This window comes from Pongo pygmaeus, chromosome 4, assembly GCF_028885625.2.
Source record: "Pongo pygmaeus isolate AG05252 chromosome 4, NHGRI_mPonPyg2-v2.0_pri, whole genome shotgun sequence".
Taxonomy (NCBI): Eukaryota; Metazoa; Chordata; class Mammalia; order Primates; family Hominidae; genus Pongo; species Pongo pygmaeus.
Genome location: NC_072377.2, coordinates 162068097 through 162283370, shown reverse-complemented (window position 1 = coordinate 162283370; position 215274 = coordinate 162068097). Strand labels below are relative to the sequence as shown.

Below are 215274 nucleotides of genomic sequence, written 5' to 3'. Positions count from 1 at the left end.
CTGGGATTACAGGTGCCCACCACCATGCCTAGCTAATTTTTGTATTTTTAGTAGAGACAGGGTTTCACCATGTTAGCCAGGCTGATCTTGAACTCCTGACTTCAGGTGTTCCACCTGCCTCGGCCTCCTAAAATGCTGGGATTACAGGCCCTCAGTAAGACTTCTGAATAAAACTAACTTTAATTCCTTAAAAGCTTGATTTTCTTTTAGTTGACAGAAGTCATAGCCGTTGCCAACAGAATATATCCAAGTCTGCGGGTGAGTGTGCCCAGGCCCACCTCTAACTTTGGAGATGTGTGGTACCACCGTTCAGGTAGAAGTGAACACCTCCAAGACTGTATGAATTTGAACACAGAGCAGCAAGACACTAGAAGATTGGCCCTATTTGAAAGTGAGACTTCATGATGAAAAAATATATGTGTCCATGCTACCTGCAAGGGGGAATTTGACAAGAGAATTCAACTTATCTTTCTCTTCCCTAAGCATTTCTGCTGTTCAGCTCCTCCTTGTGCTGTAAAACAGAGTCAGCACTGAACCTGGAGTGGTACAGCCCTCAAACCCTCACTGCATTCAAACTTGACTGCTTTTGTTCCAAGAACATAGGGTGAGAGATTTGGAGTATTTCCCTCTGGTCCAACCTTTTTTCTTCCTCGCTTTATTGAAGTATGACTGACAAATGAAAGTTATATATATTTAAGATGTACAACATAATGATTTGATATAGGTGTACGTCGTGAAATGATATGACAATTAAGCTAATTAATACATCTATCACCTCACCTAGTTATATTGTGCATGTGTGCGTGTACATGCGTGTATGTGTGTACATGCGTGTATGTTGAGAACACTTTAAATAGTGGCTTCTCTTAGTGGCCTGACTTTTTAAATCACAAGAGAGGATGTTTCAGATTGTAGTTGCCAGAGCTGAGCCCAGATCCTGAGAGACAGATGCACATATATGTTCTTTAATACATTTATTTTTGTAGGTGTTTGTGATTTGTGGAACCTCTAAATTTTAGGGGCAGGGCAGGGGCCTCTTGTCAGGGGTTAAGGGCAATATTGAGTTTATCCTATGCTTCAAGACGGGCCTTTTCAGAGTCAGGAGAATCTCATGTTTTAGGGCAGTGGCACGAGGTGAAGGAGGCTAGGATCCACTGCAGGGACTTTCACAACCTCACTGGGCCTCAGGCTCCCCATCTGTTCTAAAAGGGGGCTGGGCCTCAACAGGGCTGGCATCAGAGCATCTTGCCAGTGTAGACATAAAGGGCCCCATTGAACTGCAGGCTTCTCGGCTGCTGTCCTGACAAAGCCCTTTTCTCCTCTAGCCACAATGGCCCTGTCAGGCAGGTAGCAGGGCCTGCAGCATTGTCTCCCCAGAAAAGAACAACAGGGTTCACTGTCTGTTCCAGGCTCAGTCTCCCTGGGGAGGGTGGGTGGCTTAAGAAGGGTCTAACCAGCTAGGGACAGATGGGTTCTGCCCTTAGTCAGCCAGCGACTGGTGACCCAGCCACAGCTCTTTCGGTCAGTTATTGTGGGATGAGTAGGGAAACAAATTCACTAAAACCCAAGTTTTTAAAAACTTGACTTTTCCAAGTGCATGTCCAGATGTTTTAGGTTACAGAGCTGTGCCGTCCAGTATGGCAGCTATCAGCTGCATGTGGCTTTTGAGAACTTGATGAGCCACTAATCTGAATCGTGATGTGCTATAAGTAGAAAACAGGCTCAGTTAGCATTTTGGACTAGATCGTTCTTTGTTGCCGGAGGCTGTCCTGTGCTTGTAGAATGTTTAGCAGCACCCCTGGCCTCTACCCTCTGGGTGCCAGCAGCGCACACACCCCTGCACCCCGACCCCCACCCCAGTTTTGACAATCAAAAACACCCCCAGACAATTGCCAAAATCATGCTGGGTTGAGAACCACTCAGATTTCAAAAACTTAGTAAGGAAAAAAAGGAAAATCTCATTAATGATTTTTAAATATTGATTACATGTTAAAATGATAATATTTTGGATGCATTGGGCTAAGTAAAAACATTATTAAATTATTTTTCCTATTCTTTTCACTCTTTATAAAGTGGCTACTAAACTGTTTAAAATTACGTACGTGGCTCATGTTATGTTTCTTCTGGGCAGTGCTGTTAATAGAAGAAACTGAGTGCCAGAGAGGGAAAGTGACCAACAGAAGGTCACAGAGCAACAGACGGGCAGTCCAGGCCCCAATCAGGTTTTCAGACTGGCACCTGTAGGATAAAGGCACCTGGTAGCAATAACTTAAGCATACGCTCACAATGAGCCTGTACAGCAGACACACCTGAATGTCTGTTCTAAGCTCGGGAATCTGGGAGTAGCCAACCTGGAGACTCGTTTCTTGTCTATGAGGAACATCTGAGCCCCCTGCTTGTCCCATGGAATATGGGCTGTACAGAAGATCCAAGCCCTGAGGTTTGAGTTGGATGAAGGTTGCCAGGTGGAGGTCGTTAAGGGGAGGGTGTTAAGTGAAGATGTAATATAAACTACATGTGGTTTGCAAGTAGTTGTGGTTTTCCTGCCCAGCCCTTCACCACTGGGTTATCTTGTCCAGCCCACCGCGGCTGGACTGTAGGTAAAGAGGACATCGTGTCCAGCCTGTCACCAGTGGACCTTTTCTGTAGGTAAAGATGATGTGGTGTCCTTACCTGTCCTAGCCTGTTGTCAGTGGGCGGGTTTTCCTGTCCAGCTCACCACCACTGGACTTTCTTCCCTGTATGTAAGCTGCCAATCAAACCCCACCTCTCATTTGCTGGCTGTGGGTCTCTTCTTCAGCCTCTTGAACCTGGTGCCTTGCCTATTGAGGTGAATAGGAGTTCAGCACAATAGCACCCCAGAACAACTCTGCTGCTCCATGCAGCTTCACAACGGAAAGGAAATCCAGAAATCAGTGCATTGCGTCTTTCCAGTGAGCTATGGTCAAAGAGCACTACAGCAGGAATAGAGAGGAGAGACATTATGTCTGTGGCTCACATTATGTTTAATCTTCATTTAATCTTTGCAACAACCCTGGTGAGAGACTTTGTTATTAAGCCTGTTTTCCAGATGAGGAAACTGAAGTCCTGTGAGGACTCTTAGCCTGCAAGTTGAGAAACTAAGAATCAAACCCAAATACTCCTTTCAATACTACACATGCTGCCATGCAGTCTTAGGTCTAGTGGGACCTGGACAGGTCACCTCTTCTCCTTACATCCTTCCTGGATAAGAGGACCGTGCAAGATATAGTCTGAAGTCCTTCCCAGCCCTGCCGAGCTGGTCTTCTGGGTAGGGTGGGGAAAGACAGATGGTTGTCACCTCCTTCAGGCTGACAGGGAGTCATGGAATCTGGATGGTCAGCATGCAGAGGCTGGCCCACCCCTTTTCAGGTGTGTCCCTGGGATGGCTGCTGTCCTCATAAATAGCTTTGCTGACATCAGAAATAAGGCTTGGAATGGACACGTGTATTTGCTCTGGTTCTAAGAAGAGCACCATGCCCAACGATGGGATCCACTGGCATCGATAATGATTACTAACCCACCGCTCTACCGAGTTCTGTGTGCTAAGCACTTAGCAGATATTACCTCATGTGCTCTTACAATTCCTTACTCTGGTACCACTTTAAATCCCATCTTATAGATGAAGAAACTGAGGCTCAGAGATGTGAAGTGACTTTCATAAGGTCACACGCAGTGACAGAGAATTTCAAACTGGGATTGTGCATTCCCACAGCAGTTCCTTTAACTAAGGCACTGGTTTGATGAGGCCATTGGTTTGAGGATTAGTCCCCTTCCTGATCCGCCTCTGTATGGGAAGACTGGGGCCATCCAGACACAACAGGGGGCAGCTATATAACCTTCTCGTCAGCCCTTCTCCAGAATCGGAGTTGAAGAGGCTCACCTAATCCAACCCCCTTGGTTTGAAGTTGTGGGGAAACTGAGATACAGAGAAGGTTATGTTCAACATCACTCAGCTAATTTGTGGCAGAATCAGTACTTGACTCAAAGTCACTGGAATCCCAACCCAGCACTTTTATCTCTCTCTTTGCTTTCTTTCTTTTTCCTTTTTCTTTCTTTCTTTTTTTTTTTTTTTTTTTTTTTTTTTTTTTGAGACACAGTCTCACTCTATCACCCAGGCTAGAGTGCAGTGGCGTGATCTCAGCTCACTGCAACCTCCAACCCGCAGGCTCAAGCAATTCTCTCGCCTCAGCCTCCAGAGTAGCTGGGATTACAGGCATGTGCCACCATGCCCAGCTAATTTTTATACTTTTAGTAGAGACAGGGTTTCACCATGTTGGCCAGGCTGGTCTCAAATTCCTGACCTCAAGTGATCCACCCGCCTCGGCCTCCCAAAGTGCTAGGATTACAGGCATGAGCCACCGCACCTGGCCAGTTTCTTTGCTTTCTTTCTGAGAAGAAAGGACAGACTTTAGGACACGTCATGAGTTAATAGTTTTTGGCCACTGTTTAAAGATAAGCCAATGCACTAAGGTTTTCACAGGTATTATCCTATTTAATCCTCAAAACAAGCCTAAGAATTAGGGACTGCTATTATTCCCATTTTAGAGATAAGAAAACTGAGGCTCAGGGAGGTTGAGAAACTTGTCTTCTATTAAATAGTGGAGCCATAACGAAACCCAGCAGACTAATTCTAGAGCCAGTTTCTTCTCAGGCTGATCCAACTGCATCTATGGGATTCTCCCATCAGAACATGGGCCTGCAGGTGGAAGACTGTCAAATTACTGTAGAGGGCAGGGCTCACGCCAATGCATGTATTGTGGAAGTACAGCATTGCTTGGCCTTGATGTGGGTGTGCAGAGAGCCTAACGCACTTAAAGTATGTATAAGAACTTCAGATCTTGTTGAAAACCAACTATAGTTAAAACAATAATATTGATATGAACTATTACTTGTTGCCCAACTTCCGTGTTGCGGGTTCTTTATGTGTATTGCCTCTGAGCCTTACAGCGACCCCATGTTAGGATACCTTCATGGTAACTTTATAAAGTTACCCAAATTTTACAGCTGATGGCAGTGAGACTTTGTGAGGTTAAGTGACTTGCTCAGATTCACACAGAGAATAAGTAGCTAAGCTGGGATTCAAGCAGGTTCCCAAAGCACCTGCCACTCTGTCTTCCTTGTTCCGTAACGTTTGCTTCTCACTGGCAACCGTAAGGGCAGAAATCTCCTGGTGGAGGATTGAGGAGGACTGTAGTTATGTTCGTCCCCTGGGCCTGTGTGGACCTACAGCATTCGCTATACGGGAACAGGGTGGGTGGGAACACAGTGAGCTTTGAGTGTGGCCAGAGGGAAGACTGATTCTAAAGTTAACTTGAACATGATCAACAAACTTAGGCTCTGTTTTCCCTTTCGGTTAAAAACAAACAAACAAACAAACACACACACAACCATCTCAGACTCTGCTGTTTGACAGGCTGGTATAAAAAGAGACAGGAGATGGCAGTTCCAGTCCCTATTCTGTCACTAACACACCGGGAACTGCGGCAGTTCTTTCCCACTTGGGCCTGTCTTCCCAATATGCGCAATGGAAATGAAGAACTAGATCAGTGGTGCTTAAATTTTTTTTTTTTTTTTTTTTTGATGATATGGGGGTAGACAGCAAGCCTTTTTTCCAAATAGAAAGTTACATGGAAGGGCAACATATAAACTTCTTTCAAGGGCAACTGCTTTCATTGATTCAGGCCCAGAGCCTAGAACCTTGCCCGCTCGGCCTCCATGTTGTCTCCCTGCTGTCCCTCCCCTGTGACAGCCACGGAGGCATCCCCTACCTATGCTAGGACTTGGAAGATCCCAGGTTGACAGTGGGGGCCATGTGGCTTCCTATGCATACAGCTTGTGCACTGGCCATGGCATTTATGGAATGCTCCCTGTATAGAGAGGCTCATAAAGGGATGCCATAGGCTCAGGACCTTCTCAGTTCTCCAGACCCATTTGTCAGGGCCTTGGGCCATGGGCATGCTGTTGCCAAGTGGGTCTGAACGCTTATGCATGGGTGGTAGGGTCTGAGTTCCAAGGGGCAATTCCCACTCACTCCCGAGTGGCATGTGATGTGAGGCATGGAGAAGAAGAGAGGTTTTATTTGCAAGTTCAAATAAAATTGACTTAGCCTCCTTCAGGGATCCTGGAGAGAAAGAGCAGATTTGGGGTTGTGTAGGGGTCTCAATTCAGCCACACACAATAGCTGTGTGGCATTAGGTAAGTTACTTACCCTTTCTGGGTCTCTGCTGTATGATCTGTAAAACATGAACAATGATGAGGATAATGATAATAATGAAATGACTTCTTCTCCTTTTTTTTTTTGTTGTTGTTGTTGAGACAGAGTTTTGCTGTTGTTGCCCAGGCTGGAGTGAAATGGCACGATCTTGGCTTACTGCAACCTCCACCTCCTGGGTTCAAGCAATTCTCCTGCCTCAGCCTCCCGAGAAGCTGGGATTACAGGCATGTGCCACCACGCCCGGCTAATTTTGTATTTTTAGTAGAGATAGGGTTTCTCCATGTTGGTCAGGCTGGTCTTGAACTCCTGACCTCAGGTGATCCACCTACCTTGGCCTCCCAAAGTGCTGGGATTACAGGAGTGAGCCACAGCGCCCGGCAATGAAGTGACTTCTTACTGTATACTTACTATGTGCAGATTCTATGTAAGTGCCTCTCATGCATTATATCAGCAAAGCCACATGATAACCATATTAGGTAGACGTTGTATTATCCATTTTGCCAAGGAGAAAACTGAAGCATTGAACAGTTCAGCAACTTGCCCAAGTCCACACAGCTACAGCTATCAAGTAACATAGCTAAGATGCAAACTCATGTTTATCAGACTCCAAAGCCTACATTTTCATCTGCAACATTATCCCACCTTCTTCAGATAAAACCTGCTTCAAAGGGCTGTTTTGAGAATCATGAAAAAAAATCTAAGTCATAATCACAGAGCTGGCATATAGTAGGTGCTCAGCAAATGAGTTCCCTTTCCTCATCTCCATATTAACCAAAAGTCCACTGCAGGCTTGAAGGAGTTGATGATTGTTTATAAGTTCCTCTTTTCCTAGCAGGTGAAAACAGGGAGAAGGAAGAGAATTCTCTCCCATTTCAGGAAATATGACTTTTTTCCTGCAAACAACTATTTTTATTTTAATATTTAGACTGGGTCTTGCTATATTGCCCAGGCTGGAGTACAGTGGGACAATCATAGCTCACTACAGCCTCTAACTCCTGGGCTCAAGTGATCCTTCTGCCTCAGCCTCCCAAGTAGCTGGGACTATAGGCGAGTGCCCCTACACCTGGCTAATTTTTTTTAAAATTAATTCTTTGAAGAGACAGGGTCTTGCTATGTTGCCCAGGCTAGTGTTGAACTCCTGGGCACAAGTGATCCTCCTGTCTCAGCCTCCCAATGTGCTGAGATTACAGGGATTAACCGCTGTGCCTAGCCCAAATAAACTTTTAAAATGAGTGTTTACCAATCTGCGTTCCATGGAATACTATTCCACATTGTTCTGTGTTCAATACAGTTTGAGAAATGCTATATCCTCAACCCCTCTCTTGAAGAGGCCCATTGTACATTAGCATATTAAAGGCACTGATAAATCCTGCTGCAAAGAGTTCCACCTAATTTAGCTTAACCCTGCCCCCTGCCATAATACATATTAGCATGTTTTTCTAAAGAACACACATAGAAGAGAAGCTGATTCTTGTCCATTTATGCACATAAGGCAATTAAGGGCCAGAAAGCTTTGGGTTTAGCGCTTAGGTCGCACAGCTAGCCAGTGGTAAATACTTTTGTAAATGAAGACTTCTTCTCAAATCCATTGCTGAGATGCAGGGTAGAGTGGCAAGTAAAAGAAGGAAACTCAAGTCAAATAATGCGAGTTTATATCCTGCCTCCACCATTCTTGAGCCTTGTGACCTTAAGCAGTTTGCTTAACCATCCTGGGCCTCAAGCTCCTCATCAGTTACATGAGGTAATATGATACATACCTCATGATGCTAATTTGGGGAACCAGTGAGTTAATACATGAAAAGTATTTAGAACAGCACCACACATGAAGTTAGTTATCAGTATGCCTGTTGGAGTTTTGCATAAAAGGAATTCCACCTGAGTATACATGGTACCGGAGGCCTGCTGTTTTGAGAGCGCCTGCTGCCTGCCGGGGCTCACAGGGCCTTGCTGGAGGGAGGCCAGGCCTTGGCTTGCAGCTCTGGGGAGGCCTGTTTTCCAGCCAAAGCTCCCAGGAGGTGAGAGCTCCTGTCCTCCCTCCCCTCCCAGCTCCAGGGCCAGGCCTCTTGGGTGCAGCCAGATCAGACAATATCCACATTTCTGTTTCTTCTCCCTGTCTCCTAAGCCCAGAGGAATCCTTGTTGGAACTGACAATTTGTGAGGCTAGATCAGTCTGGAAGAAGGAGCTGAAATAAGCAGTACAGCATCGTACAAGGCGCACCAGCTTTTGAGCCAGATAGTCCTGGCACCAAACCCAGGCTATGACACTTCCCAGTTGCATAATTTTGGCCAAGTCACTTAATTCCTTTGAGTCTCAGTTTCTTCATTTGTAACACATGCATAATAATGGTACCTACTTTCTAAGTGTGCTGTGAAGTATGAATAACAGCTAATGTTTAATAAATGCTTACTACATGCCATGCACTGTTCTAGTAGCCAGGGATAGCTAATGTCAGACTAGTTACCTGTTCTCATGGAGCTCAGTTCTATTAATGGAAGGGGTAGATATGACACAAGTAAAGAAATAAAAAAATAGATCAGAGTGTAATAATGGATATAGAGAAAATAAAATAGGGTAAGGGTCAGAGAATGAATAAAACGGTCTGGGAAAGCCTCACTGAGGCGGTGATATTTAAACTGAGATCTGACTGATAAGGAGTGAACTGTATGCAGCAATCTGGGGGAATAGACTTCCAGACAGAGGGGACAGCTAGGCCAAAGTCCCTGAGGTGGGAGTGAGCTTGGTTTGCTTGAGGGACAGAAAGAAGGTCCTTATGATGCAGAAGGGGATAATAGTATAAGATAAAATTATCCAACCCTACTATACACTTGAATGAAAACCTATGTCCACACAAAAACTTGTACATGAATGTTGGTTCATAGCAGCATTACTCATAAGAGCCAAAAAATGGGAACATCCCAAATATCTATTAACTGATGAATGAATAAACAAAATGTGGCACATCTGTGCCATGGCAGCCACAGAAAGCAATGAAGTACCGAGACACACATGGGAGACAACACGTATGAGCCTTGAAAGCACTATGCTAAGTGGAAGACACCAGACACAGAAGGCCACATATATGACTTCATTTCTATGAAATCTCCAGAAGAGGAAAATCAACAAAGGCAAAAAGTAAATGAACGGCCCCAGGGGATGAGGGGAGTGGAGAATGGAGAGTGACTGCTTGGGGCGACCTTTGGTTTTGGAATGATAAAAGTGTTCTGGGCCGGACGTGGTGGCTCACACCTGTAATCCCAGCACTTTGGGAGGCCAAGGCGGGCAGATCACGAGGTCAGGAGTTCAAGACCAGCCTGACCAACACAGTGAAACCCCGTCTCTACTAAAAATACAAAAAATTAGCCAGGCATGGTAGCAGGCGCCTGTAATCCAAGCTACTCAGGAGGCTGAGGCAGGAGAATTGCTTGAACCCAGGAGGCGGAGGTTGCAGTGAGCTGAGATTGCGCCACTGCACTCCAGCCTGGGTGACAGAGTGAGACTCTGTCTCAAAAAAAAAAAAAAAAAAAAAAAAGTTCTGGAATTAGTGGAAATCATTGCAAAACTTTGTGAAGATACTAAAAACCACTGAATTGTACACTTTAAAAGGATAAACTTCATGGTGAGTGGATTATCTCTCAATCTTAAAAAAAAATCAGAGGGTGAGGCAGGGGCCAGCTTAGAAGTTGGGGATTGGGGGTGGCACCACTGTTATGCCATATTACGGAGGGGGATCCTAAAACAGAAGATAAGCAACTTGCCGGAGTCGACACAGCTACAAATTGGCTGAGCCTGGCTTCAGAGCCCATTCTTTTATGTAAAACATTTATGTAGCACAGGGGCTGGTATCCATCCAAATAAACTCAATATATGCGGTTAGGGTTTCAGTTTCCCGATTCCCTTCCCTTGAGGCTTCCAATCTCATGACTAGCCTCCGCTTCCTGAGATGTACCATTCCCACCTGCCTCGTTCCAAGCAGAGAGGCTAAGGAAGGACCTGGCATTCTTCTGTCCTTCCCTCTTGGGCAAGTCTACAACAGCAACAGCCACAGCTTCCTTGGCTGCTCATTAACTCTCTGCCAACACAGTCACACTGGAAATTCTGGTTTGCGGGCCAGGCCTGGATAAGGTACCCCAGAGGAATCCAGAGCGTGGGTTAAGCTTTCTTCAGGCTTGTCAAGTGAGGCAGAGGGTTAATCTGCCTCTCTGCTACCAAGGACCTCCGCCCAGCCAGTGCCAGGCGGAACGGCCTGATGGGCAAAGGCCTGCGGGCTGGGAAGAGCTCCGCCCACCGGGGCGGGGACACAGCGGCCCACCTCAGGATTGGCTGTGTAAAAAAGCCACGCCTTTTTACACAGTTGCACTAAAGCTTAAGTGGTGATAATTATCTGCATGTTGCTCCCCAAAGAAAAATGTAGCTGTTTATTCTGTAGCCAGCCCATTAAATACTTTGGTGCTTACCTATCTCAAGGTCTGCATTTCCAGAAAGCCTGTTCTGACAGAGCGGTCTAACCTTTAGTCAAACCCCAACAAAACCAGGAGGAGTAAGTGGTCTTTATTTTAGGGAAGACCCTCAGTGGTAATTTTTAACTTTTAGGAGCTCCAAATCCCTTTAAGAATCTGACAAAAAGGGTCAACACTTGCCCAGAAAGAGGCACACACCACTTTTGCACTGAATTTCAGAAGGATACAGGTCAATAACCCTTGGCTTTTGGCCAAAGAGGGGAAAACATCCTATATTTTTGAATGCGCATTTTTTATTGAACCAGAACTTCACAGAGAATAGTGCACAAATGTTAAGTGTGAAGATCAGTGGGTTTTCATATATGCATACACCTTTGTAACTACCATTCAGATACGATATGGAACATTTCCAGCCCTCAGAATGACCAAAAGAAATTTGGCAAGACTTTTTTTTTTTTTTTTTTTTTTTGAGACACAGTTTCCCTCTGTGGCCCAGGCTGGAGTGCAGTGGCGCAATCTTGGCTCACTGCAACCTCTGCCTCCCGGGTTCAAGTGATTCTCCTGCTTCAGCCTCCCTAGGAGCTGGGTTTACAGGCGCGTGCCACCATGCCCGGATAATTTTTGCATTTTTAGTAGAGACGCGTTTTGTCATGTTGGCCAGGCTGGTCTCAAACTCCTGGCCTCAAGTAATATGCCCACCTCAGTCTCCCAAAGTGCTGGGATTACCGGCGTGAGCCACTGCACCCAGCCAAATCATAAAATTTTAAAATTGTATGTTATAATTGGTTAAAAAATAAATAAACTGCAGTTCAGAAGGGCGTAAAATGAAGGATAAAGGTACCCTGGCTATCCTACACACAAGAGGTAGTCACCACCATTAACAGATTCTGTGATATCCATCCAGAAATTACATATGCATACCACAACATGGAGTCACATTATACAGCTTTTATTTCAGGTTGCTTTTATCCTAGCAACTGACTTAGAGACTTTTTCATATTAGTACATATGAATATACTTATTTTTAGAATACTGTATCTTTTTAGAATATGCTAATGTAGGAATATTCCTAGCTTATTTAGTTACGTTTCTACTGATTATCAGTAGAACAGGTTGTTTCCAGGTTTAAATATTATAAACTCTGCTGTGTGGACATTACCTCTTTATACAGTTTAGCCTGTAGGATAAACTCTGCAAGTGGAGTTGGTTAAAGGATATGACTATTCAAAGGGCTTCTTGTAGGCTGAATATTCACATTCCCCACCCATGTCTTGACCCTTAAACCTGTAAATTTGTTACCTTACATTGTAAAAGAGATTTTGTAGATGTGATTAAGTTAAAAATCCTGAGACAGGGAGAGTGCCCTGGGTTTTCCAGGTGGACCCAATGTAATCACAAGGGTCCTTATAAGTGGAAGGCAGATGGGTCGGAGTCAGCAGCGAAGGTCGTGTGAGGATGGACGCGATGAAGTCAAGAGCCGACAGCCTCTAGAAGCAAGAAACAGTGAGAAGCGAATTGTTCCCTGGTGCTCCAGAAAGAATCAGCTTTGCCAACACATTGATTCTCGTCTGGTGACTAAGTTAAGAGACTTATGTCTTTTGGTGTCCATAATTGTGAGATAATATGTTTGTGTTGCTGTTAAGTTGGTGGTAATTAGTTACATCAGCATTAGGAAACAGGGCTGCATCCTCTCTCATTTTCACCAATAGGAGAGCACTGGGTTCCCCAAAGTTCCCAGATAGACTCTTTAAATGTTGCCAGTTTAGAGCAGAAGTTTGAGAATTTGAGGCTGTCTACAACTCAGTTTTCTGAAGAAGTAAAGCAAGATACTTACATATGTGCCTGTAATTTGTGAGTGCTCACGGATCCCCTAAGGTTAGAAATTTCTTTTTAGGGCTTTGGGTTCCCTTTCCCTTGCCATCTCTCCCAAGGCAGGCTGTGGTTCCCATCCATGGTTCCAGTGCAGAAGATCTCAAACTGCCAGGGCAGGAAGAGTCCTTAGAGATCATCTGGGGTACTATGCCCATTTTAAAGACGGAGAAAAAGTAGAAAAACTGGAACGAGATGTGAGTTTCATGACTCCCAGTGCTGTGTATTTTTATTTTTTATTTTTTATTTTTATTTTTGCCTATACATCCTCCTCCGCAAGGGAGGAGGAAGGACAGAGAAGCATCCAGGTCTGGGCTGAGGTTTGGGCGAGCTCTCACGTCACAGGTGAGTCCAGTTTTAGTAACCAGTCAACCCCAGGCAATAAAGGCCTCCCACGGGCTCATCTTCCCCTTTTCTCGGGAGGGAGATGCACACATAGAAGACCTATCCAGAGACTCCTGGCCTCAGGCTTCAGGTCCTGAGAATGAACTCTGGGTTCTTAAGAGCTAAAGAGTTTGCCAAGGAGGGGCTGAGATGGAGAAATTGATCTTCTCCCCACTGGTCTCAGGTACGACCCTTTCCCACTTCTGGGCTTCCTGGGCTCTGCCATGGTCCCCTCCAACTGGTTGTTTCTTCCTCATCTAGGCTTTTTGATTCCTGAATCTGTTGGAAATAGCTTTGGACTGAATGGGGATTGGGGTGATGAAGATCTTCCAAGATATACTTCCACCTTCCCTGGGGAATCCTGAATGGAAACCCGAGTTGGAAAGGAGGAAACAGGAAATGGGGCACTGACACCTGGCTGCAGAGGGTAAAAACAAGTGCAATCAGCTGACTGAACGCTTTTCTCTCTATCAGCACCAGTTATTGATCACTGACAGTGTGCCAGGCACCGTGCCAAGGCAATTCATACATACTACCATTCATGCCTTGTAACAACCTAAGAAGCAGGTATTATCACTGTTACTATGATTTTGCAGATAAGGAAAAAGATGCTCAAAGATTAAGAACTTGCTAGTTCCTGGCAGAGCTGGGTTTTCAACAACCCAGCTCTTAACCAGTTACTCTCTTCTGCCTGCATTCTTGGTTGAGGAGGGTTCCAAAAGAGAAAATTAACACCACCAAACTTCATGCTCAGCCCTGACTGTCCCTTTCTGTGTTTGTCCATGTCCCTCCTGCCTCAACCCTACCTCCATAGTCTTGTTTTCTGCACCCCAATATAGTATACCCATAATAATTACAGTCAGTGCCGATTAGCCCTTTACTCACTTCTTTTATGCCAGCTGCTGTTTTAAGGCAGGGTTTTTTTTGTTGTTGTTTGTTTTTTAGGGGAAGGAGACAGGGAGGAATGGATTCATTTAGATGACATAAATGGAGCACTTAAGTGTCACCCGCTGTGAATGGCACTGGCACTATTATGGTGAGCAAGACAGGCAGTCCCTATACTCCTAGACTGTATTCATTAAATGATCACACAATTAACATTGAATTATAATTTTGATAAGAGGTAAGAAGGTCAAAGACAGATGCTGAGAGAATATTTCACAGATCAACTGGAACCCAGGCTTCCAGGAGGAAAAGGCATTATAAAGATGATAGAAGGCCTCGGTCTGCGAGGGGGAGGTAGGGAGAGGGAAGGGGAGAGATGGTAGGGGGAGGGGAGCAGGTGGTGTGGTTGCTTAACCTCTGTTGTGTTCTAAGTTTGAGTCCTTGTGTATGAAATGGGGATGATATTTTCACCTCAGGGATGGGTTGTGATGTGACGTGAGACTATACGGTAGCTAGTAGACGGGCTGAACCCAGGCTGCCCTGCCTAGGGTCAGCCCCATCCCCATTACAGTTTAACCCAGTTTGCTTTCTCCAGCTCATTCTTGGGTTTGGCTGCTTGCCAGAAAGCCTATTAGAGAAGTTCCAACCAGGGACTCTTTGATTTCCTCTTTTCCTGTCAGTCTGAAACTCCAGAAGGCAGAAATCCCTGGGTTTTATTCTGCCTAATGAAGGTGGAGTTTGGGGGCTGCATATTTTTCACTTGGATAGCATCTCACAGCATATTTTCCCAGGAAAACCCTCCCCTATCCCTGTTCTGCCGGAAGCTGTGGGCTAGCCAGACAGTGATGTATCTGTGATCCCACCGGACTCAGCCCAGAAAGGAGCCCAGGCGGAGAAAATTAGAGTAAATCAAACCATATGGGAAGTGAACTGGCTTGGGGGCTGCTTACTCTTCTGCTTGCATAGATGGGAAATAAGTATGTCTTTATCCCTTTCCCACCGTGGGCTTTATTCTCTTTAGGGGTGCTGAATGCAGGTTGAGAGCCAGCCCCCTCCCAAAGTTTCTAGGGTCTGGGGCAGAAGTACCACATACCATATGTCTCCAAATGAAAGTTCCATATCGCACCAATAAACTGTTTAAAACATGCTCCATCTTCCTAACTTGACAAAATAGACCATTATAACACAAAATAAGATATATTTAAAGTCATGGTTTTCATATGACTGGAAGTTGGCAAAAATATCAGATCACTGAATTTAATTATCATTGTATATTTCTGGGTGTTCTGTTTATGTGTCAGTGACGTTTGAATAAAGACACTTGTAATTTACATGATTCTATGCATTTATTTTATTTTCTAAATCAACTTTGATTTGGAGAAACTGCTCTGATAAGTTGCACCTGGAATTGTCAAGAAACATGTAGGTTCATTTCTGAATCTAAAAGGCCTGTGGTAGGTAGGCAAAATATTCACATTCAAGTATTAATTTTACACACTACATTCACCTACTGTAATGAGGCCACATGTACAGAAAGCCCTTAATTAACATTGTGGAGAGGTTCTTGGAAACTGCAGCTTTAGGTAAAATATACAGGTCCTCAAATGTCCTCATTGGTTCAACATCATTTTGTTATAATGTTGATGAGGACAAAAAAAAATTGGTTTTGTGTAGTTTTGCTTAAACTTGCAGTTTCCAAGAACCTACTGATAATTAGTGAGACTTACTGAAAACATTATCACAGAAAATTACAAAATATCTTTACCTTATTATATAAATATTCATTATATTACAATTTTCCTTGTCTCTTAAAGTAATATCTGGATCATACAGTATTTCTTGAACTGTTCTTTCAAATTTTTCAATTCTCAGATATTATAAGGAAACCTCCTTAGAAGCAGTATTTTCCTCAATTTGTTCTGACCTCCTTCAATCAAGATTATACCCTGACCTGTCATGGTCAAAAAATGGTTTATAAACAAGTTAGTTTGGGAGTACTTGCATGTGAATCTTCTCTTACATAGTCATGTAAAACATTTTTGTTTTATTGTTTTGGTTTCTTTATATTTCATTGGAATGCCATTTTTGTTGTATATTTCACATGCATTTTTATTTGGGAAAAGCAGTTTCTAAAACTTATAATACTTTAATTGCTAAAGTAAATTCGATAAACGTAGATTCTTTTTTGTAATAATAGTAAAAAATAGTTCATACTAAATAACTATAGATGGTGCTTATTCAAAATTATTTTTATTTTCTCCCAAGATAACAATTTCATTCTTATGTTTTTTAAATTTTTTTCCCACAATTTTACTCTTTGAGGATCTTGTTTTACTTATTTAATGCATCTTTTACTTTTTCCAAACTAAATCTATATACTTTAATGGCATTTTGTCAACAGTCCTTTGAGTATGTGAAAGTGGTTTCAGTGCGAAATCTGATGTTTCATCAAATGTTCTCTTTTAGCAGATCCATAAAATATTTTAATCTTTTTTATTCTAAAAATTGACATAATTCTAGGCAGTTATAACTATGTCTCCTAGTAACAAATTTAAGCTATGTGCTATATGTGGTAGAAAAAATACCCCTGGATTTTCAGCTAAAAGTTAATGCCATTTCCATGGGCTTGCCCTGACAGTCTTTTAAATAAATTCCTCAAGTTGAAAGTTGATTTTTTTTTTTCCAGTTCTCCTTTATATGATTGTCTTTGTCTTTTCTCTTACCCAAGTGCCTCCACAGCTCAAACTGCTCCACAGTTCCAGGGAGCGCTCATACCTGATATTAGTGGTGGCACAATCCACAAATCTTTCCTGTGCTTAGATGCAGTAGCATTTTGTTTCAAGGATGTACACAAGAGATTAAAAAGATTCCACGGGGGCCTGAATGATGTGTCACAGAGTAGATGTTTAGGATTACAGATTGTACTAAGCCAGCACTGAATATTAGATGCTGAGTGACAATGATGCCTACTATTCTTTGAGAAACTTATTGTTACCTTTAGGGCCTGGTGAAGTGTGGGGCTTGGGGCAGAAACGTGTTTAACCTAATCTCGACTGGTGTTGATCAGGGCCACCATGTGTTGTTGGTAGCTTACTTTTCTTGGTGCTCTCATGCTTCTCCCTCTGTGTCCGTAAGTTCAAATTCTCATTTTTGAAGGTTTATTTTCTAATGAAACCTCTTCCATGAAGGCCTCCCTGATACAGGCCTCACCTGTCAATCTTAGCCCAGCTGGAATATCTTTCTCTTTTCTTTGGTCTTCCAAAATATTTGATGTGGACCTGTTAGGATCCCATAGGATAGAGTTACTGTACGTGTTGTTACATACTTTAGTGGTTAAGAGCTTGGACCTGGATCCAAATTCACTAGACTTTGGATCCTAGCTTCATTCTTTACCAGCTGTGAGACTTGTGCCTCAGTATCTTCATCTGTAAAATGGGAGTAAATAATAGTACTTACCTTCTACAAGTTTTTGTGAGGTTTAAAGTGTTTAAAGCTCATTTTCTGATAGGTGGAATGGAGAAAGCACAATAAATGCTAGTGATTATTAGATTCACCATATTCTCCTTCACATTCTAGTACAATGTGTGCATGTTTTATCCCTCTTATAATTCCCTAAGTTCCCTCAGGTCTGTGGTCATGATGGATTTTTTCCATTGTTCTTATTGTAAAATACACAAAATCTACCATCTCAAATTTTTAACTGTACAGTTTGGTGATACTAAATTCATGTTATTATTCAGCCCTCATCAACATCCATCTCCGGAACTCTTTTCATCTTGCAAAACTGAAACTCTGTACTCATTAAATAATAACTTACTCCCCTCTCCTTAGTCCCTGGCAACCACCATTCTTTGTCTCTGTGAAATTGACTACTCTAGGTACCTCATACAAGTGGAATCATATAGTATTTGTCCTTTTGTGACTCACTTATTAGACTTAATGTCCTCAAGTTTCATCCATGTTGTAGTGTATGTCAGAATCTCCTTCCTTTTTGTGGCTCAGTAATACTCGATTGTATATATGCATATACTACATTTTGTTATCTATTCATCCATCAGTGAACTCTTGGGTGGGTTCCGCCTTTTGGCTGTTACATATAATGCTGCCATGAATGTGAGTATTCAAATATCTATCCGAGTCCCTGTTTTCAATCCTTCTGAGTGTGTACCCAGAAGTGGAATTGCTGGATCATATGATAAATCTGCTTAGTTTTCTGAGGAACTGCCAAGCTGGTTTCCATAGCAGTGGTACTATTTTATATTGCACCAATGGTTCACAAGGGTTACAATTCTCCACATCCTCACCAACATTTATTTTCTCTCTCTTTTTTTTTTTTTTGGTAACAGTCATCCTAGTGGATGTGAGATGATATCTTATTGTGGTTTTGATTTGCAGTTCTCTATTAGTTGAACATGTCTTTAGGTGGTTATTGGCCATTTGTACATCTTCTTTAGAGAAATATCTGTTTAAGATCTTTGTCCGTTTTTGAATTGGATTGTTGAGTTTCAGTGGTTCTCTATGTATTCTGGATATCACTCCCTTGTCAGACATATAATTTGCAAATATTTTCTCTTATTCCATAGGTTGCCTTTTCACTCTCTTAATGGTGTCCTTTGAGGCACAGAAACCTACTTTTTGTGAAGTCCAACTGGTCTTTTTTGTTGCCCAAACCTTTGGTGCCACATCCAAGAAATCATTGCCAAATCTAATCTCATGAAACTTTTCCCGTCTTTTTCTAAGAGTTTTATTGTTTTAGTTCTTATATTTAAGTCTTCAATCAATTTTGTGTTAATTTTAGTATACGGTATTAGATAAGGGTCCAATTGAATTTTTTTGCATGTGGATATCCAATTTCTGAGCACCATTTGTTGAAAAGACAGTCATTTCCCTATTGAATGGTCTTGGCACCGTGTTGAAAATCATTTGACCATAAGTGCAAAGATATTTTTCTAGGGTCTGTATTCTATTACATTGGTCTATGTGTCTGTCTTTATGCCAGAACCACACTGTTTTTAATACTGTAGCTTTATAAAAAGTTTTAATATCAGGAAGTGTGAGTCTCCCAATTTTGTTCTTTTTCAAGATTGTTTTGGTTATTGAGAGTCCCTTGAAATTCCACGTGAATATTAGAATAGATTTTTCTATTTTCAAAAAACATCGTTGGCATTTTTACAGACATTGCATTGAATCTGTAGATGACTTGAGTAGTATAGACACCTTAACAATATCAAGTCTTCCAATTCATTAACATGGTGTATTAGTCTATTTTCATGCTGCTGATAAAGACATACACGAGATGGGGGAATTTGCAAAAGAAAGAGGTTTAATTGGACTTACAGTTCCACATGCCTGGAGAGGCCTCACAATCATGGCGGAAAGCAAGGAGGAGCAAGTTACATCTTATGTGGATGGCAGCAGGCAGAGAGAGAGCTTGTGCAGATAAACATTTTATTAAAACCATCAAATCTCGTGGACCCATTCACTGTCACAGGAACGGCATGGGAAAGACCTGCCCCCCATGATTCAATCATCTCCCACCAGGTCCCTCCTACAACACATGGGAATTATGGTAGCTACAAGATGAGATTTGGTTGGGAACACAGAGCCAAACCATATTACATGATATGCCTTTCCATTTATTTGTGTGCTATTTAATTTCTTTTAGCAGTGTTTTGTAGTTTTCATTGTGCTTGTCTTTCACCTCCTTTGTTAATTCCTGAGTATTTTATTCTTTTTGATGCTACCAGAAATGCAGTTTTCTTAACTTCCTCTTCAGATTAGATTGTTCCTCGTTAGTGTGCAGGGATGCCACTTTTTTTTGTACTGACTTTGTATTCTGCTAATTGGAATTTGTTCTAACGTTTTTTGTGTTAAATCTTTAGGGTTTTTTACATAGAAGACTGCATCATCTGTGAACAGAGATCATTTTTCTTTCTTCCCAATTTGGATGCCTTTAATTAATTAATTTTTTTTTTTTTTTTTTGCCTAATTGCTCTGTCTAGCATTCCTAGTATTATGTTGAATAGAAGTGAAAGCAAGCATCCTTGCCTTGTTCCTCATCCTAAACAAAAAGCTTTTGGTCTTTTACCACTAAGTATTATGTTTGCTGTGGATTTTTCATATATGGCATTTATTATTTTGAGATACTTTATATTTCTGGTCTGTTTTTACCATGAAAGGGTGTTGAATTTTGTAAGATAATTTTTCTCCACCAACAGAGATGACCATTTGTTTTCTCTCCCCTTCATTCTGTTAATGCAGTATATCACATTGATTTTTCTTTTTGTATATTGAGTCATAATTGAATTCCAGGAATAAGTCCCACTTGGTCATTGATATCTTTTGAATTTGTGTTCCCACTCAAATCTCATGTTGAGTTGTAATCCCCAGTGTTGGAGGAGGGGCCTGGTGGGAGGTGATTGGATCATGGGGGTGGACTTCCTCCTTTCTGTTCTCATGATAGTGAGTTCTCATGAAATCTGGTTGTTTAAAAGTGTGTGGCAGCCGGGCGCGTTGGGTCACGCCTGTAATCTCAGCACTTAGGGAGGCCAAAGCAGGCAGATCATGAGGTCAAGAGATCGAGACCATCATGGCCAACATGATGAAACCCCGTCTCTACTAAAAATACAAAAATTAGCTGGGCGTGGTGGTGCGTGCCTGTAGTCCCAGCAACTTGGGAGGCTGAGGCAGGAGAATCACTTGAAGCCAGGAGGTGGAGGTTGCAGTGAGCTGAGATCGCGCCATTGCACTCCAGCCTGGTGACAGAGCGAGACTCTGTCTCAAAAAAAAAAAAAAAAAAAAAAAAGAAGTGTGTAGCACTTCCCCCTTCCCTCTCTCTCTCTTCCTCCCACTCTGGTCACGTAAGATGAGCCTCCTTTCTCCTCTTCTTCCACCATGACTAAAAGTTTCCTGAGGCCTCCCCAGCCATGCTTCCGGTACAGCCTGTGGAATCATGAGCTGATTAAACCTCTTTTCCTCATAAATTACCCAGTCTCAGGTAGTTCTTTATAGCAATGTGAGAATGAATTAATACAGACATGGCACATACTCATTTAAAAATGCTTCTTAATTCTGTCTGCTAATAGTATTTTGTTGAATTTTTGCATCAAAGTTATTAAGGGGATTGGTCTGCACGTTACTTGTGGTGTCTTTCTCTGGCTTTGGCATTGTGAAGCAGGTTCACTGCACTAGTTACCAGCTTGTCTGAGTCTGATGAGACAGAACACACACATACAAGTTACATGAAGTGGGCTTATTACTTACAGAAAAGCAGCAAGGGACAACAAAAGACTAAAATTCATTATGAGCCAGTCTTCCAAAGTTCAGAAAAGCTGCTCAGGGTGCATGGAGTCTCATCTGTGTGTGCTCCTTTTGCACTGCAGCTGAGGCAACCTGGAATGTAGCCCACCCTGGGTTTGATTTCCTTGGGGGTGACGTGACATACTAGGGTGACGTGACATGCTGAGAAAAAGTGTTGAAGGACATCTTGTCTCTGGAGGTAGGGACTGGATCAGGACCTGAGCTTTTCTGGCTGGTTCCTCCCTGTCTCAGAATATTACACTCCCAGCACATTCTGTAGTTATCCTTGAACTACAATTAAGAAAGAAGGGAGAACTGTGTCAGTCCAAGGCCACCCAGAGAACTGTCCTGCTGATATCAGGCCAATACTGGCCTCATAGAATGAGTTAGGAAATGTTCCCTTCTCTTCAAATGTCTGATAAAAGTTTGAGAAAAATTGGTGTTAATTATTCTTTAAGTGTTTGGAATTTACCTGTGAAACCATCAGGTCTAGAGCTTTTCTTTACTGGGAGGTTTTCAATTGGTGATTTAATCTCGTTACAAGTTATAAGGTCTATTCAGATTTTTTTTTTTTTTTTGGGATTCAGTCTTGGTAAGTTTTGTGTTTCTAGAGAATTTGAATTTTCCAATTTCCCTTCTGTTTTTGAGCTCTAACTTCACCCTATTGTGACTGGAGAAGATTATTTGTATGATATTTTTAAAAATCAGTTGAGACTTTATGGCCTAAGCTATAGTCTATCCAGGAAAATGTTGCATGTGTACTTGAGAAAAATACATATTCTCTTGTTGATAGAGTGTCCTATATGTTTATTAGGTTTAGCTGATTTATTGTGTTGTTCAAGTCCTCTATTTCCTTCTGTCTCGTTGTTCTGTCCATTATTGACAGTGAGATATTGAAGTCTCTATCATTGTGGAAATATGTATTTCTCCATACAGTTCAGCCACCTTTTGCTTCATATGTTTTGATTAGCTGTTATTAGGTATGTAAATGTTTATTATGTCTTCTTACTGCATTGAATCTTTTATTAATATATAATACCTTTCTTTCTTTGTCTCTTATGATTCTTTCAATTTAAAGTTTATTTTATCTGATGGTATTACCATCCCTGCTCTTCTTGGTTGCTATGTGCATGAAATATCTTTTCACTTTCAACCTATTTATGTCTTTGGATTCTGAAGTGAGTCTCTTATAGAGAGCATATGGTTAGATCATTTTAAAAAATCTATTCTACCAAACTGTCTTTTGAGTGAAATGTTTAATCCATTTAAGTTTAAAGTAATTACTGATGAGGGATTTCTGTCATTTGCTATTTGTTTTTTATATGCCTTATAACTTCTTTTGTCTTTTTCTGCATTGTCTCTTATATTTAATTTTTTAAATAGTGAAATATTTCAATTTCCTTACCTCCTTTTGTGTAAATTCCATAACTATTTTCTTTGCGGTTACTGTGAATATTATATTGAACATCCTAAAGTTTAACACTATAATTTGAATTTATATCAGCCTTAATAGCTTCAATAACATACAAGTTCTGTTCATTTACAGCTCCATCCCCACTGCTTTCAGCTATTGAAGTTAAAAAAATGCATCTTTGGGAGCCAAGATGGCCGAATAGGAACAGCTCCGGTCTACAGCTCCCAGCGCGAGCCACGCAGAAGACGGGTGATTTCTGCATTTCCATCTGAGCTGTGAGGAGAGCAGTGGTTCTCCCAGCATGCAACTGGAGATCTGAGAACGGGCTGACTGCCTCCTCAAGTGGGTCCCTGACCCCTGACCCCCGAGCAGCCTAAATGGGAGGCACCCACCAGCAGGGGCAGACTGACACCTCACACGGCCGGCCAGGTACTCCAACAGACCTGCAGCTGAGGGTCCTGTCTGTTAGAAGGAAAACTAACAGAAAGGACATCCACACCAAAAACCCATCTGTACATCACCATCATCAAAGACCAAAAGTAGATAAAACCACAAAGATGGGGAAAAAACAGAGCAGAAAAACTGGAAACTCTAAAAAGCAGAGTACCTCTCCTCCTCCAAAGGAACGCAGTTCCTCACCAGCAACGGAACAAAGCTGGACGGAGAATGACTTTGACGAGCTGAGAGAAGAAGTCTTCAGACGATCAAATTACTCCGAGCTACGGGAGGATATTCAAACCAAAGGCAAAGAAGTTGAAAACTTTGAAAAAAATTTAGAAGAATGTATAACTAGAATAACCAATACAGAGAAGTGCTTAAAGGAGCTGATGGAGCTGAAAACCAAGGCTTGAGAACTACGTGAAGAATGCAGAAGCCTCAGGAGCCGATGCGATCAAATGGAAGAAAGGGTATCAGCCCTGGAAGATGAAATGAATGAAATGAAGCAAGAAGGGAAGTTTAGAGAAAAAAGAATAAAAAGAAATGAGCAAAGCCTCCAAGAAATGTGGGACTATGTGAAAAGACCAAATCTACGTCTGATTGGTGTACCTGAAAGTGATGGGGAGAATGGAAACAAGTTGGAAAACACTCTGCAGGATATTATCCAGGAGAACTTCCCCAATCTAGCAAGGCAGGCCAACATTCAGATTCAGGAAATACAGAGAACGCCACAAAGATACTCCTCGAGAAGAGCAACTCCAAGACACATAATTGTCAGATTCACCAAAGTTGAAATGAAGGAAAACATGTTAAGGGCAGCCAGAGAGAAAGGACGGGTTATCATCAAAGGGAAGCCCATCAGACTAACAGCGGATCTCTCAGCAGAAACCCTACAAGCCAGAAGAGTGTGGGGGCCAATATTCAACATTCTTAAAGAAAAGAATTTTCAACCCAGAATTTCATATCCTGCCAAACTAAGCTTCATAAGTGAAGGAGAACTAAAATACTTTACAGACAAGCAAATGCTGAGAGATTTTGTCACCACCAGGCCTACCCTAAAAGAGCTCTTGAAGGAAGCGCTAAACATGGAAAGGCACAACCGGTACCAGCCACTGCAAAATCATACCGAAATGTAAAGACCATTGAGACTAGGAAGAGACTGCGTCAACTAACGAGCAAAATATCCAGCTAACATCATAATGACAGGATCAAATTCACACATAACAATATTAACTTTAAATGTAAATGGACTAAATGCTCCAATTAAAAGACACAGACTGGCAAATTGGATAAAGACTCAAGACCCATCAGTGTGCTGTATTCAGGAAACCCATCTCACGTGCAGAGACACACATAGGCTCAAAATAAAAGGATGGAGGAAGATCTACCAAGCAAATGGAAAACAAAAAAAGGCAGGGGTTGCAATCCTAGTCTCTGATAAAACAGACTTTAAACCAACAAAGATCAAAAGAGACAAAGAAGGCCATTACATAATGGTAAAGGGATTAATTCAACAAGAAGAGCTAACTATCCTAAATATATATGCACCCAATACAGGAGCACCCAGATTCATAAAGCAAGTCTGAGTGACCTACAAAGAGACTTAGACTCCCACACATTAATAATGGGAGACTTTAACACCCCACTGTCAACATTAGACAGATCAACGAGACAGAAAGTCAACAAGGATACCCAGGAATTGAACTCAGCTCTGCACCAAGCGGACCTAATAGACATCTACAGAACTCTCCACCCCAAATCAACAGAATATACATTTTTTTCAGCACCACACCACACCTATTCCAAAATTGACCATATACTTGGAAGTAAAGCTCTCCTCAATAAATGTAAAAGAACAGAAATTGTAACAAACTGTCTCTCAGATCACAGTGCAATCAAGCTAGAACTCAGGCTTAAGAATCTCACTCAAAACCGCTCAACTACGTGGAAACTGAACAACCTGCTCCTGAATGACTACTGGGTACATAACGAAATGAAGGCAGAAATAAAGATGTTCTTTGAAACCAACGAGAACCAAGACACAACATACCAGAATCTCTGGGATGCATTCAAAGCAGTGTGTAGAGGGAAATTTATAGCACTAAATGCCCACAAGAGAAAGCAGGAAAGATCCAAAATTGACACCCTAACATCACAATTAAAAGAACTAGAAAAGCAAGAGCAAACACATTCAAAAGCTAGCAGAAGGCAAGAAATAACTAAAATCAGAGCAGAACTGAAGGAAATAGAGACACAAAAAACCCTTCAAAAAATAAATGAATCCAGGAGCTGGTTTTTTGAAAGGATCAACAAAATTGATAGACCGCTAGCAAGATTAATAAAGAAAAAAAGAGAGAAGAATCAAATAGATGCAATAAAAAATGATAAAGGGGATATCACCACCGATCCCACAGAAATACAAACTACCATCAGAGAATATTACAAACACCTCTATGCAAATAAACTAGAAAATCTAGAAGAAATGGATAAATTCCTCAACACATACACCCTCCCAAGACTAAACCAAGAAGAAGTTGAATCTCTGAATAGACCAATAACAGGAGCTGAAATTGTGGCAATAATCAATAGCTTACCAACCAAAAAAAGTCCAGGACCAGATGGGTTCACAGCCGAATTCTACCAGAGGTACAAGGAGGAGCTGGTACCATTCCTTCTGAAACTATTCCAATCAATAGAAAAAGAGGGAATCCTCCCTAACTCATTTTATGAGGCCAGCATCATCCTGATACCAAAGCCTGGCAGAGACACAACAAAAAAAGAGAATTTTAGACCAATATCCTTGATGAACATTGATGCAAAAATCCTCAATAAAATACTGGCAAACAGAATCCAGCAGCACATCAAAAAGCTTATCCACCATGATCAAGTGGGCTTCATCCCTGGGATGCAAGGCTGGTTCAATATACGCAAATCAATAAATGTAATCCAGCATATAAACAGAACCAAAGACAAAAACCACATGATTATCTCAATAGATGCAGAAAAGGCCTTTGACAAAATTCAACAACCCTTCATGCTAAAAACTCTCAATAAATTAGGAATTGATGGGACGTATCTCAAAATAATAAGAGCTATCTATGACAAACCCACAGCCAGTATCATACTGAATGGGCAAAAACTGGAAGCATTCCCTTTGAAAACTGGCACAAGACAGGGATGCCCTCTTTCGCCACTTCTATTCAACATAGTGTTGGAAGTTCTGGCCAGGGCAGTTAGGCAGGAGAAGGAAATCAAGGGTATTCAATTAGGAAAAGAGGAAGTCAAATTGTCCCTGTTTGCAGATGACATGATAGTATATCTAGAAAACCCCATTGTCTCAGCCCAAAATCTCCTTAAGCTGATAAGCAACTTCAGCAAAGTCTCAGGATACAAAATCAATGTGCAAAAATCACAAGCATTCTTATACATCAATAACAGACAAACAGAGAGCCAAATCATGAGTGAACTCCCATTCACAATTGCTTCAAAGAGAATAAAATACCTAGGAATCCAACTTACAAGGGATGTGAAAGACCTCTTCAAGGAGAACTACAAACCACTGCTCAAGGAAATAAAAGAGGATACAAACAAATGGAAGAACATTCCATGCTCATGGGTAGGAAGAATCAATATCGTGAAAATGGCCATCCTTCCCAAGGTAATTTACAGATTCAATGCCATCCCCATCAAGCTACCAATGACTTTCTTCACAGAATTGGAAAAAACTACTTTAAAGTTCATATGGAACCAAAAAAGAGCCCGCATCGCCAAGTCAATCCTAAGCCAAAAGAACAAAGCTGGAGGCATCACGCTACCTGACTTCAAACTATACTACAAGGCCACAGTAACCAAAACAGCATGGTACTGGTACCAAAACAGAGATATAGATCAATGGAACAGAACAGAGCCATCAGAAATAATGCCACATATCTACAACCATCTGATCTTTGACAAACCTGAGAAAAACAAGAAATGGGGAAAGGATTCCCTATTTAATAAATGGTGCTGGGAAAACTGGCTAGCCATATGTAGAAAGCTGAAACTGGATCCCTTCCTTACACCTTATACAAAAATCAATTCAAGATGGATTAAAGACTTAAATGTTAGACCTAAAACCTTAAAAACCCTAGAAGAAAACCTAGGCAATACCATTCAGGACATAGGCATGGGCAAGGACTTCATGTCTAAAACACCAAAAGCAATGGCAACAAAAGCCAAAATTGACAAATGGGATCTAATTAAACTAAAGAGCTTCTGCACAGCAAAGGAAACTACCATCAGAGTGAACAGGCAACCTACAAAATGGGAGAAAATTTTCACAACCTACTCATCTGACAAAGGGCTAATATCCAGAATCTACAATGAACTCCAACAAATTTACAAGAAAAAAACAAACAACCCCATCAAAAAGTGGGCGAAGGACATGAACAGACACTTCTCAAAAGAAGACATTTATGCAGCCAAAAAACACATGAAAAAATGCTCACCATCACTGGCCATCAGAGAAATGCAAATCAAAACCACAATGAGATACCATCTCACACCAGTTAGAATGGCAATCATTAAAAGGTCAGGAAACAACAGGTGCTGGAGAGGATGTGGAGAAATAGGAACACTTTTACACTGTTGGTGGGACTGTAAACTAGTTCAACCCTTGTGGAAGTCAGTGTGGCGATTCCTCAGGGATCTAGAACTAGAAATTCCATTCGACCCAGCCATCCCATTACTGGGTATATACCCAAAGGACTATAAATCATGCTGCTATAAAGACACATGCACACGTATGTTTATTGCCGCATTATTCACAATAGCAAAGACTTGGAACCAACCCAAATGTCCAACAATGATAGACTGGATTAAGAAAATGTGGCACATATACACCATGGAATACTATGCAGCCATAAAAAATGATGAGTTCATATCCTTTGTAGGGACATGGATGAAATTGGAAATCATCATTCTCAGTAAACTATCACAAGAACAAAAAACCAAACACCGCATATTCTCACTCATAGGTGGGAATTGAACAATGAGAACACATGGACACAGGAAGGGGAACATCACACTTCGGGGACTGTTGTGGGTTGGGGGGAGGGGGGAGGGATAGCATTGGGAGATATACCTAATGCTAGATGACGAGTTGGTGGGTGCAGCGCACCAGCATGGCACATGTATACATATGTAACTTACCTGCACATTGGGCACATGTACCATAAAACCTAAAGTATAATAATAATAATAATAAAAGAAAAAAAAAAAAGAAGAAAAAAATGCATCTTTGTACATTGTGTCCAAAAATGTAAACTAATAATTGTTTTAAAAAATGCATTAGTCTCTTAAATTATGTAGAAAACAATGTAGAATTACAAACTTACATTGCAATAACACAGTTGACTATTGAAAATGTGGGGGTTAGAGGTGCTGACATCTGTGGAGTCAAAAATCTCCATATAAGTTTGACTTCCCAAAAAACTTAGCTATTAGGAGCTTACTGTTGACCAGAAACACTACTGGTACCATAAACTGTTAACACATACTTTGTATATGTATTATATACTATATTCTTAAAGTGAGCTAGAAAATACAGAAGAGAAAATACATTTACTGTTTGTTAAGTGGAAATAGATCATCATGATGGTCTTCATTTTTGTCAACTTTATTTTGAGTAGATTGAGGAGAAAGAAGAAGAGGACAGATTAGTCTTGCTGTCTCAGGGATGGCAGAGGCAGAAAGGTGGAGGAGGTGGAAGGGGAGGTAGGAGACACATGCACACTTGGTGTAACTTTACAAAAATACATTGTAATTTCTGACTTTTTTGCTTTTGCATTTCTCTAAAAATGTTTCTGTGTGGTACCAATCCTTCTTCCACCATTTGCTTTAGTTTCAGTGACTGTATCATAGAAGGGTCCCATGTCATAAAAGAAGTAAAAAAGCAGTCTTGAATAATCAAAACCCTTCTTCCAGATGGTCTAATGTCAATTTGTTTTCTGATGCAGCTACTTTTGTGTCTTCTTCCTCATTGCCTGGCCCTGGTTCTGAAGCACTCATCTCCAAGTCATCTTCTGTTAATTGCTCTGGGGTGACATCTACTGGTGCTTAAATTTCTCCGAGGTCCAAGTAATATTCACAATCTCTTTCATGATTTCCTTGATTGGCTCTGTTGTAAATCCTGTGAAGTCATGCACAACATTTGGACATGGTTTTCTCCAGTAGGAATTTATTATTTGGGGCTTGATGGCTTTAACAGATTTTTCTGTAACACCAGTGGCATCGTGAATGGTGTAATCCTTCGACTTCCTTGATGTTCTCTCTAGCAGGGTCCTGTTTGGTAGTTTCAACAATCTTTTCCATAGAGTACCATGTGTAATGAGCCTTAAAGATCCTTATGACCCTCTGATCTAGAGAGACTGGATTAGAGATGTTGTGTTTGACCAATTTTTCGGTGTTGAACTTATGGGGTTTTTGGTGGCCGGAGGCATTGTCCAATATCAAAAGAGTTTGAAAGGGGCTGGGTGTGGTGGCTCATGCCTGTAATCCCAGCATTTAGGGAGGCTGAGGTGGGAGGATAGCTTGAGCCAAGGAGTTCGAGACTTGCCTGGGCAACATAGCAAGACCCTATTCTCCACAAAAAGGGGAAAAAAGATTTTTAAAAAGTAGTTTAAAAGGCAGTCCTTTACTGGCAAGGTACATCCTAACTTCAGGGACAAAGCATTGATGGAACCAGTCTAGAAAAAGTATTTGTATTGTCTAGGGCTTCTTGTTATACAACTAAAAGAATGGCAGCTGGTGTTTTTTTGTTTTTTTTGTTTTTTGTTTGTTGTTGTTGTTGTTGTTGCTCCTGTTAAGCCTCAGGGATTAGCAGCTTTATAGAAAAGGGAATTCCTGATCACAAACCTGACTGTGTTTGCACAAAACAGTAGAGTTGGCCTATCATTTCCTGCCGTAAATCCTGCTTCTCTTCCTTACTAATAAATGTCCTTTGTGGCTTTTTTTTTTTTTTTTCCCAGAATTAGAGCACTTTTGTATGCTTTAAAAACCTGTTCAGACAATATCGCTTCTTCCCAGGTTGGTTTCGTTCCTGCTTTTTTCCTTTCTTTTCTTTTCTTTTCTTTTCGACGGAGGCTCACTCTTTCGCCCCGGCTGGAGTGAAGTAGCATGATCTCGGCCCACTGCAACATCTGCCCCCTGGGTTCAAGCGATTCTCCTGTCTCAGACTTCCGAGTAGCTGGCATTCCTGGTGCCCACCACCAAGCCAAGCTAATTTTTGTATTTTTAGTAGAGACAGGGTTTCACCGTGTTGGCCAGGCTGGTCTCAAGCTCCTGACCTCAGGTGATCCACCTGCCTTGACCTCCCAAAGTGCTGGGATTACAGGCGTAAGTCACCACACCCATCTTCCCCAGGGATTTTCTTAATGGCACCTGAGAACTTGTCTGCTGCGTCTTGGTTGGCAGAAGCTGCTGCTTCTGTTACCTTGACAGTTAAGCCAAACTTCTTCCTAAAATTATCAAACCATCCTTTGCTAGTGTTAAACACTTTAGCATTAGATCCTTTGCGTTCCTTTTGCTTTAAGTTGTCATGTAATGACTTCATTTTTTTCTCAAATCATATTAGAGTCTATATGTATGCCTTTCTTTTTTTATTTTTTTATTATACTTAAACTTCTAGTGTACATGTGTACAACGTGCAGGTTTGTTACATAAGTATACATGTGCCATGTTGGTGTGCTATACCCATTCACTCATCATTTACATTAGGTATTTCTCCTAATGCTATCCCTCCCCCTGCCTCCACCACACAACAGGCCCTGGTGTGTGATGTTCCCCATCCTGTGTCCAAGTGTTCTCATTGTTCATTTCCCACCTATGAGTGAGAATATGCGGTATTTGGCTTTCTGTCCTTGTGATAGTTTGCTCAGAATGATGGTTTCCAGCTTCATCCATGTCCCTACAAAGGACATGAACTCATCCTTTTTCATGGCTGCATAGTATTCCATGGTGTATATGTGCCATATTTTCTTAATCCAATCTATCATTGATGGACATTTGGGTTGGTTCCAAGTCTTTGCTATTTGAATAGTGCCACAATAAACATACATGTGCATGTATCTTTATAGCAGCATGATTTATAATCCTTTAGGTATATACCCAGTAATGGGATGGCTGGGTCAAATGGTATTTCTAGTTCTAGATCCTTGAGGAATCGCCACACTGTCTTCCACAATGGTTGAACTGACAGTGTAAAAGTGTTAGTTCAACCCACCAACAGTGTAAAACTGTTCCTATTTCTTCACATCCTCTCCAGCACCTGTTGTTTCCTGACTTTTGAATGATCACCATTCTAACTGGTGTGAAATGGTTTCTCATTGTGGTTTTGATTTGCATTTCTCTGATGGCCGGTGATGATGAGCATTTTTTCATGTGTCTGTTGGCTGCATAAATGTCTTCCTTTGAGAAGTGTCTGTTCATATCCTTTGCTCACGTTGTGATGGGATTGTTTGATTTTTTCTTGTAAATTTGTTTAATTTCTTTGTCGATTCTGGATATTAGCCCTTTGTCAGATGAGTAGATTGTAAAAATTTTCTCCCATTCTGTAGGTTGTCTGTTCACTCTGGTAGTTTCTTTTGCTGTGCAGAAGCTCTTCAGTTTAATTAGATCCCATTTGTCAATTTTGGCTTTTGTTGCCATTGCTTTTGGTGTTCTAGTCATGAAGTCCTTGCCCATGCCTATGTCCTGAATGGTATTGCCTAGGTTTTCTTCTAGGGTTTTTATGGTTTTAGGTCTAACATTTAAGTCTTTAATCCATCTTGAATTAATTTTTGTACAAGGTGTAAGGAATGGATCCAGTTTCAGCTTTCTACCTATGGCTAGCCAGTTTTCCCAGCACTATTTATTAAATAGGGAACCCTTTCCCCATTTCTTGTTTTTGTCAGATTTGTCAAAGATCAGATAGTTGTAGATGTGTGGTATTATTTCTGAGGGCTCTGTTCTGTTCCATTGGTCTATATCTCTGTTTTGGTACCAGTACCATGCTGTTTTGGTTACTGTAGCCTTGTAGTATAGTTTGAAGTCAGGTAGCCTGATGCCCCCAACTTTGTTCTTTTGGCTTAGGATTGTCTTGGCAATGCAGGCTCTTCTTTGGTTCCATACGAACTTTAAAGTAGTTTTTTCCAGTTCTGTGAAGAAAGTCATTGGTAGCTTGATGGGGATGGCATTGAATCTATAAATTACCTTGGGTAGTATGGCCATTTTCATGATACTGATTCTTCCTATCCATGAGCGTGGAATTTCTTCCATTTGTTTGTATCCTGTTTTATTTTGTTGAGCAGTGGTTTGTAGTTCTCCTTGAAGAGGTCCTTCACATCCCTTTTAAGTTGGATTCCTAGGTATTTTATTCTCTTTGAAGCAATTGTGAATGGGACTTCACTCATGGTTTGGCTCTCTATTTGTCTGTTATTGGTGTATAAGAATGCTCATGATTTTTGCACATTGATTTTGTATCCTGAGACTTTGCTGAAGTTGCTTATCAACTTAAGGAGATTTTGGACTGAGACGATGGGGTTTTCTAAATATACAATCATGTCATCTGCAAACAGGGACAATTTGACTTCCTCTTTTCCTAATTGAATACTCTTTATTTCTTTCTCCTGCCTGATTGCCCTGGCCAGAACTTCCAACACTATGTTGAACAAGAGTGGTGAGAGAGGGCATCCCTGTCTTGTGCCAGTTTTCAAAGGGAATGCTTCCAGTGTTTGCCCATTCAGTATGATATTGGCTGTGGGTTTGTCATAAATAGCTCTTATTATTTTGAGATATGTGCCATCAATACGTAGTTTATTGTGAGTTTTTAGCATGAAGGGCTGTTGAATTTTGTCAAAGGCCTTTTCTGCATCTATTGAGATAATCATGTGGTTTTTGTCTTTGGTTCTGTTTATGTGATGGATTACGTTTATTGATTTGCATATGTTGAACCAGCCTTGCATCCCAGGGATGAAGCCCAGTTGATCATGGTGGATAAGCTTTTTGATGTGCTGCTGGATTCAGTTTGCCAGTATTTTATTGAGGATTTTTGCATTGATGTTCATCATGGATATTGGTCTAAAATTCACTTTTTTTGGTTGTGTCTCTGCCAGGCTTTGGTATCAGGATGATGCTGGCCTCATAAAATGAGTTAGGGAGGCTTCTCTCTTTTTCTATTGTTTAGAATAGTTTCAGAAGGAATGGTACCAGCTCCTCTTTGTACCTCTGGTAGAATTCAGCTGTGAATCCATCTGGTCCTGGACTTTGTTTTGATTGGTAGGCTATTAATTATTGCCTCAATTTCAGAACCTGTTATTGGTCTATTCAGGGGTTTAACTTCTTTCGGTTTAGTCTTGGAGGGTGTATGTGTCCAGGAATTTATCCATTTCTTCTAGATTTTTTAGTTTATTTGTGTAGAGGTGTTTGTAGTATTCTCTGATGGTAGTTTGTATTTCTGTGGGATCGGTGGTGATACCCCCTTTATCATTTTTTTATTGTGTTTATTTGATTCTTCTCTTTTCTACTTTATTAGTCTTGCTAGCAGTCTATCAATTTTGTTGATCTTTTCAAAAAAACAGCTCCTGGATTCATTGATTTTTTTTTTTTTTTTTGAAGGGTTTTTTGTGTCTCTATATCCTTTAGTTCTGCTCTGGTCTTAGTTATTTCTTGCCTTCTGCTAGCTTTTGTATGTGTTTGCTCTTGCTTCTCTAGTTCTTTCAATTGTGAAGTTAGTGTGTCAATTTTAGATCTTTCCTGCTTTCTCTTGTGGGCATTTAGTGTTATAAATTTACCTCTACACACTGCTTTAAATGTGTTCCAGAGATTATGGTATGTTGTGTCTTTGTTCTTATTGGTTTCAAAGAACATCTTTATTTCTGCCTTCATTTAGTTATGTACCCAGTAGTCATTCAGGAGCAGGTTGTTCATTTTCCATGTAGGTGTGCAGTTTTGAGTGAGTTTCTTAATCCTGTGTTCTAATCTGATTGCACTGTGGTCTGAGAGACAGTTTGTTATGATTTCTATTCTTTTACATTTGCTGAGGAGTGCTTTACTTCCAACTATGTGGTCAATTTTGGAATAAGTGTGATGTGCTGAGAAGAATGTATATTCTGTTGATTTTTGGTGGATAGTTCTGTAGATGTCTATTAGATCTGCTTGGTGCAGAGTTGAGTTCAAGTCCTGGATATCCTTGTCAACTTTGTCTTATTGATCTGTCTAATATTGACAGTGGGGTGTTAAAGTCTCCCATTATTATTGTGTGGGAGTCTAAGTGTCTTTGTAGGTCTCTAAAGACTTGCTTTATGAATCCGGGTGCTCCTGTATTTGGTGCATATATATTTAGGATAGTTAGCTCTTCTTGTTGAATTGATCCCTTTACCATTATGTAATGGTCTTTTTTGTGTCTTTTGATCTTTGTTGGTTTAAAGTCTGTTTTATCAGAGACTAGGATTGCAGCACCTGCTTTTTTTTGTTTTCCGGTTGCTTGGTAGATCTTCCTCCATCCCTTTATTTTGACCTATGTGTCTCTGCACATGAGATGGGTCTCCTGAATACAGCACACTTATGGGTCTTGACTCTTTATCCAATTTGCCAGTCTGTGTCTTTTAGTTGGGGCATTTAGCCCATTTACATTTAAGGTTAATATTGTTGTGTGAATTTGATCCTGTCATTATGATGTTAGCTGGTTATTTTGCTCGTTAGTTGATGCAGTTTCTTCCTAGCCTTGACGGTCTTTACAATTTGTCATGTTTTTGCAGTGGCTGGTACCGGTTGTTCCTTTCCATGTTTAGTGCTTCCTTCAGGAGCTCTTGTAAGGCAGGCCTGGTGGTGACAAAATCTCTCAGCATTTGCTTGTCTGTAAAGGATTTTATTTCTCCTTCACTTATGAAGCTTAGTTTGGCTGGACATGAATTCTGGGTTGAAAATTCTTTTCTTTAAGAATGTTGAATATTGGCCCCCACTCTCTTCTGGCTTGTAGAGTTTCTGCCAAGAGATCTGCTGTTAGTCTGATGGGCTTCCCTTTGTGGGTAACCTGACCTTTCCCTCTGGCTGCCCTTAAGATTTTTTTCCTTCATTTCAACCTTGGTGAATCTGATGATTATGTGTCTTGGGGTTGTTCTTGAGGAGTATCTTTGTGCTGTTCTCTGTATTTCCTGAATTTCAATGTTGGCCTGCCCTGCTAGGTTGGGGAAATTCTCCTGGATAGTAACCTGAAGAGTGTTTTCCAACTTGGTTCCATTCTCCCCATCACTTTCAGGTATACTAATCAAATATGGATTTGGTCTTTTCACATAGTCCCATATTTCTTGGAGGCTTTGTTCATTTTTTTTTTAGTTTTTTCTCTAAACTTCTCTTCTCGCTTAATTTCATTCATTTGATCTTCAATCACTGATACCCTTTCTTCCACTTGATGAAATCAGCTACTGAAGCTTATGCATGCATCACATAGTTCTCATGCCATGGTTTTCAGCTCCATCAGGTCATTTAAGGTCTTCTCTGTGCTGAAGAGTTAGCCATTTGTCTAATCTTTTTTCAAGGTTTTAGCTTCCTTGCGATGGGTTCGAACATCCTCCTTTAGCTCAGAGAAGTTTATTACCAATCTTCTGAAGCCTACTTCTGTCAACTTGTCAAAGTCATTATCTGTCCAGGTTTGTTCGGTTGCTGGCGAGGAGTTGCGATCCTTTGGATGAGAAGAGGCGCTCTGGTTGTTAGAATTTTCAGCTTTTCTGCTCTGGTTTCTCCCCATCTTTGTGGTTTTATCTACCTTTGGTCTTTCATGATGGTGATGTACAGATGGGGTTTTTGGTGTGGATGTCCTTTCTGTTTGTTAGTTTTCCTTCTAACAGTCAGGACCCTCAGCTGCAGGTCAGTTGGAGTTTGCTGGACATCCACTCCAGACCCTGTTTTCCTGGGTATTACCAGCAGAGGCTGCAGAACAGCAAATGTTGCAGAACAGCAAACGTTGCTGCCTGATCCTTCCTCTGGAAGCTTCATCTCAGAGGGACACCTGGCTGTATGAGGTGTCAATCAGCCACTACTGGGAGATATCTCCCAGTTAGGCTCCTGAGGGATCAGGGACCCATTTGAGGAGGCAATCTGTCCATTCTCAGATCTCAAACTCCATGCTGGGAGAACCACTGCTCTCTTCAAAGCTGTCAGACAGGGACGTTTAAAAGTCTGCAGAAGTTTTCTGCTGCCTTTTGTTTAGCTATGCCCTGCCCCCAGAGGGGTGGGGTCTACAGAGGCAGGCAGGCCTCCTTGAGCTGAGGTGGTCTCCACCCAGTTCCAGCTTCCCAGTGGCTTTGTTTACCTAGCCAAGCCTCAGCAATGGCAGACGCCCCTCCCCCAGCCTTGCTGCCACCTCGCAGTTTGATCTTGGACTGCTGTGCTAGCAGTGAGCAAGGCTCCGTGGGCATGGGACCCACTGAGCCAGGTGCAGGATATAATATCCTGGTGTGCCATTTACTAAGACCTTTGGAAAAGTGCAGTATTAGGGTGGGAGTGTCCCAATTTTTCCAGGTACCGTCTCTCATGGCTTCCCTTGGCTAGAAAAGGGAATTTCTCAACGCTTTGTGCTTCCTAGTTGAGGCGAAGCCCCGCCCTGCTTCGGCTCACATTCCGTGGGCTGTACCCACTGTCCAACAAGTTCCAGTGAGATGAACCCAGTACCTCAGTTGGAAATGCAGAAATCACCCGTCTTCTACGTCACTCATGATGGGAGCTGTAGACTGGAGCTGTTCCCATTCGGCCATCTTGGAACCATATCCATGTATGCCTTTCTTCTAGCAACTCTGTACTCACATAAAAGCTGCATTTTCAATATAAGATAAAGTATTTTGTACAGAGAAGAAGGTTTTCATGACTCTTGGCATAGCTGCAGCTTTAGCTTCTTTTTTTTAAACAGTGGTCCTAATGTAGGATTCATTTATCTTGAAGTGGTAGACAACCCCAGCTGCAGACCTCAGTCTACGCATATCAAGTAATTGAACTTTTTCTTGTAATGTCAAGACTTTTCTCAGATTCTTGAACACTTCCAGCATCACTAGTGGCATTTTGTATGGGCCTCAGGTTGTTACTGAAGGTTTACAGTATTTCATTAAACATAAGGAAAAATATGTGAGAACTGCTGGAGATCTTTTTACTGCTATATGCAGTTTACTAGAGGGACAAACTGTTCACATGGAGATGCATAGCATCACACAACATTTTAAGCAAATACTCACCATAGTTGGTCTCACTGCAACAACAACAGAAAGTGTCTATGAAATTATTACAACAGTACAGTATGTACTCCAGTTAATTTTATGCAGTTATGATTTCATACCACATCTTTATTTACATTTCTCTTGACTGCAAATGACACAATGTATGGCATGTAAGTGTGTGTGTAAGTTTTCATAAATTTTAACTTTTTCTAATTTCTATATATTTTATGGTAGAAGAGATAAAATAGCACCTATTTATAGTTTATACATTCATAACACTTACTTTTTTATATTTCTAGACTATGCAATACATCTGTGATTATTTTCAAGTTGTTGCAAATCTCGAAAAAGTTTTCCAATAATTTTTTTTTTTAAATCCACATGTGGCTGGGCATGGTGGCTCACGCCTGTAATCCCAGCACTTGGGAAGCTAAGGAGGGTGGATCCCTTGAGTCCACGGGTTCATAAACCATCCTAGGCAACATGGCAAAACCCTGTCTCTACAGAAAATACAAAAAAATTAGCCAGGCGTGATGGCACATGCCTGTGGTCCCAGCTACTTGGGAGGCTGAGGTAAGAGGATCACCTGGGCCTGGGAGGTTGGGGCTGCAGTGAGCCGTGATTACGCCACTGCAATCCAGTCTGGGTGACACAGTGAGACCCTGTCTCAAAAAAAATATAAAAATAAAAATAAAAATCCACATATAAGTGGACCCATGTTGTTCAAGGGTTGACTATACTAGCTTTTGGACTAGTAATAATTTTTAGTCTCTTAAATCATGCAGGAAACAAAGAATGTGGTTACAGATAATTCTTACAAGAATACTAGCTTTAAAAATTGCCCATGTTTTACCTTTGCTGAGATCTTTATTTCTTCATATAGCTTCATGTTATTGTCTAGTGTCCTTTCATTTCAACCTGTAGGACTCCCTCTAGTATTTTTTTTTTTTTTGCAGGGCAGGTCTAGTGGTCACAAACTCCCTCAACTTCTATTTATCTGGGAATCTCTTTTTTTGGTTGTTAAATTTTAATCAAAGCTTGTGTATAAGATTACTTTATTCCTGCATCTTCTCAATTGTTTCTTCCTTGTGTTTGACATTTTCCTTTCCCATTTGGTGAGATTTGGCTTTCTGTTCAAGGATCTTTTTGTGGTCCTTGTCCATTTTTAGCCTAGTGATAACCACCTTGCTGGGGTGAATGCCTATGTGGACAGTTGTGCCATTAGCCTTTTCCTGCTGCACCCATACAGTGTAGATAACATATTTCTTTTATATACCTTTTATATTGGCAAAGTATTGCCAATTTGCTGACCTTTATAGTGTCCTCATACAACCTGAACTTCATCATCCTTTCAGTTGGGCAGGGACCACACGTACTTCTGTCTCAGCTGTTTGGAAAGAGGGGAAGACACCTTCCTGTGAATGGGGGAAGGTGCTTTGAAATGCCTTTTGTGATTCTTCCTTCAGTTGAAAGTCACAAAGGGACTGAACTTTGTTTTGGCTACTCCCACTTCAGTGATGGCTGCAGAAGGGTTATCTGGGAATCTTTCAATATCTCCCTCACTTTTTTTCCCCAATGAAACTTAATTTATTACCCTAAAATGTAAATGACATAAAATTTTCACATGTCATGAAATATTATTCCTGTTAGTTTTTCAACTATTTTAAACTGTACAAATTATTCTTAGCTCATAAGCTGTAGAAAAACGAGTAGCAAGCTGAATTTGGCTCAAGGGCTGCAGTTTGTTGACTCATGAGTTTATTTTTCATTTTTTATTTTTTTTAATTTTACTTTAAGTTCTAGGGTACATGTGCACAACGTGCAGGTTTGTTACATATGTATACATGTGCCATGTTGGTGTGCTGCACCCATTAACTCATCATTTACATTAGGTATATCTCCTAACGCTATCCCTTCCCCCTCCCCCACCCCACAACAGGCCCCAGTGTGTGATGTTCCCCTTCCTGTGTCCAAGTGTTCTCATTGTTTTATCAGAGACTAGGATTGCAACCCCAGCCTTTTTTTGTTTTCCATTTGCTTGGTAGATCTTCCTCCATCCCTTTATTTTGAGCCTATGTGTGTCTCTGCACGTGAGATGGGTCTCCTGAATACAGCACACTGGTGGGTCTTGACTCTTTATCCAATTTGCCAGTCTGTGTCTTTTAATTGGACCATTTAGCCTATTTACATTTAAGGTTAATATTGTCATGTGTGAATTTGATCTTGTCATTATGATGTTAGCTGGTTATTTTACTCATTAGTTGATGCTGTTTCTTCCTAGCATTGAGAGTCTTTACAATTTGTCATGTTTTTGCAGTGGCTGGTACCAGTTGTTCCTTTCCATGTTTAGTGCTTCCTTCAGGAGCTCTTGTAAGGCAGGCCTGGTGGTGATGAAATCTCTCAGCATTTGTTTGTCTGTAAAGGATTTTATTTCTCCTTCACTTATGAAGCTTAGTTTGGCTGGACATGAATTCTGGGTTGAAAATTCTTTTCTTTAAGAATGTTGAATATTATCTCCCACTCTTTTCTGGCTTGTAGAGTTTCTGCCGAGAGATCTGCTGTTAGTCTGATGGGCTTCCCTTTGTGGGTAACCTGACCTTCCTCTCTGGCTGCCCTTAAGATTTTTTCCTTCATTTCAACCTTGGTGAATCTGATGATTATGTGTCTTGGAGTTGCTCTTCTTGAGGAGTATCTTTGTGGTGTTCTCTGTATTTCCTGAATTTGAATGTTGGCTTGCCTTGCTATGTTGGGGAAGTTCTCCTGGACGATATCCTGCAGAGTGTTTTCCAACTTGGTTCCATTCTCCCCATCACTTTCAGGTACACCAATCAGACATAGATTTGATCTTTTCACATAGTCCCATATTTCTTGGAGGCTTTGTTTGTTTCTTTTTACTCTTTTTTCTTTAAACTTCTCTTCTCACTTCATTTCAATCATTTGATCTTCAATCACTGATACCCTTTCTTCCAGTTGATCGAATTGGCTACTGAAGCTTGTGCTTTTGTCACATAGTTCTTGTGCCATGGTTTTCAGCTCAATCAGGTCATTTAAGGAGTTCTCTACACTTGATTATTCTAGTTAGCCATTTGTCTACTCTTTTTTCAAGGTTTTTAGCTTCTTTGTGATGGGTTTGAACTTCCTCCTTTTGCTTGGAGAAGTTTGATCATCTGAAGCCTTCTTCTCTCAACTTATCAAATTCATTATCTGTCCAGCTTTGTCCCATTGCTGGCAAAGAGCTGCATTCCTTTGGAGGGGGAGAGTGCTCTGATTTTTAGAATTTTCAGCTTTTCTGCTCTGTTTTTTCCCCCAACTTTGTGGTTTTATCTACCTTTGGTCTTTCATGATGGTGATGTACAGATGGGGTTTTGGTGTGGATGTCCTTTCTGTTTGTTAGTTTTACTTCTAACAGTCAGGACCCTCAGCTGCAGGTCAGTTGGAGTTTGCTGGAGGTCCACTCCAGACCCTGTTTGCCTGGGTATCAGCAGCGGAGGCTGCAGAACAGCGAATATTGCTGAACAACAAATGTTGCTGCCTGATCTTTCCTACGGAAGCTTTGTTTCAGAGGGGTACCAGGCCGTGTGAGGTGTCAGTCTGGGTGTCTCCCAGTTAGGCTACTCGGGGGTCAGGGACCCACTTGAGGAGGCAGTCTGTCTGTTCTCAGATCTCAAACTCCATGCTGGGTGAACCACTACTCTCTTCAAAGCTGTCAGACAGGGACATTTAAGTCTGCAGAGGTTTCTGCTGCTTTTTGTTTGGCTATGCCTTGCTTGCCCCCAGATGTGGAGTCTACAGAGGCAGGCAGGCTGCCTTGAACTGAGGTGGTCTCCACCCAGTTCCATCTTCCTGGCCACTTTGTTTACCTACTCCAGCCTCAGCAATGGCGGGCGCCCCTCCCCCAGCCTCGCTGCCACCTTGCAGTTTGATCTCAGCCTGCTGTGCTAGCAATGAGCAAGGCTTCGTGGGCATGGGACCCTCTGAGCCAGGTGCGGGCTATAATCTCCTGGTGAGCTGTTTGCTAAGACCGTTGGAAAAGTGCAGTATTAGGGTGGGAGTGACCTGATTTTCCAGGTGCCATCTGTCACTCCTTCCCTTGGCTAGGAAAGGGAATTCCCTGACCCCTTGCACTTCCCAGGTGAGGCAATGCCTCACCCTGATTCAGCTTACGCTAGGTGGGCTGCACCCACTGTCCTGCCCCCACTGTCCAAGGATCCCCAGTGAGATGAACCTGGTACCTCAGCTGGAAATGCAGAAATCACCTGTCTTCTGCGTTGCTTATGCTGGGAGCTGTAGACTGGAGCTGTTCCTATTCAGCCATATTGGAACCACCCCTCGAGTTTTATTTTTTTAAATTTTTTATTTCCATAGGTTATTGGGTAGTGTTTGGTTACATGAGTAAGTCCTTTGGTGGTGATCTGTGAGATTTTGGTGAATGCCCACCAATCAATGAGTGGATAAAGAAACTGTGATTTTTATATATATATATATATATATATATATATGTATCACATATGTATATACGTGTATATATATCACGTATGTATATACGTGTGTATATATATCACGTATGTATATACGTGTGTATATATATCACGTATGTATATACGTGTGTATATATATCACGTATGTGTATATACGTGTGTATATATATCACGTATGTGTATATACGTGTGTATATATCACGTATGTGTATATACGTGTGTATATATCACGTATGTGTATATACGTGTGTATATATCACGTATGTGTATATACCAATCAAATATATACATATATGTATATATATCAGTTTATGAATAATATATGTTTTATATATATATACACACACACACACACACACGTAGATGGAATACTACTCAGCCATAAAAAGGAATGAATTAATGGCATTCACAGCAACCTGGATGAGATTGGAGACTATTATTCTAAGTGAAGAAACTCAGGAATGGAAAACCAAATCTTGTATGTTCTCACTCATAAGTAGGAGCTAAGCTATTAGGATGCAAAGGCATAAGAATGACACAATGGACTTTGGGGGCTCGGAGAAAGTGTGGGAAGGGCGTGAGGGATAAAATATTTCCCGCACTTCTGCAGGACAGTTTTGCTTGATATGAAATTATTGGTTGTCACATTTCTAGAATTGATACATAATATTTGTACATATTAATGTGGTACATGTTATTTTGTTACATGCATAGAATGTGTAATAATAAAGTCCAGGTATATAGGGTATCCATCACCTCAAGTATTGTTTCTTCAGGTTGGGAATATCTCAAGGCCTCTCTTCTAGCTATTTTGGCATGTATAACACATTGTTAATTATAGTCACCCTACTCTGCTATCAAACATTAGAACTTATTCCTTCTATGCAACTGTATGTTTGTATCCATTAACCAACCTCTCTTCATCCCCTTTACCAACATACCTTTCCCAGTCTCTGGTACATATCATTCTACTCTCAGCCTTTATGAGATCAACTTTCTTAGCCTCAATATATGAGTGAGAACATGCAATATTTGTCTTTCTGTGCCTGGCTTATTTCATGTAACATAATGACCTTCAGTTCTATCCATGTTGCTGAAAATGGCATGGTTTCATTCTTTATTTTATGGCCAAATAGTGTCCCATTTTGTATATATCACATTTCATTCATTCATTTATTCATACATTGATGGCCACTTGGGTTGATTCCCTATCTTTGCTATTGTGAATGGTACTGCAATAAATATGAGAGGGCAGGTATCTATTTGATATACTGATTTCTTTTCCTTTGACTAAATTCCCAGTAGTGGAATTGCTGGGTCATATGGTAGCTCTATTTTTAGTTTTCAAAGAACTCTCCATATTGTTTTGCATAGTGGCTATGCTAATCTACATTCCCACTGACAGTGTACAAGAGTTGCCTTTTCTCTGTATCCTTGCCAGCATCTGTTTTTTTAAAAAAAATTTATAAGAGCTATTCTAACTATATCTCATTTTGGTTTCAATGTGCATTTCCCTGGTGAGTAGTGATGAGCTTTTTAAAAATTTCATTTACCTGTTGGCCACTTGTATATCATCTTTTGAGAAATATCTGTTTATATAATTTCTCCACTTTTTCATGTGATTATTATTACTGAGTTGTTTGAGTTGCTTGTATATTCTAGATAATAGCCCTTTGAGGGATGAATAGTTGGCTAATATTTTCTGAAACATTCAACAGATTGTCTCTTCATTTCATTGATTGCGTTGTTTACTGTGCAGAAGCTTTTTAGTTTATGATTGTCTCCCTGTCTTTTTGTGTTTTTATTTGTGTTTATATCTGTGCCTTTGAGGTCTTAGCCATAAAATCTTTGTCTAGATAAATGTCCTGAAGTGTTTTACCTGTTTTCTTCTAGTAGTTTTATATTTTCAGATGTTATATTTAAGCCTTTCATCTAGCTTGAGTTGACATTTATATATAGTGAGAAATAGGGGTCCAGTTTCATTTTTCTGCATATAGACATTCAGTTTTCCCAGCATTACTTATTGAAAAACATGTCCTTTCCCCAGTGCATGTTCTTGGTGTCTTTGTCAAAAATCAGTTGGTTGTAAGTATGTGACTTTTTCTGTGTTCTCTGTTTTGCTTCATTGGTCTATGTGTCTGTTTTTATACCAATACTTGCTGTTTTGGTTACTGTAGCCTTGTAATATATTTTGAACCAGGTATGATGCCTCCAGCTTTGTTCTTTTTATTTGGGAGGACTTTGACTATTCTGGCTCTTTTTTGGTTTCATTTGAATTCTAGGATTATTTTTTCTATTTCTGTGAAAAATGACATTGGTATTTTGATAGAGATGGCATTGAATCTGTAGATTGCTTTGGGTAGTATGGTCATTTTAACTATGTTAACTCTTCTGATTCATGAGCATGGGATGTCTTTCTATTTGTGTCCTCTTTAATTTCTTTCAACAGAGTCTTGAAGTTTTCCTTGTAAAGGTCTTTTGCTTCCTTGGTTAAATTTATTCCTAGGTATTATTTTTTTGGAGCCATTGTAAATGGGATTGCTTTTTTGATTTATTTCTCAGTTTATTATTGGTGTTTAGGAATGCTGTTGATTTTTGTAAGTTGATTTTATATCCTATTTTGCTAAACTTACTTATGAATATAAGTTTTTCCATAAAGTTTTAAGTTTTTTTCTAGATATAAGATCATGTTATCTGCAGAGGAACAACTTGACTTCCTCTTTCCACATTTTTATTTTTTTTAATTTTTTTTTTTTAGACAGGGTCTTACCCTGTCACCCAGGCTGGAGTGCAGTGGTACAATCTCAGCTCACTGCAACCTGTGCCTCCCAGGTTCAAGCAGTTCTCCTGCCTCAGCCCCCCGGGATAGCTGGGATTACAGGCACCTGCCACCACACCTGTCAAATTTTTGTATTTTTTTAGTAGAGACGGTTTCACCATGTTGGCCAGGCTAGTCTCGAACTCCTAACCTCAGGTTATCCTCCCACCTTGGCCTCCCAAAATGCTGGGATTACAGGTGTGAGCCACTGCACCTGGCCTATGTCTTTTATTTATTTTTCTTACCTGATTGCTCTGGCTAGGACTTCCAGTGCTATGTTTAATAAGAGTGGTGAAAGTGAACATTCTTGACTTGTTTCAGTTTTCAGAGAAAAGGTTTTCAGCTTTTTCCCATTCAGTGTGGTGTTAGATGTGGACTTGTTGTATATGGCCTTTATTATGTTGAGGTATGTTCCTTCTGTGCCTACTATGTTGGAATTTTTTATCATTAAGGGATGTTGAATTTTATCAATGCTTTTTCTCCATTTACTGAGACATGGTTTTTGTCTTCCTTTCTGTTGGTGTGATATATTATGTTTAACTTGTATATGTTGAACCATCCTTGCATCCTTGGGATAAATTCCACTAGATCACGGTGTATTGTGTTTTTGATGTTGGATTTAGTTTGCTTAGTATTTTGAGGATTTTTGTCTCTGTTAATCAGGGATATTGGCTTGTGGTTTTCTCTTTCTTTTTAATTAGGGAAAACTTTGAATGAATTAGGGAAATTTTCTTCCTTCTCAATTTTTTGCAACAGTTTGAGGAAAATTGGTATTAAATCTTCTTTGTAAGTTTGGCAGAATTCAACAGTGAAGCCATGCAGTCCTGCACTTTTTTTTTGTTGACAGACTTTTTATTACTGGTTCAATTTCATTTCTCATTGTTGGTCTGTCTGGGTTCTCTATTTCTTCCTGACTCAATCTTGGTAGGTTTTGTGTGTCCAGGAATTTATCAGTTTTCTATTAGTTATTTATAATTTCTGATCTTTTATATTTCTGTGGTATGTCTCCTATTGTAATGTCTCCTTTTTTGTTTCTTTTAGATTTGGGGGTATATGTGAAGGTTTGTTACATAGATGAACATGTGTCATGGGGGTTTGTCATACATATATTTCATTACCTAAGAAGCCAGTAACAATAGTTACCTTTTCTGCTCTTCTCCCTCCTCCCAACCTCCCTGCTCAAGTAGACCCCAGTGTCTATTGTTTTCTTCTTTGTGTTAGTAAGTTTTTAATTATTTAGCTCCCACTTATAAGTGAGAACATGCAGCATTTGGTTTTCTGTTCCTGTGTTGGTTTACTAAGGTTAATGGCCTCCAGCTCCATCCATGTTCCCACAAAAGACATGATCTCATTGTTTTTTATGGCTGCGTAGTATTCCATAGTGTATATGTACCTCATTTTCTTTATCCAGTCTGTCACTTATGAGCATTTGATTCCATGTATTTGCTATTGTGAATAGTGCTGCAATGAACATTTGCATACATGTGTCTTTATGGTAGAATGACTTAATATTCTGCTGGGTATGTACCCAGTAATGGGATTGCTGGGTCTAATGGTAGTTCTGCTTTTAGCTCTTTGAGGAATTAACATACTGCTTTCTACAATGGTTGAACTAATTTACACTTTCATCAACAGTATATAAGTGTGTGCTTTTCTCCAAAACCTCACCAGTATCTGTTGTTTTTTGCATTTTTAATAATATCTATTCTGACTGGTGTGAAGTAGTATCTCATTATGGTTTTATTTGCATTTCTCTAATCAGTAATATTGAGCTTTTTTCTTTTTTTTAAAGTTTTTTATTCTTTAAGTCTTTTTAAATATGTTTGTTGGCTGCATGTATGTCGTCTTTTAAGAAATATCTGTTCATATCCTTTGCCCACTTTTTAATAGGGTTGTTTTTTCTTATAAATTTAAGTCCCTCATAGATGCTGGATATTAGACCTTTGTCAGATGCATAGTTTGCAAAAATTTTCTCCCATTTTAGATTGGCTGTTTACTCTGTTAATAGTTTCTTTTGCTGTGCAGTATCTCTTAAGTTTAATCAGACCCACTTGTCAAATTTTGTTTTTGTTGCAATTGCTTTTGGTGTCTTTGTCATGAAATCTGCCTGTTCCTGTGTCCAGGATGGTATTGCCTAGGTTGTCTTCTGGGGTTTTTATAGTTTTGGGTTTTACATTTAAGTCTTTAATCCATCTGGAATTAATTTTTGTGTATGATGTGAGCAAGGGGTCCAGCTTCAGTCTTCTGCATACGGCTAGCTAGTTATCCCAGCACCGTTTATTGACAAGGGAGTCTTTTCCCCATTGCTTGTTTTTTGTCAGCTTTGTTGAAGATCAGATTGTCGTAGATGTGTGGTCCTATTTCTGGGCTGTCTATTCTGTTCCCTTGGTCTATGTGTCTGTGTTTTGTACCAGCACCATGCTGTTTTGGTTACTGTAGCCTTGTAGTATAATTTGAAGTCAGGTAACATGATGCCCCCATCTATTTTCTTTTTCCTTAGGGATGCCTTAGCTGTTCAGGCTCTTTTTTTGGTTCCATATGAATTTTAAGATAGTTTTTTCCAGTTCTATGAAATGTCATTGGTAGTGTGATAGGAATAGCATTGAATCTGTAAATTGCTCTGGGCAGTGTAGCCATTTTAATGGTATTGATTTTTCCTATTCATGAACATGGGATGTTTTCCCATTTGTTTTTGTCTTCTCTGATTTCTTTGAGCAGTGTTTTGTAATTCTCATTGTAAAGCTCTTTCATCTTCCTGGTTAGCTGTATTCCTAAGTATTTTATTTTTGTGGCAATTGTGAATGAGATTACATTTCTGATTTGTCTCTCAGTTTGGCCATTGTTGGTGTATAGGAATACTAATGATTTTTGTACGTGGAATTTTGTATCCTGCAACTTTGAAGTTATTTATCAGCTTAAGGAGCTTTTGGGCTGACACTATAGGATTTTCTAGATACAGAATCATGTCATCTGCAAACAGATGTTTGACTTTCTCTCTTCCTATTTCAGTGTCCTTTCTTTCTCTTGCCTAATTCCTCTGGCTAGGACTTCCAACACTATGTTAAACAGAAGTGGTGAGAGACAGCATTCTTGTCTTGTGCCAGTTTTCAAGGGGAATACTTCCAGCTTTTGCCCACTCAATGTAATGTTGGCTGTAAGTTTGTCATAGATGGCCCTTATTATTTTGAGGTATGTTCCTTCAATACCTAGTTTGAGAAGTTTTAACATGAAGGAGTATTGAATTTTATCAAAAGTCTTTTCTGTGTCTATTGAGATAATCATGTGGTTTTTGTCTTTAGTCCTGTTTATGTGATAAATCACATTTTTTGATTTTGCCTATGTTGAACCAACCTTGCATCCCAGGGATGAAGCCTACTTAATCATGGTGGATTAGCTTTTTGATATGCTGCTGTATTCGGTTTGCAAGTATTTTGTTGAGTATTTTTGCATCAATGTTCATCAAGGATATTGGCCTGAAGTTTTCTTTTTTTGTTGTTGTGTCTCTGCCAGGTATCAAGATGATACTGGCCTCATAGAATGAGTTGGGGAGGAGTCATTCCTTGTCAAATTTTTTGGAATAGTTTCTGTAGGAATGGTACCATCTCTTTTTTTGTACATCTGGTAGAATTCGTCTGTGAATCCATCCAGTCGCATGATTCTTTGAAAGCCCAGGACTGGTTGGTTGGCTTTTTATTACTGGTTGGTTGATAGGCTATTTATTACTGATTCGATTTTGGAGCCTGTTATTAGTCTGATCAGGGAATCAATTTCTTCCTAGCTCAGAAGTGGGAGGGTGTAGGCTGTTTGTTTCCAGAAATTTATCCATCTCATCTAGGCTTTGTAGTTTGTGTGCATAGAGGTGTTTGTAGTAATTTCTGAGGGTGGTGGTTTTTTGTTTTTTTCTCCCCCCTTTTTTTTGGAGATAGAGTCTCGCTCTTTTGCCCAGGCTGGAGTGCAGTGGTGCAATCTCGGCTCATTGCAACCTTTGCCTCCCAGGTTCACACAATTATCCTGTCTCAGCCTCCTGAGTAGCTGGGATTACAGACATGCACCACCATGCCTGGCTAATTTTTCTGTTTTTTAGTAGAGACGGGCTTTCACCATGTTGGCCAGGCTGGCCTCAAATTCCTGACTTCAAATGATCCACCTGCCTCAGCCTCCCAAAGTTCTGGGATTACAGGCATAAGCCACTGTGCCTGGCTTGTTTCTGATTGTTGTTTGTATTTCTGTGGGGTCAGTAGTAACATTCCCTTTGTCATTTCTAATTGTGTTTATTTGGATCTTCTGTTTTCTTTGTTATTCTTCTAGCTAGTGACCTATCTATTAATTTTTTCAAAAAACCATATCCTGGATTAATTGATCTTTTGAGTGGTTTTTCATGTCTCAATTTGTAGTTCAGCTCTGATTTTTATTATCTTCTGCTAGCTTTGGAGCTGATTTGTTCTTCCTTCTCTAATTCTTTCAGTTGTGAAGTTAGGTTAATTTAAGATCTTTCTAACTTTTTGATGAGGGTATTTAGTGCTATGAATTCCCCTCTTAACAGTGCCTTAGCTGGGTCCCAGATATTCTGGTATGTTTTATCTTTGTTCTTATTATTTTCAAAGAACTTCTTGATTTCTGCCTTAATTTCATTATTTATCCAAAAGTCATTCAGGAGCATGCTGTTTAATTTCCATGTAATTGCATGGTTTTGAGCGATTTTCATTGTCTTCTATTTTTATTGTGCTGTGGTTTGAGAGTGTGTTTCATATGATTTTGGCTCTTTTACACTTGTTGAGGATTGTTTTATATCCAATTATGTGGTTGATTTTAGAGTATGTGCCGTTTGATAATGAGAATAATGTATATTCTGTTGTTTTGGGGTGGAGAGTTCTGTAAAGGTCTAACAGATTAATTTGGTCCAGTGTTGAGGTTAGGTCCCAAATATCTTGTTAATTTTCTGCCTCAATGATCTGTCTAATACTGTCAATGGAGTGCTGAAGTATCCTACTATTATTGTGTAGGAGTCAGTCTCTTTGTAGATATCTAAGAACTTGCTTGATGAATCTGGATGCTCCTGTGTTGGTTGCATATATAGTTAGGATTGTTAGTTCTTATTAAATTGAACCTTTACCATTATGTAATGCCCTTCTTTGTGTTTTTTGATCTTCATTGGTTTGAAATCTGTTTTGTCTGTAGTTAGGATTGCAACCTTTGCTTTTTTGTTTTCCATTTGCTTGGTAGATTTTCCTCTGTTCCTTCATTTTGAGTCTATGAGTGTCATTACATGTGAGATGTCTCTTAAAGGCAGCATACCATAGGGTCTTGCTTTTTTATCCAGCTTGCCACTCTGTGCCTTTTAAGAGGGCATTTAGCCCACTTCCATCCAAGGTTAGTATTGATATGTATGGATTTGATTATGTCATTGTGCTGTTAGTTGCTTAAGATGTTGGCTTTTGTGTGTTTGCTTATAGTTTTTGTATTAGCTGATAGCAGTCTTTCCTTTCTATATTTAGTGCTGCTTTCAAGATCTCTCATATGGCAGGTCTGGTGGTAATGAATTCCCCCAACATTTTGTTATCTGAAAAGGATTTTATTTCTCCTTCACTTAGGAAGGTTAGTTTGGCTGGATATAAAATTCTTGGTTGAAGACTTTTTTCTTTAAGAATGTTGAATATAAGCCCCCCAATATCTTCTGGCATGTAGGGCTTTATCTGAGAGGTCTGCTGTTAGCCTAACAGGGTTCCTTTTGTAGGTGACCTGCCCTTTCTCTCTAGCTGTGTTTAATATTCTTTCTTTCATTGTGACCTTGGAAAATCTGATTATGTGTCTTGGGGATGATCATCATGTATAGAATCTTTCAGAAGTATTTTCTGAATTTGACTGTTGGCCTCTCTAGCAAGGTTGGGGATATTTTCATGGATGATATCCTCAAATATGTTTTCCAATTTGTTTGCTTTCTCCCCCTCCCTTTCATGGATGCCGATGATTCATAGATTTGGTCTCTTTACATAATCCCATACTTCTCAGAGGTTTTGTTTGTTTTATAATTTTTTAAAAAATTTTTGTCTGAAAATTTTAGAGACTTAGTCTTCAAGTTCTGAGATTCTTTCCTCAGCTTGGTTTATTCTTGTGATCACTTGTGATCACATTGTGAAATTCTGGTATTATGTTATTCAGCTCTGTCAGACCCATTAGGTTCTTTTTTATACTAGCTATTTCATCCTTCAGCTTCTGTATTGCCTTATTGTGATTCTTATTTTCCTTGAATTGGGTTTTTCTGTCCGCCTGAATCTTCATGATTTTTGTTCCTATCTATATTCTGAACTCTATTTCTGTCATTCCAACCAGTTTGGCCTGGTTAAAAACTCTCGTTGGAGAACTGGTGCAGTCATTTGGAGGACATATGACACTCTGGTCATTTGAGTAACGGGGGTTCTTCTGATGGTTCTTTCTCAGCTCTTTGTGTGGGTGTTCTTTTAACTGCAGTGTAGCCTGACTGCAGTAAAAAGGCTTTTTTTCTGGATGTTTTCACCAGGCCAAGGCTTTGTGCAGGGTCTTTATTTGAAACTGACTTCTTGTCTCTGGTTTCAGATGGGGTATGTTAGTGAGGTATCTTTGGTGTTGAAGCTTTGAGGTGTAATCCAGCAGGTGGCTCTTAGGCTTATTGGTCAGTTGGTAGACTCTTGCTCAGTTGTATTTCCTCACATTGCAGCTGTGTTCCCTCTCAATGTTCTGAAAGTGTGGGTTCTTTCCCCCTTGAGTGCTGACTATAGATGACCACTTGGCACTCCTGGGCTGCCCACTGCAGCTCTGGGTTGATCTCAGTGTTTGTTTCTCTTCCCCAACTTGGAGGCAGCAAAGGAAGGGATTTTAGTAGTGGTTGTGGTCAAGGGTCGTTTGCTTGTCTCCTGAGGGCTCTACCCCAGAGAAATGAGGGTCAGCAATGGCTCAGTGCAATCAGCCCAGGATGGAGAGTTTGTGCTACAGGCCTAAGCCATGGGTTCCCTGTCTGGTGACAAGCAGTGAGGGGTAGAAGGGGTGAGATTGGATCAATGGGATATGGAGTGGACTCCCCTCCTTAGATTGACTGCAGCTTGTTGGATGTGTGGATGAGGCACTTAAGGTCTTTGCTCCTTCATTAGTCTGAGGGTGGCAAGGGCAGTTTCACTGCAGAGGCAGTGACAGAGAGGCTTTCAATTGCCCCTGGAAGAGTCTGACCACTTTTCCATAGGGCTGCTGCAGTATGCTTGGGTTCACTCCAGTCCCTAGTCACCTTGGATTTTCTAGTACTGAGAGGTATCACCAGTAAGGCTGAAAAACAGCAAAGATGGCAGCCTGTTTCTCCCCCTGGGAGCTTTGTTTCAGGGAGGTACGGGCCTGTTGCTGGCCCAAAGACACCTGCAGGAAGTAGCTGGAGACGCAGGTTGGGAAGTCCTGCTCAATGAGGGGGAATGGGGATGATCAGGGACCCCCTTAAAAAAGCAGTCTGGCAACATTTTGGTAGAGCAGCTGTGCTGTGCTGGGGGTCTGCTTCAGTGCCTTCCCCGGTTACCTCAGACACTCTGAAGTCCAAAGGCTGGAATGGCTAAGTCGCCCAAACAGCAAAGATAGTGGTTCACCCCTCCCTCTGGAGCTCTATCCCAGAGAGATTAAAAATCTTTGTTCACTGGAGAAACATCAAGTGGGGTGGCTGGAGGACCCAGTTGGGAGGTCCTGCCCAATGAGGAGGAGCAGGATCAGGGATCCACTTAAAAAAGCAGTCTGGCCATGTTTTGGTAGAGCTGTGCAGTGCTGAGAGATCCCTTCTACCCCCAGTCGGCTTGGGTTCTCTAAAGTCTGAAGGCTGGAACAGCTATGTCACTCAAACAGCAAAGATGGTGACCTGTCCCCTGCTCTGACAGCACCATCTCCAGCAAAATTCCAATCTCTGTCAGCTGGAGACCACTGGTGGCATTGGTTGGAGGGCCCAACCTAGGAGATCCTGCCCAGTGAGGAGGTCTGGCATCAGTTACCTGCTTAAAGCAGCAGTCAGGCCATGTTTTGGTAGAGCAGCTGTGCTGTGCTGGGGGATCCCTTTCATCCCTGGTCAGCTTGAACACTCCAAAGCCTGAAGGCTGGAATGGCTAAGGTACCCAAACCACAAAGATGGCAGCCTGCCCTTCCCACCAGGAGCTACTTCTTAGGGAGGTGCAATGCCACTACTGGAGGCTGGCTGGAATTCCAAGCCAGTGGGTCTTACCTTGTGAGGTGCTGTGGAAGTGGGCCTGCAGGCTACTGCTGCTCAGCCCCCTGGATTCTGCCTCTTTCCTGGGATTATGTATGGGGGTCTAACCTCCCACTTTGCTGGAGCTGCAGCTACTTTTGCCAGAAAGCCTGAGTATCTAAAACTTCAGTTTCCACACATGCCTGAGTGGCTGCAATGCTGAGGCTCCACATAGCTCTGTCTGTCAGACTGAAGGCCTTGGTGGAGTGGGTTCACAAGGACATCTCCTGACCTGAGGGTTGCAAAGATCCTTGGGAGAAGCATGGTTTCCCGGGGTCACTCATTCACTCACTGCTTTCCTGGGTGGGGGAGATTCCCCTAGTTCCATGTTGCTCCCTGTTGGACTGTTGTCCTGTCTTTTTTTTGTTTTTTGAGACAGAGTCTTGCTCTGTCCTCAGGCTGCAGGGCAGTGGCGCAATCTTGGCTCACTGCAAGCTCCACCTCAGCTTCCCAAGTAGCTGGGACTACAGGCGCCCGCCACCACACCCGGCTAATTTTTTGTATTTTTAATAGAGATGGGGTTTCACTGTGTTAGCCAGCATGGTCTCCATCTCCTGACCTCATGATCTGCCCACCTTGGCCTCCTAAAGTGCTGGGATTACAGGCATGAGCCACCACACTGGCCCTGTCTTGCTTGTCGTTATTCTCCATGGGTCAGGTTGTTTCCTTGATTAGTCCCAATGCGAGTAATTGGATGTTTCAGTTGAAGGTGTTGTATTTACTTGCCCCTTCCATTCCTCTCTGTGAAAGCCACACAAATTAGCTGCTTCTAGTTGGCCATCTTGGCCACTCCTCACTCTTTTTTTGTTTCTGACTTTGAGTCTTCTTTTTTTTTTTTTGGTTAGTCTAGTTAATGGTTTATCAGTTTTTATCTTCTTAAAAAAAAAACAACTATCTTTTCATTGACCCTTTGTAGCTTTAGTTTATATTTTGCTTAGTTCCACTTTGATCTTTATTATTTCTTTCCTTCTACTAATTTTGGGTTTGGTTCTTGCTTTTCTAGTTCCTTGAGGTGCATTGTTAGATTGCTTTAATTCCTTCTACTTTTCTGATATAAGCATTTATTGCTATAAACTTCCTTCTTAGCACTGCTTTTGCTGTGTCCCATAGGTTTCGGTATGTTGTATATCAATTCATTTCTTTTAAGCAGTTTTTTGATTTCCTCCTTAATTTCTTATTGGACCTAGGTGGTTATTCAGGAGCATATTGTTTACTTTCTATGTATTTGTATAGTTTTCCAAAGTTTCTCTTGTTATCAACTTCTAGTTTTATTCCATTGTGATCAGAGAAGATAATTAATAGATTTTGATTTAGAAAAATTGTTGAGACTTGTTTTGTATCCTAACAAATGGTCTCTCCTGGAGAACGTTCTATGTGCTAATGAGAAGAATATGTATTCTGTAGTTCTTGGTTGCAATGTTCTTAAATGGCTCTTAGGTCCATTTGGTCTGAAGTACAGTTTAAATCCAGTATTTCTTTAATTTTCTTTCTAAATAATCTGTCTAAAGCTGAGAGTGGGGTGTGGAAGTCCCCAGCTATTATTGTGTTGGTGTCTATTTCTTCCTTAAAATCTAATAGTATATCTTGAGTACTCTCATGTTGGGTGCATATATGTTTAGAATTATTTGATCCTGGTCCTTGCTTGATCCCTGTATCATTAGATAATGACCTTCTTTGTCTCTTCTTCACTGTTTTTGACCTAATATGTTTTATCTAAGTATAGCTACTCCTGATTGTTTTGTCTTTTTCCATCTCTTTACTTTCAGTCTGTGTCTTTTACAAGTGAGATGAGTTTCTTGTAGGCAGCATACAAGTGGGTCATTTAAATAAATAATCCATTCAGACATTCTGTCATTTAAGTGAAAAGTTTAATCTGTTTACATTCAAGGCTATTATGTGAGGGTTTATTCTTGTCATTTTATTAATTGATTTCTGGTTGTTCTATATATTCTTCCTTTCTTTCTCTCTTTTTATCATTGTGGTTTGATTTTTTTTTTTTGTAGTAGTGGTAACATTTGAGTTTTTTCTTTTCCTTATGTGTATGTTTGCCCTACCAGTAGGCTTTATACTTCCATGTGTCTTCAGAATTGTAGAAGGCATTGTCCTTTCACTTCCAGGTGTAGGACTGACTTAAGCAATTCTTATAGGACTGATCTAGTGGTGATGAATTTCTTCAACTTCAGCTTGTCTGGGAAGACTTTTCTCCTTCATTTTTTAAAGACAAATTTACTGGGTATAATATGCTTGACTGGCAGGTTTTTTTCCTTCAGCACTTTGAAGGTATCATTTCATTCTCTTGGCCTGTGAGGATTCTGCCGAGAAATCCATCGTTAGTCTGATGAGGGTTCCCTAGTAAACAACTAGATCATTTTCTTTTGCTGTTTTTATAATTCTCTTCTTTGACTTTTGACAGTTTGACTATAATGTGCTGTGGAGAAGGCTCTTTTAAATTGTATCTGACTGGAGATTTCTGAGATTCCTAATATCTGGATGTCTAAATCTCTTGCTAGACTTGAAGTTTTTCAGCTATTATTTTGTAAAATAGGTTTTTCACCCCTTTGGTTTTCTCTTTGGCTTCTGGTATACTGAATATTAGAATATTTGGTTGCTTTATGTTGTCCCATATATCACATAGGCTTTGCTAATTTTTTCTTTATTTTTATCTGACTGGGTTATTTCAAAAGACCCATCTTCCAGTTCTGAAATTCTTTCATCTGCTTTATCTAGTCTGTTGAAGCTTTAGAATGTATTTTGTATTTCATTCAATGAATTCTTGTGTTACAGAATTTTTGTTTTGGATTTTTTTTTTAATGTCCATCTCTTTGGTAAACTAATATCCTAATTTGATTTTTTTTCCTGATTTCTTTGTATTGTATTTGAGTTATCTTGTATCTCACTGAGCTACTTTAATATCATTGTTTTGGATTCTTTAGTATTTCTTATGTTTCTTTTTCATTGGAATCTGTTGCTGGAAAGTTATTGTGTTCCTCCAGAGGTATCTTATTTCCTTTCTTTCTCATATTCCTTGTGTCCTTATGTTATCTGCACAACTGGTGTAATAGTTGCTTCTTCCAATTTTTTGGATTTACTTTCATAGGGGAGGACTTTTTCCTGAAAATGTATCTACAGTGTTGGTTGAGTAGAAAACTTTGGCTTTGATTCTGGGTGCATGCTACTATGTAATCTCCATATGATTTATTTGGGTGTAAACAGTGTCAGTTGTGTCTGTGATTTTCTCTGTGGCTTAGGGTATGGTTATTAGTAGTAGCTATGGTGAAGTTTTGCTGGGGACAGGATGTCACATGGACCAGTCCTCAGGCCCCAGTAGTGGCATCTGTAGGCCAAATGTACTTGTCCTTGGGCCCCAAGGTGGTGTACACTGGCACTAGTGTTAGTGGGTCTAGTGGGCCAACTCTTAGGTCTCCTTTTGGCCTGGCTCAGGTGTCAGCTGTGGCAGCAGAGGGCAGGGCAGGTGAGTAGATTCTCAAGTCCCCTAGGTGTAGTGGGCATAGCATGAGCAATTGGCAGTAGCAGTGGTTGGACAATTTTCTGGCTATCAAGTGGTCCATGCTAGTGTTGGTGGTGGCTATGATACGCTTGTAGGTGGTACATGTGGGTGGGTACTAGGTGTGGTGGTAGTGGCAGGTTGGGTGAGCCTGTTTTCAGCCCCCTGAAAGGAATACTCACATGCCAGTGGTGGTGGATGGGGCAGGGTGATTTCCAGGCCCCTGGATGGTGTGCTTGGGCACTGAGCAGGGATTGTAGCCAGACTGGGCAGGCATGTCTTTAGGCCCCCCAGTGGTATGTGCAGGTGCTGGCTATGATAGGCGGGAGCAGGGTGATCCCTAGGCTCCCAGAAGAATGCTTGGGTGGAGGTGGCAGCTGCACTGTGGCCTTGCTCCTGGGGAGGGTGGGGTTGGTTTAAGTGGCAGCAGCCATAAATTGGTGCCTGAGGAGCTCATACTTTGCCCTAAGGTGCTGGCTATTTACAGGGTAGCCTTTCCTCAGGATGCTCTTATTTTATTGCTATATTTTATTTTAGTTTTTCAGAGACGGGGCTTAGCTTTGTTACTCAGACTATAGTGCAATGGTGTGATCATAGCTCATTATAACTTCGAGCTCCTGGGCTCAAGTGATTCTCCTGCCTCAGCCTCCTGAGTAGTTAGGACAGCAGGTACACACCACCATGAGTATCTAACTTTATTTTTTTAAAGACAGAATCTTGCTATGTTGCCCAGGGTGGTCTTGAACTTCTGTCCTCAAGTAATCCTTCCACCTCGGTTCCCCCGCTCAAGCACTGGGATTGCAGGTATAAGTTAGCACACCCTGATTCAGTGTGCTTTTAAATGGCTGGTGGCCCTGCTACTGGGGGTGGCAGGGTTGCTAGCCATGGCTGGCATTTTGACCCTGGCAGCAGCAGCCAATAGTGGTACCTGGCTGCCTGTAGAGGGATGTCAATGGGGCTCCAAGGAGGCGGCTATGGGAGGTGTAGGAGCTATTGGACTGCAAGAATGCAGTCCAATGAGGGCTAGGCTCTCAAAATAATGCTTTGTTATCATGGTTTATGTCTCAAGGTGTGTATGGGGGCCTAGTGTGAGCTCTGTCTCTGGAGCAATGGCATTTCATGGTCTCCAGGCAGCTCCCTATATTAGTCTCAGGGTCTGCGTGGGTTGTGAGGCTCTCCCTTGGCTAGGATTGCAGGAGTCTGTAGTGGGAATGTGGACCACCCAGGGTCTCTTACTTACCCTTGCTTCCCCTTTTACCACATTGGGGAACCTCTAGGCTCCTAGTTGATTCCAGCCCAGCCCAGCAGGCTGCTTTGCTTCCTTCTTCTGCCTTGTTTCTTATCACTTCCGTGTTGAATTTTAGCCTTCTCTCTTAGACGGTCTATTCAATTATGATTAACTACCTGCTGGTTTGGTTCTTCTTTGTGGAAGAGGAGAGTACTAGATGCCTCTAGTCAGCCATCTTGAAGCCCTTCTTGTTTCTTTCTTTAAAAAAAAAGAAAAAGAAAAAAATCTTGCTGTTCTTTTTTTCTTTTTCTTTTTACCACTTTGAAATATAAGCCTCCTCCCTTCTGGCCTCCATAGTTTGAGAATCTCATAATCTTACTGAGAATCCCTTGTATTTGATGAGTCACTTCTCTCTTGCTGCTTTCAAGATTCTCTTCATCTGTGTCTTTCAACGATTTGATTAGAATGTCTTTCTTTGTAGGTCTCCTCAAGTTCATCCTACTTGTAGTGAGCTTCTTGGGTATTTATAACCATATCTTTCATCAAAGTTGGGCATTTTTTGGCTATTACATCTTCAAAAAATATCTCTGCCCTTTGTCTCTCTTCTGAGACTCCCACAGTATTTTGGTTTACTTAATGATGTCCCACGGGTCCCTTAGGCTCTGTTAATGTCCCTGCAATCTTTTTTCTGTTCATCAAACTTGTTAATTTCAATTGTCCTATCTTCAAGTTCAAGAATTCTTTCTTCTGCCTGCTCAAATCTGACTTTGAAGTCTTCTAGAAGATTTTTTCATTTCTGTTGTATTTTTCAACTCTAGAATTTTTTGTTTTCTCTTTTTATTGATATTTTCATCTTATTAATACATTATTTCTTGACTTTCTCCATGTCTTCCTCTAGTTCTTTCAGCATCTAAGACAGATGTTTTAAAGTCTTTGGTAGTTCTACCATCTAGTGTTTCTCATGGATAGTTTCTATTTTTTTCTTCCTTTAAATCAGCTATACTTTCCTGCTTCTTTGTATGCCTTGTGATTTTGTTAAAAACTGGACATGGGAAGCTAATAGTATGGTATTTCTAGAAATCGGGTTCTTTATTTTCCTCCAAGCCTTGCTGTTTGTTTTTGTCTTTATTTATTTTTTTTAAATCATTGTAGTCTGCCTCCATGCTAAAGATCAGCCTGAGGTGTAAGCTTAAGGTCTTCTCAGATCTTTTCTGAGCTTGTGCCTTTTCCTGTGCATACAGGGTAACTTTCTAACTTCCTCCTTTTATGTAGTTGTTTTTGAATGTCCTCCTCTTTAATGTCTGGCTCCCAAAAAGGGAAAAAGAGTAAAATTAAGTGGACGTATACAGGGAAAAAACAGAACACTGGCCTTTTACATCCCTTGGAAGTTGCTTCAGGTGGGGTGGGGAGTGGCTTATGACAATGGCTGCCTGCCTTGATGCTTACACCTCCATGATCAGAAGCAGCAATCAGCCATCAGCCATCAGAACATAGATCCCTGATATTTGGAGGACAGGGTCCTTATTGCCCACCCTGGCTTGTGCAGGAACACATGTACAGCTGCCTGCCATGGGGCAGGGATGGGGTATGAGAGGTAGGGTGGCAAATGGGTAATGGCTGGTGAACCAAGAGCTGAAGTTGAGCAAAATGAACTGTAGTTTACTATCCAAGCCTTCCCCCAGAAGTTGCAAGCCTTGAATAAAGTCCAGAGTTCCAAAATAGTTATATCAGATTCTGCCAGTGTGATTGTCATATAGGTGCAGAGATGGATTCCTTGGGCTTTCTACTCCACCATATTCCTGTACTTCTCTCCTCTTTTTTTCCCTAATCTTGTAAATAGTGGGTGTTCAAGGGGTGTTCCACAAAGAATAGCATCCCAGCCTTCAAACTGTCCAAGGCTCCCAGAGACACACTTTCTCCAGATCCATCCCCAGTGTTCTGGGCTAAATTGTGCCCTGTCCCTGACCCATGCCCCAACTTCTAGCCCTCAGTACCTCAGAATGTGGCTGTATTTGGAAATAGTGTCTCTAAAGGGTCATTAAGTTAAAATGAGGTAACTAGGGTGGGCTGTAATCCAAGATGACTGGTTTCCTTATTAAAAAAAAAAAAAAAGTGACCAGGCACAGTGGCTTATGCCTGTAATCCCAGCACTTTGGGAGGCCAAGGCGGGTGGATCATGAGGTCAGGAGTTCAAGACCAGCCCAGCCAAGATGGTGAAACCCTGTCTCTACTAAAAACACAAAAATTAGCCGGGTGTGGTGGTGGGGGCCTGTAATCCCAGCTACTTGGGAGGCTGAGGCAGAGAATTGCTTGAACCCAGAAGGTGGAGGTTGCAGTGAGCCAAGATCGCACCACTGCACTCCAGCCTGGGCGACAGAGCGAAATTCTGTCTCAAAACACACACACACATACACAAAACAAAAAAGGTTAAGACACATGAGTTGAAGACCATGCGAAAACGCAGGGAGAAAGATAGTCACCCACAAACCAAGGAGAGAGACCTTGGGGAAAGAAACCAACTCTGCTGACACCTTGATCATCGATGTCCAGCTCCTAGAACTGTGAGAGAATGAATTTCTGTTGCCTAAACCACTTGGTCTGTAGTATTTGTTATGACAGCCCTGGCACAGTTGTACCCCCAGTTATGGTATTCTTTCCCACTGTCAAAATGCTTCCTCTTCCCATTTGAAATCCTTCAATAATTTGTCAGGCCCTTGCTTCTCTAATTGTGTCCTCGTATCATAATTTCCTACATGTCAGTGGTCCTTCTCCTGTGGGAGTTTAAAAAAAATATCTTACCATGAATTTGCATACCCTTAGGCAAATGTTTTTCAAAGTGTGTTCCAAGAGAGGGTGATTAACATTGCAGAGAAAAGGGTTTCCAAGGTAATGACCATTGATATGGTTTGGCTGTGTCTCCACCCAAATCTCAACTTGAATTGTATCTCTCAGAATTCCCCCGTGTTGTGGGAGGGACCCCGTGGGAAGTAATTGAATCATGGGGGCCAGTCTTCTCCTGCTGTTCTCATGATAGCGAATAAGTCTCAGAAGATCTGATGCATTTATCAGGGGTTTCTGCTTTTGCTTCTTCCTCATTTTTCTCTTGCTGCCACCATGTAAGAAGGGCCTTTTGCCTCCTGCCATGATTCTGAGGTCTCCCCAGCCAAGTGGAACTGTAAATCCAATTAAACCTTTTTTCTTTTCAGTCTCAGATATGTTTTTATCAGCAAAGAGTGTGAAAACTGACTAATAAGTAAATTAGTAGTGGGAGTGGGGCATTGCTGAAAAGATACCCAAAAATGTGGAAGTGACTTTGGAACTGGGTAACAGGCAGATGTTGGAACAGTTTGGAGGACTCAGAAGACAGGATAATGTGGGAGAGTTTGGAACCACCTAGATACTTGAATAGCTTTGACAAAAATGTTGATAGTGATATGAGCAATAAGGTCCAGGCTGAGGTGGTCTGAGATGGAGATGACAAACTTCTTGGGAGCAAAGGTGACTCTTGTTATGTTTTAGCAAAGAGACTGGTGGCATTTTGCCCCTGCCCTAGAGATTTGTGGAACTTTGATCTTGAGAGAGACGATTTAGAGTATCTGGTGGAAGAAATTTCTAAGCAGCAAAGCATTCAAAAGTTACCTTGGGTGCTGTTAAAAGCATTCCATTTTAAAAGGGAAACAGCATAAAAGTTCAGAAAATTTGCAGCCTCACAAAGCAGTAGAAAAGAAAAACCCATTTTTTGAGGAGAAATTGAAGCCAGCTGCAGCAATTTGCATAAGTAGCAAGGAGCCTAATGTTAATCCCCAAGACCATGAGGAAAATGTCTCCAGGCCATGTCAGAGACCTTCACGGCAGTCCCTCCCATCACAGGCTTGGAGGCCCAGAAGGAAAAAGTGGTTTCATGGGCTGGAACAGGGTCCCCGTGCTGTGTGCAGCCTAGGGACTTGGTGCCCTGTGTCCCAGCCGCTCCAGCCATGGCTGAAAGGGGCCAATGTAGAGCTCGGCTGTGGCTTCAGAGGGTGGAAGCCCTAAGCCTTGGCAGCTTCCACATAGTGTTGAGCCTGCGGGTGCACAGAAGTCAAGAACTGAGGTTTGGTAACTCTACCTAGATTTCAGAAGATATATGGAAACTCTTGGATGCCCAGGCAAAAGTTTGCTGCAGGAGTGGGGCCCTCAAGGAGCTTCTGCTAGGGCAATGCCGAAGGGAAATGGGTTGGAGCTGCCACACCGAGTCCCTACTGGGGCACTGCCTAGTGGAGTTGTGAGAAGAGAGCTACCATCCTCCAGACCCCAGAATGGTAGATCCACCAACAGCTTGTACTGTGCACATGGAAAAGCTGCAGACACTCAATATCAGCCCATGAAAGCAGCCAGGAGGGAGGCTGTACCCTGCAAAGCTACAGGGGCGGAGTTGCCCAAGACCAGGGATCCCACCTCTTGCATCAGTGTGACCTGGATGTGAGACCTGGAGTCAAAGGAGATCAATTTGGATTTTTAAAATTTGACTACCCTGCTGGATTTTGACTTGCATGGGGCCTGTAACCCCTGTGTTTTGGCCAATTTCTCCCATTTGGAATGGCTGTATTTACCCAATACCTGTACCCCCATTGTATTTAGGAAGTAACTAGCTTGCTTTTGATTTTACAGGCTCGTAGGCAGAAGGGACTTGCCTTGTTTCAGATGTGACTTTGGACAGTGGACTTTTGGGTTAATGCTGAAATTAGTTAAGACTTTGGGGGACTGTTGGGAAGGCATGATTTGTTTTGAAAAGTGAGAACATGAGATTTGGAGGGGCCAGGGGCAGAAGGATATGGCTTGTCTGTGTCCCCACCTGCATCTCAACTTGTATCTCCCAGAATTCCCATGTGTTGTGGGAGGGACCCAGGGGGAGGTAATTGAATCATGGGGACCCGTCTTTCCCATGTTATTCTCATGAGAGTGAATAAGTCTCATGAGATCTGATGGGTTTATTAGGGGTTTCCGCTTTAGCCTCTTCCTTGTTTTTCTCTTGCTGCCACCATGTAAGAAGTGCCTTTCCTCTCCTGCCATGATTCTGAGGCCTCCCCGGCCATGTCCAACTGTAAGTCCAATTAAACCTCTTTCTTCCCAGTCTTGGGTATGTCTTTATCCACAGTGTGAAAACAGACTAATAAAGCCATCTAGGAGATAGGGTGTTGATCTGGACTGATAAGGTTCTGTAGGACTCCTCAGAGCTTATGGATCTTCGAAGGGAAAGATCATGAAGTATTCCCCAAATTTATCTTCTTTGGAACCCTTTTTTCACTGAGCATCTTAGGACTAATAGCCCTCCCACTACACTAGCTCAAATATGACTCCTTGTGATGGCAATTTTATGAGGTGATGACATAGGTTGAGAAAGACTTTGAGTGTGTGAAGTAGACCGCTCAAAGTGCACCAGTGGGAAATTACCTAGAATCAGGATGTCAGAGCTAGAAGAGATCACCTTGTCCAACTTGACAGAAGAGGAAACAGCCCTAGGACTCATCTTAGTGGATGACCTTTAGGAAAGCTTGTGCTATGTGAAATGTGAGGCTCAATTTGTAAAGATGTAATTCCCCACGTGGGAAAGCAAGCAAAGCCATTAGTTTATTGTGCATTAACCTATATTTTTCTTTGATTCTCTTTTAAGTTGTTTGCTTAGTAATTAGTTTTAATATGGCCTTCTACAGGTCAATGAGGATTAGAATACAACCAGGAATCAAGACCAAGTTGCTGGTTTTACTAGTTTGGAAGCAGTTTTAATGAAGATGGAAATGTTTATCAACTCAACACAGGTACCCCCAAAATACAAATCAAAATATCATCTTCAGCTGCATAGCAAATATGATTTAAGAATTTAACATCATTATTTGATCACAAGCGTAAATATAAGTCACCATAAATAAATGTAAATTCATTGTACAAAAATTCCCAACAACTCTTAATACAAATATGGTACATTTGACAGTTTCTGAAACAGATTTTTTTTAAAACTTTTTAAAACCTAAGCTTTATTTTTTTCCTGGTTATTAGACACACACAAAAAAAATAAAAAGAGGCTGGGGCAGTAATGCCAAGGAGGAAAGAATATTAAACTCATTGGGTGTTCGGAAATCAGTGCCACTGGCAAGCCAGGGAAATGAAATCTTTCTGCTGAAAGGGAAGACCTCAGTCTACTGGGATCAAGTCTCCTGAAGGTAATGTGACTCGGCCCAGAGGGTCAAATTTAGGGATATGAATGTGGGGTGAGAGAGGTGGGTTATTGAAATAGAAATCTCATCAAATAGATTATTCAAATCTCCATGAAGTCATGGTCAAGGATTTGGATGGAACTCTAGCCATCTATCAGCTACAGAGAGCCAGCTACCATCCTCAGACAGGACTAAAGATGTAGAAGGATCTGGAACTTTGACATTTTGTATGTTTTGAAAGCATGTTCTGCCATCTGGGATAATGTGTCTCTTTTGCCTCTGGAACACATCTCTGGTCATCAAGAAGGAAAAGTCAGAAATCAGAATAGAAGGTGGTACCTCCAGACAGAAGGATCTGCCAGTTACTACTTGGAACCTCCTCCCTTCTCTCTTCCTTGTATGTATTTTCTTTCATGGCTTAGTGGTAGCTCAAAGCTCAAGGTGACCAGAATGATTCCCTTACAGCAGTGGTTCCCAAACATTGATGTGCAACAGAACAACTTGGGTAGCTTGTAGAAAGGGCAGATTTCCTGGCCCTATTCCCAGAGATTCAGAATTAGTAGGTTTGAGGTGGGGCCCAAGAATCTGCACTCAAATGTGCTATTCTCAGGATCTGACCTAAGGGGCCTTTCACATGTGGCCCCCTTTCCTCACTGGAGGACGTAAGTGCATCACACAAACCTCTTGCTGTGGGCACTTCCTTTGGGGTTAAAAATGGGACCATTTGATTAAGGCAACCATGTCTAACCATCTTACTTCCCTGGGCTGGAGAAATATCAAATGTCACATTTTATGTTCTTAAAATCTCAGGGCCACAGATTTCCTTTGACAACGACATGCTCTGTAACAAGAAATTTATATCCTAAAGCCTTTTGTCCTTCTCAATGGTCTTACCACAGTCGGTGGGAGATTCTGCAGAAGACTTTTGGTTCAGTCTAGAAAATGGAAGTAAATGTTACCCTTGGGAGAGAAGCCACACCCCAAAGTCTAACTTAAGGAATGTAAAGAGAACAGCAAGTTGAGAGTAAAAGCTAAAATGTTCCAAGAATCTTTCAGCTTCTAAGACAATGAAGGTTCTGATTCCCTAAAAGAGGACTCTTCTTTGGGGGCAGGGGGTGTATCTTGGTATTAAAAGCTCATTGACAATTACTATCCCTCCTCCTCACCTCTGTGTTTCCAAGACATTTTGGGCCTCTGTGGAAATAATCCCTTAATATTTTCTTTCTTGTGGAAATGTTCCTTGATAAGCAATTCTGTGCCAAGAAGTTGTCCCTAATTTGGTCACTGGCTAATGCTGTAGGCAGTGCTATGACTGATTTGTTCAAAGCTGCTTCCCCTATGTGGCCCAATGCTAACCCTTTCCCAAAGGAATAATGGAACCATCTCACCATCAAGCAGCTGAGATGGCCTGAAAGCATCCTGTTTGGACTGTGACATTTCTGGTTGTGTTCATACATACTGCTTCCCCACAGCAGGCCTGATCAGTCTCCTACCCCACCTGCATAGAGTGTGATACAGCTGTGAATGCTTTTTGGACCTCTCTCTAGGACTTCCTTGAGAGAGAGGAGTTAGAATGGGGCTTTGGGAAGCCTATGTGGTAGAATCCCTGGTACCCAGAGTGGGAGAAGATGCCACCCCGGGCACTGTAGGGAGGGAACCAGGAGAGATGAAGTAGTAAGCTGAGGCATGCCCTTCTGGCCAGGCTGGCATCTCTGGGCATGGCCACATCTGTTCACAGTCTGAGACTTGAGTCCTGGGGTCACACATGGGCACTGGGTAGGAGGTGTCCATCTTGGGAGGAGGTCTTGGGAAGCAACCACAGATAGGTAGGACGATGGGATGGAGAAAGGGTGAAACTAGGAGTTCTTAATATAGTTGAGGGGGGGAGAAAAGAAAAAGCACACACTGCCCTTTACTTTTTTTTTTTTTTTTTTTTTTTCATTTATGCTATGGAGAAACCAGCATGGAGATGTTATGGGAGAGCATGCACAGGCCCCGCCCTAGGGAGTGGTGATGTGTTTGGGGAGGTGCTTGTTTCCAGGTCCATCCCACACGTTGTCCAGTTGGATCCTGTGGCAGGCTGGCTGTGGCTTTCTCTCTCCTGCTTCTCTTCCTCCTCCAGATAAGGGTCTGCAGGATCTTTTGCTTAGCAAGTGGTGGCCAAGGATTGGTGGATGGGCGGCTGGAAGCAGCGCACATGCTCCACAGTGGAACTGTCTGTCTCAACGGACTTCATGTACTTGTTCAGGATAGCAAAAACCTCATTGTTCAAGATCTGGTACTTCCTGATCCGGTCGGCCATCTTCTTCAGGGGCTACAGAAGGAAGGGGATGTTCAAGTTAGGGCAGGACAAAGTGGGGGTGGAAAGAGGGAGTAACAGGAGAAGTCAGTGAGGTCCAGGGTCCCCTGCATCAGTGATCATGTCACTTTCTTAAAGTCCTTTTATGGAATCCCCTGGATCTGGCAATCAAGTGTTAACTGGACCATAAAAACCCTCTCCACGTTTTAAAACGATCTACAGAGCTACAATAATCAACAACAGTGTGGCACTGGCATAAAGGTAGACATACAGATGATTAAAACAGAATAGAGAGCCCAGAAATACACTATTACACATATGATCAAATGATTTTCAAAAAGGGTGCCAAGACTGTTCAATGGGGGAAACAGCCTTTTCAACAAAAGGTACTGGGAAAAATGGATACCCACATGAAAAATAACACTGGATGCTTACCTTATACCATATACAAAAAAATTAACTCAGAATGGATCAGAGACCTAACCATGAGATTAAACTGAAATTCTTAAAAGAGAACATAGGGGAAAAATTTTCATGATACTGGATTTGGCAAAAATATCTTGGGATATGACATCAAAAGCAAAGGCAAAAAGTTGCACTACATCAAAATGGAAAACTTTCGTGCATCAAAGGGACACCATCAGAATGAAAAGGCAACCGATAAGATAGAAAATAATCACAAACTATATCTGATAAGTAATATCTAGAATATGTAAAGAACTTCAACTCAACAAAAATGACTCAATTAAAAAAATGGACAAAGGACTTGAATAGACATTTTTGCAAAGAAGACATACAAATGGCCAATAACACATGAATATAGCACTCAGCAGTGACAGTCATTAGGGAAATTCAAATCAAAACCACAACAAGATAACTTTTTCACCCCTCAGGATGACTATTATTAAAGAATAAGTGCTAATGAGGATGTGGAGAAATTGGAACTCTTGTGTACTGCTGGTGGGAATGTAAAATTGTGCAGCCACTATGGAAAACAGAATGGAAGTTTCTAAAAAAATTAAACACAGAATTACCATACGATCCAGCAATTCCACTTCCAGGTATATACTCAAAAGAATGGAAAGCAGAATTTGTACACCCATGTTTCATGGTAGCCAAAATTAACCATTTTCAAAAATACCCAAAAGGTGACAGCAACCTGAGTGGACAAACACAACATGGTCTCTATACACAATGGAATATTATACAGCCATAAAAAGGATGGAAATTTGGACACACACTACAACATGGATGAACCTTGAGGACATCCTAACTAAAGTAAGCCAGACACGAAAAGACAAATACTGTATGATTCTACTTATAGGAGGTACCTAGAGTAGTCAAATGCATAGAGAAAGTAGAATGATGGTTACCAGGAGCTGGGGAGAAAATGGAGTTATTTTTTTAACGGGCCCAGAGTTTCAGTTGGGGAAGATGAAAAATCTCTGGAGGTGGATGTTAGGAATGGTTGTACAACACTTAAGTGTACTTCATGCCACTGAATCATATACTGAAAATTACAATTGAAACTATTTTATGTGTATTTTTTAAAAAAGCCCTTTGTGAGGTGGCTCCTACCTCTCTCTCCTCTCACTGGGTCCCTGAGACCCACCCTTCGATCTGCCTTCCTGCCTCAGTGCCTCTGCTGTCACCGTTGCTGTCTGGAGCATCCTCCCCACCCCATACCACCTTTGCTGCTTGGTTCTTTGCTGCGGGCCATTCTGGACTCAGCCCAGACATAGCCTCCCTCTCCTGGGAAACTTTCTCTGCCCTCAGCCTGGCTTAAGGGTCCTTCTCTCCGAAACTTTCTCTGCCCTCAGCCTGGCTTAAGGGTCCTTCTCTCCCTTTCCACGGCAGCCCGGCTCACCCCACGCCAGTACCTATCCCATCCAGGTGCCCCGCACAACTCAGCTATTTGGTGAATATTTGTACAGGTGAGAAACTGGCATCAGCAGAGTCTGATTGGGACAGGGAAGATGCACTCCCGGTCTGAAGCCCAGCCCTGCCCTTCGGGGTGAACTGACACATGGCAGGAGGTGATGAGTGGGTGACTCACGGCTTCCTCTAAGCAGGTCCCTGGTCTATAGTATCTTTGTACTTGCCGTGTGGGGAGCTGGCCTTCACAAGCAGCTCCTCCTCCTTTGCTTTTCTGGTAAAAGCCTGGTTGTCAGCCCAGCCCCACCTCCCAGGCCTCAGCCACCAGCCTGCTTACCACATTCTTAATGATTTCATCCTTCCCGTCCTGCCTCTGCACTTTTAGCAGGTGGTAACAGAAGTCGAACAGGTCGAAGCGACGCTGCTGGCCCAGCAGGACGATGATGGAGCAACCAGCCCAGTTCAAGCCATCGCCGAAACACTGCCTGGGAGCAGGGGGAGGAAGCAGCTGGAGTGAGAGGTGGGGGAGGAGAGCAGGGAGGGAGGGAGCCTCATCTTGGGCCAGGAGTACAGCTACTAAGCAGGCCTGTCTTTGGGCCAAGTCTCTTAACCTATAAAATGGGTACAAAGGAAGCTGTGAAGGGTGGGTTCATTAGTTGCAGGGATGGTAGTTATGTCGTAAGTCCTTCTGGCCACAAATTACATTTGCATCACTAATGTAAAAAAAAAATCAGCTCTGAAGAAGCTCTGAATTTGCAAGGAAAAACCCACCCAGCTGTTGAGATGTATGTGGCTGATTACTCCGTGCAGGTCAAAGGAGAATCTGTCTTGACTCTCTAAAGGAGCTGAAAGAACACCCAGCAGGTGAGGGGCCATTTCAAACCAGGAGGCCAACTGGCCAGAAGCAGGCTGAAAGGGAAGGGACAGGCCATGGTGGGCAGATGCTGCTGGGGTTGAGGCTGAGTCCTTTTGGTTCTGACAAAGCTCCAACTCTCAAGAGACCTGGCCCCCAACTCTCAAGAGACCTAGGCAATTTGGATGGCAGTACGGTCATCCTTCGGCTGTCTCTTTTGTCCTCAAGCAGCAGCCCCAACTCGGGCAGGTGTCCCCAGTTCCCCATCACTGTACTGGAAGCCTGCAGGCCAGCGCTGCTCTGAAACAGCTTCATCAACACCACTTTCTCCGGGAAGCCTCCTCTCCCCACCACGCCCGTTTCCTAGAGCTCTCGGCTGCTGGAGGAGAGGCCTTGTCTGTCTCTCCACTCTGTCCTCGACATGTAGCTGGGTGAGGGCAGAAAGAACTAGCTCTGCTGTCTGCTCTAAGGACTCCTAAAGGCTCCTCATTTTCCAGTAGTACAGTGTAGTGGGGGTGAGGCAGGCAGTGAGGGTCTTACTATCAAACCCTTACTGGGCTCTTTCTTGCCCATGCAGTCAGCTCAACACACTCAACAAAGTAGTTGTTGGCCAACCACCCCTACCCCCGCCCACGTTTCTGGCTGAACTCTGGCAGCCCCATGATTTGCAGGAGTACAGGCAGGTTAGGGGTAACCCTTCCTTTTCTGGGGGGTACTCACTCAGCTGTGAACTCGTTGGTTCCCACAGGGATGCAGTAGACGAACTGCATGGCGCTCCACAGCCGGTGGAACTCCACACACTCATCGACGTGCATGACGCCATTGGTGGGCGGTGGGCCCCGCCAGATGGGGTCCTGCAGGTAGCTCCGAATGCGGGTCAGGATGACCTCGAACATGGACAGGCCACAGCATAGCCGCTCCTTGGTCAGGAGGTCACCCTCGCGAGCGATGGCGATTTGCTGGAAACAGAAGGGCACATACGCCTTCTATCCACATTTCAGAGCCCATCTGCCACCTCCCACCAGAGATTCCCAAACTCTGTAGCTGGCTGCACCTGGAATTCATTCACCAGAACTGGTCTTGTTCAGAGCAGGGCACAAAATTGATGATCCTGAATGCAACAGCAGGGAAGTTTCATGGTAAGTCTTACTGGTGTTAAGTGAAATCCAGGCACCATCAGTAGCGGATCAATTTTTTAAATTATGATTTACCCACATAATGAATTCTGGATAGCCATTGAATAAGACTGACATGATACTACTAGTAGTACTACTGCTTCTACTGTAATTACTACTAGCTTCTGCTTTCTGAGTGTGGGTAATAAAGCAGGCCCTGTTCTAAGCACTTGATAGGTATTGAGTCCATTCCATCCCATGAGGTAGATGCCATTACTGTCCCCATTTTACAGACGAAGAAACTAAGGTTCAGAGAGGCAGCCAGTGAGTGTTAAAGCTCACACTTGACCCAGTAGTCTTAGATCTATTGGTTAAGTTGTAAAGTAAATAGAACAAATTGCAGAAATGAATGTATACTACAATTCTACTTAAAAACATTGACAATGTACAATCGCACAGATGAAAGTATGTGTGATGTGTGTATGTAAAGCATATTTTAGAAGGACTAACATCAGTTGTGGGAACAGATGGGCTTGGAGAAGTGAGTGGGATTGTCACTCTTGACTTTAAATACTTCGGTACAGTTGAATGTGCTACAATGAGCATATGTTACTTTTAAAACTTGCCCATGATTTCAGATAATTATTTCTTCTAGAAGTGCTTCTTTGACAGTTACAAATGACCTCTATTAATAATGTAAACTGGCTTTTCATCTGGGTTCTGGCTACTGCATATCTAATAAGCAGCTGGCTAGACAGACTAGATGTCAAAACACATTACTACACATGTTATGAGTCAAAACATGCAGGGGTAGAGGTCCTGAAAGCTATCTGCAAAGTAAGGTAAATGTTAAAATCTGAGGTTAAAGTAAGGTCTCCACATCTGTGAACACAGCTAAAAAAGGCAGGCTTCTCACACTGAGAGATCCACAGGAGGGGACTTATGGGATCAGCTCCCCAGTGGGAGGTTTCACCAAGAAGCCATTTTACAGGGTGGCTGGGAGGCACCTACCTGACGTCCCCGGAAGCTCACTCCCTGGAGGCCCCCAGAAAGAGGGTGACCTTTAAGTGAATCCATGAAGGGAAGCAAATCAGGAGACACCAATGCAGGAGTCTGTTATAAATGTGGACCATGAGTGTAGTTGTCATGACAACTACGAACTGAAAGAAATCTAGGAAAAAGATGAATTGGAGAAGTAGTTTGCCAATGTGTGTTTTAAACACGAAGGAGAGGGAACCCTGATTCCCGGTGACTCATCCTGATTTCATTGGCAGGAACAACTTGGGAGCAGAGGGGGAACTGCTCAGATTGCCACAGTTAGCTAGAAATATCTCTTGTGTTTAAAAAAAAAAAAAAAAAAAATCCTGAGCCTGCGTTTGAGTCTGTTTGTATTCTCTTTATTTGTTCTTACTCTGTTCTATTTGGCCCCAGAAAGGGCTCCCCATTTCAGAAAGAGAATGTCTGGTACAGGGAAGACGTTCAGTAAATAAAAGACCCCAATTTGTTCTCAAGCCATGAATACTTTGCAAATTAATGCAAAGTTCTGGTTTACTAATTAATCTACTGTGCATTTGGTTAATTTGAATTAGTCCTCAGGGTCAGACAGTCCTGCAAGGAGGAATAGAAAAACTGGCAACTGAGGTTATAAATCTGCAGACAGACTTTGAACTCTGGTGCCCCCACCCACTACAACCAATGAAAAGGGCCTTAACTGACACAGGAGCTTTCTCCCTTTCCTTTGAAAAGTGGTTGTCCTTTCCTGGTGGCCTAGTGGTTAGGAAAAAAGAAAAAAAAGTTCTAAGAAAATAAAAATATTTCATAAACCTCATTACCCAGAGATAAGCATTCTTAAAATGTGTATGATTTGTTTAGGTATGTGAATGTATACATGTATATTTAACAATTAGAGTCACATTACTATGTTGCTTTTTTTCTGAATATATCAGTAACTTCAACTTATTTCCTTCAATATTTTGAAGGAATGGCTATATTTAATGGCCATTGATATAATTCATTTAGTCATATATACTTGGTTATCTTAAATTGTTTACAAACTCAATTATGAACAATTTTAAAGACACCATCCTATTTTTTTTTTTTTTTAAATCTTCGAGACAGAGTCTCACTCTGCTGTCCAGGCCAGAGTGCAGTGGTGCAATCTCAGCTCACTGCAACCTACACCTCCCAGGTTCAAGCCATTCTCCTGCCTCAGCCTCCTGAGTATCTGGGATCACAGGTGTGGGCCACCACGCCCGACTAATTTTTGTATTTTTAGTAGAGATGGGGTTTCACCATGTTGGCCAGGCTGGTCTTGAACTCCTGACCTCACGTGATCCACCCACCTCGGCCTTCCAAAGTGCTGGGATTCCAGGTGTGAGCCACCGTGCCCAGCCCACCATCCTTATACATAACATCATGTGAGCTACCGCTGAGCATTTTGTTAGGATGAATACTTAGTAACTGAAGGGTCAATGAGTATAAATGTTTTAAAAGGCATCTGCTACACAGTGGCAAACTATTCTCAAGGAAAGTTGATCCGTGTGCATCTACCTGTGTGAAGCCTGTTCCTTTTGTACCCTCATGAATACTCCTGTATCCCAGCCTGGGCAACATAGTGACACCTCATCTCTATAACAATAAAAAAAAAATTATCCAGGTATGGTGTTGTGCGTCTGTCATCCCAGCTTCTCGGGAGGCTGAGGCAGGAAGATTGCTTGAGCCTGGGAGGCTGAGGCTGCAGTGAGCTGTGATCGCACCACTGCACTCCAGTTTGGGTGACAGGCAAAGACCTTGTCTCAATAATAATAATAAAATTATTCCATTCAGAAATAGTCTTCATCAACTTGAGATGAAAAATTTTAAAAATTTTACCTCATTCTTTGAATGCGCATTTCATTGATTACTGGTAAGGCCAGATACTTTTGTGTGTGTGTTAACATTGTATTTTTTTATGTTGTGAGTTTTCTTTCATGTCTTGTCTTTTGGTATGTCTATCATTTTCTCTTTGCTTTGAAAATGTGCTTTATAGATCGCTTCCTGCAAATACCCTCAATTTTTAGTTTGGTGTTATGTAGGGAGGGGAGTGTTTAACATAGCTTTTATCCATTTCTTTTCTATTCCCCTCGGTGGGGAGTATTTCTCTTTCTGCCCTTCTTATGTGAGTTTAACAAGCGGATAGAGTAAACATTTGTGAAGCTGTGCCGAAATCATCAATATTCCTTCTCTATAACTTTGAGAAGGAATATGTAACAATATTCCTTCTCAAAAAACTCAATGTTTTTTGAATTCTTATGCTTCTATTATTTGCTCATGATAACAAGAAAGGCAGGTAAAGCAGCTATGATCCCATTACATAGATGGTAAAATAAAGATTGAGAAAAATGGCTTGCACTAGATAATTAGGGGTGGAGAAGGGACAAGGATCCCTGTCTTTTAACCTTCCCCAGCCCCAAGTTTTTCTTCCATGATAGTGTGGGGCAACAAACCAGGTCACTTCAATTTGTCTCAAACAAATGCAAAGAATGCAATACTGCTCAAGCTTCCCAGCTTTAAATATGTTGCAGACTTCCTCTGTCACCTCCTAAATATCTTATGAGTACCCTGTGCCCAAACCTTCTCAGAAGTTAATATTTTGTTAACTTTTCTTTGGTTCATGGAATGACTAAGTTTTGGACTATTTCTTGAGGAATGGGAGACTTATAAAACTAGCATTTCCTGTCTCACAGAATGTCTAGGCTTTTATTTGTTAAACACTAGGCATTTGACAGACTGAGATTTCTATCAGTCCCAAGGAAATGGTGTTCACCAGAACAGGGAAGGAATTCACAGTCCTCTAAGTGGAAACACATGCCAGACTTCGGAGTGAGAGGCAGGATGCCTGCAGGATGACAGCAGCAGTGGAGCAGACACATTCAGTTGTCACTCACTGGGTTTTCTCCCTAAAAGGAAATCACTGGAGAGGATCTCCTCTGTTTAGCCTCTGCAGGCCAAAAAAGAAAATGTGTGTGCTCTACAGTATCTGAGTTCTCTCTGTGGTGAGTCAAAGAACCCAACCACCATTAGCTGCTTTTTTTTTTTGGAGACGGAGTCTTGCTCTGTTGCCCAGGCTGGAGTGCAGTGGCATGATCTCAGCTCACTGCAACCTCCACCTCTTGGGTTCAAGCAATTCTCTTGCCTCAGCCTCCTAAGTAGCTGGGATTACAAGTGCCTGCCACCACGTCTGGCTAATTTTTATGTTTTTGGTAGAGTTGGGGTTTCATCATGTTGACCAGGCTGGTCTTGACCTCCTGACCTGAGGTGATCCGCCTGCCTCGGCCTTCCAAAGTGCTGGGATTACAGGCATGAGCCACCGCGCCTGGCCCCACCATTAGCTTTTAATCACTGTTTTCAGAAGGAGGTTGGTGGCATGTGGGGGCCGGGCTGGGTGGCTTCCTCAGCATGACGTCTGTGCAGATGAGGCTGCGCGTCGTGCTCCAAAAATACTTACCATGTTTTGCCAGAAGAGAGGCCACCTTCTGCCCTCTGCTGAGGATTTGAGTCCTTTTGCCCTTGGTGAGAACACCAAAGAGGACTGCCGGAATGCAAGTTCAAAAGCAGATTTCAATCCTAAATCTCTTAAACAGTCAGCATTGGCTTGTCTCACTAGAATACCCTGTTTCTCTTCTTCCTGAATTCTTCCCCTTCCTGCCCCCAAAATGTGAAGCTTGCTGAAATCAACTTGAAAGGAGACAGCACATGCCTTTTGTTTCTCCGCTCTCCCCCTGTTTCTCTTCCTTCCTGCTCCCTGCATAATCTGAATTATCTGAAGGCAGGGGTCCTGTCTTACTCATCTTGATGTTCATCGTGACTAGTACTGGTTTTTAACAATTACAGAATAACATATAAGCTCATTCACCTTTGTTAGAACACTACAGAAAAGGCTGATGTCTTCTTTCTCTCCCACTCTATTCTATCTCATCTCTCTTCAGAGGTTGCCACCATGATAAACTAGGTAGACATCATTCCAGACATTTTCAGAAGAGTTTTATATGGTTTTGCTGTGTGCATTAAAAAAAAGCCATCATCCTGCGTGAACTGTAGTGCAACTTGCTTCATCCAATCAACTGTGCCTATGATCTATCCACACTGATGCATCAAGATCTAATTTTCCCTTTTCACTATGTATTAAGTACATACATGATACGCAATAACCTGGCATTTTATTTAATCAATGCTTTACTATTAGATGTTTGGGTTGTTTCTAGTTTTTGCTTTAACAAACAATGTTACATAAGCATCTAGTGTTCCGTTAAGTGTTTCTTTAGCAAAAATATCCAGAAGTGAACTGCTGGCTCACAGAGTATGTGGAGTTTTAATTTTCAGAGGCAAAGTAACAGATTCTTGATATCTAGCAGGGACACAGTAGATACTTGTTTAAATAAGCAGACGACTTGTTGGCAGGATACATGATACATGGTACAGAAGAAACACTCAGGCCTGAGAGTCAGCAAATCTCATTCCAGAACTGCTGTTGCTATTAATATTAACCAGTTTTTGGGTATTGGACATTCTCTTCCCTTCTCTGAGCCTCAGTTTTCTGACCTGTACAAATGAGGGGGGTTTGGTCAAATGCTCTCAAGTTCCTGTCAGTGATCAGAGCCCATTCATTATATAAGATTGGTACCTGAGGTGTCCCCAGCCGCTCGATCAGAGGGACCAGGTGGAGCGGGGCATACTTGGCTTCCAGACGTTTCATCCGGACCTCCAGGCGCTCCCCCTCTGCAAAAGGAGTCGCAGAGCAGAAAATGAGACTCAGGGCACACGGGGCAACTGGGGAAGGAAAAACTCTCAAAGGACCTGATGATGTATCTGCATTCCAAAAATGGGATGGAGTGTGTGGAACTGCTCTCCTTTGTTCTGGAAAGTGTGAGTAGTTTTTACAAGGAAAAATGTTCTATGATTTGTCCAAAATCATGTCCAAAAATGTTCTAGATATTCTAGAATCATCTGCCTTCTAGAATATCTCTAGTATAGTGGTTTAATATATTAATATATATATTTAAATTCCAAGTCTAAATATCACTATACTAGAGATATGTTAGAAGGAACAAGGGACAGGGCCTGGAGTGTCATTTCTATAATCTTATAAGGAATTTGTTGAAGAATTAGAATGAACGACAGAATCAAAGATAATAGGCCTCAGAGTCTGTCTGGTTGGTCATGAGGTCAGCAGGCTCAATGCAGGTGGCTAGGTCCATCTTCCAATTCGTGATTCTGTGGCTATTCAATAGGTGTCCAAAGCTTTAACCTTCCCCCTTGCTGACTAGATCTGAGTTGACTGCGATTAGGAAGTGAGAATAAGGTTCAAACGCTGGTTGGCTATTCAGCTGCTGTAGTGGTTTCTTACCTTTGATGTAGACTCTAGGCAAGATGTTTTGGAAGGGTGCAGCATGGAGCAAATCGCAGACCTCCTCCTGAGACTGCAGAGATGGGGGTAAAGAAAGAGAAAGCAATTTTCATTTTAAACCAGGAAGATTTTTCATTCCTAAAAACCTGAGCACTTGAGTTAGCTAGACCTGGGTTCAAATCCTGGCTCTTCTACTCACTGTGACCTTGGGCAAGTTACTTAGTTTCTCTGAGTCTCTTTATCTATCTGCAAAATGAGGATGAGAACAGTACCTATTTTAATGGGTTGTGAGGATCAAACGAGAAAATGCATAACCTTGTGGAATAGTCACAGGTACATAATGAGAGCTCAATACATTTTTACTATAATCTTATCAGGAATTTGTTGAATTAGGATGGATTACACAGAATCAAACATATGATGGGCCTCAGTCTGTGTCTGTTTGGTTGTGAGGTCTGTAGGCTGAAGGCAGGTGGTTAGGTCAGTCTTCCAGTCTACAAATCTAGGACTCTGTGTAAAGGCTTATGTCTGATTGGTTTTCTCCACACCAGACGTTAACTAGCAAGAAAAGAGGGACGAGAACCCAGGCCAGATTGGTTTCAATGGTTACTTGTTATGTGTAAAGATAAACTTAAAAGCAAACATACAATGGTTGGAGGGGAAGCTTGTAGGGCAAGACGGGAGATAGGGTCTCATGGGCTTACTGTCCTGGGACATGTTCACAATCCCTGTATTTCAGAACAAAGGGGAGGGAAGGAGTCTGGAGAAGCTATCCTCTGCTGGGGTTTGCTTTCTCTCCAACTGTGGGCATTTGGATTAGGTAGGATCCAGGCTCCATTTCAAACTTTGACACTTTGGGATTCTAAGTATCTGAGAAAATCAAGATTGCAGGTGTCCTTGCCTTCCTCTACCCCAGGCATGGATGGAACACTGCCAATCCAGGACTCTGAAAGGCCAGCTGTTCAAGAGGGGAACCCCAACTCCTGTTTAACTGCAGATCAGTCCTAGAAATGAGGCTACCAGAGGAAGGACACTCTGCAGTCCCTTCACAGGAGCCTGATCTGACTGTCATTCTCAGTTTCTTATCCAGAGGGGAAACTTTCCCCTCATCCTTTTTTTTTTTTTTTCATGAAATGGAGTCTCACTCTGTTGCCTAGGCTGGAGTGCAGTGGTACGATCTCAGCTCACTGCAGCCTCTGCCTCTTGTATTCAAGCGATTACTCCTGCTTCAGCCTCCTGAGTAGCTGGGACTACAGGTGCTTGCCATCATGCCTGGCTAATTTTTTTTTTTTTTTTTACCTGCAATATGATAGCACTTTTTTACATCTAAAAACATGTACAATAATGATATGTATTGTTCAGTGACACAGATGTATGAAGGAAAGTAAGAAATTCGTGGGAGTGAGAACTACCAAATCCAGAGTAGTGGTTATGTCTCAGTGGAAAGGGAGGACAAGGTAGTTATGTGCTGGAAAAACACAATTTTTATTCTATTTACAGTGTTTTCTTTCTTAAGCTGGTGGTTGGATATATAGGTCCGTATTATTTCACTCTGTTTATCATTTTCTATGTTTGAACCTGGCTAATTTTTGTATTTTTAGTAGAGACGGGGTTTTGACGTGTTGGCCAGGCTGGTCTTGAACTCCTGACCTCAGGTGATCTGCCTGCCTTGGCCTACCCAAGTGCTGGGATTACAGGTGTGAGCCACTGCGCACGGCCCTTTCCTCCTTTCTTAAGTGAGGTGTTTGTTTCTTTCCTTTCTAGTAAGTCCCATAACCTGGCCTTCGTTGCTATGTCTAAGCTCAGATCCTTTGATTCATCATATAACCTGAAAACTTTGCTTACTGATCATTCAGGCTAATCTTTCATATTCACATGGTAATTACATTGGACGATTTTTGAATGATGAATCAGCCTTGCATACCTGAAATAAACCCACTTGATTATATTATCCTTTTGATGTATTGCTCGATTTTATTTGCTAACATTTTGTTGAGGATTTTTGCTCTGTATTCATGAGGGATACTGATTTGTAGTTTTATTTTCAAATGCCTTAGGTTTTGGTATTAGGGTAATGTTGACCTCAAAAGATGGGGAGAGTTCCCCTTGTTTGTATTTTCTGGAGACAAAACCACCTTTCCAAAATTATAACAGGGGACATTATGACAGTGAAAGAAATCAGACCTAATGAACCTCATTTTGCTTCTAACCTGGAAGCTGTTCTTGTTCATTCCTGGGCATAGGCCAAACTAACTTGGGGAATGAATTCAGTTCATGGTTTGTCTCTGAAACAAAATTGATCATAGCCCTTTCCTGAAAAGACCCCTTTCTTGCCTGAGGACCAGTCCGCCTTTGCAGGACTAACAAATTAGCTACAAGATTAGAAATTACAGTTTAGGGGTCATGCAGCCTCTGGCTCCAAGAGTCTGAACCTCCCCAGTTGCCCCTGGTGATAACATCATTATTGTAAAACCCAAGATCAGTGCTTGAGACATTCTGCAGACCCTGCACTCCAGTGGATCAGCTGACACCATCCAGACTGGTAATCTGGCTCAAGGAGTTCTGCCATCCTACCCAGGAACAGAAAACAGCAAGAGAAACTCACTTAGACCCTCTATGATTCCACCTCCAACCTGACCAATCAGCACTCCACACTTCCTAAACTCCTACCTGTCAAATTATCTTTAAAAACTCTGATTCCCGAATGCTCGAGGAGACTGATTTGAGTAATAATGAAACTCCAGTCTCCTGCAGGGCCGGCTTTGCATGCATTACTCTTTGTCCCTTGCAATTCCTCTGTCTGGATAAATGGGCTCTGTCTGGGTAGTGGGCAAGCTGAACCCGCTGGGTGGTTACAGAGGACACCATGTAGAACTGGTACTATTTCCTCCTTAAATGTTTGATGGAATTCACAAGTGAAACCATCTGCGTCTGGTGTGGGTTTTTTTTTTGTTTGTTTGTTTTTTTTTTTTTTTTGAGACAGGGTCTTAGTCCCTTGCCTGGGCTGGAATGCAGTAGTGTAATCATGGCTCACTAGCCTTGACCTTCTGGGTTCAGGTGATCCTCCCATCTCAGCCTCCTGAATAGCTGGGAATACAGGTAAGTGCCACCAACCTGGCTAATTTTTTTGTAGAGACAGAGTTGGGAGTTTTTTTTGTTGGAAGTTTTTTTTTATAAGTAGGAATGATATTTCTTTAATAGATACAGTACTATTCAGCTTATCAATTTTTAAGTGAGTTTTGGTGGTTTGTGTCTCTTAAGGAATTGGCTCCTTTCATTTAAGTTTAATTTATGGGTTTATTACATATTTGTCTTTAGAACATTTTTATTGTCCTTTTAATTTTTGTGGCTTCTGTAGTAATGTCCCACTTTCATTCCTGGTCATTTGTGTCTTCTCTTTTTTTCTTGGCTAGAGGTTTATTAGCGTTAATGATTTTTTTCTCCCCATAAAACCAGCTTTTAGTTTCAATGTTACTGGTTTCTTTTTTTTCTTTTCTTTTTTTTTTTTTTTTTTTTTTTGAGACAAGGTCTCATTCTATTGCCCAGGCTGGAGTGCAGTGGCATGAACATGACTCACTGCAACCTCAACCTCCCAGGACTCAGTTGATCCTTCCACCTCAGTCTCCCAAGTAGCTGGGACTATAGGTACACACCACCACACCCAGCTAAGTTTTGTATCTTTTGTAGAGATGGGGCCTCACCATGTTGCCCAGGCTGGTCTTGAACTCCTGGGCTCAAGCCGTCTGCCTGCCTTTGCCTCTCAAAAGTGCTGGGATTACAGGCATGAGCCACCGCACCTGGTCTCAGTGTTACTGGTTTCTGTTCCTTACTAATTCATATCTTTTCTTCTGCTTGCATTAAGTTTAATTTGTTCTTATTTCTCTAGTTTCTTTTTTATTTTTTAAATAATTGAAATAAAGATTTTTACAATAGGGATGGGGGATCTCACTGTTGCCTAGACTGGTCTCAAACTCTTGGTCTCAAGCAATCCTCCTGCCTCGACCTCCCAAAGTGCTGGGATTATAGGCACATGCCACTGCACCTGGCCATTGCTCTAGTTTCTTAAAGTGGAGGCCTAGATTACTGATTTGATACCTTTATTCTTCTCTAATAGAACATTCAGGGTATTCTTCCGTAACTCCAGCAATCAAGAGCTCATTTCTTCTGGAGGCAGCCCAATCCACTTTTGAACAACTCTAATGGTTAGAGAGTTTAGTTTGGTATTGAGCCAAGGCTGCTTCCCAATAGTTTCCAGTGTAGATCCTTGTTCTGTTCTTTAGAGTATCGCTGAATGTATTTTTCAAGCTAGTATCTTTAGCTCTTTTATCTCTATTCTTCCCCTAAGGGTCAAGCACTTTGTAAGCATTTTCTACATCTGTCTCCATTTCCTAGTCTTCACGTCCTTCCTCAGCAAACAGAAATATCATGCCTAGTCATACCATGCCATGGTAATGTCTCTAGCAAAGATTACCAAGGACTGCACTGTCACCAAGTTCAATGCATACCTTTCCGTCTTCATCCTATATGGTGTCTCTAAAGTATTAGGCACTGTCCTCCTCAGCTCCTATGACAAGGTGTGCCTTTGTTTCCACCATTTTGGCTTCTTTTTAGCATCTTTGCAGATTTTATCTCTGATCATCCCCTAAATGATTGTTTTTTTTTTTTTCTTATTCTGTTGTCCTGGTTTGTCTCATCTACTCCCATGACTTGAAACACCATTCACTGTCCACTATTAATCAAACCTGTTTTCATCCAGACTTTTCTCTAAAGCTCCGGACCTGGATATCCAACTCCTTGTTGGATGTTCCCACTTGAATATTCCACAGCTCAATGTTTCCAAAGCCGACCACCTTCTCCCCCTTATCACCTGGGGTTCCTTGCTCACAGAATGGCACAATCAACACCTCATCTGCCCAGGCCTAAACCCTGGGGTGCATCTTCTCTCTTTCTCCTATGAAGACTGATTAGTCTTTGTCCTGCTGATTCTCATGTATGATTCTTTCCACGTTTCTCCACACCAACCACCATAACACTAAGAGCTCCGTAAGGGTAGGGATGGCGTCTTTATTTCTGCCTCTCATCTCCAGTGCCCTGCATATAATAATTTCTCAATAATTTATTAAATGTCTAAACATTTGTTACTCTATAAATATTTTAGACAAGTAAATAAATTTGTCTACATGACAGTCCTCCAAGTATGAGAATGCTACTATTACATCCATTCATTCATCCAACAAATATTTATTGAGCACCAGGCACTGTTGCAGGCTTTGCAGATATGATGCTGAACAAGTTAGACTAGATCTTTGCCCTCACAGAATTTACGTTCTAGTTGACAGATAAAAACAAGTAAACAAATCACAATATTTCAGGGTAATAGGCTAGACAGTGACAGGGGTTGGGAAGGGACTACTACAAGGTAGTTAGAAAGGATCTTTTTGGCCGAGTGTGGTGGCTCAAGCCCGTAATCCTAGCACTTTGGGAGGCTGAGGCAGGAGGACTGCCTGAGCTCAGGAGTTGGAGACCACCCTGGGGCCAACATTGGTGAAACCCCGTCTCTACTAAAATACAAAAAATTAGCCAGGCTTGGTGGTGCATGCCTATAATCCCAGCTCCTTGGGAGGCTGAGGTAGGAGAATTGCTTGAACCTGGGAGGTGGAAGTTGCAGTGAGCCAAGATTGCACCACTGCACTCCAGCCTGGGCCACAGAGCTAGACTCTCTCTCAAAACAAAAACAAAAACAAAACCGGTTTTGTTTTTGTTTTTGTGGGATGTTTGAGTTGGTGACATTTGAATACAGAATGGAATAAGTTGGTGACATTTGATTAGAAAATGGAATGAAGCAAGGGAGCTAGCCATGTAGATATGAGGTATGGGTGTTCCAGTACAAAGGCCCTGGGGCAGGGAACAAGTTAGGGTGTAGTGTTGAAGAGACTCGTAGTACATACGGCAGGAGGCCCTAAAGGTAGAGAGAGACCAGATCAGGTGGGGACTTGTAGGCATGGGGCTAAGTGTGAATTTTAAGTGTACCAAGGAGCTATTGAAGTTGTTCCAGAGGACTGGTATACATAGCCCCACTGCCAAGTGTTCTCATCCTTCACTTTTCCAAACATTTCAGTTGTTCCTAGAAATGTCTTATTACTGGAAGGCTGGCCATTGCATGAACTATCAACTTTTTATTTTGTTAATATGGGTAAAGTGGTGTTGGGAGCCATCTTAGAGGATAGCGGAAGGGGAAGAGGGCTCTGGTTCTCTACAAGAGTAATGCTGCTGTTTTGTTCATTTTACATGATGAGCTTCTTCAGATTTCTTTTGGGGAGACAGTGTTCCATTTATCCACTTCAATGCCCCTGCCACCCCGATGCAAACTGAAACTGCAGGACCAGAGGTTCTTTGGGGGTGCTTCCTGCTGGCAAACTTCTGTGTGTGCTTTGTAATGTCATTTATCAATGAAGGTGAGAAACGAGAAGGATGCAATTTCTTAAGAGATGGAAAAGCATTTGCCTGGAAGGTCCCAGAAGATGAGCTATGTGGCTATATGCATGATGAGGTGGCTACACACTCTGCAATACCTTTTGTGGAAGGTGTTTGTTTGGCATTCAAGCTGAGATCATTGTGACTGACAAAAACATCCATTTTGGAGCACACAAAGGCCTGTGTAAGGGATACAAACAAGCTTCCACTGTGGGAGCCCAGGCAAAGGCTGACCTGCCTCTTGTCTGATCCTTATCTTAAAGGATCCACACTAAGCCATCCACTCTGCCTAGGAACCCATCAAGCCATGCCCTGCTGGAAAGGCTCCTTGCTGTAGCCTGCGAAGACCACCTAGCCTGGGTTCTCTCTCCACTCAGCTCCCTCCTCCCCCCTCCACTCTTACTGTTCCAGCCATAGCAGCTGTTTATTATTCAAACATGCTGTCTGTGTGCTCATCACAGAATCTTCACTGTCTCTGGAATGCTGTCTAATCCATCGCTTCTCCCTTACTCTCTTTGCTTAGTAAATTCCTGTTCTTTCAGATTGCAATTTAAGCATCGTTCCCTTTAGGAACACTTCCCTGACCCCAATGCCTCCCTGCTCATGTAGGTTCTTTTGTCAAATGTCCTCAAAGAACCAAGTTCTTTTCCTTTCCAGCATCTTAACTCAATCTATGTTACACATTCCCATACGTGACTAGTTCATGAATGTCTACTCCCCCACCACTGAAATTTAACCTCCATTAAAGTAGAGACAATGTCTATCTTTGACCACATCTTATTCCCAATAGGGAGCACAGTGCCTAATATATAATAAATGCTCAATAACAACTATGTAGAATTAAAGTTGAAAGTCCCAGCATGTAAGGGAATTTAGCCTTAGAACACAATCTCTCCTATTTGGGGCATATGTATTTCTCCTTATTATAACAAAGGGAGTATTACCTCTTCAATTTTACTGATTACTCTGTGAACTATGTGAAGTGGTTTTAAGAACTGTCCATGTAGTGGAATTTTCAGGTATTTTTCATTTTCTTTCCCACTCTCTTTCCCTTTGTTTTTTTTTCCACTTGTATGCATTTACTAAGTTTTCTACATTGAACATATATTAGTTTAAAAAATGAACTTGAAAAAAAAGAACCCTGAAAGCAACTACTTTTTCCCAACTTGAAAATAAAGAACTTTTGGAGTCTTGTTGCTGGAATCAGAGGGGGAAGGAAATGAAATCCTGGCATGCCACCTGATCCAGCAAAGAAAAATATTTGCATAGGGGCCAGGCATGGTGGCTCATGCCTGTCATCCCAGCACTTTGGGAGGCCGAGGTGGGTGGATCATCTGAGGTCAGGAGTTCAAGACCAGCCCGGCCAACATGGTGAAATCCCATCTCTACTAAAAATACAAAAATTAGCTGGGCATGGTGGCACACACCTGTAGTCCTAGCTACTTGGGAGACTGAGGCAGGAGAATTGCTTGAACCTAGGAGGTGGAGGTTGCAGTGAGCTGAGATTGAGCTACTGTACTCCAGCCTGGGTGACAAAGTGAGACTCCGTCTCAAAAAAACAAAAAAGAAAAAATTTGCATAGGTTTCATAAAAATAGCTTTGTTTTAGGCTACACTTAAGGACAAATGACAGATGCAGAACAAAATACAAGTATTATAAAAAAAATACAGTGGTGATGAAGTAAAAGTTAAGCTGACAAGAGGCAGGAAGTGGGAGCATGAGGGGTGGTAATTTCCTCAGTCTTTTGTCCTTTCATGGAAAGGAGTCAAGATACTAAATCCTGTTACCAAAAGCAGCAGTAGAGGTGTAAGTATATTATCTATGATTACAAGAGAAAACAACAGAAGCAGTAATATAATCAAATGTTGAAAGGAAGAGAGGGAAAGAGATAAATGAGATAAAATCTCATCTTTCCAAGTAGGGAGTCAGTAAGTATTGTCTAAAGTTGCTAATTAAGAAATAGGTTACCCTCATGAGTGTTATGGAGGTAACTGGAGGAACTGGAAACAGGATAGGCTGCCCTGGGAATTGGGAATGCAGGTGGGCAGAGGTGCAGTAGAGCCAAGTAGGACGTTTTTCATCGAAAGCTCATCTGTAGTATTTGATTTGTTATAATGTGCAATTAAGAACTTAATGGAATTAAGTTATAATGTGCAATTAACAACTTGAACAAAATGAAGAGGCTGGATTAAATGGTCTCCAAGTCTCTAGAACCAAGAGTCTGTAAAATACACCACTTTTCTCTTTAGAGAAGGAGAGGCAATGAACATTACTGAGCACTAACGAATGAGCTAGCTGCTTTCTGTCAGTCGCCTGCTGTATGCTTCTGGACAGCCCTGTGAGATAGGGCTCACTGTCCCCATCCTGTGGACAAGGACATCAAGGCTGGTAGTAAGGTGAACTTTCCTAACTAGGTCCCCACACAGATGCTTAAATAAGCAGTAAGGCTGACATTTAGATCCAGGAGCCACCCCACTTCGACACCCATTGTTTTTCCATGGGAGCCAATGCAGCCAAAGCCTTGGGAAGCCTGACTTTCCCCCTTCATTATATATACATGTCATTAAATTGCAAAGTTACCAAAAATAGAAACAGAAAATCATTTAAAATCTTAACACCTAAGAAACTTCAGCCTCACTCATATCTGACAGGATCATATCATTTGTTGACTTATTGGGTTTTTGGTTATAGCAACTAACATTCTTTAAACTGAAACTGTGGTATATATGCAGTTTGAAGAACAAGAGTCTGAGCTACCTTCTTCTGTGCAAAGAAATAGGAAATTACTGATACCTTTATTCCCAACTTCCAGAGGTAGCCTCAACCCTGAATTGGTTTAAATAATTTCTTTGCAGATGGACTAATTTTTATAAATCTGCTGATGTGATTCCAAGTCTATAATTAGACAACTCACGTCAGTTTGCACCCACAAATTCCTTCTTCCCTGACCCACCCTCTTAACCCCACCCAAAATTTTCTACCCAGTCTTATCCATCCCATAAAGCCCCATTTAAATTTTACCTTCTAGGAGTCTTCCAAGCCCCTCCAACCCACAGTGCCTTTGCTTTTTAAAAACTTACCAGAGCTCTTATTCATTCAGGGCTTCCACTAAGCCATCTGCAGATTGGGCTATCTTATCTAGCCCAGGGTCCTGAAATCTGAGCTGCTGATGGAGGACCAGGGCAGTGACCCACATCTCATGTAAACATTGATTGAGAGAGAATCTTCCTGAGGGACAACCCATGCGCAGGACCTGCACGTTCTCTATATTTTTCTCGTTGGCATGATATGAGAGACCAGCAAGAATATAGAGAACATGTGTATAACAGGATCTAGATACCCAACAAGGTTGTACCAAATTCTGAAGACTTTCATTCTGACTTGAATAGAGCCTGAGCCAGAGATTAAGTCATTCTTTCATTTATGTAGCAAATAATAGGCACAAGGCTTTCTGCAAGGTGATAGAGTAGGTGAGGGAGACCAGATGCACAACCCTTACCAAGATGATGACAAAAACAAGTAAATGGGCAATTCTAGTAAGTGCTGCAATTGGGGTATGCCTGGGGTCTATGGGGATGCAAAGAGGAGCAACCAATTCAGACTTTTGGGGAGGATGATAGGGAAGGCTTTCTGAAGAAGGACGCTAAGTTGAACCAGGGGGAACAGTACCTGCAAAGGCCCCAAAACGAGGCCATAGTAGGGCAGGGCTGAGAGCCAAGGTAGACTGAAGCTTTCAGTGCTGGAGGAGTGATATGAGACAGGAAGGAGGGGTGGGCAGGAGCAGTTTGGGAAGAATCTTCTAAGCCTCTCTTAGGTTTCTGGATATTATCCTGATGGTTTTCATCAGGGAAATGGCCGAGCTGCAGTTTCACCTTCTGGTTGCAAGGGAGAAAGGACTGGGGGAGAGCAAAGGGGGTGTTGGGAGAGTCCAAGCAGGAGAAAGCAGGGCCAGGAGTAGCGGCAAAGGAAATAGAAGGAAGTGAGCAGAGGCCACAGACCTGATGACTGGACATGAGGGCGGGAGGAAAAGGACCCCTACCCAGGGCACCTGTATGATGATGGTGCCGTTTGTGGAGTCAGAGGACAGTGAGGCTGCAGGCAGGAGGAAGCCAAGGTCAGATTCAGGCAAGGTACATTTCTGATGTATGTGGACACGGAAGAGAAGATGTCTAAAAGGCAACTAGATGTGAGGCCTGGGCCCTGCAGAGTCTGCAGAGTAGATCTGAACTTGGAAGTCAGCATGGGATGGAGCTGACTCCAGGGGAAAGGAACCGCGCAAGTGCAAGGTTTGCATGAGTGGGTGCTTCTCAGGGTGACCAAGACCCTTCCGGAGACTTCAGTTCCTCTGACTATGAGACCCAAGAGAAAAACAGCACAAAGTGCTCCTTGAGTTCAAGGGAATACATAAATTCTGAACATTTCCATGTCTACTAGCATACAACCTAAACAGGGATAAAAAGACACCTTTCAAGTCAGAAATAGGGAAGATACCACTTCTCTGCATTTGCTGCTACCTCTTTATTCCTTTCTTTAGGTCACCAAATATCTATTGAGTGCTTGCTCTGTGATCTGGCAGACAACTCAAAGGCACAGAGATGAAGATGACACGCTCCATGGAGCCAGGGAAGGGCCTGGATGCTGTGGGAAACACTACAATAGGTAGAACTCTGTAAAAATGAGATTTCAATGAAGTTTACCATCTAGTGGAGAAGAGATCCAAGGACACCCGTGACTGAGAAATAAAACAGAATCAACTGGGTGCAATAGGAGAAGTTGCTGACAAAGGGCTTTGGAGACTGAGAAGAGAGAGAAACATCACCAAGTTCTTTACAGAGAAAGGCATTTGATAAAATGTGTGTTGAATGAAAGGACCAGGGGTTTGTGGAGGATGAGGAAATGATGGCTGTGAGATGGGCCTGAGAGGAGGGGCAGGGTTTTGAACTTGGGAGGAAAGGTGCCATCCCATTCAGAAGGAGGATGAAATCGGGGATAAAATGAGGTGGCTGATATGAAAGTAGGGCATCCTTGGCTTGGGTTTGTGAGAAGTGTGGGCCACAGTGCTATGGGCAGTCAGGAGCCAGGCTTTCAGTTCTAATGGGGCTTAGAGAAAAGGCCGATTCAAGTCTCTTTGCTCATGGCAAGAGGAGGAAAGGGGGCTCTTGGTAACCGAGGACCTGCTTCTTAAGTGTTGGAGACTTTGCATTCATTACCTCTTTTAACACTAAGAACTCTCTGAGGTAGCTCCTTAGTCCCAGCACTTTTCAGGTGTGGAAACTAAGGCTTAGAGAAGAAGTGTGTCCCATCTTTTGGCTTCCCTGGGCCATACTGGAAGAAGAATTGCCATGGGCCACAGATAAAATAAAATACACTAACAACAGCTGATGAGCTTAAAAAAAAAAAAAAAAATCGCAAAAAAAACTCAACGTTTTAAGAAAATTCATGAATTTGGGCCGGGCTGCATTCAAAGCCGTCCTGGGCCATGGGTTGGATAAGCTAGGCTTAGAGAATATAACAGAGTCTCATAGCTATCCAGTATAGAGGCAAGACTTGAACCCAAGATTTCTGAATCCAAAGATACATGGTTTCCAGTGGAGACCATGGAAATCAATCTGAAATCAGGCTGAGAGAGCCTCATGCAACTCACCCTGCCCTTCCCCTTGGCCTCATTCTGTGTAAGAGTCTCCAGACTTAATGACACCAGTTCTTTGATAGGCATGGTATCTTCTTTGGACACAGGCAGAGTATAAGTAAATAGAGTAATACTTCTTATTAAATGAAGAAATGGGTGATAAACCAGAGCTATGGCCTCTTAGGATTGTCTTGCTGCCAAAGGGCTGGTCTCATCTCCAAGTGGCCATTGGGTCTACCAGGCAATCATCTTCTTTAATATCAACCTCACTGTGTTCTACTTGATGAGTTTTATAGCCCTCGATGGGACAAAGGCATGAGGATTCCTGGGTGCCTTTAACAAGTCTCAAGTTGGGAATGCTGATTTTAAAACTCCAAGTGGCCACTTAGAATCTTCTGGGTAGTAAATGTCCCCAGCATGAGTTTCCCTTACTCATCATTAGGCAGCAGACTCTGCCCCCTAGAATGAGTCTCCTTCAGAACCGTAATGGTGCTGGGAGGGAGAGGCTGGGCTTGCAATGCAGTCGATGCATCAGCAAAGACCCCAGGAACTAAGTATGTTTATTACAAGTGACTGGAATGTGCAATCAGCAAATTCACAGACAGGAAATAAAAATGAATTAAGTTTGCAATTTAATTGGAATAGAGACCCACAGTCGTCCTTTCCCCATGCTGCCTTGAAAAAGGAACAGCTGACTGGTGAGCCCTATCCAGTTAGTGTCCTGGGCTTTGCTGCATTGCCTTGCTGTACAGGACTGTGCATCTGACCAGGTGGAAGTGGGCATTTCGGGAGGAAAGCTGCTGTCCAGATACCAAAGCAGGACAAATGCCAGCACCTGCAATGCTGGAACAACGGGCAGTTTCCAGGGGTCTCAGATCATTGCTACTTTTGCTGGGAGACAATGATACCATCTTGTCAGGGTTTGTGCTTATTTTGGGGGTATGGGGGGAGTTTATTACCTAAGGCTGCTGGGTATAGTTTATGTAGCAAGTGTAGTACCCAAAGGCATCACATCCTAGGGAATGCCAAGCACACTGCAGAAATCAGAGATTGTTTATAATCACTTTCTAGCAGACGTTATTCTTTAAAAATTAATATATTTAAAAAGAGGTGAAATGTCTTGAGGAATGATACCTTTTTATGATTTCCTGAAGGCAACATGTGTACTAGTGATGGCCCTGGGGTCACCTCATACATCAACCACTATTGAGAGGCAGCAGTGGCTTTTGGAGAGGATTCTGACACCAATTCAGGTGCAGCAGGATCGATCAACAGCTACGGTGAACTAGAAAAGCACAGTGGCATACAAACTACAAATTTGCTGTTCTTGATTTCCAATGACCATCATCATTAATAATCTAGTTACCTTACATGTGGTATTTGACTTGAAATTTGTCATTTTCTTCTGGAAATGCACCAAATACTTAATTCAGCCCCTAGGCAAAGACTGTTCTCTGGAAAATTACTAACTTAGATATGTTTTAATGATTGCCACTCTAGCCTCTTTTCTTTTTATTGGCTATCTTTATGTTCACTTCCAAAAAATCAGAAAATGCAGATAAATTTTTTAAAGGAAGAAAAAATGTATAACTCCACCACCCAGGAGTCATCACTGCTATAGCCTTTTCCAGAGTTTGAACTGCCCAGTTCTTCTCTGCACATACCATTTCAGCATATATTTCAAACTAAGAACAGAATATACCTACTCTTCTATAATCTATTTGTATCATTTAGTATATACTATCAGCATCTTCCCATGTGCAGTACAAAGCTTCTATCTGGATTTTTTGGGCCTATTTTTAGTTATCCTACATCCTTTTTAAAATGATCATCCTACTCCTCAAAATTATTTGATAAATGAATATTCACTAAAGTACCAGCTCTCAGGGCATGCTCTTTCTCCCAACACATCTCAGCAACCCCATTTTAGTGGGGCCTTCTAAAGATCAGATAACATTCCAAACCCATGGAGTGAGTCTCTAATAGAATTTCAGACACTGTGATAGAAAGTGGCGGTGCTCTTTCTGGGGGACTGGGGGGGTGTTCTTGGTGCCCTTGAATTACAAGGCCAAAGTGGTAAACGTCAACAAGCCTTAAGGTGGAAGCCAAGGACAATGGGATTCAGTCTTGCCCTGATACAGACCTGCAGTGAACCTCAGTTTCTTTCTCTGTAACTTGACCCCCAAAGTATGCCATGTGGTTGGGTTGTGCAGCCAGGCAGAGAGTGGTAATAATAGATAAGTTGGTGGAATAGGCATAGCTGAAATCTTCTGAGCCTTGTGGGTCAAAGTTGGAAGTTTGAATTTTAAGTATAACAAGAATCCACCTGTTAGTTTTAAGCTGGAGAGTATACAATTTATAATGTATGAAGACCCCTTTGCTGTTAATGCTAAGGCATGACCCTCTCTCTGCTCAAGCATGGAAAGGCAGTGACCCTCAGTGGAGCTGGGTTTGAGACATTTCTCTTAAACAGAGCATAGGGAGAAGGCATTCTTTGTGTGTGTGTTTGTGTGTGTTTCTCTGTTAGTATTCCTGAAGCAGAAGACAAGACTTCCCACCATGGCCAATGGGAGGAGGGTGGCTGCCAGAGGTGTTCTCTTAGGGCCTCTCACTGGCCTCTAATTTGGACTGGCCAGCTTCCCTGGCTTCATTTGCCTTTCTTGGATCTTAAACTGGTATTTCCTCAGGGTAAATCAAATAGGTGGTCAGCCTGTAAGTCACAGCCAAGTTCGATGCTAGCAAATGCATCTATAAATTTTTTTAATGAGGCCAGATGTAGCTCTGGGATATATGTTACCAAGAATAAATCTTACCAACTAGCAGAGTAGCTGGAAAAGACAAAAACCCTCATGACTTTCCTCCTCCTCATATGTCACGACCTTGTCTGGTTTAACCCCTTTCCTTCTTAACTTTTTGATCCCCTATTGAGGTTTTATGTCCCCCGCTTCAACTTCATATTAGGAAAAATTCTAAACACATAAAATAGTTGAAGGAATAATGAATATCCTTATACCCTTGATGTACAGTCAAAATGAACATTTTGTCATATTTGCTTTAACTTTATTTTACTGAGTCATTTGAGAGTAAATGGAAGACATTGAGTCACTTCAGCCTTAAATATCTAAGCATGCAACTCCTAAAAACAAGGACATCCTCTTGTGCAACCTCAGAATTGTGATCCCCTAAATTTAAAATTTTCTTAATATGATACACAATGTAGTCAAGACTAAAATTTCCTCAATTGTTCTTAAAATGTTTCTTTTATAGATTTTTTGTGGAACCAGGATTTAACCATGATGAGTTTTCCAAAGTGTGAATAATATGCAATTGCTATACAAAAACAACGAACTTCAACCATCCCTCCTTGGAGAACTCCCAGGAGCTTGTGCTTCTGCAGAAGTTTCTCTCTGGGAGGAGTTAATAAGTGAAAGTTATGATTCAGTAACTTTGTATGTACCAAGTGTCATGCTAATGTTTACTATTCCCACTATATGATAACTACAAGAGAAATAATCATTAGGTGATTAAGAACCGCGGTCTGTCTACTGTAAAATTGCTGTGTTGACAGTAAAAGCAAAAAAATGTTTTTAGGGTCAGGATGCAAAAATATTTTACGGTAAGGAACTCACATCAGAATTCAAGGGATTCATGTTTTATTTTTGCATTACTTTCTGTCTTAATTTTCTTTTTGTATTATAGTTAGTTAATTTAAAACTGATGGACCACCAGTTTTAAAACTGAGGGGTTCCATCAAATATCAAAAACCTTAAGTGTTCCCAACTCACTTAGTCTATGAGGCTAACTGGAGACTTGATTTCTCTTGGCTACAGGCTACCATAAAGATTCCGTGTACATATTTAAAAAAGATCCAATATGATCCTAAGAATACCAGATTTATGCAGAATGGCATTAGACTCTACCTTTAAGGTTCTGTTCACAGCTGAGTGAAAAACTACCATTTTTAGCTGATTTCCTAAAGAGCATCATCAAACCAGTATTTTCTTAACCTTTAACTCTGATTTTTGAGGCAACAAAAAGACAAATAACACTAATGCATTATGTTTTTGCATGGAGAAAGGAGCTGGAAATGGGAGGTCCAGGCACCCCACAGGGATTGCTGCTTGGATTTTCTGGCAGGAGGGGGATGGGGAGCTGGGCCCTAACCAGAGAGCTTAGTGTTCTAAACATTCCCTTATATGGAGGCACATAATGTGTTTCCCGCATACTGATGTTAAGCCCCAAGGATACAGAGCCTGTGAAGCAGGCAAGAAATCAGGCTTCCCATTTACACCATGACCCTCTCCCTTGCACAGAATGTACAAGCCGCAGCTTCCAGCCCTCATTTGGGACTCCAGGTGCAGTGGAAAGCTCAACCCAGAGACGCTGCCTCTGCTCCTGTTCCACTGGTCCCTCACTTCCAGCAGCTCTTCATAGCCCTTGCTAAATCTATCAGTAATTTAATCTTACCTGATTCTGTGTGTGATCTTTTCCTGTCAATCTATGCCTTGCTTGAATAGTGCTGTATATTACTATGTTTCACCTCCAACCCCTTCCTCAGACCACTGAATTGTCAAGGGGATAATAGAATTATTATTCTGGATCAGAATCATGTCTGGTCAACAGGAAAAGATCTATAGCCAGGAAACTCTGGCCTAGAAAGTGGGCTTTCTCCTCCCTCAAGTATATGCCAATGTCTTCCAAGGTTAGCATTTCCTAAAGTGGAAATTGGGCATACAAGGAAATGTGATTTAATCATAACGAGCCACACAGTGAGCAAGTTCTTTCCTTTTTCAGTTTCCTATCAATCTTTCTGACAACCTTAATGAGAAAGTCTCCATTTGAAACCAGCACATGTTAGCACCTAATATTTACTAATCTTGTGTTTATCAAAGAGGGAATAGGGCTTGTGTTCAGAGATCTGGGCAGGCAGCAGCTGGAATTATATGACTTTGCTGTATTTTGATTGAATGTATTATTCTGGTTGCTTTCTAATGATGGCAAGAGATGATTTTTTTTTAAATGGAAGTGATAGTTTCCTTTTAAAATTAAGTTTCAGTAAAAAGATTATGTAAATAACAGAACCAGTGATCTGCAGATGTGGCAAGAACTGTGACAACTAAGCATCAATGTCAAGAGTCTGGCAGCTCTAGTCCAAGAAAATGCTTCTAGATCAGAGATCCTCCACTCTGGCTGCACATCAGAGTCAAGTGTGGAGCTTTTAAAATATCTGGGTCTGGCCAGGTGTGGTAGCTCATGCCTGTAATCCCAGCACTTTGGGAGGCTGAGGCGCATGGATCACGAGGTCAGGAGTTCAAGACCAGCCTGGCCAACATGGTGAAACCTGGTCTCTACTAAAAATACAAAAATTATCCAGGCATGGTGGTGGGTGCCTGTTATCCCAGCTACTCGGGAGGCTGAGGCAGAGAATTGCTTGAACCGAGGAAGTGGAGGTTGCAGTGAGCCAAGATCGTGCCACTGCACTCCAGCCTGGATGACAGAGCAAGACTCCGTCTTAAAAAAAAAAAAAAAAAAATCTAGGTCCATTCTCTCTCAAGGGTTTTGTTTTCCTTGTGACAGGCCTCAGAGATCAGAATTTTTAAGCAGATTTCCAAGTGATTTAAATGAGCAGCCACAGTTGAGACCATTGCACTACCCTGCACTGCCTCCCTGGTGCTTGGCGATGTCTGTTGTAGAATAATACTCAGTAGCGCAAACTGTAATATGACCCTGCCCATTGGGGGTCTCCTCACAGAAAAGTCATTGATACAGAACTACATAAACTACATAACCAAGGCTCTGATTTCTTGGCAGTTACTGGCAAGGCTCACAAAATAAGCAAAAATTGATCTGGCTTTGGATGAAGGTGATGGATTGCCTGTCTAGAATGGTGGTATCTTGAGGATTTTAGAGGATAAACATTACACCACGATGAAGCTGAAATGTCCCTCCCCTGATTTATGGTTAATGAGCCCTGTGTTAGGTGCTGAGGATACACTAATGACCCTTACCTGGGAAATCTTTCCTATCACCTCTACCTCCTGTTTCTATGGATCAGTTCTTGTTTTATGCCATTTTTCACTCTATTCTGTATCTAAGCTTAGGGTCTCTGACTATAAATTTTCATCAGTAAAATTCTGAACAAAACATCAACTGGTAAATGTTTATCAATCAAATCTATATAGTTGCCATTGTTAAATGGTGTGTTAATAGTTAAAAGCTTTGGGAATGGCTGGGCACGGTGGCTCATGCCTACAATCCTAGCACTTTGGGAGGCCAAGGCAGGTGGATCACTTGAGGTCAGGAGTTAGAACCAGCATGGCTGATATGGTGAAAGCCTGTCTCTACTAAAAATACAAAAACTAGCCAAACATAGTGGCACATGCTTGTGATCCCAGCTACTTGGGAGGCTGAGGGACGAGAATCACTTGAACCCAGGAGGTGGAGGCTGCAGTGAGCCAAGATCGTGCCACTGCACTCCAGTTTGGGCAACAGAGTGAGACTCTGTCTCAGAAAAAAAAAAAACCTCTGGGATCATCTTGCCCACTACTGGAGGGCTTGGAGGGCTAACCCTCTATGCTGACAACCCACAGGTAGGGGTGGTGAACAGTGCCATCATGGATGGGATATGCCCTGGAGTCTCACACTCTGTCTGGCTCATGGGGGCTCTTGGTCTTATCTGTGGAACCAGTGACTCTTACCTCTCAGACCATTTTTTCCCAAGTCCTGATATGTTCACACTAGCAGGTTTGTTTTTCAGATAAGGCCATTTCTGAAAAGATGTAAATATACTTAAATATCATAAAGTCACACAAAGGAAGGGTATTATTGGGAGTCAAAGTGCCTCCATTCCACAAAGCGTGGATCATTTTCAACCAAAAACATAATCTGTGTCTGGGCTAAGAGAAACACTCATACAGAAAGGCCAGAGGCATTACTTGTGGGTGCCTGGGCAAAGGGACAGGACAAGCTTCTTGGGCAGCTGGAGGAGTTTTTTTTCTCAGAGTGATGGGCAAAATCATCCCGGATCAAGCACAGGTGGGTGTATGGAGTGACAGTCTGAGAGGGGTGGCTGAGATGGGGCTTTTACTTTTTTACTTTCCATGCATTTGAATTGTGTACATTTGCTACGTATGAGTCTTTCCTTTTAAGGAAAAAAGTAATAAATATTTAGTGCAATAAATCTAAACAATAAAGTCTAAAAAGTTAGAGACACTTCTCCCGTGCCCTTGTCACCCATCACACCCCACAGAGGCAGTCACTTTTCTCACCTTGGTGAGTACTGCTTTTATAACTACTAATTTTATGAGAAAATCTGCTAGAACATAAAAACATCTGGAAGAATATCCTTTAGAATGTGAACAGAGGTCAGCTGGGCGTGGTGGCTCATGCCTGAAATCCCAGCGCTTCAGGAGGCCGAGGTGGGCAGATCACTTGAGGTCAGGAGTTCAAGACCAGCTTGACCAACATGGTGAAACCTCATCTCTTCTACTAAAAATACAAAAATTAGCTGGGCGTGGTGGTGCATGCCTATAATCCCAGCTCAAGGCTGAGGCTGAGGCAGGAGAATTGCTTGAACCCAGGAGGCAGAGGTTACAGTGAGCCGAGATCACGCCACTGCACTCCAGCCTGGGCAACAGAGTGAGACTCCGTCTTAAAAAAAAAAAAAAAAAAAGTGAACAGAGGTCATCTTAGTGTGACAAAGTGGTTTTTGTTTTCTTTCTGCTTCTCTGAGTTTTCAATCAATGAATTTATTTCAATTATGTAATAAAAACAATTAGAGGAAAGACATTAAAAGGTAGAAGTAGGAGACAGAAGGTCAGATGTGGAGATGGAACTATTGAAAAGAACAAAAACAATCAGCAAAGCTCAGCTGGGCATCTCTCTGTACTGTAATACGCTAACCTTAAGGATCTTTGAACTCCAAGGCACATCTGGTTTTCATCCAGACTCCTGCACTAGCTGTAATGCTGGGAAAATCAGCTCCCTCTTGGGGCCTCAGTTTTTCTATCTACAAAATTTGAGGATGCACTAGATGAGCAGTTTTCAACAGGGGGAGGTTTTACCTTCCTAAGGAATATCAGGCAATATCTAGAGACATTATTGATTGCCACAATGAAGGGTACTACTGGAATATAGTCCAGAAATGCTGTTCGACATCCTATAAAGTCCAGGGCAACCCCCTAGAAGATTATCTGGCTCCAAATGTCAGTGGTGCTGAGGTTGAGAAACCGGCCCTGGATGGTCTCTGGGGGCTTTTCCAGATCTGACTGGCATTCAGATCAGTGAGTTTGGGTCTAGACACTCCTCAGCTCTGGTGAAGGCAGTAATGCTCTCAAATGACTGACCAGAGTGTTTCTGTGGTCCACTCTAATAAAATAAGGAGAGAAGAAGTAACAGAGATGGAGGCAGAGAACACTCTAGGCAAGAGGCCTTGCAGTAAAAGGCAGACTAAACGGCTCTGTCCTTCCCAGGGACTCGGGCCTGCCTTCCCTCACACGTACAAATAGGTCCCTCTCCTGGTGTATGCTGGCATAACAAACAATGGCCGGAAGTCTAGAAAACCATGCAAAATTTGAACAAAAACTTAGTGATTGCTATTTCCCTAATGACCACTTTCTGATTTCTCAGGGAAGGAAATACTAGAGGAAACACTAGGCATTAATAGAATTTCCTTTAAAAACCTGATACATATAAAAATACTTAGCAAATGCTGATTTGTTTCAGATTAGATCCAACAAATATTAAGAGGCTGCGATGATCAGACCATTTATGGATACGAGATAAATGACAGACATAGCACTACCACTACAGATTGCAGGAAGAAGGTCTTTTCAAGAAGTGGTGCCAGAACAATCTGGAAATAAAAGATTTATACCTCCCATTAAATCAATTCTAGGTGAATAATATGATGTTCTAGAACATCAATTCTACGTGAATAATATGGACTTAAAGGTCCGTTTAGCTTTGAAAGACTAACCTCTAAAACTTTCAGAGGATAGCTCATCTTTATGCGTTAGAGTAGGAAAGGTTTTCTAAACAAATCACAAGAGTATCAACCGTAAGGGAAAAAAATAACTACACTAAGCCTCAAGAACTTCTATTCACCAAAAGACAAGCCAGAGTAATATATCTGCAATACATGTATCCATAATATATAATGGCCACAAATTCATAAGAATGACTTAAAAAGGCAAGAATGTTGACCAGCACTTCACAAAAGATGGTGTCCAAATGGCTAGTAGCATGTGGAAGGAGAATCAGCATCGTTAGGGAAATCAAAATCATAATGAAACGTGACAGCACCCCCAGAATGGCTATGATTAAAGAGGGACAAATTGTTTATGAGGCTGCAAAGAAATTATAACTCTCATATACTGCTGAATGGGAGTATAAATTGGTACAATTTGTAAAACTGCTTTGAAGCTAACCTAATAGGTATTTCCCTAATAAAAATAGGAGCATCTATACACCAAAACACATGTACAAGAATATTCATGACATCATTATTCATAATAGTACCAAACTATAAACAACCCAAATGTCCACCCACAGTAAAATGGGTGATTCAGTTAGTCTGTTCATGCAATGAGAATACTAGAGTAATTGATTTGGTAATAAAAAATGGATCATCTACAACATGGATGAATCTCAAATGTAATGTTGAATGACACAGGTCAGAAAGGAAAGGGAAAACATACTAGATAACTCTATATGAAGTTCAAGGACAAGCAACACTATCTCTGGAAATAGAACTCGGAACCATGATTCCTTGCGGAACACTGAAGAGGGCAGGAAAGAACCATCTATGTACTATAAATGTTCTGTGTCTAGACCTGGGCTACATGGACATGTGCCTTCATCAAGCTGTACACTTAAGATTTATGCATTTGACTGTAATACATTAATTGAAACCACCAGAACACCCTATAAAAACCCAAAACCAGAAAAATGATGCACAGGTACCTGGGTTCCTGTGCTAATATTGCACCCTGAATTTTGAGAAATATTTATAAGCACCTAACTTAAAGAGGAAAATACCTTTGTCCAAGTGATCAACCGTTCAATTTATATCCCTCTACCTATCAATGATATATTAATCTGTTTTTTAAAAAAAGGCAGAAAAAGACAAAAAATGGAAAAGTAAAATGGGCAAGAGATTTCTTTTTCCTTTGCACTTTCTGGTATTTCCCAGTTTTTCTAAAACTAGCATATACTATTTTAAAATTATAGGTCAATAATAATACATGAATATGCTTTCCTTGTAAGAAATTAAGACATTCCAGATAAAGCTAAAAAGTCCCTGTTGACCTCTAATCCTGGATTCCTCCCTAATACCTAGAGAAAATGACTGTTAATTATTGGTATGCTTTTTTTTCTATATCTTTTTCAATGCAGAGTTATTTGTGGTTTATATCTATGGCATCATGTGTGTCTTGTCCTAAAACTTTTTTAAGCTCAATATTGTATCTTTCACTATTTTTTATCTTGGTATGTGCAAAGCTACTTTATCAGCTTATTCTTTTTACCTGCTTCAGAGTTTTCCATGAGAATGGATATTCCACAGTTTATACAGCTTTTCCTCTACGATGGCCATTAGGCATCTTTCTTTTTTTTTTTTTTTTTTTTGGCAATTAGTAGTCTTCTTTCATTGAGAACAATCGGTATGTCATTTAAAAATTTAATTCTAGCTTCCTAAACTAAAAAAAGCTCCAGAAAGCTCATGCCTCATTCTAATCTCAGAAAGCACTGTCTAGGCTTGGAGATCTCCCCAGCTGTCTAAGCAGAAAGGGGAATGTGGACTTCGGTGAGCCTAATCCGTACTCTGTGTTCCCCATCCTTCCCCGACCCCTAGCCCCCAAGGACTGGGATGATCAATACTGGAAACCTGTGCTTTAGTTCTTCCACCTCTGCTGCTGCTATGCTGTGTGACCTCAGGTGAGTTCCTCCTCTCTCTGGTTCTCAGTTTTCTCACTTATGAATACAGGGGGTTGAAACATTCATGCTGTAGGGGGTCTGTCTCAGGTCTCAGCTCTGAAGGTCATTGATACTGAGTGTCCTGTTGTCCTCAGTGATACATGTGAGTGACCACCCAGATGGTGCCTGAGGAAGTGGTCCTTTCCTTGTGGCCCCCATCAATAGTCTGCCTCTGGATTCTGAACAGGGGAAGCTAAAATGATGGTCTCTGAGTCACAGTTCCTCATGAAAAGAGGTGCTTAACAGCAGACACTCGGGGACTGAGGCTTCAGGGACCTCCCCCCACCCAACCACCTCTACTGTTCTGGTGTCCCCGAGGCCTTCAGAAGTTGTTCCTATTTATCCCTACAACTTCTGAAGGCTACGTTGCTATAGCAACCTGGGTCTGCTGATCTGTGTTAAAAACTTATCAATTAGCTGTCTGGAGAGTCCATTTAAGGGGTAACAGAGAAGCAATTACTCCTTATAGAGGAAGCGCAAACAGTCCCCATTTCAGAGCCTCTCAGGGAGAGTCTGAGAACGGCAGGTCCAAGTCACTCATTTTAGGGACAGGGGCACTGAGGGATGAAATGAACTGGTTCATCCCAAGTCACAAAGACAATTAGAGGCAAGGCATCCTTTCTGGCTCTGATTCGGAAGCTCCATTATCTCTCTACCTTTGTTCCAGGCTTCTCCTTTCCCCTCCCGTCTATTCTCCAAGCACCTATTGCCTCCAAGATGGGCTCTAGACTGTAAGAGCCTTGTCCTTCACTCTCCCAATAGCCCCCAGGCCTTTGAAAACAGCCAGGCAGACCCCCTCACCTGCTGCTTACATGGCATCCTGCGGTGGCCCATGAAGCCCCAGTGACCTGCTGCCTGGCTGCCTCCCTCCACGGCTCTAAACTCTGTCCCCTTGGCACCAGCTCACTATAAGGTCCTCCCTATTCCTTAAGACCAAGCTCCATCCTCTTCAAAAACAGCACATCTCTCTCTGACACAGTCACTCTCCCTTTATCCTGTAATCCTGTGTATTCCTTTACAGCTTCCCTCCCCATCTGCAACCACACTCTGATTGTTGTGACTTTGCTTGTTCCCCTCTCTGGAATAAAAATGGTAAAACTCTGTCTCTTATTCATGACCATTTATCCACAACCTAGAACTGCTCCAGGCAATGAAGAGGCTCACTACGCCTCTTGCTGAATGAGTGGATGGCTGGCTGGATGCTGAAAGAGATTCCCACTAGGTCCTGAGAATGAGGCATCCCAGATAACATCCTTCTGTTTCCTTCTGCTCCAGGCTGTCTCCGTTACCTCGACACCTGTAGGACTGGGCCCACCGGGAGCACCATGTGGAGAACAGAGACAAATTGGAGTGCCTTGGGGAGGAAGGAGGAGAGCACAGTCTCTGAGTCAGCCATGAGGCAGAGCAAATACAAGTGGTCATGCAGGAAGAAGAGTGTGCTGGTTCTGCGGGGTCCCAAGAGGGAGATGTACGGGGGTTGTGCTTTGTTCAATATGACAACACTACCGATGGTTTAGTTCTCACTGCATGAGCTTTACATTGGTGTATCTTTCCAGCCTTGACACTATCCTGCAGGGTAAAACAACTGTCCCCCATCATAAAAAATGAAGGTAACAGTGCATGTTTTCCCCTCAGCCTGGGACAGCTTCACCAGGCAAATTCCTGCTCATTTTCCAGGCCACCTCCCTGGAGAAGTCCTTCCTCAACCCCAAGAACACATTGAGTTCTCTGTCTTCTGTTCCCATGGGACCCTGCACTCACCCCTCCTAGCTCTTGCTGTAACAGTAGACACATGATTTTGGTGTAAATATGGACAGGACAGGAGGCAGGGCTGGACACTGCTACATGCCCCAGAACAGTGCCTGTCCTATGGTATCCAAGGAATAATTATCTAACAAGTGAGATGGAGCAGGGAACCCTCTTAGGGGCCCTGCAGCACCGCCCCCACCAAGCATGGAAATAAAATCTTGAGTTTCTTCAAGGGAAATTCCAGGCACCTAGCTAGCCCTGAGAAGTAAATAAGCAAGCTGATAAGAAGGTAATAGTAACTTAAAACAACAGCCAAGGAAGCTAGAATCATGGGATGTTTGATTCCCTACAGAAATTAAAGATAACATCTTCACATATGAACCAGGGTTCTTTTTCAGAAACCTGGACCCACACCAAACAGATGTGCTGGCATGCAGACCTCAGATAAGAGGGAACTGCAGGCTGAACTCTGACCGCAGTTCCAGTTCTTTGTTCTAAATTTATTCCTAGGAGGCCTGGAAGAAGCCATACCCACAAGCCAGAGCTAACATTCTTTTCTGCTGACCCTAAATTTTAAAACAAAGCTTCTCTTCCTTACCCAATTGCAAAGCAGAAACTCTCTGAAATCTACCTATGACTATAAGCCCCCACCCACTTCAAGATAGCCTGCCCCTTTGGGCTGAACCAATGTGTAGCCTCCATACAATGACTTATAACTTTGCCTGAAACTTCCGCTTTCCTGAAATTTACCCCTGCCTTTAAAAACCCTTGTTTGCAAGCCACTGGAGAGGCGGGGTGTTAAGCGAGAACTGCTCAGTTCTCCTTGCTTGGTACTCTGAAAATAAACACCCTCCATTCTCCTGCAGTAAACCTCGGCGTGGATGTTTGTTCTTACTGTGCCAGGCAAGTGGATCGCAGTTTGGTTCCATAACATGAGGGAATGGCAAACTGAGACCTAGACAACTGCACTAATCGTGAATGGGGGAGCCAGGACTAGAATCCATGTCTGTCTGGAAATAATGAACTGAAAAGAGCACGTGAGCTTGCACTAAAAGCACAAATCAATGCTGCAGGAGCCTCAATATCTGGTTGGGATTGGCATCCCCTCCAACCTGGAGACACCCCAATTCCTTTGGGCTCTGGACTTACCAGAGCTTGCTCTATGAGGAGGCAGAAGAGGATGGCATTGCCCACTTCCCTCAGGCTCTGGAACACATCTGTTTTGAGCTCTGCGTACTCAATGATGTCCTTCAGCTGGTGGTGGAAGAACTCCAGGATCCCTGGGAGGTGAAGCGGGGTGGTCAGTGGGAAGTTGACACTGCTCAGTAGGGTCTATGGGAAACAATGACTGAGTGGCAGTCCCAGACCTGACTCTGGGATAGCAAAAAGCCAAACCACGCATCCCTCTTATCTGTAGGCCCAGAGTGAGATTTCTTTCAGGGCTCAGTACTGGAAAAAGTTTGAGAAGCTGGCTCATGTCTTTTTCAGAACACACACACACACATACGTGCACACACGCACACACATGCACACAAACACAGGCACACAAATGAGGCACCATTGGACCCTTCCCAGTCCCTCCAAAGTTGCCTGAATTCCTAATCATGACAGGAATTAATATTTATTGGTAGATGTCAGATATTGTGCTGAGCACTTTATCTGTAATATCTCATTTAATACAATATCACCAACTAGGCACTATTACCCCTGTTTTCAGATGAGGCTCAGAGAGGGTAAGGGGCATGCCCATAGTCACACAGGTAGTAAGTAGGGCAGCTGGGACTGAACACCAGAAATTTCAGCCTTATCTTTTTCCTATTCTGAATCACACAGATCCAGCACTAGACATCTTGGTTTTGAAAAGAAACATCAGATGCCAATTCACAGTCCCCATTTTTCCCTCTTCTCCAGGTCCTGTATTCAGTTCACTATTAAGGAAGGAAATGATTATTTCTCTGCCCAGCGGTCAAACAGCAAAGATGTCCATTTCCTGACTTATCTTAGATATGTCTTAGCACCACTGCCTGGAGCCTCAGTCTCCCCAAATATGCAGATGGAAGAAGATCTCCTGGAGGTGCTGAGCTCATAAATACCTCTTCTAATAACCTGGCTCTGCATTGTTTAAACACGCTCACATTTGCTGTCCTCTTCCAACTTCCCAGCAGTCCCATGAGGCAGGTCCTGCAAGCATCATCTCCCTCCACTGACAAGATAAGAACATTGCTCAGAGGGATTAAAAGGTTATCTAGCTAGTGGCGGGGGAGGATGGATAGCCAGTACTCTGCCAGCTCACTGGCATGTTAGAGAAGCAAACGCTCTAAGGTGGATGGTCAGAGCCTCCCTCCCCACCATGGGATGGGTCTAGGTTGTTTTGCTATCACCAACCTGGGGAGCCATACTCATGTCGGGGCAAGCGGCATATCTTGGGCATCACCTCTATCAGTGTTTTCACATACTGGAGAATGGTTCCTTGGAGCTGACAAAAGAAGAGTACAGATGACTGGGCTGAATTCTGGGCTATGGGGGGTATGGAGGTTATGCTGAGACCTCTGAGAGGATGGGGCAGGCTCTTGCCTAAAGGTGGGGAACAGTCCCTTTGACCTTTATAAGGGAAAATAAGCCTTTATAAGACTGAAAAAGGAGCTCTCATTGTCTTGGGCTTATAGACTTCAAGGAGGGCACATTTCTAGGTATAGGGTCTTTCCTGGGGCTGAGGATGCTTATATCAGATTCAGACTAAGAGCTAAAATGAAATGGAGCCAGGAAATTGTGGAGATTGAAACATGCTGTTTAATTTCAGCCTGGAAAATTCAAGGCACGTTCATCCCTCCTGTGCCCAAGGCAGACATCTTTAATCAATTACCACATTTTCTTGTTTTACTCTGGATTTAGCTCCACAATCTTTAACAACCCATGGTTCCACAAAGCTGCTGCCAAAGAATTGGAGTTAGCAGATTAATCCTGTTTGCTATTCCTGACCTGGTTATATATTACTTTCTCTTTCATCATTTGAAATTTTCATAAACATCTTAAATGTTTTGGCCTTCAGCAGTGTTGCAGGAAATTAAATGAAATTCAGATGACCATATTTGGGGCAGATTCAGAATAGTGGTAAAGGGATACAGAACTCTCTTGAAGCCAGTGCAGTATGGGGAGCAGTGTTTAGCAAGAAATCCCAAGGGAAAGAAGCATGATGACTAATTAGAGATGTCTGCCATGGGTAAGGGCGCGGAAAATGGCAGTACATGTGTCATGAATTTGCCCTGCTCAAATTAGATAATGGAGCACAGCTGGGGAGGATGAGCAGTCAGTGGCAAGCTCTGAAAGACAAAATCAGGATTTCTGAGTTCAGTCATCAAATACAAGGAGTCTGGGGGTCAGAAAATGAGGAGCACAGCTATAGGTCAAAATGTGCACAGAAATGTAACAGAATGATAGGTAAGACCAATCCAGGGATATGGGCAAGGGAACTCCTTGAGTGGTTTCTACAGGCAGAGCTGCAGTGCCTGGGATTTGTTTTTACAGGCCAGGTAAAAAGTGAAAGCAAACCTTGTTTATGTCAAACCCACAGGGGCACATCTCAAGCCACACCGAGGCCTTTCCTTACCAAGCTCTTCACAATCTTTAGCAGTTCCTCCATGACCACAGCAATGCCCTGATAACCCAGGAGTCTGCAGATAGTCTTGAAATGAGGTGGCCCCACAAAATTCCTGTAGGAGCTGTAGATGTGGCTGTAGGCAATGTTGAGAGGCTGGAAAACAGAGGTAGTGGCAAAGTAAGTGCCTGAGTACTGAATGGATGCTGGTGGAGTCCTGGCAGATGTTCTGCTGACAGAAGCATTAGGAACCCAGTGTTACGAGTGTGCTCACTGGAGCCCCATGAATATATTTGCAAAATGGTGGTCATAGAGAGAGGCGTGGTCAGTGACTACAGGATGGCGCACAGTCACCAGATGGAGCAGCCACTCCCTAGCAGAAGAGGATAAAGGGCTTCCAAGCAAATATCCCTTTTACAGGGATTCCTGCCACCCATGACGTTCCACACCCAAACCAGGAGTTTTACAAATTGAGCCATGGGGGAAAAGATAAACAGCCGATTTCCTTTCTTAAGAGACATTACTAGTACTAGACATTGGCTGGAAGAACCATGTGAAAACTCAAGAGCTAGTTCAACATTGTCATCTTTCCTCTACTGTTAGTTGTTTCCACCTACGACAGGCGGGGTCCTGGGAACACACAGGCCTGGGAGTCAGGAGATCTCTGCTGAGTGCATGGGACAACCACCTAGGGTTTTCGAGCCTTAGTTTCCACATCTATGAAAGGAGGAGTTGGATTAGGTCAGTGGTTTCCTAATTTTAAGAGCAGCAATCCGAAGGAAAGATGCCACAGAATCTCATATGTGAAGCAGGCAAAATGGAGCTGCTCTGGCTTGATGCTGGCTGGGGACCCAGAGATCTGGCCACCACCCTTGTCCGCTGAACCGCATGAGACACCATAACTGCATTTGAAGGATCTCTTTAAGATCTTTGTCTGAGAATATACAACCAAGCTATAGGGTCCTAAATTGGTCTCACTTGGTTGGTGAGAATGAAAAGTTATCATTGACTCTAACGCTGTGTTCTGGAAATGCTGCCGCTTACGGAGCACCTAATGCCAGGCTTCGTGAAACCCTCCAGGTGCATTATTGTTTAATCCACCCGACGAACCTATGTGATCTATATCATTATTAGCCCCATTTCAGAGATGAGGGGACTGAGGCTCAGGTGGGAAAAAGCCTGCACTCACCTGAAGTGGGTATGGCTGATTCCAAAGCCCATGCTCCACCTATCATGGTGTATTTTGGAAGTTGAATTCTTATATAAATGATACTCAGTTTTTTACAGAAGGTTTCAATTCAAAACTTAGGTTTTTTTCTTTGTTTTTTTGAGACAGAGTCTCACTCTGTCGCCCAGGCTAGAGTGCAGGGGTGCGATCTTGGTTCACTGCAATCTCTGCCTCCAGGGTTCAAGCAATTCTCCTGCTTCAGCCTCCCAAGTAGTTGGGATTACAGGTGCCATCCACTATGCATGACTAATTTTTTTTTGTATTTTTAGTAGAGGTGGGGTTTCACCATGTTGGCCAGGCTGGTTTCAAACTCCTGACCTCAAGTGATCTTCCCACCTCGGCCTCCCGAAGTGCTAGGATTATAGGCATGAACCACTGCACCCAGCCCAGAACTTAGTTCTGAGTGTAGTTCTCCCAACTGGAATTGCAAAAATCTTGTACATGGAACATGAAATTTATGGGATGACCACATAAGATATTCTATTCACTGAAATTCTCCATTAGCTAGCTAGTTAGAAATTCTACATCAGTTAAATGGAAATTCTACTGATGCTTTTGGAGTACTGCAAGATTTTCGGCTCCCTTTGGAGCCATCAAGAAAATATTTAATCAAGTTCAGTCTGTTTTGAGTTAGGTACGTATATATGAATTATTCTAAACTTTACAAAACAAGCATCACAAGTATGCACTAATAAGGATCCGTGAAGAACATAATTAGAGTTCCCACTAATAGCAAGGACTTGTGAAGAATCAGAACACCCACTCATTCACCAGGTTGAGTAATAGTTCACTTGGTGAGCTCATGCCTAGATATTGGGAGGCCTGGAATGTGAGAAGGAGCAAAATTTTGTACATGACACTGGGGAGCTGTCACAGCAAACTGCCTGAACCTAGGGGAGGTACTTATTGTATTTAGCTTTGAAATGTATGGGCCAGGAATGGCTTACATAGGGAGAAAATGGAACTGACTTAAGAGTATGATGTTCACTGAAGTTGATGTTCACCAAATCCTGGGAGTGTATGACTTGCTGAGTTGATTTAGCTAACCGTGGGGCCAGGCCATGTCATTTTCTAGGTGTGGAGCAAATCTATTTGAGTGCCTCTGTCACAGACCACCCCGTCAAACGGGGCCGGGACTAGGTTGAAGTGAGTGAGGCACGTAGGATATGCAAAATACTAGGAGGCGTGTACTCTTCTAAGCAAGTGCAGCTTAGTTTTTGCCCTGTTAGCAAAGCCCCACTCTGTATTCTCCTGTTTCCCTCTCTGGAGATGAGGAATACATAGCAATCACTAAACAAGCCATGGCTTACCTCTGGTGGGAGGAGGAGACTAACTGGAAAGGGGCACGAGAGGACTTCCTAGGGTGATGGAAAAGCTCTACATCCTGATTGGGCTGTTGACTACATAGATGTGTTTGTCAAAACTCACAAAACTGTACATACAATTATGATCTGTGCCGTGTGCACCGAATGCATCCCTTCCAAATTAGGATCTGGAATCTTAATCACAAACAAATTAGGATTTTTGTGTTGAAATCCTAACCACCAATATGATAGTATTAGGAAGTGGGCCTTTGAGAGGTGATCAGGCCATGAGGGTGGAGCCCTCATGAGTGGGATCAGTGCCCTCAACAGAAAAGACAACGGTGCTTGCTGTCTCTCTCTCCTCTATGCCATGGGAACCTACAGTGAGGAGAGGGGCCATCTGCACACCAGGAAGTGGGCCCTCACCAGACACTGGATCTGTTGGCACCTTTGATCTTGGACTTCTCAACCTTTAGAACTGTGAGAAATAAATGTTTGTTATTCAAGTCACTCAGCTTATGGTATTCTTGTTATAGCAGGCTGAACTGACAAAGACAGTGCATCTTACTGAATATGATTATACCTCAATAAAAAAGTAAATTTAAAAATCCCACTGAGCTATGTCATAGCTTAATTCACCTTCCCAACATGATCTTCAAAGGTTAAAAAGCAGAAACATGCTTCAAATTTTCTCCTGAAGAGGGCTGCAGCTTAAGCCAGCACAGGCACCAGGTGACAAAGACCTGGCTGTGCTCACAGCCATGAGAACATGGTGCTCATGGACTGCCCTGACAGCCTTCTCATTCTCCACCCACACCAGGGACTCTAGGCTTCTCCTGTAAACCCAGCAAAGCTCTCAGCACATTCTCATTTGTCCCCTTTTCAAATATTTCAGAAAGGAATTTCTGAGTAGCAGGGAGCTTTCTAATGGATATCACTGGAGGCGACAAAAAGCAATCATCTACTTATATTTTCTGTCTGATTCTCTGACTTCTTTTCTAGCTATGTCTGAGTCCATAGGATGGGTTTTGGGGTGGGCACACCTCAGTTCAAATTCTAGGTCTGTAAATGTACTAGTTAGATGCTCTTGGGCAAATTACCTAAACCCTCTAAGCCTTAATTTCCCCTAAGTAGAGATGATAATACCAAATCCAATAGGGTTGTTTGAGGTTTAAATGTGATCACATATATAAAGCAGTCAGCATGGTGCCTGGCACACTGGAAATGCTCACTGAAATAATAGCCATTAATATTATTTTGTTTGATGACTTGGTAAATAAAGACAAAAACACAGCTTTCTGGTCGAATTTCCCCCAGCAGCTTTGGCGACAGCTACGATTCTCTGATTGTAAAGAGGGGAGTGCATATGTGGGGCGTAATTTTATGCAACACAGCATGTACCCCTCAAAGTGATAAGACAGAGGTGAGAGCCAGGACTAGTTGATAGAATGCATCAAAAAATGCATTTTATTCAACATTAAGAACATCATAAAAATGGGAGATGTTCAGCAACAGATTGTACTGGGTGAAGTCCCTCCTCACTGCAGGTATCTTATAACAACAGGGTTGTTACAAGGGGTCCCATCAAGGGCTGGAGGTGGGGATAGATGTGCTCCCTCTAGAGGATCAAGCTGAAATGCATTCTTCCTGGACGCTCATCCTTCTGAGTGGTGTCCTAAACCCTCACCGCCACCCAAGGAGCTTCTAGTACCAAGCTTCCCTGAACACTTCCTGGCAAGCACAAATAAATACACACTTACATATATGGAAACTGTTCAGCAGGAATTCCCAGATCTAGGTAGAGGCAGAGAATAGTATTGGAATTGTTTTACCATGTACGGATTTTTAAAATGCCCCCTACACACCCACTCGGTTCACTTCGGAGGCCCCAATTGACATTCCTATGTCAGTCTTGGATTCTGGTCTAGACTGGGAGTTTAGGCTTCAGTTGATGGTCCAAGATGCATTTCATGTGAGAAGGACCAGCATGAAATGAGGAGAATTAAAATCCTCCTCCTAAGATTAAAAAAACTCCCCCGACCCCTCATTCCCCCAAATATACCACACGCATGCAAGAAGAAATGCACACGCATGCTAAAAAGTATACACACACTCATCCCCGGAGGGCACCCATCTGACCTGCTGGCTCAATAGGAGGCTGGGCCCTATTGAGAAAATGTGGGAATAGGGGAGCCTGGGCATTTTCTGAGGGTTGGCAAAGAAAAACAAGAATGCAACATGACATGAGCCATTGGAAACTTGCCATTGAACCAATTCTGCTAACTGATAGGTTCCAATCAATGGGCCTCATGGGAAACTAATTATGTATCCTGCCTGGTTAGGATGGCTCACTTAAAATCAAGCTTGTTTAAATCCACACTACACAAAATAGATAGCTTTATGAGATCTCAAGAAATAAACAACCCTGATTCAGAAATTACAGCCATGTTATTACTGTGTGACACAGACCTGCATTTTCTTAAAAAAAGCAAAAAAGTATTTTTAAGGAGAGAAAAAAATATGGTGAGTTTAATCTGGCAGATCCTGGGCACTGTGATATTATCTGTAGATGAACTTTAAAATGTTGTGGTAAAATATACAAATAAAATTCACCATTTTAGCCATGTTTAAATGTTGTATATAGACTTTTCATCTATCCGTTGAGATAGGCCTCTATCTCATCAGATGGTAAACATGGCCAGCCACTTCAAACAGTAAGGCCTATTTACTTGGCAAACTGAATTTGTAAGCAATTTGCATCTCTGCTCTCCGGAATCACAATTGCTGTTTTCAGAGATCCCAAGAGGAATTAAACTGTTCCTAATTTCCTATTTTTGTTATAATTTCTCTAATGGATATCATCAGCATGCAAACACAAACACAGCTCTCTAATTTAGGTGGAACAGCTGCAGCTCAATTCCCTACAATCACTGCAGGTAAATAAAGGCGATGGCAAAAATAAAACAGCAGCATCGTCCTTGTCGGGAAGATCACAGAGCAAGACAGTGCCAAGGACTGATCAATTCTCAGTTCCAGGATCAAATCCATTGTAAACGCTTGGGTAAAACTACTAATGTGTCTGTCTATGTGTCTGTCTGTCTGTTCTTGACATTTGGGGGGCCATAGGGCTGGGTCTCCAACATCTGGGTTCCTTCTTGGCCTTCTCAGCTCAGAGGCTGAAAGATCCAAAGCGCTGCTATGCAGATCTCAAGAAATGACGCTCCTTTCTTTCCTGGGCTATGAATAAGGTGCGTTGGAAAAGGCAAGCAGGGGAACAGGAGCCGAGCCTTCCAGCTCCGAGAGATCACATCAACACTGTCACACTCAGAGATGCTAAAACTTTTGAAGGGAACCAATGTCATCACTTTTCTTGATAATCAGTACTCATGTGATGACACACAAGTATGTCACGCTTCTCTGTGAATTTTTCACATACGAATTCCTTCATAGCTGCCCACATTGTTTTCTGTGGCTTCTCTAACAATTACCACAAACTTGGTGGCTTCAAACAACAGAAATGTATTCTCTCAGGCTTCTGGAAGCCAGAAATCCAAACTGGTATCACTAGGCCAAAATCAAGGTGTCGGCAGGGCCACACTCCCTCCAGAAACTGCAGGGGACGGTCTGTTTCCCGCCTCTTCAGCTACTGGAGGCTGGCGGCATTCCCGGGCTTGCAGCTGCACCACTGCAATCTTCCCATCTCTCTGCTGGGTCTTCATATGGCCTTCTCCTCTTACATGTGTAAGCTCCCTCTGCTTCTCCCTTATGACACTTATGATAGCATTTAGGACCCAGCATAACCCAAGATAACCCAGAATTATCTTCCCATCTCAAGGTCCTCCAGTTAATCACATCTCCAAAGACCTCTTTCCAAAGAAAGTTACATTGACAGGTTCCAGGATTAGGACCTGATGTCTTTGGGAACCATTCTCAGCCTTCTAAACCAGGTAAGGCAGTGCAAGTATCCCCATTTAGCAGAAGTGGAATCTGAATCCCAAGTGAAATGAAGTGACTTGTCTGGGGTGAGATACAGACGAAATTCTGCATAGGAAATTCCATATGTACTGGTTGCCAAAATCACAAAAGCCTTCTGAACTGGTGGGCAAACTACCTTGTGGAAGTGGTACCATGCAGACAGAGGGTGGGGTGGTGGAAGGGAAGTGGGAGGTGCTGTTGGTGGTGGTGTCACAGGGACCAAGATTCCCCTGGTCAGCCCAGGCGGGCAGTGTTGGCATCCAGGTATGTACCCAGCTGAGCTGTGCCCAGCTTGCTGCAGCAAAGCACTGGGTTCTGGGTCCTAAGGATATCATTTAACAAGGGAGGCACTGTGACAGTATGACAGTATGATGCATTTGCCTGAGGTCAAACTGTGCCTCAGATGGGGGCTTGTGACAACCAGGCCAAACAGATCACACCAACAATTCTAAGGGCCAAAAAATTACCAGGAAGTTATTGGAATAATTGAATGAATGCTTTATGCCACAATCTGTCACTTGGAAGGAAGTTTTAGGAGAGACTCTATATAATTTACTTTATTTAGAGAATATATTCTTAAAGTTTTGATTCATATATTAATTTTGATTACTTGACCAGTTGTTAAAGTTTTGTTTTATTGAGCATCATCCCTAAGTGACAGAGCTCTTGGACAGAAGAACTTAGGCCCCAGAGTAGGGCCTGTTCAGAAGAGGAAGCACTTGCTGGTCATATTTCTCCAAATGAGTTGATGTCTTCCCTGACACTACCACATCAGGTGGTTAGATGTTCTGTAAGAGCTTTTAGTTCTTCACCTGCTCCAGCATTCTGGAGTCCACCATACTGTGAAGTCCTGGCCCTACCTCTCAAGGGAAGCTAATCACAAAGCAAAGGGCTACTATGGACTGAAGAATCACAGGTTACAGGATGGTACAAGCAGAGCAGCAGAGCATTGAAGAGGCCAGCCGGGATCTCCAGCTCTAGTGGCCAACAGACCCAGGCTTACACCATTGTTTGCCAGGACCTTGCTTTGTGAGAGCAGCCAAGCCAGCCCCGCTGAGCTTCACTCTCTCCCGTTGTACAATGGTGATAAGAAGGCCGATCTCAAGGAGTTGTCGTGTGGTTTGTAAAACGAGAACACACATGTTAAATGCAGAAAAAGTTCCCAAGTTTCTGAGTTGTATGACTTTTACTGTCATCTTTGAACTTTTCAATATTATTTATGTACAATGAGCACATACATTAAAAAATAAAACCAATAAAAGTGATTTAAGAGAGGAAAAGCAAGGAAGTGCTATGCAATTCAGGGTGTAAACTTTGCTCATTATAGCCTTCGGATGAAGCTACAACCAACTCAGGAAATGGCTCTGAACCACTGACCTTTTCTTCTTATTAATAACAGCTACTATTCCTAAGCCCAGGACTTTACAGACATGGGTTCATCTGTTATAAATAACACTACAAGGCAGGCATTATAATATTCTCATTTTTAAAGTGGGGGAATTTCCCCCGAGAACTGGAACAAGACAAGGGTGCCCGCTTTAACCACTTCTATTCAACATAGTACTGGAAGTCCTAGCCAGAGCAGTAAGACAAGAGAAAGAAATAAAGGGCATCCAAATGAGTAAAGTGGAAATCAAACTGTCACTGTTTGCTGATGATATGATTGTATACCTAGAAAACCCTAAAGGCTCATGCTATACACCAACACCGACCAAGCTGAGAATCAAATCAAGAACTCAACCCCTTTCACAATAGCTGCAAAAAAATTAAAATACCTAGAAATATATCTAACCAAGGAGGTGAAAGACTTCTACAAGGAAAACTACAAAATACTGTTGAAAGAAATCATAGATGACACAAACAAATGGAAACACATCCCATGCTCATGGATGGGTAGAATCAATATTGTGGAAATGACAATACTGCCAAAAGCAATCCACAAATTCAATGCAATTCCCACCATCAAAGTACCATCATCATTCTTCACAGAACTAGAATAAACAATACTAATATGAATATGAAACTGAAAAAGAGCCCACACAGCCAAAGCAAGGCTAAGCAAAAAGAGCAAATCTGGAGGCATCACATTACCCAACTTCAAACTATACTATCAGGCTATAGTCACCAAACAGCATGGTAATGTCATAAAAATAGGCATATAGACCAATGGAACAGAATAGAGAACCCAGAAATAAAGCCAAATACTTACAGCCAACTGGTCTTTGACAAAGCAAACAAAAATATAAAGTGGGGAAAGGACACCCTTTTCAACAAATGGTGCTAGGATAATTGGCAAGCCACATGTAGAAGAATGAAACTGGATCCTCATCTCTGACCTTATATAAAATTCAACTCAAGATGGATCAAAAACTTAAATCTAAGACCTGAAACCATAAAAATTTTAGAAGATAACATCTGAAAAACCCTTCTAGACACTGGCTTAGGCAAAGACTTCATGACCAAGAGCCCAAAAGCAAATGCAACAAAAACAAAGATAAATAAATGGGACTTAAACTAAAAAACTTCTGCATAGCAAAAGAAATAATCAGCAGAGTAAACAGACAACCCACAGAGTGGGAGAAAATCTTTGCAAACTATACATCTGACAAAGGACTAATACCCAAAATCTACAAGGAATTCAAACAAATCAGTAAGAAAAAAAAAATCCCATCAAAAAGTGGGCTAAGGACATGAATAGACAATTCTCAAAAGAAGATATACAAATGGCCAACAAACATAAAAAAAAAAAAAAGCTCAACATCGCTAATGATCAGGGAAATGCAAATCAAAACCACAATGCGGTATCACCTTACTCCTGCAAGAATGACCATAATCAAAAATCAAAAAATAATAGATGTTGGTGTGGATGTGGTGAAAAGGGAACACTTTTACGCTGCTGGTGGGAATGTAAACCAGTACAAATATAATGGAAAACAGTGTGGAAATTCCTTTAAGAACTAAAAGTAAGAACTATCATTTGATCCAGCAATCCCACTACTGGGTATCTACCCAGAGGAAAGGAAATCATTCAAAAAGGATACTTGCACACACACGTTTATAGCAGCACAATTCACAATTGCAAAAATATGGAACCAGCCCAATGCCCACTAATCAATGAGTGGATAAAGAAAATGTGGCATGCATACATCATGGAATACTACTCAGCCATAAAAAGGAATGAAATAATGGCATCTGCAGCAACCTGGACTCTTACTTTTAGTTGGAGACCATTATTCTAAGTCAAGTAACTCGGGATCGGAAAACCAAACATGATTATGTTCTCACTTGAGTGGGAGCTAAGCTATGAGGACAGAAAAGGCATTAAGAATGATACGATGAATTTTGGAGACTCAGAAGGGTGGGAGGAGGGAGAGGGATAAAAGACTACACATTGGGCATAGCGTATACTGTTCGTATGATGGGTGCACCACAATCTCAGAAATCACCACTAAAGAATTAATCTATGTAACCAAAAACCACCTGTTCCCCCAAAATTTATAGAAATAAAAAAACTGAAATAAGTAAGTAAATAAATAAATACATAAAGTGAGGGAATTTGGCCAGGCGTGGTGGCTAATGCCTGTAGTCCCAGTACTTTGGGAGGCCAAAGTGGGTGGATTGCTTGAGCCCAGGAGTTCGAGACCAGTCTGGGCAACACGGTGTCGGGAGGATGCTTTTTTTTTTTGAGACGAAGTCTTCCACTGTCGCCCAGGCTGGAGTGCAGTGGCACGATCTTGGTTCACTGCAATAGGAGGCTGCTTTTATGCTCTGTGGGGACTCACCACTAACTCTTGGGAAGAGATATGCTGTATGCATTGCTGCAGATTTAAGACAGGCCACTGGGAAGACTAAATGCCATGGGAAAGCCGCAGAGCAACTATCTGATCTCGTATCTATTAAAAATACAAAAATTAGCCAGGTGAGGCAGGGGGCAGTGGCTCACGCCTGTAATCCCAGCACTCTGGGAGGCTGAGGTGGGTGGATCACCTGAGGTCAGGAGTTCAAGACCAGCCTGGCCAACATGGTGAAACTCCGTCTCTACTAAAAATACGAAAATTAGCTGGGCATGGTGGTGCACACCTGTAGTCCCAGGTACTCGGGAGGCTGAGGCAGGAGAATCACTGGAACCCGGGAGGCAGAGGTTGCACTGAGCTGCAATTTTGCCACTGCATTCCAGCCTGGGCAACAGAACGAGACTCCATCTCAAAAATAATAATAATTAGCCAGAGGTGGTAGTGCACGCCTGTAGTCCTAGCTACTTGAGGGGGCTGAGGCAGGAGGATCTCCTGAGCCTTGGGAGGTCAAGGCTGCAGTGAGCCATGACTGTGCCACTGCACTCCAGCCTGGGAATTCCAGGGCATGCTCTGTGAGCCACTCACTTTCCCCAGGTGCCAATCCAGCTTTGGGACTGGGGCTTGCCCCATGTTATCCCTTCACTGCCACCTTCAGGAAGGGTGGAAGAACCTTGCTCCTAGCTGATTTCCTCTAGCAGTAATTTACTACTGATGTCAACTAGCTGGGGCTCACCTGGCCTGACAGCCAAGAGGCTACAGCTTGCACAGACTCTGGAGGAATTGTCCCTGATGATGGAGAAAGTGTGAGCCTGGCTGGGGTGTAATGTCCTGGGGCAGATGTCCCAGATACTTTATCTCCTTCACAAACGGCTGCACTGGCTCCTCTGGGTGCTGCTGGTGAGCGGCGACAGCTCAGAGGAGCGGGATGAACCCTGGCCTCCGAGTCTGGGGCCCCAACCCATTTCACTGGCAGCTCTGCCACTCATCGTCAAGCGGCCTGAGGAATGCCATGTCTTCTCCCAGGACTGTGAAACAAGAGGGCTCTGAGGCCTCACATTCTCTGAGTATCTTAATTCCACAGAGGAAAATTTCTCATGGTTAAAAATGTCATCCAAGAATATTAAAAATAAATTCCCATTTTCTGTGGAAAAAGGCTTGAGCTCTACCTTGTTCCTCCTCAGACCCCTTAACTCTGGTATTTTTACTCCACACAAAATAACCTTTTCAAAGGGCATCTGCAAACAGCTGTGTGGCCTTTCTGTGGGGAGGATGCTTTTATGCTCTGTGGGGACTCACCATTAGCACTTGACCTGGCTGTGCTCGCATGGGAAGAGACATGCCGCATGCATTGCTGCAGATTTAAGACAGGCCCCTGGGAAGACTGAATGCTGTGGGCAAGCCGCAGCGCAACTGTCTGATCAAGGAACACTGGCTTGTTCCCGAGTTCCCGAGACTCCAAGCCTCCCGGAGACCTTTGGCCAAGGGTAGGGTCACAACTCACCAAGGCGGCTCTTTTTTTTTTTTTTTTTCGAGGAAAAAAGTCTTTCTATGTTGCCCAGGCTGGTTTGGAACTCCTAAGCTCAAGTGATCCTCCCACCTCAGCCTCCCAAGTGGCTGGGACTACAGGTGCACATCACTGCCGCTGTGCCTGGCTTTCTTCCTAACCTTTTATCCTTAATGTGAATCAGAAAGAGACCTTCATGGGTTCACTTGGATACTCTGGCCAAGAACCAAGAAGAGAAAAGCTGACTTTTAAAAACATATAATTTGTATAAATTTATTCAGGTCTAAATCTATCTGAGCTACTTTCCACCCTCTACTCCAGACATGCCCTGTGATCTCCTCAATAGAATGGTGGCAACAGGCTCTTACAAGGTTGAAAGGAACAGGAGGGGGTGGAACCTCAGAGCCAGATGCCCCTTTGTGAGAAAAGGGGAGGCAAGCAGTCTGGATTCTTGAAAGGAAAGGAACGCTGGGGATGATTCAATCCAGGAGTAGCAAACAGTTTCCATTTCTGGCGTCAACTCCAACTGATTGATTGGGAAGCAGTTTCTTGGGATGTTTGTGTTCAGAGGAACTCTGGGGCTGTTTCTGCACCCAGCTGGAAGCAGTGCTGCATTAGATTCCTAGGGTTGCTATCACAAATCACCATAAATGTGGCAGCTTAACATGACAGAAATTTATTCTCTCACAGTTCTGGAAACCAGAAACCTGAAATCAAGGCTCTGGCAGAACCATGCCCTTTCCAAGGCTCTAGGGGAGAATCTTTCCTTGCCTTCCCAGCTGTTGATGGCTCCCGGTGTTCCTTGGCTGATGGCAGCATCCTTCCACTCTCTGCCTCTGTCTTCCCTTGGCTTCTTCCCCTTGAGCCTCCGTCTTTTCTCTTACAAAGACATTAGTCATTGGATTTAGGGCTCACCCTTAAATCCAGGAAGATTTCATCTTGAGATCCTTAACTAGTTATATCTACAAAGGCTCTATTTCTAAATCAGGTCACATCCTGAGGTTCTGGGTGGATATGTATTTTGGGGGGGCATTATCCAACCCAGTGAGAGTGCCATGATGATTTAGCAAGCTTGAGAGGGGTTCAGGGCTGTGCAGAGATAGGGCTTAGGTCTTCTGCCTTCTGATCTGCCATCCTGATGTAGCCCAAGCCCACAGCTTTACAGATGATGGTGGAACTGAGACTGAGACAATAAAAATAAAAGGGTCTTGACCAGTATCATATAACTACGTAACGGCACACGAGTCAAGAATAAAGACAGATGAAGATAAAGAGGTGGGGTAGGCACTTCGGATGGGGAAGTGTAGGGGTGGGAGGCTATGAAGATGAATATTACTGCTTTGGTTGTGGAATAACTGAGAAGAGCTCTTTGCATTTAAAACCATTGGCCAAAGAGGATCTAGATGGGGCAAGAAAATAATAACCAGCCAACTGGGGAGAAAATGTAGGAGTGTTAGAAGAATTAGTACTGCATTGGGGATCAGTTTTCAGGGGATCATCTGCCCTTTTTCAGCCAAAGGAATGAGAGCTCCTCTCACTGGGCAAAAGCCTTTCCAGGCTGGTCCCTGAAAGCATTGTGCGTACAGATGCCTGCTGGTTGCCATGGTGAATGATGCTGATCTGAAGAAATGAATAATGTGAGCATTAGGGGCGGCAGTGGGATTACTCAGTGTTGAGAGAAACAACACGGAAAGCCCAGAGCGGAGGAGGGAGAAGGCACCATTCTCTCAGCTTTAATCTACTGCACCTCGGAGGGCAGAGCTCTAACCAGACACGCTGCAAGCATCAGGTAAGAGATACAGATGGCTCTTCTTGGAAATGGAAATGGCTTCTTTTCACACTCTGCTTGGAGAAGGGCAGGGCAATGGTAAATGAATAGTTAAAAATAGGGGAGAATTTAGAAACAGAAACAGAGGAAGAAAAATCAATAAGGGAGATGGACCTGGTCCTAAAAGGTGAGGATGCTATTTGCGTCTTGACAGAAAGCTCTTAAAAATGTCTGCTGAGGTAATTCCATCTGTACAGACAGCTAGTGGCAGATAGGAAGCCAAGAGAACATTTGTGTGTGACAAGAAACAGGATTCCTGATTACTCCTGATGGAAGGGTTTTACACAGGTGGCTGCCTGTAATGAATTAAGCTCTTTTCATTGTGGTCGAAAGTGTATTTATAGGGATGTGTGGTGTGGGGAGGATGAGTGTGTAGAGGACACCAAGCTAGGGAACATAAACATTCGGTCTCCTTCAGGATGACCTTCCCTGGAAGGGTCTGAGCACATCTGTCTCATCCCTTTTGTTCCCCATTTACTGGGAAGAAATTTTCATCCACATAGAAAGACACTATTCACCTTCCTGAGCATCTTAGTTCACTGTTACCCTTACAGAAGAAAAACAAGGATTGAGATTACTCAATGCTGTGCACCTTTCTGCAGCTCCACTCCTGGAGGAAAATGGGCACAAACACAAGAGGATGGGGGAAAGCGGAGGTGAGAGAAAGGCAGGTCATAATAGCCATTGGTTTGGCTTAATATCCAACGCAAGCGAAAATCCAGTTGACAGCTGTTTACTATGTCACTGCAACCCAAAATGAAACCTACTGGGTTTCATGTGAGGGAGGAGAGGTGGAAGACAAAGCAGGGTGAGACCGTTATGTGAATATGCGTAGGCTATGACTGTCTCTGTATTTCTGATCAGGGGCAATCAGTAGAGGGAACTGCATGAGAGAAACTAAAATACTTGAAGATGGCTCTCTCTTATCAAAGCGGGGCCTGGCAATCTAAAGAGGGCTCATTTGATTTGTCTGGAAAAACAGCAATTGGGTCTCAGTCCCGGCACCTCATTTTGCAATAACGTCTGTAACTAAACCCGGCAGCCTTGCATTAGGAAATGTAGTGGTTAGGCAGCACTAAGTCCTTTTTCTACATATTAGCGGTGTGACATCAGGTTGCTCATCCGTAAAATGGGAATCTAGCTCAGAGGATGTGATGAAGAATAAAGGAAATAATTACTGTCTGTGAATCATCTAGTATGACAAGTGACATAGCAACCACTTACTGTGAGTGGTTATTACCATGATTAACATTCATAATACCAGCAGAATTAAATAGTGGTAGTTATGCTGATATTAGGGGCTGATTATCTTCACCTATAAAATAAATTTCCTGGTACCGCTGGCTTTGAAAAAACAAACAAACAAAACAAGAGCAGAAGCTTTGGGGTGAAATCAGCTGCCAGAGTGATGAAGCGAATTTCCACTCACCATGGGCAACAGAACCAGGAGGCTAAAAAAAGCAGTGGGCAGAATGTTCTAGATCACTGAGCTCACAGTACTTGGAGCAGAAACAGGAGGTCAAGAAGGAAAATTGAGGTGAATCAATTGCCTGAGGGGAGGTCACAGACCTGAGAATAAAGGTGGAGCCTCTGAGGTTCTACTGATTTCTCCTTACCTTTTCTTCTTTTTTCTTAAGGGGATGAGAACAATGTTGTTATCTGAAGGATCTCAGCTAGGGTGGGATGTGGCTGGGATTGCATGGGTGCATCTCTTTTTAGGCCTGAACTTTGGCATGGGACAGCCCCAGTTTTAACTTTTGTCCTGCCACTTTTTCGTTATGCCTAAATAACAGAACCTCTCGGCCTCCATTTCTTTGTCTGTAAGATGAGGGCAATATGAGTGCCCATCTCAAATGTGCAATAAATGGTGGCTATGATTATGATACATATATACTTAAATCGGGGGATGTCATTCTTCACTTTGATTCTGGTTCCAGAATCGGGATGAACATCGAGGTGGGGAACATTTCTTATACAGGAGCCATCATCTCCTGGTCGTCCTCGGAGCCCTGCCTGGAGGACTATTACCATATTATGTACAGGCCCAACTGGAACAGCATCTTCTCTGGCTATCTTCGCTACAGCTTCCACCACGAGGAGAAGGTGCCTCGAACGATCAGCTCCGTGGTGCTGGAACATCTCGCCCCTTCCACTCTCTACTTCCTGTGCATCAGCTGTAAGAAGGCTGCCTTCCCTTACAGGCACTACTGCACCATGTTCCACACCCTGGATAAGAGTCCGCTGGCTCCTGGAAGCTCCCTGGTAGACCCCCAAATCTCCCTTTGGGTGCTGATGGCCATTCTGCTGGCCTGCTTCACAGCCGTCTTGGCCTTCATCTGCCTCCAGTTCTGGTGTGTCCGTTGTCATGAGCCGCGATGGTCTTACAGGGCTGGCCACATGGAGGAGGCCAATGGGTTGGTGAGATGGCCAGAGGAGGCCCCGGATCTTGGTCAGAGGGAGGAAGACCTGCAGGGGCTCCCCCTGGTGGAAGTGCCACGCAAGAACTCCAGAGATGGAGCTGAACTGGATCCCCAAGCCAATCAGGATGCCCCTGATGCGGGTGCCTTACAGAGGGCGGGTGGTGACCAACCTGCTATACTGCCTCATTGTGGGGAATGAGAGTGGGGAGGAGAGAGCCCGCATCATGTAGCCTAAAGCTTTCCACACAGTAGGTCATTTGTACAAATGTGTCTATAGACTACCCATTTCTCTCCCATCAAATGTCACTGCTATTTTGGGTCACCTGGGTTGGATGAATGCCCCATGACAAAGCTTCTCAAGCTGGAAAATGTATCCCCCAGGGTATGCCAAGGCACAAACAAGGCATCTCTGCAGCAGCGTCCACTTGGAGGACACAGTTAAGAATTGAAAGTATTGTTTTAACATTAAAACAAACATGGATATGTTATAAAGTAGAAAGCAAAAATTTGCATGACTTAAATAAAACACAGCACTTGAAGGAAATGTTTGCATTACAAGTAGGCTCTTGGAGGTATACTTTTGGCCAAAGGTAGATGTCCAGTTCCCTCTGCCCTTGAGGGGATTATTTGGAAAAGTGTGAGAACCCTTGCTCTGGAGTGTTTCCCAACTTTTAGGCAATCACACACCACCTGTCTCTACTTTTTAAAACCATGGATTATCTTCACTATTATTAATAATACTTTCCTTTAAATTGACTCATTTTTTAAGCGTAAACTTATTTTCAAAGACAGCCTTATATTACTCCATAAGTGAAAAACCAGCACCCTCCTGCTACAAACAGAAGGGAAGAGACATAAGAATAAACATAATGAAAACAAGACAATATTAAATCTGACTTAGCTTCTATTGCCTGCCAGTGATTCTGAGCTTAAAGCCTGCTTGCTTGTCTTTGATAAAAAGGGAAATCCAGTGTTGGAGAGGTAATAAAGACATATTAGCACCAATATTTGTCTTTCTCCTTGATATAGCATAAGGTTTGAAAAAGAATCAAAAAGGGAAGTGCCGTTTTTACTTTGTGAGTCAGTGTTAGTTAAATGCCATGTCTGTGAACCACCTCAAATGCTGTCAGTCAGCTTCCCCTGATTTGAGAAAATTGTCTTGACCAGACTAGGCAGGCTGTTCTGGAGAAGACGCCTGTACTCTCCAAGCATCATCCTAAGACCTTCCCAGTGCCCTCTTATATCTATAGAGCACAAAATCCCAGAATCACAGGACGACACTATAGTGAATCAACTGAGAAACAGCAGGAGCTGAGAAGCCAAGACGAGAAGCCTCACATCCCTATTCCCTTGCCTACCTCATGCATTTCTTGCTCGGCACCCAGACTTTTGCCCCCATTCCTGCTACTTGTGAACAAATAAAGATTCATATACTCACAGCTGTTTCTGCCTGGATCTCATTGCTGCCTTTTTCCTTTCTCTTTAGAGATAAGAGTCTCGCCCTGTCAGCCAGGCTGGAGCGAAGTGGTACAATCATGCTCACTGCAGCATAAAACTCCTGGGCTCAAAGGATCCTCCTGCCTTAGCCTTCCAAGTAGCTGCTGGTGCATGCTGCCATGTCTGGCTAATTTTTTATCATTATTATTATTATTTTTTTTGGGTAGAGACAGGGTCTTGCTATGTTGCCCAGGCTACTCTCAAATTCCTGGCCTCAAGTATCCACCCGTCTCGGCCTCCTAAAGTGCTGGGATTAAAGGTATGAGCCACTGTACCTGACCTCATTGCTGCCTTTATCTCTGCACCTTCTTACTCTTTTAATTAAGGGACACTTTTCTATTTGCTTTTTTCTCACCAACCCTCTTCTAGGCAGGGTAGGGTAGGACTACTTACCTTGGATCCATAGAGGTAATAAGGCTGGATGTTGGCAGGTTTGTCTCGTTGTGGTTCTTGGGTGAAAGGAATGGCAGTCCGCACAAAACTAGTAGAAGCATAGGGATGGGAAAGAGTTAATATGGTCCTAATATTATTCTTCATGGGACACAGATAACAGGAGTGCTTCCTGGCCAGGTGAAGGTTTGCACTGGTACAAGTGCACTGTTTGTTAGGTGGTTGACTATAAAGGTACTAAACTCTTCTGACATCTTCCCATTCAACTGCTGTCTCCTTTCTATAGATGGGAAAAATTCAGTCTAGATTCCTGGGCTCAACCAGGGGCTTGGGGCTGCTCAGAATGACACTAGGCAAGAAACTAAGAGTGGGCTTTCTCTGGGGCTCCACTCCTCTACCTCCAGTTTGGTTTCTCAAGAGCAGAGTTCAGCAAACTCTTTCTCAAAAGAGCTAGGCAGCAAATATTTTTAGCTTTGGAAGCCAGATGCTCTCTGTTGCAAGTACTCAACTCTGCTGTTGCAGCATGGAAGCACCCACAGACAATAATAAACAAATGAGCATGATCGAGTTCCAATGAAATTTCATCAATTACAAATCATTTTCACTTGTCACCAAATATTATTCTTCTTTGGATTTTTCCCCTCAACCACCCAAAAGTGTGAATACTATTCTCAGCTCACAGGCTTTACAAAAACAGTCAGCAACTAGATGTGGCCTGTGAATCACAGTTTACTGCTCCCTGCTCAAGAGTGTTAAAGCTCCTAAATCTTTATAGAACTGGAAATCTACCTCACTTAGTGTGTGGATCCAGGTGCATCTGTGGATATCTCCCATACCCTTTCATTCATTCAACACATACTCATTCAATACTGGCCCTGAGCCAAGCCTTGGAGATACCTAGATCTGCAGATGAATACATTTTTTTTGCATCCTTACATACTTATTTTGTATGTGAACATATATGCCTTACTCTTCTACCAGGTTATGAAACTTTGTGGGGATAAAGAAATTAGGTCTTGTCTCTACCTCAGTGCCGGCCCAGGGCTGTGTGCACCTTGCAGGAGGCAAGTTCCACTTTGTCATGCGTATGTGTGCTCTGCAAATGTACGCTGTTTTGCAGGCATGCTTTCAGATACGTGGATATCCTTACAAACATACAATCTGATCATGTCATCTCCTTTCCTCAAACTCTTTCAGGGTTAATAAAAATGCACGATCCTGCCCTGGCCTCTAGAGTACTGCACAATCTGTTCCTCTGTTATCTTTCACAGCACCATTTCCCACCTGACTAGTTTTACCCGCATCAACTTCTTGGAGAAACCCTTAGAAACTTGTCTGGAATATTCTTCTCCTGCCTTTTTGCCTTATTTATTCCTAGTCATCCTTTGCATCTTAACTCCAGCATTACTTTCTCAAAGAGGAAGCCTCCCTTGAGGTTTGCATGAATTTTTGGACTGGAATAGGTGGTACTATTACCTCTGTCATGGCCCTGTGGGCTTTCCTTTATCTCCTTATTCACTGTTTGTAATGGTACATTTGTCGTGTGATTGATCACCCACATCCTCCTCTAGTCTGAAGACTCAAGAGGCAGGAAGGTATCTGCTCACCATGGCATACCCCATGTTTTACTGGAGCAGTAAAACACCCCAATGGGCAACTTCAGAGTAGCAGTAGAAAGAGCTCTTCAATGAAAGAAGACCTAATTGTTAACCACATTCAACTGTCAACCAGCTCTGCGACCTCAGGCAAGTGGGACAGCACAGAGCCTGTGCCCAGGAGGGGCCCTGAGAGACACCTGTTGCAGGAACCACTCACACCTGTACCGGGCCTAGTTTGGAGGAGGCAGCTGGCCACTGCCCCAACCCCCACCCGGCCCCTTCTGCACAGAGACTCCCTTACCGGTTCGTGGACCCATTGTAGCAGTAGTTGGGGAGAAAGTCAAAGTTCAGTTCCCAGAAGACATGCAGGGTGATACGGCCATAGGGGGCGGACACATTGTGATTGGCCTCCCGGAACATGGCATCGAAGCTGTCCAGCGTCATATGCTTACAGAGCAGCCGGTGCGTGAGCCGGTTAATCTCCAGCAGCCACTCCAGCTCCTGTACAGAGAGAGAGCCCACAACTGCTGAGGACTTGCTTGTAAGCATTACATGTGTGTGTTTTATCTTACTGCTTCTGTTCACGCAAGTGACAGCTGCTCAGACAACCTCCTGGCCATCTACATGGGAACTAGGACCCTTACAGTAGCAGGTGACAAGGTTCCCTTCTTCTGAGAAGTGGAAGGATTGTCAGACTATGCTGACAGAAATGGAGGCCCAGAAGGTTAAGGGCAAGGTAGGGGAAGGGGAGGTTGCATGCCTACCCCCTGGAAGGAGACCATGGGCCATGTGCAAATCCCTTTTGGGTAGAGAACAAGCTTACTTGCTTTCCAGTTTCTATGTTGGTGAGAAAAAAGCAATACTAAGAGCTACCACTGATTAAGGGTTTACTATTAGGTTGAACCCTATGATGTTACTTGTTTTTTAGGGTCAAATATTGGCAATTTTGCCTGGTTCAACCAAATTAGTATGTGCCAGTTTTATATGTGTCAACTCGTTTAATGCTTATCAAAGCCTATGAGGTCAGTATTGCTGCCATTCTTATTTTATACATATGGAAACCGAGGCTTTGAGAAGTTAAGTAACTTGACTTCAAATCCAGGAAGCTGGGCTCCCAAGTGCACATTCTTAACCACTATATACTCTAACTGCTATAGAAATTTTAAAAAGAGGTGAGAGCAGAATGCCTCATCCTTTGGAGTGTAGGCCCCTTGAGGTATCACATGGGGTTGGCAAAGGCGTGGCTACAAGCCATGGGCAAGCAGTCTGCAGTCAGCTCATGATGACCGGGATCTATGTGCACTGTGGGCCCTGAACGAAGGAATCCCATCTTCAGGCAAAGTGGGACAGAGTATCTGCACACAGCAGGACATGGCATTTGTTGGGAAATGAAAGGAGAGTGTAACTCTTTCAACATGCTTTGGTCTCTCATTGTCCTGCAACTTCCCCGCCACTGCTATCAAAAGGAATCAAAGTACAGTCTTATGTAGAGACAGAAAGCACCTTAGGCCACTCCTGTGTTGTTTTGGTTAAGCCATCTTTTAGGATCAGTACAATGGTCCCTCATTCAGAGAGGGGAAATTGAGGCCCTGAAGGTTAAGTAACTTGCCCAAGGTCACCATAATAGGCCTTAGGATGTGAATCCAAGTCTCCTTATTCCAAATCATGTGTTCTTGGTCCCTGTGACACAGTTCCCTGGAACAAGGATGCAAGAGCTGTGAAAGTCCTTTGAAAGGCAAAGATGGCTTTACAACATAAAGGCTAAAAGAACATCGGCAAGGCCAATTCATCAGAGCATGGCCAGGTGGGATGACCATGGGGTTGGCTGTAATGGCTGGAATATGTCCACAGGAGGCAGCCTCATGCCAAGGATTCAATTTCATTCTCATTAGCCACAAAGACCCCTAGATGGAGACCAGAGCATGGTCAGGTGGAGATCCCAGGCTATGCTTCCAATTTTTGGAGCTCTGCCTCTCTGAAACTCAGATTCTGTGGCTCTAAGTTGAAGTGTGCAGAAATGGTTGAAGGCTTGCAAACATACATGGCTAAAGAGACCAGACAGGTCAGGTAAGTGAGATCAACTGGGGTGAAAAGAAAGTATGGGGAGTGGGTCCATCTATGGCAAATTGGATGTCCCTGCCCAGGTAAAGGTGGAGCTGCTACTTCTGATACCCCGTCTGACCGCTGCCATGTTGGAGTGGGGGATTAGTGACGGGAAATCCTGCAATTTTTCAAAAGAAGGTCAGAATTTCAATTCTGGAACAGCATCGGAGGAATAAGTTTCCAGTCATTGTGTACCATGAAGTAAATGAAGGGCAGAAATACAGAATCAGCTTTCTGATTCTGTCTCTTGGGGGCCTGGCTAGCTGGAATATGTCTTTATTCTGATTCACTTAGGATGGGTACTAAAGAAATAAAAAATACATGGAGTAAGTGCTGCTGAGTTTATTTCTAAGATCGCTGAGTCCCCTGGCACACTGCGGTGCCTTGTTACTGGGAAGACAACTGAGAAGCTGGGGAACAATTTCTGTGTTATTGTTCTGTGACTTCAGCAGTCTCACCACATACATCCGTGTTCACAAGGGAGACTGAAGGAGAGGCAGAGGCTGCTGCAACCACAGGTCCACTTCTCCCCGCACATTATGTAACCCAGATGATATTTCTGCAACACATTTCAGATTTGTTCTTCTGGCCTTGAAACCAGAAGAGGGCATGTGCCAGCTGGATGCAAGGCTCAGTGCACCACAGCATGGAAAAGGCTTAAAAAGCCATGTGGGCAGTTTAGGGATCTCCTAGGAGGATGACAGCTTTCCACAGCAAGGCTGGTTTACTAAAGAGCAACACAGAGAAACAGAACTGGGGCAGTAAAACACCCCAATGGGCAACTTCAGAGTAGTGGGACAAAAGAAGACCTGATTATTAACCACATTCAACTGTCAACCAGCTCTGTGGCCTCAGGCAAGTGAGAGAGCAAAGGTCTCAAACTCAGTACAGTGAGGCCTTGTAGGTCACACACATAAATGAAGCCTGCCACTGGGGCTGTGGCAAGCTGAAGAAAGTGTAGCCCATCTCACAGGAACTTCTAGTCATTTATGGGCAATCGTTACCATCTGGGAATGCTGGTCTGGCATTGCCAGAGCTTCTGCAGTTTTATTTGATTTCTTCCAAATGTTAAATGTTGGCTCAAAATTACAAATGTACTATGCTGCCTAAACAAAACACAGCCTGCGGGCTGCCCATTTTCAATTTCAGCATTGGGTCTTGCTGAGACTCCGTTTGCTCAGCTGTGTAAAATGAGGGTGACTAACTCCCCAAATCTTTGCAACTTCTCCCAACTCAGAATCAAGTTGCCTCCCCATCTCAGAATGGAGTTTTTCAGGTGGAGGGAAAGGCTGAGGGGAGCTCATTCCTCATTTTGTTTCTTGGAGGAGGTAGAAGCTTCTCAGCCAGGGCAAGCAGGGGCCATCCAGACCCACCGGAGAGCGCTTCCCTGAGGTCTCTTCATGGGCTTCCCAGGAACTAGTGTTCTCTGGGGAGCCACTGCCCTCGCCTGATAAACAAGGGCTTTCACCGCTTGTTTTGATTTTGTTTCCAGCTAAAAGAACATTTAGTGCTTTTGAACAGGTGGGAAGAGGCCATGGAGACACACATATCCCAAATCTTTTTTTTCTCATAAGATATGCTCATTATTGGAAAACTAGAAGACACAGATAAACAAAAAAGAAAAAAAAAATCCCGCCACTTGGAGCTAATCACTGCTAACCATTTGGCATAAAGAATAACTTTGTTTCTCAAAATAGAGGTGACCAAATGATTTCTCAGAAAAATGTGTGCTGTACTACAGTCTCCTGAAGTAAGTGACCCAGGACTTAGGTAGGTGGGTGGGTAGGTTAAACCCTAAGAAATCACCCAAAATCACTGCATTGCAGCCCCAAATTTATTTTTCTCTCATCTTTTTTCCATAACCTATTATTTATTAAGTGCTAACTATGTATACAAAGGACTCTTGGGAGGCCAAGGCAGGCAGATCACGAGGTCAGGAGCTTGAGACCAGCCTGGCCAACATAGTGAAACCCCATCTCTACTAAAAATACAAAAATTAGGTGGGCCTGGTGGCACATGCCTGTAGTCCCAGCTACTCAGGAGGCTGAGGCAGGAGAATTGCTTGAACTCGGGAGGCGGAGGTTGCAGTGAGCTGAGATCACGCCACTGCACTACAGCCTAGGCAACAGAGCAAGACTCTGTCTCAAAAGAAAACAAAACAAAAACACACAAACAAAAAAACAGGTAGTATCTTATTTTATCCCTATAGTAACCCTAAGAGGTGGATTCTGATATTCCCTCCATTTCTATAGATAAGGAAACAGGCTTGGAGAAGCTGAGTAACTTGCACAAGATCACACAGCTAGTAAGTAGCAGGGTGAGGACTGGGACCCTAGGTATGATGCTAGAGTCCCAGTTCACTGTCATTTTATTTTTACACTTTGTCCACTTAAAATAAAAACAAACTTTATTTAAAAATAATGTTAGACTTACAGAAAAGTTGTAAAAACAGCACACCCTGCATATCCTTTACCCAGCTTCCCCATTGTTAACATCTGGTGAAACCACAGTGCAATTATCAAATGAAGGAAATTAACTTTGGTACAACACTATTAGCTGAATGACACGCTTTATTCAGGTTTCACCAGTTTTCTCATTAAATTCCTTTTTCTGTTCTAAGATTCAGTCTAGGATTCCATGTTGCATTTAGTTGTCACATTCCCTTATTCTTTCCTATTTTGTAACAGTTTTCAGTCTTTCCTGTCTCTCAAGACCTGCGTACTTTTGAAAAGTATCATTCACTTTTTTCTTTTAGAATGGAACTCGATTTGGGTTCATCTGATATTTTCTCATAATTAGATTGAGATTGTGCATTTTGGCAAGAATATATGATGACAACAATAATATATCTTACTGGTGATATTAGCTTTGATACTTGGTTAAGATGGTGTCTGCTAATTTTCTCCATTGTAGAGTCATTCTTCCCTTTGTAATTAATAAACATCTTGGGGGAGATACTTTGAGACTATGCAAGTATCCTGTTCCTTCTCTAAGATTTTTTGGTTAAAAAAATTTTTTTATTGTGGTAAGATGTACATAAAATTGAACATTTTAAACATTTGTAGGTGTACTGTGGCATTAAGTACATTCACACTGTTGTGCAACTGTCAGCACCATCCTTTTCTAGAAGTGAAACTCACCTTCTCCAACTGAAACTCTGTGTCCATCAAACACCATCTTCCTCTTCCCTGGCAGCCACCATCCTACCTTATGTCTCCATGAATTTGCCTACTGTAGGAACCTCATATAAGAGAAATCATGCAGTATTTTTCTCAAAGTTCTGCCCACTTATTTTAGCTACCATAGACAGATCTTGCCTACAATTTTTATTATGTTCTAATGGTGATTTTCCATTTCCCATTCCTTCTGTTCATCTGCTTTTGAAAGCACTGAAATCTTCCTTTGATTCACTGAAAGAACAACCAGTCAAGTTTACTCTAATTTTTGAAGAGAGAGAATTAGCAGAGAGTCGTTTAAATTGCTGTTTTCTGGGAGAAAGGAGTAGGCCTATTCCAGGCTTGTGCATCAGAACCAGTTACATAATCTGCAGGGTACAATGTTTAATGAAAATGCGGGGCCCCCTTGTTTAAGAATTTCAAGATAGTGAAGCAGAGTGGTAAACCAGCTGCAAAGCCCTTCTGGGCCTTATACTACTGCACACCCCTGAAGCTAACCCTCTTGTGCAATTTTCCCTAGCTTCTTAGGACCCCTCACCTACTTGCTCAGCCTGCAGGATCCTAAGGACATGCAGCTGTGTCTGAGGGTTGGCCATCTCTAGAAATCTCAAGGAGACCCCCTCCATGCTATCATTCCCAAGGCAATCAGGAACGTAAGATTATTCTTATTCTGTGTAAGTTTTTCTTTCCCAGCTCCATTCAGATGGGAAAGAGACTCACTGCCCCTCTTTAACTGGCCCAGCACTAGACTAACTACAGTCCCCATCTAGGCTTCTAGTCTGAGAAATCCCAGAGCAGAAATCCCACATGCTCCCAGACTCTTACCACAATGGAGGTCAGGTCCTCACTCTCAAAGCGGCTGATAGCCTGGTCCAAGGATTTATACATGGCGGCAGAGATGCGCTGGGTAATGAGTCTGTTCAAGTCAATTGATCTACCCAACAGCTGGATGAAGAGAGAGAGAGAAAAGTTACTTAAAATTCACACTGGCCAGGTACAGTGGCTCATGCCTGTAATCCCAGCACTTTGGGGGACGAAGGTGGGAGTGAGGCTGCCAGGTGGGAGGGGTTTCCTGGAGAAACTCCAACCAGCCTGTCCATTGAGGTGGAGCCTCGGGAAGTTTATGAGGTTTGCAGCAAGGAGGAGTCTGGCCCCTCCTCTTCTTGTGTGGAAACTGGGATTCCAACGGCCTGGCGGGAAGCTCTCTAGCTGAGGGACTCTGGCCTTGTGAGAGTCCCTGTTTCCCTCCTTTTTTTCCCTTTTCACCCAATAAAACCCTGCTTTACCCACCCTTCAAACAGTCTGCAAGCCTAATTTTTCATGGTTATGGGACAGACAAGAACCCCATCTTTAGCTGAACTGAGAAAAAGTCCTGCAACAGGAGGATAGCTTAAGCCCAGGAGTTTGACACCAGCATGGGCAACATAGTAAGAATCTGTCTCTACAAAAAATAAAAAAAATTAGCCAGGTATGGTGGTGTACACCTGTAGTCCTAGCTACTTGGGAGGCTGGAGGTGGGAAGATAGCTTGAGCCCAAGAGTTTGTGGCTGCAGTGAGCTATGATTGCGCCACTGCACTCCAGCCTGAGCGACAGAAAGAGACAGTCTCTTAAAAAATAAATAAATAAAGATTCACGCTGACACCTGACAACTATGTGCATGCACCGATAGGAAACTGGATTAAATTTACAAAGGACATAACTGGGACGAATCGGAACTGTATTTAGAAAGCAGTATTGTTAAATTTCCTGAGTATCATCATTCTATTCTGTTTTTATAAGACAATGTCCTTGTTCTTAGGAGATACAGGCTGAAGCATTCGGGGTGAAATGTCATGATTTGGCAACTTAAATTCTCAAATGGTTAAGAACAAAAGTATGTATATTCATCCCACACACACAAACATACACACTGTATAAGTGCTAGAGAGAAAACACATAAACGAGAGAGAAAATGTGAACTAAATATGGTAAAACATTAATAATTGCAAATCTGGCTACAGGATAAATAAATGTTTATCGTATTATTCTTTCAACTTCCCTGTAGGCTTGAAACACAGGAAGTTTAGGAAAAATACGATTCACTCAGGCTGTGGGAAGAGGTTCAGGGTAGGCTCTGGCTTCCCATAAATGTTTCTGCTGACATCCTAAATTTAGCCCTGAGGTTCTTTCTGCCATCTTTCTTGCACTCAATTCAGTCACCAGGGCACAGCAGCTGCCTCAGCAAGGGCCCACTTTGTGCCTTCATGAGTGAAAATTTAAAAGCAAGAGGATGAAGGTCTGATTACAGGATGGAAAATATAGCTTAAGGTACTTTCCACTGGGGTACACTTGGGCATTACTGCAGCTGCTATGTAGATAGCAATGAACATTTGTCGAGTACCTGCTGTGTCCACAGTACTTTGCTAGGTGTCAAATGATTATTCTTAACTATTTTATTTTTCAACTTCTCTTTTGGCATAAATTTTCTACCAACTGACTAGGGCCCCTTATAGCCATCTTATGCACACATAAAGCCCTCAGTATTTAATATCCTGTGGCTAATTCTGGCTGCATTGTAACCAATAGCAGTAATCTTCTGAGAGGCTGAAAGAAAAGCTCTCATTGAGCCCCTGCTGTTGACAGAAGTACAAATTCTATTTTTCCCCCCTCTTAATGATTCTCCATTTCCCTTGGATTTCTCATAGCAATGGGAATGTCCAGGGTTTCTGAGATGAATTCTTTCCTTTTCACCTCTGGCATGGTCTTAGCCTCAGCCTGGCCCTTTCACAAAGACCAGGACCACATAATAAGCACACAGACATCACAGCATAAAGGCCATTTTGCCACCCGCTTGGCCAACAGCAGGGCTCTAGGAGGAGGGCTCGACATCTGCTGGGGCATCTCTTATGCGGTCGGTCTGCCTCACATTAACATTGTTAAATGGGGATGTTTCTCAGTTCCCAGCAACATTTCCTCTATATATAGGGTCAAATGTTAATAGAAACCAACTCTGCACACAAAAAAAACCCAATTTCTACCATGGATTTGCCCTGACATGCTTTCATTTCAAAGGTGCCACAGTCTTCCTCACTTAGACCGGCACTTGGGCCCTGTTCAGGGTCAGATTTACCCATCTCTGAGTGGCAATCCCAGCTGAAAAAAGTGGGCTGCAGCTTATGATGAGAAGACAAAGGCTTTGGTTGCCATAACTTGTCAGAGGTTGGCTATAGATGGGTGGAGAAGCCCAGAACTTGAGCCAAAGGAAGCCCAATGCCTCTTTATTGTTTATGAAATCCTGAGGCTGTGCTACACCCAGGCTCAGAAACCCACACTGGCAACATGCTGGGCAGACAATACCCAGGCCTGATTTCTGATCTCCATGCCGACTTCGCAGCTGCTCTCTCCTGCCCCTCCATCTCCATGGTGGCTTCCGCTCCCCATACCTGGACGTGTCTCTGCTTCAGCAGCGTTTCATAGCGATTGGACGGTGGATACGGAATGATGACGCCATAATTCTTACACTCAGCTCGAAAACGTTTATCCAACAGGACACTGGAAGGAATAAAAGTGAAACAAGGCCAGTAAACAGATAGTGAATGACTCTCAACTGCCCAGATACATCTATTTCAGATCATAGGATCTACCCACACAGCACTATCTTATATACCTTAAATAAAATTATTTTCTGCTCTAGACAAGTTATGTCAAATTTCTTTTCAGTCGCAGAAGCTCAATATGCGAAACAGAGTTTCTAAGTTAAAGATGGGCAACACAGAAGTTGAGCCACTTTCCTCTTTTATTCATTTACCACAAAAGCAGTTGAGTGCCTGCTTGGTGTATCCCAGGAAACATTCTGGGTACTGGGAATACAAAGTTCCTGTCCTCATGGAGTTTATATTCGAGTGAGGAAAGACTGATAATATAAACACAAACAGAGGAACGGAATAATTTCAGATAATAGGTAACAGTTGCATAGTGTTTATTATTTCCCAGGCACTTTAAACACAAACACAAACACAAACACACACACACACACGTAATTTTAAATCTCACTACAACCCTATGAGCTGAGAGTGTTACTGTCTTTCACACTGAGGCATGGATTGCAGAGGAGAAGTGCTTTGAAAATAAGAAAATGGGATCATTTGGAGTTAGGAAGTCCAAAGTCTCTCTAAAGAAGTTTTGCTAAACAGAGACCTGAATGATAAAATTGGAAAGATCTAAGGGAACACTATCATTGACACAACAAGCTTGGTTACATTTGAGAAAAGGAAAGATGGCCAGTGTGGATAAAGTATAGTGCAGGTTGCAGAGCATGGTACAAAATGAATGTATAACATTAGACCAGGGCCAAACCAGGTAGGGCTATACAGGCCATACTAAAGAGGCTAGGTGTATTCTAGACATAACTAAAAGGCACTGAAAGGTTTTACGCAAGAAAGAGACACCATCTATATCTACACTGTCCAAAGTAGTAGCTACTAGCCACATGTGCCTACTGAACACTTGAGATGTGGCTGGTCCAAATTGAGATAGGCTGTAAACAGGATTTTGAGGACTTACAAGAAAAGACTGAAAAATCTCTAATAATTTCTATATTGAGTATATGTCAAAATTATAATGTTTTGGATATGTGGGGTTAAATAAAATATATTATTAAAATTAATTTCGTCTGCTTCTTTTTCCTTTTTAAAATATATATGCTAAAAAATTTAAAATAATACCTCTGGCTCATATTTGTGGCCGCATGGCATTTTGAATGAACAGGACTGACCTAGCTCATGGTTTTCTTCCTGGGCTTTCTCTGAATCTCTCAATCTCCTCAACTTCCCACACTTTAAAAAATCACTGATCTTACAAGGAAGGGTGTAGATAAAAGCCCATATGTCCGATGAAGGAAGACCCAGGGTTCGACACGCCTGAGTCTGTTTATATAGATGATGGAACAGTGTATTTGGAATCAGAATTGTCTTACAGAAGCCAGAAACCCAACTCACTGTTAGAACCACATCCCATTCAATCCACAGATGCCTACTGACTACTTTGTGAAAGGTTGTGTTCTCTGCTTTCCTTGAAATCCTACGTGCATGCTTTCTATACTTTACAGCATTTAAGAGTCGCGTTATTTAATGCACATCCTGTGTTAACAGAAACTTGTGTGTGCTGCACATCAACTCCTCTTTGAAATATATCAGGGCTACTTTGGCTGTTAAAAGCAAAATGAAGCAAATCCTTTTCACAGAAAAATTATTAAAGTAAAGAACTATCCTTGAAATTACTGGTTGGTATGTTTGGATTTCCAATAAGAAAGGAAATACCTATATATAAAATTTGAGGTTTTCCTCGATCAGTGCTGTTACAGGTCCTTGAAACCCAAGAACTCACGAGGGTCTGAATCAACATATACTGGCAATACCAAGGAGCCTCTAAAGCCTGATACATCTCTGATCCAGACTTCTTCGCTGGCCTCCTGTCTGGTTTGCACACACCCATTCTTCTCCAATTCATTCTCCATACATTTATATTTTTAAGAGAGTAAACTTTCAAAAGTAAATAAAAATCGAATAGGGTCTCTGTTGTACTTTTGAAACCATTCGGAGGCATTCCACTCCTGGGAGAAACAGCTACAAAGCTGGTGTGCTCTGGCCCCGCCCACTCCCCAGCCTTAGCATGCAGCCTGCCCCCTCTAGTGGTGGTGAAGAGACACTGACACGTACTAATCCACAGGAATCCCCCCACAGCCCTGTGAAGTTGGCATGCTGTTATTATCATCATACTCACACCACAGGGTCCTTGCACAAGCAGTTCCTTTTGCCTGCAACTTCCTGCCCCATCCTTCACCTCGTTTTACTTCCTTCACTCCTACCAACTTCAGATAAGAACTCAGATGCCACTTCCGCACAATGGCCTTTCTAGATCCCCCCCAAAAGGTTTAACCGTCGTACGTTCCCATGAGCTTTTCCCTCACAGACAGCATGTAACCTCCTTGTCACTGTGCATTTTAGTCAATGTCTGTCTTTTAGTCAATGTCTGTCTTTCCTGCTAGACTGCAGGCTATGTGAGGTTAGCCCTCTATCTGCCTAGTTTCCTTTCCACTCTATCTCAGCACCCAGTCCAGGCCCGTGGAATGGCTCTGTTTTCCTCAGGTGCTAAAGAAGAAGGGAGGTTTCACAACAGAAAATCATGCCTTCCAGGTGGCAGTCTTAAGAGATTGCTACTCACAGCTCTGCGGCTTTCCTACCTGCCAGCCATGGCTTTGTAGTAAGCAAAGATCTGGTCTGCCAGCTTGTAGACAAACTGATCAAAACACAGGTTCACCTGGTGGAGAGGAAGCAGGAAACATCACTGGTGCCCGTTCAGCTTTATCACAGAAACTGAGCCAACTGAAAGAGAGCAGTCAGGCAGGATTGCCCAGAGGGCATTCTGGGGAAAGACGCTTTGAAGGGGAAAAAGATTCTGTGGCTAAGTTTGGGAGGTTTGGTCCCCTGCTCTCAGGGTCCTCAGTCAGTCAACAGATAAGGCAAAGTTCAAAAAGGACCCAATCTCCCCACAGCCCCTCTCCTCAGCTGTTTCGAGGCCGCCTGCCTGGAGGGATGCAACAGACAGACCGTCAGAACTCGTCAGTGCTCAAATTTGTCCGCTAACTCGGCAGCCTCCCCACCCATCTCTTCTGATAGATGTTATTTTTCATTGTATTTTTCTTTGATTTGCAATTTTTTTTTTTTGAGACAGAGTCTTGCTCTGTCACCTAGGCTGGAGTGCAGTGGTGTGCTCTCAGCTCACTGCAACCTCCGCCTCCCGGGTTCAAGTGATTCTCCTCCTTCAGCCTCCCAAGTAGCTGAGATTATAGGCACCCACCACCTTTCCTGGCTAATTTTTGTATTTTTAGTAGAGACAGCGTTTCACCATGTTGGCCAGGTTGGTCTCGAACTTCTGACCTCGGGTGATCCACCCACCTTGGCCTCCCAAAGTGCTGGGATTACAGGCATGAGCCACCGCATGTGGCCACAAATTTGTTTATGAAGTTGATAGTCACATTTAAAAGCGCCTTCCTTCAAACTTTGCTTACATATCTTTGGTTTTTAATGAATAAAGTCTTGCCATTTCAGGGTCTCATCATCAGTGATAGACTGTGATGCTCAGGTGGGAAGATAATTCACACCAGACACGGAGAATCAAACCAAATATTTCGGAAATGGCAAGAGCAGGACATGACCATGAGATGGGACAAAGGCAGTAGCTAGGTAAGAGTCAAAGGAAACGGATCCTATTTACTGTCAGATTTAATATTTTAAGTCTTTCATGTTTAATATTTATGTGATTAACCTTTGGTCCTTTTTTCACCAGACTCTTGGCTCCATAAGGTTAATGATTCAAAAAGCTTTCAGATCTTTCATCTCACACCCTACGTGGTATGCAGAACACAAAACCCCAGTGCTGTGTTTAGTGCTTTCCTCAGACCCAGGTCACCGAGGCCTCTGCCCTGCACTTTGAGCTTCAAGGGTCATCAGCGGACCTCCCTCCAGGCAAAGAATTCACGTGCACTCAGGCCCCATCCTCCCCTTCTAGAACCAGCTCTGAGAAGCCTTCTACAGGCGGCTCAAGCCTCTTCCAGGGCCACATGCTCTCTTCCCTGGCTTCCCCTCTGAGGGTGGACTCCACTATGGGTGTGTGTGACCCTAGGTTTTAGGTCTAGCCAAGGGCAACTGTTTTTGAGCAGAGTTGGCAGGCAGAGCTTGGGTATTTATACACATGCACACGAAGCCCTTCGTGGTGCAGCACTGAGTTTGCGGGTGGGAAGAGAAAGGCAGCAGGCCCTGAGCTGGGTGTCTCAGTTTGTACTTCTTCCCTCAGAGGTTACACAGGCCTTCTGATGGCCATGATTACAGAGATTCCTCTCCAGAACAAGTCACTGATACTCCTACTTCATGCTAATAGCAAAAGACTGGAAAAGTCCGGAATTTGGAACAAGATTAAAGAAGCAAAAAGAGAAGCATGTCACTTGCCTCAGCTTCGATCTCATCATACAGGAACTGCTTTTTAAACTTGGTCAGAGCATAGTAGGCGCTGTCGTTGTACAGATCCAAAGGGTAGAGGACATACCTGAAGAGGGAAGAACACAGCCAGCCGCTTACTAATGACCCCCTTTAAGGAAGACAGCTTTATATTTGCTTGGGAAATAGAAACAAGTTCATAGTCAAGAAAAGACCATCTTTTATCCCTCTCTGATGTTCCTAGAGCCTCCACCGCTTAGAAGCAACTTACTTTACAGTCAGTCCAAAGAAATAAAAAGTCCAGGATGCAGACAAAACCAAGACTTGTAAAAATTCATCTGGGACTAAAACACATCAGGTGGCAGTTAAGAATACGAGCCACCTGCTCCTGAGATGATTCTTTTCTGAGCATAGCTGTTATGAGGCTGATAAGGCATAGGAAGGGAAGTTGGGCTGGGAAACTTCAGAATTTATCGGCAAGGCTGAATTAAATGATTCCGTCTGGCTGAGCTCTCCCCGTGGTGGGGCATATGGCCTCATTTCTTGTCAACTCAGTGCTTCCTTCTGAAAAGAATAGCTCTCCCTGGCAAACTGCCCTCCACTTGCACCCCAGGAGCCACCTGCTGGCCCAATCCTGCCTCTTACTCCATCATGGAAGGTTCTTTGGTTTCCAGGATATGGTCCGTTAGAATCCAGGGCATGGACATCTCGATGGGGAACTGGATTCGTCGGCCCATGGTTAACTCCAGGAAGAATTCTCGGAACCAGAGCTGGGAGAGGTCACAACACTGCTGCAGGGCTTCTGAAAGTATAAGTGAATGAGCCTTCAGTTACTTTTAGCACTAAAAGACCTTAGTTCTCATTGTTTTCATTAATTCTCATTGTTATTGTCACTGTGTTAGGTATGTAGCAGGTACTAATATTGATTACTAGATCCTGCTCTCTTTTACCTAAAGGCAAGCCTAACATCTACTGCCTCTCAAGCATTTGTTAAGCTTGAGAGGCAGTGGTTGTGGGCTGGTGGGGGAGAAGAGGAGGCAGTGACGTTTTAGAGCTTTAGATGCCCCTACAGTTCCCATCACCCTCCTACAAAGCCATCCTGAAAACCTGCAACCTAAGCATGAAAACTATGCTTGTGGCCGGGCGCAGAGGCTCATGCCTATAATACCAGCACTTTGGGAGGCTGAGGCAGGCAGATCACTTGAGGTCAGGAGTTTGAGCCCAGCCTGGCCAACATGGCGAAACCCTGTCTCTACTAAAAATACCAAAAAAAAAAAAAAAAAAAAAAAAAATTAGCTGGGCATAGTGGTACATGCCTCTAATCCCAGCTACTCGGGAGGCTGAAGCAGGATTCTTTGAACCTGGGTGGCAGAGGTTGCAGTGAGCTGAGATCACACCACTGCACTCCAGCCTGAACCTGGGAAGCGGAGGTTGCGGTGAGCTGAGATAGTGCCACTGCACTCCAACCTGGGCAACAGAGCAAGACTCCGTCTCAAAAAAAAAAAAAAGTGTGTTCATTATACAAACACAGTGTCAAGACAGGCCCCTGAGTGCCCACTTTCAACTGGACTGTGGCTCCTTGACTCCTTGTGTGTGATAATAATTGCCAGATCCCATACAGTTTAGAGACCTTGAAGGCCCCAGGCTACTCTCTAATGGAGAAGTTTGTACTGTTTGTTACAATCACTCTTTTCAATGCCAGCAGACATAAGAAGACTCATGTTCCTGAGATACTACTCTTCCTCTGCTCTAGACATACATCTTATTAAAAGGAGAGGAAGTGTGAAGAACACAGGACTGGGATGCAGCTTGAGAGCCTCCCCTGCTGGCAGCAGCAAGTACTAATTAGTGCTTGGCTGCGGCTGAGTAGCAAAGTCTAGCATCCGTGTGTCTGCATGTGCGTATTCTTGTTTTTGATCCCTCTCTACTAAGGACTTTATGACAAATTAGCCACAAGTATCTCCTGGACAAATTTAGCTAGGTCAGAATAGCTGAGTTGAACCTGGCCTTTCCTAGCTCCAAAAGCCCACTGGAAAGTGTATGTGTTTTTTCCTTGGTGGTGATATGTGCCCCTTAGGGTCAACGGTCACGTCCCTTTGCAATGCCTGGCTTGGTGGTCTTAGTGGCTCTGAAAGCCCTCATCCCCTCCTCCCATGCCTTAGCAGGGATGGGATGCAGCTCACCACTGATGTTGAGCAGATGTGTGAAGAAGAAGGATTGTTTGTGAAAGTCCTCTATGGCGAGGACAATGGGTCCGTCCAGGCTGCTTCTCAGGGTCTTCTTGGAGCCGCTTTTGTCTGCAATGAGCGATTCAAGCATGGTCCGCACCATGTACAGCTTGAAAAAGAAAGCAAGATGAGAAGGTCAGAAGCTGGCCCTCTACCCCAGGGAAAAAGGTTGCTTCATGTCGTATTTATGTATTTATTTTTTTTCTGCAGATGTCTGCTCTTAAAAAGCACTGTCCTAAGGAAGCACCAGTTTAAGGTTTGAGAAGTAAACGTGAAACTGTGAAAACCTTCATGGCCAACCCGGGCCCCGTGGCATCCCTGGGCCGGTGGACCTGGCCACACCAGGTAGCTCCCTGCTCTGCTTGGCCAAGGGCGTGTATATCAGAGGAGGACCTCATTACGTGTCACCCTGGAGTCACTCCCTGCTTTCCCAGAGGGCCACAGATGCCATGGGTGGAGCACTGGACTGGGAGTCAAAAGACCGGGGTTCAAGGCCAGGCACTGCTGCTGATTTGCTGTGTGACCTTAGGCAACAAAGCCCCCACTCTGGGCCTCAGTTGTCTCATGTAACATGAGGGGGTTGGACCAGATGCCTTCTCACACCAGTCCCTTTCAGCACTAACATTCTCAGGAACTGAGAAATGCGATAAGATCAGAACGAACCCCCTCCCACGCCTGTTCCTGACCCTCAGCGTTTTGACCCCGTGGCTGAGTGATGGCGCCCCCTTGGTGGCATCCGCTGCACTGCACAGCCTGCCGAAGTTCAGGGTGGAAGGCGGGTTAACATTGGTACTTACACAGGAGGCTACTAGACAATTAACTCCCGCTTACAGGGTGCCTTAAGTGCAAAGGATGCAAGTGCGGTGGGGTGGTTCTCTTTGCTAATCTAGATCTCTCCACATCATTTGTCTGTGAATCTTAGGGCTGGAAGGGGCCTTGAGGAGCCAGGCTAGTCCATTCCTGCTGCCTCCTCGAGAAGGGTACCCAAACCAACCCAGCCAGGCGGTGTGATACCAGGGATCGGCAGCCTCTTCGGCCCTGTGTGCCACCAGTGGGGTGAAACAAAGCCCTCGGGGACCACTGGCAGGCCTAAGACATAGATAGGAGAGAAGGAAGAGGGAATGGGAGGGCAGGAGAGACAGGGAAGAGGGAGAGAGAGAAAGAGAGAGAGAGAGAAAAGCAAGAGGTATTGTATACGGTGGGAAAGCCGCCGCGACTGCCGGGGGCCACCTCTGAGACACTCCAACCTCCCAGCAACCGCGTTCGTCTTCGCTGCCTCTGGAGCTTCCCTGGGATCTTCCCCATCACATGCCTGGCACTGATGCGGTAGGGCTGCCACAGAAACATGTGACCCACCATCCCTGCCACAGGGCTTCCTTTGTGGCAAAGCAGCCACGGCGGCCGTTAGTGCCTCAGACAGTCCCCCAAATGCAGCCCTGTTGGGGGGCCCGTCTCATCATCCCTAAGAGCCGAGAAGCACTCTTCTCGTGACGGCCTCTCAAGTCCTCAAAGGAAGAATCCAAGTCTAATCTGTTGTGGGTGCTGTCCGATTGATATCCAACCCTAATTCTCTGAAAACTGGTTTCACCCATAAGAGGGTGAACTTTTTTCCCACGTACTTTTACTTAACAGAGCATTTAATTCACCAAAACAGTCTCTATCCCAACTATGCAAGATGCCCATGTCTACTGTGTCCTGAAGACCGTACCAGAGCCCTGGGTGGGTGTCAGGAGACCTGGGTTCTTGTCCCACCTCCACCTGGACAAGTCACTTGGACAAGTCACTTCCCCTCTCTAGACCTCAGTTTCCCCATCTGCAAGATAGGGGGAGGGCCTAGGTTTCTCTAATAGCGCTCCCAGCTCTGGTTGTCTACGAGTCTATTCAACATGTCTGTGCCACCTAGCATGACCTGGTAGAGGTTGGGGGTGAGGGGGGATTTACTGCTGGTGACCCACCCCTCTCACATTATCTACACAAATACTTCTTCCTCTCCTCTCCTTTTCTCTCTGCCTGTTAAGCCCCCTCCTCCTCCTTTCCAGTGTCTTTTGTGCCTTGTCTGTCTCCTGCTCACTCATGTCTTAAAACTTACAGAAACACCTGAAAGCCCTGCTCAGTGTCCCCCGGACCTCAACCCTTGATCCTACACAGAATTGTTTGCAGACACTTCCTTGGGGCATTCTACAACCAGCCGGTGAGATTGGTGCAAACTGGCAGAGGGCCGTGAAGCCAAGGGGAGTTAAGATGATCCTGCCGAGAACCCACGTCTCCCCTGCCCCAGCCCCCAGCACAGACACAGACGCACACACAGGGAGAAGGGTCAGGGGGTGGGCCTCAGATGGTCCATCTCGGGTGACTGAGAGCAGAGAGAGGCTTAAAGGTCATGGGAAGTAAGGCCTGTGAGACCCTTAAACTTGCAATGAGAACCATCTGCTTTTTCCAGCACATCAAAAATATTACCAGAAACTACCTATCCTTAAGTAGGTAGCAGGGGTTTAACGAAGATGCCCAGATTAATGACTTTTTTTCTGTAATGTTATGACTGCTCTGGATAAGCCACAGGCGACCTCTTGTGCAGAAGCTCTGGCTGGCAACTCTGAGTGTTTCCAAATACTAGACTTCCTCTAAGGGGACAAGGGCTTTCAATACTTGCACTTTTGGAGGGATGTGGAACTAAGGGATATTTTGTTAGTAACACAATCTCATCCAAAGTTTTCATTTTACAGAGAAGATAATCAGAGCTCAGAGAGCTCAAGGAGCTTGCCCAAGATCACACAGCAAGTCAGAGGCAGAACTTTTAGGGGAAAGGGCCAGGGCTTATTAAAGAGGGACAGCATAGATGTACGTAGATAGATTCCACTTTAACCTCCTCCTTCACTTTGGAATCTATACTTCATAGGACTAGAAGATAGCCAGGCAAGGTGGATGTGGTGGTATTATCCCCATTAGCCAGTTTAAACAACTGAGGCACAGAGAGATCTGTAACGTGCCCGAGGTCACACAGGTATCTAGGACTAGAATCCAGGTCTCCTGAATCTTAAGCCAGTGGTCCTCCTTCCTATATCAAAACAAGATGGCAGAATAAGACCAGAGCAGCCACTCAACCCTGCCCCTTCTGACCGATGGCTCCCAGTCCCACTGCCCATGGCCAGCCATGATGATCTATCACAGCCCAGCTGGCCTCTGAGTCAACGCAGCTGGCCTGTGCCTGGAGCCGCTTACCTGTGTGCTGGATGGCCCCACAGCACGCCGGGGCACCTTGATATCAAATCCACCTTTAGGGTCCTTCTCCCCTCTCAAGCATGGGTCATTGGGGGGCTCTCGCCCTCCCTCCCAGTCACAGATGGTCTTTCGAATTGCCTGTAGGACACTGGGGAAGGAAGAACTAAGACTTAGACCAGGTTTCACCATGGGAAAAAGGCACTACAAGCTTGTGTTTCTAGGGCCCATGGTGTCCCAGAAACACCCACATTTGAATTCTTGGGGTGCCTATAAAGCATGCTCATTTCTGCCCCAATTCCAAAACTCTGGTTTAACAGATTTAAGATACAGTCCAGGAATCTGTGTTTAAACAAGTGTCCTACATGGTTCTGATGTCCAAGGGATGTCTGAGAACTCAGCTCTGAGCCCATCGAGTGAAACATAACTTGTGTGACGCAAGAGGTCTATATTTCCTTTCTGGTTATAGGGGAGTCTCACTGGTCTTATGAAATCTGTGTATGCTTAGTTTTCATAACAGCTTAGATGTGCTGCATACTTACTCCATGCTGCATGTGCTTAGGTCTATATATGGACCATCTCATTTCATCATCCCAACAGGCAGCAGGTAGCATTATAATCCCCAATTTACAAATGAGAAAAACTGAGGTTTGGAGAAGGTCAGCAGCTTGACCAAGTTCACACAGCTAGACAGCAGTGGATATGGACTTCCAGAGACGAAGGCTTAATTCATCCCAAATGCCCAATCTCCTAAAGAGTCCTCTGGAGCTTGCTGGAAGGACCCATGTGTGTTCAGTGGCTGAGCCAGGACATCCTCTCTGATGGGTACCTGGCATGCTTATTTCTGATATGCTCCTGAAAGCATCTGAAAACCCACCTGATGAGGACATTCTTCTTCTTCCGTACCGCCTGCCGCAGGGGCTCACGCAGCGTCACCTGGGCGAAGTCCTGCAATGCCGCGTAGATGGTGTTCCTGATGGCCTGGTTGAAGACGCTCTCCATCCTGCCCATGAGCACCTGCAGGCCTTTGATCATGGCGATCACCTGGGCAGGAACAGGCCAAGGGTCATGTTCACCATGTCCAGCACACCAGCTGTCTACTACCCATCACCGCCTTGCCAGGGGAGGCGGGGAGTGAGATGTCCAGAGGCATGAGGCCAGTGCTACTCAAAGTGCCAGTGCATGGCTAGGTAAGAGACGTGTGCCAGAATGTACGTATATCAGCACTTGGCTTCATTCATTGAGAAAGTCTTGCTACAAAACACAAATGTCAGCTCAACTAACAGCATTCTTCACAATGCAACTGATTTTTCATCCTCGCATGAGCTCCCAATTTTGTTGTTCACTGCTGACAAATAGCAGCTGGCCCATGGGCCACAATTTGAGCATTTTGAGAAGTGCCTTGGCTTTTGAAGGCCTCTCCATAGACCAGGTGCTCACAGACAACATCAAATAGAACTTTTTTAACATAAAATTTTCTAAAGAATTTTTACGACCTTTGTTTTTGAAACCATTTGGCCAGTTGCTGCTTGAGTTTATAAAATCAAAACTTCTCCTGCAGAAGTCATGGGGGAGAATGCCTCTACTCCTCTATTTCCCTTCTCCTTACCCTAACTCACTTATCTGTTTGGAGAGATGGGGGTTCAGGCATGTGTGATAAGAGGAGCCTGGCCTGACCTTGGCTTGCTCTTTTGGGACCTGCCTGCCTGCAAGTATGTGGCCTCCCTTCTAGGTTTCTGGCTGCTTCTTGCAGTAACCATCCCCTGCTCATCCCGAGGAAGGGAGGCGTGTATCTACGCAGCTGCTTTGCCTATTACCCAGTGGCAAGTTTAATGAGATGTAGGAGGCATAGGAAGACTGGTGTGGCCTTGAGTGAAAAGCACATTCTCTAGTCCAGCTTTACCAGCAGTAAGTCTGAGCCTTTGACTCCACTGGCCTCTAATATTAATTTCTCAATTGATTCAGAATTCAGAGGGAAAGGCATGTGGCAGATCGTCCACCTCACAACTGCCACACAGATCACACCCATAATGGCATGTTCTACCTTCTACACCAGACTGGAAATACACTGGACAGGGCCCAGCTATGCTGTGCACGCCCAACTGCCAGTGTCTGGGCCCATGGTGGGCAGACACATTTTTTGTTGAAAAGGAACAAATAAATGAATGAATGAGCTTAGACCCTAAGGCTGTTTTTTTTTTTTTCTCTAAAACTTGAAGAAAAAGAATATTTTTAGATAGAAGTGGTATGAAAACAACTCAGGAGGTGATGGTTTTCACTGGCACCAACAGTACACCAATTTTGTTGGTGATGAGCTTTAGTGCAGAGAAATAATGGGAGAGAAGCATTAGAGGACTGTTAGATCATAACAGAATCTGGGCCCCTGGCTACAGATATAACTAGGAGACATTAGGACAAAGGAAGGAGTAGATAATGAAGATGTCTCAGAATAACTCCAAATACAGAGGAGTGGGAAGGCCTATTGGATCTAAGGGAAAAATCTTTGCAACTCTAGACAAGGCAAAATTTCTTAGCTGAAACCCCCAAATCACAAACCACCAAATAACTGATAAATTGGACCTCATCAAAATTAAAAACAGCTGCTCTTCAAAAGGCACCCTTAAAAAATGAAAAGGCAAAGTCACTGATGAGAAAAAATATCTGCGACATATATTTGACTAAAGACTTGTGATCTAAAATATAGAACGAATTCTCACAATTCAATAATAGGAAGACAGACACCAGATTTTTAAAAAATGGGCAAAAGATCTAAATACTTCACAGAGGAAGATATATGAATGGGATACAAGACAGGACAGAGGTAAAGGGAATTCCCAAGATAATAAATAATGAGGAGAATCTTGGATCAGTGGCGGGGCTGGTCTAAAGACAAACCCATGCAGATTGGAAAGAAGAGAGCTTGTGGAGGAATGGCTCCAAGAAAAAAAGAATAATACCAAAACTAATCAAATGATGACTGTGATGGACTATTTTGTAAGGAGTTTTACATTTTGTTGGTATGTTTGGGGTTGCCTTTTGGATAGACTCATAGAAAACAAAATAAAAAATACAGTATTGCTAATTCTATGAAGAACAAAAAGTTGTGCAAGAAAATAAATGGATTCACATTAGATCGTGTGGCTCAGTGATGGACAACAGTTACTTGGTTATAATAATAACAAGGTAACCATTGATTTTTACCAAAAAGTGTAAAATTACCATGATGGGAAGATGGGGGAAGGAAACCAGGTGTGTTGCAGGGATGGGAGGTAGGAAGGAGAGAGCTATATCCTCATTTCCCAAAGTAGAAAATCAATAGAAAATGTCATAAACTGAAAATCCAAGAAATAATCTCATAAGCCTGTTAGAACTAGGGAGATAAACACCACAAGGAATCGCTTAACAAGTTGAGTGGTGTTTCCTATTTGGGGATTCAGAATGGAATAACATGGTGCAGGCAGGTTACGACTTTTGCTTTGTTTTATTATTAAAGGCCACATTGAACTACTTTTCTTTTTAATTTTTTTAAACATGTTTTATTAATGAGATAAAAATGATAAAACCTCTCAATGTATAGCAAAGTAATGACTAGAGGGAAATAGAGTGACATGTTCTTGGTGGTTGGGCTTGGATGATGACATAAGGTTGTGGGAAGGTGAAGGTAGAAGTGGGGTTGCGGGAGCATCTTCTAAATCACTTACAGTGCATATGCATCCCTTTTATTAAGGAAATAAGTGCATAAATAGTTTTATAAAGTTGCATTTACCCTCTGACTGTCTCACTTTAAATAGGCTTGAGGATGACTTTGTCCTCTGGTGATGACTGCAAAACTTTCTTCCAGGTTGCCCATTAGTAATGGAAGTGCCAAGGGGTCCGGAACCACTCAGGACAATGTCAAGTGTGATTATGAAATTATGCCACTGATCCTCAGTCCTTTAAAGTGAAGCTTGGAGAGATGACGACTCTGACCTCTTACATTTGTATGACCCTTTAGTTTTCAGAGCTCATCTACATTCATTATCTTACTTGACAATTATTGTTTGATTCTCCACAATAACCCTGGGATGGGGCAGGGGCGAGACGATTAGCTCCATTTTACAGATAAGGAATCTGAGGCTCTGAGAGCTGAAGTGACCAGAGGGCCCAGGGCTGGGATCCAGGTCTCTGATTTCTAGATTCGTCTCTTGTAGGTTTCAAACGGTCCTCAAAGAAATGGCTGTCACTCGCAACCTAGTGTAAAGGAGTTTTCCTCCCAAATAGAAACATCATTTTGTAATCAAACAAAACACAATACAACAGGTTATAAATCAGACAGACCTGTTTCCAGAAATTACTACTGTTCATGGTTTGGTATACATCATAAATATTTATGTCCTTCAGTTTTGCACAAATATGTAAAAGTATATTATATTTTGGTATAAGTGGAATCATTTTATATGCTGTTCTGTTTTTGGCCTAAATGCCTATATTTGGATTTTTATTTTTTTATATGTTGATATATGTATTTAGATATATTACATATTTCTTTACATATTTAAAAATATCCACATTTATGTGTATATGCATATTTATTTCTAGATATATTTTTGCTTCTTCCCTGTATGCACAAAAACTACAGATATGCTGTTCTTTAATTGTTTCTTTTTTAACTTAACAATATGCTGAGCATAGCCTTCCACGTAGGTATATTTTTTTACTTTTTATTTATTTATTTTTTTTAAGACGGAGTCTCACTCTGTCGCCCAGGCTGGAGTGCAGTGGCACAATCTTGGCTCAATGCAACTTCTACCTCCCGGGTTCAAGCGATTCTCCTGCCTCAGCCTCCTGAGGAGCTGGGATTACAGGTGTACACCACTATGCCTGGCTAAATTGTTTTTGTATTTTTAGTAGAGATGGGGTTTCACCATGTTGGTCATGCTGGTCTTGAACTCCTGACCTCAATTGATCCACCCGCCTCAGCCTCCCAAAGTGCTGGGATTACAGGTGTTAGCCATGGTATACCTTTTTTAGAGACTGCATAGCATGCAATGATATAGCTGAATCTTATTAACCTGGTTCCATATTGAAGAACATTTAAGTTGTTTCATATATTTTGGTATTATAAACAACACTGTGATAAATATCCATGTACAAATATCTCTGCACAGTTGGCTTATTTCCTTGGGATATATCCCCAGAAGAAGAACTTGGCCAAAGGGTATGCACATTAAAAACATGAGTATATATAATCAGATTGCTCTCATAGAAAGCCTACAAAATGTAGACTGACCACTAAAGACATGAGAATGTCTATTTCCTGCACTTTAACCTGCAACAGGCGTCATCCGGCTGTCAGATCTCTGCTATCCTGATGGTAAACACTGTATCCCATCTTATTCCAATCTGTAGCTCTCTGACCACTGACCAGTTTGGGCATTTTTCATACCTCTTGTAGCCATTTGTTTTTCTTTTGTTTCTTCTGTTGGTTTCTTTGTGCCTGTTTTTTTCCAGTGGAATGGATGTTTTTCTTTGGATTTTTAAGAACAGAATGAGTTTCTAATCAATTCTGAGTAGCAGAATAACTTCTGACAGATTAATTTAGATGGGAGGACAGGGAAGAGCATGAAAATTAGGGCGACTGATGCTGTTTTCTTGCTCAGAACTACTCAGGAACCACCATGAGCTGCAGCCTTGGGGAGGGAGGGAGATGCAGGGAGTCTGCACCTACCTCAACGAAGGCAAATTTTTCCTCACTGGTGTAATTGTAGCGTGTGGCTCTCTCATATTCCTCCGCGGTGCCAGGACAGTCCTTGTTGCAGAACTTGTCTGTGGGATGAACCAGCTTCCAAGAGTACTGGGGAGAGTGGGAACAAACCAAACGTCCATCAACTGATGAACGGACAAACAGAATGTGGTGGATCCATGCAATGGAATATTATTCAGCTGGAAAAAAGGAATAAAGTACTGATTCATGCTACAACATGAAAAACCTTGAAAGTATGCAAAAGAAAAGAAGCCTGATACAAAAGACCACGTATCATATGATTCTATTTATGTGAAACATCCAGAATAGGGAAACCTATAGAGGTAGAAAGCAGATTGCTCAGGGCTAGGGAGATGGGAGAGGAGATAACACAGGGTTCTTTTTGAAGTGATGAAAATGTTCTAAATTTGACTGTGGCTATACAACTCTGTGGATATACTAAAAACCAATGAACTTACACTTTAAATGGGTAAATGGTATGGCACGTGAATTGTAACTCCATAAATCTGTTAAAAAGAGAGTGCTAGGGGGAGACGGAGGCAGATTCCAAGGAAAGACAGGTCAGTGTGAGGCCCTCTACCCAGAGACACCTACCACTTCCATGACGTGGGCGCTCCACTTGGATAGAAGCTGCAGACCCCGCAGTGCTAAGTCGAAGAGCTCGCGATACTCCTCGTCTGACTTCTGGCTGTCCAGCCCTGAGCCCGTCACCACCTGGGGAGCATCAGGCGTCATACTCACGGTCTATGTGCCTGACACTTTCATATGTTATCTCATTGATTCCCCCAAGAACACTGCAGGGAAGTGCTATTATTACATCCCCTTGACAGATAAACTGAGGCTCAGACAAGTGCCTTGCTGAAGGCCACATGGTTTATAAATCACTGAAGGTTTATAAATCACTGAAGTGCACACGATATAGTAACTCAGGAACATATACCTACATAGAGATATTAAATTTATGTATGCAACAATATGTTTTTCTTTTTTTCTTCTTTTAGAGACAGGGTCTCACTGTGTTGCCCAGGCTGGTCTCCTGGGCTCAAGCAATCCTCCCGGCTCGACCTCCCAAAGTGCTGGGATTACAGACATAAGCCACCACACCCAGCCTCAACAATGTTTTTTACAAAGCAATCTTACTCTTAATATATGGGATTCCTTCTGATTTTCTATTCTATATTTATATAAAAATGCTAATCACAAACACTAAGTTGATTTCACAACTCATTAGACATGACTCACTGATTGAAAGGCAGTGGATAAACATCTATATAATATTCCACAATGATAGAGAATATGTGTGTATGCACAAACATACTCTGTGTGTGTGTATATATACATACACATATATACATATACAGCCGGTCCTCATTATTGGTGGATTCTGTATTTGTGAATTCCCTTACTGGCTAAACTTTATTTGTAAACCCAAAATCAACACTCATGGTGTTTTTTCAGTCATCTGCAGACATACACCCACTCCCAGCTAAAGTCGGACAAAGTGACTCTGCCTTCTTGTTTCAGCTCTCATACAGTAAACAAGTGTCTTTTTTGAAGTCTACTTAGTGCCATGTTTTCTATATTTTTGTGCTTTTTACTCTAATTGTTCAATTTAAAATGGCCCCCAAGCTTAGGGCTAATGCGCTATATAGTGTTCCTCTGTGCAAGAAAGCTGTAACATGCCTTATGGAAAAAAAATACGTGTTCTAGATAAGCTTTGTTCAGGTGTGAGTTATAGTGCTGTTGGTCATGAGTTAATGAATCAACAACAGAGATCACATCAAGTGTCTTTAAACAGAAGCACATATAAAACAAGGTTATATATGGATCAGTTGATGAAAATGTTGTGACCAGAGGCTCACAGGGCTGTAACTCTGATTTCTCCTTGGAGCAATGATTCAGTATTTGCTACTTCAGAGTTCATGGCCACTTTACAGAACTACTGTGAATAATGAGAATCAACATGTATAGAGCATATAATTTTAAAAAATATCTTTGGCCAGACTCATTCTTAGACCACACCAAAATGAGAGTAGGAATTAAGAGCTCTGGCTGGGCACAGTGGCTGATGCCTGTAATCCCAGCACTTGGGGAGGCTAAGGCAGGAGAATTGCTTGAGTCCAGGAGTACAAGACCAGCCTGGACAACATAATGAGATCTATTTTTAAAAAAGAAATAAAATATTAAAAAAAAATTTTTAAAGAGCTCTAGCACTCAAAATAAGTTATTCCTGTAACTTCAGTTCAACTGATTGGTACATATGTTTAGAAAGCTAAAGTTCTGGGCTTGACCTTGGTCCCTGTGGGCCACAAGTCTAATGACCACAAGTCATGGTCTAATGGCCACGAGTCCTTGCATTTGTCAGAGAGTCCCCATTTCAGGTACGTTGCTCTGTGATCAAAGGCATCTCCTGAGTTGGGGTTTGGAAAGTACCGTCACCATGGCTGTTAGCCACATGGTGGAAGCAGTGAGCATACGTGGGTCAGTGCACAGTCACCCACGAGTGCTATGTAATAAAGGAATCTGAGTCAGGGGATCAGTGTTTATCAAACAGCATGTTCATTTATTAGGAGGGTATGTATGGGATGAGTACCAGAAGGATATATATATATCCAAATACCAGTCTTAGTTGGTTCCGGGATGGTGGGATTTTATGTGATTTTCTCTCCTTTCGCTTATCTGGGTTTTTTCGAGGTTTGTGCACTGATCATGTCTCCATTAAAAAAAAAAAGTTTTTAAAAAAGGAAAAATTAAATGAAATGTAATTATTGGGATTAGTGGAGATTTTTATGGCCTTCATCTGCCCTTAAGTATATTACTGATTTTTTTTTTACAATGATCATTTATTACTGTTTAGTTTAAAAACATTTAGGTAGTATTATGAGTACGAGTGTTCTGTTTTCTTGCCATCCAGGGCGGAGATGGTTTGCATCACTCATCATGTACAGGCAGAACTAACCATCACCAGGCCCTTATTATCTGCCATATCTTTTAATCCTCTCAATGAACCTTTCAGGATAGATACTGTTATCACCCTCATTTCACAGATGAGGAAACTGAAGCAAAGAGATGTTGAATAACTTACAAAGGGCAGCAGCACCACCAGAATTCACCCCAGTCTGCCTGGCTCCAAAACCCCTGCTGTTGGCCACTTTACCCTCCTGCCTCCCTCCCTTCTACTCTCCAGTGTTCTGTGGGTCCATGTTCTTTCCTGGCTGCTCCTTACCCCTTCTGGCCCTGGGCCCACGGGCCTGCGCCCCAGCAGCCTGCGTGCTCACCTCACTGTTGCTGTAGCGAGCAAGCTCGGAGATGAAGCGGATGTGGTCATCCCGGATCTGAACCATCTGCTCGCAGATATTGTACTGGGGGCTGATGCTGCTCTGGGTGCACGTCCACCTGGGTAGAAAATTATGGGGTCGGAGAGGGTCCCAGCCTCAGGTGCCTGGGTGGGACAGGCATTAGCTGCTCCTGGTGCTCAGCCCACGTGGCCAACTCCCCGGGTGACACCAAATGGTATCCCAGCCGCCTCAGCAAGAAAGCCTGCTAAGTCCAACACTGTGGGAGCTTCAGGCCTAATGGAACAGTCCTTCCTCCTCCTCTTTGGTGCCGGCCTCGTCTAGGATCCAACTGCAGGCCTTTCCAGATACCTGGTCCATAATACTTACCAGTAATATGAGAGGGGCAGGAACATAGCCTCTCTAGGACTACAAAGGGATGGAATCCGAGCACAGAAAAAGCCAGGTGGGCAACCTCCAAAACCAGCCTACCCACTCTGACAGCACAGACACTCTGCGGTTGAAGCTGGCTTTGGGGGGCCTTTGGGCAGGGATTGCGGAAATACGAATGTGACTGTGCCTCTTTTCCAACAGTGCCCTGGCAACATGGAAGCACACTGTGGTGGGAGAAGCCAGGGTCACTCTGAGACATGGGGGTGACCCCTCCCTCCACCCACCCCCTCTACCTCTCGCCCCCTTCTCTCCTTCTCTCTCCACCCTCTTTCCTCCTTCCCTCCGCCTTTTTTCCACTCCTTGTGAAAAGATGTCATTAGGAAAACCATCCTAAGTCAGAGAGGAAATGAATGAATGAACATCTTCACTCTCCATCCCCAAGAGAAAAACGACCACTCCTTTCACCCTCTTCTACCCTCAGGTGCCGGTGACCCAGCAGACAGATGAAGCATGAGCACCAGACAAGGCAGAAAAAAGACTCTGGGGAGAACTTACTATTTCAAAAGAAGCCCTGATATGGTTCTCACAAGAATGGCAGAACAGTGACAGCCTTCCTCAGGCCTCCCTTCAGTATCACTCAGACAGTTACCTGTGGAGAGGGGAGCACACGGCCCCTCACACCCAACCCCAGTCACTTCCCCAGCTTCCGCTCCCAGCCAGCTTCAGCTGGTCGAGAAGTCAGGCAGGCAAAAGTGAGGAATGAGTTCAGCATTCTCCATTCCCTGCTTTTCCTGCAAAACCCCGTCACGCACTAGCAGCCAGAGGGTGATGAAGCGACTACATGAGCTTTCCTTTGGACACTCGTTCGCAGAGGCTCCAGGCGGATGCAGTTCAAGGACACTCCATTCATACCTTTTTAAGATGCCAATACACTCGCCCTTGACTAAAGGATGGCTGGTTCCCCTCTGTGTGGAGAGGCCATAACTTTGGTCGAGAAGCACACAGAAGGAACCTCCCTAACAGCCTCAGAGACCAAAAGAGCAGCTGAGGTTGGAGCCCCCCAACTTCAGTGAAGCACGGACACCCCAGGCCTTTGCATAGATGACCTAGAATTGTGGTTTATAAAGCGGCCGAAGGTGAGGCTGCCCACCCAATTCACATGGACTCCACAATGGACTTAGCGCACGGTCACCTAACCTGAGAGGATCAGCGTGAGGAGGAACAACGCCACCTCTCCTCACTGGACCACTGAGGGCTGGCCACTCTTCAGAGAAGGAGGTGGACTCCTGCTGTCCTGCTGAGAGGACACGTGAGTCACTGCTGGGCTGGACAAGGGGCGTGGCTGTGCTCTGAGCCCTTTTGAACCTGGCAGCAAAGGGCGGATACAAAAGGGCTCAGAGCACCCTCGCGGCTCCCCTCCGGCCGGCACCTGTGTTCTGAAGGAATCCACCTGCCCAGGGATCTGGGGAGGGAGGAGGGGCTGAAGTGGCCCCTCGGCTCTCTGCCCGGGCTGGGCATCCTTGCGGGAGCCGAGAGACATTACGGCAGGCACTCACTTGGACTTGTTCTCTTCATAGTGAGCACTGGTCTTAATGTATCTGGCCAGCTCTATCTGCATGTCGCCGAAAAGGGGCACCACCTGCAGCTGCTGCAAAGGAAGCAAACACAGCTCGTGAGATGCTGAGGAGGGGCTGGGGTGGCCGCCTTCGCTGCCACCCCACTGTGGGAGGCAGGCCTCTGTGTGTACCTGGGGGCCAACCCCTAGTTTCTGCTTCCGATGATGCTACCATATGACTCTGAAGCCAAAAGGAGCCCTAGTCAGCATATAGGTCCTACGCTGCCTCCAACCAACTCTATGTTCTAGGCAATGGAGCCCAGAGAGGCAAAGTGACTTGTCCAAGATCACTCAGCCAACAGCATGTGTGAAGGCCAAGGACTGGATGGATGGCTGCTCAGTGCAGGGTCCTTTCCGCTCGAATCTTCCCTGGCTTAAAGCATCCTTGCTGTTATGATTTCTAGGCTAGAAGCAGGTGTCTGAGTGCTGTTGGTCTTCCTGAGAAAGTCTGTACTTTCAAAGCAATTAAAACCATAATAATACCTAACACCAGAGGGCAAACAACTCCCGACCAAAAACCAGGGCAAATGGCAGGGAGGCTGGTATTTATTATGTGCTTCTCATGCACTAGGTACTACGCCAAGCACTTTAAAAACAGTATCTCAAGCCACACAATAGCCCTGTGAAGTCTGCACTATTATCATTCCCATTTCAGAGAAGAAGAAACTGAAGCTTAAACAGCTTAAGTGATTTTTCATAAAGTCAGACCAGCTAGAAGTCAAGAAGCCAGGATTATACAACCCAGGGCTCTCAGTCATCTATGTAACCCCACTGAATCCTCCAGGGAAACTACAGAGCCGATACCCTTGGTATTCATATTTTTCAGACTTGGAACTCAGTTTCAGAATGATTTAGTGACTTTCCCAAAGTCATCCAGCTATTAAGTGGCAGAGCCAGACTTACATCCAGGCCTGCCAAGGGAGAGGTTGTATTCTCTTCTATCCTCATCTCATTCATGCTGACTTAGGGAAGATTTTGCAAGGGTCTCCCAAAATGAGCCCTATTTTCATCTGGGGCAACTCCAGAGGAAAGTAAAAGTTCCACCCTTGAAAACAAGCAAAGCCAAGGCACAGGATTCCTCTTAGTGACTTATGTTCCTTTTCCTTAACCTTGAAGAGTCAGTGGGACTCAGGCCCGATCTAGTGCCCTCCATGTCACACTACTAAGGAGTTCTGCTGTGAATATTAATCTGGGCTTTCCCATGTCTGACCTCTCAGACTTGCTCCATGCCTGCAGTGCCCAATGCTAGAATAAACTGAGAACATGGGAAGTTAATTCCAAAGTGTAAGATTCCTTTGTAAAATTCTAAGAGGCTTAGTTTAACTGCAAATTTTTAAAGATCTGGGGCCAAAAGATCAACTCTCAGAGGCACTGAAACAGAGTGAGTATATAATGGACGTTGCTAAGGCATTCTATCCAGAGGTAAGGGCAAGCTGAGGTGGCCCCTGGTGTACCAGGTGAGAGGCTGTGATTTTGCAAATGTGAACCAATTTAAAATCCAGTCTTTAATCATTCTACTTCTGCGAGCTCTGATTTATACTGGAAATTAGAGCAGGTGCTGTCTTCTGGGATGCACCTCTTTAAGTGACAAGGGACTTCAGGAAAAAAAAAAAAAGCAGCATTCAAAAAGAATCACAGGGCCTCCTCCTAGCCAAATCCCAGCTGAATCCTGAAACTTGAAACGATGTGTGGCTTTCATGCAGCAGCCTTCTAGGGCATAAATGCCTCCATCAATGGCAGCTGGAGGCCCTGCTGTTCTATTCTCCTCCTCTTCCTACTCTTGGGATCTTTGGAGCTACAGCTCAATTAAAAAACCTGACAGTTTTCTGGCTAATTTCATCCCTTTCCCCCAAAGACATCTTGGCGCTGGTAACCTCAGCCCTCTGCCCAGCCCCAGCCCCAGTTGCTGACCTTAAAGAATTTATCAATTTTGCTAAGATTAATTCTCTTCTTGGCATCCAGTTTGTAAATGTTACTGACATTTCCATCCATTAGGTAGAGGCCAAAGCCCATCACCTAGAATGAGAAGAGGGCAGAGCATAGAAACTAATCACATCCGCTGGAAAAGTTTAAAAACAAAAAGGTAGGTCTGTATATGTGTCACACACACACACACACCCTGTAGAGACACACATTATATTATAAAAACCTATGCATCTTCAAATAAAGGCAGGAAATATAAATCTAATTTCAACCAGAAATTTAGTGTATTACTACAGCAGCTACTTCTTCAGCCCTTACTATGGGCCAGAGTCTGTGCTCAGAGCTTTAATAAGCATTATTTTATCTTGAGTCAAGTTCTCTGAAATAAACTTATTCTATAGATGAGGAATCAGAGACACAGGGAGGTTAGACAGCTCGCCAAGGCCACACAGCGAAGGAGCAGAGACAGGAGCTGAACAGGATCTGTTGACAGTATTTCCGCATTTAGATCTTTCTGAGAGAAAGGGCTGCCCCTAGCTCCTTGCTGTATCCCAGAGTGTGGCACAATACAGGCATCTGATGAACACTTGAACAGTTAGTGAATGTGAAAGTATCCACTTCTTTCTCCACAGAAAGGACAATGTAAAGGTTTCCAAGGAGCCGCTGGTGACTTTAATTTTTAAAAAAAATCTCTTCCTGAATTTGCCCTCTGAGTGGGCTGACATTCTTGATTCCAAACCTTCTAATAGTCTCCTGAATGCTGGCTTGTTTTGCTCCTTTTAAAATGTATGTAGAAAGGGGGCCTGAGCAGCTGCGTGACCATGAAAAAGTCACTTCTCTCCATTCCTCTATTTCTCATCTGACACGAACAGGGTGGAGCAGGGTACTGCTAAGGTTGCTTCCTCTGTGGGTGCATTTATTGTGTTTTTTTGGTTTTGTTTTGTTTTTTGAGATGGTCTCACTCTGTTCCCTACCCCACCCCACCCGGGCTGGAGTGCAGTGGTGTGATCATGGCTCACTGGAGCCTCAACCTCCTGGGCTCAAGTGATTCTCTCACCTCAGCCTCCCGAGAAGCTGTGACTACAGGTGCACGCCACCACCCCTGGCTAATTTTTGTATTTGTCTGTAAAGATGGCGTTCCACTGTGTTGCCCAGGCTGGTCTCAAACTCCTGGGCTCAAGTGATCCCCCTGCCTTGGCCTCCCAAAGCGCTAGGATTACAGGCATGAGCCACTCTGTGGGTATATTTTGTTCTGCAGAATGAACTTCATCCTTTTCTGCATAAGAGCAGACAGTGCTCCACGGTGGCATCTGAGTTCACTAACACAAACTAACCATGTGGCAAAACCATGTGAAGGCCAGATTGAAGAGGGTGGGGAACAGAGAGGGAAGAAGGCAGGGAAGTCTGGGTGTGGAGGGCTGGAGAATTTGAAGGCCACATTAAGACTACTTGGTGGGCTGGTAGGTAGTGACTTAGCTTGTGGAAAGTTACAGCAATCATCCAGGCAAAGCACCAGGGGTGAGAGGGGTGTGTGAACTGTGAGTGGCTTCTCTGGATTTCTGATGTCGGGAGGAAGCCAGAGTAAACAAGTCTCAAAGCCACCCAGCCCTGCAAACTTAACTGAGGTGCTAAGACATGTAAGACAGGAGCACCAACATGGGCTGGGATTCTCAGAATAGCAGGAGAGACACTGAAGGAGAAAAAAGGAAAAACCATCAGAACGTTGAGAGGTGAGGATCTGGGACAGAATCAAAAGGGGCTCTGCAGCGTGTATAAAGAATGGGAGAAGGCTGTTCATGTCAGTGCTACAGCTGTGGGGTATAAGTTAGAGACAACCTAAGCTAACAATGGAATAATGGCTAAGGAAGGCTCATGGAAATCACATTATTTTGCAGCAGCATAACATAGTCAAATAAATTTAGTCACATGAGATAAAATGGATACATGGTCATGTAGATTGCAAATTTTGAAAATATATAAGCATAGAAAAAAAACTTAGAAGGACATACACAAAAATGCTGAAAGTAGGCCAGGTGCAGTGGCTCATGCACATAATTCCAGCACTTTTGGAGGCCGAGGTGGGCAGATTGCTTGAGCCCAGGAGTTCAAGACCAGCCTGGTCAACATAGGAAGACCCTGACTCTACAAAAAATTTAAAAAAAAAAATAGCTGAGTGTGGCGGCATGTGCCTGTAGTCCCAGGTGCTCGGGAAGCTGAGGTGGGAGGATCGCTCGAGCCTGGGAGTGGGAGGATCGCTCGAGCCTGGGAATTAGAGGCTGCAGTGAACCATGATTGTGCCACTGCACTCCAGCCTGGGAGACAGAATGAGACCCCACCTTGGAAAAGAAAATGCTAAAAGTGTTAACTCTTGGTGAAGAGATTGTGAGAGATTTAAATTTTTTTATGCTTTGCTGTATAGTCCAGATTTTCCAAAACAATACACATGACAATTTTGGAATGAAACGTGTGAACTGATGAAATAATTGTGATCAGTTTGGCAAAATGCAGCAAAAGCTTGAAGATTTATTTTGTTTTCTAGTATGGAGGTTCCTTAAAGAACTAAAAGTAGAATTACCATTTGATCCAGCAATCCTACTATGGGGTGTCTACCCAGACGAAAATAAGTTATTGTATGAGAAAGACAGTTGCACACATGTTTATAGCAGCACAATTCACAATTGCAAAAGTATGGAATCAACCTAAATGCCCGTCAACCAACAAGCAGATAAAGAAATGTGTTATATATATACATCACGAAATACTACTACTAAGCCATAAAAAGGAACAAAATAATGGCATTCACAGCAACCTGGATGGAGTTGGAGGCCATTATTCTAAGTAACGCAGGAATGAAAAACAAAATATTGTATGTTCTCATTTATAAGTGAGAGCTAAGCTACGAGGGTGTCCAGGCATAAGAATTATATAATAGACTTTGGAGAATTGGGGAAAAGGCAGGGAGGTGGGTGAGAGACTACACTTTGAGTACAGCGTACACTGCTTGGGTAACAGGTGCACCAAAATCTCAGAAATTACCAGCAAAGAACTTTTCCATGCAACAAAAAGCCACTTGCTTCCCCAAAAACTATTGAAATAAAAAAAAGATTTATTCTGTTTTTCCCTTTGAGCCAGCAATTTCTCTTCTAGGAAGTTTGCCTTGACAAAAAGATGTGCAGAAAAACTGCTACAAGGGTGTTCAATGAAGTTTAGCAAACAAATATCCAACCACAGGGAATATGTTACATGACAATGTTCCAATACAATGGAATACTTGGCAGTCATTACACATAACATTGTAGAAATAGCCTTAATGACATCTGGAAAGGTGACTACGGTATATTATATTACAGGAAAGGAACAGGTTACAAACCATCATGTGCTGTAAGATCTGTATCAATGTTTAAGAAAAAAGAAACATTGTTTTTTTAAAAAGGATTTTTAATAAGAAGAAGGTGAGAGGGTAAGCCCAGGCTCCATGGGTGTGGCCTCAGGGGAGTTTTACCTTGAGGAGCATATGTTTCTCACTGGGAGTCAGGTACATCTTGTTCTCGTAGTAATCCACACAGATGTTGACAATGTCAGCCAGCAGCTCCTCATAGCCTGGGATCACTTCAAGTTGCTGGTGGAGACACTGAACAGCAGCGCCACCCTCAGGTTAGGCAGCGCATGTATCCTGCGCCCTCACCTGCACCCCTGCAGAAGCCCCACAGCTGGCCGGTGTGGTCCCCGCTGATGGCCAGGAATCACAGCTCCAGGGAGGGGAGGCTGCAAGCCAGCTGGCACCTGATGCCTGAATCCTCTCCTTGATGTCCCCACAGTACTCCTGCACACCTCCCATGGCAAGGAACTCACTCCCCTATTTTATTCCCAGGCAGTTCTGATGGTTAGAAAGTGCTTTCCTGGCCTGAGCTAAAAAGCAGCTCAGTTTTACAGCAACAGGCTTCTTGTCATTTCAGCTCAGCTTGGAGGATGTGGGCTTATCTAGGATGTCTTCTCAGACAATGGCAGCAAAACCCCACCCAGGGGAGGAGAGCTGACGGTGGGGAGGGGGGCAGGTGTCTCCCTTCTGGCAGGACACAGCAGTAGAAAAACATCTATTAGAGAAGGGTCTGAGGTCCCCACCCCAGGCCCTTTCTCTCCAAAGGGACCAACCCTGCAGGATATGCAGAGGAGGGCACTGCTGGTACTTCCCACAGGCAAGAGAAAGAAAACCTGAGGCCTCAGTTACTGAACAGCTTTCTGCAGTTAACAAAGAGTGGCAAGGGCCCTGTCAACCCAAGGGCCTCCGTGATATGGATTTGAGCGTGAACACCCTTGGAAGATGGAGGATCCCCTCAGTTTTGGCCAGAGTCCTGCAGACATTCTTGCTAGAGACTGTTTAGGCTGAAGTGACAGTTATGCTTGTCTTGCTTATGTTGGGCAAAATGGGAAAATGGCAGCTGAGGGGTGTACCCTGGCAAAGCAGCGGCAGCAATAACAGCTATGTCTTCCTAGTCCCTGAACATCTGTCAGGATCTGCATGCTAAGGACTTTTCATATACTGGTATCATTTATTTCTCACAACGATCCTATGAGATGGGTTCTCATAATATTCTCAAAATAACAGACCTATTTTACAGGTGAGGAAACTGAGGCTTAGATTGGCCGCAAGTCTTACAGAGTGGGTCAGTGGTGGTCTAGGATTAGAAAACAAGGCTGCCTAACTCCAGACCCCACGTTCTCAACCCTGATGCAGGGTCAGAGCACTGGCTGAGAGGGCTTCACGAGCATGACAACTGGAGAGGGTGAATCGGCCACCTGGGGTTGGGAGGAGAGATTTAAGTCCTCAGCTACGTTTCACTCTCATGTAGGGCAGTGGAGATGGAAGCTGCAGACTAAGCTTGTCTGCTTGGGCTCATGGTCCACCCAACCTCTACACACCTACCTATAACCCCGAGACACCAGGCCAGGCCTAACAAGGAGTCTGCCCTCACCTGGGTGATCCTGTTGTGGTTGGCCAGGAACATGGAAAGGTTCTGCGACTCCTGGATAGACTGGGGATCTGCCATCTTCCGCAGGAACTGTGCTGCCCTGAAACGCAGATAGTGGGTGCTGCAGAGAGGACTGTCCAAGCGCAACAGCCTAAACCATGCCTCACGGACTCCCGTGCCCACCTAACCCAGAGTGACACCATTCTGGAAGTTAATGAGCTCTGAATATCCCAGGCAACACTAATGTCGAAACAGAGTGTGTTCTGAAGTCATTTGCTTTGGGGCTGTCTACACCGTTGTCATAAGGGCCCCTTAAATTAAAAGGCAGGAATGTACTAAAAATCTCTGAAATCTCAGAAAGTTTAAGGGGAACAAGCATCCCATCAACCAGCTGGGAGTGATAAAACAGGGAGTGAAATGATCATCCTTGTACCCTCCTGTGACCTCCAGTGAGGCTGCATGGTAAGTTATGGAGAAGCAGCGCAGGTAGGATGCTAGAATGCACTTGTTGTGTATTCTGTTATTTACAGGAAAACTTCAACATTTCCAAAGCAAAGCATTGTATGGAAAACAGAAGGCTATGGAACCTCACAGAATCGCAGGTGAAGGGATGATGGGCACAAGGAACACAAGCAGGACTTGATGAGAGAAAGCTGCGGCTGCCTGACTTCCCAGCCTAACCTGGGGATAGTGCCACCTGTGTCATCATGAACTGCGAAAACAGACAAGACACCCCACCTTGCTCATGACCTAGCTGGATGGCAGAGGATCTCATCTGTGGCCATGACAGAAGCAGGCTGGCTACAGGTGGGGAAAATTTGATAGAAGATATTATGCAATAAGCTACCCATAAAAACTTTGTAAAGTTGTCACTTCTAAGTCAGCCTTGAGATGGGGACCGGCCTGCTGGACACCACCAGATTTCACAGTTGACTTAGGAGGGTAAACTTGTGAGAATCAGTCTGTTTTCTCTGGTTACCTTGCAGCCCAGGAAGATGTCATTCAAGGAGGGTCTCTCTTTATCAGAGACACAGCAAATCCTTCTCAAGAGACTTTTGGGTGGCTGTATACTGGTTTCTGGAATGACTCCTCCCCCACTTTCAGTCCTCTTTTTTGTTTTAATTTAAAAAAAGAGACGGGGGCCTCATTATGGTCTCCAGGCTGGTCTTGAACTCCTGGGCTTAAGTGATCTGCCTGCTGTGGCCTCCCAAAGTGCTAGGATTATAGGTGTGAGACACCTCTCCTGGCTAACCTTCTTCTTCTTAAGAGCTGGCAGAGACCCTGGACTCCAAAGGCAAGCAACCATCCCATCAGGGTGTCTCCACCTCTACACCTCCAGTGACTGATAGAAGGTTTAGCATATGACTCAAGCTGATCAAAGGCAATCCTCCCTGGGACTTCCATGAAAGTATTTGGAAGGAGAAGCATCCCGTCCTTCCTTAGAAGCTGGGATTGCTGCACTGGCCTGAGGAAAGCTGCTGGAAGCCACCACGGACCTGAGAATGAAGTCAATGTAGAGGAGGAGGTTGAGCTGAGAGCTGGAGGCACTCAGGCTAACATCGTCATCCGAGTGCCTGCGTGCAGGTGTACCTGGACTTTCTGTGAGCCAATTCATTTCCTTCTTTTACATACGCTGTTTGAATTGGCTTTATGATTCTTGCAGAAAATGACTAATGTAACCATTTGGTGATGATCTTACTGGTCCCATATTACATGGGGCAACATAAAATGCTGCTGCTCCAGAGATGGGGGAACTGAGGATTTGATTCCATCTTGAGACATATAACTCTACAAAGATCAAGTTCTTCCAAGGCCTAGCTCTATGCCCTGTTCCTCAAACCACATTGAATCAGGCCAAGCCTCACTATGTTTGGGGGATGGCTAGTTTGGTATCAAAGAAAAAGCAGGTGAGAGGGGCTCCATTCTCTTCCTCCACTTGGCAGGCAGCCCTGGAGGAGGGGCCTGGATGGGGAAAGGGGAGAGGGGGAGGTTGCCCTGACCTCTTGTAGGCAGAGTGGTCGTTCTTGACGCTGCACTTCATGTTCTTTAGCTCATCCAGGACAGCAAACATGTTGATGAACTTGCCCAGGGTCAGGAGGTAGGCCTCAGAGACAAAGTCCTTCCTGCGCTCGGCGTGGCACAGCCGCTTCACCTCGCTGCAGAACCGCTCGATGGCCTTGCGCTGGGGGAAGAGGGGCAGCGAGTAAGGTCCACTGTGTTCCCTTGTTGGGGCAGGGTCCAGGCTCCTCTAGGGCCCTCCTCAGAGCCAGCCCTCTGGAGAAAGGCAAATCTGCCAGGCAATTTTTCTCAGAGGAGTCCTTAAATCCGAAGCTGATTTTTTTTTTTTTTTTTTTTTTTTGAGACGGAGTCTTATTTCGTCACCAGGCTGGAGTGCAGTGGCGCGATCTCGGCTCACTGCAACCTCCGCTTCCCAGGTTCAAGCAATTCTCCTGCCTCAGCCTCCCGAGTAGCTGGGATTATAGGCGCGTGCCACCACGCCCAGCTAATTTTTCTATTTTTAGTAGAGACAGGGTTTCACCATGTTGGTCAGGCTGGTCTCAATCTCGTGACCTCGTGATCCACCCGCCTTGGCCTCCCAAAGTGCTGGGATTGATTACAGGCATGAGCCACTGTGCCTGGCCTGAAGCTGATTTCTTGAGGGGAGCCTGGAACCTGTCCCCAAGTGACTCAAACCAATGCATTCATTCAACATACACTGGCTGAGCATTGTGTCTTATTCATTTTGGCATTCCCAGCACCTAGGACAGTTTCAGGTACCAGTCGATAAGAAGGTAGAGACCAAGAGTGAGAGACATGCAGAGAGGAAAAGAGGTTCATTCACCCAGTAGCTATTTAATGGCCATCTACTATGTGCCAGGCACCATTCTAGGTCCTGGGGTAGAGCAGGAAACAAAAGAGAAAAACAGGCAAGCAAGCAAATTCTGCCTTCAGGAACTTACATTCTAGTTTTTTGTTTTGTTTTGTTTTGGAGATGGAGTTTCACTGTTACCCAGGCTGGAGTGCAGTGGTGCAATCTCGGCTCACTGCAACCTCCGCCTCTCGGGTTCAAGTGATTCTCCTGCCCATGCCTCCTAGGTAGGTGAGATTACCACCATGCCCAGCTAAGTTTTTGTATTTTTAGTACAGACTGGATTTCACCATATTGGCCAGGCTGGTCTCGAACTCCTGACCTCAAGTGATCTGCCTGCCTCGGCCTCCGAAAGTGCTGGGATTACAGGCATGAGCCACCACGCCTGGCCTAGGAGTTTACATTCTAGTGAGAGAAGACAGAAAACAATACATAGATCTATTAGAACATGGTGTGTGCTATGGAGAAAAATAAAGAAGGAAAGCTTGAGGAGAAGGGCTCAGAGGGGTTGTCCTTCTAAGCAGGAAGATCAGAGATGGAATCCTCAAGAAGTGACTTTCAGGAAAAGAAGCTGAAAGAGGAGGGAAAAGAGGCTTATGGGGTAACTCGATGGTCAGTGTGAAGGCCCTGAGGCATATTCCAGGGATGGGAAGGAAGCTAGGGTGGCTGAAGTGGAGTGAGTGCAGGAAGGAGGCAGAGAGATGAGGTCAGGGCACTGGCTCTTGTAGGCCTTTGTGAGGGCTCAGGCTTGGACATTGCATGAGCGGGGGAGATATGGGAGGTTCTGAGGCCAGATAACATGGCCTGAATTATATTTTAAAAGAGTCACATTGGCTGCTGTGGGGAGAACAGACTCTAGGGTGCAAAGATAGACATGAGAGAATAGTTAAGTGGGTATTTAAAGGCTTAAAGGTGGGGTTACCATCTGACCCAAAAATTCCACTCCTAGGTCTCTACTTGAGAGACATGAAAACATACGTCCACACAAAAACTTGTATGTGAATGATCAATGTTTCTTCATAATAGCCCCAAAGTGGAAATAAACCAATGTCCATCAACTGATGAATGAATAGATAAAATGTGGTATATCCATACAATGGAATAGTATTCAGTCCCAAAAAGGAATGAAATTCTGACACATGCTGTAACATGGATGACCCTTAAAAACATAATGCTAACTGAAGAGAGCCAGATGGACACAAAAGACCGCATGTTATATGATTCAGTTTATATGAAATGTCCAGAATAGGCAAATCCATGGAGGCATAAAGTAGCTTAGTGGTTGCCTTGGGCTGGGATGGGGGAGGAGATGAGGGTATTATGGGGTGATGGCCAAAGGGTGTGGGATTTCTTTTTGGGGTAATGAAGATGTTCTAAAATTGATTGTGGGCCGGGTGTGGTGGCTCACGTCTGTAATCCCAGAACTTTGGGAGACCAAGGTGGGTGGATCACTTGAGGCCAGGAGTTCGAGACCAGCCTGGCCAACATGGAGAAACCCCTTATCCACTAAATATATATATATATAATTAGCTGGTTGTGGTGGCACACACCTGTGGTCCTGGCTACTCAGGAGGGAGGCTGAGGCAGGAGAATCACTTGAACCCAGGAAGCTGAGGTTGCAGTGAGCCAAGATAGTGTCATTGCACTCCAGCCTGAGCAACAGACACAGACTGTCTCAAAAATAAATAAGTAAATAAATAAAACTGATTGTCGTGATGAATGTACAACTCTGTGAATATATTAAAAACTGCTAAATTATCCACTTTAAGTGGGCAAATTATATGGTATATGTTAAGCATATCTCTATAAAACTGGTACCAAAAATTTTAAAAGGCAGTTGAACAGCAACAACAAAAAGAGGCTACTGAGGTAACCCAGAAAGAGCAAGAAAGAAAGAGGAGGAAGAAAAGGAAAGCAGGGAAGGAAGGGGGAAGAGAAATGATGGCCCCGATTGAGCTCCACTCCGCTTCCACGGGCCTGAGAGGCCCAACCAGCCAGTCAGTCCTTTCCTTCAAAGACTGAACTAAGTCACACTTTCTCCTTCCAGAGTCTAAATCCAACTAAACTCTGTGAGGATGAAAATGGTCCATATCTGCACTGTCCAATATGACAGCCACCATCACACGTGGCCACTCAGCACTTGCAACGTGCCTAGGATTACTGAGGAATTGAATTTTTCATGTTGTCTCGTTTTATTTTTTTTCAACCTACCTCGTGCTTTGATTTTAAAATTTTATTTTTACTTATTTTTAATTTTAATCTTTATGTTTTTCATGTTGTCACTTTTTAATTAATGTAAGTACCCACATGTGGCTAATGGCTATGGCACTGGACAGCAGAGTTCTAAATTATTCCAGATCCTCCCTTCTGTAAATACCTCTTGTCAGGAGACTCTCAGTTTCACAGTTAATCAGTTTCTGGATAGTTCTTCTCTCTTGGCCCTGCCTTCCCAAAGATTTTGGGCTCCCGAAGGCAGGTCCATGATGCTAACAGCAGCTGCAATTTGTGAAACCTACTCTGACCAGGGTCCTTCTTGGCTCTTTACAAACAGACCTCATTTATTCTCACTATAAACCTGTGAAGCCGGTCCTTTGCAAGGTGAAAAACCCCAAGGTGTCAGAGACGTTAAACAACTCACAAGCACATAGTTAGAGAGTGAAAGGGCCAGAGATGTGACTTGGGCTTCTCTGCCTCCAAAGGCCATGCTCCCCACCTAGGCTACATATCCACACCCCACCTTCCCATTTCCCTCACACCCAGGCACTTCATTTTCTTAAACACAGCAAGCTCCTTCCAGCCTCAGCCTCAAGGCTTTTGCCTCTGTGGTACCTTCTGCCTGAAACCCTTTCCTCCTGGTCATCACACGTCAGCCTCTCTCTCTCTCTTGAGTCTCAGCTCAAATGCCACCTCCTGAGAGGCTGTCCCTAAAGCAGCACTCACATCACAGGCACTCTATAACCCAGACTTTTTCAAAATGTTATTTTACTCATAGCACTTATTATCCCCTGAATATTAATGTGTATTGCTTATTGTCTCTCTCTCTCCTCCTACACAAAACGCACTCACATACTCACTAGGATGAAAATTCCACGAGGGTGGGGAGACTCATCCATCTTGCTCACCCAGGGGTGTGTAGGGCACAGTCAAAAAATATTTGCTTAGTGAATAAGTAACATGGCACAAAACTGCAGACCCCAGTGGTTAGAAAACTAGGGGCCTTTTCAGTTCTCCAGATGCAGACCTGCCCCTCCCCACTCACCTGAAAATACATGAACTTCATGAGCTTGGTGACTTCCGGCTCCAGCACCTCCACTGTCTTCTCATAGATCTCTACTCGGTTGGGCTGCTCATTGCATTTCACCTGTGGGGGATGGTGGGGACACACACATCCCGGTTTGCCCAGGAAGTCCTGGTTTACACCTGTTGTCTTATTACTGCTTTTTGTTTTGTTTTGTTTTTGAGACAGGGTCTTGCTCTGTTGTCCAGGCTAGAGTGCAGTGGCATGATCATGGCTCACTGAAACCTCAACCTCCCAGGCTCAAGTGATCCTCTCAACTCAGCCTGCCAAGTAGGTAGGACTTCAGGCATGCACCATCACATCCAGCTAATTTTTGTAGTTTGTGTAGGGATGGCATCTCACTATGTTGCCCAGGCTGGTCTTGAACTCTTGGGCTCAAGCAATCCTCCCACCTCAGCCTCCCAAACTGCTGGGATTGCAGGTGTGAGCCACCATGCACGGCCCTGCTGTCTTATTAATAGGGCCCTTTTTCACTCTCAAATATACCTGATTTTGGATGATAACTGATATGCTCATCCTGGTGAGAGGAGACTTGGGTAGCCCCTGCTTCACCAATCTGGCAGGGGGCAGAAGTGCTCCCCAGACATTGGCTGCAGGAAAGGAACCAGTTGGTCCCAAGAACAGAACCCTCCTTCCTTTTTCTCAGTTCTGTGCCCTGTCCGTGAGCTACTGACATGTTCACATTGATCTGCAAGCTCTCCCTCCTTCAGTCTTTCCCCTGTCCACACTCTGGCGGAGTCCAGCTGGATTCTAAGCAGAGAGAAATGTTCTTTCCATTGTTCTGGATACACCTGGGACAAAGCTCCCCTAGACCTACCCAGGCCCATTTCCCCTGCTCTGCAGTTTTCACCAGTGTGCACATCAGAATCCCATGGCAGACATCCTCACAACGCACACGCCAAGGCTGCTAATGGATACACGGGATCTGAAGAGCGAGCCAAGGTAAGCACAGGGACATTTTTCACACTATTGCTTAGAAAGTCTTAAAGTGGCAGCATCATGCTAAATACCCACCAGTCGACGATTAAGTGGATAAAATATGCTGCAATCCCATAATATCACTGTGAGCTGTTAGAAGGAATGAGACAGTTCTATGTAACCAGGAAACAAAGTCACCACAAACAGGTGAAAAAAGTGACAGAATAATCAGGTCCCATTTTTGTTAAGTGAAACAAAACAGCATGTGTGCTCATATATAAGACAGACATAGAAAATCTGAAAGGATGCAAACCAAATTGTTAATAGTAGTTGTTGCTGGGGCCTAGAATTAGAAGGAAGGGAGAGGAATAGTTTCTGTTTACTTTACACACCTGTGGCTTGCTGATTTTGTTGCCATGGGACCCACTAATTACATGATGATGGTACTGATGGTAATAAAAATATCTGTATGTGTGTCAACATAACAAAAGTCAGTAATTAAGTGGGAAAAAAGCAAGCGGCAGAACAATATAAACACAAAACATTTTTGTAAATAATAATTTACAAAATAATATTCATGCCAGGAAAAAGATCCAGAAGAATATGTCACAAAGTGTACATGACCATCGTATGGCGGGAGGTGGGTTTGGGTGGTTGGGGTGAGGCAGTGGGAATAACTTGCTTTTTACTTCATACCCTCTGCAGTGGTTTTGGTGTCATGTAGTTACCATATACTGCTTTGGAAATAAAATATATTGAACAAATGTGTTTTAAGTCCCTCGACATGCGTCCCTGTCATCACTTTCATGGGAAGCTCTCTGAATGTCTTCCAGGTTCTTCCTTGGATAAGAGGACCTGCTTTACTCCCTACCGCGTGGAAAAAAAAGCTCAGCTCTCTGGTTTGGGGATGAAGTAGGGGTTAGTAATGCCCTCTGGAGGGGAAAGAAACACACAACAAGGACAGTCTCACCTGGGGAATGGCCCGGGAACAGCTGCGCCAGGTGTACAGCATGACTGCATACTCATGTCCTTCCTCCAGCATCTCATTCTGAAATGGTAAAACAGCCTTAGCAGGGAGGAACCAGACGGGTGCCACCAGGCTTCAAAAGCTCCCAGATCCTCACTACTTATGGTATGGTCCATGGACCCGCAGCACGGACATCACTTGGGGACCTTACTGGAAATGGAGAATCTCAGGTCCCTCCCTGGGCCTCTGCAATAAGAATGTGCATTTCAACAAAATTCCCAGATGACTCACATACACAATGAGTTTGAGAAGAACTCATCCTCAGGCCACATCTTCCCAAACAGATGGATGGCTACCTTAGAAAGAATGGGGCAGAGCTATGTGCCCCCTAGATATAATGTTAGCAAGAAAATAAGCAACTAGCAAAACAGTATGTACAGCAGATAGGTTAAAAAACAAAACAGAAATAGTTATGAAAGTATATTATCAAATCTGCCTTTGCAAAGATTATGACAGTGAGAGAAATCTGACATAGTTGACTCCATCTTGCTTCTAACCTCCAAGCTGTCCTTGGTCATTCCTGGATGTAGGCTAAGCTAACTTTGGGAGGAATTTCGTCAACAATTTAACCTTAAAGCAAGGATGATAATAGCCCTTTCCAAAACTAAACTGCCTTTGTAAAACTAATGAAAGGCCACAAGGTTAGGATTATGAGAGGTGTGTGAATTCTGCTTAAGATGTAGGCATACTTTCCATAATCCCTTACTACTCAGGACTCATGTGGCCAGAGGTCACAAGATTTGTGCCTTCCCCAATTGCTCTTACCAATACCAACACTATTGTAGAATGTAAGACTGGTCTTTTGAGAAGTTCTTCAGACTGACTCCACTTGGACTTTTGGGACTCGACTGGTCCAATGGCCCCCACCCAGATGCAGCCTCAGCACATGAGGCCTGTTTTCCACACTCCATGACTGCATCCCCAATCAATCAGCACTCATTCCCTAGCCCCATGCCCACCAAACTATCCTGGAAAAAGTCTAACCTCTAAGCCTTTGGGGAGACTGATTTGCATAATAACTGTCTCCTTTGTGGCCAGCCTCATATTGATTAAACTCTTTCTTTACTGCAATACCACTGTCTTAGTGAATCGGTTTTGTCTGTGCAGTGGACAGGAAAAACCCGTCAGGTGATTACATTATTATGTATTGAAAAAAATTTTCAGTGCAACATGCACCAAGCTGTTATTCATAGCTTGATGCATGTTGCACTGAAATTTTTTCAGTGCAAGCTCTCTGTGAGGCTGGATTGTTTTGCGTCACTTTTTAAAAAGTCATATAGCACTATAATTTTCACACTTTTATAACAGCCCATGTACTATCTCATAAGCAGGAAAATGATTAATATCAATTTTTAATAATAAGCAGAGCAGATGGGAAAACCAACAACAGCATGAAAAAAGAACGTGAAAAAATACAGTGATGACTCATCTCACTGAGGAATTGCTACTGTGGAAAGAGACCTAAACTCAAGGTCCAAATACCTGGACTCAAGGCTGGGCGTGGTGGTTCACACCTGTAATCCTAGCACTTTGAAAGGCTGAAGTGGATGGATCATCTGACCTCAGGAGTTCAAGATGAGCCTGGCCAAAATGGCAAAACCCCGTCTCTACTAAAAATACAAAAATTAGCCAGGTGTGGTAGCGGGTGCCTGCAATCTCAGCTACTCCGGAGGCTGAGGCAGGAGACTTGCATGAACTCGGGAGGCAGAGGCTGCAATGAGCTTAGATTGCACCATTGCACTCCAGCCTGGGCAACAGAGCAAGACTCCATCTCAAACAAACAAACATACATACATACATACATACATATATACATACATACATATCTGGGCTCAAATCCCAGCTTCATCACTTATTAGCCCTTTAGTCTACTGTAAATCACTTATCCTAAAATTCTCCACTTAGTCATCTGTTAACTCATGATAATAATAATAATAATAATAATAATAATAATCTCATAGAATTTTATGAGAATTAAATGGAACACATACACATACTCTTGGTAATCTGTGAAGTGAGTAAGGAAAATAAGCTGGCAGTGTCACAACACGTTAACCACAGAGTTACATTCGACCCAGTAATTCTTGGGTATGTGTATACCCAAGAGAACTGAAAACATATGTCCACACAGAAAAATGTGTAGATTCAAGATTTGCATGTAACACAAATGTTCATAGCAGCATTATTCAAAATAGCCCAATAACCAGAATGTCCATCAATGGATGGATGGATAAATAAAATGTGGCATATCCATACAATTAATTATTTGGCAATACAAAGTAATGAACTACCGATACACGCTACCACGTGGATTAACTTTGAAAATATTATGCTGGCCAGGCGCAGTGGCTCACGTCTGTAATCCCAGCGCTTCGGGAGGCCGAGGCAAGTGGATCACCTTTGGTCAGGAGTTCGAGGCCAGCCTGACGAACATGGAGAAACCCTGTTTCTACTAAAAATACAAAGCTAGCCGGGCGTGGTGGCGCATGCCTATAATCCCAGCTACTCGGGAGGCTGAGGCAGAAGAATCGCTTGAATCCTGGAGGTGGAGGTTGCAGTGAGCCAAGATCGTGCCATTGCACTCCAGCCTGGGCAATAAGAGCAAAACTCGTCTCAAAAATATAAAAATAAAAAGAAAAAAAGAAAAAAGAAAAAGAAAGAAAACATTATGCTAAGCAAAAGAAGCCAGACACAAAAGGTCCATATTGGATTATTTATTTAGATGAAAATAGGCAAATCCATAGAAACAGAAAGTATATTAGTGACTGCCAGGAGGTGGCGGGGTGAGAGGAATTGGGATTGACTGCTAACAGGTCCAGGGTATCTTTTAGGGGTGATGAAAATTAGGTAGTAGCCGTGGCTGTATAACATTGTGAATATGCTAAAAACTACTGAATTGTACACTTTAAATGGAAATACACCTTGAAAAAAAATCAACAAAGAAAGAATTTTACTAGGCCATCTCTTTTTATAAATGTTTATATCTATATTAAAAAATGAACTTTATTTTTAAATCCACATATCACCATTTCATAATATCTTATTAGTACAACAGCAGATCAATTTACTTATGACAGTTCTGTTTTCAACAGCAAATGTCATTGACAAGTCACACTTTCAATGATTAATTTAGAGAACTTTAAAAATGAGTAACATGTTGTCCTTGAGACCAGGGAGAACCAATCAAGCCCGTGGGTCCCGCAGTCATCTGCCTCAGAACACATGTCAAAAAGGGGAAGTTAGAGTCATGTAAGGAATACGTGTCTACTTTTAGCACCAACCTGCCTGCCGATGGGTGTTAATTCCAACTCATGCATTCAGTGAATGTTTAACTGGGCACTCATGGGTCCCAGGCTCTGTGCTTTGTGCTGCAGTGAACAAGAAGAATGTGAACTCTGCCCTACGGACAGTTTGGCCATCAGCCAGATCTGTCATGTAATTATGCTGGAATGTAGAGGTTAGGATGGTGTGGTGGAAAGAGCCCTGGGTGGGGTCTTGGGAAACTCGAGTTCTGGTCCTCACTCTTCTTGGGCCCATCTTTTAACTTGTAATGTCTTAGTTTCCTTACTTGGAGGTAAAGAGTTGGCCTGAATCATTCGTGTTCAACCCTGGCTGTATATTAGAGTCACCTGGGGAACTTTGATGCCTAAGCCATGCCCCAGATTAACTAAATATTTATCCCTGGGGATGGTGTGGGGCACTGGTGTTTTTAAACAATCCCCAGGTTGATTCTCTTGTGCATCCCACATTGACAGCTTCAGGACTAAGGATCTCTAAGGTCCTTTACATTTCTAATATTCTGAAAGTCCATGACTTAAACCCAATGTGAGTCTAGCTCAAATTTTATGTAGTGACAGATCCAGTGATCACTCAGCCCCCATCTCACCCCAGCAAAGAACCCTCAACTCTTCCATATAGTTCGTCAATTATGTGGTTTACGCACTTCCCCTCCTCCTCTTTTCTCCTGCCCTTTGAGAGATTTACCTTGCCCAAGTGGGGACAGGAGACATACAAGAAGATGAGCATCTCATATGCCTACATTGCTGCTGATAAGCTACCCTAGAAAGACTGGGGAAGGCATGAGGAAGTCACTGTTGACTGAAGGGAGATTTTGGTGTTATCCAGGAATGTCAGCATTGCATGCCACTCATGACTCATGCCTAAGCCACATCAACACTCTCCCTGTGTAGGCAGAATTATGGTCCCCCAAAGATGTCTGCATCCTAATCCCTGGTGCCTGTGAATGTTCCTTCACATGGAAGGAGGCAATTTGCAGATATGACCAAGTTAAGAGCCTTGCAATGGGGGTAGGCGGGTGGTGGTGGTGATTCTGGATTATCCTGGGGAACCCAGTGTAAACACAAGGTATTCATAAGCAAAAGAGGGAGGCAGGAGAGTCAGAGAAGGAGATTTGAAGATGCAGGCAGAGATCAGAGTGATGTCACTGCTGGCTGGGGGCCACGAGTTAAGGAATGTAGACACCTCTAGAAGCTGGAAAAGGCAAGGGAACAGACTTTCTCCTGGAGCCTGCAGAAGGAATGCGGCCCTGCTGGCACCCTGATTTTAACTCAGTAAGACCCATGTCGGACTTCTGACCTACAGAATTATAAGCAAATAAATCAGTGTTTTTCTAAGCCACTAAGTTTGTGACACTCTGTTAGGGCAGCAACAGAAAATGAACACTATCACTCTCCAACCTAACCCCTCCTTCCAACTGCTCTGTTGGTGTCTTGACCTGGTCTTCCTGGGAACTCAGTCAGTGCAGTCCCAGCTGACTGCTAAGCCAGTGTCCCTCACATCCATATCCTCTTAGCTGTACCCCAGTGCCATCACCCTAATTTGGCCTTGAATGCCTATAGTGTAGATAACTTTAATTATCTTGACTAATTTATTTGCCTCATTCCTACTTGCAACTCGTTCTACATACGACTAACACATGGAATCTGTCCCGCAAGCAGCGTCCTGTTCACATTTCTTCTAAGGATGAAGATTTTTCCATTGCTTTTAATTTTTTATTAAATAAACTAAAGCCTTCTGTTATGGGCTGAATTGTGTGCCCCCCAAATTTATATATTGAATCCCTAACCCCACAGGACCTCAGAATGTGACTGTATTTGGAGACAGGGCCTTTAAAGAGGTAATTAAGTTAAAATGAGGCCATTAGAGAGGGCCCTGATCTCATCTGACTGGTGTCCTTATAAAAAGAGGAAATTTGGACACACAGAAAGAAGGTGCCAGAGATGTGTTCACACAGAGAAGAGACCATGCGAGCATGCAGAGAGAAGCAGCCATCTGGGAGCCAAGGAAAAAAGTCTGAGGAAAAACCGAACCTACGGACACCTTGATCTTGGACTTCTAACCTCCAGAACGGGGTGGAAATACATTTTTGCTGCTTAAACCATCTAGTCTGTGGCATTTTGTTATGGTATCCAAGCAAACGACTACACCCTCTATGCCCCGACCCTTTATTTGTAGGGAATCTGTAAACAATATCCCTATATGTACTTTACAGTCCAAACCAGTCACTCCTTGAAAATCTTTGCCCTGTGCCTTTGCTCACACCGGCTCTTCCACATGGTGCGCTCTCCCCATCTCATCTCTGACTGGTAAAATTCTAACTGTGTGAGACAGCACGGAACAGGAGAAAGAGATCAGGACTGAGAGTCAGTCCTGGATTTCAGGTCCAGTCCTGTGATTTACTGGTTGTGGGATCATGAGCAACCTGCTTATTAACTTTTCTAGGCCTCAGTTTTCTCATCCCTAAAATGGATATAATGATCCCTTTGCAAGTCACAGGGCTGTTATAAAGCCCCAATAATATAATATGAAAATGCCTTACATATATTTTAAAGTATACTGTATCTACAAGGTATCATTATCCTCCTACAAGGCCTCACACAAAAGCCACTTCCTACATCAAGTTTTCTCTGACTCTCTCAAGGTTCCTTCAAAAACACAGAACTTTGAACTTTTACCATGACATTTACCCTTAACTTCGTGTATTTTTGTTTGTCTGCAAGGCATAGTCTGGAGCAAAGGTTTTGTAGTCAGGCAGACCTTGATCTAGAGCTGTCACTTGTCAGCTGCAGGACCCTGAGTAAGTTATGTAATTTTTCTGGGCTCTAGTTTTCCCCATCGGCAAAATGAATATGATAATAGAACCTACCTCACAGGGTTGATGTGAGGAGCAAATGAGACAATGCACCTAAAATATCTGTATAGAAAAAGCATTCGATAAACGGTAACCTTGTCAATTTCCCACTTGACTCACTGAGGATCAGGACTGGCCCCTATCTGTCCTTGCATACCTTTCCAGCATTTACACAGTCCTCTGTGGGCACCAGCCACACAATACTTATTGAATGAATGAGCAGGGTTTGTCAACATGAGGTTACGGGAGACAACCGATACAGTGCTATGGTTGGAGTGTGTTCCCCAAAGTTCATGTGTTAGAAACTTAAATCTCCAGTGCAACAGTGTTGAGAGGTGGGACCTTTAAGAGGTGATCAGGTCATGAGGGCTCTACCCCCATGAAAGAATTAATGCTGTTATTATGGGGGTGGGTTCCTCATAAAGGATGAGTTTGGACCCTTTCCCTCTCTCTGCCACCCATGTCATGCCTTCTGCCATGATATGATACAGTAAGAAGGCTCTCACCAGATACTGCCCCCTCAATCTTGGACTTTCCAGCCTCCATAATCATGAGCCAATAAGCCACTACTCCTGTTTTTTTGAGATAGAGTCTTGCTCTGTTTCCCAGGCTGGAGTGCAGTGGTACGATCATGGCTCACTGCAGCCTCAACTTCCTGGGCTCAAGCAATCCTCCCACCTGAGCCTCCCATGTAGCTGCGACTATAGGTGTGTGCCACCTCACCCAGCTAATTTTTAAATTTTTTGTAGAGACAGGGTCTTGCCATGTTGCCCAGGCTGGTCTCGAACTCCTGGGCTCAAGGGATCCTCCTACCTCAGCCTCCCAAAGTGCTGGGGTTATGGGCATGAGCTACCATACTCCGCCTAAACTTCTGTTTATTATAAATTACCCAGTCTGCAGTTTCCTTGTTATAGCATCACAAAATGAGCTAAGACATATAGTGTCAAAGGTCTATGGAGCCACAGGCAGGGTTTATGGAACCACAGGCAGGGTCTATGAACACGGAATTTGGAATTCTTTAAATTGCAGTGCTGCATGAGAATAAAATCAATGGAAGCCCAACAGAGAAGGGGAGGAGCCCACCACAGATGAATCAGACTCTAAGAGAGAAAATAATAACTGGCCCTATATGCAAATGATTTAGGCCATCAGCTTTTTTGAGTAACTGTTATTCCAAAACCAAAGCCAATGTCCCTTTTTCAAGGAACCTTTTGCTCTGCTCAAGAGACAAAATTCCACACATTCGTTAACCTATAAACAAGGCAAGATCCAATCACATGTTAACCCAAAAAGCTATAGGAGCTCAGGGAAGTGAGTAGTGGAGACTAAGTTGGGCCCTAACAGTCGAGTAGGATTCGCAAAGCTGGATGATAAAGGGGAACTGTATGTTTCTAGGCACCAAGAGGGGATGGGGCAGAATGTAAGAGTGGGCTTAAGCAGATGATTCTGACTGAGGCAGGGGGTTCTTAGAGTAGCTGAGCACATGCCTCTGGCGTGAGAAGCTGCCCGCGGCCCCTGCCAGCCCAGCAGGGAGCATGTCTGCACACGTGGGTCACAGAGACTTACCATGCTGGAGTGGACCGTAGCCTGCTCAATGTACCTTGCAATGCCCGTGACAAATGCATTCCTGTCCTCAAAGTTTGTGTCAAAGTTAGCCTGTGGAATTAGAGGACAGGCACATTTTGGTTGTTAGAAAACAGTTCCAAGTTGGCTGGGTGTCCAGAGGGCAAACTGCTGCCAACAAACAACGCAAGCTCTCTGTGGAAACCTCCTGCTGTGTCACCTTTCATCTCACCCCTTCCCCACAAGGTCCCACTCTCAATCACACTGGGCAGGAGCTGGCGATGACAGGGCCCGCCGTCTGCTTCCCATCAGTAATCAGGTTCACTCAGCTGAGCTTCAGAAGCAGATGCTTAAACTCCAGAAGCCCAAATAGCTGCTAAAAGTTAAGATGTGCATTGCTTTGATTCGGCACTTCCAGAAATACTCACCCAAGGGTGTGGATATATAAGCACAAGAATAATTACTGTGGCAGTTTTTTGTGATTAAAACAAACTGTAAACAACCCAAATATCCATCAACAGTGAAAGGCTAAATATATATATATACATAAAATAGCATATCCATAAATGGACTTTTAAGTACCATGAGGTGGCTAAGCCTCATGTGGTAGTATTGTGGTATTGTCATGGAAAAATATCCATAATAAATTTGAAGTTAAAAAGCCAACTCATAAAGCAATAAATATAGTATGGTTCTCTTTTGGTAAAAAAAATATATATATATATATGTATGTATCTATACACACACACACATATATATGTATATTAGGTAAAAAAGGTATATATACTCCTAGTTATAGAAAAAATTTATGTTTTTGTATACTTTTTTGTATACTTTTCTGTATTGCTTATAATAAAAAAGATATTTATATAATTAAAATTTTAATCTAGGTCAAAAGATGTGAATCAATGAAGTTTATGGGCTGAACCTTCAAGCATATGCTTCATACATCCACTGAATGAAATTTAAGAATTTATTATGTATTTATATTTAGTCTCCTGTAGCAGTCTGAGAACTATCAAAAGGTCAAACACAGCTAAGACTTTCAAATTAGCATATCCTTTCTTAACATGGCATCTGGTCTGGCACACCCAGACAAGGGGCTATACTGACTCCCGGCCCTGATAGGTCATAGTTTGGAACAATCTGATGGTGGTTTATCGCAAGCTCTGCTCTCTTAGGCAAAAGCAAACAACTGCAACCAGCTTCCCTGAGCCATGAGCTGCTATGGGGTGTTGTAGTGCCCTCCTCACATGCATGAAGGAAAAGTAATTACCCAGGCAGGCTCTGGGGTTTCTAAATTGCAATATTTAATTCATGAGGCCAGAGCTGCCAAAACCTTGGTTGGTACAGCAGCAAGAATAGCCCGGAAGGTATTTGGGGTCAAAGCAGATCAACAAGACTTCCCTGGGGGAGGAAGGGAAACAGTCCTGCGGCACATTTAGTAGCTAATCTGTTCCTTATACTCGGCTCTACCAGTGCACAAGGGACTCCATCAGCTCACAACATTTCACCTTCTAGATGCAGACCTCCCCTTCCCTCTGCCTTAGGGCAAACTTTCTTAGGGGATCCCCAGAATTCCTGGGCCCCCTGGTGCTATCTGCCATTTCCATTACCTGGTACATGATGGAGGAAGGTGGAGGCTCGATGCATGGCTGCTGGTCGGGGAGGGGAAGCTCTTCAAGCAGGTCCACGTTGGACAGGGCATCTTCCAGGGTGACGTGCGTGGTCATGGCTGCAGTTTCTGTATTCTGCACTGAGGGGAAGGAAGACAAGGTCAGTGGAGAATTTCAGGGGCCTCTAAAATTCCTCTTAACTGCACCATGTCCAGCATCCTTTGGGAGAATAAAGAGAGTTAAAATGCATTGAGGCCACTTCCACTCACCACTTCTTCCCAAGGTGCTCTCAACGTGTATCTTTTATATCTCAGGATCTCTTTATGGCTAACAAAGTATTTTGTGTGCACTTGGTTGACCCTCACCACCACCCTCTGTGATCAACATGGAAGATGGTACCCTATCCATATAACTGATGAAAAATCAAGGCTCAGAGAAGTTATGTGATGCCCACACAGCCACGTGACCACGAGTGAGGGACCTCAAGTGGATGTGAGGACACAGCTCATGGTTAGTTTCTCCACCTTTTGTTCTTCATAAGGATATTTATGAGTTCCACTCTTAAATTACCATGCAATACAATTATCCATGATCGTGACAGCCAAGATAATCAACTGAAAACCAGAGCCCAGGTTTTCAGGCTAATTAAACTGGGATTAAAATAACTCAATTCCTGCAAATCAACCTTCTTTGCAAAGATGGAGGAGCCACTGTCTTCCTTGACCTGGGTATGTTTTGTGAGCCACATCAAACAAATCAGCCCTGGCACAGCACAGCTGCTTTGATAGTATGTTTGGCAGGATTAGAAGCTGAAGAGAATCTGAACAGCACAGTTACCCAACTCGAGCTAATTCCTATTTTAAGAACTCAGCACCCAGCAAACAGAATACTCATTTTTCCCCCCAAACATACGTGAAACACTGCTTAAAAACTAATCATGATTTAGGCTATAAATCAGGTTCCCACAAGTTTCTTAAAAAATGATGGCCTACAAGTCACACTCACTGATTATTAAATATAATGCAAAATGAAATTAGAAATCAATAATGCAAACTGTAGCAATAAAATCCCATACCTTTGAAAATTTATAAGACACACTTCAAGGTCATTCATAACTAAAGAGGAATTCAAATAGAAATGATAAGATATTTAGAAATGAAAGATGGAAAGCACTAATAAATGCCTTCAACACATTTAGCTGAAAGAAAAGTGGAACTAAATGAAGTTAATGTTACACTCAAAAACCTTAAGAGAACAAAAATCAGCCCACAGAAATGAGAACAGAGGGACTGAGAGTTACAAAGGCAGACATAAAGCAAAAAACAAAGCAAAATAAAACATCACAGTAGAGGTGAACAAAAACACTAAAAGCTGAGTTTTAGAAAAATATTATTAATAATAATAAAGCCAACCCTAAACACACATGATTAAGAGGGACATAAGGAGAAGGGACACAAAGAGAAGGGCCACTGTGCTTGTCTGAGAACCCCTTCCTGACCACCTTCGATCCCAGGGAGTTGTGAGATTCCGGGGCTGGGATTTCTCCTGTGAATGTCAGCGAGTTTGCCTTGCTTGTTAGGAAATACAGCGTCTAACATTAGGGGGTAAAAGGACCATCGACAGAAGAATTTGGTCCAGGGTCTGCAAAGGACTAAAACAACTACAGAATATACCCAAGGTCATGCTGCCCTGAGACTAATACCTGCCTTAGGCCCAAGGTTGGGAGGGCAGATTGGGGCTGAGCCTTCACTGGCTGCTGTGCCGCTAACTAGATTCACATTTCACCGAGTTCTCAAACACACCTTCCCATCAAGTACCACGGCAACAGCAAATGCTGCATCCAGTGAGGGCTCACTGAGCCCAGAGGTAACTTCCCCATCTGCCCTCTGCAGAAGGCTGGTCTCCTAGGGTGGTTTCAGGTCCTCTCCACACCTAAGCTTCTTCCTCTTCTCTCCCCCACAATTCTAAGTGTGGCATTCAGTTCTACAGCAAAACCACTTCACTGATCCATTGAAAGAAAAGAAAAAAAAAAAAAAGACTGTCTTCCTTCTTACACTACTACTAAGTCCATTTTACAGGAGGGAGTAATGATTTTACTGGGCATAATGATCTTCAACCTCCAAAGCCCTAGTAATTCTCTTCATTAATTCCAATTATAATAATAGTGAAACATTTCTTTAGCCCTTACTCTGTGTCAGACACTATGCTAAGTACTTGACTATTTCAATCTTGCATCCGCCCTATAAAGGTAGGTACTATGATTATTCCCAGTCTATAGATGAACAAACAGAACCTCGGCATTTAATTTCATAGGATCAAGTGCTGGCAAGTGGTAGAGGGAGGGCTGACCCAGGTTTGTCCAGCTCCATCGTCTGAAGTCAGCTTCATTACTACATACTTCCTTTCAAGGGCTCAAGCTCGCATTTTGAGATTACACTTGATAAGTGGAGGTTTATTTCATACCAACCTCTACACTAGGTGTTTTCAAACACTCTGCATTAATGGTTCTTGGCCCTGCTTGTGCCAAAAAATCATGTGCACAGCTTCTTAATAACAAAATGCCTGGGTTCCAACCAGGGGACCAGGAAGACTGCATTTGAAAGGTGTCCTATCTCATTTTCAATAAGGAAAATCCAGATGAAACTTATAAGCGGATACACCATTTCTCACTGATTAGATTGACTCAAATCCAAAAGTTTGACTACACATGCTGTTGGCAAGACTATGGAGAAACAGGATCTCCCAAACATTGTTGGTAGGGGTGGCAAAAATGACACAACTCCCGTGGGAGGAAATCTGGCAATATCTAACAAACTTCCATAAGCATTTTACCCTTTGACCAGCAAGCCCACTTCCAGGAATCTGTCCCAAAGATGCATTAACAAAAATACACAAAGATATATGCACAAGGCCATTCACAGCAGGACTACTTTTGACAGCAGAAACTGAAAACAGCAAACATCCATTGATATAGTTAGGATACTTGCCCTCAGCCAAATCTCATGTTGAATTCTAATCCCCAATGTTGGAGGTGGGGCCTGGTGGGAGGTGTTTGGATCACGGGGGCAGGTCCCTCATGAACGGCTTGGGCCATCCCCTTGGTGATGAGTGAGTTCTGAGTTCACAGGAGATCTGGTCATTTTAAAAGAGTGTGGCACCTCCCTCCCCCACACTGCCCACTCTCTTGCTCCTGCTTTCACCATATGGTATAACTGTTACCCCTCTGCCTTCTGCCATGATTGAAAGCTTTCTGCAGCCTCCCCAGAAGCTGAGCAGATGCTGGCACCATGCTTCCTGTACAGCCTGTGGAACCGTGACGTCAATTAAACCTCTTTTCTTTATAAATTACCCAGTCTCAGATATTTCTTTATAGCAGTGCAAGAACGGCCTAACACATCCATTAACAGAGGACTGTCTGGATAAACTATGGTGCCACTGTACAGGGAAATACGAAGCAGCAGGAAAATGGAGTGAGGACCCTCTCCTACATGCAACTACAGGTGATCTCCAGGACATGGTATGGAGAGCATGCGCTCATTTACCCAGGAGAGGGGACTGCAGATGTCTACACACACATCTTCTACCTAAAAAACAAACAATGGAAAGGCAAGCCATATACTTTAAAAATTAGTACCTATGGAGAACAGGAAAAGAAGGGAAAACAGTTAAGAGATAGGGGTTAGAATCCTTTGAATATGCCTTATTTTGTAGATTTGACTTTGAAAACATCAAAACATTTTACATACTTATATAATAAAACTTAAATTTATAAAAAGTGGCCCCCAAATCGAAAAGTAAAATGAAACAAATGAATGTATATATGTATATATGTTGTACTGTTGGAGTAACTCCATAGAAAGGGACTATTATTCCAAGTGATTTTAAAATTGAGTGATGTGCTGGAAGAGTCCTGATGGATCACAAAGACATCTAATAAAAGCTTGGTTTTTATTACTTTGTTACTGTTAGAGGAGCCTGTGAACCAATCTTTATGTTGAGAATTGGTAAATAAAAGCAAACATTTAACCTGTCTTTCCTAAATAAACTATACCACTAGATAACCAAACTATAGAAGAGATGGATGTTTCTTTCCATAAAAGTATTTTTTTCCTTTTTAACAGAAAAATGATAATATCCTTGTTTTCCAACCTCTACAAACAAATGGATCTAGGCACTGATCATCATCAACTGCTAACATCCCTAAATGAAAGACTATCAGATATTATGTGCTTAATGATGGAAAAATGCACCAAGAATGCTGGATCCAAAACAAAACACCTGAATCTAATTAAGCCTCTGATGCCAACTCACAGGAAATATAAGAGGGCAGAAAAACATGCTATACCTCAGTGATGTAATCAGCAAAATACAATCTATGACAAATTCTGCTGGACAAATGACTCAGGACCTCTAACAAATAAATTACAAAGACAGGAAAGAGAGATGGGAGGAAAATCTATAGATTTTGAAGAGACTGAACACACTAACATGTGTGGACCTTATTTGGATCCTATTTCAAACAAACCACCATACAAATAAAATTATAACTTTATGAGAAAATTAGAAAATTAGTACTGACTGGATATTTGATAATATGAAGGAAATATATTATTTTATTTAGGTTTGATAATATCAAGTTTATGTTTTAAAAGAGCCTTTATCTTCCAGAAAGATCTACGAAAATGTAGATAAAAGGACACAGGGGTTTGCTTCTAAATAATACTAGATGGGGGAAGAGTGAATAGAAATGAAACAAATTCAGCAGTGAGTTAATAACTATAGATTGTGTGTGACACATACACAGAGATTACTGTATTTTTCCATCCAATTTTATATATGTTTCAAATTTTTCATAAAATCCCCTAGATCAGTTTATAAGCTCCCAGCTCTTATCCAACTTCCCTTTTTTTCTCCTGTAACTAGGTTTCTTCTGGGCTACTCAAACTTAAAAAATACTCATTTACAGACGGGTGTGGTGGCTCACGCCTGTAATTCCACCACTTTGGGAGGCTGAGACGGGTGGATCACCTGAGGTCAGGAGTTCGAGACCAGCCTGGCCAACAGTTTGAGACAAGCCTGACCAGTCTGGTCAATTTTTCTTTAGTAGAAATCCCATTTCTACTAAACACACACACACACCCAAAAATTAGCCAGGTGTGGTGGTGGGTGCCTATAATCCCAGCCACTCAGGAGCTGAGGCAGAAAAATCACTTGAACCCAGGAGGCGGAGGTTGCAGTGAGCCAAGATCATGCCATCGCACTCCAGCCTGGGCAACAAGGGCAAAACTTCATCACAAAAAAAAAAAAAAAAAAAAAAAACTCATTTACCAGAATAACCATTACGTTTTCCTCTGTAGCATAATGGTACCCCTGAACATCCCTTGAAGAGAATCAATAAGTAAGTGAACAACCTACAAAGCTAATAAATTAGGAGTCTGTTTATGTTAATGCTATCTTTCTTCTCCCCTGGCAAATACGACTTCTATAGTGGATTTCTATGAGCATTGGTGGATCATTCAGTGCCTAAGGGAGAAGGAAATCTGACATTTTTAGCTTAAGTGCTGGTAGGCACTGCCAAATCCAAATCAATCAGAAAGGAAAAATATTCTGGAAATTTGAACAGAGGTATAAATGAAAATAAGAACGTACTTCTTTCCTGCCCAAGTGTCCTGCCTGTTACGCAATCTTCCAAGTGAGAATGATTCTTTATATTCGGTCTACGAACGTGACCATTTCATCATTTTGAAAAAGAAATTAATAAAATATTTAAAAGTTAACAGTGTTCTGGGAGCATCATTTACCAAACACAGCTGCAGCTTCTCAGTGAGGGGGGCACTCATGATGGGTTTAAATGCAGTGTCTTCATAACAAACTCAGTCAGTGGCCTGGTTTCACCAAAAGTAATAATAACACTGGGCACACAAGCAATTTGCTTCTGAGAAGGGGGGCTTTAGGTGCCCCCTCAGGCAGACATGACTGACATACCCCAAGCAGGAGCGGGGTGGGTCCCATAAATGCAGGATGACTGCCAGGAGAACATGGCTTTGGAAATGCAGGTTCTGACATTCACAGCTTAAACCCTGCTTCTCTATAAGCAAAATACTTACATTGTCATTATCTGTTTGATTTTCTGGAAAGAAATGAAATATTAAGACTTTTTACTGAAGTGAAATATTAGGCTAGTGTAGTGGGTAAGCTTGAGTTCTGGGTTTGAATCTGTCATCTGCCACTTATGAGCTATATAAACAATAGCATGTTCCTTAACCTCTCTGAGCCTCAGTTTCCTTACATTGTAAGGGTGACAATTTACAATACTGCCTGTCCTCAATGTTTATTTTGATTATATAACTACAGCATGTAGAATACTTAACACAGTAGCCAGCAAAGATGTGTCAAAAGACAAAATTACAATAAATTTATAGAATTAATTGTCCTTAATTTGTGATTTATGAATTGAAGCACCTCCTTTCTATACAATAGAATGAAAGCTCCCACTGGGCAATAGCAAAACCGTGGGTTTTGTAAGGTGGGAAAAAGGAAACACAACAATTGAAAAATAAATGATAAGTTAACATCAAGTTACTTCAGGTTACTTTTTTGTAAGGATTAAGACAGAGAGGATTTGCTTATTATGCTGACTCAGGTAGAGAGTGGCATTTAGCATGAGTGACTCCATTTTGATTTGCTCTGGTTTTTAGGGGCCTAGTACAGGAGCTTAGTCTTAAACAATGGCCTCCCATACTTTTGTTTAACATTCGCTAGTCTGTGGCCTGTTTTCAATAGAGAGGATGAATTAAATACTGCAACAATTCTCCTACCAAAAAAAGGAAGGTTTATTATTATTACACTAATATCTCAGTTCTATAGATCTTTCACATTGATTTTCTCAATCACAACTATCCTGCAAATTCAATTCAGCAGGTATAATTTTTGCTGTGTTTCTGAGGACACTGTGTTATGGAGAAGTAAACACTTTTATACAAGGTCACATGGTCTGCTAGTGGCAGAGGTAGGGTAGAAACAGGATATCTTGACTCCCAATTCTATGCCTTTTCTTCTAGACCACACCTGATTTTGTACCTTTTTGAAAGGTGCCAAGCATATTTTTTTCCCAGTTTGGCTGCTTTTTCCTTCCTCAAGAAGAACACAACTCTGCCAAGCTAGAAAGATTAGCTAATTGTCACCTTTGTGTTTCATGAACATCAAGAGGCCAGGAAATATTTTCCATGTCCGTATGGCGCTCCAGCCAGAGGCTATATAAGTATACGTACACACACACAAACATACTGCACACACATATACATATATATACACATATGTATACATATATTAGTACAAAGAAAATATTATATATATAAATATAAAAATAAATAAAAGGGAGATTTAGATTGTTCCTATTAAAAAAAATTTACAGTCATTTGCCTCATAATGATGTTTCAGTCAACAGTGGATCATATATACAATGGTGTTCCCATAAGATTATAATATAATATTTTTACTGTACCTTTTCTATGTTTAGATACACAAATACTTCCCACTGTGTTGCAATTGCCTACAGTATTCAGTACAAGAACGTGCCATACAGGTTTGTAGCCCAGGAGCAATAGGCTATATACCATATAGCCTAGGTGTGTAGTAGGCTATGCCATCCAGGTTTGTGTAAATGCACTCTATGATGTTTTCTTGGCCCCAGAATAAAACCCAAATACTGCTACTTCTTCCTCCCATGTCAGGGCAGACATTGCTAATTGGTAATGACTCTATTTTCCACTAAGTCCACAGACAGCTTCAGAATCCTCATGAAATACTGAGCTCCAGGAAGCCACCAGCAATCAATCTGAGTTTGCCCATGAAATAAAACATAACATGCCCTCTCTGGAGTAGAACCATGCATGTGAAAGCTCCTCAAGGTCAGGGACCATTTTCTCACCTATCACTGAAAATGCAGAGACCTTAGCAGAGTGCCGCAAACAGATTAGGCATTGGGGAAGTACTGAATGAAAGAATTCATGAACACACCTCAATCTCCTGACAACGTAGGAGAGAGGAGACGACCTGAAGTTGGCCATGTCCTTACTTCTAGTTTTTCCATTCCTTCTCCTTCACTATTAATAACACAGATAAGGCCAGACCCAGTGGCTACACAGATAAGGCTGGACTTGGTGGCTACACAGATAAGGCCAGACTCGGTGGCTCACGCCTGTAACCCCAGCACTTTGGGAGGTCAAGATGGGCGGATCTCCTGAGGTCAGGAGTTCGAGACCAGCCTGGCCAACACAGTGAAACCTCATCTCTAATAAAAATACAAAAATTAGCTGGGCATAGTGGTGCGCACCTGTAGTCCCAGCTACTCAGGAGGCTGAGGCAGAAGAATTGCTTGAACCCAGGAGGTGGAGATTGCAGTGAGCTGAGATCGAGCCACTGCACTCCAGCCTGGGTGACAGAGCGAGACTCTGTCTCAAAAAAAAAAAAAAAAAAAAGAAAGAAAGAAAGAAAAAAAACCATACAGATAATTTAAATCAGCATAGAATACATACTCATATCCATAAACTGCCAGGATAATTCTTACTTAATATTTTTTTCTAGAGATTCTCTTTTTTGCCACTTTTTATTTTAGAAGGAAGCTTTATATCACAATCACAGAGAGAAAACTAATATTATATGCCATAAACAGAGGAGCCATAAAAAACATAGTAATGAACATAAACACAGGTCTGGGTATTATCTGAAAATCATCCCATGTCCACCACTGATATCCATATGAGAGGCATTTTAGTGTGGAGGTGAACTGGATAGCTTGAGTTAGAATCTTACCTCTGCCAATACCTAGTTGTGTGACCTTGAGTAGGAGACATAACCTTTCTGAGCCTCACTCTCCTGATTTTGGTATAAGGGATAATGATAGTTCCTATCTCATAGGCTTTGAAAACTAAATGAGTTAGTTCATGTAAATGGCTTGGCTGGTAGAAAGTGCTCGATAAAAGTAATTGCCTCAAAAAAACTGAATCCAGAAACATATAAAAAAGATTATGCACCATGAACAAGTGAGATTTATCCCAGGAATGTTAAGATTGGATTAACATTAACATCAGAATATCAATTAATGTAATAAGCTATACCAATAAAGGTCAGAAACCATATCATCTCAATACACACAGAAAAAGCATTTGACAAAATCTCAACGCCTTCATGATAAAAACACTCAAAACACTAGGATTAGAGAATATCCTCAACTTGACAATAAGTGGCCACAAAAACTCTTAGCTAATATCAGACTTAATGCTTTCTCACTAAGATCAAGAACAAGACAAATAAGTCTGCTCTTAGCATTTCTATTCAACATTGTACTGGCAGTTCTAGCCAAGGTAATTACACAAGAAAATTAAATAAAAGACATCTAGATTAGAAAGGAAAAAGTAAAACTATTCCTATTTGCAGATAACATAGTTTTGTATATAGAAAATCCGAGAAAAATCCACTAAAAACTATTAAAAGTCATAAACAAGTTCAGCAAGTTTGTAGGATACAATATCAGCATACAAAAATCAGTAGTATCTCTATATACCAGCAATGCACAATATGAAAATAAAATGGAGAAAACAATTCTATTTATAGTAGCATCAAAAATAATACAATACTTAGAAATAAACTTAACAAAATAAGTGCAAAACATACACTCTGAAAGCAATGAAACCTCGCTGAAAAAAATTAAAGAAGACCTAAATAAATAAAAAGATATCCCATGCCCATAGGCTGGAAGGCTTAATATTGTTAACATGGCAATACTACCCAAACTAACCTACAGATTCAACATAATCTCTATCAAAATCTCATCTGGCTTCTTTGCAGAAATTGACAAGCTGATCCTAAAATTCATATGGAAATCCAAGGGACTCAGGATAACCAAGACAATCTTGGGGGTGGGAGGAACTGAACAAAAATGGAAAACTCAAACACTTCCTGATTTCAAAACATACTCAAAGCTACAGTAATCAAAATTGTGTGGTGTTACCATGAAGATAGACAATGAACAATGATAAATTAATGGAATTGAACTGAGAATCCAGAAATAAATCCTCACATTTACGGTCAATTGACAAGAGATGTAGAAAAAATATTCTTTTCAACAAATGATTCTGGGACAACTGGATAACCACATGCAAAATTTGTTTTATGGTGTGAGGTATAAATAATGTAATATATAATAAATTAACTCAAAATGGATCAAAGATCTACGTAAGAGCTAAAACTATAAAACTCATAAGAGTACATCTTTGTGACCTTGAATTATGTAATAACAACAAAAACACAAGCAACAAAATAAAAAATAAACTAAACATCAAAATAAAAAAACTTGTTCTTCAAAGGACACCATCAAGAAAGTAAGTCCACAGAATAGAAGAAAATATTTGCAAATCATGTATTTGCTAAGTATATAAAATATGTAAATAATTCTTGGCTGGGCACAGCGGCTCATGCCTGTAATCCTAGTACTCTGGGAGGTTGATGGGAGAATCGCTTAAGCCAGGAGTTCAAGACCAGCCTGGGCAACAGAGTGATACCCTGTTCCTACAAAAAATTTTTTTTAAATAAAAATAAATTTTAAAAATGAATTCTTAAAACTCATTAATAAAGAGAACCTGATTTTAAAAATAGTCAAGGAACAGATTTTTCTCCAAAGATATACACATAGCCAATAAGCACATAGAAAGATTAATATCCTTAGTTATTAGGGAAATGCAAATCGATACCACTTCACACCCACTAGGATGGCTATAATGAAAAGGACAGACAATAACAAGTGTTGGCAAGGATGTGGAGAAACTGGGAATACCGTTGCTAATGGGAATGTAAGATGGTGCCGCAACTTTGGAAAATCGATTGGTATTTCCTCAAATTTTTAAACACACAGTTACCATTTGACCCAGCAATTCTACTCCTAGGCATAAACCCAAGAGAAATGAAAATACATGTCCACACAAAAACTTGTACATGGACGTTCATGGCATCATTATCTGTAATAGCTAAAAAGCAGAACTAACATATGCATCAACTGATAAATAAAAAATTGTATAGCCACATGGAGTATTTTTCAGCCATAAAAAGTAATTAAGTACTGATATTGATACAACATGAATAAACTTTGACAATATTATGCTAAGCGAAAGAAGCAAATCATTAAAGACCCTGTATTGTATTGTTCCATTTATTAAACATGCCCAGAATAGGCAAATCTATGGTTGCCAAGGGGTGGGGTTGGGGGAAATAGGTGGTGCTGCTAAAGGCCATGAGGTTTCTTTTTGGGGTGCTAAAATGCTCTAAAACTGACTATGATTATGGGTTGTACAACTCTGTGAATATATTAAAAACCACTGAACTGTTTTTTTTTTTTTTTTTTTTTTACACAGAGTTTCACTCTTGTTCCCCAGGCTGGAGTGCAATGGCATGACCTCACTCACTGCAACCTCCACCTGCCGGGTTCAAACGATTCTCCTGCCTCAGCCTCCCGAGTAGCTGGAATTACAGGCACCTGCCACCATGCCTGGCTAATTTTTGTATTTTCAGTAAAGACAGGGTTTTGCCATGTTGGCCAGGCTGGTCTTGAACTCCTGATCTCAGGTGATCCACCCACCCTGACCTCCCAAAGTGCTGGGGTTACAGACATGAGCCACCGTGCCTGCCTTGAACTGTATTTTTTAAATGAGTTAATTGTACAGTATGCAAACTATATTTCAATAAAGCTGTAACCAAAAGTTAGTATTTTTATAACTACTTTTTGGGAAACTTTGAGTGTAACATAAGCAGAAGGGGTACAAAGAGAGCTGGGGGTGGAGTAGGAGCTTGGGGAGTTTGGGGACTGTAATGATGCCCCTACAAGCAGAGGCTGCGGAGAGCAAAAACCAACAGGGATAGCAGGGGAGGAAAAGAGTAATAGATACAACCATACCACCCCACAGAGCAGCCCTCTAAACTGAAGGGGTGAACTAGACCATACAGGGCAGGCCCAGCTAGCTTATTTGTTCCCTCCCCCTGCCCCTGCCTGTTTTGGTTTCTCTGCCATCTGTCAGGTCCTGGGGCTGCCCCACCATGGAATAAAGACTCCTCAGATAATATTATCTGAGGAGTAATAATATTACTGCCTGTGAGGTGGGTGGGGTGATAGGTTCAGAGGTTTAGAATGAGAACAAGAAGGGAGTCTAGCTCTCTTTCTACTGATGAGGAAACCAAGGCTCAGAAAAGAGAAGGGACTTGTGCAAGGTCACTGGGCTAGTTAGGGGTGGAGCTAGGGTTAACATTGCACTTCCTGAGAAGACAAGGGACTACAATATTATAACTCATATGACACAGAGCTTTAAAAGAAAAGGACAGGGCCAGGCACGGTGGCTCGTGCCTATAATCCCAGCACTTTGGGAGGCCGAGGCAGGTGGATCACCTGAGGTCAGGAGTTTGAGACCAGCCTGACCACCATGGTGAAGCCCTATTTCCACTAAAATTAAAAAATTAGCCAGGTGTCATAGCACATGCCTGTAATCCCAGCTACTCAGGAGGCTGAGGCAGAGAATCACTTGAACCTGGGAGGCAGAGGGTGCAGTGAGCTGAGATCGCGCCACTGCACTCCAGCTTGGGGAACAAGAGTGAAACTCCATCTGAAAATAAATAAATAGATAAATAAAAGAAAAAGACAAGTATTGCAACAAAAATTCTGCAGCAAAATGAAAAGCCCTCTAAGAAAGGAAATATAATCAAAGGACATTACTTGGCTGTCTGTGATGATCATTTATATATATTAATAATGTAGACACTTTAAACCTGATTTAGGTTAAAATAGAGCTCTTCCTATCTTGAGAGACGGGGGCAGGGGAGGGAGGGAGATGGTGTAAGAAAGCGAAATCTCCATCCATCACAGCAGGAAGTAAATAGACAATGTGCAGAATAGATAAATCAAGAAACAGCAGTGTAAGCATATCATTTAGAGATCTGGGAGGCAGCTACTAGAAGAAACAGTGAGTTAAAAGTGGCAGCCTCTAGGGGAGGGTGGGTGCTGGATGGTTGTTTTTCATTATAAGGCTTTCAATATTATTTGATTTTTTAAAACATTTGTATATATTGTTTTGACCAAAATTTAATAATTTGCTTTAGAAGACAACCACCCAAAGTCTCCTTGTTAGCAGTTCAGACACCTGGCTGGTACCCAGCACTGACTGGCAAGGTGGTCTTTGTTGTTTCAGTCCCTTGCTGCCTGTCTTCTGGGACCAGAGGCCCCATCACCTGCAGCTTCTCTCCACACAGGGGACCTGCAGTCAGAGCCGAGAAGTCAAGTCAGCCTCGACTTGGGCCACTGGAGAAGGCCTATCCTCCTCATTGTTTATGAGTAGACAGAGAAAAAGGTCTTGGTGGGGGCTAAAGGGCTTGCCCCTTCGTTTGCCATTTTGCCCAGCTGCTTCCTGTGTTGTTAGGGTTGAGGCAGCTTTTCTGGTGACACCAAACCAGGCAGCTACCAGCAGCTCAGGGGAACGGCCTCATGCTCTCAGGAGGGGAAGTCATGCCACCAAGGTGGCTTGCTGATTTGCTGCTGCTGGGGCCCTGGGGCTGTCATATGAGGAACACCAACATGACGCGTATGTGGGGAGAGGAGCTGCCTCCCAGATGCACCTGCTAAAACTCACAAAGGGAAGCCATGCATCTGCTACGGAAACAAAGAGGAGGACTTCAGGTCTGGCCACCAGATCGGAGCACGTGGAACTCAGCTTCATCGATGTGAAACTACAACTCGAACATGGCTCAGTATGAAGACAAAGGCCCCCAAATCACATTTTCACTCACTCTAAAAGGGCAAATTTCTCTGTCTGTAAAATATGGAGGTTAGCCTTGGTTCTCTCTCAACCATGATGTCCAAACCTGCCTTGTGAAGGTTATTGCGGGTAACTTGTGCTAATAATAGCTTAAGCACTGAGGTTTGCAAACAAGGTACATTTTATTGTATGTGAGGCGAGGGTTCATATTGTATGTGTGATATTATTGCTTGCATGTTCATCTCTTCCCTGGAGTGGCAGGAATGGAGCAGAGCTGGGGGGTTGGCCGTGGGGGCTGATGTGTTGAGCATGTCAACATTGTCCATTTTGTGTACTAAAAAAACCACAACAGCAACCAGTTAAGAATCACTGGATTTGGGCCTCTCTCAGGACCCTTCCAACTCTAAAGCAAATGACCATGACTACAGTTGAGACATTCCATCCAAAGGGCTTCCTTAAAGACACGTGTTAAGGATCATGCAGACCATTCTCTGTGGCCAAGGTATACAGGGCATAATAAACCTGTCCAAGGATAGTCTTCCTTTGTGCCTTTGCTCAAACTGTCTCCACTCCCTTATGGACTGTCTTCTTTCCTTCTCAAATCCTACCGATCTATCAAGGCCCACATCAAGACATGGCTTTTCCACAAAGGTCTGACCAGCCAAGCCCCATAATGGCCTTCATTTCTCTCACTCACTTAGCACTCACAGTCTAGAGTTCACAGTTTTTAACTGCACGACAAACTGCTTTATAGTTCACTAATTCTTTGGATTGCTAAGAATGCCAAGGATAGTCATCTTATCTGAGTTTGACCCATAGCAACCAGCACAGAGATAGGCACACACCAGGAATTACTTGCTTAATTAATACTTCATGAATGATTTGTTGAATGCATGAGCCAATGACCAAAATTCTTAACTTCTAGTTTAAAAAAATTAACAAGAAAGTTAAAATATCATGCTTCTCTAAGGTCCCATATCCAAGGCTGCCTTATCAATATAAGAATCTGAGGAGAGTTCTTTAGAAAATCCTTCTGTCGTATAGTTTTCACTTCAAACCCTAAGAAGCAGGTCCTCATTTCTCTTTCCCATATGGAAGTATAACAGACTTGGAGATAGGGGGCTGACCTCTAGTCCTGAATTCTTATCTTGCCATTCATATCTTGCCAAAACAAATCTTAAAGCATCATATTTTAAAAGCACAAATAAAAAATAGTTCTCAGATATTCCTTAAGAGTTATTGCATGTCTTCTCTGAGGGTCAGCCCTGCAAATTCTCTTTGATCTCAGCCAGGCCTTCACTGAAGTTAGACAATTCTCTCATTCTTCCCCAGTTGATTTCTTATTCCACCCACAGAGGCAACTGTTCCAAACCCTGAAGTCTCCTGAAGTTTCCTAACCAGTCCATCACCTTTATTTCCTGCAGAGGACCTCACCTCCTGCCTTACTTAGAAAACAGAGACTATAGAACATGGACAGACTAAACACACCTCTGTTTTACCTAGAGATTAAAGCCTAAGAACCATTGCTCTACAATGACCAAATAATGATGCAAACAGAATCAAAAGGTCTACTGATGAAGTCATCACTGGGTCTTTCTCAGGCATCTCGCCAGAAGGTCCTATTTACTTCCCTCTCTCACTGCCTGTATCTGAGTTGCCCAAAGTCTATCAAAATGCCATGCAACCAGAATGATCCCTGCAAGAAATTCTGCCTGAGCTCAAGCTCTGCCTTCTCAAAACGATTTCTTTCAGGAATTTGCACGCTCTGTTGCCAGGACCCAAGTATGACTTAAATGGCTATTTTTTGAGGTACATCACACACAGCCCTTAGCATAATGGCCACGGCTAGAAAGCCAATATCTAAGCTCTTTGCATCCTGGGAGGCGTCCCATACCCACTGACTGAATTCTGAAGTGTCTTTGTACAGACAAGGCCATCCAGGGGCCTTGACAGAATCTGTGAATCACAAAGTGCCTTTAAGCTTCCCATTGGCTCAACAGTACAGAGAGGCCACAGATCCGTCTTCTCAAAGTGACACACAATATATAATTAATAAATTGTTTCTTAAGGAATGGAGGGCATTTACCCCAAAGAGTCACACATTCAGGAGGCTCCTTCTCTATTTCCATGGTCTTTTTTTCTCAGACTGGGATTTACAGACATTACCTCATCCACAGGCTTCCATGATGACAGGCAGGTAATAGTTGGGCAGGCTGCCTTCCATTGCTCAATTTTGAACGTCAGAGAGGTAGTGGCTGGTTTAAGGGCACACAGCAAGTCAGGGATCCTGTGTCCCAGGCTCACTGTGCTGCTCTGTCTGCCCTGGAAGCAAAGCATCCCCTTAACATTTTTGGATGGTTGCAAAACGCTGAATTCTCACAGAGGAAGAGGCCCTTCCTTAACTCTACGTGTTGAAATGCGAGAACGGCCCTGGGCTTCTGCTTGGCTTGTTAGCTCCCACTTCTCCCTGCCTGCTCAAGTTCCACCCACCTCCCTTGTACTACTTAAGAGCACTTCCCACCTGAAGCCTTTCACTTCATGCCCTATCACTCTTAACTTTCCCTTCCTTCGGCAGGTAAACTTGGGGCTGGGTTTACTGGTCACAGAGACCAACTTCCCTCAAAAAAGCAAAATTCAGGAAAGCTCTGGAGGGAGAGGGGCTGGTAACAGCCAAGGGTTGATTACATACATGAGTCAAATTCTTAATGGTTATGTAATTAGTACATTATAACAATAAATATATAAATATGCTAGTACTTACTATGTGCTAAGCATTCTGCTCGGCACTTTCATGCACCCCTCGGGTAGTAAGAGCGTCCAAAGATATTCTAGTTCCTCCCCAGCCTCCATTCACTGCCTACAAGGCAGCAGCCTGCCCCTCTTCTCCCACCATCTCACCACTGATGCCGGGGCCATCCCCTGCCCTAGGCATGGTTTTGCTCCTCAGAATGACAGGACCAAAAGCCTTTCATAAAGACTCCAGTGAGGTGACTGATATCTGGCTTTGTCAATTACAAGTGAATAATTAATACTTGCCAGTAAAGAAACAGACTCATTGTTATGGTGGCCACATGGAGGCTACAAAAGGCCATTTTGTGACGCTCTTGGTGGACCCCTGGGGCCAACACTGGTCCAAAGAAGCTGCGTTGAGAGTGTAGTCCAATCCTTAAATGTAGGGACTGGGACCCGTACTGTTTTCCAGGAGCGCTTTTCCTGTTAATTAGCTTGTTGTCTATTCATCATCTCATTCAGCTTTCTCGTCGATGACAGCAGCAGAGGCCCACTGAACATCAGAGAGGGTGTGATTTATCAGAGGGGACATGTAGTGTTCTCCTGGGGCCTTTTACCAGTTTTTGAATTCATGTCTACTTCCTTCTCTGGGCCAGCATCTGATTTGAGTAAAACTCTCCAACCCCACTGGGTTGTACATCCGACTCTTGGCCTAATGCCTAAAGCAAGTTTTTCCTTTTTCATTTTCCAGCAGGGACTGAACAAGGCAGCCTTGGGTGCTTACAGAACCGGTCAGAACTGGCCAGGAAATATAATAAAGAAGCTTAGTGAGCAGAGAGCTAATGCCCCCAGCCAGAGGCTCAGTGTGCACAACTAGCTAGAGGCACTGACTTTGTAAGCAACAACACTGTCTTCTTGAGGTCTAATAATTGCCTTGGCAAAGGGCAGCCAATGCCAACAAGGAACCCTGTGTACACAAGTTTCTCACCCTGAAAGTGGACACTGGGTGCTCAAAAAATGCCTTCTGGTGACAGTAACACCTGACCAGTCAAACAAACACGCACGCACGCACATGCATGCACACACACTCTTACAGCATTCCTGCCCGCAGGGCCAAAGCTGCCCTTGCCAAATACAGAGCAGACAGCTGCTAGATATTGTCATTTCAGGGACCTGTTCCCAAAAGAACTACCCAGCTCCCCACCTCCACTTCCAGCTCACTGTTTGAAATTCCACCATTAGTGATAGCAAATATTTCTACAGTGTTTCCCATTAAAGCTTTGTTTCTCATTAAAATGCCTCCATCCTCTGTTTCTTTTCCGGTCAAATGACTTGTAAAGCACCTGCTCTGCATCAAATGGGAACTTCTCTTGTATTTAGCTCTTCAAGATAAACACAATCATTGGCTCCTTTCTTGAAAACCATTTCTGACACTGGAGACTGGGGGAAGGGCAGGGCACTGTATGGAAGTGGAGGTGGGAGGCCCCCAGAAGGGCCACACAGAGAGGGTCTAATGGTGGAGAAAGCAACCGTCAAGGCCTTCACAGGCCTGCTCAAAGATATGGACCTGATTTTTGCCCTCTAAGATCTCAGGGACCAGGTTGCTGGCACAGCCTGTATCCAAGAGTAAGGTGAGACCCACTGGCCTAACTAGGACACAGACAGGAGGCAGGAAATGGGAACACAGGAACCGACACTCTCCTGATTTGCCCCTCCTGCCAGCAGGCCTGCCTCTCTCTCCCTCCCCATGCTGAGGGCACAGGCACCCAGGAACTAGCAGAAAAAGATCCTTGTCCCATTCTTGGCCTAGCTGGAAGGACAGCTGATGGTTCATCAGCCCTGGTGAATGTTTCCACTGTGCTGGGGAAAGTAGGCAAGCAAAGGTCAAAATCAGATTCCCTGCTCTGGGGAGGCACCGGGGCTGTCAGTGTCCTTTCCAGCCGGGTTCTGGATATAGAGGGCCATACTTCCGTGGACCATGCTACCTGCCCCCATCCCCAAGCAGAGAGCACCTCCTCCTCTTCTTTTGCACATAGGTGGGCTGTTCCTTGGGGTGAGGGGTAGGGCTGTCCTGAAAAGCAGACGCCACAACAGACAGGTAAGCATCTTCCTGGTTCTTCAGAGCTCAAGAAAAAACAACCTTTTCCCCCAGGAGTCAGCCCACTCATCCCCTTCCCCCACTTCCACCCTGCCTGCAGCCAGCTTGGTGAGCGATGCTAGTGTAGGCCAGAAAGCTTCCAAGCGGGTCAGACCTGCTCCTCTCTCATCAAAGCCCTCCGCCCCCAAACATCGACGCTGCGCCCCTCGCCCCACCCATCACACGTTCTGTGTGCCCGAGGCGGCTGCCAGGCGGGCCCAGGCGGCTCTCGCTGGCCCTGGGGGAGGTGACGGTGGTCACGGGGGCAGAGGCAGGGGCCAGCGCTCTGCAGTACCTGGACCCGAGGATGTCGCCGCCGCCGGGCTCGCGGCCGCTGCAGGTGTCTCCGGTCCCTGAGATTAGCACCGCCTCCTCCCGGGCTGGCGGCTCCGGCCCAGGCCGCGCACCTGCTGCTGCGGCTCCCCCGCCGCCGCGCCGGAGCTCCGCGATGTGCCCGCGCCTCCCGGGCAGAGGGTCCGTGCCGCGGGACGCACGGTGGGCCCCAGGGGGAAAGGGGCCGCGTGGGGCCTGAGGCCAGGCCTCGCGCTAGCCCGGGCGCAGCGCCGAGCGCCCCCCGCGGGCCGGGAGAGGGGGCGGCCCTTCGCGCATCCTCACGGCCTCATCCCCGTCCTCGGCAGCATCCTGGTCCCCGTGCCCGGCCCGAGGCCTGCGAGGGCCGCTTACCTGGCTCTGCGGCGGGTCCAGGGGAGGGGCCCGAGGCTACCGCAGGGCCCCGCGCCTGGGCGCAGGATGCTCTGCCCCGCTCCGCGGCGCCGCGCTCGGCCCCGCCCCGGCCCCGCTGCTCCGCCCGCCGCGGCTCCGCCCCCACCCAGCCCCCGCCCCTTCGCCGCTGCGGCTGTCACACAAAGGGCAGGAAATGGCTGCGGCGAGGGGCTCTCCGCGCTCCCCGCTGTATCGCCGGCGCACCCAGGACCTGCCTCTCGGTTTCGGAGGACCGCTCAGCACCCAGGCTTCCTGTCCTGGGGGCGGGAAAGGGAGGGAAGGCTTCTTCCACGACCTCCATCACCGGGAACCACACCTGCAACAACCCGAGGACGAGAGCTTCGGCCGCGTTCGGATCTCATTGGCCCCACATGATTTCCAAGTGCTCTTTTATCAACCCAATCTTTATTGATTACCTATCCTGTTCCAAGTACCGTGCCAGGACCTGGGTGTGCACTGGTGTACAAAAGACAGTGTCCCTGCCCCCTTGGAGTTTTATCACCTGCCAAGAGAGACAGGTGTAAATTAACCCAGCAAACGTCCAGTTACAGCCCAAAGTGCTCTGAGGAGGAGTAGGGTGAAGTGACAGAAGATGCAACTGGGGCTAGGGGAAGGGGCCTTCCACCAATTGAGCTTGGTCGCTGATGGGGCTCCTTCGCTCAAGAATAACTTCTTCCGCTCCCTTCCAGTTCCCTGGAGAAGAGTCCCTGAAGCTGCCACCTCTTTAACAGGGGCCTACCTCAACTTCATTCTGGAAGAATTGCCTAACAGACAAATAGGTGACAGGAAGCACTGAGAGGACAGATACCTTTCTCTTCAAGGCTTATCTGCCGTTTCGGGCTCTTTAAAGAAGCAATTATCTGCCCAGCGGTGGCTCACACTTGTAATACCAAAACTTTGGGAGGCCGAGGAGAGAGGATTGCTTCAGCTCGGGAATTGGAGACCATCCTGGGCAACTCAACGAAACTTCATCTCTACTAAAAATTAAAAAAAAAAAATAGATGGTGTGGTGGCATGCATCTTTGGTCCCAGCTACTCAGGAGGCTGAGGTGGGAGGATTACTTGAGTCTGGGAGATTGAGGCTACAGTGAGCTACGATCCTGCCGCTGCACTCCAGACTGCGTGACAGAGTGAGACTCTGTCTCAAAAAAAAAAAAGAATGAAAGGGGGGGGGAGAGAGAGAGAGAAAGGAAGAAAGAAAGTGAAAGAAAGAAAGAAGAGAAGGAAAGAAAGAAGAGAAAGAAAGAGAAAAGAAAAATAGAAAGAAACAATTCTCATTGAAATCCAGCCTGGTAGGCCTTCAGACCAGGCTGAAGTCAGGCTGCACCAAATTCTAACCTTGAGACACCTGAGCAGGTCACTTCACCACTCTGCTCCACAGAGGTCACCATATCTGCAACACAGGGAATAACAGTTGCCCTTTATACCTTACAGGGTAAATAATTTGAAAACATTTGAGACATTGTGGACTGTATGTAGACATAAGGAGTGGTTTCCTAGGGCCCACAAATTTCTACTTAATCTCTCAGCTATTCCTAATAAGGGCAATTTGTGGAGAAGCCCCATTATTCAAGCTCCAGCAAAGGACTTGTGGAAGCCTTTGCTTGCCTTTACGGATCTCACCTTATTTCCCACATGCTCAGAATCCATAATTTCTTGTGGTTTGATCTTAAATCACTAATTCTAACTCAAATTGCTATTTCAGAAAAAAAAATAACATATATATATATATATATATATATATATATATATATATATACATACATACATACATACATACATTTCTTCCCTGGTTCAGTGTGAAAAGCTGTGGGGGTGTTTGTGGAGGATGGGTTTAAAAACAGAACCGAGGTTTCCTTTTTAAAAAATGTTTCATTTTCCACCGTGATCCTTGGGATTTCAAGTTCAGTGATTACAAATACTTAACAATGAAAATCCCAATAAGTCAGATTTTCATTCTAAGGGGCATATTATTTCAGATGGTATAGTTTTTTGGAAGACGTATTTCTCTTTGTTGTTCCTTCCCTGTCTTTTCACCTTCAGGAACAAGTTGCCTAAAAACAGAAAAGACTATTACATATATATTTGGTTAGATCTTAGGCAAAAATAACTCCGACCTCTGAGTTCTATTTGTGTATAAAGGAGAGCAGTATGGTCTTTTGAAGCCACTGTGTTGGAAATCCAGAGGCTTGCCTTTTGGTCCTAGTTTTGCAACTAACAGAAGAATGATCTTAGGCAAGGAGCCTCACCCCTGTTTCCTCACCTATTAAGTGAAGTAGGTTGGATGCACTCCAACTTCCCTCTAATGTGGAAAATTACATGAGTTAAAGGGCACGTCCCTCCCAGGCTTAAGGCACTTCCCTAGCTCCCCACTGCCCCCCGATGAAGCCCAAACTCTCTCCAGTGGCCGGAGAGGGTCTTCAAGAGCTGGCAGCTACCTCTCCATGTGAACAAGCTTGCTGTGCTTCAGCTAAAAGGAACAGCTTTTAGTTCCTCAAACTTGCTGTGTTCTCTGTTGTGCTTGACATTAGTACATGCAAGGCTTCTTGAATGGCACTTTCTGTCCCCCCATTCCCTCCCTCCACATTCCACACTTTTCCCCAGTTTACCTGATGAAGTTCTGTTCATCTTCCTGGTGTTCCTTTAGATGTCACTTCCTCCAAGATTCCTACATGTCTGGGTTAGCTTGAGATTAGTTGTCTATGTGCCCTTAGCTGCCTGGGCTCCCTCTATCACCCCACATATTAGTCTGCATTATAATTGTCAATACACTTATTCCACCATGAGACCATAAAATCTAAGGGAGCAGGGATATGTCTGTCTTGCTTTCCCATTGCATCCTCGGAACCTGGTGCTTAACAGGAGTTCAGTAAAAATGGATGGAATGAACACCCATAGGTGACATTTTTAAACTTTGCCATTGAAATGTATAGCTGTCTGTCTACTGCCTTCAGATTTCCTTCACATCCAACCCCAGGCTGTGCATCAGCAATGAAATGGTAGAGGATATTAGTAAGAATTGCTTTGGTACTTGCAAAGCTGTGGCCCACGTGTTGTCCATGTGGCAACATTGCCTTGTGTTTTAGAAAAGCTTCAAGTTATAATCCCAGCACTTTGGGAGGCTGAGGCAGGTGGATTGCCTGAGGTCAGGAGTTCGAGACCAGCCTGGCCAACATAGTGAAACCCTGTTTCTACTAAAAATACAAAAAATTAGCTGGACATGGTGGCGGGCACCTGTAATCCCAGCTACTCGGGAGGGTGAGGCAGAATTGCTTGAACCCGGGAGGTGGAGGTTGTAGTGAGCCGAGATCACACCATTGCACACCAGCCTGGGTGACAAGAGTGAAACTCTGTCTCAAAAATATATATATATATGTATTTATTTTAAAACTATCAGGAGACCCTGCTTTTATAGACACCAGTAATGAAGCATCTGGAATGCGCATGAAGGGAAAACATAAATAATGATAATAATAATAATGGCTAATATTTACCAAGTACATTACCTCATTTAATTTTTCGTAATTTTTCTATGAGGAAAATACAATCATTTTTCCCATTTTTATAATTGAGGCAATTAATGTTTAATAATTTGCCCAAGGTAATGAAGTCAAACCCATGCTTTTTACCACAATCTCATACAGCCTCACTTTCCCTCTTCCAAGCTAAGTCCATGTGTTTACTAATATGCTACCTTATTCTAAAAACATACTAAATGTAAGTTACAGGAATACATTATGTTAAAAAATTAAAAATCAGCAAGAAATTTTTTAAAAGGAAGGAAAAGAGTACAAAGATGAGATGGAGAATCAAATGTACATAAGACCAAAATGTAAACAAAACAACAAAAATCAATCACAGCTGTACCTGCTATGAGCTTGCTAACACATTTGGTTCTAAGTATTTATGTGGGTGGCAGGAAAAGATAAACTTGATGGTCAGTTACAGAATTTACATTGACCATTCTGTAGATAGAACCTGACCACTTGCTCAAAATTGCCTCATTTTATAGGCAAGAGAATTACTTGACCCCAGGAGGTGGAGGTTGCAGTGAGGAAAGATGGTGCAGCTGCATTCCAGCCTGGGCAACAGAGCAAAACACTGTCTCAAAACAAAGCAAAACAAAACAAAACAAAAAAGTGTATTCCTTAGATTCTTGTGAAGGTTATATGAAATGATAATGTAACACACTAAGCAGAGTCTGGTACATAATAAATGCTCAAAAATGGGATTATTATTATGATTTTCTTTTTGAGACAGAGTCTCACTCTGTCGCCCAGGCTGGAGTGCATTGGCATGATCTTGGCTCACTGCAACCTCTGCCTCCCAGGTTCAAGTGATTCTCCTGCCTCAGCCTCCCGAGTAGCTGGGATTATGGGCGTGTGCCCCCAACACCTGGCTAATTTTTGTATTTTTAGTAAAGATGTAGTTTCACCATGTTAGCCAGGCTGGTCTTGAACTCCTGATCTCAGGTGATCCTTCCGTCTCGGCCTCCCAAAGTGCTAGGATTACAGGTGTGTGCCACCACGCCTGGCCTGTGGCCGTCTCTTGTTGCTATTGTGGTGAACTCAAGTGTTGCCAGTATCCACTTCAAGTGCTATGTGATGCTAATCATCTCTGACTGAGCAATTCATCTCTCCAGTTATTGGATATCAGAGTAAAATGTGATATCTCCTGGTTCTCATGATGAAACATTTTTCATCATGTTTAGTGTAATACAGCAAACCTTGAATAACACCATGGAACCCACATGAAGTGACACTAGTGATGCTGAAAATGTTCCCAAAAAGCAGAGGAAAGTCATGACATTACAAGAAAAAAGCTGAATTGCTTGATATGTACCATAGATTGAGGTCTGCAGCTGCAGTTGTCCATCATTTTAAGATGAATGAATTTAGCATAAGGGCCACTTTAAAAAGAAAGGAAAAAAGAAAGAAAGAAAGAAAGGGAAAGAGAGAAAGAAAGAAAGAAAATTCATGAAGCCGTAGCTGTGGCTCCCAGCAGGTATGAGAACCTTGCACTTTTGGTTAAATACCATTTTAGCTCATATTGAAAATGCAGATTTTAGGTGGGTGTGTTGCTATAAAGATTGCTATAAGAAAGACGTACCCATAGACTCTAATATGAGTCAGGAAAAAGTGAAGTCATTATGTGACAATTTAAAGCAAAAGAAAGGTGAAGGATCTAAAGCTGAAGAATGTAATGCCAGCAAAGATGGTTTGATAATTTTAGAAAGAGGTTTGGCTTAAAAAATGTCAAGATAACAGGAGAAACAACTTCTGCGGACCAAGAGGTAGCAGACGAGTTATCAGATGCCGTTAACAAAATCATGGAGGAGAAAGGATAACTAATTGCCTGAACAGGTTTTTAATTTGGATGAAAGTACCCTATTCTGGGGGGGAAAAAAAGCCACAAAGAACATTGCTTAATAAGGAAAAGAAGCGAGCACCAGGATTTAAGACAGGAAAGGATAGGCTAACTCTGCTGTTTTGTGCAAATGCAGTCAGGCTTATCATCAGGACTGCCATTACCTATAAAGCTGAAAACCCCCAAGCCTTGAAGGGAAATGTTAAACACCAGCTGCCAGTCTTTTGGTTGTACAACAAGAAGGCCTGGACAATGAGAACTCTTTCTGGATTAGTTCCATCGATGTTTAGTCCCTGAAGTCAGGAAGTACTTTCCCACTAAGGGTCTGCCTTTCAAGGTTCTTTTTTTTTTTTTTTTTTTTTTTTTAACTGCAAAATATTTGCATCTTTTATTAAAAGAAACTGTTATGAGACCCATAACAGGGTGTGATGATTTGTATTTTGATTTGATGCATCCGCACCATGCCTCTGGGAGAAGTGACGTTGCCCAGGCATCCATGCAGGACTCTTCTTTCCTATTGATCTCAAAGACTTGTGGTGTATTAGGGTTCAGAGGGACTGAATGTTGATTCTGTACCCCTTATTTTACAGAAAAGAAAACGGAGGTCTGGAGAAATGATGCAGGTTGGTGGCAAACCCAAGATTCACCTGGAAAAAATTCCATTCTCCTCAAAATGTAAGAAAATGTGATAAAGGGATAAAGTAAGAAAATGTGATAAAGGGATAAAGTAAGTCATAGAAGGGTGCATATCCACAGCCTTTTACATCTTTGCTAAAAGTTAGGAAGACAAGAATCCTTGTCTCCTATTCTGATAAAAACACACATAAACACAGCCAAATGCACATTTGAATATATTTGACATCTCTTTTGACAGAGATGGGAAAAATCATTCACTGAATATATACAAGACATTCCCACCCCCACCCTCTCCCTACTCCAAGAACAAGTTATAGCCAACAGATCCTCTTTCAGTGATGTGGTGGGGAATTTGTGGACTTGCTTTTTCCCTCTCCAAACCCTCTCTGTGACATAAAAATTATTTTTAAAAAGTGATGTCCCCATTGGCTACTGCTGATTATTTGACAATATGTGAAGCTTAGGAATTTCTACCCACTCAAAACCAGAAGGCCTGTGATGGTTAGCATCTTCCTTTTAGGTTGTCTGCAGTTGATGTCATTTGCAAGACCATAGTTCCATTTGGCGGCTTCCACTCTGGATTGATCTTCCCAGGAATCCACTCCTCCCTTTCAGCTGCTGCCCTACGGATTCGTGATGCTGCATTGCTTATGGTCCCCCATGCTGCTCAGGAAGCTCCCAAGATTCGTGGCCAGTACCTTCTCCCATTTCCTATAGAGGCTCTTCCAGACTCTCTCCACCGTCCTTACCCTCTTTTCCTCTCAGAGTGTGACTGTGTCTTCTACTGGCTGGGGTAAGCAAAAGTTGTTTGGGTGCACATGCAAAGCGTAGCTATTAGACTGCCTGCTTTTAGCATGATGCCTGGCATAGAGTAGCTACTGGATGCATGTTTGCCAAATGGTTGAATTAATGAGGTAGCAACCCTGGAGGTACAGGTCCAGTGGAGCTGGGGTTCAGTCACAATGAACAGAGGCATCTATGGATCAGGAGAAATGAAAGAATCCATTTGGATGTACCTTGTCTTAGAATGGAAAGACTGGGATCTACAGCGAGATCTGTTGCCAGTGGTCCACATGACTTTCAGGAAATAATCCATCCCCCATCAGTTCATTCATTCATACATTCACTCATTATCCCATAAACTGTCACTCAGCACTTGTTCCAAGCTGGGCATCATGGTAGACAATGAGAATGCAGACACAGTGAGATACATGCACTGCCTATAGAATGCTCTGAGTCTTGTAAGAGACGTGAGTAACTAAGCTAACATGCTGTGAATAGTCATGAGGCACTGAGTCAGGGGCAGTTCCAAGCAAGGAGATTTTATTCAGCTGGGGCAAGTGGTCAGGGATGAGAAGGGCATTGGAGCTGAGGCTTGACAGATGAGTGGGAATGTGGCAAGTGAAGAGAGATGGGAAAACAGGGGCCTCTCCTGGGCAGGAGGAAACTGGGAGGGAAGCAAGTTTTGAAGGTCTGAAGGATTAGGAGCCGTTATGAATTTCTACCTATAGAGGAAAAGCTGGTGGGAGAATATCCTTTAGCCGGGCCACAGAGTTCCTATGAGGCTGCTGGGGAATCAAGTCCAGGGCTTGCTATCATTTCAGATGGAAAAGATGGCTGGTGAGAGGGGCTCTGACAAGATTCCTGGGGTCTATTTGTTACTAGCCTTTTGAAGTTGTCTCTGCCTTGGGTTTGCAGGACCCCTGGGCTTGCTTGCATTTGCAAACACAGAGTTTGCCTTTGTGGTGTAGATGAGGAAATTGGGTCCCAGAGAGGACAAGACAGGTCCAAAGTCACATACAGCCATGTGCAGCCAAAATATTAGGTGGCATTACTCACAGAGGCATTCAGTGATGAACTGAAAGTAGTGCTAGAAAGAGAATGGAGGTCAGAAGGAAGAAATCCACAGGACCCCATTCATTAGCTATCTGGTCCACCCAGAGCTTTTAAAGGTTGGAGTGAATATTGGATGCTTCCTCTGCTTCTTGGGCCTATTTCTCCTTCTAATTCTAAAGTACCCCAGCTGCCTTCTGGAGTATTACGTCTTCTCCTTTGCATTCTGGAAGGAGCTGTCATTCAAAGGGCCCTTTACTTCTCTAGACAAATAATGGGCACATGACCCAAGCTCAACCAATAAGATTCTCTCCTGAGATTTTTGAGCAGAGACAGGCATGTATTATTTTTTTTTCTTTCTTTTTTTTTTTTTAACTGAAAGTTTTTTTTTCTTTTTCTTCTTCTTCTTCTTCTTCTTCTTATTATTATTATTATACTTTAGGCTCTATGGTACATGTGCGCAACGTGCAGGTAAGTTACATATGTATACATGTGCCATGCTGGTGCGCTTCACCCACCAACTCGTCATCTAGCATTAGGTATATCTCCCAATGCTATCCCTCCCCCCTCCCCCCACCCCACAACAGTCCCCGAAGTGTGATGTTCCCCTTCCTGTGTCCCTGTGTTCTCATTGTTCAATTCCCACCTATGAGTGAGAATATGCGGTGTTTGGTTTTTTGTTCTTGCGATAGTTTACTGAGAATGATGATTTCCAATTTCATCCATGTCCCTACAAAGGACGTGAACTCATCATTTTTTATGGCTGCATAGTATTCCATGGTGTATATGTGCCACATTTTCTTAATCCAGTCTATCATTGTTGGACATTTGGGTTGGTTCCAAGTCTTTGCTATTGTGAATAATGCCGCAATAAACATACGTGTGCATGTGTCTTTATAGCAGCATGATTTATAGTCCTTTGGGTATATACCCAGTAATGGGATGGCTGGGTCGAATGGAATTTCTAGTTCTAGATCCCTGAGGAATCGCCACACTGACTTCCACAAGGGTTGAACTAGTTTACAGTCCCACCAACAGTGTAAAAGTGTTCCTATTTCTCCACATCCTCTCCAGCACCTGTTGTTTCCTGACTTTTTAATGATTGCCATTCTAACTGGTGTGAGATGGTATCTCATTGTGGTTTTGATTTGCATTTCTCTGATGGCCAGTGATGGTGAGCATTTTTTCATGTGTTTTTTGGCTGCATAAATGTCTTCTTTTGAGAAGTGTCTGTTCATGTCCTTCGCCCACTTTTTGATGGGGTTGTTTGTTTTTTTCTTGTAAATTTGTTGGAGTTCATTGTAGATTCTGGATATTAGCCCTTTGTCAGATGAGTAGGCTGCGAAAATTTTCTCCCATTTTGTAGGCTGCCTGTTCACTCTGATGGTAGTTTCCTTTGCTGTGCAGAAGCTCTTTAGTTTAATTAGATCCCATTTGTCAATTTTGGCTTTTGTTGCCATTGCTTTTGGTGTTTTAGACATGAAGTCCTTGCCCATGCCTATGTCCTGAATGGTATTGCCTAGGTTTTCTTCTAGGGTTTTTATGGTTTTAGGTCTAACATTTAAGTCTTTAATCCATCTTGAATTGATTTTTGTATAAGGTGTAAGGAAGGGATCCAGTTTCAGCTTTCTACATATGGCTAGCCAGTTTTCCCAGCACCATTTATTAAATAGGGAATCCTTTCCCCATTTCTTGTTTTTGTCAGGTTTGTCAAAGATCAGATAGTTGTAGATATGTGGCATTATTTCTGACGGCTCTGTTCTGTTCCATTGATCTATATCTCTGTTTTGGTACCAGTACCATGCTGTTTTGGTTACTGTAGCCTTGTAGTATAGTTTGAAGTCAGGTAGCGTGATGCCTCCAGCTTTGTTCTTTTGGCTTAGGATTGACTTGGTGATGCGGGCTCTTTTTTGGTTCCATATGAACTTTAAAGTAGTTTTTTCCAATTCTGTGAAGAAAGTCATTGGTAACTTGATGGGGATGGCATTGAATCTGTAAATTACCTTGGGAAGGATGGCCATTTTCATGATATTGATTCTTCCTACCCATGAGCATGGAATGTTCTTCCATTTGTTTGTATCCTCTTTTATTTCCTTGAGCAGTGGTTTGTAGTTCTCCTTGAAGAGGTCCTTCACATCCCTTGTAAGTTGGATTCCTAGGTATTTTATTCTCTTTGAAGCAATTGTGAATGGGAGTTCACTCATGATTTGGCTCTCTGTTTGTCTGTTATTGATGTATAAGAATGCTTGTGATTTTTGTACATTGATTTTGTATCCTGAGACTTTGTTGAAGTTGCTTATCAGCTTAAGGAGATTTTGGGCTGAGACAATGGGGTTTTCTAGATATACTATCATGTCATCTGCAAACAGGGACAATTTGACTTCCTCTTTTCCTAATTGAATACCCTTGATTTCCTTCTCTTGCCTAATTGCCCTGGCCAGAACTTCCAACACTATGTTGAATAGAAGTGGTGAGAGAGGGCATCCCTGTCTTGTGCCAGTTTTCAAAGGGAATGCTTCCAGTTTTTGCCCATTCAGTATGATATTGGCTGTGGGTTTGTCATAAATAGCTCTTATTATTTTGAGATACGTCAAAAATATGGAACGCTTCACGAATTTGCGTGTCATCCTTGCGCAGGGGCCATGCTAATCTTCTCTGTATCGTTCCAGTTTTAGTATATGTGCTGCCGAAGCGAGCACTCAAGGTTCTTTTGATATTGGAGGATGCCCCTCGGTTATCTAGAACCCCATGAGTTCAACACTGAAGGCATCAAAGTGGTCTACTTGCCCCGAAACACATCTCTAATCCAGCCTCTAGATAAGGGGGTCATAAGGACCTTTAATGCCCATTATATATGGTACTCTTTGGAAAAGATTGTCAATGCTATGAAAGAGAACCCTGATAGAACATCAAGAAAGTCTGGAAAGAGTACACTGTTGAAGATGCCACATTGTTACAGGAAAAGTTATGAAAGTCATCAATCTCAAAACAACAAGTTTCTGCTGGAGAAAACTGTGTTCAGATGTTGTGCGTAACTTCACAGGATTTACAGCAGAGCCAATCAAGAAAATCATGAAAGAGATTGAGCATATGGCAAAAAGGTGGGTGAGGGGTGTGTGTGAAGGGTCTCAACATATGGATCTTGGAGAAATCAAGAACTAATAGATGCCACTCCAGAGAGATTAACAGAAGATGACAACTTGATGGAGATGAGTACTACTGAACCAGCGCCGGACAATGACAAGAAGATGTAAAAGAGGCAATATCAGAAAACAAATTGATGTTAGACAATCTGGCAAAGGGTTTTGGTTACTCAGGATGACTTTTGACTTCTTTTATGACATGACCCTTCTATGATGTGGGCACTGAAACTAAGGCAAATAGTGAAAGAAAGATTTGTATTATACGGAAACATTTTTAGAGAAATGAGAAGGCAAAAATTCAGACAGAAATTACGATGTATTTCTGTAAAGTTACACTGAGTGTACCTGCCTCTCCTGCCTCCGCTTCCACCTCCTCTACCTCTTCTGCTTCTATTAGCCTTGAGATAGCAAGACCAACTCTCCTTTTCCTCCTTCTCCTCAACCTTTTCAGTGTGAAGACAATGAGGCTGAAGACCTTTATGATGATCCACCTCCATTTAATGAATACTAAATATATTTTCTCTTCCATTTGATATTCTAAATAACATTTTCTTTTCTGTAGCTATTTTGTTTGTTATAAGAATACAGTATATAATAAATATAAGACATACAAAATTGTGTTAATCAACAGTTTGCATTATCAGTAAGGCTTACAGTCAACAGTAGGCTATTAGCAGTTAAGTTTTTGGAGCATTAAAAAATTATACGTGGATTTTCGACAGTGCAAGGGATTGAGATCGCTAACCTCCATGTTGTTCAAAGTCAACTGTGCTTGACTCCTTCAGTTGTCTCTCATGTGATTGTGGCCAGCACTTGGTTTGGGCCTCGAGGGTCCTAGACGTAACATGAAAATAAGGCAGAGGAAGATGTTGGAATAAGATGCATTTTTATGCCTGCTAATTTCTCCACCTGAAATGTCCTTCCAGACCCTCTCGTTTTTGGGAACTCTCATTTACCCTTCAATGCACTTCTCAAACTTCACTTCCCCTTTGAGGCCCTTCCTGATCCCTTAGGTGTGTTTGCTTAATTCTCTGTGCTCTTCCTGTACTGTGACTATAGCTACATCACATAACCTACAACAACTCTTTGCAATTATAGTTGGTTCTTATTATTCAATAATTATGTTCTATAAAGTTGCCATGAACACTAAGTTAACAAATACTGAACCATTGCTTCTAGGGGAAATAAAGGGTTAGGTTCCTACAAGCCCCTGTTCCCCACACTTTTGTCGACTGATCAATACATAACCTTGTTTTATGCATGTTTCTGTTAAAAACAACCCTTATTTAATATATATTATTGATTTATTAACATTGAACTCACAATCAACAGTACTATAACTCATCCCTCATTAAACTTATTGAACTAACAGCTTTCTTGCAGTTAGGAACACTAGACAGCATGTCAACACTACATTTGGGGGGTGTTTTTATTTATTTATTTATTTATTTATTTATTTATTTATTTGTATGAAGTCTTTCCCTGTTGCCCAGGCTGGAGCGCAGTGGCGGGATCTCATCTCACTGCAACCTCCGCCTCCCAGGTTCAAGCGATTCTCCTGCCTCAGCTTCCCAAATAGCTGTGACTACAGACATGCACCACCTCACCCAACTAATTTTTGTATTTTTTAAGTAGAGACAGGGTTTCACTATATATTGGCCAGGCTGGTCTCAAATTCCTGACCTCAGGTGATCCATCCGCCTTAGCCTCTCAGAGTGCTGGGATTATAGGTGTGAGCTACCGTGCCTGGCTGGGGGCCATTTTAAACAGTAAAATCACCAGAAAAAAAGTACAGAAATGCAGAAAATGTGTCACTAAATAGACTGAGAAAAGCCACTTGTTTGCAGCATGAGAGCTGAATGCCACTCTGTTTGACTTCAGTTGGGAATGTGTATATGGAGCAATGCAAAATTTTTACTGCCCCACACTTTGGCATGTCATGAATGACTGCAGGAAAAGCCTCCAGGATTGATTTTAGGGTTATAAACAAATTTTATCCAGTAGACAAACTTACCAACACAGAATCTACAAGCAATGAGAATCAATTGCATTGGTTTATGTGTTGAGATTTTTCACTAGGCTGAGCCCTCTTATAGGAAGGATTGGTGTCTGTACTAGGTATCTTCTCTTTGTCTCTTCAGATCCACTCCACTCTTTCACCCCGCACTCTGGTCCTGGAGACTGACCTCTATGGACTACCCTACTAGGGCTCCCTTGTCCTCTGTATTCAGTGGGATTTGACTAATAGAAGACCCAGTTGATGGGAGAAAGGAAGGAAAGTGAGGCAGGGTATTGATGCCCCTGGCTTCCTCCCTGTGATGTTGCCTTGGGTTTCCTCTGTCCCTTACTAAAGGTCTTCTCCTTTAAGGCAGCACTCTCCAATATTCTCCTTCCATATTTAAATGACCACTCCCCCTTGTCATCCCTTCAGCCCTAGGGGGTGATAACTACTTGTTTCAAGCTATAACAAAATACCTTAGACTGGGTAATTTATAAACCACAGAAATTTATTTCTCACAGTTCTGGGGACTGGGAAGCTCAAGACCATGGCACCAGCCGATTCAGTATCTGGTCAGCGTTTGCTGTCTGCTCCATAGATGACACCTTGTTGCTGTGTTCTCATATGGCAGAAGGGTAAAGGGCAGAAAGGGACTACCTCCTCAAACCTTTACATAAGGGCAGTAATCTCATTCATAAGGGCAGAGCCCTCACGACCTGATCATTTCCTAAAGGTCCCACCACTTAATACTATTGCACTGGAGATTGTTTCAATAGGAATTTTGGAGGAACACAAACATTCAAACCATAGCATGAGTGCTCCGCTGTTGTTTTCCTCTGTACCACTTTCTAAGGTTCTCCTAAACTGACCCACACAGTTTTAAATAGTCCTTTTGTGAAAAAGCTCTCCTCGAATTATACTAATTTGATTGTGACATGCTTGGTCCCTAACTGATAAGATATCTTAGTCATCTTTTTAGATCATGTACCTAACAAAGAGCCATAGTAGATGAACGGTAACCATTTATTAAATAAGTAAAGGACCTCTAAAACTCCTTCTACCACTCATTGTCTGTATGATTCTGTTATCCTACAAGCCAACTATACATTGTACCTTGGGGAGAATCTCAAAGTCATTGCAGACACACTCTTACACAACCATACACACACCTCTAGTGCTGGTAACAAGGGGTGGCTCTGGGAAGTGAGCCTCAGTGCACCAAAATTTCAGCACCTTCTCCATTAGAGCCCACGCAAATTAATATCTATTCTAAAGTAAAACCATACGCTTACTGTTCAAATGCAGCTTCCACCCCTAACCCTCTCTTCCTGATCAGGCCACCTTCCCAAGCCCTCTAATTGGGAATCTGCAGCTCTTTCTGCACCTGATGGTGCACACACTCCCTGTCTTGCTGAATGAGGTATTTCTGTCTCTTCCTCAAAATGGTGGCCTTAGGTGTTGGGAGATTCTGAGAAGAGCAGGGTCTGCAGGAAAAATCCTCTGAGAAGCAGATCTGTTCCTCCAATCTGCTTTTGACTTTCTCATGTGGATGATTTGGCAGTGGGATTCAAGCACAGAGGTGAGTTCTAGGAAGGACTGCATGGAAGCCTTGGGCTTTCTCATCCATGCTCAGTGGTGCATGACCTGGCTCCTGCAATGGAGCTGGGCATTTGGTGGACTGAAAGGCACAGAGTGCTCAGCACACCAAAACTATAACCACCCAGCCTTTGTATTACTGGGGTTTTAAGAGGGAAAGCTATTTTATTGCTATCCAACAGTGAATGACGTACTCTAAATTACAATTTCCATATGTCACCCACACAACAGATGACAGTGAATGATTAGGAAAAATAATATGGTACTGTGAACAAGGCAAAAATCATCTCCAAATTAGTTTCTTTTCCACTGGCTTTGCCTTTCTCAGATCCATTCACTATGCTGCTGCCAGAATATACTCTTAAACACATCGCAAATTTGACCTTCTCTTCCTGTGCAATGACATCTTTTCTACCTATAGGGTGAAATTCCAACTTCTTGGTCTTTTAAAGTATAGTTCTTGCCTAGATTTATAGACGCAGTTTCAATTTACCCACCTCTTCTATCATCCTTACCCTTGCTGAGAAAATACACACACACACACACGCACATGCGTGCACGCTCCAGCAATAGTGAACTGACAATAGCTTCCCAATACTTCCTGTTCTACCTGGAAAGTATTTCTCTTACTTCTGCTCACTTACTTACCTTATAACTCATACATTTATCTTCAAAACTGGGTTAAACAATATATCCTCGCGACAGTGCTTCTTAAACTTTAGTGTGTATACAATTACCTGCAGATCTTGTTAAAATGACAATTCTTGCTGAGTAGGTGAGGAAGAAGCCTGAGAATCTGCATTTCTCACAACATGGTGATGCTATTGCTGCTGGTCCAGGGACCACACTTTGAGTAGCAGGGCTCTAAGAAGTTTCCCTTGATGTCATCCTTTCCCTGATAGATTCCATCACTGATTCTGGGCTCTTCTCTTCTTTGACCACAGTTTTTTGTTGTTGCCCTAATTGTTCTATTATAATTTTATTTCTTTATATGTTTTCCTTTTCAATCAGACTAGGAATTTTTTGGAAGTAAAGACTATGCTTTTTCCATCTTTGTTTTCATGAGGATACATACACTGAACTGTGTGCATGAACCATAGGAACATTTGATATTTACTTGTTGAATGAAAGTTGTTCAATGATATGTAGTCTTTAATTGTCTGTGGAAAATGAAACAATGTAACCATTTTTACTTAAGGAAAAGTTCTGAGAGTTTGTGATTTAAATAAATATGGAACTCAGGCCGTATGCACCATATTTATCAAAACGCAGCTTTAATATTGCTATATTCAACTTTTAACTCTGTGTGCTCTACAAAGGATAACAGGTATTTGTAACATTTTTATTTTGAACACTAGCAGTGACTGTACATTAATAAATATGCATCTGATCCAAATATAAATACATAGTCTCAAAAGGTATAAAATGCAAAATCTACGAAATAAAACTAGAACCAAAACTCCTCTGTATAAGGGAGTTCTCTACAAACACAGGGGACCATTTACAAAACATGAGAAGAGTAAAACCAGGCAGGAAGCCCATTTTGCGGGATAGGACACCAGGAGGTGAAGTATCTACACATGTTCATTTAAGGATTTGATGAATCTGAGCCTGAAAAAGATAATACCATGCACAGGGGAATTTTCTAAACCAAACCACAGAGATCAGTCAATTCCAATGTTTTCTTTCTAGACTGAATGTTCTAGAAATCACCTCTAATTAAAGGTTCCAAAAGATAATGTACAAAATTCTAAAAAGTAAACAGAGATAATTTTGGATAAGCTGAGTAAAATCATCTTCTGAATGACAGAGTTTTATCTTGAGGCTCTCCACTTCACAATAATTATAATTAAAAATTATGCATCTGAATCTCAAGCCAGTCAAAATGACACATGATTCAGAAAGAGCCAATTCTAACACCATCCTCTCTTATATCAGGGAATGTCCCTCCTCATGAAGTGTTCAAGAAGACTACAGCTGAAAGTTGGAATGATAATTAAAGGAAGAACTCATACTTCTACAGAAGAATCTTTTAAAGTTGCTTTGAAGCTTGTCTATAAACGGCTTCAAGCAACATGACTGGTTGGTTGTGAGAATTAAAGGGTTCATTAACTGAATAACTCCAAAGTCATTAACATGACCAAGGTAAGGATACAGAATAGGAAAAGGAAAATCCTATTCCAAGTTGGAGGGCCATGCCATCAACCACAGCGGTCTGTGCCAGAGGAACACTATTCGCTAGTGGTTCTATATTGACTTCTTTACTGGCTTTCCATCTTTGTATTTATTCCCTCTGCAATCCCTTTCATTTTCAGTAGGAGGCAGTGTCGAATAGGAATAAATAATCTGTGTATTGGGGTCAGACAGATTTGGGCTAGAATGCCAGCTCCGGACTTTCTAGTTCCATCACTTTGGGCAGATGTCTTGGCTTTTTAAAGCCTCAGTTACATTATTTGTAAAAAGGGAATAATAATACCACCTCATGGGGATGTGAACCCAGGGTGAAGAGATTTTGCAGGGAAGTCTCCTAGCTCAGTACATATTCACCTTGCATATAGAAGTTCTCAAGCCAGAGTAGGCATTCTCATGCCTCTTGGAAGCACCCCAGTCAGCGCCTGACTGTTTCCATCCTGATGGTTTGAGCAAGAACAGACTCTTTATTTCTCTCCTAGAATTTTAGGAGACTTGGAGTCTCAACCTTAAATTTGCTCAACCCTAGGGCCTAAACAAGTTTCAATTGCTCTCCAAGGCAACACTGACCAACACAATGCTGCCCTCTGTTGATGGGGATCGGATAGTGCAGAGAGGGGGCTGATTCCTAGAGGCTGGAAAAAAGGATGTTTTTCAGAAGTAATCATTTCTTCTCAGGATGCTGGTGGAAGCGTTCTGTGCAGAAGAGGAGGCATAGTCACCTGCACAACTTGGTATAAAAGATGAGCTTGGTATAAAAGAACAGACCTAAGATCTCCTCTTGTACCACATGGTTCTCCACCGTCAGAGGTTCTCGTTCTGGTGCAGACATCAGATACAAAATGCTGCAAGCATGGGACCTGAACTGTTCACCCTAACCCATCCAATGGGTCTCACCGTGCTCCCTTCAAGGA

At 43.0% G+C, this 215274-nt stretch overlaps 2 protein-coding genes, 1 long non-coding RNA gene, 1 other non-coding gene and 1 pseudogene across 5 annotated transcripts; 2 read left to right on the top strand and 3 right to left on the bottom strand.

Annotated features, from left to right (window-relative positions):
- Positions 1–38259: 38259 nt before the first annotated feature.
- Positions 38260–53073, bottom strand: LOC129036264 (large ribosomal subunit protein uL24-like; annotated as a pseudogene).
- Positions 53074–63215: 10142 nt separating this feature from the next.
- CYFIP2 (cytoplasmic FMR1 interacting protein 2) lies at positions 63216–197659 on the bottom strand. 2 transcript variants are annotated; one of them, XM_054489079.2, is made up of 31 exons: positions 197558–197659; positions 178214–178353; positions 176601–176690; positions 168827–168904; positions 166900–167001; positions 162772–162953; positions 160775–160871; positions 159304–159432; positions 155790–155894; positions 153820–153911; positions 151874–151991; positions 149190–149309; positions 148560–148685; positions 143730–143896; positions 142856–143003; positions 139592–139745; positions 138054–138210; positions 137421–137517; positions 135656–135732; positions 132858–132966; positions 130260–130379; positions 124457–124656; positions 122561–122648; positions 104630–104773; positions 103408–103498; positions 102172–102302; positions 76197–76269; positions 75474–75568; positions 69417–69655; positions 68181–68328; positions 63216–65983 (listed from the first exon to the last, which is right to left on the bottom strand). In XM_054489079.2, the coding sequence occupies exons 2-31, from the start codon at positions 178328–178330 to the stop codon at positions 65816–65818; spliced, it is 3762 nt and encodes a 1253-aa protein (XP_054345054.1). In that variant the 5' UTR covers positions 178331–178353; positions 197558–197659; the 3' UTR covers positions 63216–65815. The 2 variants fall into 2 exon arrangements, with proteins under 2 accessions (XP_054345054.1, XP_054345055.1); XM_054489080.2 differs by lacking the exon at positions 197558–197659 and adding an exon at positions 197169–197531.
- On the top strand, positions 79191–101870 carry LOC134739615 (uncharacterized). Its single transcript, XR_010126454.1, has 3 exons — positions 79191–79295; positions 99152–99234; positions 100549–101870. It is a non-coding gene; the product is annotated as an uncharacterized LOC134739615 (long non-coding RNA).
- FNDC9 (fibronectin type III domain containing 9) lies at positions 117987–122128 on the top strand. Its single transcript, XM_054489088.2, has 2 exons — positions 117987–118211; positions 120188–122128. The coding sequence occupies exon 2, from the start codon at positions 120195–120197 to the stop codon at positions 120867–120869; it is 675 nt and encodes a 224-aa protein (XP_054345063.1). The 5' UTR covers positions 117987–118211; positions 120188–120194; the 3' UTR covers positions 120870–122128.
- A 10365-nt stretch (positions 197660–208024) lies between the features above and the next one.
- Positions 208025–208131, bottom strand: LOC129037778 (U6 spliceosomal RNA). The gene has a single exon (XR_008502990.1). It is a non-coding gene; the product is annotated as a U6 spliceosomal RNA (small nuclear RNA).
- Between the last annotated feature and the right edge of the window lie 7143 nt (positions 208132–215274).

Coding starts and splice junctions, on each gene's coding strand:
- FNDC9 (XM_054489088.2), top strand. CDS start 120,195: ATGAACATCGAGGTGGGGAACATTTCTTATACAGGAGCCATCATCTCC.
- CYFIP2 (XM_054489079.2), bottom strand. CDS start 178,330: ATGACCACGCACGTCACCCTGGAAGATGCCCTGTCCAACGTGGACCTG. Junction 153,912..155,789: donor AAATTGATAAATTCTTTAAG/GTCAGCAACTGG, acceptor CTTCCTTTGCAG/CAGCTGCAGGTGGTGCCCCT. Junction 76,270..102,171: donor TCCTCATAGAGCAAGCTCTG/GTAAGTCCAGAG, acceptor CCATCTCTGCAG/TCTCAGGAGGAGGTCTGCGA.